This window comes from Sminthopsis crassicaudata, chromosome 5, assembly GCF_048593235.1.
Source record: "Sminthopsis crassicaudata isolate SCR6 chromosome 5, ASM4859323v1, whole genome shotgun sequence".
NCBI lineage: Eukaryota > Metazoa > Chordata > Mammalia > Dasyuromorphia > Dasyuridae > Sminthopsis > Sminthopsis crassicaudata.
In genome coordinates this window covers 291,847,341-292,135,698 of record NC_133621.1, presented here as the reverse complement: position 1 = coordinate 292,135,698, position 288,358 = coordinate 291,847,341, and the positions used below count along the sequence as shown (strand labels likewise).

Sequence of the window (288,358 nt, the reverse complement as noted above, 5' to 3'; positions counted from 1 at the left end):
ATGTTCCTGTGAGTTTTCATTTTAGGAACTCTTTTAGATAGCAATGGATTTTTTTTTTTTCAATTTCTATTTTACCTCTAGTTCTAGGGAGCAATTCAGGGCAATTTTCTTTAATAATTTCTTAAAGTGCGGTACCTACAATCTTGTCTCATAATAACTTTCAGACAGTCCAACAACTTTTCTATTATCTTTCTTCAATCTGTTTTTCAGGTCAGTTGTTTTTCTAATGAGATATTTCACATTCTCTTTTTTTCATTCTTTTGATTTTATAATTTTTTGATGACTTATGAAATCATTAGCTTCCTCTTACCCAATTGATCTCTTTTGAATCTCTTTTTTCCAATAGGTTGGTTTTCTTTTTATAATTCTCTTGATTTTCTTACATTACTCTTTTTTTCTCAATCTTTCCTCAGTTTCTCTTTGATTTTTAAAGTTTTTTAAACTGCTTTTGGCTCATAACAATTTTATGTTTTTCTTTTTTTTTCTTTCTTTTTTTTTTTTTTTTTTTTTTTTTTTTTTTGTGCTGAAGCAACTGCCACAAGTATCAGCTCACCCTTCTGCCCCGGAAACAAAACCAAGGATTCCATTGTCCTGGGAGTGACCTAGACTACAGCAGGCTCCCCCTCTCTGGAAGTACACACAGGGCTCATGCTCGCTCTTTCCACAGTCTGGGGCTGTCTGATCAGTGTCTGGATCTCTGTCCAGCACCAGCAGAGAGAGGTCCAACATTTTTCTCTATGGGCCCAACACTATGGCTTTACAAAACCTTCCCAGCTGCCCCAGGGCTTATTTGTCCACGTGGCTCATCTGCTCTCAAGTATCTGCACTTCAATTAGGCCCCATCCTGAAGTCATAGCTCTCCTAAATCCTCTGAAATTATATTAGATTGGATAACTTCTTTATCCTGACATTTAATTATCTCTAAAATTCACTTTGAGGCATATTTTATTTGGGAAAGCCCCGTAGTTTAGTGTCTTTTTCCATTTTCTTCCCACAATTCCCTCCCCCAAGTGGAAAAATTTTTAAAGAACATTTGTCAACCTAAGAGGCAGCTTCCTCTACTGAGAAAAGCACAGGCTTCAAATCCCTTCTGGGATGCTAATCACCTGTGTTTCTAAGAATAGAAACGACCTATTCCTCAAGTAAGGAGAGGAAAGCTTTATATGACTGTGTGATGATGGGACCCAGCCCAAGAAGAAGTAAGAAATGACATCCTCAGGGAATGAGGGAATTGGCTAAAATACCCTCTTGCAGACCCTTTCTAGATCTACAATCCTATGCTTTGGATTTAAATTCAAGCTCCCACATGTATTATGTGACTGTGGGTTAAATCACCTAATTTGCACTTCAGTCTTCTCACCTGCAAAATGGGAATAACACCTGAACCATTTGTCACAAAAACTGCAATGAAAAGAGCACTTTGCAAATATAAAAGTGCCTTTAAAGAAAGGCAGCATGGGAGAGAGATAGAGTTCTGGACTTTAGAGACCTGTGTTCAAATCCAGATTTTAAAACCATAAGGAATCTTCATTCTTATTTTGTTTGTTTTTTAATTAAAGCTTTTTATTTTCAAAATATATACATGGATAATTTTCAACATTCATCCTTACAAAGCCTTGTGTTCTCATTTTCCCTCCCTTCCCCCACTCCCTCCCTAGACAGCAAGTGATCAATATATGTTAAACATGTGCAATTCCTCTATATATTTCCAGAAATATCGTGCTTCACAAAAAAAAAATAAAACAGATCAAAAAGAAAAAAAATGAGAAAGAAAACAAAATGCAAGCAAACAACAAAAAGAATAAAAACACCATGTTGTGGTCCACATTCAGTTCCCACTGTCCTCTTCATCACAAGACCATTGGAACTGGCCTGAATCATCTCATTGTTCATAAATTGATCATCATTTAATCTTCCTGGGGAACCTTCATTCTTTCCTTCCCCAGCCTTTTCTCTCTTCAGCAATAGTCCAACTGCCCAAAGAGCACCAATTTCTGCAAATATTTTGGAGTGTTTCTCAGAAGTCAATAGAAGCATTTTCTGCTTGTCTCTCCAGGGAACTACAACATACAGTGGGTCATATCAAGTTGACAAGCAATTAAGGACTTACCACTTCTCTTAACGTAAACTTCACTTTATCCACCTATATTGATTATCCTAAGATATTCTGTGCCTCAATTTCCTCATCTGTAAAATTAGAAAGGTTTGAGATCCCCTCCAGTTTTAAATCCCATAAACCTTTGAATGCCCCGTGCCTCAGTTTCTATCTCTGTAAAAAAAAAAAAGAGGGGCATGGACTTCTGCCTCTATGATCCTAAGACTTCTGCAAAATGAAGCAAGCTCTACTTTTCCTGCTTTTCCCCCCTTTTCTGAATGCCTACAACCAACCATTTTCTAGTCTATCTCCATCCCGATCGAATGTTTGTCTTGGGATTGGGGACATCTTGATTCAAATTCCATTTCCTGTGGTTGCTTCTTGTCCCCTAACCTCTCTGAGTCTCAGTTTACTCATCTGTAAAACAAGATGGTAGATCTAGATATCCTGTAAGTCTCCTCTATTTCTCTCTCATTCCTCCCATTTTGAGGACAATGGCCAGACTAACCATATCCTCATTCCCCTCCAGGCTGCTTTTGAAAGAAGGATGGAGTTATTGTCTCCAGGTCCTGAAAAGTTTCCCTAACAATCTAAATTGTACCAGGGAAGAATGGTGAGAGTCTCTCTCTGAAAGTCTTCAAGAAGAGACTTTAATCCCTTGTCATGATGTTGTTTCTATTCAAGGGGACTTAATTCTAGTTCAGGTAAAATTTGGACCTATTAGGCCCCCAAGATCCTTTTCAGCTCAGAAATTCTATAAATAATGAAAAATGGACAGAAAGGAAGAAAGTTCTGAACACCAGTGAGTCTGCCAAGAGCCTTTTATCCAGCAGACTGATCCCGAACCACACTTCCGTAGCTGAACCCACAGCACTCATAAAGCTATTTAAGAAGGCAGTGGCCAAGGAAGGAAAGTCACTTTCCATGGATCATCGAAGAATTATCCACTTCTTTGGTCCAAGTCTTTTCCTGCCAGCCCTTCACCAATTAGTGAAAATACACCCTTCTATACAGTGCCAAGAGAAACTGTTTCCACCCACTGCTTGTCCTCCCAGATGTTTAATGGAGATATAGCACCTGGATTCCTCCAGGAACACCATACCTAGAAAATAGACCCTAACCACAAGTTTAATACCATAAAGGGAACAGGCTGTGCTTAACCTCAGGGAAAGAACAAACAGGCTTCAGAGAGGGAACTTTCCAAATTCAAGTCCTTTATTGAAAAGAGCAATGGCAAAGGGAGGTAAAGCTTAATAAATACATGGAAATATGAGGCCAGGAAAGATCTGGGTCATATGGTTCACTCGTGGGGGCTGTAAATATAAAATAATGGGGGCCAACTTGAGAATTCCAAGGGGAAAATATCAGAAAGCAAAATAGAAAAGGCCTTTCCCTGAAAGGAAATTCAATTAATAGTATTTAGTTGTAGAAAAGATGTCAGCCTGCATTGGGAGAAGTTTTCTCACCTGGCCTTCTCTATTCCTGTTGTTCACATTACTCCTGATTTGTGCAATAAGCCCAGGATATTTAATAATGTATTTTACTCAATGATTATTTATCCTTTATTTAAAGATTATACAAGAGTAATAACCACAAGTCATATCTATCTAGTGCTTTCAGAAGACAGTCTAGTGTAGAGGAGAGAATGATAAATTTGAAGTTCCAAGATCTGAATTTAAATCTTGGATGTACCCACCTGATTTTAGCAAAGTCATTTAATTTCTCTGAGTCTTGACTTCTCCATCTGGAGCATGACAGGGTAGGGGTAGCCCCATCCCACCCCAGATATCTTCCAGCCCTAGAGCTAGGATCCCATAAGATTTTAAATGGAATTATTATATGGCTCATTTTACAGATAAGAAAACTATCCTGGAAAGGTTTTCTGATTCTTAGAAAGTCAAGCAACTAGTATGTGTCAGAGGTGGGACTCTAATTCTAACTCTCTCTGATATGGGTGAAAGATTTCTTTCTAATTCCCAGTCCCCATGAATCCCAATGGGAAATATCCGGGCTTTCCCAGCCCCCACCGGATCTGAGCTAACTTGGACTGTCCCAGCCCCAACTCTAAAGATCTGCTCAGGTTTCCCAACCCCCACCCCAAGCACAAACAGTTCCTTATCTAAAAACCCATTGAATTCTATTCAATTCTAACCCTGGCCAAAACCAGCCAGGAGCCAACATGGGACTTTACCCATGGGCCCTTTCTCCAAAAGCCCCCCATTATAAAAGAGGGAAACTGGAGTCCACTCTTTGCAGAAGCCCCAAACATGGCATCCTTATGCCAGCCATGTCAGGGTTCCTGTCCGCCCAGCGCCAGCCTGGCCTTGGCATCTTTCTACCTTTACCCTTACTTCCAAACCCCAAATAAACCTCTTTTATTAATCTAGGTTTTGGGGTCTGTAAATTCCTTTACAGGGGACTCTTGCGCCACTCCTAGATCTCATTTAATTCTGTATCCTTGCGCTGAATCCAAAGGGGTTGCAGGAGAGCTCTATTTGACTCCCTGTACCCTGAACCTGCCACTAGACCTCAATTAGCCCTAATTTCATTCAGGTACTTTCATCATCTCCTGAATCAAACTCTAGAACTCTTTCCTCTATTTTGGTAATTTTTTTTTTTTTAATTTCAAACTTAATACAAAATGAAAAAAAGAAAAAAAAATGCCTGAAACATGGCAGACAACTGGAGAGGATTCGATATAAAATAATAAATTTCCATTTTGGAACTATAAATAAATATAGTTTAACTATATTTAGTATAATTATATTATTAGTATACTTATTACTATATATTAAATACTACAGATTGTTTTCAAAGCTGCCTAGCTTTTTTGCTTTTTTGCCTCCTTGTTGATTTTCTTTTGTTCTCTACTGTGCAGTTTTTACTTTATTCCCTACCACCCCCCTAAAGGAGGCTACAATTAAGTATGTGTGCATGTATGTAATCAGACATACATGTACACATACATACACGTGTGTATGTACACATATAGATATCTATCAACAAACACAAATACCCTCATAGACATATGTGTGAGACCAGACCTTATTTCTATCCATCATCGGTTTCTCTGAAGGTAAATAGCATCTTCCTTCATTAGTCCAAGTCTTTCCATGTTTTTCTAAATTGACTAGTTGATCATTTTTTATACTGCAGCAATAGTTCATCACATCTCATCTGAAAGATTGTCTATGGAAGTTTTCCCCCCAGTTTTCTGCATTCCTTCTATTCTTGGCTACATAGATTTTATTTATACAAGAAAATTTTAATTTAAAATAATTGAAATTATCCTTATTATACTTCAACAATGATCTTACCTCAAAATATAATTTAAGGTCTGATACTGCTGATTCTACTACCTTTAAATCATCTGTCCTCTCTGTCCCCAAACTGAAACTAGGGATTCTGTTCTTCTACAAATGCCCACAGCCACTAGGATAGGATAAGATCTTTCTAGTGAAATTCAACTAGCATATATTTAGTGCCTACTTTGTGCCAAGTACTGGGAATATAGATACAGAGGAATAGTGTCTGACCTCAAGGAGCTTACATTCTATAAGGGGTAAACATGTACACAGAAAAACATATACCCAGATAAATTATATACGTTGTATATACATGCATATATAAATTATAGTTTTATGTATAGATTGTGTTGTATATATATGCATATGTGTAAATCATGTAAATTATAGTTTTATGTATAGATTGCATTGTATATATATGCATATGTGTAAATCATGTAAATTATAGTTTTAGGTATAGATTGCGTTGTATATATATGCATATGTGTAAATCATGTAAGTTATAGTTTTAGGTGTAGATTGCGTTGTATATATATGCATATGTGTAAATCATGTAAGTTATAGTTTTAGGTGTAGATTGCGTTGTATATATATGCAGATGTGTAAATCATGTAAATTATAGTTTTAGGTGTAGATTGCGTTGTATATATATGCAGATGTGTAAATCATGTAAATTATAGTTTTATGTATAGATTGCGTTGTATATATATGCAGATGTGTAAATCATGTAAATTATAGTTTTATGTATAGATTGCGTTGTATATATATGCAGATGTGTACATCATGTAAGTTATAGTTTTATGTATAGATTGCGTTGTATATATATGCAGATGTGTACATCATGTAAATTATAGTTTTATGTATAGATTGCGTTGTATATATATGCAGATGTGTACATCATGTAAATTATAGTTTTATGTATAGATTGCGTTGTATATATATGCAGATGTGTACATCATGTAAATTATAGTTTTATGTATAGATTGCGTTGTAAATATATGCAGATGTGTACATCATGTAAATTATAGTTTTATGTATAGATTGCGTTGTATATATATGCAGATGTGTACATCATGTAAATTATAGTTTTATGTATAGATTGCGTTGTATATATATGCAGATGTGTACATCATGTAAATTATAGTTTTCTGTATAGATTGCGTTGTATATATATGCAGATGTGTACATCATGTAAATTATAGTTTTCTGTATAGATTGCGTTGTATATATATGCAGATGTGTACATCATGTAAATTATAGTTTTCTGTATAGATTGCGTTGTATATATATGCAGATGTGTACATCATGTAAATTATAGTTTTCTGTATAGATTGCGTTGTATATATATGCAGATGTGTACATCATGTAAATTATAGTTTTATGTATAGATTGTGTTGTATATATATGCAGATGTGTACATCATGTAAATTATAGTTTTATGTATAGATTGCATTGTATATATATGCATATGTGTAAATCATGTAAATTATAGTTTTATGTATAGATTGCGTTGTATATATATGCATATGTGTAAATCATGTGTGGTATACATATTTATATATCATAATGCATATATATGCACACGGGAAACCTCACCCGGCCTGGACACAGAAAGGATTGACAGATTGATAGCTCTTTCTCGATATACACATGTATATGAGTATACATCTCTATAAATACCTATATATGTGTGCACATATATTATACACATATACTATTTTGTTGTTGTTTGTCCTTCGTTCTTAAAGAGGACTATGACATCAAGGAGGGGATGCCATGACATGAAAGTGAATTGAATTTAAGTGAAGGAAGGCTGGGCAAGGTCATCTGTCTCACTTTCCCCTTGGAAGGTAGGTGCTATTATTATCCCCATTTTACAGGTGAGGAAACTGAGGCAAGCAGAGGTTAAGTGATTTGCCCAGGATCCCAGAGTCAGTGAGTGTTGGAAGAAAGATTTGAACTCAGGTCTTCCTGAATCCTGGTACAATGCTTTGTCCACTTACCACCTACCTGCTCCACATTTAGTAGCTGGCTCCCTCAAGTAACCCTAAACTACAATTTCTTTAACTTGAATCTTTTTCAGCTTCATTCAGGACTCCTTAAATCTTACCAAAGGGGCAGCTAGGTGGCGCCATAGTGGATAAAATGACTGACCTGGAGTCAAGAAAACTCATCTGAGTTCAAATCTGGCCTCAGATATTACTAGCTGTGTGACCCTGGGCAAGAAATTTCACCCTGTTTGTCTCAGTTTCATCAGCCGTAAAATGAGCTGAAGAAAGAAATGGAGAACCATTCCACTATCTCTGCCAAGAAAACCCCAAATGGGGTCATGAGTCACACATAACTGAAATGACTAAACAATCATAACCACAAAGATCATACTAACTTTGAGAGTTTCAAAAGGTCAGAAGAGTGGACCACAGTAATTCAAGAGTCAGAGACCGGGACAGGTTTTATAGCCACAGTAACAATGATGGCTCAAAGAGCAAGGAACAATCATTAGGGGTGACGTTCAGAAGGCTGCCTAAGGAACCACTAACTCCCCCCATTATTAGAAAGCTTCAAAAAATACCACTTTCAGAAATGATATAGAGGAGATTCATTGGTAGGTAATGATTGAACTATATGGCCAGAGAAGTCCCTTCCCAATCTGAGATTCTGTGATTGTATTTCTTTCTTCTGAGTAATGAGTCTAAATTCAAAGAAGATGATCACCAATTTGATTCCTTTTTTTTTTTCCCTGAGGCTGGGGTTAAGTGACTTGCCCAGGGTCACACAGCTAGGAAGTGTTAAGTGTCTGAGACCAGATTTGAACTCGGGTCCTCCTGACTTCAGGGCTGGTGCTCTATCCACTGCGCCACCTAGCTGCCCCTCACCAATTTGATTCCAAGAAAAAATTGATTGTGTGGCCACAACATATCTTGAAGACCATCTACCAGCCTCTAGAGGTGTTATAATTTTTATCAGTGAGGGTGTTGCCCACACCAATGAAACCACAAAGTTTTAAAGGACACCTTAGCTCAGTCCCAGGGTGATAAAAAAAAAATGAACTTACAAAATAACAGAAAAATACTTCTATTTCAGTTGACACATGGGGGATGGAGTGTCCAAAAGACGAGGCAGGAAAAAATGAAGAAGGGAAGATTTTGTGCTATGCAAAAACAAATATAGTAAACTCCAAAACAGCACCTACTGTGTGCAGACTCCTGTGCTCAGAGCTGGCAAGTTCCAATAAGATGTGATCTCTGCCCTCAATGAGCTTACAGTCTAGGGACCAACACAGATGGCTATATTACATAATTTTCTATGATGAATAGATTAGAATATTTTTAAAGTGCTATGTAAGATGTGAGAGGGAAAAGATGTTACTGATTTAATATTATGGAAATAATCAGTTTCTTCATTTATAAAGTCAGTAAAATAGTACAGTGATAAAGTACTCAGGAAGATCTGAGTTCAAATATAGCCTCAAATACTATTTAAATGATCCTGGGTAAGACAACCTCTGCTTGCTTCTGTTTCCTCCATTATAAAATGGGGGAAATAATGGCATTTACTTCGTGGCACATGCTTATTTCCTTCCTTTCTTGTTGTAAAGTGAAGAAATTGGATTAGACAGATTTCTGAGATCCTTTCCGGTTCTAAATCTATGGTCCTATGATAAGTTACTTCTTTCAGTTTCCTTATTTAAAAAGATCATACTCGATGATCCATGGGTCCCTTCCATGTCTAACTAGGCACCTAGAATCCTACCATTGCAAGAGATAATTGCATAGCACTTGGCTTCCATATTCTTGTTTGATCCTCTCCACCATCCCTGACAGGGAGATCCTCATAAGTATCCAGATCCCCAGTTTACAGATGAGGAAACTGAATCTCAGATAGCTAAAGTGATCCACCCAGAGATCCAAGAGCTGGGAGCTAGGATACAGATTGACTGATTCCCATTCTGTTCTACCACACTGCCCTCTAGTGGAAAGAGCTCTATATGATGATCATGACAATGATGACCCAGATTTTAGTCATTGTGATTTATGGGAAAGGAAACTCAGACACTATCTAGTCTGATCTCTTTGTTTTACAAACAAAGGAACTGAGGCCCATGGAGAAGTGGCTTTCCCAAGGTACACAGGTGATAAATGGAAAATGTGAGATTCAAACCCCAAGTTCCCTGAATCCAGAATTAATGTTCTTTCCACTATATCACTAGGAATTCATTGAGTCAGAGTATTGTAGTGGAAGGCACCAAAGTTGGTACGAGTTCAAATCCAGACTCTGCCATTCACTATCTGTATGATCCTGGAAAAGTCGTTTTAAGTTTGTGAACCTCTTCTGTAAGATGAAGAGGTTAGACTAAATAGCCCTTGACTCACTTCTAGCTCTGCATTTATTTCTGGATCTCAATGCCCCCATCTGTAAAAAAAGGGATTCTAAAACCTGTCTTAATAATAACCTTCCTGGGGCAGCCAGGTGGCACAGTGGATAGAACACCAGTCATGGATGGAGTCAGGAGGATCTAAGAGAATCTAAGAGGATCTCAGTTTAAATCCAGCTTTAAGCACTTACTAATTGTGTGACTCTGGGCAAGTCACTTAACCCCAATTGCTACCCCCCTCTCAAAAAAAAAAAAAAAACAATTAAAAAAAATAACCTTCCTGTGAGGAAATGGGAAACAGGATAAGACCAGGCTGGGAAGGATCTTACCAACACACATTAATAATAGTACTACCACCATTAATAAATCATTACAGTTATAGTTTACAGAGCCCTTTCTAGGTATTATCTTATCTGGGCCTCCAAAGAGCCCAGAGTGGTAAGCACCCAAAAAATACTATTTTATATCCCTCATTTCATAAAGGGAGACACTGATGCAAATGGAAATGTTGAACATTTTGCTCATGATCCTGTCCTTGGAAATGTCAAACATGGGATTTGAATCCAGATCTTCTTTACTCCAATCCCAGCATTCCATCTATTAAACAACACTGTCTATTGCTGTCACTAACACTAAAGTTAGCATTTACATAGCACTTACAGGTTTTTAAAATGTTTCATATATATTATTTCATCTTATCCTCACAACCATTATGGAAAGTAGCTACTATTATTATCCCTATTTTACAGGTGAAGAAACTGAGGCAGACAAAGGGTAACAGACTTGCCCAAAATCACACAGCTAGTAAGAGAGGTGTCTCTTCAATAGTTGGATAGTCCCCTATGTGACTGACATCATAGGAGAGAGATGAGAGAAAGAGACCATAAATCCAACTGAAGTTGAATTTGAATTTAGGGCTTCCTGATTTCATGCCTTAATGCTCTTTCCAAAATTCCAAATCCCTTCCAGGTTTTCAGTGTCTACCTAAAAGATGAGATTTAAGGTCAGTTTTTTGCCCTGGAATCACAGTCTCATTCCAAACCCCCCAGGAGGTGTGACCTGTTCATACAGAAACAGTCCTTTCTAGGCAATCGTGAAATTTTGCTAGAACCCTAGGATATTTCAGCTACTGAAAAGATCCAGAGGGTGCTGACTTGCTCCTTCTGGAGCAAAATCAAATGGCAGAAGAAGGAAATACAATTAGTGGATCCCCAGCTCTCCAAGGAGTCACTGAGATGTTTCCTATAGGGATGGATTCTATGCATAACTTATTCCTAAAGTTTTGTTGGAATTATTGACATTGATGACATAATGACACTGGGTAAAATGGAATCTGGGGCAGATGCCCAAAGATTCATTTCAAAGCTGACTGTGACATTCAAGTTTCTAGTTAACTCTGTTTTTCTTTCTCTTCTTTCTCTATGGTTGGACTCATCAGCCATAGAAGAAGAGTTGGACATGCCTGAAGAACAATACAGACAGATTAATTTGAGAAAAAGGAAGAAGGTAGTTAAGACTAATGACATCAAGAAAGAATTCCCATAAAAGGTGGCAATGCACTGAGAGGGGAGGAGAAAGAAAATATGTTTTCCAGGAGTAGTGGACAGCCTATACAAAAGCAAAGAGGTGGGAGATGGTATTTCAAGTATTTTGTTGTCTAGCCATTTTTCAGTGGCATCCAACTCTCCATACCCCTATTTGGAATTTTCTTGGTATCTCTGCCAAGTTTGCCACTTCCTTCTCCAGGTCATTTGACAGATGAGGAAACTAAGGCATTTAGGATGAAGCGAGTTGCCCAGGGTCACACAGCTAGGAAGTTTTTGAGACCAGATGTGAACTCAGGAATGGCACTGCCATGTTCCTTAATATAAAGACAATAAATAGGTTGATTTTGCTACAACAAAAACCTGACTAAGGAAAGGGACCGTGCAGTAGAATTGCAGAGTAAGACTAAAACCAGGCTGTGTCTGGCTTTAAAGGCCAAACTAAGGAGTGTGTTTTATCTTTGAGGCAAAAGGGAGTCACTAAAATGTCTTGAGGAAAGGAAAGAACACAATCAGATGTGTGCTTAAAGAAAATAATCTGGTAGCTGACAGATCAGAGAGAAAGACAACCAGGGAGGCCTGGTTTAAGTCCTCCTTCTGACAAATATTGGGCCAATCAGATCCTAGTCCCTACCCCCACCCCAGCACCTCTCATGTCATAAACTGCAAAATACTTGCCAAGAGTTAGGTGCTTCTCCAATAGTCTGATAGTCCTTGAAATAACTGACATCATAGGAAAGAGATGAGAGAGACACACACACAGTGACAGACAGAAGCAGACAGAGACAGATATACAGACAGTGAGAGAGAGAGATACACAGATAGCGAGAGAGATACCGAGAGAGAGAGACAGACAGACAGACAGAGACTGTGTGTATGTCTCTCTCTGTATCTCTGAGAGAGAAAGAGAGAGAGAGAGAGAGAGAGAGAGAGACAGAGACAGAGACAGAGAGAGAGAGAGAGAGAGAGAGAGACAGAGAGAGAGACAGAGAGAGAGACAGAGAGAGAGACAGAGAGAGACAGAGAGAGAGAGACAGAGAGAGACAGAGACAGAGAGAGAGAGAGACAGAGAGAGACAGAGAGACAGAGAGACAGAGACAGAGAGACAGAGACAGAGAGACAGAGAGAAAGGGAGAGAAAGAGACTGAGAGAGAGAGACAGAAAGAGACAGAAAGAATGAGAATGTAAGGGGAAAAATAGAAATAGAAAAAGAGACAGAGAGACAGAGAGAGACAAAAACAAAGACACAGTGATGAGAGTCAGAGAGACAAGAGAGACAGAGACAAAGGGAGAGACAGACACCAAGAATGAAGGATGCAACAAGAGACCAAGGCAGAAAACATAATCCTTTCATTTTACAGCTCAGGAAACTGGGCTTCCCAGAGAAAGGGAATCAATTAGCAAAGTGAGTAAGGAGCAGTACCCAGATTTGACTCTCAGATCACAAATCCAAAACTCTTGCAGTGATACCAGGCTGTTGATGAAAATGACTCTTATTCTTCTTAAAAACCCCATTCATCATTTCTCAGCTGGATTAAGACTCTCATCAGAAATCAATAACTATTCCAAATTACTCTCTCTGGGTGGGAGACTGAGTGACAATGGCCCAGCATGGTGGTAATGAACCCCACTGGAGCCCTACTGGGGCACATTGAGGGAATCACCATCAGAGAGACACCACTTACTGAAACAGGGATCACTTGGGGGCATGACCCATTTTCCCTGATGCAAGCATTGTCCAAATAAAGTCACAAATCTTCAATTATGAACTTTAGCTCTTCAAGGGACAAAAATCTGTTGTCTATAGATTGAAAAAAAGAAGAGGAAGGAAAGAATTTAGATAAATCAACTCCACCTGAAGGTACAGTGCTCCCCATTGAGCTCAAGTTTCCCAAGAATCCACCACACAAGCTGGTAGTGAGGATCAGATACACAAACACATTGTTGTTAAGTCATTTTTTAGTTGTGCCCACTCTTTTTGAGCTCATTTGGGATTTTCTTGCCAAAGACACTGGAGCAGTTTGCCATTTCCTTCTCCATTTAACAGACGAGGAAACTGAGACAAATGAACGAAATGACTTGTTCAGGATCATACAGCTAGAAAGAAAGTGTCTGAAGCCAGATTTTAACTCAGGAAGAGGAATATTATAGACACACACAAATGAAATGCATGCATGCATAAACAAATGAACGAATGAATAAGAAGTGCCTTATCAAGCACAAGTGCCAGATACTGGGCTAAGCATCTGGGAGACAAAGACAATAAAGAAACAGGATGGTGTAGAGTAGAAAAAGAGCTGCCTTCAGAATCAGAAGCAAGATGCATAGCTAAGTCATCAAGAGACTTCCTTTTGGTGCCCCCCAGACAACTTACTTTCTTTTCTTTCTTCTTTCCTTTCTCCTAAGACAACTGGGGTTAAGTGACTTGCCCAGGGTCACACAGCTAGGAAGTGTTAAGTGTCTGAGATCAGATTTAAACTCAGGTCCTCCTGACTTCAGGGCTAGGTATTCTATCCACTGAGCCACCTAGCTGCCCCATGCAAAGATAATTTTCAACATTCACCTTAGCAAAACTTTGTGTTTTATTTTTTTTTTCTCCCTTCCTCTTCCTTCTCTTCCTCCCTAGATAGGACTCTTTTTTTTCCCTGAGGCAATTGGGGTTAAGTGACTTGCCCAGGGTCACACAGAAAATGTTAAGTGTCTGAGATCAAATTTGAACTCAGGTCCTCCTGACTTCAGAGCTGATGCTCTATCCACTACACCATGAAGCTGCCCCTCCCAAACACCTTTCAAAGGCCAAAAGTCACAGATGAATGGCCAACCTGCCTCAGTGAAAGGAGTTTCCATAATAGGAGTTCTCTTTAATTAATGAAATCTTGATCCAGAAGAAGGTGCAAAGTTCAAATCTCTCTGACCTTAACAACCTGGGCAGTCTCAGGAAAGAAACTCCACTTCTCTAAGAAAGATATAGTTTACTCTATAAAATGAGGGCACTGAATTAAGCAATTTCTAAGGTTCCCTTCTAAATCTGTGATTCTGAGATATTGAGTCTCTCATGTGACTAATGCAATTTTTAATGATTAACAATCACATTATTTCATAATAATAATCACATTAAAGCTGACCAAAGATACACACAATACTGTGCTACCTGATGTTACCAGCTCTGAAACAACAACAAAAAAAAACCAAAAAATAAAACACACACACACACACACACACACACACACACACACACACACACACAAACATTAAAGTGCTATTATAAAAACCAGTCACCAGAGGGCAGCAGGTCCACGTGTTATAGAGCTACAAATAGCCCCTTAGAAATCAGTAAATCAGTAAAAAAAATAAATAAATAAAAAGGGACCAATTTAAAACTCTTTTTATATATCCCAATAGGATTGTAAGCAGGGGTTTATCAAAGTATGAAGTAGCAGGCTCTTCAGACCCTGAAGCTACCATGAAAAGGTAGCAACTGTGTTGCACTAGAGGAGATTACATTCTAACAGGGAGATTGTGTGTGTGTGTGTGTGTGTGTGTGTGTGTGTGTGTGTGTGTGTGTACACACAGGTATAAATACATATATAAACACAAAATGGATCTATATTAGCTCACTGATGGTAAGGGCTATCTTTCTTTTTATTAATTGTATCCCTAGAGCCTATCATTGTACCTGACACATCATCATTGGACTGAAGATAGTAGATAGATAGATAGATAGATAGATAGATAGATAGATAGATAGACAGACAGACAGATATAAAGGTGAATGGATAGAAATTTAGAGATGGATGGAAAGATAGATAAAAAGATACATACATAAATTAATAGATGGTAGATAAAAAAAGTAGATGGATAGAGATAGAGAGACGGGTGGATGGATAGACAGATAAATACATACATAAATTGACTGGAAGATGGTAGATAAAGAGGTCGATGGATATAGAGATGGAGAGACAGATAAATATATACATATATAAATTGTAAATAAAGAAGTAGATGGATAGAGATAGAGAGATGGGTGGATGGACAGACAGATAAATACATACACACATAAAATGACTGAAAGATGGTAGATAAAGAGGTTGATGGATATAGAGATGGAGAGACAGATAGATAAATATATACATATATAAATTGGTAGATAGAGGGTAGATAAAGAAATAGAAGGATAGAGATGGAGACAGATGGATGAATAGACAGATAAATACACACATACATAAATTGATTGGTAGATAAATGGTAGATAAAGAGGTTGATGGAGAGAGATGGAGAGAGATGGATGAATAGATAAACAGATGGATTAGAGAAATACATACAGATATAAATTGATTGGTAGGTAGATGGAAAATAAAGAAGTAAATGGATAGAGATGGAGAGACAGATGGACGAACAGACAGATAAATACATATTTACATGAATTGGCTGATAGATAGTAGATAAAGAAGTAAATGGATAGAAATGGAAAGATGAATGGATGGGTAGATGATATATAAACAGTCATATATATATGAATACATCAATGTATATGTATATGCTACATATGTTGTGTGTATCTATGTTATTATAGTTTTATATTATATATATCATATATACATATACACACATATGTATGTGACAGACACTGGGGTGGGCGCTAGAGATACAAAGAATAGAACAATTCCTATTCAGGAGGAGCTTATATTCCAATGAGAGAAACAAGTACATATGAAATAAGTAATATTAATAAATAGAAATAAGGGGCAGCTAGGTGGAGCAGTGGATAGAGCACCAGCCCTGAATTCAGGAGGACCCAAGTTCAAATCTGGGTCTCAGACACTTAAGACTTCCTAGCTGTGTGACCCTGGGCAAGTCACTTAACCCCAGCCTCAGAAAAAGGAAACAAATAAATAAATAAATAGAAATAAGTACAAAGTAATTGAATACAAACATCAATCTCATGATGACTATGTCCAGATTTGGAGGTGACCTTGGGAGTCCAAGAAGCCTGATGGTCCCTATTGGTTACCAGGGGAGTTCCTGCCTCAGAAGAGATGACCGCTGGCAAGAACAGAGCCTGTGTGACCAGCACTTAGGGACAGAGGTGCAGAGCCAAGGTGAAATAATGTTTATTCAGTTTTTTCATAAACTGCTTTATGTTCTGATGGAGTTCAGGTCTCACCTCCCAGAAAAGTATAACAATAATTAAGCTACTGAATCCCATGTTAAGCCTGTAGAGATGTTTATGGTTAGCATTTCTTTTGTATTTAGGAGATGAATTCCAATCTCTCATACCCAATTCAATTGTACCTCTCTACTTTGGGAAAAGCATAGACATGAGCCAAAACATAATAAAATCTCTATGAAGGAGGATTTATGACTGACAAATGACTGAGAAGTCATGAAGAACATAGATGCAATGCTGACCCTGCTTTCAAGTAGTATGCAATTTAATGCAAGAGAATAAATGAGACTGCTGGTGACCTGAGTGTAATGTGAACATTTATCCCTAGTAAATGCTACAAATCAAGGTTTGATTTATTGTTTTGTTGATTACTAAGACTTTGAAAAGTGATGTGGAAAATGTTAAAAATACATATTAAATCTAAAAGTACAATCTCGTCTGTCCCCACTAGGGTCAAAGCCAGTTGCTGAATATGTATCCACCCACCCTTGACAAAACAAAGTGAGAAACAAGGGCAAAGATAAGGTTCAGGAAAAAGTCCATAAGCAATTTGAGGATCACTGGCAAGAAGGGGGAAAGGGGAGCCATAGGGGAAGCATTCCGGCATATCACTGTCCTTCCTAAAATATGGCACCTGGAGTTAAACACGATTCAGTGGCCCTATCCACATTGTCAATGTCACTTTTCCCCTCCTGACATTATTCCTTTGTTACTGCTTCCTATGTCACTGTCTTTTATCCCTAAGTTTATTTCTCTATACTCTATAGAATTCTTTGTAAAATCTAATCACAATACTTTTTTTTAAACGTGTTCAGATTTAAAATGTTTAGTTTCTCTCATTTTCCCATCAAAAGCAGAAGTTCTCAGCTTGGGATCCATTGATAGATTTCAAGAGGCCCATGAACTAGGAAGAGGCGGAGAGTGACATTTTTATTTTGATATGATTTCCTTTGTAGTCCAATGCATTTTATTTTATGCATAAGAAAGGGTTCATAGGTTAAAGAAATACATAATACCAAAAAGAAGGAAAAGGAGGAGGAGGTGGTGGAAGAGAAAAAGAGGGAAAGGAAGAGAAAGTGGGAAAAAGAAGAGGAAGAAGAAAAAAAAAAGGAGAAGCAAGAAGAGGGGGAGTAGGAGGAGGAAGAGGAAGAGAAAGAAGAGGAGGAGGGAGAGGAAGAAGATAAAGAGGAGAAGGAAGAAGAAAAAGAGGAGGATCATGCAGAATCACTTTATCTTTTAGTCTCAGTTTCCTCATTTGCAAAATGGGTATAGTCAGACTCAACATGATTTACTTTGCAAAAGTATGAAGGAAGTGTTTTGTCAACCTTAAAATGAGTTGCATGGGTAAGGATGGATGTTCAAAAGAAAACTAAATATAATAAAGCATTGCCCCTTGATTACCAAGACAAAGATCAATTCATTCAATCTACCATGATCCTTGTTTTGCAGCCAGGGTCATATGACTGACTCACCTTCCATTCTACTGTGTCCTTCAAATCACATCCATTCTTTTCGGTGCTAGTTTTATTGTCTACTTCAGATGTTGTGTATTTGACAGTTCTATGTAAGAACTTTTCACAATCAACATGGAGGGGAGGGTCAATCCCTCCCAAACTGGCTGAGACAATCTATGTCTCAGTGAAGAGGTTATATAACTTCCCCACTCCTCCAGATCTCTGCAGCATGGAGAGCACACAATGATGTGCATTTCTCATTTGCAAGACTTAACCTTTACACATTATTTAGCTTGATCTTTCCCTTCCAGTTCCTTTAATAAAAGAGAGAGAAAAAATACATAGAAACAGGTCTTTTCTTCATGCTTTTCAGTCAACCCTTTCTGGCATTTTCCCTTTGTCCCCCCAAACCCATTACAGTTAGTTCCCCATTCAGCTCCCTTATACTGATCATCTTTTCTATTTACCTTTTCAGCCCTGGTGAATCAAAAGAAAATCAACCTTTCTCATGCATTAATCTCGAAGAGCCAGGGAAAGTATTTGGCTAAGGTAGATTTTAACCTTTAAATTCAAAGATTTTCAGACAACTACCAACTTTCTATTTTTCTTTTGCAATTCTCTAATAGGGAGTTGTCAATTATCCATGTTGGTTTTGTTTTAGTTTGGCTTTAGCATATATATCCCAAGCACCACCTTTATGAGACCTGGAAACATTAACCTCAAGATAACCAAATAAGGTAAGTGGATAGCAAGTGTAATTACCTTATAAGAAATACAAGACAATTCATTAAATGATGACTAGCTGAAGGAAAAAAGTGGCATAACGTTTATATTATATATGTAATATTATATAATATATAAAATAATATCATATAATATATAATAATAATCATTTACATAGTGCTTACTAGGTGCCAGACACTGTGCTAAGAGCTTTAGTGTGATATGAATAAAAATATGAAAAAAATTTATATTCAAGGAAATTCACTGAAATCTTGATAATTATACTAATATAAATATAAAGAAAAATTTATATTCAGGGAAATTCAGTTGGGAATGTGCAAATTCAAACTTTTATGAACTACTTTGCTAATAAATTATCAAAATTTATCTCCTCTCAAAAAGTTCCAAGTGTTTTACTTAAGGACTGTTGTGTCCTTATGGTTATTATATGATCTAGCTATGTAAAATCAAGCTCAAAGCCCTCCTTCTCTATGAAAGCTTTTCTGAATCTAGTGCCCTACCTTGCAAACTCCCTACTTTGTATGTGTGTGTATACACATATATACATACATATAAAAATATGTGTATAAATGCACGTACACACAAGTAAATATATACATACATGAGCACATATGTATCTAAACTTTACTGCATGTGCATCCATATATGGGACCATTTGTGCATATGTACATGTGTGCATATTTACATGAACATATCCTTGCTGTTTCCTTCATTAGGATGCAAATTTACTGTGAGTGGAAATTATTTGATAGCAATGGTAGGTGCTTAATTTGTCGAATGAGTGAATGAACAAATTTCACTGACACATTTACCATACGTGATGTTTCTTGCTATATCCTATTGCAGAAGAGAATTAAGAATCCATACTAAAGAGGAATATAAATGTTTTAATTGTCTAATTACACTGGTAAATAGCATAGCAAATTACAGCATAGTATTTAGCAGAGAAACTTAGTTATTAGCAAATGAAATACTTCCCAAATAGCCCATTAGTTACTCATCAGTTATCCTTACTGATTTTGAAGAAGTAAATAATATTGTGATGACCTAAATTCTGGGAAGGTCATAATGAAAGTGAGATAGAACAGAAGACTAGTTGCAATGGATACATGAGCCTTTGTACATAGAAAAGAGATGGTTAACCAAAGTTTTTACAGAACATGCAAAATCAGTATTCTGCTTAAAAAAAACACATTGCAACGAAATACATTATTCTTTAAAAAAAAAAAAAAGAAAGTTCTTTTGAGCAGTTGAATGCTTTAAAAGACTGAAAACCAGTAGTATAAAAGGGACAAAAATAGCCATGAGAACCTCAAACCTTTTTAGTTACTTGATCAATTTAAGATTTTACCAACCAAAAATAAATTGATTCAATTTGTACCGAGAGCACTAAAAGATTATAGATGTCAAATGTATGGTTTTTCATTAATTCCCTTACAGTGCCTCATTATTATGTTACAAATAGAATGAAGATTTTTATCATATAAAAGCCATCGAAAAATGTATTGGTGGACTTATAATTCATGAGCTCTCCCTTCTGGTCCCAGTGAGGGGGAGCATGCTATCTACTGGTCTTAGGCTGATTTCTTTCTAAAGTGGCTTGCCCCAGGACAGTTGATGAACTTGATTTTCACAAGGTGTCCATACTCTGAGCACGGTGTCCCAGTGATTTCCTGCTCCTTCAGTTGCATTCAAGTTTTGACTGTAACTTTGCCTTCCAACACTTGGGATTTAGGGTGTCCAGAACCTTCTTGAAAATGTCTACAAGATGTCATCGTCTCCTGTGTGACTAAGTTCTTCCCAAATGTTGATGAGTAAGCTACAAAAGGCCAAGGGAACAGAGGAAAGAGGAGAAAGGTTAGTAGGCTGGAGTCTAAGACTTTAAACCATCATGCATTAGCCTAAACGTGAAAATATTCTTATTTTATATATGCATTTCTTTTATATTTTATAAATGCATTTTATAAATTTTATATTCTTATTTTATTTTATAAATGCATTTCTTTTCATTGAGGCAGCAATATGGAGAAAGCTAAGCTCTGAGTATGGAAAACCTAGATTTATGTCCATACTTGATGTGTGACCCTGAGCAAATTTTAACCTTTCAGTATGCCTAAGCAACTTTCTGAGCCTCTATGTAGAAGGGCAACTGCCAACCCACATTGGTGGAAGGAGTTCCTCCCTCAAAACTCCCAATACAAATGAAGTTCAAGTTTTTTAAGGGTAAGAAAAAAGAGACTGCAATACTCTCATAAATAAAATAAATGAAGCTTTGCTGCTAACAGAAAATCAAATGCAAAAGAAAAAAAATGGCACTAATATTTTCAAGACCAAAGGAACCAAAGCTTTCAAAATGCAAATAAAATGAGCAAAAATTAGTTGTCTCCTTGAAGTACCCATTTCATTTTTTGAAAGGCTTTTAACATGAAGAGCCCTCATTAACAGCTCAACATTATTGAGTTAAAAGAGCTAACATATCCAGTCAGATTTACTTCTGAGAAAATATTTAAATCAGAACAAGTAACTCCAATACAATTTAAAGTCTTCATAATTCAGCAGATAAATAGGAGTACAGACTTATGATAGCTACTCTCTCTCTCTCTTGTGTGTGCGGAATGGGCATTAATAATAAAAATGATAACATTTATTTAGTGCATACAATGTATTAAACATTGGTTGGTTGTTGTCCTTCATACTCAAAGAGAACCAAAATGGCATTGCTTTGTTAGAGTCGAGTTACGGTATATCCGACTGTGGTCAATCAGATCAATGAGAGCTTGGAGTGCTCTGCCACAGGTCAGACACAAATAGTCCCTATGAACATTTGAAGTGGTTTTTCTCATTTTGCACATCTCATGTTTCTTTTGGGCTAATTCAGTTCTGCTTTGCTCCCAGAGTACAGCACCTTTTTCAATAAGAATAATAGTGCTGAGTATCAGGTACTGTATTAAGTACAATAATAATGACAATAATTGACACTTATATAGTGCCTACTATGTGCCTTGCATTCTGCTGAGCACTTTACATTTATATTATCTTATTTGATCTATTGTTGATGCTATTATTACACCCGTTTTATAGATGAGAAGATTGAGGCAGATAGAGGGAAAGTGGATTGCTCAGGTTTTATGTGCCTAGATTTCATTCTTCCTTCTCCACTGTTTTCTAGGAAATTTGTACTGGAGGGGAAAAAACTGGAATTCAGGATCTGAATTCAAGCCCCAGTTCCAATGCTTGCTAATTGTATCACCTTGGAAAAGTCACCCTTTCAGTCCCAGTTTCCTCCTTCATAAAATGGGATAATATGTAATTAACCATCCCATAGGAGTAATATGAGAAAAGGATACTGTAGGAAAGAATGCTGCAAAATACCAAACAAATGTCAGCTATTATTTCATTAGATTCAGTCCCAGTTGCCTCCTTCATAAAATGGGATAATTTGTATACTACCTACCCTGTGGGATTAATAACAAGAAAAGGATACTGTAGGAAAGAATACTGTAAAACACCAAACAAATGCGAGGTATTATTTCATTAGAGAAAGTCAGCTTGTTATTTATTTATCCCCAAAACTTTCTTCACTGGGATTTTTGGGCATTATTTAGTTACTCTTTATAACTCATGTATCACGTTCCATAAAGCAAAGGCAGACTCAGTTACAAAGATGGGAGAGAGTAGATGATCCTTTTTAAAGATAAGAAAACTGAGGCTGAGAGCAGATATCATATTTGGGCATATTTTGGCAGGAAAAAAAAAAGAGCAAAAATAAAATTATTCTATAAGAAAGAGTGGAAGAATGGGGAAAAATCAGGCAGAAAGGGGTTAAGAAGAAGCATCATCATTATTATTATTACCATAACAATCACTAAGGCCATACTATTTCCAGCTGCCAACAATTACACAGGCCAGGATTCGAGCCAGTAGTCATGTGGAGGAGACTGTGTTGATACAGAATGTATCAATGCTGCTATTCTTACTTGGAGCTGGATTACCTTCATTATTGGGTAAACAAGAAACAGCTCTGTCCTGGAGAAGTTGGCAGCAGATTCCATCATCCCCTATCCTCTATAAAAGAAGGGGGTTGTTCTAAATGACCTCTATATGCCCTTCTGGCTGTATTCCTGGGATCCACTGGTCTGATGTGGAGTTACAGCCTTATTAAAAAGTCCTATAAAATAAAATTTGAAATGCCTCCGAGGTGGACAATATGGAATCCACAGCTCTAGGTGCCAATGGTGGGGTTCTTAGACTTTTCACCCAAGCCCTCTTGGAATGATAGAAGGAACCTTTACTTCTATCTGGGAAGAGTTTCCACCTTCTTCTTTACAATGGCAAAACCCCAAAATGGGAAGGCCCGTCACTGCAGCAGAAGTGGCTGCCCCCAGAGCTTCTTCTGGTCTTTGTCAGAAACCGCCACTGACCCAAGTTTCTCTACTCCATCCTCGCTCCTACCTAAAGGCTCAGCCCCAGCCAGCCTTGACCTTGGCAGACAAACCCATACTAACTTCCTTTTAATAATATAGACAGCAATTATTTCAATCATTTTCCTAGATCTATCATCTTTCTTTACAGCATGTATTAGGAATTTGCCTGAGGAGCAAACATGTAAAGAGCCCCCGCTTTGGATGAGACTGATTCACTACCAAAGTCAATGTTGCTATTGGCTTCTCTGTCCCAGTCCCTGTGAGTCTGGTTTCCCATCCCTCTCGACCCAGACTTCTCTTTTTCTTGGTTCCTACTCCTTAGATTTCTAGATTAGGGGTTCTTAAATTGGGGGAGAGGATCTCTAGATAGATTTCAAGGAGGCGGTGAACATTGGATAGGAGGGGGGAAATGACATTTTAATTTTCACTATTTATATATCATATATTTATATTCTACATAGTTATTTTCACTTCTAAGTGAAATTTAGCATTTCCTCCAATTTTTTAAAAATATGATTCTGACTTTTTGGGAGGGGAAAGGTAAGGGAGGAAGGGAGGAAGAAATCTGGAACTCAAAATCTTACAAAGATTTCTGTTGAAAACTATACATATATATATATACATATATATATATATAACATATATAATAGGAAAAATTAAATATTACTGAAATTTTAAAAATACAAATTAGGTGGGGTTAAAAAAATAAAAAAGTAAAAGTAAAAAATATGATTCTGAAGAGGGGTCCTTAGGCTTCCCCAGAAAGGGTCCAAGATATACAAAAATCTCTTTGAGATTTTCCTAATTTTAATTTTGTCTCCATCATCTTATTTGGGTCTAAGTCTCCACTCTCCTTACCTAAATTCTGACCTCATCTCTTCTCTACATTTGGCTGACCATCTAAGCCTATGAAATATGCTTTGCCTCCTGAACTCCCTATTATCACAGATGCCCTATAGCCCCTCCATATTTATAGAAAGACTTTGCCAACTCCCTCTCACGGTGCCCCCAGAGCTTCTCCTGTCCTTGTCAAAAACCTCCATTGACTCAAGGTTTCTTTACCCATCAAGTTTCCATTCTCACTCTTACCTAAAGCTCAGTTCTAGCTGGGCTTGACCTCAGTTCTATTCAGCAATTATTTCAATTATTTTCCCAGATCTATCATTTTTCCTTACAGCATGTATTAGGGATTTAGAGATCTTCCATAGCCCAAATCTGTAAGTCTGTGAGTCTCAGCCCATGACAGCATTCACATTGACGACATGAGTGCTTTAATGGGTCTATTCTCTTATAATGATAACTCCTACAATTATACCTTAATGATAACTCCCATTTATAAACCATATTATAAATACACATAGAAGCCACTTTGAGGTGTTCAGAGGACTTTTATCTCAGCGACGTGCATTATCTCTATTTTACAGATGAGGAAACTGAACTTCACAAAGGTTATATGGTTTCCTCAGGGTCACACAGTTAATAAGTATCAAACTCAGAAGATCTGGATATAGGTATTCTTGGCTATATACTTTCCATATACTTGCTGATGCTAATGAGAAGCACCCTTATGTGATGAATATTTCATTATACATATGAGATGTAGGTCAAGATTTTACAAAGATGTCATACCTCTTATTTATTGCATCAGGATGTAATGTCTTCTAATCTGAAAGAAATTGAAGAGAATTAAGTGCTCTGATCTTTATAAGCGTTAGCTACTTTTTCAACTTAAAGCAAAGCTTTTCAAACTATGGGATCATATGATTAAATGAGTCACACTTAATTATGGGAGTCACAAAATTATGGTTTATTAACAGTAAATGTTTGATTCATCTAAGCATTTTATATATCTATATATCCAAGATCACATAAAAATTTCTCAAGTGAAAAAAGTCTGCAAGTGGAAAAAAATGAAGAAGCCCCAACCTACAGGATATATGGAGTGTTTTACCATAATTATACAGTAGTCTTTTCTTTCATAAACTGAAAGATCTGTTGCAGATCTTAGCTTAAAAAGGCCATTGTATCCCATTATATCCAAGATCACCTCTAGTTGTTCTGTTCTTTTGGCCATTAGACCCAGATGGTTCTGGAGGGGAAAATGAGGAAGGTGACCTTTTATAGCCCTCCCTCATGCAAACCTATTCTCTTGCAGGTCATGGCATCCCCTCCCTGATATTATGGTCCTCATTAAGAATGAAAAATAAACAACAGGGACCATAATGGGCAAAGCTCATATGGGCACAAACAGAGCAGACAGGACTGTGTGTCCAATATTACTGAGAATAGTCCAACCTCATATATATATATATATATATATATATATATATATATATATATATATATATATATATATATATATATATATATATTCTGATTCTCATAATTTTGCAGATTCTCTTTTATGGAAGCAGTCTCTCCACCCTTTCAGATTGCAGCCTATCCTATATATAATATATATCCATATCCTACTATAAATCCTCCCTTGCTTATCTGATACTATGGACTTCCTCATTGGAGTATTTTCATAATTTATGGCTATGACGCAGCTTTTGGACTATCTGTTGTCATCCCTAGCTCTCAGTAAATGACTGGTCCACTTCCCCTTCCAATCATACGTGACATGGATGATGTCTTTGACTCCACTTCTTGTTCATAAATTATTATAGGTGAGATACCTAGAGCTAACTTAAGTTACATCTCTCATTTGATTTTTGGGTTACTTGTTACAGTTTTAAGAGTTTGATTTAAAATTTCTTCCACAAATAATATGTCAGAAATTCGGCATAGACCAATATCTCACACCTCATACCAAAATAAGGTCAAAATCAGTACATGATTTAGGCATAAAGGATGATACCATAAATAAATTAGGAGAACAAGGGAAAATTTGCCTATCCAATTTTTGGAGAAGGGATGATTTTATGATCAAAGAAGAACTAGAGAAAATTACGAAAAGCAAAATGGACAACTTTGATTACATTAAATTAAAAAAGTTCTGCACAAAAAATAACAACAGAAACAAGATTAAAATGGAAGTGCAAAGCTGGGAAAAATCTTTATAGTTAGTATTTCTGATAAAGGTCTCATATCTAAAATACAAAGAAGTATGTCAAATTTATAAGAATATAAGTCATTTCCCAACTGATAAATGGTCAAAGGTTAAGAACAGACAATTTTCAGATGACAAAATTAAAGCTATCTATAATTATTTGAAAAAATGCTCAAAATTATTATTGATAATGGAAATGCAAATTAAAACAACTCTGAGGTACCACTTCACACCTCTCAGATTGGCTAAGATGACAGGAAAAGATAATGATAAATGTTGGAGGGAATGTGGAAAAACTGGGCCACTAATGCATTGTTGGTAGAGTTGTGAAATGATCCAAGAATTCTGGAGAGCAATTTGGAATCATGTCCAAAGAACTTTGACCCAGCAGTGTCATAAACGGATCTCTATCCCAAGAAAATCATAAAAGAGGGAAAAGGACCCACATGTGCAAAAATGTTTGTAGCAGCTCTTTTTGTGGCAGCAAAGAATTGGAAAATGAGTGGGTGCCCATCAATTGGGGAATGGCTGAACAAGTTGTGGCACATGAAGGTAATGGAATATTATTGTTCTATAAAAAATGATGAATAAGCTGATTTTAGAAAGGCCTGGACAGATTTATATGAATTGATGCTGAGTGAAAACCAGAAACACACTGTACACAAAAACAGCAAGAATGTGCAATGATCAACTATGAAAGACTTGATTCTTCTCAGTATTTCAGTGATCCAAAGCAATCCCAATAGACTCTGGACAGAAAATGCCTTCTGCATCCAGAAAAAGAACTAAGGAGCCTGAATGTAAATCAATACATGCTATGTTCACTTCTTTTCTGGGCTTGTTTTTTTTAATCTCTCCTATGGTTTTTCCCCTTTGCTCTAATTTTTCTCTCCCAACATGATTCATAAAGCAATGTGTATTAAAAATAAATAAAATTACTTCCAAGTTCTAAAATTTTTTTAAATAATCTTTATTACTGGGTCTCACTTAAAACATCCCTAACTTTGATCAGAGTTAAAAAGGTCAAAGAGCAGATTTTAAAACTCTAATCATATCTTTGTTAAAATATTTTAATGCTATACAACTGGTGCCAATATCCTTCTTTGCTGTGCACATTTAAGAAATTCAGAAGAAAATTTTTTTGCTAATAAAGAAACACTATTTCACTTATTCACAAATCCTTCATCTTTGTGTCATGTTATAGAAACTCAACTTGTAAATAATTTTAGAATTTTACAAATTTACATAATTAGATCTCAATGCTGATTTTTTAATTCCCCAAATGATGGCATTAAAAGTACAAGGTGCTGCCACAGAAGATAAGTATCAGTAGAAGCTGAATTTTATTTCAGAATTTGGCTTCTAAAAGGGTTGGACAATTTCAACTAATGGGCATAATGAGGGTAGTTATAAATAATTTTTTGCAGCTAAATAATTATGGGTCTAAGTCAACTACAATTTGAAATATGTTTTTAAGAGAGAAAAATAAATAGAAGCATTGAAATAAATACAACATACCCTTTCTTGCACTCTTTGTCTGATTGGTAACCATTGTAACAGTATCCGAGGGTAGGCCAACATAGACCCCTCCGTAGTTCCTTAAAGGAATAAAGCAGGTACACAGAATTCAAGTCTATGTCAATATTTCCATATCTCTATAGAAGCAATTTTAGATGTCACCAAAATAAAGTCAGCTTTCCTTTTTCAAAAGTCAAAGATTTGGGGGCAACCAAGTGATGCAGTGAATAGAGCACCAGCCTTGAAGGAGGACCTGTGTTCAATTCTGACCTCAGACACTTAACACTTCCTAGCTGTGTGACCTTGGGCAAGTCACTTACCCCCAATTGTCTCAGCAAAAAAAAAAATGTCAAAGATTCAAGCTACCATTGTTTTGGGGAAACTGAATGATGTCCTACATTAAGCAGAATAAATGGACATTTATCAAGTATTCATTTTATTATAGAAGAAAGGAAGGAAATAAGCATTTAACACCTACTATGTGCCAGGAACTGAGCTAAGAACTTACAATTATTATCTTTTTTGATCTTCACAACCTTGTGTTATTACCCACATTTTATAGTTGAGGAAACTAAAGCAGGCACAGAAGTTAAAAGTCATACAGCTAGCAAATATCTGAGACCAGATTTGAAATGAATCTATCAAATGGGCAAAAGCATCCCAAGGAAAATCAGCCATAATCAGAAACACACCTTCTCTTGTCATCATCTGTGATGGATTCTTCTGTCCTAAAAGATCAAAAACATCAAATGTGAACCACAATTTATATAGTTTCAAATCACTGGCTACAGATAGAGTAATGGAAAAACACAGAGTTAAATCCTATTCCATTTTCCTGAAACATAAACTACTTGTGTTTACTTAAAGAATTAGTCCCAACCTCAGTCATTCATATAATATGGTAAAGAAAGATTACAATGATTTTTCTATTTAATAAAATTTTATTCACATACAAATCTAACAACTAACAAAAACCTCAATTTTCAGTGTAATTGAAAATATATTTTAAAAAATTTTGGCACTCACATGAAGAAGCAATAATTACAAGATATTAAATAATGATGAATTTCTTGACTACCTCTTTCTGGTAAAAAAAAAAAAAAAAAAAAAAAAAGGTGGAGGTCTATGGATGTAGAAAGTTACATACCCTTTCAGACTAGATCACAGTGTTGCTTGCTTTGCTTAACTGGATTTCTTTGTAACAAGGAAACACTCAATGTGCAGAAAGGAGTGGAAGGGAATAAATAGGTATGATATTTAAAAAAAAAAAGAATTAAGAAAACCTAAAGGATTTCTTAAAACAAAAAAGAGTAACAAGTTTGTTTCCTTTTATTAAAATACTTTGTTTCAAATGGGTTCCATGCTATGTAACCTGGGGGAGGAAGAAGAGGTGATAGAGAAGGAGGGACAAAAATACTACAAAGCGATCTCCATTAAGTATCCATTATCTCTTAACTTCAAACTCAGTGACAAAAGTCAGCTTTTTGCAGATCAGAGTTCCACAATAAATAAATCTACAGTGTGATATTATTAAGTACCTGCTTTCTATTAGTCATTGGAAATGTAAAGATGAATAAAGACTAACCATGAGCCTGACCATGGTATAAACATGAGCTTGACTTCCTTATGGCATTGCCAACAGAACACAAGCTTTGGTGGGTTCCATCAGGCTGGAAAGGCTTCGAGAATATCCCTGGAAATATATCTACTTATTATATGCGTTCATGAGCCTACCTGGCCAAGTCTAGAATCTGGAGACTGCAGCACCAGCTACATCTAGCTGCAGTGGAAAAGTTCTACACTTGAGAGTCTAGATTTTGCATCCTTCCTTAGATGCTTATTGCTCATGTGATCCTCAGGCAAGCTACTTACTCCCTGTCAGTTTCCTAATCTGAAAAATGGGGATGATGATGCAAGCATTTAGTCTTCATGGAGCTATTATGAGAATCAATGAGATTTTAAAGCATTTGCAAATCTTAAAGTAATATATCAATGCTGCTGCTAATGATGACGATGGGTAGATTGGAATAAAAATCCTAACAATATTTTCAAGGTTTAACACAGAATCTTTTAATGGCTTCTTGACATGGTTCAACAACAACAGAATGCTTTAAAAAAAAAAAAAGCAGTGAGATTACTACCCATGTGACCTTGGACAAATCACTTTAGCTCTGTGGGGACTCAGTTTCCTCATCTGTAAAATGAGGGGATTGGACTCAATGCCTTCAGAGATTTTCTTTAGCTCTAGAGCACTGCTTTTATGATCATAATAATAACTCATATTTAATTTATGTAATAATTTATAATCATAACATCAGCCAAGTGGCGCAGTGGATAGAGCACCAGCCCTGAAATCAGCAGGACTTGAGTTCAAATCTGGCCTCAGACACTTAATACTTCCTAGCTTTGTGACCCTGGGCAAGTCACTTAACTCCATTTGCCTCAATTAAAAAAGAGAGAAAGAAAGAAATCTTCTTTTACCTCCAGATTTTATCTTTGAATTTACAAAAAAAAAAAAAAAAAAAAAGAAGAAGAAGAAGAAGAAGAAGAATTTTTCTTGAAGTAGGTCCCAAAGCTAGTGCTGTACAGTAAGTCAAATCTTTTTCTCTGTTTCTCTGTCTTTGTCTCTGCCTCTCTGTCTCTCTCTTGTCTCTGTCTATTCTCTTCCTCTCCCTCCTCTACCCTTTCCTTTCCTTCTCTCCTCTCGCCTTCCCCCAGAGTCAGTCTCATTTTCCTGAGTTCACATCTGGTCTTAGACAGTTACTAACTGGTTGGGCCTGAGCAAGTCACTTAACCCCGTTTGGCTCAGTTCCTCGCCAGTAAAATGGACTGCAGAAGGAAATGGCAAACCATTTCAATGTCTTTGCTAAGAAAACCCCAAATGGGGTCAAGAAAAATCAGACATGATGAAACAACTGAACAACAAATCCCTTTTAATTAGCTTCACCTAATTAGTCACCACCTCCAGATATATAGTGAAGCTTTAATAACTTAAAACAGCACTGAGACTTTTGGGACACCCTATAGATAGTCTAATTTATGTAGACTGATTATTTCATTCTCTATCCAATTGTTTACCATATAAATCTGACCATGAACAAGGATCTTTCTTCAACTCAAAAAGTGTTCGTGTTAGAAAATGATGCTGTGCTAATCAATATGGTCTAAAACTGTTGTTTACTACTCTTAATTAAAATTGATTTCAAAGTAGAGTTCTGAATCTGTGATAATAACATTGGCCATGCCCATCAAGAGGAAGAACAACTTGCTACTTGGCTGCTTCCTTGCGTCCCATCCCCAGTGGCTGACTGAAAGTATAATGAGGTCCTTTTGGAAGCTCTAAAGAGCAAATGAGTTTTGAAGAGAAATAGAATTTCATAAATTCTGCCAAGGCTCATCTTTTTTCTCTTATTAGGTTTCTGTTTACCAAGTTTCCTCTCTTGTCTACACTATTCAATCTGCTCAACTAATGACAGAGTCAAATCCTCTTGTTTACTATTCAATCTGTTCAACTAATGGCAGAGTCAAACATTACTGCACAGCTTCCAGAAGAACTTGAGTTCTTTCCATTAATAAAGCCCCATCCTCAACCGGAACAAGTCATTTAATCCTGTTTGCCTCAGTTTCTCCTGGCAAATGAACTATAAAAGAAATGGCAAGCCACTCCCACATTTTTGCCAAGAAAACCCCAAATTGGGTCAGGAAGAGTTGGCACAACTAAAATGATTAAATAACAACAAATCCTCAGCCTAATCCTTCTTCCACCACTACAATCCCAAAACCTAATAAGGGAAAAATTAAAACACAACAATTATTTAATATCCTGGGGACTGAAACCATTTGTGCTCCCCATTTTAAGTGATCAGACCCATCTGTAGTGACCAAGATGACCAAATCTTCAAGCTCAAGGAAGCTGTAATTTCTTGGTCTACCCCTTCCAACAAAGGATCACAACTATCTCTGTCTTCTTATCCTGGGAATTCCTGTCAAAGTCCACAGAAAATCCACCTAACACAATGAAGGATTTCCACTAAGACTTTTAATAATAATAGTTAATCTTTACATAAGGTTTACAAAATGTCTTTACAAATATTATCTCATGTGATAATGACACGGATAGGTAGATCCTATGTTTGTGCCCATTTTACAAGGAGATAACTTGAGATAGATGGAGGTTAAGAGACTTGTTTGGAGTTACATAGTAAATATCTGAGGCTGAATTTAAACACATCTTCCTGACTTCAAATCCCATGCTCTCTCTATAAACTAGTTGCCTATTGGTACCAGGGATATCAGCATAGTGAATATGTTTATTCCAGGCCAGTTTAGTGATTTAATCTCCAAGGGTTAGAATATAATGAATTATTGAGGACTATAAAACACAATAAAACCAATTTTGCTGTTGGGATTAAGCTCAGAATCAGAGTCAGAGTCAGAGGGTCACAGGACAATTAGGTGGCGCCAGAATGGATCAAGTGCTAGGCCTAGAGTCAGGAAGACTCATCTTTCTGAGTTCAAAACCGACCTTGGTCCACTATTAGCTATGTGACCATGGGCAGTCATTTAATCCTGTTTGCCTCAGTTTCCTCATCTGTAAAATGAGCTGGAGAAGAGAATGGCAAACCACTCCAGCATTTCCAACAAGAAAAACCCCAAATAAGAGAGTAGGCCAAGACTGAAATGACCAACAGCTAGTGTTGGGTTAAAAGGATATGTTGTTTGTATACAAATGTATACATACACCCATGTGTGTGTACATGTATAGATGCATACACTAATAGGTTTGTACATGTGTGGTATATACATGTGTAAAATATACATGTGTATAGGTGCATGCATGTGTAGATATACCTATATTGTATTGTGTGCATGTGTGTGCACATGTGTACAAGCATATTTGTGTGTGCACATATATGTGTGTGTCTGTAGAGAGAGACATTCACATACATACAGAAGATAAACAAGATAATCTGGCAAGGGCACTAGGTGGTACCCTGGATAGAATACAAGGCCCAAAGTCAGGATCTGAGTTCAAATGCAGCCTCAGCTACTTCCTAACTATGTGGCTCTGGAAAGTCACTTACTCCTGTTTGTTTCATCTATAAAATAAGTTACCTATCTTGTACTATGTACATGTGTGTGCACATGTGTACAAACATATTTGTGTGTGCACATATGTGTGCGTGTCTGTAGAGAGAGACATTCACATACATACAGAAGATAAACAAGATAATCTGGCAAGGGCACTAGGTGGTACCCTGGATAGAATACAAGGCCCAAAGTCAGGATCTGAGTTCAAATGCAGCCTCTTTACTTCCTAGCTATGTGACTCTGGAAAGTCACTTACTCCTGTTTGTTTCATCTATAAAATAAGTTGGAGAAGGAAATGACAAACCATTCCAGTATTTTTGCCAAGAAAATCCCACAAAGGGTCACGAAGTGTTAAACACAGCTGAAAAACGACTGAACGACAATTTTGGCACGGTACCATTAGAAGAAGCTACGATCAGAGGGGAGAGGGAAGGAGGAGATCAGGAAAGGGCTCAAATAGGGATTTCTTTTTGTTTGTTTATTCCTCTTGCATGCAAGTCATTGCTGGTAATGTTTGCCAACTTATATAAGGCCACCATTTGTCTCTCTGGTGTGCATGTACCAGGGATACAGAAGCAAATAAATATTATTACGAATGGACTGTCAAATCACTGATCCCTTTTTTCACTTATACAGTATTATTGAGGAGGAAAAGGGGTATATAATTTAGGGCTCAGTCATGAGTTTAAGGTGGTGTGGGCTAGACTGTGAAAAATTAAGTTAATCAGCAGAGGTCTGGCAGTTCATTGTTTGGGTTTTGGTGGTTCAGAGTGAGTGTAAATAGCAACTGCTTTGATTCTGGCCAGAAACTCAGAGGGCCTTTTCTTCCCAGATTGATTTTTTTTTTTTCCAAAGTCAAACTAGGCCATCTTTTGCCTCAGTTCTTAATTAGCCTTTAATCACTAAATGGGTGTTGCCTCAATCAAACCTGGGAAAGATGTTAACTTATGAAAGTCACAGTATCCCACTGCATTCAGGGCCATCTCTAGTCATCTTGATTTATATCTGACCACTGGGCCCAGATGGCTCAGGAGGGGAAAGTGAGGCACAGCCCTCCCTCCCTTAAATCTAATCAAGGTATCTTGTTCCTGATGTCATTAAGCCTCTTCAAGAACAAAAGGCAGACAAGAAGAAAAGATCTGGCAAAAGCCACCTATGTCAGAACTCTTCTAGCTTATTCCTAAACCTATCTCTGAAATGATCATAATCAGTGGTCCTCAAACTTTTAAAGAGGGGGCCAGTTCCCTGTCCCTCAGACTGTGGGAGGCCGGACTACAGTAAAAACAAAACCTCACACTCTGTCTCCGCCCCTCAGCCCATTTGCCATAACCCAGGGGGCCACATAAACATCCTCAGTGGGCCACATCTGGCCCATGGGCCGCAGTTTGAGAACCCCTGAATAATAGTCAATATTTATATAGCATCTACTATGTGCCAGAAAGTGACCTAAGTGCTTTAAAAGCATATCTCATTTGATTTTCACAATGACCTTGGAAAGTAGGCATTATTATTATTATTAATTTCATTTTACAGATGGGGAAACTGAGGTAGACTTTAAATAACTTGCCCAGGGTCACACAGCTGGTACACATCTGAAGTTGGATTTCAACTTAGAAGTGAAAAAGCCTAAATAACTTTAGGTTTAGAAGCCTTACCCTTCTATCTCCAAGTTTTTACTTTATAACTAGATGAGGTCCTGAGAATTAGCAAGTCAACAAGTTTTTCTGACGCAGTCAGAGCAAATGGGTGAACCTAAAGAACACTCTACATTCATATAATCTCTACATTCATATAAGATAATGTTAAAGAATCTATGAGGGAAAAACACTTTCATCTCTCAATAATTGCTTTTTAAAACACTGCAAATAAGATATAAATTACAACTCTTAATTACAATTTATAAGACATAAATCTTATAAATTACAATGATCAAAAATATTTCAAACAGGATAAAGTCCTAATCTATATAATATATTGTATCATACATATTATTCATATAACCACGTGTATGTGTGTGTGTGCTATGCAGCATTCAAATAAATACCTCATAATGTGGCCAAAACCAACCTTTCCGTCTTTAACTCCTACTGATTGGCAATATTCACCCATAATAATCTCAAAGTGGATTTTTACCAGTCATTTTCCTGACTTTTTGCTTTGGCTTATATCATTTCCTCTGGTTAAAATGTCATTTTTCCCCCAGTCTCCACCTGTCAAAACCCTATCCATTGGAAATTGCCATCCACATCTAGAAAAAGAACTAGGGAGACTGAATGTGGATTGAAGCATAGAATTTTTACCTTTGTTTACTTACTTGCTTTTTCTTTCTTGTGATTTTTTCCCTTTTGGTCTGATGTTTCTTGAACATCATGACAAATATGAAAAGGATTGTACATGATTAACCTATATTGGACTTCTTGGTGTCTTAAGGAAGTGAGAGAGAGGGGAAAATTTTGGAACACAAAATTTTAGAAAAATAAATGTTCAATGAGATGATTCAGACCAATTCCAATGATCTTGTGATGAAGAGAGCCATCTACACCCAGAGAGAGGATTGTGGGAACTGAGTGTGGTTCATAACATAGCATTTTCACTCTTTTTGTTATTGTTTGCTTGTATTTTATTTTCTTTCTCACTTTTTTCTGATTTGATTTGATTTTTCTTGTGCAGATAAATGTATAATTGTATGTGCATATATTGACTTTAACATACATTTCTACCATATTTAACATATATTGGACTACTTGCCATCTAGGGGAGGGGGTGAGGGAAAGGGGGAAATTGGAACACAAGGTTTTGCAACGATTAATGTTGAAGAATTATCCATGTATATGTTTGAAAAATAAAAAAGCTTTAATAATAAATAAACAAATAAAATTTGAAAAAAAAGAATGAATTAGAGAGGAGATTAAATTTTTATATCAAATAAAAAACTATTGTAACCATAAAAAAAGAAAATGTTGAAAACTATATATGTATTTGGAAAAATAAAATAGTATTAGTAAGGGGAAAAAGAAAGCATTTAGATGCATCAAGAGAAGTAACAAAAAAAAAAAAAAAAAAAAACACACACACAAATAAAACTCTATCCATAGTTTAAAGCCAAGCCCCAAGAACTAGATAGTAACTCAACAAGTTTTTCTAACTCAATCAGAGCAAATATTTGTATTCTTTAGGTTCACTCATGCAATCTCTACATTCACATAAGATCATGTTAATGAATATTTGAGGGGAAAACTTTCATCTCATGGTAACGGCCAAAGTGAGTCTCCAAAAATGATTTTTCCTTCATTTTTTCCAGCCAAAAGTAACCCCTCTCCCACAGTACTTTATCTTCTCATATAGAACTTTTCTTCTCCCTTGAGTCATTATTATTAGTGCTTGTAATTCAGATCTCTTACTAAACTACAAATACTTGAAGTTTAGGAACATTTCCTATTCATTTTTGTGACTTCCATAGTATCTAGGAGTATACAAGGTAGATGCTGGGGAAAATTGTAAAATTTAATTGAAACTGTATTGTTTTAGACTCCAATGAAGATATAATATGGAGCAGCGATTCCAAAACATAAAGCAACATAAGAATATCAAGCTGATTTTCATTTGAAAAAATAGAAGAAAAAACCTAGTTCTGTCTAGCCCTGGAAATCTTACTGGAACTTACTAAAACATATTGCTTAATTACTTAGGCTTAACAGAAGAGTAAATATAATTGTAATAATGAAGAAAATATCTACAATCTAGATCTACTAGACAAATTGAGATACATTTTATAAGTTGCATTTGAGATTCACTTCTATCCACATTATTTCCTGCCCATCAGTCCTTAATAAGCACCTACTATGCACAGAATATCAGCTCTTCACCTATCCAGCTTCTCTGTTCACCCCCTGCAAAGTATTTAATTCTCCATCTGGACCATGAATATCTATAATCAGCCAATTTATGAGGCTTCCCTTCCCTTCCTAGAGTAGCTACCCTGGCTTAGACTGCCTTTGTTCTCAGTTTATTTAATGTCAGCCTGTTTATGAAATCCAGCCCTCATAATTCCTGGGCACTTTCAGTCTGGGAATCATTTCCACTGCTCTGGATTTTCACCTTATCAACAACAACATTTATCTTTAATAAGCTACATGAGAAAGGGAACCTTAACCAAAATTATCAACTCCCACTGAAGTCACCATAGCTTCCTTTTGGGACTGACCCAACATATATGCTTCCTCTGCTGATGTTTGGCCTCCCTTGCTGCCTGATAAAAGGGGGCTTGGGGCTCTCCATAGCTGCACCTCCCCAGAGAATCAAAGGATGGTTGGAAAGATAAAAAGCATTCAGACAAAGTAAAAATTAGTTTAAAAAAAATCTCTTAAAATTAATCCCCGAGGGGTGACTGTGCAATGTCCCAGCCTGCAAATATGCTTTCTCCCAGGCAACATGACTCTACCGGCTTCTGGTGAGTCTCTAGCTAAAAGCTTTATTTAATTGGGAGACTAAACTCAATTTGTGTGATTTTGGACATGGGAGGGGGAGAGCGGAGTAGAGTAACGGGTAGGGAGGAGGTGCTCTGGCCAAAACAAGCATCTCACTCTCATATGCAAGATCAAGCCTTCTTCCCACCAGAATTATTAAGACGCCACTCCCCACACCCAACCATCAGTACTAAAGGAAATAAAACAGCCCTCTGGGATAGGCTCTTGGCACCAGAATCCAGGAGCCATTAGGGCAATTATGGCCCCAAATCCAACTTAATATATCAGCTAAGGGCAATAGATTGATAATGTGGAAGTGGCTGTAAAAAAATAAAAGATAAAGGCCAGCCCTGTTCTATGACTAAACAAGGAACAGTAACTATTCCTGCTACAACTAACAAAACAAGGTCTCCTCTCTAGATTTATAATATGGATCTGTCCATGGATGCGAGTTATCCTGTGGTCTGAGTATACTCATATTTACAACACAGATAGATGTATAGAAAGACAGACATACTACACATATCATATTAAAACATGCATTTCTCACATTCTGGAGTAACTAAACCTGGTACTTTCCCAATCAGCATACACTCAGAAGTCATTTCCAATAGCTCAATATAACTCAAGATCTCTCATAACATTTTTAAGCTGGAAAAGTTTAACTTATCTAAGGGTAATGGGAGAGCATGACGGCAAGAAGATATCATGATCCTCTATAATGTTAATTTTCCAATCATGCTGTATTAATAAATTAGGTCAAATGCTCAGTCCCCATCATAGAATCTTTACATTGGAAGGGATACGCATATAAGGGGAGGTAGATAATGCTTTAAGTTTCCCAGTACAACTGTCTCCATATAGGTAATATGGACGTATAATTACACAATTCACAAGCATTTAATTAAGCACCTACTTATTTGGTAGGTACTTTGGGGCCAGGTACATGCTACATGTCAAGGATCTAAAGAAAAAAGGAAACAGCCCCCTACATACACATACAAGATACATAGGACTGATCTATTAATAAGCATTTATTAAGCACTTATGGTACTCTAGACTAAAGCTTCTTAAACTGGGGAATGGGGTCCTATAACTGAGTGTGAGGGTCACAAATTATGATTTGTTATCAATAACTGTCTAATTTATAAACTCATTTTATTTATCTATACACCCAGGATCCTATTTTATCTATATATCCAGGATCATGTAAAAATTTCTTGGGTGAAAAGGGATCACGAGTGGAAAAAGGTTAAGAAAACCTGCCCAAGACACTATACTAAACTTTGGTATTCAAAGACAAAAAAGAAATAGTGCCTTCTCTCAAAGAGCTGACTTTTTTTTTATTATTATTGGTATAATTTTTTTATTAAAGCTTTTTATTTATAATACATATGCATGGGTAATTTTTCGACACTGAACCTTGCAAAACTTTCTGTTCCAAATTTTCTCCTCCTTCCCCCCATCCCCTCCCCTGGATAACAAGTAGTCCAATATATGTTAAATCCAATATATGGATACATAGTCATACTGTTATCTTGCTGCACTAGAAAGATTGGATCAAGAAAGAAAAAAGAAACTGAGAAAGAAAACAAAATATAAGCAAACAACAATAGAGTGAGAATGCTACGTTGTGGTCCATGCTCAGTTCCCACGTTTCTCTCTCTGGGTGCAGATGGCTCTCTTCATCACTGAACAATTGGAACTGATTTGAATCATCTCATTGTTGAAGAGAGCCATCAGAATTGATGATCATATAGTTTTCTTACTGCCATGTATAATGATCTCCTGGTCCTGCTCATTTCACTCAGCATCAGTTCATGTCAGTCTCTTCAGGCCTTCCTAAAATAATTCTCCTGATTATTTCTTATAGAACAATAATATTCCCTAATATTCATATACCATAACTTATTCAGCCATTCTCCAGCTAATGGGCATCCACTCAATTTCCAGATTCTTGCCACTACAAAGAGGGCCGCCACAAACATTTTTGCACATGTGGGTCCCTTTCCCTCCTTTAAGATCAAAGAGCTTACATTCTAATAGGGGAAGAACACCATGTACTAATATAAGTAAAAACAAAGTAATTTAATGGGGACAAGGTAGGAAGGAAACTGAGAGCTCATTGAGTTTATCCTTCCACCCAATACCATATTGTCTCTAGAGATTGGATTTGCCTTGCTTGGTCCCAGGAGACTAAAAGTGGGCTAATTAGGAAGTTCTGGGGATAATTGACTCATCTTAAGGAAAGATAATGGAGCCATACAAAATTAGAACAGGATGCCTCAGGTTATAGGTCTTCAAACAGAAGCTTTATGACCATTTGCTAGGTAGGGATTCTATGGACAGAGTTTTTACTTTGGTAAGATTGATCTAAATAAATACTTTCTGACTTCCCTTGCAATTCTGGAATGAGATGATTTTATTGTCTTTTAATTCGATTTGCTTAGTCTACAATTATCCTTCCATTTGTCTATCAATCTTTTTTTTTTTTTTTTTAATTTCAAAACCATTCATTCTACAGTAAATGGATGACATATTTTCTGTTCTTTAACTTACGGGACTGTTGTGAGGACTCCACGAGATCATATTTGTAGAGCCCTAAGCACAATGACTGGCATATAGTGGATTCTTAATAAATGCTGGTTCCCTTCCCCCATCCCTTTCCCATTTACATTAAGGGAATTGTATAATTGCACACCTATTCTCACTGAAAGAGTTGGCAGCAACAATGTGGTTATTTCCATATTTTCAGAGTTGCTCCCAAAGAGCATGAGCTTATTTTGATGTGTAACAAATTTAATAACGAAATCCGTGAGAGCCTAACCATAAATTCGGGCCCCAGGCCTCTGGCTATTCAGCTTTTGGGGTTGGTCCCTAACCATCAAGATTCCCGACCACTAAACCAAGGCCAGAGCTGCTAGTCCTGGTCAGATCTGTTCTCCCGACTTTATCCCCAAGAAGGTAAAAATCAACATGCTATCTGGAGCTTGAGCCACAGCTGTCCTGGTTAGTGGGAAAAAAAGCGACAATCACCATCAAATATTCTCTTCTCCTTCTCAATTCAAAGTACAGATTGTCTGGGTGCAAAATCCTTAATGTGCAAGAAATCTCCTGATTTCTTATCTCTCAGTCCCATTCCTTTCATGTCCTTGTCTTTCACAGCCATTCTCTTTCTTCTCCTAGACTTTCTGGAATACACCCCCACACACTTATATCACTAGCAAACTAGCCTTCATATTAGCCCATTTCCCTTCATAGTCCTTCCATCTTCTCCAGCCATAGGAATCTAGCTTTTCTCATCCTCCTGAGAAAACAAAAAATGGATCCCTTAGTCATGCTCTCCAGTTCTCCCTGTGCATGATAACTTAGACTTCTGTTTTGTCATCTTCTGCTCAGTTTTTAAAAATACTTCTTTTCATATTTTTATTTCTTTCATTTCTTTCCTTCCCTCTTTCATTCTTTTCTTTCTTTTTTTTCTTTTCTTTCCTTCTGCCTTCCTTTTTTGTTCCTTTTTCTTTCTTTTCTTCCTTTCTTTCTTTCTCTTTTTTTTCTTCCTTCCTCTCTTTTTTCCTTTCTTCCCTCCTTTCTTTCCTTTCTTCCTTTTTCTTTTTTCTTCCTTCCTTTCTTTTCTTACATTCTTTCCTTTTTCCTCACTTCCTTTCTGTATTCTTTCCCTTATTTGTCCTTTCCTTCCTTTTTTCTTTCTTCTCTCTCTCTGTCTTTCTACCTCTGTCACTCTCTCTTTCTTTCCCTTTCCTCCCTCCCTCCCTTCTCTCTCTCTCTCTTTCTTTCTTGACAACTCTATTTCTCACCCCTTCATCCATCAAACTGAAAAAAAAATTAAACCAAAACCTTTTAACAAATGGATATAGTCAAGCAAAACAAATTCCCATATTGGCTATGTCCAAATATGAATGTGTCATTCTGCATCTTAAATCTATTGCCTCTCTGTCAGGAACAGACAAGTCTGGGAACAGACTTCACCATCAATCTTTTGGAACTATGCTTAGTCATTACATTGATCAGATTTCTTAAGTCTTTCAAATTTGTTTTTCTTGACAATGTTTTTTGGTCAACTTTAAATTTTTCTGCTCTCTCCAGACCTTCTCTGAAATCATTCCTTTCATAATTCTTATATAATAAACCTAATAAAGAAGGCACTAAGATACTAGGCTATAAAATTCCATTTTACATGTATTTTAATCACTGAATCAACAAGTATTTGTTGCTAGATTGTGCTAGGCTGCTTTGCCTTTAGGGAGCTTACATTTTAAACAAGAAAGGCAAAGAGAACATATATGGCAAATGGAGAATGGTTTATGGACAATACAGTTTTCTGTTTTCTGCTACACAACACTAAATAGTCAGTTCTATTTTTAAAGAAGTCATTCAATACCCAGGTCTGGCCTCATACACACAAAATATCAGGACAATTCCTAGTCCTGAATGGACTAGATACAATCAACATTTCTGCCCTTCATTTCCTATTTTCCCCATTAACTGCTTTATAATTTCACTCACCCATTCTCAGGTCCCTTCCCTTGGAATATAGCTCTGACACAGGAAGATCTGGATTCAAATTCAACCTCAAAAATTAGTTGGGAAACTCTGGGCAAATAATTTAGCCTCTCTCTGGCTCAGTTTTTGTATCTGTCAAAGAAGGATTAGTGTAGCTAGTGCATAGAATGTTAGGACTAAAATCAGGAAGACTCATGTTCCTGAATTCAAATATGATCTTTTGACATTTACAAGCCGTGTGGCCCTAGGAAAGTCACTTTGCTCTCACTGCCTTAGTTTCCTCATTTATAAAATGGGCTGGGAAAGAAAATAGCAAACCACTTCAGCATTTATGCCAAGAAAACCCCAATGGGGTTAAGAAGAATCAGACATGGCCAAACAACGATAAAATAGAAATCTTTTAAAACCTCTAGGACTCACTTCCCAGGTTTATAGTAGTGATCCAAATAAATCATTTATGGCAAGTACTTTGGTAAATCATAAAGAGCTCTATACATGTCTGTTCTCTCCTTCCTTCTCCTCATTAAAACTGGCTTCTTCATTACTTCATGAACTTAGAGGACAGCTATATCTGCAATTTTTGGCTCCAAGGGACACTACTTATTTCTTTCAATCCTAGAGGCAGGAAACCCAAAATTCAGTGCCTCCCTTCACTACCACCTAAAAAGTTGAAGAAATCCTTGCTAGAGCTCCCTACTATGCAGCAATAAAGACCTGAAGATAGGCAACCCCTAGAGAACTCCCTTGAGAAGGAAGAATACAAATATAATTACAAAATTGAGTTCTATGACCAGATGCTACATGATCTATATCATTCTGCTATAGCTGTATTTGAAGCTCCTTACTTTTAATGACCAATAAGTGATTTGTACTTTTCTCTATTCAATGGCAGTCTGTTTAGCTATTAAAATGAGCATTAAAAGCTCTTTTTAATTTCTCAGATTCCCACCTTCCATGGCTCGACTCATGGCATCTGTTCAATTGTAATAGTTTTGCAAATGTTATTTTAAACAAAACTAAGAAAAGGGCTTTAGTGAGAATCCTTTAAAGTAGATTGTGAGTAGAAAAACAAACACTAAATTTACTTTATTTCATTTATGAATGTGTCATTTATTAACAAAAGTACATAGGTTACTTATGCTATATGTAAAGAAAGGCTATGGACATACAGAGGCCTGCCAAGTTGAGAATAGGATTAAAAGTTATTAAATGGTATCAAAAGTCCTGGGAAAAGATGATCCTGCTTACAGTACTTCCTTAGAAGTGATTGGTATCATTGAGAATCTCCTTCAGAGAAAGAGGAAATAAGAAATCACCTTTCCTTTTTTATGTTGAGGTCAGGTTAGAAAACAAATTTCACTCATTATTTCCTCTATTTTAAAACATTGAGGTTTTGCTTATGAATAAGAAGTGGTAATTTTGTAACAGGAGACCCAAAATTTTAAATGGTACTATACTGAAATGTACTGTACGTAGGTTAATAGTTGTATATGAGCTCCATGATGAGTTCAATCAAGGCACCATATCCCAACTATATCCTAAAGCATTGTAATTGTTTTTTCTCCTTGCTTCTAGAAAAGGACTAATGACAGGAAGATGATGTCTAGACTTGCATTTCATGAGATTTTAGGGAGGAAGAGCTGCATAAAGTCACCAGTCTCACTCCCTCCTCCAGAGCCAGATTGAGTACAGAAGGAATGGGCAGAGGTGATCACTGGACCTCCATTTCAAGGAAGTGTGTAGGATGGAAGAGGCATCACATGGCTGGACACGAGTAAATGTCGTTCCAATTTTCAAAAAAGGTTAGAGAGCTGAATTTCCAAACTAAGCTTGACTTCATTTTTAGCAAAATTCTAGATATTATTACAAAAACTATAGGATCATAATTTTCAAGCTAGAAGGGAATGCAGAGACAAGAAAATCCGCCCCCTCATTTTACAACAGAATATAAAAATATCTGACATTTATATTTACAAAGCACTTCATATATCAACACATATTATATATGTATATTCATTTATGTACAGACACATGTATATATGCACAAACAGGTACCTATATATGCATTAACCCCCTTCTCCAGATCACTGCCTTGTCATGGTGGAAAAACTTATATAGATCAAAGAAACTACGAGATAATCCACTAAAGAATGAAATGGCAAACTCACTCCAGGATCTTTACTAAGAAAGCCCAGTGGAGGGTATCGCCATGGTCTGGTACACAGAATCATGAAGAGTCAGACAATTGAACAACATACACGTGCATACACATATACATTTTAAATTTTTCATATGATAAAAACAGGGCCCAAAAGAGTTTAAATAATATAAATTGTAGGAAATAGAAGCAGGCTATCAACCAAAGGGTTGATTTCACATTCACTCCATTATATCACATTGTCCCATTTTCCACATACAAATTTGGAAATTTATTCTTTTGTCATGAAAATGCTATATTTTGAATGGCAGATTATTGGAATAGGGGAAGCAAATTCCACTATGAAATAGATTTTTGAAACGTTATCATGAAGGGTATGTGAGCAAAAGAGGTACCTTGTGAGCATTTACCAAAGAAAACAAGGCTATTTATCCTGCCCTAAATTTAGGGCATATCTTTGTACTCTTGCTCTAATTATAGCAGAAGTGACATATGTGCTTTTATTAATGTGTGACACTTTCATAAGTAAAGATCATGCAAAATCACCATAAGAGCTGATATTTATATAGAATAACATATTGACATAAGGCCAGCCTCAGAATTAGGAATATCTCAATCCAAGTCTCCCTTTCAATATATTATGCTTGTGAAATCCTAAGAAAGTCACTTACCCTCTCATTATTCTCAGGCAACTGCCTAAGACTGAAAAATTGCTTGTAGGTGGAGCAGTGAGTAGGGCACTGGGCTTGGAATCAGGAAGACTCATCTTCCTGAGTTCAAATCCAGCTTCAGAAATTCAATGGCCATGACACTGGACAAATCACTTTAATACTGTTTGCCTCAGTTTCCTTATCTGTCAAATGATGGAGAAGAAAATGGCAAATCTATATTTCTGTCAAGAAAACTGGAAATAGAATCCTGAAAATGACTGAACACCAAGGTGAAGTAGTTTCCTTATGAGAAGTTCCTTCTACCAATAAAATCATGAAATCATAAATCTGACTTCTTTCATTCAAAAAAGATACATGGAACAGATGAGATAGATTTTGGATCAATAAAATGAAAAACTTTTAAATGATAAAGAGATTTCCCAAAGGAGAATGAATTGTCTTGGGAAGCAGGGTGTCAGTCCCCTTTAACTTGATTCTGGAAACTCAGCATTCAAAGGTTCTTCAAGAAAAGTTGAGTGCAAAAAGAAATAGAATGCAAAACCATACTAGTAGGGGATCTCAAACTTCCTCTTTTAGAACTAGATAAATCTAACTACAAAATAAACAAGAAGAATGTTAAGGAGATGGAAATTGTTTTAGAAAAGTTAGATATAATAGACCTTTGGGGAAAAAAATTGAATGGGGATAGAAAGGAATATACCTTTTTTTTTTCAGTGTACATGACACCTACACAAAAAATGACCATGTATTAGGGGACAACAACCTCACAATCAAACACAGAAAGGCAGAAATAGTAAATACATCATTTTCAGATCATGATACAATAAAGATTGCATGTAGTAAAGAGTCGGTGAAAAACAGACTTAAAATTAATTGAAAATTAAATATTCAAATGCTCCTCAGTAAGTATCAAATCTAACCCATAACTTGTCAGGGACATCACAGAGTGCTATTTTTATTGATTTACAGATTAAACAAGCATCCCTCTTGAGGTATCTTAGAATGCTAAAATTCTGTGATTCTAATTCAAATATGAAGTGTAGTATCTAGGATTTGGTCCAAAAATGATCATACTTAAAATTTCTGTGAAAAAAAATCTTTTAAGTAAAAATCATTATTGCAACCCTTATTAGGCAAGCATTTCATTCCTTTAACTCTCAGATGGCTCACAATTATTGGGTGACAAGAGGTTAGAATTTATACTTCCTTAACAAATTGGGAAAATATTTTTAAAAGTAAAAGTTCTGACAAAGGTCTCATTTCTAAAATATATAGAGAACTGACCCTAATTTATAAGAAATCAAACCATTCTCCAATTGATAAATGGTCAAAGGATATGAACAGACAATTCTCAGATGATGAAATTGAAACTATTTCCACTCATATGAAAGAGTGTTCCAAATCACTACTGATCAGAGAAATGCAAATTAAGACAACTCTGAGATACCACTACACACCTGTCAGATTGGCTAAGATGACAGGAACAAATAATGATGAATGTTGGAGGGGATGTGGGAAAACTGGGACACTGATACATTGTTGGTGGAGTTGTGAAAGAATCCAACCATTCTGGAGAGCAATTTGGAACTATGCCCAAAAAGTTATCAAACTGTGCATACCCTTTGACCCAGCATTGCTGCTATTGGGATTATATCCCAAAGAAATACTAAAGAGCGGAAAGGGACCTGTATGTGCCAAAATGTTTGTGGCAGCTCTTTTTGTTGTAGCTAGAAACTGGAAGATGAATGGATGCCCATCAATTGGAGAATGGTTGGGTAAATTATGATATATGAAGGTTATGGAATATTATTGCTCTGTAAGAAATGACCAGCAGGAGGAATACAGAGAGCCTTGGGGAGACTTACATCAACTGATGCTGAGTGAAATGAATAGAACCAGAAGATCGCTGTACACTTCAATGCTGTATGAAGAGGTATTCTGATGGAAGTGGATATCTTCAACATAAAGAAGATCCAACTCACTTCCAGTTGATCAATGATGGACAGAAACAACTACACCCAGAGAAGGAACACTGGGAAGCGAATGTAAATTGTTAGCACTACTGTCTATCTACCCAGGTTACTTATACCTTCGGAATCTAATACTTAATGTGCAACAAGAAAATGGTATTTACACACATATATTGTATCTAGGTTATATTGTAACACATGTAAAATGTATGGGATTGCCTGTCATCAGGGGGAGGGAGTGGAGGGAGAGGGGGGATAATTTGGAAAAATGAATACAAGGGATAATATTATTTTAAAAATTACTCATGCATATATACTGTGGGGAAAAATTCTAAATTTAAAAAAAAAAGAATTTATACTTCCTGAATACAATGGGGTTGTATGTGTCATTATTCCCTGACAAATCATTTTTATTTGCTAGCCTAGGAGTTCTACCCAAATTAGGGAAAAGGATAGTTTGACATCTTTGGCTTTCAGAAGAGAGATAGCCTTTTCTGATTAAATCTGAAGTCAAATCTAAGGCTAAAAATGTGACTACAAACAATAACACACTGTTCTAGAAAGGGTAAGTAAGCTATAGTCATAAATCAAATAAATAATTTCCACACATATCCAATAGAGAAAAGAAGACTGGTTGCACATTAACCTTTCCACTCACACTGATACATACTTCTTCATCAATGAATTTTCAAAAAACAAAGTGAATTTAAAATTTTAAATACTCACCCATCTTTAACAGCTCCAGCAGGACCTAAAATGTAAAAAACATGATAATATTAGTGTTAACCTACAGTTCAGTTTAAAAATTAAGCCCAAATCCTACTTACAAATTAATCTAAAAGCCACTAATATTTCAAAAAAGTAAAAAATTATTTTAAAAATTCAGATCTAAATTTAGTTTTGACTGGTGAGAATCAGCGGATCTTAAAAATGCTATAAAATGAAATGTAGGTGGAGTTTCAGAAGTAATTTTGTTATGTTTCAAGTCAAACTTTCTTAAAGCATTATGTATTATAGAATGGCTTCATGTTATAATGAATAATTATCACTAATATTATGTGTGTGTATTAACCAGACTTGTCTGATAAAAAACAACTGGCTGTAGCCCATAATTATTTTTGTTTTTCAACATATATATTTATACTAATATGTAAAATAAAACTAGAACTACTGTAATGAAGTAACAGAAAGTTCATTTTGATCTGAAATTGACCAATTTCAGATAATTACATTGTACACAGCATCACTGGGGCAGATGTTCTTATGGACAGATGTTTCTCTGTGACCTAATCTGTTTTATATTATAATTTTACAAGAAGAATGGAATCATGGTGGCAAATTTTCTTTCAAATATTATTTTTCATTTTGGGGACAGTGGATAAAGCCCTGATTCTGGAGTCAGGAGGCCCTGAGTTTAAATTTGACCTCAGCTACTTAACACTTACTAGTTGGGTAATCCTGAGTGCTATATGACCGTGAGCAAGTCATTTAACCCCAACTGCCTCACTAATAGATATAAGGATAGATAGATAGATAGATAGATAGATAGATAGATAGATAGATAGATAGATAGATAGATAGATAAGTAAATAGATATATTTCATTTTCACAGAATTACCAGTATGTGACTTGTTACTAGATGAATGATGAATTAGTTCTGAATCTCAACATTAAGGAAATATTTCTTTTCTTTTAAAAGAAGGAAGAAGTCAGGCACTTTTGTATATTGCATATTTTCCCCTGCCTACAAAAGTATTCTTTGATCATTATACTTTGTCAGGAATATCCAATTCAAACAATATTTTACTGAAAGTCCTCATTAAAAACCCACCAAAACAGATTTTTAAAAAACATATTTCTTCAATCAATTCACATTAGCTCAACTTTGGTTTAACACTAAATTTCAACAATGTGAATGTTTTATTTGCTGTTAAAAGTTTCCCAATATCACAATTATCAATTTTATCTTAGCACTTTTTAGACAATGGAATTGGAGAAAGTAATAAATATTCTCTCTCTCTTCACTGTCAGTCAGAACAGCAGTTATTAGAAAAAGGCAAAGTTAAGCCATGGGACTTTATGTTGCCACCAAGAGGGACATTCTTGATTTCAAAACTGTCCTTATCTTTAAAAAAAGGTACAGAAGCCACAATAACTATCAAATTTAGCACAGAACTCATACTGCAGAAGATAAACCTTTGCCTCCAATATCCAGAGAGCACTGAGAGGTAAACCATAGAGAAAAAGCAATTTTGAGCTCTCTGACATATGCCTTTACAAACCAAAAGCAGGGGAAAAGTATAGGAAACATTCCCAAAAGACTTCCACTTTCTTTTCTGGTGACGAAATTAGAAGCCAAATTATCAACTTTCTCTATGATAATATCTTCTAAGGACTTTTTCTTTTTTCATAGGCAAAGTAGCATCCTCAATCTCCCCTACTATCTGACTCACTTTCAGAAAAGGTCTTCATCTTACTATATTCCTCTCTTCCAAAGCCAGTAAATAGCTCCATCACGTATCTATTTATCTCTCTTTTCTTTCTCTGGCTTCTTTTCATATTTGTTTTTAATATTTGGATCTAGCAAGCTACATGACCTTGTGTCAAGCAAGCCCATTGGGCTTTTTATATCACAGAATGAGATGCCAATTCATACCACAGATGTATAAATGCCTAATTGAATTTCCTCCTATTAGGCATTTTGCATCTTGAAGGTTATTATTAAAAATTATATTCTCAACTTACATGAGGTTCTGATTGAGGTACATGTTTATATTGAGCCAAGTCCAAGTCCCCAAAGTCCAAATCCCCACCGTATAAGAAAGGCATGTCTGTATCACTGAAGGAAATTCAACCCACCATGGCACTTAGTCACTTTCTCAAAATTCAAAGAAGTTGTGATTGAACTGAGAAGGGAATAGCTTCCTAAAACAATGTTCATAACACATGAGACCAAAAGCTAAAAGTCCTTTTTCTTTCCTAAAAAAAATACAGTAAATTCCAGTTATACAAAATTTTTAAAAATCAAAAAAAAAACCCACTTTCTAAATGTTACACAATTATTCATGTTCCTGATGATAATTTAGATCAGAATTTTTAAATGTGCCATCGAACCTATTAGTGGTGTAGTGAAACCTATGAAATCCTTCAGAAAAAATGTGCGGGTTATTTTTTTGATAGAAATATCCAATTTCAATTAGAGGCTAATGAAAATAAAATATTTTCCCATTCAAGTACAAAGACACAATGAAATGTATTCCAGGATTCTAGATTAATAATCTCTAGTCCAGAGGAAGGATACTGACTTGCTTCTTGAATCATCAAAAGTTAAAGTGCATTCCATTTGATTTGGTATATATTTATTGAGCATCTATTTTTCCAAACACTATACTAGATGATAGTATAATTTTAGTGTTAAGAACATCTGACTATGTTCTAATTATTTTAAAACCCTTGGTAACATATAATAATTAGTTCATCAGAATACCAAGTAACCCCAAATATCCCATTTCTCAACCACCGTAGATAAACCAACATTTGAACAAGCATTGATAAGCATTTTTCTCCCCCAAAAAGTTTCCTTCTAAAAAGTAATATGAAACATAATTAACATTTTTTCAAAATCAAGCCTAGTGGAATATAGCCTACATTTCAGCATCCTAGACCTAAATCTCTTGGGAAACATTAAGACACACCAGCTGGAAAGCACCTAATTAGTTATGGCAGCATTTTTAACATTATAATATATGCATGTAACATCTTATTTCTTATAGGCAGATGTTTTCTTTGTGACCCAATCAGTCTATATTATAATTTTACAAGAGGAAGGGAATCATAGTAGCTAATTTTCTTTCAAATATTTTTCATTTTCATAAAATTATCAAAGTAGGATCTGTTCTAGAAGAATGATAAATCATAATGTTAAGAAAATATTTCTTCTTCTTTAAAAGAATGAAGTAGTCAGACACTAGTCAGTAGTAAGACTTAGTAGGAAAGGCTTCTTTTGATAACTGTTCTTTGTCAAGAATATCCAATTTAAGTAATATTTTACTGAAACCCTTCATGGAAAAATTAATTGCCAAACCAGCTTTTTTTAAAAAAAATTCTTTTCCAAAATTGGCAGGTGACAACTATTTCTCTCTACAAAATAATTATCTGGGATTGAAAAATACCAGAGACATATACTGAATATTTTCTCTCCACATAAATGATTATTCCTATAGTTTTCAGCATTTTATGGAAAATAATAAAAAGTGATGATAAATCTTTTTCCCTTTGTTCCATAAACTTTAAGAAACTATAAGAAAAACTATATAAGAAGAAAAGGTGCTTCTATACAGCTAGAAAAATGACATAATCCTTTTTAATCTCAATAGTTTGTTATTGAAAGCAGAACACTATATTCAATCAACTGTTTTTAAATCCCAGATTAGCAAGTAAAAGACAAATTCTTTAGTCAGACCAATATTTTGTTTTCAATAAACCATTAAAATATATAGATTTCCAAGCAATTTTTTCAAATACTTAAGGGGGAGAAGGCCTATTTGTCTTCTTACAATGAACTTACAAAGAATAGTTTTGTTCAGAGTTGTCCTTGTTTAGACATTGTATTTTTACTATGCAAAAAAAAATTCAAATAAAGGTCAAATAACTTACAACCAAAGGTAACACTAGTTTCTTGTCCACATAGATATAAACTGTGCAGAGAGATTACTCCTTCATAATGAGACAGAGATGTCAAGCCTCAGATTGGGAACATATTCTATTAAAATGGCCTTGAATTTGATTGAATTGTTCATCCATAACAATCAGTGTACTATGAATTCTACTAAAAGGGATGATAGAAACTGAATCCACGTGGGTCCACAGATTCAAACCTGTTTGTTTCTACTGAAGCACACATTTAGCTAGAATCCACAGAGGTTACTCGGTCACTTCCTCTTGTCTCACCATCACTTGGGGTGGAGGGAAGAGATACCTTGCAATGTACTATTACATAGTAGTAGGTGTAAATGTCCATTGTACATAAATGTTTTTTGAATCAAATCAAATTCAAAATCAACACCATTCTCCAGAAGCCCAGGTTCCCTCATCATTATCATGAATGACCATTGACCTAATTGCTCAGATCTAAAATCTTGGAATCACCTCTCACTTTTCCTTCCTCTTCAGCCTACATATTCAACCAGTAACTGAGGCTTCCTAAAACGTTGTGCGTCCTTCCTTCCTTAATTTTCCCCTCCTATCATCACACCCAGGTTTCTACAAAAGATTCCTTAAGAACTGGGGTCTTTAATTCTTGATTCTTCTCCCTCTAATTCAACCTGCAATCCTGAACCTTAACATTCCATTTAATTTTTATTTTTTTAAACATATTTATTATTTACTTTTAACATTTTTTTCTTTTTAATTTTTGAGTTCCAGATTCTTTCCCTCCTCCACACACTGAGAAGTTAAGCAAAATGATATCAATTCTACATGTGAAATCATACAAAACATATTAGCCATGTCATAATAAATATATAGCGCAAGCAAAAAAATTATCCTTCAATTGCCCTAAGTTCATCATTTCTCTCTCTGGAGATAAAGAGCATTTTTTCATCATGAATCCTTTTGAATTGTCTTGCGCATTCTATTAATTAGAGTAACTAAATCTTTCATAGTTGATATTTATAACATTGGGTAGGTAACATTGGTCTGACTAAAGAATTTGTCTTTTACTTGCTAATCTGAGATTTAAAAACCTAGTTGATTGAATATAGTGTTCTGCTTTTAATAACAAACTACTGAGATTAAAAAGGATTTTATCATTTTTCTAGCTGTATAGAAGCACCTTTTCTTCTTATATAGTTTTTCTTATGATTTCTTAAAGTTTATGGAACAAAGGGAAAAAGGTTTGCCATCACTTTTTATTATTTCCCATAAATCGTTATAACATTGTTATTACAATGCACAGTGATCTTGAGGTTCTTATTTCACTTTGCATCAGTTCATTTAATTCTTGATTATTTTGTTTACTGTTATATAATGTTTGTTTATTTTATCTACCCAATTATAAATCCTTTCTGCTCAAAGGACCAAAACACACTGCAATAGCAACAAAGTTTGAACATACTAGGCATTCCATAAAAATGGGATGAATTATCAATTCAATTTAGGCAATCGATAAAGACAAAACCATCTCTTCCTTCAAGAACTCTACATAGAGGAGAAAGAAAAGGCAGCAGAAACACAAATAAATGAATGCAAATAATACAGACCTAACATAAGGATCAGCAGTTAAGCCAACTGAACTTAAATGGAACCATGGATCCTAAGAGACTTAGATGTGATCTTAAGTAGGCCTGAAGTTAAGGAGAATTTGCAGTTAGTTTGGCCAAACCCCACACCATTAAGCTCTGAAACCAAACCCAATTACTTTAAACACTAAATTGTTGGTCCAGATGACCATTAAGATTTAGGATGATTATTTGCCAAAAATTCTCCTTAAACTATTTCTACACAGATAATAGCAGAATCATCACAGAAACATTCTGACCACAAGTCTTCACAAAAATAGAATACAAAGAGTTGCCAACTGCAGTATCACAGCTAATCAATCAGTCCAAAAGTCACGGACAGAATGCTTTTGTAATACAACACTCAGGAAAAAAAATGGCCTTAGTACCATATTTACAGGGACTAAGTCAACCATCCAGATATCTAGGAACACCCAGACCTTTGCTCAACTGTCTGCTCAGCCAAGGATTAAATAGAGAAAAATAAGGAGCTAAATTGCCTTTATTTAATAGCTGGTTGCCTTTTGAGAGAGAAAGAGAGAACGAGAGAGCAGGTGTAATTTCTCTTTCAGATGCAATGATTTTTAAATTGATTCTTTAATCAAGACAGTTTTATAGACAAAGCAAGGGAAAGGTCAAGCTAATTAACTGGATTTTCAGAAGTCACTAAAAAGAAAATACATTCCATAAAGATACCAAGTCTTCATAACACATTCTTAGGTTAGGGGAAAGCTAATCATTCTAAACCAGAAAATGATGATGTCCTAAAACATTAAGAAATAGTGTTTTCATTGTCTTATTTTAATCATGTGACTACAGTGGCTCTAAATTCTACTTAGGCTGAAAACTCAGATTCTTTTGGGATGAATACATAATGTTACATACTCAATACATACTGTTCTAGTCACTGAGGTCTTATCTGCACTTAGCTAGATAATAGCATCAGAGATAGAGAAGAAAGATTTTTAAAGCTTGGCATTGTCCAAACCTAAGGTTACATTGGCTTCTTCACTTCCTGAGTTCAAATCCAGCTTCAGACACTCACTACGTATGTGATTTTGGACAATCTTTCTGCCTCAGTTTCCTCAACTGTAAAATGGAGATCATAATAGCATCTACCTCTCAGTGTTGCTGAGAAGATCAAATGAGATAATATTTGTAAAACACCTAGCACAATGCTGGGCATACAGTAAATATATAATAAATACTTCCTTCCTTCCTTCCTCCACGCTCAATTTATACCAAGCTATTTTGCTTTGGTTAATACCTTCTCATTTTGATTTTAGTCTCCCTAACCAAACCATCTACTCCTTTCGACAAGGAATTGAATGTGAGGTTTTAGACCTGAAAGAACTCTAAGAGATTATTTTCCAGGAGCCAGAGCCCAGAGAAATTCACTTTAAGTAAGGCAGGTGGCCCAGTAGTCACTAAGATTTTCTAACTCCAAATCCATCACTGTTCCATTTTAAAATATTTCAATTTATTTCCTTTATCTGCCCCCAAATACCTCCTAATGTAGTACCTGGTATACACATATTCAATAAATAATTGGAAAGTAATAACAAACTCACAGAAATACTTTTGAAGGACAACTTCATCTTGGCCATGGTGAATCTATACATCTATACGGTAAATTCTTAATTATATCAGCAGTGGCTATCCAATTCGTGGATTGTTCAGGTCACTTTTCCTTTTAGTCTTTATTCTTTTACTGAATATAGTATTAGTGTCTTCATTTCTCCAAGGCGTATAGTATCCAGGTTCAATATGCCATAAATATTATTTATCCTTTATTTCAAAAGCAGAATAAGAATATAAGATAAAAACAAATCCACCTCAACTTTTTTTTTTTTTTGAAAGTGACATGGGCTGGGAAGAACGAACAAAAAGATGAAAAGCCATCTATCATTATTTAGCAAGTCACATCTAGGACTTGGAATGAAAATTTCAGGTTCATCTACATTTGAAAAACATTTTAAACAATTTTATGTCTTCTTTAAAAAGAAGTAGGTTTTTAAAATGTAACTTAAATTTTAATTTTTTATTAATTTTTTTCTCTTTTCAAAATATATGCATGGATAATCTTTCAACATTAACCCTTGCAAAACCTTGTGTTCCAATTTCCCCCCTTGCTCCACTCCTTCCCTAGATGGCAAGTAATCCAATATATGTTAAACATGTGCAATTCTTCTATACATATTTCTATAATCATCGTGCTCCACAAGAAAAATCAGATCAAAAGGAGAAAAAATGAGAAAGAAAATAAAGTGCAAGCAACAACAAAAAGAGTGAAAATGCTATGTTGTGAACCACACTCAGTTCCCACAGTTCTCTCTCTGGATGTAGATGGTTTTCTTCATCACAAGATCATTGAAAATGACCTCTGTCATCTCTTTATTGAAAAGAGCCACTTCCACCAGAATTATTATCTTCATATAAACTTGTTCTTGTCATGTACAATGATAAAAATTTAATTTTTAAAAAGGAAAATAGCTACTTCTAAATTGAATGTAGAAGAACACTTATGGATGCCAGGTGGCAGAGTGGATAGAACATGTCCTTTTGGACAAAGGAAGACCTGAGTTTGTATCTTAACTGAGACACATACTAGTTGTTGTTTGTACTTCATATTCAGAAAGAACCAATGATATCACAATGAACAATGTCTTGACTTGTGTGTGAATTTGGCTTTATGTGAGGCAGAGCTTGGAAAATTTGACAGCCTTACTCTTTCTTCCAGAGTCATCGAAACCCTATGGGAAGACAAAAATCAGATGCCTGGCAATGGCCTGGGATACAGTGGGTAATTATTCTCTGCCTCTGTTTTTTCCTGTATAAAATGAGGATAATACCTACAACTCCCAAATTTGCTGTAAGGATTAAAACTAATACATTTAAAGCATATTGCAAGCCATAAGATTATAAATAATGTTGGTTTTGGTGACAATCTTAAGGAAAATAACTCTTGCACTTAGAAGTATTTGAACATTAAGTGCAGACTTTTCTGAAATACCTTGAATATATATAGATAGACAGATGGATGGATGGATGGATGGAAAAAAGAAAGAGAAAGAAAGAGAAAGAGAGAGACAGGAAGAAAGGAGGGAGGGAGGGAAAAGGGATTGATTCTCTAAATTATTCTCCCAATAAAAGGTACTTCCCTTCACAGTCTAGAGAGTAGGTTTATTAAAAGTTTCGCAAGCCACATTTTTATAACTCGAATCAGTTTCCCATTGGCTTTTTAATTCACACAAAAACTTCATCAATTTTGATTGACAATTCAAAGTGGCTCCTAACATGCATTTGTAAGAAAGAAAGAAAGAAAGAAAGAAAGAAAGAAAGAAAGAAAGAAAGAAAGAAAGAAAGAAAGAAAGAAAGAAAGAAAGAAAGAAAGAAAGAAAGAAAGAAAGAAAGAAAGAAAGAAAGAAAGAAAGAAGAAGGAAGGAAGGAAGGAAGGAAGGAAGGAAGGAAGGAAGGAAGGAAGGAAGGAAGGAAGGAAGGAAGGAAGGAAGGAAGGAAGGAAGGAAGGAAGGAAGGAAGGAAGGAAGGAAGGAAGGAAGGAAGGAAGGAAGGAAGGAAGGAAGGAAGAAAGAAAGAAAGAAAGAAAGAAAGAAAGAAAGAAAGAAAGAAAGAAAGAAAGAAAGAAAGAAAGAAAGAAAGAAAGAAAGAAAGAAAGAAAGAAAGAAAGAAAGAAAGAAAGAAAGAAAAAGAAAAGAAGGAAGGAAGAAAAGGAAGGAAGGAAGAAAAGGAAGGAAGGAAGAAAAGGAAGAGAAGGAATGAGGGAGGGAGGAAAAAAGACAGATATAGACAAAGAGGCAGGAAGTCAGATAGCAGATATAGATGTATAACTATAAATCTCAAGCTATCTGATTCTTGGGGCAATTTAAAACTTTTTAAAGATTTTTTTTTTATTCAGAGGGCAGGAGAGGGAAGGGAACAAATATTTATTAATCACCTGCCATGTGCCAGATACTGTGCTAAGAGCTTTAAAAATATTATCTCCTCTGGTATTTACAACAAGCCTAGAAACATTACTGTTATCTCCATTTTACAATTGAGGAAACTGAGGCAGACAGAGAATAAGTGATGTGCCCAGAGTCACACAACTCGCAAGTGCCTGAAGCAGAATTTGAACTCAGGTCTTAGTGACTCCAGTCCAAGTGGTCTACCTACTGAATAAAATTAATTATTTAATTTGCTTCATGTACTCTTGAGGCCTCAAAATAACATGTAGCTAATACTTACTTGGTATTTATGACAAAACTTTCAAGTGAGAAGAGCATTTGTATTTCTGTGTTGTGCTTTTTCTTTTCTTTTTTTTTTCCAACTTATTTTTCTCATCATGGCCCATTTCCTTTCTGGAAATGAATTCTCTACCACCAGCCAACAGACAACATCAAAGCAACGATGAGCAAACCCTGAAGCCAGCCAGCCAGCTGGATTCTCAAGCAGGGAAATGTTTGGGAAGTGACTTCTCAGATGCAAGGGCAGATTCATCAAAGAAGTGATGTAATAACTCTCTGTTCACTCTGTTTTTCCTTCATATTACACCGAGTACCCTTCCTAGCCTGTTCTTTGGATATAAAGTCATTTCTGGCAGATCGAAAACTAGATTAGGAAAAAGTGCTTTTACAAGTGCATCCTTCATGAACAACAAAAGACACTAATGATCCACTCACCAACAGGATTGATTCTCTAAATTATTCTCCCAATAAAAAGGTACTTCCCTTCACAGTCTAGAGAGTAGGTTTATTAAAAGTTTCGCAAACCACATTTTTATAACTCGAATCAGTTTCCCATTGGCTTTTTAATTCACACAAAAACTTCATCAATTTTGATTGACAATTCAAAGTGGCTCCTAACATGCATTTGTAAATGTCTTCTTGCCCTATTCCAAGGAATAACCATTTATTAAAGACTTACTATGTGCAAAGCATCATGTTAAATCCTGGAGATTTAAAGAGAAGAGTGGAAAAGTCTCTACTTTCCAGAGCTCATATTCTGATAGAAATGAAATATGGAGGAGTTTCCAGCTGCAAGTCAAATGGAAAAGCACAACAGCAAAAGACTGTAATCCATCATTTGGTATCATTCCCAATAATAAAACCACACTGGTAGCTTTCCCCCCCCCCCAAGTCAATCTGCTAATTAATCATCTCAAAACAATCACTTAAATATATTGCTTTAGATCTATTTTTTAAATGGAAACTAATAGTTTGTCTTGTGTATAATGCAAATAATCATCGCACCAATGAATGTTTTTTTTAAATGTTGGTTTTCTTAAAGTACAAGATAAGCTTGCACTGAATCACCCCCACTTTTCCAACCAGTTCTCCTGTGTGGCTAAGGGCTTGTAAGTGTGAGAACACTAGCCAACACTAGAGGTGTAGTTGGAGACCCTGAAATAGAATTTTTTTTTCATATAGCCAACAGGCCCTTTTAGAGATCAAATGGGGTCTTATTAGCACCATGCTCTGAGTTAATCATTCTGTTATATAACCCTAGGATAGCCACTCCCCCATGTCTTCTGAAAGCCACAAGGCTGAAAATTTAACAGGGAATGAGATAGAATTAAGATCCTTCTCATTGGGTAGATAAAGGTTATCACATCAATGCTTTTATATCAATTTATACATGTTAAAATCTATTTTCAACTACTTCTTTAAGACCAGAATTTCCTACAGATTTTTGGAAGACCCCAAATCCTTTTCTTTTACCAAGTTAGAACCAAAACATGCATTATTGAGATCAACAAGGATTTTTTTTTCCCAATTAACTAGCAAAATGTCTGAGTTTGACCTATTAAAGACCCTCAAAAAAACAAGGGTCAGGGTTTTTCATTGTATCCTTAAATAAAGAGTGAATTAAAATTAACTGGCCCAAGGTCACAAAATCATTGGCAGAGTTTCCAACTGGCTACCAGTGAAACACTTTACCGGCGGGCTGCTATTTGCATATACTGGACGGGTATATACATGGTATTTGACATATCTGAATGAAATGAACTAAAAGCAGACATCTAAAGGGAAAATTAAGTAGGTCAAATGGATAGCACTCAAAGCAGACTTTGCCTATAAGAAATCGTAAGATGCTAGCTGGGTAAAATAGGAAGGATAGACTTGAGAATAGGTCACTTGACACATGAGCTGGCTGGCCCTCAGAACTATGGGAAACTTCTGCCAACCAAAACAAGTGTTGAAAAGAGAACTGTCAGTGAAATGTTTTAAATAAAAAAGAGTATTAACAGCAAATCCCTGTTAATTTTTTAAAAAGCTTTATCACGCATTGTTTATATCCCAATAAAGCCTTAATCATTTTAAATCTTCTTTCTTAATCAGAATCCCACTCATTTTCCTTACTTAGTTAATTACCTTTTGCATAAAGTCTGATCTCCCAACCCTTCCTACCCCATTACTTTAAGAGACTAATCTTTACAGGTAGCAGGAGTGCTGACAAATCATTTTTTTGTCTTTTGCTTTCCCCTAATCCTACCCACCCATCACCTGCCAAAATCATCCTGGACTTCTCTGCTGTACTTTACCAGTGGGGGCACCAAAGCAGGTAATGTTCTGCTCTTGAGTGTGAAGAACTCAGGATGCATATGTTTGGGGGAAATGAGGAGGAATGGGAAGGGGAATGAAGAAGGGATTGTTTTCCCCAATAGAATTTTCTTTTTTTTTTTTTTTCTTTTTTTTAAAAGAAAATAATAAAAGGTTTATTTCATCATGATAAAGATCCTATTGAAATGAGGTAACATACATTAGTGCACCTCTTTAGCATAAGGATTTTCAAATTCCATGGAAACCCAATTTCTAATCCCAGACACGAATCCTTCCTTTTCCCACCCCTGAATGGTCATATATCACAGATTTCCAGCTGAAAGGCAAGCTAGAAATAAATGATTCATCCCCTTGTTTTCAGAAGGGGAAACTTGAGGCCCAGAGCATTGTAAAAGAAGGTAAAATTGAGAGTTCGGAATCTGGATTGTCTTATTTGACTAACTGGATGAACTTCTGCAAATTACTTGTTCGCTAAGGGCCTCAGTTTCCCCCTGTAAAAAATTGAGGGAGAAGCTAAGGAAATCGCCTCAAGTTCAAATAAGCATTTATTATGTGCCTACTATATACAAAGTCTTGTGTTTTCTATAGTTTTCTTCCCGTTTTAAAATCTTAAAACCAGCCCTTACCAACGGTAGTAACTTGCCAGGAATCGCCCAGATAGAAAGCAGCCCAGGGACAGAGTTTGGGCTCAACCCAGAGCCTCTGCCTCCCAATTCAGAATTTCATTGCAGGCAAATCCCTGTGCCATTCTCGGCCATGATCCCTTGAGCCCCTGAAATGTAATTTTTTCCCCAAAAACAGTGTTTTCCCTTAAAAAAAAATCAAAGGAGAGGGTAGCTCTCTAACCCCCTTCTCATGATTTTCTTCCCATCCCAAACCAAAGGTGGGGAGTGAGGTGGGGTGGGGAATGGTGCATTCAATAAAGCTTTTGGGCTTGGAACCAATCAGCCCGTCGGAGGGTCCTAGTTCTACAGCTGGAAGAAGCTCAGAGCCAGTCGCCACCCCGGTCCCATCCCTTTCTTTTACCGATGGAGAAAGTAACACTCGGAGAGGTCGCGGCTCTAAGGATGAAAGGGACCTCAGCTACTGCTGGTCCAACCCCCCTCGTTTCACGGATGAGAAAACCGGCTCGAAAGCAGGAAGAGACCTCAAAGTCCACGAAGGGTCACCCGTTCATCTTACAGAGGAAGAAACTGAGGCCCAGGGCCAGGGGAGCGACTTGTCCAAGGTCACACGGGGAGTCTGATTTAGTCTGGCTCGGGTCCTGACCGGGGCGTCCGGTGACCTTGGATGCCGCGTTTCCTCCCGCTCCCCGGGCCTCAGTTTCCCCACCTTTCGGAGGGGAGGGGGGTGAGAGTAGGGGTGAGGGTCCCTCCTTGCCCGCCTCACCTCGGACGGAGCTGGCTCTGGTGGCCGTGGAGTTTCCGCAGCCCATGGCTCCGCTCGCTCGGGACGGACCGGGATGGGGAGCAGGACAGCGGCTGGCCGGGCGGCGTCTGGCCGCGGCCGAGGGGGAGGAGGGGCCGCGAGGAGCGGGAGGGAGGGAGAAGATGGAGGGGGACGCGCCGCCGCTGCCGCAGCCGCCTCCCACCCAGGACCAGGACTCCCCGCCCGCTCCCGCTCCGCCAGATGGTCAGGGAAGCAGGGAAGCCCGGGCCGCGCCCCGTCGCCCGGGGAACGGCGCCAGCCAATCCGAGGCCCCGCGGCCGCTGATTGGTTCTGGCGGAGAAGGGCCGAGAGTTTGAAGATGGAGGGGGCGGCTCCCGCTGGGGGAGGAGGGGATGGAGACCCAAGGGTGCCTTAGGGGACTGGAGCGAGCGAGCGAGCAGCCCGCCTCGTGGCTATACGTGGTTTCTGCGCGTGTATATTGCGCGCACGTGTCGAGAGACGTGGGGGCGTGTGTCTGAGTGCAAGCGGGAGTATGTGTATTGAGGGGCATTAGGTCTCCGAATACACAGGATGTGTGCAAAGTAAGCAAGTTGACAGCCAAGGTGCAGCCTGAGTGTGTGGGCCTGCGTGCCTGGAAGGCTTAGCGTGTGCGAGCTTGTGTCTAGGGCATGTACACTCTACGGTGGGTCCATCTCCAGATGTGCTGGGAGGGCTTTGTGTGGAAGGGAGAGCCTAGAAGCACTTGTTTCAATCCAGCTTCACATATTTATTAGCTGTGTGGTCCTGGGCAAGTCTCTTAACCTCAACCTGCCTGGCTTCCCTCAACTGAAAAAGAGGGATGATGTAGCAGCACCTCCCTCCCAGGACGGTTGGGAAAATCAAATGAGACACTGTTTGTATGGGACTCTGGAACACTTTTAAATGTCGTGGATAAATGCTAGCTAGCTGTTCTTACCATATCACAGTGATTTTCTAGAGTGATAAGGACATGGGGAACATATATAGTGGGTACGTATGAGTGGTAACATTGTGGTTTGTGAGCATGTGTGCTCGTGTTTAGTTTTGTATCTCTGTGGTATCTGTGCTAGTGGACACATGTACGTGTGTTCACGTGTACAGATTCGATGGGGGTGCATTTTGTGCACGTGTATTTTGTGTGCTTGGTCTCTGTATAGTGCGGCTATCGTGTGTCTTTGTGACATTCATGTGGACATGTCAGAGGTTCACAGATTTCAAGCAGGAATGGAGGTGAGACATCCTTTTAAAGGTGAAGGAATTGAGGTTTAGAAAAGGTGAATATTTCACCTAAGCTGATACCATTATTCAAGCCCAAACCCCTTGACTTTAAGTCCAATATTCTTAGTTTATGTGTTTGTGTCAGGTATATGTAGTTTCTATGCACATGTAACATATGTATTGTGGGTGATGTACACATATAGGTTTTGTATTCTCTAAATATAGATTTATGGGATAGATAAATAGTGTGTTATATGTGTATAATTTGTGTCACCGTGTTTGTGGATCTATAATCTATGCACATAGGGTATTGGTTATGTGTTTTCTTATTGTAGGTACATATGGTGAATGTATATGGGGGTATGTATCCTTTTCATCTGTATGTTGTCTGGTACATGAGTAGAACACTTCGGTTCCAAACCAATACCTGAAGAACCAATCCCTTTTCCACTCCCAAATACTTTGGGATACATATGTCAGCTCTTTATCAAAAGCTGGACACTGGGGCTTGCTCTTGCTAAAAGCACTGTACCATCTATAAAGCAACAACCCAAGAAAAATTTTCCTGATCCCTACTTTTAAACAGCACGTGTACCCCTGACAATGACCAGTATTTTCTTTCCTTCCTGTTGCCTTTCAATTCCAGAGGCTCAGATCAAAATTCAGGGATGCCCCTAATCCAAATCCAAACTTGGCCTGAAAGCAGAAGAGATGACCTTCATTCCATTAGACCTCCACCAAACATGCGAAATAAGAAATCTCTTTTCCACATTGGCTGCTGTCTCACTTGAACCCTCGATTTTGATAATCTATAATGTGAGAAATAACCTTATGGACTTCAGAGCAAAGAAAGTAGAGAGCTGTATAAACCAAGGGAATAAAGTCTTTTTTTTTTTCTTCTTGAGATTTTGAGCTTTCTTTTCTTTTCTTTTCTTTTTGATTCAGCAAACATTTATTAATCCCTCACAGTGTGCAGAGAGAGCATTGAGGAGCTTCTGAGTTTAGATAAGTTTAAATAAGCTCCTTGTGCTCAAGGAGCTTACAGTATGATAGAAATGGCCCAAGAATGGATAACTGCAAAAACATGATGCTAATCAACAAACATTTCCATTGTGCTAAGGATAAGGGATACAATGTCAAAAGTCACACTACCTCCAATCTACATCATAAGTCCATTAGAGAAGTGCAAAATACCCAGTTCTATCACATCCAATTTACTTAGAGACAAAAAATAATTTTAATGGACATTACAAAGTGTTGTAAAGAGGTAGTATGATATAATGGTTAGAGAGATGACCATGGAACTAGGAAGACCACCTGCAGGGAGAGAATGGTTTCACTCTGAGTGCAGATTGAAATATATATTTTTGTACTTTCTTAGCTTCTTGCGTTTTTATTTATTCCAGCATAGTTAATAAGGAAATGTGTTTTGCATGACTGCATATGTATAATAAGCATCATATTTCTTACCATATCAGTGGTGGGAAAGGAGGCAAATTTTTCTTTCTTTCTAGCTCACAAGTCACTTAACTGCTGTTTGCCTAGGAGGAAGTTAGCTGGTGCAGTGAATAGAGCAGTGGATCTGAAATTCAAATCTGGCTTAGACACTAGCTGTGTGACCCTAGGCAAGTTATTTAACACTGTTTGCCTCAGTTTCCTCATATGTAAAATGAGCTGGAGGAAGAAATGGCAAACCACTCCAGTATCTCTGCTAACAAAACTCCAAATGAGATCATAAAGAGTTGAACATAACTGAAAACACCTAAACAACAGCAACCTATTGTATACTAGGTGCTATGCTCAACATTGAAGATACAAATAAGGCAAAAATAGTTCCAGTCTTCAAAAAGCATACATTTAAAATATTAGCACTACTATCTATCTACCCAGGTTACTTATACCTTCGGAATCCAATACTTAACGTGCAACAAGAAAATTGGATTTACACACATATATTGTATCTAGGTTATACTGTAACACATGTAAAATGTATGGGATTGCCTGTCATCTAGGGGAGGGAGTAGAAGGAGGGAGGGGAAAATCTGGAAAAATAAATACAAGGGATAATGTTATAAAAAATTACTCATGCTTATATACTGTCAAAAATGTATAATTATAAAATTAATAATTTTTAAAAGCATACATTTAAATGGGGAAATAATATGAAAGTATCTAGGTACAAGAGGATATAAAGAATCTCACAGGGGAGAGTTCTAGTATGGACAGTGGGAAATGGGGGATTAGGGACAGAAGGAAAAGGTTTTCTATGGAAGATGGTGTTTGAGCTCCAGGAAAACTAGAAGGTGAAGTTGAGGAGGCAGAACATTGTAGTCCTGGGGAGGAGCCAGTGCAGAATCCCAGAGACATGGTGGGAGTTGGGGTGGTTAGAGATGGAGTGTCATGTGTGAGGAACTGCAATGAGGCCAGTGTAGATGGACTGTCCATTGTACAGAGGGGAATAAAGAAAGCTGGAATTAAACTATCCAACTCAGCCCTTCCTTCTTTAAACAAGAGCTGATTTGATGCTTTCAAAATAAAACCAGATAGGAATACAAGGAAGGAGGCTAGTAATGGAGGAGACCGTAACACTGGGTGAATGTTACAATCACATTCAGCGTCTGCTTTGTTATTTTACAGGTGTTTCCCTGGCCCTGAAGGACCTTGAAAAGAAGATAGCAGCAGCTTTATTCATGGTTTCATAGCTCGGTTGAAGATAACTAAATCTTCTAGCATTTGAATGAAAGTTAATTTCTATTCCTATATTTCATAGAAATTTGAAGCTTAATATTTCTTCTTATGTTGTTGTTAAGTCATTTTTTAGTCATGACTCCATGAGGGGCTTTCTTTGCAGAGATACTGGAATGGTTTGACATCTCCTTCTCCAGTCCATTTTACAGATGAGGAAACTGAGGCAAAAAGGGTTAAATGATTCATGTGGAATCATGCAGCTAGTAAGTGTCTGAAGCCATTGGAATTCAGGTCTTCCTGACTCCAGGCTCAGCACTTTATCCACTAAGCTGTTGGTCATTACCTCCCAATATTTATTTATTTTACTTAGGCTAACTTCTCTCATTGTTGCAAGTGATGATATACAAGCTACGCTGAGTCCTACAAGGCTTCCAATGCCCATTTCATTCAATTTTGTCATTTCTGTTTTGACTGCTCTGACCTTAATTCAATCCTTTATGATAAATGTAGCTCATATTTAAGATCCACTTCATTCATTTGATTTTTACTACTTATTTCACGGGCAGCTAGGTGGCGCCATAGTGGATAGAAAACTGGACCTAGAATAAAGATGCAGTTTCATGAGTTCTAATCTGGCCTCAGACATTTCCTAGCTGTGTTAACCCTGTTGGCTCAGTTTCTTCATCCATAAAATGAGCTGGAAGAGGAAATGACAAACCATTCTAGTATCTTCTTTGCAAAGAAAACTCCAAATGAGGTCACAAAGAATTGTATGTGAATAAGATAAAAAAAAAAAAAAAAAAGATTGAACAACAAAAGTTGTCTTATAGTAGGAGTATTAGTATTCCCATACGTAAGGAAAATGGCTCAAAATTAAAGTGATTTTTCCCAAAACCACTCCAGGTGATAAATAGACTCAGGATTTGAACCCTGGTCCTTGTGTCACTTCTCTGCCTCCCACACTTATCAAAACCGTTTTCTGTTCAAAAATCTTCAGTGAGTTCGAAGGCAGCTTTGGAATTCTGTGCCATCAGGCTGAATTGTTGTGATCACTGGATATGCTGAATGAGTTCAAATAATCCTCAATCATTACAGCTTCTGGGCAGCATGCAAGGATCCTATCTCTGCCCATGAGGGCCACCATCCCAGGGTCTCTGATTTTCTCTGATGAAGTAGTACCCAGAGGATCTCTCCCCTGCCCCCACCAAATGAATCAATCATAAAACAGGGATTTGAAGGTACGTTACATGCTCCTTGCCCAGACACATTTCATGCAGCTTTCCCTGGATGCCAAATGCTCACTGCAGTTCTGCATTTCACAAAAGGGCAGATGAAAAATGGGAGGTTATTAGCTTTACATGTAATTACTGGAGTTCTGAGCTATTGAACTGAAGTCCCTTTAATACCAATCCCACATGCACACACCTACCTTAGATACCATATAAAATTCCAATGTGAAAACATACAATTAACTAACTTGCAAAATAATACAGACTATAAGCATTTCCCATTTATTGCTTTCTAAAATTATGTAATACAAAGGCTTAGTGTGTGATTGGGACTTGGTTTTGATGGATGTTTCAAGAGATTGCCATGCTACAAATGCAAATGTAAATGGAGAATTTTTGATAAACAGTGAAGGAGCTGGTTCTCTATATTAGAGAAAGGAAGGAAATTCAAAAGCATAAAAAAATATAGATCAGAGATTTAAAAGGGACCTTAGAGGTTATGGATTCCTACCTGCTCATTTTTATAAATGAGGAAACTGAGGTCCATAGAGGTCACAGCATCACAGTTAGGGACCTCAGAGGTCATGGATTCCAATCTGCTCATTTTACAGATGAGGAAACTGAGGCCCTGAGAGCCTAATTAACTTCCTGAGGTCATGCAGGTAATATACATCAGAGGCTGGATTTTAATCGTGGTTTTCTGATTTCAGAGCCAAAATGCTCTCCAATCATATCATATTACCTGCCCTTCTCACAGTCTCCCATTCATGATTTTTCTGAAAAATTTCTTCCTTTTTTTTTTTTTTCTTTTTTTGCTGAGGCAATTGGGGTTAAGTGACTTGCCCAGGGTCACACAGCTAGAAAGTATTAAGTATCTGAGATCACACATTTGAATTCAAGTCCTCCTGACTTCAGGGCTGGTGCTCTATCCATTGCGCCACCTAACTGCCCCAATTTCTTCCCTTTTCTAGAATTAAATATGACAAATACACAAAGGACTCAAGATTTACTCTTTACTATGTGCCAATTTCCTACGCCCGCCCATAACTCCCTTTTCTAATGCAGGTCACGATTCATTCAAGACTTTGTAGATAAGACCTAGGGAATTGCCCAGAGTTGACAGTTAAGTAACTAACCCTGTGTCACTAGATTATAAAGTGTCATCAATTAAGATTTGATAACTGTTCCTGACTCTACGCCCAACACTCTATCCAATAAACCGAATTACTTGTATAATTCAATTTCACTCAGAATTAATTTTTTCCATAAAACATTTCAGATGAACCTAGCTGGGTATTATTTTTCCCTACATGACTTCTTTGCAAATCCATTAGAAAAACAGATTACTCTAACAACACCTCCACAAAACTTTTATAGTCCCCACTCCTGAACAAAAGCCAACAAGTTCTTCTTCATCAGATGAGCTAGTGAATGGAATTCCCACCCTACCCCAGCATGGCCAACACTGTGGTTGGCAAATAATGTCTCTAATTTCAGTGGCTGTTGACCTAACTAATGGCTCTGTTGCCATGGCTAGCTAAGCACTACATAACAAGGGTCAGGATTAAATTGCTTGAAAAATGAGTAGAAAAAAAGGGAAGGTAAGAAGTGGGTGTTTAATCATTAGCCAAAGAAAATAAACTTGGCTTTCTTTGCTGAAAATCTGGACAGAGAAAATTTCTAAAGGGGATAATTTTCAAATTAAGCCCTTTTCTTTTTTTTCTTTTTCAAAAAAACCACATGTTCAATTGGTGACTCTTGTCTACATCATAGACAATTTAGGGGGAAAATTCACTTCTCTATCCTCTCATGAAACAAAATAAAATAAGTAAGAAAAAGCATCTAATATTGTAACCTCAATATCCCATCTCAGTAATTAGCCACATCATAAGAGTGTACACACACACACACACACACACACACACACACACACACATTGCATTTAAAAGTTTACAAAGCACTTTACATATACAATCTCATTTGATTGCTTCTTCTAACTCTGTGAAGTAAGTGTTATTGTGATTTCAATTTTGCAGATCGAAGAAGCTGAGATTGACAGAGATTCTAGCCTAGAGTCACACAGCTTCTAAGTATCTGAGGCAGGATTCAAACTCAGGCCTTTCTAAGAATAAATCCTATACTCTACCCATTATACCATCTGTGTTCACTACAAGGAAATCCCTCTTCATTTTGAATTTTGAAAAAAAACAGCAGAAAAGCAGCCTTTATTTCTTGATCTTGAACCATATTTTCCCACCGTTGCAATTATATTCACATTGTTATTGATGTCATAAAGCATCATTAACTCTTTTATATCGACGAGATTGTGTCAAATCTTTCATCAGATTTCTGTAATTCTTCATCCTCATCCACAGATATTAGCATATCTGCTGTGACTCTCTTTTGTTTCTCGATAATATTTGATTTTTCCCAATACATGTAAAGATAGTTTTCAACATTCATTTTGGTAAGTCCCTTCCTTCAAGATGCTGAATGCTAGATCATGGCCAATATGAGAACTTGTTTTAACTGTTGTTACAAGGGTTATATTCTTCTTTTAACTCAATGCAGGGGGAGTACAGGGAAGTGGAGAACTAAAGAAATTAAAATTAAAAAGAAAGACAAAGAAAAGAGGATCATTGAAACATGTTTTTGAAATGCATAGAAAGGAATCAAAGGCTAGCAAGAAGTAATCACAGGCAAGCAGGACAAATTTGAAAGCCATATATATATGTATATATATATATATGTATATATATATACATATGTATATATATATACATATGTATATATATATACATATATATATATATGTTTAGATTGCTTAAAAATACACACATCGATTATATATGTGTATTATATATATAATGCACATATATAATCTATGTGTGTATTTTTAAGCAATCTAAACATAATTGAGATTCAGTTTCTTATACTGCACTTTCTGTTCTACTGTAAATATGGAAGTATTTATTTTCGTTTCTTTTTAAGTTCAATTTTTTTAAATAGAAGAAAAAAAGAAGTAATCAGAAACAAGAAAACCATGTGTATAATGACTACAATACAAGCAGAAAGACCAATTAGACAGAAGTAAAAGCTGTGTAATTAGAGTGCCAAAGCCTGGCCCCAGAGGAGAATTGAGAAAACACAATTCCCTCCCTTCATTGCAGAGGTGTGAGACTTTGGATGCAGACTATTGTGCATATTGCTGTCAATAGGTCGCTTGGTTTTTACTGAACTGGGGCTTTTGGTTTTATATTTTGTTTGTTTTTCTCCTTCCTTTTCAATTTTTGCTCTAAGGGATTGGCTCAATGCTGGGGGATGGAGAGGGGTATATTTGAAAATAAATGAGTTGTAAAAAGAAAAGGCATCAGTGAAAAACATTTTCAAAAGAAAAAAAATTCAGAGTTGGTATTTCTAAAATGCTTCAGAGTTCTCAAAGCATGTCTTTTCTCATGTGTATCTCACAAAAGCTTTGTAAGATACACATTGCAGGGTTTATGCTCACTAGAAATAAGAAAGCTAAAGCTTAGGGGGGCGAAAGTGACCCATAGAGAGTTCCATTGTTACTAAGTGTCAGAGGCAAGATTGGATCTCAGTACTCTTCTCCCCATTCTCCTTTCTTGGACTTTAGGATATAAGTAAATGTCAAATGTAGGAGGAGGGAGGAGAGAGAAGGGAAGAGACTGCAAATGACTCGCTACAAGGTCAGAGAAAAAAGGAGAACATTATACATCATTGTCAGGAAAAGCTTCATATAAGTAGCAGAAGTTGAACTGGACCCTGAAAAAGGAAGAGTAGTTTAGGATCAGAAATAGACCTGAATGTCAAGCTAAAGCATCTGAAAATGATACCTTAGGGAAAGGTCTGTGAGCAATGGAACATCATAAATTCTAAGCTGTCCTTTTAATATCTTCAGCAGGAAAGCAGAAGTGCTTTTCAGACTCAATCCCTATTTTCTATCTGTTTTCAGGAAGGAGCATGCTGAAGTGGAAAGAATGATGGATATAAAGTTCAAAACCCAGCTCAGATACTTATTACCTGGTCCCTGTTTCATTCTGTATATGAGGACATCAGCCTTAACGGTATGGGATCCCTCTGATTTCCTGAGATGCAACTAAAAATGTGAGCCCAGTATTCACAAGAAAAAAGTTTGTATGTCTCAAGAAGCAGTGTGAGCCAAATCTCTCTATTGTGGGAAAATCAGTTAATCTGGAATGAAAGGACCTGTTCAAGTCCCAGCTCTGCAATTCTTTTACCTATGAGACTTTATCTGTCACCTGCTCTCCAAGCCTTCTTTATAAATTGAGTAGAATTGCCCACAAGAACACTCAATTCTCTCCTGATGCTAAATCTCTGAGCTTCCCCATTTGCCATCAGGACACCGAGGAAAATTTTCCACCGTGTACAGATAATAGAATTTCATTTTGTTCTGTTCCTTGTAAACTGTAACTTTTTGTTTTGCTTTTCTTATTTCTTTGGGGGGCAGTCATATATATTGAATTTCTTATTCTTAGTAAAGAGTGTATAAGAAACCATTGTCTCTGATCTTAAAACACAAGCTAAAGATATGCCTCGGGAGCCATGTGTCTGGAACACCATCTTCCACCTCTTAAATGCTTGAAGAAATGCTTGTGGAATTTAAATAAGTGGCCTCTTACAATGGAAACAATCAGTTGGGTTTTATCCACATTAGGGAAGCTTCCAACTCTACACTATAAAAGAGTACAAATCATTTTGATTTCAAGCCATTATATTATTTTCACCTCAATACTACTTGTGACCCAATGGAGCAAGAAATGCTTAGGGACAAACAGTACCAGTAGTAGAGAAGCCAGAGCTTGAGATATCCCTGCCCAGGACTTAACATAATCCCTCTGTGCCCAATGATTCTATTCTGAGTTCTCCTGGGAGCCATTTTGGCAGAGCCTACAGTCCTTAGGATTGAAATCCCATACTCCTCTATATTTAAACCTAGACTGGCCTTATCTCCTCCCTTCAAGCAAATTGGTGCACATTTCTTACTGTTCATAGAATTATAGATGATTCCAACCAAAAGGGAACATTGATATGATGAGATCATAGCTTTAAAAGAGATATCAGAGGGAAACTGAGGTCCAAAGAGAAGTGAATTGCCTCCCGTATGATAGGTAATATGTGGAAGAGCTAAAATATGGATGCAGGTTTTCTGACTCCAAATCTAGAAGTAATTCTGATCTACTGGCCCAACACTCATTCTCAGCCTCTTCTCACTCATCAATAACTTTCTGCCACCATCACCCATGAGAATATGTTTGTTCATACTTTGGCCAGCAATAGAAAAGATGAAGAAAAAAAAAAAAAACTAGCGATAGTTGAGATCTGCAAACCCCATATGAGACAAAAGTATGACATGGGAACCTGAGAAAACTAAGACAATTTAAGAACCGATTGGGAAAGATGATGGCTAGAACCAGAGAAGTGGTATCTTACTATATTCTGTCCCACTCACATCACATCTGGAAAGAAGTGTTCATTTCTACACATCAAATTTTAGGAAATACATTAATAAGCTGGAGAACACTCTTAGGATGGAAATCATATTATGAGGAATCTCAAGTTCCTGTCTAATAATGAGTGGTTGAATAGACTGGGGGATGTTTCAGGCTAAGGGAAGATGCAATAGTTGTCTTCAGGTATTTAACAGGCTGTCATAAGAAAGATTGTCATAAGTGATGCCATAGTGGATGCACTGCTGGGCCTGGATTCTGGAAAACTCGACTTTCTGAGTTCAAATCTGGTCTCAGACACTTCCTAGCTGTGTGAACCTGGGCAAGTCACTTAACTTTGCTTACCTCAGTTTCCTCATCTGTCAAATGAGCTGAAGAAGGACATGGCAAACCATTCTGGTATCTTTGCCAAGAAAATCCCAAACAGGGTCATAAAGGATCAAATGTGATTGAAATGACTGAAAATAAGAACATGAAAAGGCCATAATAAAGATCAGATTTGTTTTACTTGGTCCCTTGAGAAAAAAACTTCATGTAACAGGTAGAAATTAGAAAGAGTAAAATTTAACAATTCAAGTTATGTCAAAGAGAAGCAAAGGTCTTCAAGCCATTACTAAAAGAAACCTTAGTAGCCATGAATTCCAACCACGTTATTTTTCAAAGGGAAATTAAGGCTGAAATGTAATGAATTTCCAAGGGGCACATAGTTAGCTTGTGTCTGAGGCAGGATTTGAACTCAAGTCTTTCTAATCCTAAACACTAGCATAATAATAATGTAGCAACTAGATACAATATAGTGTGGCACCTATCTGCCTCCCTAGATTTCTACTTCTCAGTTCATCATACAAGAGATTCTGATTCTTATTCAAGTTAAGGAATTGGGCTAATTAGCCTCTGAGTCCCCAATGAAATGGACTAATTAATCTCTGAGTCCTCCACCTCAACTCTGAGATATCATGATTCTTTAAAGCTCAAAGTTGTCTTTTCAACTGGTAAAAATTCATTCCCTTTCAAACAAGTTCATACTGAGACTCTGGGTACTCCATGCACTGTCTTTTTCTATTTTTTTTTAATTCATTTTTCCAAATTATCCCCTCCCTCCCTCCACTCCCTCCCCCCGATGGCAGGTAATCCCATACATTTTACATGTGTTACAGTATAACCTAGATACAATATATGTGTGTAAATCCAATTTTCTTGTTGCATGTTAAGTATTGGATTCTGAAGGTATAAGTAACCTGGGTAGATAGACAGTAGTGCTAACAATTTACATTCACTTCCCAGTGTTCCTTCTCTGGGTGTAGTTATTTCTGTCCATCATTGATCAACTGGAAGTGAGTTGGATCTTCTTTATGTTGAAGATATCCACTTCCTTCAGAATACATCCTCATACAGTATTGTTGTTGAAGTGTATAGTGATCTTCTGGTTCTGCTCATTTCACTCAGCATCAGTTGATGTAAGTCTTTCTAAGCCTCTCTGTATTCCTCCTGCTGGTCATTTCTTACAGAGCAATAATATTCCATAACCTTCATATACCACAATTTACCCAACCATTCTCCAACTGATGGACATCCATTCATCTTCCAGTTTCTAGCTACAACAAAAAGAGCTGCCACAAACATTCTGGCACATACAGGACCCTTTCCGCTCTTTAGTATTTCTTTGGGATATAATCCCAATAGCAGCAATGCTGGGTCAAAGGGTATGCACAGTTTGATAACTTTTTGGGCATAGTTCCAAATTGCTCTCCAGAATGGCTGGATTCTTTCACAACTCCACCAACAATGCATCAGTGTCCCAGTTTTCCCACATCCCCTCCAACATTCATCATTATTTGTTCCTGTCATCTTAGCCAATCTGCACTGTCTTTTTCTATTAAGAAATTTTGAGGAAGCAATTTGAAGTACCCTATAATGAAACAGACCAGGTCAATCCTATATTCAGCATTCATAGATGATAATTCCCCGCTGGCCACCATCCATGAGAATACTTGTTCTTCCTTAGACCAGCATTTTGAGAATTTTGGACCCTCTTCTTTTCTTCTCTCATATTCCTCAGGCATAGGAACTGAGCCATAACTAGGGTAGGACCAACAGGGCTTTGCAGCAAAGTTTAAAAGACTAATGATAGCACTTGTATTCCTGCAGGTAGAATCAACTGAACTCAATGCCTAGTGAGAGAAAAAAGAAAAATAAAATAGGAAACTGAGAGGTGATGATTTTCCTCCACGTTGCAACCACAAGCCTGGTGAACTCTTCAGTGGCCTGGCCCTGATCTGCTCCTTTCCTCGATGGTAACCTCCCCAAGAGTAGCCCAGCAGTATCTAAAGGGCTCATCTCAGTTTAATTCTCTTAGAAAGTTGGCTCTCCATCAGCTCTGAAATCAGGAGGATCTGAGTACAAAACCACCTCAGACACTTAACACTTCCTAGCTGTGTGACCCTAGGCAAGTCACTTAAACCCTAATTGCCTTAGCAAAAAAAAAAAAAAAAAAAAAGTTGGCTCTCTGGTATCATTTCCTGTTACTTTCCCTGGGCTATTTGAAGGGACTTCAGGAGTCACCCATTTTTATTTTATTTATGTATTTATCTATTTTCACCTATCTTTTTTCTTTTACAAATTAGAAAATGGAAAGCAAGAAAGGTAAAGTGATTTTTCCAAAGTCATATAGCTAAGATCTTCAATTTAGAACTGGGTGGAAGACCATCCAATCTAGATAGAGGAGGTAAGTTACCTACGGTACCACAATAGGTATCAGAGGTAGATAGTTAATCATGGGTAAAATTTAAATGCAGGTCCTCTATCACAAAATCCAGTGCCCTGTCATTCTGCTGTCCTATCTGTTTTGGCTGTGACAGACTATCAATTATACAAACAAATCCACTATTGGCCACATCGAATAAAAGGACACTTGATTACAATGGAAAGAAATTTCAGAATGCAAACTTTATGTCAATACTTACATGAAATGATTGCCCAAGTTAAATAACTTGCCCAAACCCACACAAGTAGTAGTAAATAATAGAATTTAAATCTAGGTCCTTTGATTCCCAAGCAAGTAACCTTTTTTTTTTTTGGTAGCATGAAACAGATCAGATGGCATCTGGGAAATAACAAAGTATTTTCAATGATCCCAAACTGCTTTTCTGATCCCAAAATGCATCTTTGTGATGTGGCTATATGGTGAAGATAGCCACCTATATTGATGAAATTGATGAGGGCCAAGGGAGCTGGCACTTCTCCCTTATTAATAATAATTAGCATGTATATATTATTTATGTAATATATAAATATTATATAATTTATAATATAGCTTTAAAGCTTACAAAGTGTTTTATATATGTTATCCTTACAACAACCCTGTGAGGTAATAATAATATTATTAATTATTAACATTAATATCATCTCTATTTTATAGTTGAGGAAACTCAAGTAGGCAGATATTAAGTGACTTGACCAGAATCACACAACCAGTAACCTAGATCTTTACAACTTTGCCTTCAGTGCTATATCCACTGCACCCCCTAACTACCTTCCCCTCAGAAGACAAAGACAAGGTGAACCACAGATTTGCTGGTCCACAATCTTTGTTTTAATTATGGAACATCTAAGTTTTGAAAGCATTTTTCCAAGCATGCCATATGGCTGTAACTCAAGGAACACCACAAACTCCAAAGAACAAAATTGAAGGTTGTTGAAAGGAAAATGGAGAGACAAATTATAGGTGTATTATTATAAAAGAAGACTTACGGGCAAGAAGTAGCATAAAAGATGTATGAGGGGAAAAGGAAGAAGGCCCATCATTGAACAAAAGCAAGGGACAATGAATGGAAGGCTGAAAATTGTACTGGTTCTCATAGAATCATTTTTTAAAATAATAAAAAAAAGACCCAGAGGGAGGCCTTTAGAGTTCTGTGTATGACAGAAAAGCATAGGAATTACTGAAAGTCACCTATTCCCCTTCTGTTCTCCAGCTTCTTAAATTGTAGTTCGCAGCCCTATATGAGGTCTCATAACTGAATGTGGGAATTGTGAAATTATGATATATTATCAGTAAATGTTTGATTTGTATATGCATTTAATATACCTATATGCCCAGGATCACATAAAAATTTCTCAAGCAAAAAGGGGTCCTGAGTGGATAAAGTTTAAGAAGCCCTGTCTATTCCGACTACTCTCATATTACAGAGAGTTTAAGTGACTTATGCATATAGGTACTAAATATATTTCTTCAAAGGCTGAAGAAATTTCTCTAGACCATTAAGCATTTTCATTCATTCATGTGAGAAGCAGAATTAAGTTTGACCTAAAGAAAAGCTGCCCAAAGTGGAGTGGGTTGCCTTATGAGATAATGAGTTGTCCCAGAGGCATGCTGGTAAATGTTAAATATAATGTCTCGGAAGGGGGGAAAAATGAATCTACTTTTAAATTTATGCATTACTAACACTTTTAAATGTTAGATAAAAACAACCTAACCCTAATCAATAAAACTCTAAATCCAGCCCCTGTTGTAGAATTTGTGGATTTCTGTAATGCAAATGATCACACTGAAAATTTAACAATCAGCTCTCCAAAGCCAGTTCATGTCCTGGTTCTTCCTTATGGAAAATCGCAAGTCAAAGGCTAGATAGATAACTCTTGTTGGGTTTTTATTCATTGAGGTTCAGGTTGGAGTAGACATCTTAAAGGATTTTTCAAATCTCTGAGTTTTAGTAAGAAAAAGCAATGTTGGCAAAGCAAAGCAAAGATTTCAATTACTAAATGAGTTTCCTTTTAAGACATTAAGACAGCCAAATGATTTCAAAACATTTTGCAAATGTTTCCCAAATGCTTTATCTGTCAAGTCATTACCAAACGTTTTGAAGAAATTTTCTTAGATGGAAAGTATTTGGTTTCTCCATTTGTTTGTACCAGTTGAGGGCTATTAGAATTGTATCTTCTTGAAAAAAGGTCTGTTTTCTTCCTTTTTAGAAACACAAATGGATTTTTTTTTTTTTAAATTGGGTTCTCTGGGCTTTGTAAGTCAGTGGCGAGATCATTAAAGGAAAATGGTGGCTATCATCCAGAAAGAAAGAAAAAAATCTGTTCTTGTTTTCTCTACTAGTCTTTCTTCTCTGTCCAACAAGCTGCTTTTTCCTGACTGGTAGCCCTTCCTCCTGCCCTAGGCCTTTTCTAAAATCTCCCCATATTTGGATCTCTGATATCAGAAGACTTCTAGTCCAGAATTGATTAACAAGCATTTATTCATTAAGCCACTTACTTTGTGCCAGGCACTATAATAGGTTCTGACCATATGAAAAAAAAAAAAAAAATTCCAGGCACTATAACAAGTTCTGGCCATAAGGGGGTGGGGGGGAAGCCAGGACAGTCCCTGCCCTCAAGAAGCTTATATTCTAATAGGAGAAATAACCTGTAGAGTTTTGTACAGTGAAAAGCAAACTGGTTCTGGAGTTAGAAAGCTTAGATTAAAATACTGTTTCAGCTACTAGCTGAGACCTTTTCTAAGTCCCCTTTAACAATGAGATGAGCCAAACTGAACCTGTTACACCCAGCGAAAGAACTCTGGGAGATGACTATGAACCACTACATAGAATTCCCAATCTCTCTATTTTTGTCCACCTGCATTTTGGATTTCCTTCACAGGCTAATTGTACACTATTTCAAAGTCTGATTCTTTTTGTACAGCAAAATAACTGTTTGGACATGTATACATATGTTGTATTTAACATATACTTTAACATATTTAACATGTGTGGGTCAACCTGCTATTTGGGGGAGGGGGTAGAGGGATGGAGGGGAAAAGTTGGAACAAAAGGTTTGGCAATTGTCAAGGCTGAAAAATTACCCATGCATATATCTGGTAAATAAAAAGCTATAATAAAAAAATGAGGGAGTTGTACTCAATGGCCTTTGAGATCCCTTATGGCTATCTCTGTTGCTATGATCCTATATATAAATCAGAACTCAGAATAAATACAGAATGAAGGAAATGTAACCTTAGAAGGAAAACTTTCAACTTCCTTGAAGATGGATGGCTACTAACCATAACCTCAGGGATAGAAAGCTCAGCAGAATCCTTTCCCTTACTGTAAAACACCTGAGCTACTCTGAATTTGGAAGAACTTCACCTCTCCTCTCATCCCCCATCTCCCTCAGCAGCTCTGATACTCAAATCCTGGCAGAGCAGAACCTCATCAATTACATTAGCATAATTGGACCAGAAAATCATCATTGTCAAAGCTCCCAGACTTCCTAAATGAATTCTTTCCCTGTTTTCTATCACTACTGATCCCCAGCTCATTGTTAAGGGATAGAGGGATGAGGGGGCCAACCAGGGGTCCATTTAAGGGAATTTATGAAATCAAAAGAGCATACCCCTAGAGTAGCAGGGAACCAGAGACACCATAAAGTCCAACACTCTCATTCTTCAGATGGGGAAACTGAGGCCCACCATTTTGACTAGAGCTAGAGCTAGATTTCTCAACTAAATATAGAATAAAAGGAATGATAAAAGATAAACCAACTCATCTAAATTACATGAAGTTGGAAAACTTTTATATATAAAAATGAACATAAATAGGTTAGAATGGAAGTACACAAGTAGAGGGAAATCTTTGCATCTAATTTCTATGATAAGGAACTAAGCTATATCTGAAATATATAGGAACCATATTTACAAATAGGAACTGAGATATATAGGAACTATAGATAGATAGATAGATAGATAGATAGATAGATAGATAGATAGATAGATAGAAACTGAGATATATAGAATTTATATGTATAAATACAAATATAGATGACCTCAGCAGATGAGTGGATCAAATTACCTGGCCAAAGATTTCTGAAATAAATTGCAAAGTATCAATAACCATATACAAGAATATTTCAAATCATTAATAATAAGAGAAATACATCAAAACAATTCTGTTTTCATTCCACACTCACAAATTGACAAAGATGAAAAAGCCAAGTACCCTTCCCATGTGGTCCCTGCATTCCATGCTCCCTTGGGCATCAAATGTTAAGCAATGTGACCTTTTTTTTTTTTTCCCAGTTCATGACCTTCCTTAAATATACCAAATAAAGATCTATGGTTTGATTCATGTTCTTTCTGTAGAGTCTCTTCAGTCCCAGCTACAGACCCTGGCAATGATGAAAGAAGAGACCCTGTGGATTTAGGCACATGACTGGTCATCTGGAACCACAGTGACCATTGCAAGCTTCATTCTTTAACTTCCTGTGAACATTGTTTTTACCCTCTGTGACCATTCCCTTATGAAACAGGGATAAAAATAGTTAACTACCTCTCAGGGAGAGCATGTAATGAACTATTTGCAAAGTCAAGAGGAAATACAAAAGTTCATGGGATTTGAGATCTCAAGCTGGAAAGGATCTTAATTAGCATTTTGAACTTATTTTAATTCTTTCATTTCATACATGGGGGAATTAAGGCTTGAAGAGGTTACATCACTTACCTGAAGTTAAACAGGTGATGAGGATCAGAGGGAGGATTTGAATTGAAATGACAAATAATAAGAAGACTTCTAGGAAAATACAGATATTTATATACATAAATATATACATTTATTTACATGTATGCATATATATATGTATATACATATATATATACATCACATCTATATATACGTATATAGATGTGTGTATACACACATGCATATATATGATGAAGGAATTGGGCTAAATAAATGCTAAGACCCCTTTTAGCTCTAACATTTAAGAAGAAAAGTTTGCTTTTAGAAGGAAGTTCTGAAATATTATCTCTCTCCAAAGAAAGAACCGATAGAGACTGCATGTAGATCAAAGCATATTTTTTAAAAATCTTCCTTGGGATGATTTTTTTTTGATCTGTGTTTTCTTTCACAACATGACTAATATGGAAATATGTTTTGCCTGCCTGCACATGTATAACTTATATCAAATTGCTTGCTTTTTCAATGAGGGGAGAAGGCAAGGAAGAGCTGAAAGAAATTAGAACTCAAAATTTTTTAAAATGAATATTAAATATATTTAACATATATTGTTTATATTTATGTTATATTGGATTACTTGACATCTAGGGAGGAGGGTGGGGAGAATGGGGGGCAATTTGGAACACAAGGTTTTGCAAAGGGTCAATGTTGAAAAATTATCCATCTATATGATTTGAAAATGAAAAGCCTTACTAAAAAATTAAGTGAATGTTAAAAACTATTTTACATGTAAATTGGGAAAAAAAGAAAATATTAAAGAAAAAATCAGAAAGTTCTGCCATTATGCTCTTGTTTTATTATCCCAACTTTTCTTTCAATGAGCTTTACTTTTGCATTTGGAAAGTGACCTCTGGGGTGGATCAGAACAGCACAAGAAGAATTTGTACTCTTATTGTTGATGGATGAGCATAAGAAATACATAACAAGAATAATAAAAACCCTACTCTGTTTTGTTTTTGTCCTTACTTTCATGTGGATGACAATACAGCAAAATCTTGGGAATGGGGGGCGGGGCTCCTGTCGCTTCCCACACAGCTCCCATAGAGGTGTTGTTGGTAGTGTTATTATTATTAGTACTGCTGCTGTTATTCTAGTTTTTGTAGGACAAAATACCAGAAATAAGTTTTGAGAACACAGGCTCATTTTCTTTTTTCCCTGACTAGTGATATTTATTTTGTTTGGGTTTTTTAATTGAATTTTAATATTTTACTTTTCCCAATTATGTGTAAAAACAATTTTAACCTTCATTTTTTACAATTTTAAGTCCAAATTTTCTCTCATCCTTTCCCCCTCCCCATCACTGAGAAGACAAGAAATTTGATAAAGGTTATACTAAATGCAGTCATGAAAAACATTTCCATATCAGTCATGTAATACATGTTTATTTTTAAGGATTTAGCTGGGGTTAAAAGATTTTTTTTTTGGTTCTGGGTCAGATAGTAAGGGCAATTAAAAAAAAAAAAAAACAGATATGCCCCCTAATCTGAAATAAGTCACATGTGAGAATCAAAGATGGTAATGAATGCAAAAGCACTCTGGAAACTGGACAGTGCTCCAGATATATGAGGAATCACTTTTGCCTGAAATCCATGTTTCAGTGAAAATTGAACTAACCAAATGGTTATTTTTACTCTTCTCCTTCCACCTATATGTGTATTTGTCCCATTAAATAACTCATGCAATCAAGCACAGAACCTTTCTACTTGGAATAACTAATGTATGACCAAATTAAAGGCTAGAATGGCTTAAAAGCATAGCAAGTACCAAGAAAACATTTCAGAAAACCTTTTAGCTCACCAAAAGAACTACAGGATCTACCATCAATGTATCTTGCTCTAAGAAAATGGTGTACCTGATGAGCTTTAAAAGCAAAATGGGAGGGGGGAACCTTTTAAAGTACATTCTTCTTTAGGAGTATAAGAGATGGAATCTGCCTCTCAAAAGCAGAATAACTAATATAGTAGAAAGGATTCTGAATTAGAAGTTGGAAAATCTTAGTTCAAACCCTGCTAATTTAGCAGTATGTACTTGGGCAAGTCACTGATGTCTAGTTTTCTCATCTGAAAGATGGTACAATAATAGATATATTATCTATCTCACAGTGAGGAAAGCACTGTGAAAAATGTTACCTGTTATTATTAGTGCCAGTACACTGGCTAAGACAGGGTGGTCAGCATGGGCTAAGTCAGCACTATAGCAAAGGGACAGCACCAAGTTAAATAGGAAAAAAAAGTCAACTTTGTCAATAATTATAGGCTAACAGATGTTTTATAGTAGCTTCAGTCATGCATATTGCAATCAGACCCAGGTTTCCCCAAGATGTTCAGAAAGATTATAGCTATATTATTTATATTTCTGGGGAACTTTCAGGGCATGGTCATATCACCAGGACAGTGATGACTGAGAATTCTTCCAAGGAAGCGATGTACTTCTGTTTCCCTTACCTCTCTGTGTCATATGAGCCATGATTATATATTTGGTCCTCAGTGGCTGGGAGAGGAGAGAGAAGTCATCCTTCTAGTACTGGGGGAGTCTGATGATAAAGTTTCCCCAAGATCATTTTTTATTATTATCATCATCATCATCATCGAATCATTAGAGTCATATCCCATTCTTCATGATCCCATCTTGTCAAAGATCCTAGAGTAGTTAGCCATTTCTTTCTCTAGCTCATTTTGTAGATGAGGAAACTGAGGCAAACAAGTCAAGTGACATGCCTGGGGCCACAGAGCTAGTAAATGTCAGAGGCAACAGTTGAACTCAAGAAGATGAGTCTTCCTGGCTCTATCCAGCTTGCCACCTAGCTGCCCATAAAATCATAGATTTAAACCTAGAAGGGACTTAAAAATCCTTCTCTTCCAACATCAGGATTTTAAAGATGAGGACATTGAGACACAGGTCAAGTGATTTTTCCAAAGTCACATAAATAATCTGAGTCTGTCTCTGATGATTCTGTCTGAAATGCAAATAGTATGACCTTTTGAATACAAGAAATCTATTCTTCTCTGCATGAGCGAAGGACTTTGTATAAAGATGTGTAAGATATTAGTGGCAAAAGACTTCAGAGGTTATATAGTCCACCCCATCACCACCACACAGGTATGTCTGAGTATTACCTAAGTATTCCAGCTTCATACAATTATAGTCTTCTCTTTCACATCTCATATGTATGACACAGCATTAAAGACCTCAGAGTACTAGTTACTCCAAAGAATTGACAATGAAATATATCTTGCTCTTCTTCATTGAATAGTTATAGAATATAAGTGCAGAATGAAACATGCATGGATATGGCTATAGGTTTAATTTGATAGGGATATCAAAGGATGATTCTATTAGAGGGATAGGGAATGTGTATAACTGTTGAATCATATTGAGAGCTGCAAAATTGTATCCATTTTCTAGATAAGAAAACAGAAGTCCATGAGGGTTATCACGAAAATAATAATTATCAAAAGTAAGTTTTGATAACAAAGTGGTTTGCTTTTCTTTTTTTTTTTTTTTTCTGAAGCAATTGGGGTTAAGTGACTTGCTCAGGGTCACACAGCTAGGTAGTGTTAAGTATCTGAGATCAAATTTGAACTCAGGTCCTCTTCACTTCAGGGCTGGTGCTCTATCCACCGTGCCACCTACCTCCAACAAAGTGGTAAGTGGTTTCAATATAAAAAGAAATCATAGAACATTTACTTTAAAAATAAAGGATAAGAAAGGCTAATAAAACTCTGCCTTTGATCCAGCAATACCACTGTTAGATCTATATATTCCAAAGATATATATATATAATATATATATGTACATATATATACATATTATATATATATATATATACATATATATATATATATATATATATATATATATATATATATATATATATATATATATATAAAGTGAAAAGAGCCTATTTGTACAAAAATATTTATAAATGACAAGCAGGATGATTTTAGAAAAGTAGCAATGTACAATAGAAATACAATAATATATTACCATATATAGTTATATTGATTTTTTCTTTTTCTTTTATTTGTTCAATATTTTTACTCAGTTACATTTAAAATAAAAATAATTTACATTTGTTTTTAAAATTTTTGAGCTCTAGATTATCTCCCTTATCCCGCCCCCCCTTTATTCTTCCATTTGCTGTTATCTAGGTATCAATAGAACTTTTTTTTTCTTTTTTCTTCTCCCTCCCATAAATTGGTATCATTCTCATTGTAAATAGCAATGGCAAGATTATACCATGATCAGCTCTGATGGACATGGCTCTTTTCAACAATGAGATAATTCAAACCAATTCCAATGGTCTTGTGATGAAGAGAACCATAGGCAGAGAGAGGATTGTAGGACTGAGTATGGATCACAGCATAGTATTTTCACCTTTTTTGTTGTTTGCTTGCTTTTTGTTTTCTTTCTTGTTTTTTTATCTGATTTTTCTTGCACAGCATGATAATTGTGGAAATACGTATAGAAGACTTGCTCATGTTTGACATATATTGGATTACTTGCCACTAGGGGAGGGAGTGGAGGAAAGGGAGGAAAAAATTTAGAACACAAGGTTTTGCAAGGGTAAATGTTGAAAATTATTCATGCATATGTTTTGAAAATAAAAAGCTTTAATAATAATGATAATAGTAATTAGTAAATAAATTATGATCATTCATATTTTCATTGGGCTTGATTTTCACTAGACCCAGGAAGTCTATAATTTTTCATTTTTCAGATGACAGAGAAATCTGAGACTTTTGTCATATGCGGGTCATTAAATTTTTGCAAGGCCATTTCTCCAGATCTACAATCTAATGGGTACCTGAATTCTGCCTCTTCCAAATCTTGTCTTTCCAAAGCTTCCTTTCTCTTAAAAGACCTTTTTCTCCTCCTCCTCTTCCCATCAGAGGTACATTTTAAAAGAAATGGAGCCATTCCCTAAGAAGACAACCTTTAGTGAATTCCCTCCTGTGGTTTTTTGAAAGGCTTTTAAATGCTACAAGGATTTCTTCTTTTGGATATCTGCTATAAGTTTCTTTTGAATACAATTTGTGACAAATTCTTTTGTGATTCAGAAATGTCACAGAGAAAATGAATCTATGATTCAGAGCCATTGCTAGGGTATGAGGGCAACTGTTGCTGGCCAGAAGAAAGGGATTGGGACCAACCAGTTGGCCTTGTCATGGAACAAGGGTACTTTGGGTTGAGTTGTTTTTCAGTCACAGCTGATTATTTGAGCCCTCATTTGAGGTTTTCTTCCCAGAGGTATTGGAATGGTTTGCCATTTCCTTCTCCAGTTAATTTTACATGTGAGTAAATTGAGGCAAACAGGGTTAAATGATTTATTTAGGATCATACTGGCAATGAGTATCTTGAGTTGACTTGTTTTTCAGTCATAGCTGATTCTTTGAGCCCCCATTTGGGGTTTTTTTTGCAAAGATATTGGAATGGTTTGCCATTTCCTTCCCCAGTTAATTTTACATGTGAGTAAACTGAGGCAAACAGGGATTGGGACAATAGCTGGTTATCCTGTTGATGACCAACAGGAAGAGGAAGGTGGGGAAAAAAAGGTCTGTTAAATTTGGATGGCAAAAAGGGATGGGGAGGAGAGAAGTTAGTTCAGCTTTCACAAAACTCTGAGGCCGGATATTACACTTTTAATAATTCAACAAACAAGCAAAAAACATTTATTAAATACTTGCTATGTGCTAGGGCATTTAGATTGTGCAGTAGATAGAGTACTGGGGCCTGGAGTCAGAAAAACTCATTTTCCAGAGTTCATATTCTGCCTCAGATACTTCCTAGATGTGTGATCCTAGAAAAGTCACTTGACCCTGTTTGCCTCAGTTTCCCCATCAGTAAAATGAACTAAAGAAGGAAATGGCAAACTACTGCAGTAACTTTGCCAAGAAAACCCCAAATGGGATTCTGGAGTCAGACAGGATTGAAAATTATTTGAATAATAATACCATGATATAGTGAACAGAGTGCTAGATAGAAGCCAGTGTACAAATTTTGTCTCAGATATTTAATAGTTATGTGTTCTTGTATATAATGTCACTTAATCTTAGTTTCCTTATCTGTGAAATGGGGAGAACTGCATCAATTCACACGGTTGTTGTAAGGATCAAATTAGAACTAGAAGCACTATTAAAATATTGGGTATTGTAAAGTACTTACTAGGATTTCCTTTACCACCCTTGACTTTTGACTACAAATTCAGGTTCTTTGTCCATAACCACCAATGGGAGGTGATATAGAAAGAGCTTAATTCTGGAAGCAGAGAGTATCAGTGTTAAAATTCTACCTCTCACATTTACTACTTATGTGAGCATGAGTAAATGTCTTCATTTCTTAGGCCTCAGTTTCTCCAATAGCAAAATGAGGGAGTTGTACTTTAATTGTACTGGATGGTCCCTCAGATTCCTTCTAGCTAAAGATCCAAGAGCCTATGGTGGTATAATCACATTTATCAATTGACACATTTATAAATGGACATTTATCAATTGCTCAAGGAAGGCAGCAAGAATGGTGAAGAACATGGAGATCATATCATATGGGCAATAATTGAGGAAATTGGGGATATTCTTCCTTGAGAAAGTTTGAGGACAGAATAATACTATCTTCAAGTATTTAAAGGGCTACCACGTATAAAACAAATCAGACTTTTTTTTAACGTGGTCTTGGAAGAAAAAACTAGGAGCAACAAATTAAAGTTTAAAAGGCATAGTCTCAATGTAAGGAAAAACTTCCTAACTGGTCCAAGTTATCCTAAAAAGGAATGGGATGCAATGGAAAGAATTTAGCTCTTCCTTCTCTCCATCCCTTCCATTGGAAATCTTTAGGAAAAGTCTGAATAATCACTTGTCTTGTATGAGATAGAGGACATTCTTTTTAAAGTTCCTTTGATGACCAATGTGTTCTCTTCCTTTAAGTTTTGGTAAATATTAAGAAAGAATAATAATAATTCTTTGAAATGCATGTTTCTGGTATAATCCCTTGGTTGTTCCCTCTTGCATATAAAAGGGTCCCTGAGTTTCAAGGCATTTTGTGGGTTAAAAAAGTAGTGACCTACAAATCCTTTTGACATGTTTATTGGCCAGTAAGAGGATATATTAGTTCAAACAAAGGATATTTCATCAAGCAATACAGAGGGAAAATAACAAACAAAAATTCTCCAAGAGTGCCCAAGGTATACATTCTCCCTCTAATAAAGGAGAAAACACAATAAAGAGCACACATCACCCGAGACCATTCCAGGAAGGCTTGCATATAAGTAGTGATTAGGAAGCCTCTACCTGATAAAGGCAGTTTGACAATTCTTTAACTTTGACAGCCATCATTCACCATACATAGATAAGAGAGAGAAGCAGCATGCCTCCAGGCTAATTCCTCTTAATTCCCTGTGTCTGGAACTAAATCTTGACTTAAAACAGATATCTGTTTTAAGGTTAAAAAATTCTCCATAACTCCTCCTTAATTCTCATAGGGATTCTTGTATCCCTTAAGCCCATTTTGGAAGTATTCTGCTAATGACATCTCACAAGAGCTGTCAAAGCTGAGTTACAAAGTCCACTTTAAGTCCAAGATGGAATTTAAATTGGCAAGCAAATGATTCCCACTAAGAGCAAAGCTAAGTGAAGTCAGCAAGGTTATTACCCTATTACCATTTTTCTCTTGCAAGATTTCAGTTCTGGATTACTCCCTCCATTTGCCCTTTCCACTCTTACTTATAAGTTGATGAACTAAGCTGGTGGAAGTCTCACAACCATATTAACAAGTCTATTACAAATTTATGTTAACTAAACTCCAAAGACAGTCTTTAAGTCCTTCCCTAATTGATTCCCTATCTCATATCCTTTAGAAGCTATTCCAAGCCTCCTCTTCCTTCCTGAAGCATCCCATAGCTCCTCATCCCTGCTGAGTACTTTGCTTCTTATCTAATGAAAAGAAATTCAAAGGATTCAAGATTATTTCAAAATTGTTATACTAGCCACCATGAGATAGATTCATGGTTTCATTCTGTTATGAAGTTTCAAGACTTTTAAGAGCCAGAAAAGTTTAATATTCACAAGCAATTCAATGCCAAAAATATTCACTGTGCATCCACCAGATGACAGCCACTTTTGAAATTATCTGCCATCAAAAGGTCTCAGACATGCATTCAAGCATTACTGAAGGGTTGACTTATCCTAAACATTTGGGGGGGGGGGGTTAGTCATGAAAAGAAAGCAATTAAGTAATAGAAGGCAATTTTATTTTTTCAACAAACTGTTTTTGAAAATACCTCTTTTGTGCAGAGAACTGAAGAAGGAAGGGGAGCTGTCTGGATGATGATACGGATATTTCTGAATGTTCAGAAATTGTAGTCTTATTCTTTCACATTCTGTTGCCTGGATCACCCTGTCTGCCTCTCCTACCCCCTAATTTTCAAAAGTCCAGGAAGAGTTCAGTGATTTAAATGCAAAGGACAAGACTATACTCAAATAATAGCCTCTCTTTAATGTTTTTACCTGTTGGCATGTCCTTTGTACCTGTGTAAGGGGGCTGAAAGAAAGGCAAAGGATGGGAATAATTGGATTCATTCCACTGCTCTAATTCCTTTGCCATACATATAAACCAACATATGGAGTCCTTCTGAGGTCAAAACTCAGTGTTTCACTAGCTTAATAGCACTCCTCACATGCTGATTTACTTTTCTCTCCAGTATATAACAAATTCACTTCAGTCAATCAATAATTAAATTTTATTATTTTCAATGAATAAAAATATATTTTCCTCCCTTCTATCTCCCCATAGTGAAACAAACAAACCAACCTTGAAACAATATACATAATCAAATAGCACGAAGCTCCCAAACTGTCTGTAAAAAATGCATGCCTCATTCAGCACCTTGTATCCATCTCTTCTTGGTTAAAGAAGTGCTTCCTCAGCAGCTCTTTGGTACCATGGCTGGACATTGTATTAATTAAACCAGTAAGTATTTACTTACTTTTACTTACTTACTTTATTAATTACAAAGATTGCCCAGAGTAGTGGATAATAAGCTGGCCTGGAAGTCTTATATTCAGGTACTGTCACAGCTTGAGTCATTGAAGTGTTCCATGTTCTCGACAATTCCCTAAGTAACGTGCTAACCTCCATTAATGCTTATTGATTGGCTCATTGATTCTATAATACACATGTTTGTGCATATAATATATAAACCCAATATGTAATATATATGTGTACATAGGTGAATTCTTATATACGTGTATGTATACATGTGTACAGTATGCAAATAATTTTTCAACAAAAGCAACAATAGCAATAACCCCCATCTTAGATTTAGGATTACAGTTTTGCCAGGCTTAACTGCCAGGTTAAGTGAGAAAACTTAACTCTCATTTTCCAAGTGTTAGTAAAGGGACTTTCCTCACCTGGGAGCTCCCTATGCCCATGACATTACAGGTTCAATCTGCCCATCCCTTCCTGTGTTCCAGGCACTGAACCAAGCCCTGAGGATGCTAACAAAAAGTGCAGATGGTCCATTTCTCATGGGTCTGGAATGGAAAGGGACCTCAGAAGCCACCAAGTTCAAACTATCATTTAACTAATAAAGGAAGTGAATATATGTAGCTATATTTCAGCTATATAAGTACTAAATTAAAGAGACAGAATTGATTTCAGAAAGGCCTGGAGAGACTTACATGAACTGATGCTGAGTGAAATGAGCAGGACCAGGAGATCGTTGTATACTTCAACAACAATACTATATGATGATCAGTTCTGATGGACGTGGCCCTCTCCAACAATGAACCAAATCAGTTCCAATAGAGCAGTAATGAACTGAACCAGCTACACCCAGCGAAAGAACTCTGGGAGATGACTATGAACCACTACAAAGACTTCCCAATCCCTCTAATTTTGTCCACCTGCATTTTGGATTTCCTTCACAGGCTAATTGTACATTATTTCAAAGTCTCGATTCTTTTTGTCCAGCAAAACAACTGTTTGGACATGTATGCATATATTGTATTTAATTTATACTTTAACATATTGAACATGTATTGGTCAACCTGCCATCTGGAGGAGGGGGTGGGGGAAAAGAGGGGAAAAATTAGAATAAAAGGTTTGGCAATTGTCAGTGTTTTAAATTACCCATGCATAGATCTGGTAAATAAAACCTATTAAAATAAAAAAGAGAAAAAAAATATATATATATATATTTAAAAAAATAAAAAATAAATTAAAAAGAGAGAGACAGAATTGAAACTAGGTTTTCCAGCCCCTCACTCACTCACTCATCTGATGGTCAGAAAGACCAGAATTCAGATCCTACTCTGACACTTAACAGTTGTTGGTCTTGGACAAGTCATTTCATCTCAGAACCTCAGTTTTAAAAACATTTTTAAATAGAGGTAATCATACCTATAGCCCATACCTCACAGGATTAATGGAAAATCAAGTGACATAAATAAATTGTTAAGAAATTCAACTTCTTTTCTATACATTTTTCATTTATAGTCTTGTGTATGGAATATTGATCAGCCAATAGTAATAGTAATAGTCAAACTGAATCTCTTCAATTTGAATAGTCTTGGGAAGATTCTGAAGATCACGTGACAGGATAAGATCTTAGACACTGAGGTCCTTTCTCCAACTAAACTGCCCAGCATTCCAACTTTACTGCAGAGAGCACAACTCCACTGGGCTGGCTACGTTGCTTGAATGCCAAATGTATATTTGCCAAAAAAATTATTTTATGGAGAACTCCCATAGGTTAAGTACTCATAAGGTGGTTAGAAAAGGAAATACAAGGACACTTTCAAGGTCTCACTTAAAAACTTTAGAATCATTTATATGACATGGAAGACACTGGCACAGGACTGCCAGGAATGGAGTGCCCACATCAGAGAAAGTGCTGTGTTTTATGAGCAAAGTAGAATTGAATTAGCTCAGAAGAAACATGAGATGCATAAAGTTAGAGGGGCACCTGAAATGTTCATAGGGACTATTTTATGTCTGACTTGTGGCAGAGCCTTCTGAGTTCCAATTGATCTGATCAGCCATAATTCCACACAGTATAATTCGACTCAATAGAGTGATGTCATTTTGGTCCTATTTGAGAACAAAAATACAAGCAGCCAACCAGTTAATAATCAGTAATAGTATATGTAATATTCTCCTGGTTCTGCTTATTTTATGTACATCACATCATACAAATCTTCCAAGGGTTCTCTGAATACCTGATATTCAACAGCCAATTTCTCATATTCATTTACCTCTAAAGTAGCCAAAGCAGCTTTCAAAGAGAATATGGCAGGAGAAAAAGCCATCAACAAGAAGCCTTTCTTTCTGGGGGCCCATGACTGCCCCTGAGCACAGCTCCCTACTGAGAGCTTCTGTATTCAGCTAAAGGCCCAGGAGTCAGACTATCACCTTCAGTGTCACAGACCACAGAATGTAGTACATCCCATGTCTCATTTGTCCCATTTTCTTTCTTACTGCTCCCATAGAGAAACTTGACCACATTTAGATAAATGTTGGTGGTTGGGAAACCAGCACTTTACTTTAAAAAAAAAAAAGAAAGAAAAAAGGCGTGTAGAATCTGGGTAAGTCACTATATTTAGAAATAGAATGTCCTTTGTTCACTCAAGTCAATACATCCTAAAACACTCTTAGCTAGAAGGTTTAACTTTATATTAATGCTTCCCCCACCCCATGCCTAATTGTCTCCACATTGTATTTAATGGGAAGATCGTCAGAATGATACACACTCTAGCAAAGTCACCAGACTGCTTTGGCCACAAGCTTCCTAGCTATCTGGATGATTTGTTGCCGTTCCCTTTTTTGAGGCACTGAAGAACCAGACAATATAGCAGCTTGTCCTCTCCTGGCACTGAGATAAGCTATCACAGAAAATTTCTCCAGAATTTTCTTCCCCAGGACATCATAGACCTCGAGATTGTTTTTTCCTCTGTGTACCCATGTCTCCCCCCACAATGATGATACAAATTATGGCCCCTATTTGATCTAGAAGGCAATTTTCTCTAGTTCCTGTGATTAAAAACATTGCCTTTTCGCTGAGGATCCTTGCTAAACTTAGTCAGGCTGACTCAGCTTGGCTTTTGACTCTCGGATCATCAGGAAATGTCACAGCTTCAGACTCCATGGGTATGGCCTTCAAAGATCCAGGGTGACTTCCTAACTACAGTGAGACATCAGAAGAAATCATTACATGAAGGTGATGTAATAGGACTCTTTGTTCCCCTGATCTTTACTGGGTTTGGGGGAGGGGAGAAGGGGGGAGCCTGGGTCAGGAAACCCTGAATCTTCTGGCTTTGGAATAACTCTCCTGATTCTAACCACTCCCTAACCCACAACCCTCCACCCTTAATTCATCTGGAGATTGCTCCCTAGCCCACCACCCTTAATTCATCTGGGAATTTCTCCTTAGCTTCAGTCATAAAATAAACATGTACTTCTTAGCCTTAAATGACAGAATAAAGGTTGCTCTGTCTCTCAAGGCTTTGCTATTTTCCAAACAGAAACTTAACGTGTTTAAAATACTCAGTGTCAAAATAAGCCCTTTTTGTTGTTGTTGTTGCCAAATTAACTTGGAGACTGGGACTGTGAATTCTTTCACAAAACCTGTGACACCGACCTGGGGACCCCAAATGCTGTTGGGTATCTTATCCCTCAACAAAAGAGCTATCCACAATTCTTATAAAAACTAGACCTTCTTTACCAGGTAGAGATTCTTAAACTTTTTCTGCTCCCAACCCTTTTTTGCTCTAGAAATTTTTACACAATCCCACAACGATTGGTAGGTGTGGTAGGCAGAGAAAAACCAAAACATTGATTAAATTATTCCCTGGGGCAAGCAGGAAGAAGGTTCTGATAATGGAGATCAATTTAGCTTCCTGATTACATCTTCTTGTGGAGGTAAATTCAGTCAGAAACCCAAGTTATGTCAAATCCCAAGTTAAATTTTCCTTATAAAACAATTCATGGCTCAGGCCTTTACTACAGCCTTCCTTTGGGTCAGTTCATCATTGGCACTCTACCTCATGATGTCTTTCCCCTTTACCCCTCCCATGTGCCATATGGTATCTCTCCTAACTCCACCATGTTTTTCAACCCCCTTCTCCTTCTTATAACTAACTCATTCCGTTAGGTGCTAAATCCCATTCAGAACTTAGCCTGTCAGCTAATAGTATGCCCCAACCTCTTGGGTTTTCCCTTTCTACTGGGTAACTGAGTTCCATTAAGGAACTTGTCTTTCATATGCTCTCCCACTCTTTTTCATTATTTACCATTCCTGTGTCTATTGTATCCCTTCATTTTGTCTGTAACTTCTTCCCCTAAATAAACCTACCTTTTGCCAAGGAGAATAATCATTGTGAATTTTTCACATGAACAAATTCCAATTTTGCTGCTCTCCTAAAGCACATCTGGTGCCACATCATTTGCTACATCAGCCACATCACCCGGATGGATAGGAATATAAAAGAGGTTATACAAACCAAACATTTGATTATAATAAATCATAATTTTGTGACCCCTACTTTCAGTTACAAGATCCCATGTGGGATCACAATCCATAAGTTAAGAAGCTGGGATTTACATGATCTCTAAGATCTCTTCCAATGTTACATTTGCTTGAATCTGGAAACTCAACAGAAAAGGCTCTTTGAGACCGAGGGATGGATCACTAAAGCCTGAATGCTGGCTTTGGCAGATTTTTGTTTTTATTGAGTCATTTCAATTGCGTGCTCTCTCTGTGAATCATTTCAATTGTGTCTCCTTTCTGTGAGCCCATTTGGGGTTTTCTTGGCAAAGATATTGGAACGGTTTGCCATTTCCTTCTTTAGCCTAGTACTACCTGTTTAATCTTGGGCAAATCACCAACAGCTAACAGTTTCCTCATCAATTAAATCAAAGGATTGTACCAAATGGCATCCCACACTTCAGAATCTTGATCTCATCATTGTATTTTCTGAACATGCTGAATTGGGGAAAATACATTTAAAATCCTATTTAAAACTGGAATAATTGACATAAATATCAGGTAAATTATCTCATTTGAGCCCTTTCACAATGTTTTGAGGTAGATGCTACAAATATCATTATTCCCCATTTCAGACAATGAGGAAATCTAGAGTTTAAGTTATTTGCCCAGTGTTATACATGCTGGAACCAAGATCTGAGTCCCAAGTCTAGTTTTCTTTCTATCTTCTCACATCACTACTCTAAAAATAATTCTAATAGTCTATCTACCTAGTGCTTTAAAGGTTACAAAGGACTCTACATTTATTATCTTATTTAAGCCTCACAACAACATTGCAAGGAAGGCACTACAGGCAAATATTACAATCCCCATTTTACAGATGAAGAAACTTGAGGCTTAGAGAGGTGAAGCAGGATCAAACAGCTTGGAAAGTCAGAGGCAGAAAATGTTTGTGGCAGCCCTTTCTGTAGTAGCTAGAAACTGGAAAATGAATGGATGCCATCAATTGGAGAATGGTTGGGTAAATTATGGTATATGAATGTTATGGAATATTATTGTTCTGTAAGAAATGACCAATAGGAGGAATACAGAGAGGCTTGGAGAGACTGACATGAGCTGATGCTGAGTGAAATGAGCAGAACTAGGAGATCACTGTACACTTCAACAATACTATATAAGGATGTATTCTGATGGAAGTGGATATCTTCAACATTCCAGTTGATCAATGATGGACAGAATCAGCTACATACACCCAGAGAAGGAACACTGGGAAATGAGTGTAAACTGTTTGCATTTTTTGTTTTTCTCCCCAGGTTATTTTTACCTTCCGAATCCAATTCTTCCTTTGCAACAACAACAACAACAAAATTCGGTTCTGCACATATATATTGTACCAAGCATATACTATAAGATATTTAATATGTATGGGAATGCCTGCCATCTAGGGGAGAGGTTGGAGGGAAGGAGGGGAAAAATTTGGAACAGAAGGGAGTACAAGGGATAATGTTGTAAGAAATTACCTATGCATATGTACTGTCAAAAAATGTTATAATTATAAAATTAATTTAAAAAATAAAACAAACAATTAATCTTAAAAAAAAAAAAAAGAAAAGAAAAGTCAGAGGCAAGATGTAAATGCAAATCCCTCTTCTCTTCTGGTCCAACACTCTGTCTCACTTATATTGAATTGTCCCTTTAAGATACCTTGTTTATTTGCTTTACAGAGAACAAGTACTTCTAAAATATTTCTGAAACTATTGTTGAATTGAATTTATCTTATATGATTCAGATAAATCTTGCACATATGTGTGTATATGTATATATATAATAGCATTTAATTTGCTACTGATCTGTACACATCTATTCTTAGATATTGTTGGCATAAAAATAAATTTCGGGGAAAGAAAGAAACCCATGTGTTCTGCATTAAACCCAAGGATCTATGCACTGGTTTATTTTTTTTTTTTTTAAATAGTGGTATTTTTAATCTCTCCTGAGATCACTCTGTCCCAGCTAGAAGACATCTCAAGGTATTACAGTATGCTTTTTAATCTCAGAGTCCCAAGACAACAAGCGCTTAAATATTGAATTGCTTCAGAACAGTGAAATATTTGTTTTTTTCAGTATCTCCTAGATCTGATAAGATACAAAGCTTTTTCTTGGTCTTAATGAAGGATAGTTTCACATCCAAATTCAGTGAAAATCAAATGTTATATCTATTACTGAACTGAAGGGTAAAGCATTGCCAACTAAGACAATCACTGGCAAAAATCAAATTACAGAATAAGGGACTAGATTTTTCTGCTCCCTCCCTTATCTCCTTTCCTTCCTTCGTCTCTCTCTTGTCTCTTTCTTTCCTTCCTCCCTCCCTCTCTTCTTTCCTTCCTTCTTTCCTTTCTTTTTCATTTCCTCTTTCTTTCTTTCCTCTCTTCTTCCTTTTTCCTTTGTTCTGTTCTATCTTCCTTCTCTCCTCTTTTCCTCCCTCTCTCCATTCTTTCCTTCTTACCTATATTCCTTCCTTTGTTATTTCCTTCTTTTTTATTTCTTTTCTTTTCTTTTTTCCCTTTCTCTTTCTTTCTTTACTCTCTTCTTTCCTTCTTCCCTTGTTCTAGTCTATCTTCCTTCTATCCTCTCTTCCTCCCTCCCTCAATTCTTTCCTTCCTTCTTTCTTACTTTTCTTTCTTTCTCTCCTCTCTTTCCTCTCTTCTTTCCTTCTTCCCTAATTCTATTTTATCTTCCTTCTATCATTTCTTCCTTTCTTATTTTCTTTCTTCCTCATTCCCTCCCTCTCTTCCCACCTTCTTCTCTCCCTTTCTATCTTTCTTCCTTCCTTTCTCTCTTCTTTAACATCTTTTCTTTCCTCTTTCTCCCTGCCTTCCTTTTTTCCTCTTTCTGCCTTCCTTCCTTCCTATGTTCCTTTTTTCCTTATTCTTCATTCCTTTTTTCCTCCTTCCCTTCCTTCCTTTATTCTTTCCTCTCTTCCTTGTCTTTCTTCCTTTCCATTATCTGCTTCACTTTTCATCTGTCTCATACTTACTATCCATGGACATAGGCAAGTCTTTTCATTTCCCTCAGCCTCCGTTTCCTCATCCATAAAATGGACACGATAGTACATGCTATGAGAAAAATGATTGCTCTCACTATCACTCTCCCCTTTTGTCCTTTCCTTTTCTCCCTTCTTATACCCCCTCTCTTTTATTACTCCATTATTTTTCCTTCTCTTCTAGTGAAGCATTTTAACTGTCTGTTGGCTTTCCAGCACTATGTAATTAACTTAACTCCTTTGACAATAAGTCTCCTGACAAGAAAGACTCATTTACATTTTTCATTTTTTGGTACACTGTTTACATTCAAGTTACCTGAGAATGTAAGCCTCTGATGTTACCTCAAGACTAGCTACCAGCCAGCCCCTCTTATATGCACACAGGCTCAGAATAGGAGTGAATGATTGTATTTACAAATTCTAAAAGATCATGTATGCATTCTCATGGAAAGAGCATTGAATATAGAATCAAAGGAAGTATGTTCCAATCCAGGCTCTTCCACTTTACTTTCTGAGTGACTTTAGGGAAGCTACATCTCTGGTTTTGGCTTGTTTTCTCATCTGTTAGTATGATGAGCATTATTATATTCTCATCTGTTAGCATATCTGAGAGCATTATGAACTGGGTAAATTTTTAGGGTTTTGACCTCTTAACTTATGATTCTAATGAAAATATACCAGGCATTTTTAAGCTTTTGGAAAAGAATGGCAATGGTGCACTAGTAAATGTTTAACAATCAGCAAAAAATGTGCCCACACTTTTAAATTTAATCTGCAATATTACCATTTTTCTCCCATCACTTTATTAGCTTAGATAACCAACAAAACAATAAATCAAACCCTTATTTGCAATATTTGCTGATTTCCAAGGCACAAATGCCCACACAGAAAATTTAATAATTGTCTCTCCCAAATGGTTTGAGCTGGCTCTGGTACAACCTTGTGATGCACCATTGAGCAAACACCCCTCTAGAGATTCAGTATTTTCTGTGATTAGTAATGCTACCTTCTACATGACTTCAATAGCCATGACATTGGTAATCCCCTCTGAGAAGTTGAGTTAAAGGCAGCCCTAGTCACTGGTATATGTCACTGTCTTCCGTGATCTTTTCTCCTGCAGATCTCATCAGCTCCAATCTTATAGAAATTTCTTCTCCAGCCCTGTTCAGTCCTCCAACATTGTCATTTAATTAAGCAGTCAAAAGATGGCACTAGTCCCCTTTCCCAGGGGACCTGCTCTTTAACAAATAAACACCAGGAATATTTACATCTCTAACACATCTCAATTGGGTTTTTTGCTATTATTGCTATCATTCTGAACTTGATAAATACCAACCAAACACAAACATTTCCATATGCGAAAAAACAATGATAAGGATTTACATAAAATTGCAAGTATCTACTATATATATATATATATATATATATATATATATATATATATATATATATATATATATATATAGTAGATACTTGCAATTTTATATATATATAGGATGTTTTTAGAAGTATATAATAATTTTTAGTTCCAAAGCTGTCCCATTTGTATATATCTCCTTCTGGACTTCTTTCTGTTACTTTCTGCATATTTTTAAATGCATCATTGACTCTTTAGTTAATTTTTTTCATAAGTTCCAATCCAACCTTAATTCTTCCCTCTTTCAAAAAATAAAAAACTCTCCTTTGTAAAATATGTTTATATTACATATATGCTTGAACATACACACACACACACACACACACACACACACACAAACACATAATATCATAGTTAGACCAAGTAAATCCACACATTGGCTATATCCAAAAGTCTGTCTCATTCTACTAGGCCATCATCTCTCTATCAAGAAGTATGAAAGATGCTTCATCATGACTCTCCTGGAGTCATTGCATTATACTTCCATTGTCCTTGAGCTTTTTCTGAAAACCCATCTCCATAGCCCTAGTCTGTGAGCTACTTGAGAGCAGGAACTATCTTTTGCCCCTTTTTGTAACCCCAGCTTAGCATAGTACCTGGTACATAGTAGGCGCATAATAAATGTTTATTAATTGGCAAATTAGTGAAGTTTCTCAGAGGCTGAAGAAATGATTTCCCTTTGTACCTCATAAGTAGATTTTTGTGTCTTTTTCTATGTAGACTCATGATGGTTTGTGTCCATATTTTTCCTCTTTCACTTATTCACTTATGTTTTGGAGGCTATCTCCCTCTGGGGCTTACTACCACACGTAGAAGTATTAACTATTCTGCTTCATGGCAAAAGAGTATCCAAAAAAATCCTATTGCACTCCAGATCTCTCTTGTGACTGCATGCCTTTGTTGGTGAGGACTTTTACTGATACTTGAGCTCCTCCCTCCACTTTCACTGGACTTGGGACAGATGGAATCCAACTTTGGCCATTCTTAGAGACTAGATTCTAGTCTTTGTACTTTGGGGCCTCCAGCTATGGAGGGAGCCCATCCTGCCTCATCAAACTTCCTGAGAAAAACAAAACATTATCTCTCAGAAAAACAGACCAAAAATTAGAAAGGACCTCAGAGCCCTCTAGTCTATCTCTTACTTGATCAAAAAGCTTCTTTATGCATACTCAGGAAGTAGTCCCTGACCTTCGGTTGCCTTCAGAAGTGTTGGGTTCCTCCTCAAAGAAGGTCTATGAGTAAAAGTTGACTGACCATCTGTCAGAAATGAAGCATTGGACACTCCTTCAGGTGAGTTGGACTACATGGCCAGTGAGGTCCCCTTAGCCTCTCAATACTATTATTCTTGTTATTCTGTGCTGAAGAAGGAACCCAAGGCTTCCTAACACATCACATTCCACTTTTGAATTGCTCAAATTACTAGGAATTTTTCCCTTAAAACAAGCCTAATTTTGCCTCTTTGTGCTAATACTCATTGCTCTAAATGCTTCACTCCGAGTTTAACCAGAATAAATCTAAGCCATCATTACTTTTACTATCAGTAAAAGGATGATTTCTCAGAACACAAGGAAATGGTGATCTTGTATCACTTTGGGCAAGTGACTTGGACTCTCTGAGACTCAGTTTCCTCTTCTGTCAAGTGAGTTTTTCTGGATGACCATGATCCTGAGACAGTGATAACTATAATTATGATTAGAGACTCAGGCCAATTCTATAGGCTGATTAGAATTTTTATAAACCGAATAATTTGTGGCCATCAATAAGCTATTATTAAGCATTGTACTATGTGCTAGATATGCAAAAGAAAGAAAAGCAGTTTCTGCCCTCAAAGAGTTTGCATTGCAATAGGGAAAAGAATATGTAAACAACTAGAAGAAATCTAGATTTGTACTAAATAAATGAAAAGTAATCTGAGAGAAGAAAGCAGCTGTATAGGAAGAGGAACATGGAATTTCAACTAAATGTCGAAGGAAGTTAAGAGGAAGGATGAGGAGAGAATTCCAGGCCTAGAGGACAGTAGTGCAAATACAGAGTTGGAAACAGTGTCATATGAAGAACAATAAATAGACTAGTGTAGCCACAGAGGAATAAGGCTTAAGATTGGAAAGATAGGAGAAAGGTATTAACAAGACTGGCATCTGATATTTGTTATGACATGAGAGATAGATAGTGTCATAATACATAGACTGCTGGGCTGGGAAGCAGGAAGATTTATCTTTCTTTATTCAAAACTAGTCTCAGACACTGACTAGCTGTGTGACCACGGGTGAGTCACTTTACCCTGTCTACCTCAATTTTCTTATCTGTAAAATAAGCTGAAGAATGAAATGGTAAATCAATCCAGTATTTTTGCCAAGAAAACCCCAAATGAGATCATAAAGGGTTGGACACAATTGAAAAATGACCGAACGCACATATAGACATGAGAGGGAATGTGATATAAACAACAGCATTCCAGACAAGAGTCAGAAATAACTGGATTCCAATTCTGTCTCTGATATTCAGTGGCTTCTGACACTTCCCTACTAAGATATTAGTTTTAGGTTTGGTCAGATTGCTATAAGGATTTTCCTACGTGGATAAAATCACCTATTATATTAAGTCTAAGAATATTAGTCACACAATCATTTCACAAAAAAAAAAAAAAAAAAAAACTGAGCTGAGTCAGCTCACATGTGGTGAGTATGGCACAATTCAGCAACTTTCCCAAAAGACTTGTAAAAAAGCAGGAAGTCAAAAAAGGAAATTAGGATGACATGTCATGATTTTTTTTCTGACGAGAGGCCAGGAAGAGAAAAGAAAGTCAAAACGAAGATTTTGGGGACATCTTTTATGTGTATATGTGTGTTTGTGAGTATATGTAGACACATAGATAGATATACAGACAGACAGATAGATAGATGGAGAGATATATAGATAGATAGATGTATATGTGCGTATCATGCAATTTGTATGAAGCAGAAGGCATGTAGTGATAAAACAATCACTGTAATTATACTCTAACACCAAATCCAAATAGATTATTCCCCTGTATAAACCCTGAAGACCCCTGCTCACAAAAATCTTTAGAGCCTGAAGATGACAGAAAAAAGCAAGATAATTTTATCTGTTTATTTTGAAATGGGCTGAATTTGACATCCAGTTTTGATGAAGGATCAACACCTAACCCAGTCTTTCTAGTATTGCCCTGCTCCATCAAGTACCACCACTTGGTACTTGAAATAGGGCATCTGAGTTTGTGAGTCACCCCTAATTTACTAGACATTAAACTTCTCGAGTGGCAGGAGTGGTTTTTTGTTTGTTTGGGAAGTTACCTTTCTTTGTAACCCCACAGTTTAGTACAATAAAGCACATAAAAGATACTTAATATACATGTTAGAGCAGCTAGGTGGCGCCATAATGGATAAAGCACCAGGGCTAGAAACAGGAAGACTGGTCTTACTGAATCCAATCTAGCCTCAGACACTTATTAATTGTATGATCCTAAGCAAGTCATTTTATCCTCTTGGTCTCAGTTTCCTCATCTATCAAATGATCTGGAGAAGGAAATAGCAAACCACTTCAGTATCCCTTCTTGAAAACCCCAATGGGGTCACAAAAAATCAAACAACTGAAAACAATTCAACAACAACAAAACAACAAACATTTATTGACTGAATAGACATAGAACTGGAAGAAAATTCACATGACTTAGGGCTAAGGATTCAAATCAAGTCAACAAAGCATTTATTAAGAAGCTACTACGGGCCAAAACACTGTTCTAAGCTCTTAACTTTTTTTGTGTCATAGGTCCCTTTGAAAGTTTTGGTTTAACTCTCTGGTTTGTAGTATATCTGTATATATAAAATATATCTGTATATATAAAACTCTCATTTATAAATTAACTGAGACAAAAAGAGGTGAGTTAGCTTGTCCAATGTCACACAACTGAGAATAGAATCCTAGATTTACAACTGGAAGAAAGCACTGAATCCTGCCCCAGCATTTTACCAATGAGGAAACTCAACTCAGAGAGGGGAAATGCCTAGACCAGTATCACATAGGTTGTATATGATGGAAGCAGGTCTTGAAACCAGGTCTTCTTCTTGGGTCCAAATGTAGTATACTTTCCATTGTAGCATAAAGTGATCAGTGATTATCATTTGAAGTATCATCATCTATCAGGCCTGGGGATCAGAGAAAGGGAGTGAATACCTACTTTGGGTCATTAATCTATTTGTTTGATTCATTTTAAAAATCATAATTAAGGAATTGTAAACAACTCTGATTTTCTAAATGATCCTAATTGAAATGTAGCAAGGATAAAATGAAAGTGTCAGAATTTTTTCCTGAGTATGTAGGGACAACAAGAACTGAGAATCTGGGCCACCACCCCTGGGGACAGAGCCAAAGGAGTGAGTCACAGCAGCTGCTATAAAGCCTGATCTGAGAAGCTTTCATTCATTCATCAAGCATCTGCAGAGTGCCCATGACATGCCAGGCACTGTACTAGGTGCTAGAAGATACAGAGTCCTTGAATGTAAGGAGTTTTCATGGGAGGGATGGTAGTGGCAGGAGAAGGGGGAGAGCAGGAGAGCATGATAAAAATATGTGTAAGTTTCAATTCCAAGAAAGAGGGCAGATCTCAAACTGAAACATCGCATTCCTTTTGATATGAATGTTGTTCTTCAGTCGTGTGACCCCAGGGATCACAGCCCGCCAAGATCTTCGGTCCTTCGCTATCTCCTGAAGCCTGTCCAATCTTCCATGACACCATCAATCTATCCCATCCTCTGCTACACGCTTTATTTGGAGAAAACTTTCCCAGACTGCCAAAAGCATCCATGATATACAGAGATCCAGAGATGTGTCCAAAATTACACATATAGGAATTTGAGCTCAGATCCTCTTGAATTTGATTGTTATCCTCTATTTTGTTCCATCCTGCTTAGGACCAAACAATACTAGCAATGGGTTTTGCATTTGGTGTTTTGGGTTTTTTTCCTTCATGTTTCATTATCATTAAATCGTGGAATCTTAGGACAAGGAAAGAACCTGCAGAGTTGTGTCAGTCATCCCTCTACACTGGGCAAGAATTCCTTTAAGGGACCTTGAAAAAATCTGCTGTCTGGCCTTTTCTTAATCATCCAATCAGCAATCAATATTTATTCATCTCTGACTATGTATGGCCAGGCACCATGCTAGATAAAAATACAAAAGAAAAAAATAATCCTTTCACTCAAGGCACTCACATTTTAAATACCCAGAGAAGCTTTCAAAAGCTCTCCCAGAAACTACTCATAGAAAATTAAGATAAAAAAAAAAAAAATACAACATTAATCATTCAGTAAGCATTCCTAAGAACTCCCTATGAGCCAGGAACTGAGCTAAGTGTTAGAAATATATATTTTTTTAATTTTAAAAAAAGGAAACAGTACCCACCCTGCCTTTGAATTTTGGAGGAATGTTTTACTTTTCTTAATTTGTGTTTTTTTTTTTTAATCTCTATGATTTGCACAAGGTGAATACTGGATAAATGTTCATTAATTAATATTTACTCAGGGGAAGGGAAAGAAAGGGGAAGAGAGCAATCATTAACAGTATATAGTAACTAATATATAATATATATATTGCTGTTACTATTATTATATTGGTATCAAGGTGAGAGACTGTGATAGAGAATATATATATAATATACAGCAATATTTAATATATAATGATATAATATATATTTATAGAAATATATTCTATTTGTATAAACATTATATTTATAGAAATACATTTTTAAATCATGCATAATATAATTGCACATACATATCTATCTTTCTATATCTATATCTATAAGCATAGATATAGATATATATCTTGGATAAGATAATCTCTAAGGTTTCTCTCAACTCTAAATTTATTTTTTTTCTTCTTCTTCTTCTTTTTTTTCCTGAGGCTGTGGTTAAGTGACTTGCCCAGGGCCACACAGCTAGGAAGTGTTAAGTGTCTGAGACCAGATTTGAACTCAGGTCCTCTTGAATTCAAGGCTAGGTATTCTATCCACTGCACCACCTAGCTGCCCCTCTAAATTTATGATCCTATAAACATCTATATTGACAGTTAAGAGCCCTTGAAATGCTGCTATTTATACCTTTTCTTTTTTAGGATCCTTTAAATTTGTCCATTACATAAATTCACTGAGGAGTCTCCCATCATAGTAATAAAGCCACATAGGAAGAAAAAAAAAAAAAAGCTTATTTTAAAAAAGCAAAGTCCATTCATGATGTAGGGACAAAGAGTAACAGGAAAGGGAGAGAAAGGATGTGTCCGTTTTGTATTTTGACAATAAGCCAAGTATTAAGCCACAATTTATGTTCAGAACCTAAGAGGGTTTGGAAATAATGGTGATGGTTTCTTACCACTCTAGACACCATCCTTCAATGAAAGCTCTATTGTCTCATCAGGGATTCAGTTCCATCAATGCTTGACACCACTAAAACAAAAAACAAAAAATCCACTGAGTTTTCAGTCTCTGTGGGATAAATGGGTTCCATGGAGATGGGTAGAAGATCTGTCATCTCCTGAGTCACTGGTGGACATGTTCTCCTTCCCCAGGAGTCTGTTAACCTTAGTCTTAATCATGGAATGAGGGTCTGAAGGCAAAAGAGACCTGAGAGAGGCAGAACCAAGTTGTCCCTCATTCTTTCAAATAAATAGATCTGAGTTTTTGTAAAGTCAGGTGTTCCCTCCATGGGATGCAAATCATAGCCTATTCATACTTGCCCAACCTGTCCATATCCTCCCAAAAATTGCCCATGGGAGGGCCATCCAATTTGCTACAAGTACTGGAAATTTTCTTTGTTTTTTACTGACATTGAAAAAATGTTCCTCCACCTCCTCTCACTACTATCTCCACTACCACCACCACCAACAACAACAACAACAATAGTAATAACTATACAAATAGTATTTGTACAATACTTTATGGCTTGCAAAGTGCTTGATCTTACTTGATCTCACAACAACCCTGGGTGGGAGGTTCTATTATTATCCCCATTTTACAGAGGAGGAAACTGAGGCTGATGTGGTAAGGTTAAGTGACTTATCCAGGATCATACAGCTATTAAGTATCTGACACAGGATTTAAATTTAGATCTTCCTGAATCCTTGTAAAATAGGCATTCCTTTTTCTCCTATTTTTATGCCCAGTAGCTGGCACATAGTAAGTGTCTACTGTATGTGTGTTGACTGACTCTGGTCATCCATGTGTCATCCCATAACCCTGACACCCCACTTTCTCTATCTCACACAGTCTCTCACCTTGATACCAATATAATAACAGTAACAGCAACAACAATATAATAATAATACCACCATAGAACATTTGTTAGGACCAAGGGGAGCATTTCAAATTCTACTCCAGAACTCAATCACATTATTTTTATTTTCCATCCCCTCTTCAAGCTCTGAGACTGTCTTGATTAGTAAATCTTTGGACAACCAAACTCCTCCCTAGACCCTGCTTTCATATTTTCTCTCCCCTGAGACTTTGTCTTTCCCCAAAAAAGCATGTTACTTAATCAGTATGATTTTGCCTCACTTAATCATATTTGGTTAAATCTGTGAGCTATTTCACGTAATAAATGGCAAATCTTTGTAATCTGTAGTAAATGTCTGATTTGATTGCTTCGTGCCAATTGAATTATTATTCTTTCCCAAATGTACTTCATACTTCAATAGGAATGCTTATTTTTCCCTAAGTTCAGAATAAAACAAATGTAAATAAATAAAATAATATAAAATTTAAATTTAAAAAAGTGTTAATTGGTTGTCTCCCCTCCCCCCAAGTAGATTATAAGCTCCTTGAGGGAAACAATTGTCATATTTTAATATTGTATCCTCAACTTATAATACGATATCTTGTATATAATAGGTACTTAATAAATGTTTGCTATTGAATTGGACAGACATTAGTGTGATGACATGAAGAATGTTGTTATTAATGCACAAGGAATTGTACTCATGGAACATAATGTCCTGTAGAGTCCCTAGAAGTTTCGGAAGGACTCCAGCAGAGCCATGGTGTGTAACCCTGATATAAACATTAGTCATCCAAATGCTTCTTCCATGATGGATTTGGACTCAGAGGATCTGGGTTCAAATTCCAGTCTTCATTTGCTAGCAAATCACAAAGAGAATTCTTAACCAAAAAACATTAGCCACTAGCTCCCTTCCTTTTAATTTGTAGCTCTAGTATGTCTGGGACACTAAGAGGTTAAATGATTTGTCCAAGTTTATACAACAAGATGTAGAATTGGAACCCACATCTTCCTGACTAGCTGCTTTTCCGTACAGTAACCAAGCTGCCTCTCAAATCAATTCAAATTAGTCAACAACTGTGTATTTATTTAATAAATTATTGTTGATTACTTTAACTTGAATTGAATTGTATTGCTGGATAAACATCTGTATGCAAACTCTGGAGGGCTAAAATACAAGAAGAATGGTCAAGTCTCAAGACTTAATGCCCTCACACATATGTGCAAAAATGTTTGTGGCACCCTTTTTGTAGTGGCAAGAAACTGGAAACTGAATGAATGCCCATCAGTTGGAGAATGGTATATGAATGTGGTATATGAATGTTATGGAATATTATTGTTCTGTAAGAAATGACCAGCAGGATGATTTCAGACAGGCTTGGAGAGACTTACATGAACTGATGCTGAGTGAAATGAGCATTATATACAACAATAACAAGACTATAAAACAATCAATTCTGATGGACATGTCTCTCTTCAACAATGAGACAATTCAAACCAGTGCCACTTGTGTATGAAGAGAGTCATCTACACCCAGAAAGAGGACTGTGGGAATTGAGTGTGGACCACAACATAGCATTCTCACCCTTTCTGTTGTTATTTGTTTCCATTTTGTTTTCTTAGTTTTTTTTTCTTCCTTCTTGATCTGATTTTTCTTAAGCAGCAAGATAACTGTATAAATATGCATACATATATTGGATTTGACATATATTTTAATATATTTAACATATATTGGACTACCTGCCAGCTAGGGGAGAGGATGGGGGGAAGGAAGGGAAAATTTGGAACAAAAGGTTTTGCAAGGATCAATATTGAAAAATTACCCATGGATATATTTTGTAAATAAAAAGATTTAATAAAAAAAATTTTTAAAGACTTAATGCCCTCACACCTAATAATATAAAGGAAGATCACTCTAGGTTACTGGGAAGGGAAAAGGGGGACATGGGAAAGTAAAGGCAAAAATTTCCTCTTTACACAGTCTTTCTTCCCTCCAAATAAATAAATCCTAATATAATAATGTTCACTATGAAAGGGAGAAGAGAGTATGAGAAGGAATGGATACAAGTGGAGCAGCAATGATATAAAACCAAAGAGTGGCAATAAAAATACATTTTTAAAAAACAAAAGGAAAGTGAGAAATTGTGGTACAGTAGCTAGGGAGCCAGATTTTAAGTCAGGAAGATCTAGATTCAAAACCTACCTTTGACATATACTGGCTTAGGTGATTCTGGGTAAGTCATCCTCTCTTGGAGCACTCCCAGGCCACTTTCTATGACTAAATTGCATTAGTAGAAAGAAAGTTTCCTCTACTGAACAAATCATAGATCTGAGATTTTTTTATTTTTATTTTTTCAGCAGAAGGAAAAAAATCTAAAGGCAGGAAGACAGAAAGAGGAAATAAGAACAATGCTGACTGGGAGGAAAACCTCAGCAGGGAGGTGTTTCTCCCCAGCTGTTAATGCTTTCCCACCCCAACTCCAATAATTTTATATTAGTATGTTTTAAACCTGTGTACATGTACTCCTCAGCAGAAACAGAAGGAATTATTTTTTGTTTTTGTTTTATAGACTCTTTGCCCTCTCCCCCTTCTCTTTGTGCCTCCCAACACAAAGAAGGCTCTTAATAAATGTTTGTGGCAATTGGATCGAACACAACTGAACTAAATTCAACAATTATCAATCGGTGTTTAATTTACTCCTTTTATCTGTAAAATGCCATTGCATTACCCTGATTATTATTTAATGAAACCATTTCAAAATGGATCCCACATGTGGTTCATCCATTGTCATCCTGATCATCTTCCCAACATGGCATCTGCTCTCCTATCATCACCCTTATCTCTGGGTACCAGTATTTGGACCATCCATCCTCTGTTTTCATGGCTCATAATCCTCTATTTTCTATAGATGGCAGTCCACCTATATCCACCACTTTTTTCTCCATTTGCCACTGGATTCTCCATATCCCAATCCCATTCTCCATAGAACTTAGCTATTTATTTCATGGACAGGTAATGTACAGAGAACATCAATTAAAACAAGAGTGATTGGGGCTCAGGGATCAGTTTTCAAACCCTATCTATAGCATTAAAATGCCTTGTCCTAGCTAGATCATAAAATAACTACGACCACTACTACCAAAGAAAGATAGATAAGCTCAGTTCAATTCCTCAATGACCTCTGTAGTCCAGACAAATGGACTTTTTGGCTGTTCAACTCATATGGTGTCTCATTTGTGCTGGCTACCATGTCCCCTCATGGCTGGAATGTCCATCCTTACCTCTCCCAGTGTCCCTAGCTTCTTTCAAACCTCAGCTCAAGCTTCATCTTCTACATTCTCATTCATGAGTATGATTCCCACCAAAAACAAACAAGCAAATAAATAAACAAACAAAAATTGTCAGCTGGCTGTTTTGTATCTAGATAAGTATACAAATGTTGTCTTCCTTCACTAGGATTTAAGCTCATTCAGGGCAGGCCATATTTCCTTTAGACCTCTTTAGCCTGATGTCTAGTCCAGTGCATTGCAATTAATAAATAGATTAGAATTCTAAGGCAACAGACTCAGATCTTGAATCTGATTTGTAATAACTCCCTAACATTGAGTAAATACTTAAATCTCCCTGAGCCTACATTGCTTCCTTTGCAAAATGAGACAGTTGAACTAAATGGCTCTCCTTTCTACCTTTAGATCTGTGTTCCTATGAGTATTGATTGTTTGAATAAGCAGCTATTAATTATGTGTAAGATACCAGATGAGGCATGGGGGAATTCAAAGATGAATAATAGAGCTTTTTATACACTTTGATCTGTGCTTTCTAGCTTTGGATGTTTGAAGGTTTTTGTTTTTGTTTTTGTTTTTTGATTGTTGTTATTCATTTATTGTTGTTGACTTTGTGAGATCAAACTGAAATAATCCGGGGACTGTGAATGTTAAAAGAAAAGTACCTCAAAGCACTTATATTCTATCGGGATGGGTGGATTGAGTGGGGAGGAGAATTCATCCATTTAGATTGCAAAATATGAGGTACAAAGAGATGAAGACAAAAATGAAATCATGCAAAGCTCTCAAAGGATATTTGAGGAGGAAAACAGCACTGCCAGCTTATGGAGGAAATAGCCCCTGAGCTAAGCCTTCAAGGAGGAGTTTCTAAAAGGAAGGAGGACATTTCTGGCACTGGGGAATGCTTTAGACAAAGGCACAAAAGCCAGAGATGGCTTGCTAAATTCAGGAAAACAGTCGGCATCTATAATATATAAAATAATATCAAGTCTGAAAGACGGAATGGAGACAAAGTATGAAATTTAAATGCTCAGGAGTCAGGTAGGGTAGGTGCCATGAAATTATAGTTGTAGAGTTTTTTCAAAGCTATCAGTGGAAGGATGGCTGGCCTATAGCAAATTACAGATTATAAAAATCTTTCCACGATGAGGCAACACGATTTTCCACAGTGACTGTGGTCCAGATTCTCACAGAAATGTTCTTACCACACTGGGTCATGGGCAGGTACCTCTGAGGTTACACAAATAGGCCCAGCTAAGGAAATCCTAAGTGATTGACTTGTAACCATGGCTGTTCCCACCTCTCAAGGTACCCAACCTCCAGCTTCCTTGCCACTGGGCCAGGACATGCCATTCTTCCCTCTCTTAGAAGTTCATTTTATGGGAGAGGATTCTGGGAAGATGGCAGAGTGGGTTGGCAAATTTCTCTAGATTTCCCCCACAAATAGAACCAATTTGTACCTCGGGGAAAACATAGACTGATAAAAAAAAAAATCAAGATTTGGGGCAGAATAGAGTTCTTCCTCCTACAACTCAACAAGATCTGATAAAAGACCTAGGGCAGGATTAACTGGTCTATAGTGCAAACACTTCCAGCCTAGCTCCTCAGAACATCAAGTGGGAACCCTTGGACTAGCTGGGTATGCCTGGAGACTCAGAATCACAGAGACTTTCACTTCCCAGGCTATTTCTGGAGTTGGAGTTTGAATCTAGGAAGATTGAGGGAACCCTGCTAATTAGGAAAGCCAGGCCCAGCTGTGCTACTGAAGCTTGAAAAGGAGCAAGCACACTAGGAGTTGCAGAAGTTGTGGGGCAGGGACACTGCTGGCTGTGAGTGATTGCTGAAGGAGGGAGCTCTTGGTTTAGGGTTTCAGGTCAGAGGGGAGAGTTGAAGCTTGATGCACCATCCCCCCCACACACACCATGATCAGTTGTGCTTACACTAATACTTCTTATTAAGGAAAAAATGAACTGACAAAGAAAGAACCTCACTACAGAAACATACTATGGGAATAGGGAATATGGATGTTTGTCTTCAGAGGAGAACACTGAAATAAAAAAAAAAAAAGCTTCTACCCCAAAAAGTAACATGAAATGGCTCCCTGACCAAAGAGAATTTATAGAATTCAAAAAAAAAAGAATTTAAAAACCAAATGAGAGACATTGAAGAAAAACTAAAAATAAATTAAAAACCATCTAAGAAAAACAAGAAGATTATGAAAAACTAGAAAAGGAGATACAGAATCTCAAAGATGAAAATAACTCCTTGCAAATCAGAATTGGGCAAGGGAAGCCAGTGAGGCTATGAGAGATCAAGAAATAACAAAACAGATTATAAAGAATGAGAAGATAGAACAGAATGTGAAACATAAGAAAAATAACGATCTAGAGAACAGATCAAGAAGAACAAATTTAAGAATAATTGGACTTCCTGAAAGTTGTGAACAAAAAAAGAACCTTGACACAATAATGCAGGAAATAATCTGAGAAAATTGTTCTGGAGTGATAGAAAATGAGGTGAAAGTAGAAATAGAAAAAAAAATCCATCAATCACCAGCTCAGCAATATCCTTTGTGGAAAACATACAGGAATATTATTGCCAAATTTTGAAACCCCCAAATCCAAGAGAAAGTTTCACAAGAAACAAGGAAAAAATTCAAATATGCTGAAGCTACAATTAGAATTGTACAGGACTTATCCACAGCTACAATAAAATTCCATAGGTCCTTGAATCATATCCACCAACAATCAAAAGAACTAGGCCAGTGACCAAAAATATCACCTCAGCAAATTTATCCATAATATTGAGTGAGAAAAAATGGACATTCAATAAACTTGCAGATTTTCAGGACTCTCTATTAACCAAACTCAAGCTTAATAGAATATTTAACATAGAGGAGCCAATATCAAAGATCATTTTCAAGGAACTCAACATGGACAAATCGTTGATGGGTTTTTTATGGGAAATTTATACTATATGTTTAATATTCACATCAACAATAGGGGTAGTTTAAAAGAAAGATTGGCAGAGTTAAGGCAAAAATAATAATTACATTATACAAATGTAGTGCAGAGGAAGAACAGACATGTAGGCATTAGAGGGGGAAGAAAGGCTTGGAGTTTTGAAAATCTACTCACATTGGGAATGGATTTAATAGGTAACATTACATATATACCATGAAGGGTATAGCATCCTCCAAAATCTACAAAGAAATAAGGGGGGAGGAATGGGCAGATGAAAGCAAAGGGTGTGGGAAGAAGACAAGGGAGGGATCCATGGGTGAGGGGAAGTTTAATAAGAGCAAACCATGTTAAGGAACAGAATTAAAGCAAAGTCAGCAGGAATAGGAAAGACAGATGTGTGTATGTGTAGGTGTGTATGTGAGGGGTGTGTGTGTGTGTGTATATACATTTATATATGTGCATAAATATATCTTTTCTTAATTATAGCTTGCTTGGGGTTGGGGGATGAAAGGGGAAGAAAAAATAAAGTAAATAAGGTGCACAGCAGATAACAAAAGAACAATTTACAAGTAAGGAAAGAAAAAATAGACATTCATAAATATAATTTCTTCTACTAATATATGTACTTTTTTGATCAGATAATTTGTTGTTATATATTTTGAATCCTCCCTGATGTTCTACTGGGCACATGACAATATTCTGTTCTATGTTGTTTTGTTTTGTTTTGTATTCCTTTTCTGTTTTTCCTTTTTCCTTATTCTGTTTTTTTAAATAAAATACATATTTTTAAAAGAAGTTTCTTTTACAGAGAAGGAAAAAAAAGCCCATAGGGGATAAGTGACTTGCCCAATATCACACAGCTAGTAAGTATTGTAACTCCACCCCTAAGATTCCAAGTTCAATCTTCTTTCCACCATGACACATACACCCAGATCTTAATTCTTTCTTATATAACTCTGCATCCTTCTATACAATTTAGTGACCCAAAATCAATAATTCTTATAGTAAGTTTGCTCAGATGTCTCAAATTATTTCTTTGGGGAGTCAACATTAAACATGGAAAACTTTATCTCAAGGGAGGTGTTAGGTTAGGGGAGAAGTGATGGTGATGGGCTAATCATTGACATCAGAATCCTTATCAACATACAGCCATCCCTGACTCAAGGTCACTTTGGAATGTGTCAGCAAAGCAGTTGTATGGAGGCGAAGAAGGGAAAATGAGGAAGAGGCAAAAGATAGAATTGGGAATGTAAAAACTGAGGTAGAAATCTTTTGGTCTCTTCTTTGTTTGATGGCTGAACTGATGTCTGTTACTGACTGAAAGCCAAGTTAGATATATAGAGTTTTGATTACCAGATCTGATAGGTATCACAAGGAAACAGAGCTCTAATTGGGAGGTGAGAGATTAGGCGATTGGAAGAGATTTAAAGAAGTAATGTGAATATAAACCCCTTTTCAGAGTCTACAGAAAATCATCTTGGTTCAGTTTTTCTCAGATGGCCACTGCCCATCTTCTAGATTTTTTTAGCCTGCCTGACTATTGCCCACTGACTTGGGCAAATATTTGGGAAATGTTTGGAAAAATAATTTGGCAGGATTGACCATTTGCAGAAGCCACCTGAGAACTGAGTAAGGAAAGAGAACACCAAATAGTCAGTGGAAGCAGAGACAGAGAAAGGCCTGAAACATTGATGAGTTGCTCCTGTTACTTACTGGGAGAGACCATGAAAATTCTATTAATCTCCCCCCCCCCCAACCAATATCTCAATAAAATAAACATTTATGGACTGTGTTCCAGGTAATGTGCTAAGCATTAGAAATTCAAAGAAAAAAAAAAGATAATACACAGCTTATTGTATGCTAGAGGAAGAGAGTGAATATATGTGCTCTCGCGCTCTCTCTCTCTCTCTCTCTCTCTCACACACACACACACACACACACACACACAAGACTAACAATAAGGGGATATAAGGATAAGTTTGCTAGGAGATGGCCTCTGAATTGTAATTTAAAGGAAGCTAGGGATAAAACCAATGGAGAAGAGGCAGAGAGCATTCCAGATATAGTGAGCAGCAGGAAAGAAAGAAGGAAGGAAGGAAGGAAGGAAGGAAGGAAGGAAGGAAGGAAGGAAGGAAGGAAGGAAGGAAGGAAGGAAGGAAGGAAGGAAGGAAGGAAGGAAGGAAGGAAGGAAGGAAGGAAGGAAGGAAAGAAGGAAGGAAGGAAGGAAGGAAGGAAGGAAGGAAGGAAGGAAGGAAGGAAGGAAGGAAGGAAGGAAGGAAGGAAGGAAGGAAGGAAGGAAGGAAGGAAGGAAGGAAGGAAGGAAGGAAGGGAGGGAGGGAGGGAGGAAGGAAGGAAGGGAGGGAGGGAGGGAGGGAGGGAGGGAGGGAGGGAGGAAGGAAGGAAGGAAGGGAGGGAGGGAGGGAGGGAGGGAGGGAGGGAGGGAGGGAGGGAAGGAAGGAAGGGAGGGAGGGAGGGAAGGAAGGAAGGAAGAAAGGAAGGAAGGAAGGAAGGAAGAAAGGAAGGAAGGAAGGAAGGAAGGGAGGAAGGGAAAGAGAGGAGAGAAGGAGGAAAAGAGGAAGGGAGAGAGAGAGAGGAAAGGACGTAAAGGAGGAAGGAAGGATGAAAGGAGGAAGGTAAATAAAGTATTAGATTTATGTGGGAAGACCCAAGTTTGAAATCTGGCTTGGACATTTGCTAGCTATATAACCCAGCACAAGTCATCTACCTTCTGTCTACCTCAATTTTCTCATCAGTAAAATAGGGATAGTAATAGAATCTATCAGATGGGATTGTTATGAAGTTTAAATGAGATATTTTACAGCACTTTGCAAATTTTAAAGTGCTTTAAAAAAAGCTAGTTGTCATCATCATCATCACCATCATTATTGTGATCATTATCATTCTATCTGAAAAACTCAGACTTTAATTTAGGAATAACAAGACAGCTAATTGTACAAGTTTCTCGCCACTCCTATGATTGTACTTCCATTTCCTATGCTGTGAAGAATCTCAACCTAAAAGATTCCCACTCTGTTATAGCTTTAGCCAGGGTTCCCAGTGACTGATGCACAGCAAACAGGAATCTCTGAACCTCTCTTCCTTTAGTACAAAGCCCAGCCTTAATTGCCATTAAAAGTCTTGAGGGGCTTGTAATAAACTGGACCAGATCATAAAGCTCTGATTCTTGGAAAATTTCCCTCCACTTATGTCCCCATTCATAGTTGTGGCCATCTCTGGAGAGAACAGCATCCTCTCTCCCACCAACAGATGCTTGGAATCCTTTACTGACTCATCCTAGATAATTATGAGAGTCATAGTTTGGGGTCAATGGGCTAAAAGTTGGTAACTACAAGAAGTTCCTGCCCCTATTTCCCTATTGCTTGTAAAATGGTTTTCCAAGTCCCATGAAAGTCACAAAACTGAACTATGATGGAAAAAAGAGAGGGATCTGAGAATGGAACTCCAAGGGATGTAAACACTCTCTAAAATAGAGTCTGTTGCCATTGGTGGAAGACATACCTCCCTCAAGACATCAGAGGAGGTTTTCTAGGGAAATTGGCCTCTACAATGAGAAGACTTCGTTGGTGCATGAAAGTGATGAATTTAGAATCAAAAATTCTAGAGTGGAATCCTAGCTCTCCTTCTAGCTACTTTCATGACCAAATGCATTTGACTCTTTTATGTATCAGTTTACTAATTTGTAATGTCTTGGAACCAATGACCTCTAAAGAAGACTTTTAGACCAATAATCTTATAGATTCAATTTGATTCAACAAGTATTTATTAACTGCTTACTATATATCATGTACCATAGAGGTATCTGAAGCAGCTGGGTGATATGGAAAACAGAGCACTGGACCTGGAATCATAAAAACCTGAGTTCAAACCCAGTCTCAGGAATAGACTAGTTGTGTGACCCTCGGCAAGCCTCTTAACAGTTTTCTGCTTCAGTTTGCTCATCTGTAAAATAGTGACTAAAAATAGTATTTATTTCCCCAGCTTGTTGTGAGGATCAAATTAGATTATATTTAGAAAACACTCAGCATGATGCTAGGTATATAGTAGGTGCTTAATAAATGCCTGCTTCCTCCCTTCTTACCATACAGAATAATTTCAATAAACAAAGATGGGTGGTTAATGCTTCTGTCCTTTGCACTGGTCTGACCACATCTGGAATGTTAGTTTCAAGACATTGCCAAAATGGCGCGTGTCCAAAGGCAGGAAGCCAAAATGGTGAAACTACAAAAGACAAGGCCATACAAGGATCTCTTCAAGCAACTAGGAATGTTTCACCCTTGAGGAGAGAAGTCCTCTATGGGGACATGCTGGTTGTATCCACATATCTGTGGAACTATCACGTAGAAATATTTGACTTGTTCTGGCTTATCCCAGAGGGCAGAATTGGGGACCAAAAGGGGAAGCCTCCAAGGAATGAATTTCAACTTGAAATAATTATGATGACTAATGGAATCTAATATGACCATCCAATAATCCAGTCCAACAATTAGTACTCTAGGTTCTTGCAGAACTCTGGCAGAAGCAGATGACCAGTTCTCAGGGGGAGGTCGAGCAGATTCATGGTTAGATAGGCTAGACTAGATGACCAGATAAACTTGGACCAAGTCTAAGATGGTGTAATTATAGTTCTCCTTCGGGCATTCATAGAATGATCCTTGCAGCTACCTGCCATCATCAGTTATTTCCCACTTACTCCCTTATTCCATAAATGGGAGTTAAAAAAAAAAAAGAAAGAAAATAGAGTAATTGTCCCTAGGAGGCTCTCCACCAATCTATACTGTAAAGGGACCACTCCCCAGCTCCTAGATGTCAGAATTCCAAATTGGTCACTGTTAGGCACTATGCTAAGCACAGAGGATACAAAGAAAAAAAGACGAAATTAGTTTCTGTAAGGAGCTAATATTCTCACATGGGAAACAACATGTAAATAACTGAGTGCATACAAGATATATACAGAGCATATGGAAAATAATCTGAGGGGGAACATGGAGAGGAATCTACAATTTGTATTGTACCTTCTTGTGTACCAGATACCGTGCTAAGTGCTTTTTATGAATATCTCATTTGATCCTCACAACAACTCTATGAATGTTATTATTATTCCCATTTGACAGTTGGGGAAACTGAGATAGATAGCAGTTAGGCAATTTACCATAGATCACACAGCCAATAAGTGTCTGAAGTGGGATGGGAACTCAGATCTTCCTGACTCCAGAGCCCATGCTCTAGCCATTGCATCAGAAGTTGCCTCTAGTGGATATCTTCAACATAAAGAAGATCCAATTCACTTCTAGTTGATCAATGATGGACAGAAACAACTACACCCAGAGAAGGAACACTGGGAAGCGAATGTAAATTGTTAGCACTACTGTCTATCTACCCAGGTTACTTATACCTTCAGAATCTAATACTTAACGTGCAACAAGAAAATGGTATTTACACACATATATTGTATCCAGGTTATACTGTAACACATTTAATATGTATGGGATTGCCTGTCATCTAGGGGAGGAAGTGAGGGAGGGAGGGGATAATTTGGAAAAATGAATACAAGGGATAATGTTATAAAAAAATTACTCATGCATATATACTGTCAAAAATTATAAATAAATAAATTTTTTTTAAAAAGTTGCCTCTAAAGGTAAGGCAACAATTGCTGGAGGAGTAGGGGAATGATGGGAAAGGTCTCCAGTTGAATGTGAGATCTGAGCTGACTCTTGAAGGAAGCCAAGAAAGTCTGAAGGTTCTTCCAGGCATAGAAAGAAGCAATACAACATTTCAGAGATGGAATTTCGTGTTCAAGGAATTACAAAAGGGTCAGGGTAGTCATATGACTGAGGAGAAAAGAATATAAAAAGATAAAATTCGTAAGAAGAGGCCAGACTGGGAAAAGCATTTAGCAACCAAAAAAAAAAAAAGTTATCTATTTGATTGTGGAGGCAGTAGGGAGCCACTCTAGGTAATAGAAGGTTATTGGACTTCATTGGAGGTTAATAACATAATCTGATCTATACTTCAAAAAAAAAAAATGATCCTGACAACTGCACCAGGAGGATTGAAATGGTGAGAGATTTATTAGCCATGTCACCATCTCTTCTTTCCCAGTCTCATAAAGGATTGGTCCAGACCCTCTAGGGCAGAACTTCTTAAAACATTTTTTTCACTTGTGATCCCTTTTCTCCAGAGAAATTTTTATGCAACTCTGGGTACATAGGTATACAAATCAAATATTTAATGATAATAAATCATAATCTTGAGATTCCCACACTCAGTTATGTGATGCTAGATGGGGTCCTGACCCAGAGTTTAATAAGGTTTGCTTTAAGGTACCCCATTTCTCAGTGGCACCTCATCCACTGCTGAACTATCTTCTGTTCCCCTTACCCCACCTGGATGAAATGCAACAGCTCCTACTTACAGCTCAGAGGAAAGTGGACCCCACTGTATTATAATGGACTAAGCCCAAGATTTGGCTTCAGAAGATTTGCATTCAAATCCTGATTCTGCAATTCCCTAATTAGCCTAGAATAAATCACTTCCTCTCTCTGATACTGTAAAATGATGTTAAGAAATCTGTAAAATGAAGAGTTAGACCATATGAGACCTAAGAATCCTTCCAGTTTTAATCTATTTCTTGGAATCTAAGAAATGATGCTTGAGATGACTCCTGTAGGGATGAGTAAGCCCTTAATAAATGGAGAAGAGTCTGGAAGAATTGTGATAAGGATTATTAAAGATAAAATTAACAGATGTGAGTGGTTAAAGGGAGGGGGCATATTTTTTTCTTCTTGGTTCCTCCACCAGAGGGGGAATAAAGGAAGAAGGAGAAAAGAAATATCCCTAAAGTTCACTTCTATACTCTTTAGGATCACAAGATGTAGAGCTGGAAGGGATATCAGAAGTCACCTATTCCAGTGTTCTCATTTTACAGATGAGGAAACTGAGACTTAGGGAGTGACATGACTAGCTTAAAATAGCAGATGTAATAAGTGTACAAAGTAACATTTGAACTCAAGTACTCCTGTGTCGCATTGGAATATTTCATAAAGACAGCATTGAAGGTTGACTTTGAAAGATGAAATGGACCAAGAAGGATTCAGGCAGAGAAATTAAGTGGGAAAGCTCAGGGGGGAAGTCTATGTCTTCTTAACTAGGAGACTCTAGAATTTTATAGCTAAAAGAGATCTTATAGATCATCTAGTTCAATATCTTCCTTTGACCAATGAGGACATGAGGCTCTCATTCTCCAGTTGATAAATGATCAAAGGATATAAAAAGACAATTTTCAAATAATGAAGTTGAAACTATTTCCACTCATATGAAAGAGTGTTCCAAATCACTACTGATCAGAGAAATGCAAATTAAGACCACTCTGAGATACCACTACACACCTGTCAGATTGGCTAAGATGTCAGGAACAAATAATGATGAATGTTGGAGGGGCTATGGGAAAACTGGGACACTGATGCATTGCTGATGGAGTTGTGAACAAATCCAACCATTCTGGAGAGCAATCTGGAATTATGCCCCAAAAGTTATCAAACTGTGCATACCCTTTGATCCAGCAGTGTTACTACTGGGATTATATCCCAAAGAAATACTAAAGAGGGGAAAGGGACCTGTATGTGCCAAAATATTTGTGGCTGCCCTTTTTGTAGTGGCTAGAAACTGGAAAATGAATGGATGCCCATCAATTGGAGAATGGCTGAATAAATTGTGTTATATGAATGTTATGGAATATTATTGTTCTGTAATAAATGACCAGCAGGATGAATACAGAGAGGCTTGGAGAGACTTACATCAACTGATGCTGAGTGAAACGAGCAGAACTAGGAGATCACTATACACTTCAACAATGATACCGTATGAGGATGTATTCTGATGGAAGTGGATATCTTCAACAAAGAGAAGAGCTAATTCAGGTCCAATTGATCAATGATGGACAGAAGCAGCTACACTCAGAAAAGGAACACTGGGAAATGAGTGTAAACTGTTTTGATTTTTGTTTTTCTTCCCAGATTATTTTTATCTTCTGAATCCAATTCTTCCTGTGCAACAAGAGAACTGTTCAGTTCTGCACACATATGTTATATCTAGGATATACTATAACATATTTAACATGTATGGGATTGCCTGCCATCTAGGGAAAGGGGTGGAGAGAGGGAAGGGAAAAGTCTTAACAGAAGTGAATGGAAGGGATAATGTTGTAAAAAATTACCCAAGCATATGTTCTGTCAACAAAAAATTATAGCCAGAAAAAAAAAGAAATGAGGCCCTAATTTCTCTAGGGCCATGTACCTCTTTTGAGGCAAAAGCAGAATTAAATCTAGGTTTCCTAAAGCTCAGGTCAATTCTCTTTCCTCTATATGACAAAAGACAGTTCTGGTCACTAGATGGCATCATTGGCCTAGGGCAGCTTGGCTGATGTCCAGGAAGATTAGAAGAGAGGTAAGGGCCACAGGAGAAGAGGCAGTTTGAAACAGGACATTCATGAATAGATTACTGGGAGTTCATATTGTGTAGGCTGCCTTCCTGTGCCAGGGTGTTACTGGAGGCATATTAGTGTAATAGTGTGGCATTTGGTCTTTGGGGGTAAGACCTTATTGACCACAAAGGAAGGAAATGCTAAAATTCTAAGTACAGGAAGTCCTTTTCCCTTTTTAGTGTGGATCTGTAGTTCCTGGGAGCCATGATAAACAGTGCAACAGAAAATCTTTCTCCAAGGCCTAATGGAAGGATTCCTCCAGGGAGGAACAGATAGATTGCTCAGGCAATGAATACTAAAGGAAGTTCTAGATCTAGCCATGAATTTGGCTTCCAAAAAAGGGAGAACCTCCCTCTCTTGAAAATTAATAGATCTAGGGGCAGCTAGATCAGACCTAAAGTCAGAAGGACCTGAGTTCAAATGTGACCTCAGACACTTAACACTTCCTAGCTGCGTGACCCTGGGCAAGTCACTTCATCCCAATTGTCTCAGCAAAATAATAATAATAATAAATCTAGAAGAAAGGGAGAAGAAACAAGAGAATTTTATGTAGAGAAAAGTATCCAAATGGTTTTGCTCATCAAAATGGTCGCTTCTAAATAGGGACAGGACAGAGATCTATAAATTCATTTATATGAAAACTTGCAAATGGAGAACCATTCTCTAGAATGAAGGTCAAATTCTCTTCGCTACTAATCTTGGAAAATTTCCTGAAGCACAGAGACTGAAGATTTGTCCAGTCATACAGCCAGAATGTCTCAGAGGCTAGACTTGAACTTGGGGCCTTCTGAAGTCTGAGGGCGCCTCTCTATCCATCTCACAAGGACTGTAACATACAAATAACAAACATACAAAACATATTTCTATTCAGAAGTCTCATCATGAGAAGCTTCTAAATTGTTCAGATAATTCATCAGGATGGACTTTCATCTCTTCAGATAAAACACATCCTAAACTGTTACCCCCACCACGGGATTATAGATTTAGAAAAGGAAGAGATTGTAGAGACCAAAGAGATCAGTCCCACTATTGTGTATTTCGAGAAAATTGATATACAGATGTTAAGTGGCTTGCCTATGTCAAAGAGTACACTAATCCCCTACTTTTTATATCCACTGAGTTAAGATTTGGCTCCTTCAAGATTCATTTCAAATATCATGAAGCCTTCTTTGGTCCCACAGCTATAATTTCTACAGAGAAGCAGTGAGATACAAGAGTACATATGCTAGATTTGGAATCAAAGGACCTTAGTTTAAATTCTGCCATCTAGTGTGTTATTTAAAGATTTGTATGTTATTTAATCTCACTGGACTTCATTTTTCCTTGACTTTTAATATTCTTTTTAAGTCTAAATGTATGATTCTTTACCCTTCTTTGATGAGGTTTAGATTTGGGGAACCCAAATAAAATTAGGGTTTCTAGTGGTCAGGGAGTTAAATGAGGTCTAATGGCACATTTGGGGTTCAGGGTAGGTTTTGGTACAAGGGTAGGGAGTTTTGGGGAACCCCCTTCTGGTGGCACAGAAGTTCCCTGTAAAGGAATTTACAGACGTGAAAACCTAGATTGATAAAAGAGGTTTATTATGGGGAGTGGAAGTAAGGTTAAAGTCTAGTTAAAAAAATAGAGGAGGGTAAAGAGAAGAGGGCACTGGAAAAGAGTATTCCAGTGGGCAGAGGCTCCTTGGAATGCCAAGCATGGTATAGCTAGCATGTTTAGAACCTCTGCAAAGAGAGGATTTTAGTTTGGCTCTTTTTATAATGAGAGATTTAGCTAAAGGGGGCCTGTGGATGAAGTCCCAAGTTGGCTCCTCGATGGGTTTCAGCGAGGGCTAGAATTTGCTTGATGGGGGTTGGGAAACGCAAGCAGATCATCAGAATGGGGATGGCCCAAGTTGGCTCAGATCCCATGGGGGCTGGGACAAGCCCAGATCTCCAAATGGAATTCAAAGGGATGCTTTTGATCAGGATTTGTGAATCAAAGGCCCTGGCATCCTGGATTGATAATGAGAGCTTAATAAATGTTCATTGACTAACTAACTACCATTTGGATTCTTCCAATAGTATAATCTGGATTTGTTTGTCTGATGCTTGCTACTAAATTGTAAACTCTTTAAAGACAGAGACAATGTCACAGAGTCATAGAATCTTAGATTTTTCAAGGGACCTCAAAGGCTATCTATCTAATTCCTCCCACACCAAACAGAACCCTCTCTCCTGATTCCCTGACAAATAGTCATCCAACCTTTTCCTGGAAACCTTTAGTGAGGGGAAACTCATTACCTCCTGCAGTCCAATCCACAGTGGGCTTGCCCCAGGATTAGGAAGGTCTTGTTTACATAAAGATAAAGGTCACCTCTATGTTCTTTAGGATCACAGGATATAGAGTTGGGAGGGATATTAGAGAATACTCCTCAATATTCCTACTTTACAAATGAGGAAACTGAGTTCTAGAAAGTGATATGACTAGCTTAAAATAACATTTGGAGTAAGTGTACAAAGTGGTATTTGAATCTAAGTCCTCCTGAACCACATTGTAATATTTCATGAAGATAGCACTGAAGATTGATTCTGAAGTGAAATAGACTGAGGAGGATTCAGGCAGAGGAATAAGGGGCCAAATCTAGGAATAAGTCTGCTTCTACTTAACTAAGAGACTCTAAGCAAGTCACTTTCTCTCCCAGTCTAGAATGGTGATTTGCATACATTAAGTACTTAGAAAAGAGTATCCCATCCCTCCTTTCCCTACCCTATCCCAGAAGTCTCAGCTGGCTCTTGAGCAGAGCTGCTCTGTGTTGACTGGAGAGTGAGCAAATCAGCCATTGTTACATAGAGGCAGGGAGTCCACTGGTCCTACTATCAGAAGACCCGAGTTCAAATTCTACCTCAGATGCAAGCTATGTGATTCTAGGCAAATTATTAATCTCTGTCTCTCTTTTCTCATCTATAAAATGGGGATGCTAATCGCATCTACTTTACAAGTTTGTTGTGAGGATCAAATGATATATTTGTAAAGTACTTTGCAAACCTCAAAGTATTCTATTCATGTTAATCACTATGACTGTGATTTTACTCCCTTTGAGCCATACATTACCTATACAGAAGCTGCCTTCTGAGGACTACCAATCCCCTCATCTCAGAGTACTGATTCTTATTGTTCAGGTGTTTTCCATTATGTCCAAACCCCATTTGGAGTTTTCTTGGCAGAGACACTGGAGTGGTTTGCCATTTCCTTCTCCAGCTCATTTCACAGATGAAGAAACTGAGAAAAATAAGGTTGAGTGACTTGTCCAGGTTTTCATAACTAGCAAGTGTCTGAGGTCAGATTTGAACTCATGAAGATAAGTCTACCTGACTCTAATCTCAATGATCAATGCACTATGGAGCCTAGCTGCCCAGTCTCTTCTTATTGTATTCTAGCTTTCTTTTGTGCCTTCTGGAACGTCATTCTATTATTAACAAAATGCCCTCTATTATCTCAAACTGCTCTTTTTATCATGTTCTTCCCACTTTCTTAAAATCATGCAAACCTGGTTCTCTCCAAGAAGACACTCTTTAACCAGATTCTCTAATATTGAATATACCTTCTCTTATGGATCCCCTTACTCCCCCAAAAACAACCCCCTGGACCAATGGGAAGGCAAAGGCAGGTTCTCTGAGGCTTTTCAGCCTCTCCTTCTGTATCCAGAAATATCCCCTAGTCAGATCCTGGTGGCTGCTATCTGCTGCCAAGTAATTCTCTCTCCTTCCTCGCTAAGTGCATTCCCTATTATGCCCAAAGGGCTATCAAACTGTTCAAACCCTTTGATCAGCAGTGCCATTACTGAGTCTGTATCCCAAGGAAATCATAAAGGAAGGGAAAGGACTCACATGTGCAAAAAATATTTGTGACTATTCTTTTTGTGGCAGCAAAGAATTAGAAAATGAGTGGATGCCCATCAACTGGGGAATGGCTGGATAAGTTGTAGTATATGAAGGTAATGGAATATCATTGTTCTATTTTTTAAAAATGGTGAACAAGCTGATTTCAGAAAAGCCTGGAAAGATTTACATGAACTGATGCTGAGCAAAACAAGCAGAACCAAGAATACATTGTACACAGTAACAGTAACATTGTGTGATGGTAGACTTAGCTCTTCTCAGCAATACAGTGATCTAAGACATTTCCAAAAGATTTATGATGAAGAATGCTATCCATATCTAGAGAAGGAACTATGGATGTTGAGTACAGATTGAAGTATGCTATTTTTAGCTTTTTGTTGTTGTTTTTTCTTTGTCATGATTTTTCCTTTTGTCCTGATTCTGCTTTTACAACATAACTAATGTGGAAATATGTTAAGGGGCAGGCCAATTCTCTGAGAGTTTTCACAGCTATGGATCATTGCATCTAAAGGAGTTGCAGGGCAGCCTTTGCTGATAGAGGTGTTTCAGACTAGAAATGAGATAAATTGGAGGCAGAGGGAAGAGGAGAGAGGTCAGACAATGCAGAGGCCTCTCAGTCAGAGAGGTCAGAGAACAGCAACTGCCTCTCAGTTTCCTTGTATCATCCTCTCACATGAGGAGATTCTACAGGTGTGGGTTAGATCTCCAGCAGCCACTGTCAGGTGGCTCCCATGTAATCCAACAGCAACCATGTATTTCAACATATGGCGCCCAATGTGGGGCATACAACAAGAACCAGAGCTGTTCCTGAGAAGGATCATTCCAGAGTAATCTGTAACCTGCAGAGAAGTAAAGGAAAAAGAGCCCCAGTAAAACTTTTTTAGTCGGGGTAGTTAAACGGGCCAGCACATCAAAGAGCCAAGCCAGGAGACTGAGGGGAGACTTAAATGCCTGTTTTGACTATAGTCTTCTTCTCCATTTGAAAGTTTGCCTCCACAATAAAATCAACACTTGTTAACCATCCAGAAGTGATAGTGCTGCTTACATTCCTCAGTGTGAAGACCATTCTGCAGGAGGAAAATAACAGCAAAAAACAAAAAAACAGGGAATTTTTAAGGGGCAGGTCAATTCTCCGAGAGCCTCCATAGCTGTGGATCATAGCATATGAAGGAGTTGCAAGGCAACCTTTGCTGACAGGTTTTGAGGACTGGGAATGAGATAAATTGGAGGCAGAGGGAAGAGGAGAGAGGTCAATGAAAAGGCCTCTCAGTCAGAGAGGTCTAAGAACAGCAACTGTCTCTTAGTCTCTTTGTATCATCCTCTCACAAGAGGAGATCCATTCTGCAGGTCTGGGTTGAATCTCCAGCGCCACTGTCAGATGGCTCCTGTGTAATCCAATAGCTTCCTGTGTAGTTCAACAGAAATATGTATAACATGACTGTAAATCTATATCAGATTGCTTTCTGTCTTGTGAGGAGGAAGAAAGGGAGAGAGGAAGAAAAATTTGGAACCCAAAATCTCAAAAAGATGAATTTGAAAAGGGAAAAAATAGCATTATATTAAGGAAGTAGGGGAGGGGGGAGAAGTTCTTTCCCTGGCTGCCATCTACTCTTCTATCTCAACCCTGTCCTTGAACTTGGGAATTTCAATTTACACATTGGTTGGTGTCCCTTCAGATAACTTGACTTCCCAGCTCATATACCTATTCAACTATACTCTCAATCAATTAACAAATCAGAAAGATTTTATTAAATCATACTGTGTGCAAAGCACTGTGCTACATGTCAGAGATTCAAAGGCAAAAGTAAAACTAGTATCCACCTCAAAGAGCCTAAATTAGAATGAGAGAAGCAACATTTACAAAACTATGCAGTGTAGAAAGAAGATAACTTTTAGAGGGGATGGTTCTAGCATGTATGAGAATGGGGAAGGCTTCCTGTAGAACTGGATATTCCATTTGATTCTTGATGGAAGCCTGGAATTCAAAGAGTATGTGTGTAATATTCAAGGAATGGCAATTAGGACAATATTGTTGGGTCCCTTCACACTCCAATATCTTACCCTTGATCTCAAGAAATATCAAATCAGCATTGCCACAGTTACTGGGAAGAGTATGACAGTCTATTATACAGTCGTCTTCCATGACTCATCCTGCCATCGGTGTCTCATCTCCCTAATCCTTAACTTAGAAAATTTTCTAAATGACCATAACTTCCTATTTTACCTAGCTCCTTCTGGGTCTCATCCCTTCTAATTCTTTTCTCTGTCCACCTACAACTTCTAGTCTGTCCACTCCCTTCTGCCTTCCCAGATAGGATAAGACAATCTCTGGGGCATAGATTTTGAACTGGAAGGGATCTATAGGAAATTTAGTCCAGTCCCCACAGTTGAAAGATGAGGAAACTGAAGCCCAAAGAAATTCAATGATTTGTCTAATTCTAATATACTATGAGTCACGAAATTTATGCAATTGCTTCCAATTTTAAGATTGTGTGTCATATAACATTCTATGACCTCATTTTCCTTCCAGTTCTAATGTTTTATGCTCTAAGATTCCTTCTCGCAACCACTTTCTATGTTCTATGATCTTAGGTTCTTTCCAACTGGACATTCTATGGAACCTAGGAATTTTATAGATGGTTCTTGAATGGAGAAAGGCCTGAGTTTGAATCCTACCTCAGAAACCTGTTATTTGTGCAACCCTAAACAGGTCATTTAACCTCTCTGTCTTTATTTCCTAATTTGTAAAAATGATAACAATAAAAGCATCAACATCCCAGGATTGTTGTGATGATCAAATAAGCTAATAAATATAGAAAAGACTAAATAAATGTCAGCTATTACACACACTAACATTCTATGTCAGGGCAACTAGGTGGCACAGTGGATAGAGCACCAGCCTTGAATTCAGGAGAACCGGAGTTCAAATCTGGTCTCAGACACTTAACACTTCCTACCTATATGACCTTGGGCAAGTCACTTAACACCAGCCTGGGGGGGGGGGGGGGGGAGAAACATTCTATGTCCTCAGACCTTTGCATTTCTAATATTCTATTTGCCAATATTGTTTTGTTCAAGATTCCTTTCATTTGAAACATTCCTTATTCTGTGATCTGAGGTTAAATATTCTACTTTCTAATATTCTGTATTCTAAAGGATTTCCTAACATTAATATTTTATTTATTTTATACCTTACTATATGGAATTTTTTATTCTACTTTTTAAAATTTCAATGGTATTTTATTTTTCTAATTACATGTAAAAATGGTTTCCAACATTCATTTTTGTAAGATTTTGAATTCCAATTTTTTCTCTCTCCCTCCATCACCTTCCCCCTCCCCAAGACCACAATGTAGGTTATACATGCACAATCTTTTTAAACATATTTCTATATTAGTCATGTTGTGAAAGAAAAATCAAAACAAAAGGGGAACACCATGAGAAAGAAAAAACAAACCGCAAGAAAGATGAAAATAGTATGTTTTGATCCATATTCTCTCTCTGGATGCAGATGACATTTTCCATCTCAAGTCTATTGGAATTAATCATGGATCAATATATCTCTGAGAAGAGCTAAGTCCATCATAGTTGATCATTCCATAATCTTGTTGTCGTGTACAAAGTTTTTCTGGTTCTGCTCACTTCACTCAGCATCAGCTAATGTTAGTCTTTCCAGGCTATTCTGAAATCATTACATGGAATTTTTTAAAATAAATTTTATTGCTTTCTTTTGTTTTTATGTCACCTAAATTTCTCCTTGTATTCCTCCTCTAACCTCTTCTGCCTCGTAGAAATCCACACTTTTTTAATGTTTAATTTTTTATTATAGCTTCTTATTTACAAGATCTATGCATAGGTAATTTTTCAGCATGGACAATTGCAAAACCTTTTGTTCCAATTTTTCCCCTCCTTCTCCCCACCCCCTCCCCCAGATGGCAGGTTGACCAATACATGTTAAATATGTTAAAGTATATGTTAAATACAATATATGTATACATGTTCAAATAGTTATTTTGCTGTACAAAAAGAATCAGACTTTGAAATAGTGTATAATTAACCTGTGAAGGAAATAAAAAATGTAGGTAAACAAAAATAGAGGGATTGGGAATTCTATGTAGTGGTTCATAGTCATTTCCCAGAGTTCTTTCACTGGGTGTAGCTGGTTCAATTCATTACTGCTCTATTGGAACTGATTTGGTTCATCTCATTGTTGAAAATGGCCATGTCCATCAGAATTGATCATCATATAGTGTTGTTGTTGAAGTATATAATGATCTCCTGGTCCTGCTCATTTTACTCAGCATCAGTTCATGTCAGTTTTTCCAGGCCTTTTTGAAATCATCCTGCTAGTCATTTCTCACAGAACAATAATATTCCATAACATTCATATACCACAATTTATTCAGCCAATCTCCAATTGATGGGTATCCATTCAATTTCCAGTTTCTAACCACTACAAAAAGGGCTGCCACAAATATTTTGGCACATACAGGTCCTTTTCCCTTCTTTAAGATATCTTTGGGATATAAGCCCAGTAGTAACACTGCTGGATCAAAGGGTATTCACAGTTTGATAACTTTTTGACCATAATTCCAAATCGTTTTCCAGAATGGCTGGATGTGTTTACAATTCCATCAACAATGTAACCATGTTCCAGTTTTCCTACATCTCCTCCAACATTCCACATTATCTTTCCCTGTCATTCTAGCCAATCCGACAGGTGTGTAATGGTATCTCAGAATTGTCTTAATTTGCATTTCTCTGATTAATAATGACTTGGAGCATCTTTTCATATGGCTAGAAACAGTTTCAATTTCTTCATCTGAGAATTGTCTGTTCATATCCTTTGGCCATTTATCAATTGGAGAATGGCTTGATAGAAATCCATCCTTAATAAAAGATTTTTTTAATTAAAAAGAAAAATAGGGAGAAGAGAAAAACAATCAAAACCAATTAACATATATAAAAATGTATAATCTGTACAATATTCCATACCTGTGAATACTTCATCTCTACCAAGGAGTAGAGGAAGATGTCTTCTTATGTTTTCTTTTAGGGAGCCAAGCTTGTTCTTTGTAATTTTTTCTGCTTTTATCTTCAATTGTTCTTTTACATCATTAACTTTCCATTGCAATTGTCATCATCCATGTTATTTTCTTGGTCTTGCTTACTTTACTCTGCATTAGTTGAAATACATCTTCCAATGCTTCTCTATAGTTGTGATAGTCACCATTTCTTAGAGCACAGTAATATTCCATTCATAGACTACAATTTGTTTAATCATCCCCCAAGTGGTAGGCATTAATTCTTTGCTACCACAAAAATTTCTGCTATAAAGTGTATATGGAGACTTTCTTTCTTTCTTTTTTAAAATCAATTACTTCCTTGGGAGATATGCCTATTAGTAGAATCTCTGGATATCTCTGGAGGTATAGACACTAGTTTACTAAATTATATTCATGGAGATTGTTAAAGTGAGGTCCATGAACCTTTTTTGAAATTTAACAACTCAATTAAAATTTATAACTATAACTAAGTACAATGGTTTTCCTTTGTGAGTCTATGTGCTTTATTTTGTACATTAAAAAAAAAAAAAAACTTCATCTGAGATAGGAACCAAAGGTTTCACCAGAGTGCAGGAGTCCATGATACAAAAAAACACCACTATAAAGATTTTTCCAAAAATTACATTATACTTCCTAAGATGTTATTTAGTTTTCTATGTTCTAGATTTCCTACCCCTGTTAAATTCTATTTTCTAGATTGCTTCCCTAACATTCTAGGTTCTGTAGGGCCCATTCCACTGTTAACATTCTGTTTTATCTAAGTTGCTACATTCTAAGTTCCAAGGCCCTTCTTATTTGTTAATATTCTCTTTTCTAAGTTGCTACACTAACATTCTAATCTCCTAAGAACATCCCCCCCCCCCATTAACATTGTTTTATATAAGTTGCTACACTACCAGTCTAAGCTCCAAGGTCCCTATTACAATTAACATTTTTTTCTAAATTGCTACACTAATATTCTCAATTCCAAGAAATCCCCCCCCATCATTAACTTGTTTCATTTATTCCAAGAACACCCCCCCATCATTAACATGGTTTTATCTGAATTGCTACACTAACATTCTAAGGCCTAAGGCCCATTCCACTCAACATTCTGTTTTCTAAATTGCTCCACTAATATACTAAATTCGAAGAACACCAACCCATCATTAACATTGTTTCATCTAGGTTGCTACACTAACATCCTAAGCTCCAGGAACGCCCCCATCATTAACATTGTTTCACCTAAGTTGCTACAATAACATTTTAAGTTCCAAGACCCCTCACAGTCAGTTAACACTGTTTTCTAAGTTACTGCGCTAACGTTCTAAGCTCCAAGAACACCCTCCCCCATCATTAACATTTTCACCTAAGTTGCTACAATAACATTTTAAGTTCCAAGACCCCTCACAGTCAGTTAACACTGTTTTCTAAGTTACTGCGCTAACGTTCTAAGCTCCAAGAACACCCCCCCCATCATTAACATTGTTTCATCTAAGTTGCTACACTAACATTTTAAGTCCTGAGGCCTCTCCCACAGTTAACATTCTGTTTTCTCATTTGCTACACTAACATTCTAGGCTCCAAGAACCCCCTCCCCCATCATTAAGATTCTCTTTTATCTAAGTTTCTACGATCCTACGATATGGCAAGGTCTTTTCTAGCCCTTCCATCCTAGAACTTTCAGAATGCAGTGTCGGAGCGTGCCCCCGGCTCCGGTTCCTCGGCTCCGCGCCTGTGGGGAGGAGAGAAGCAGGCTGGGCTCTCCGCGAGTGCTCCCGCGTAGGAGGAAGCCTGGCCGGCCACACTTCCCATCAGGACCCGAGGATCGCCACACTTCCTGTTGATTCTTCTCCTGGCTGGAGCTCGGGCTGAGGAGGAGGAGCTTGGGGAGAGAGGGAGGGAAGGAGGGAGGACTGGCTGCGAGCAAGCTGGCTGGCAGGCCGACTGGGTACCGAGGGGTGGGCTTCACTGTCCAGCGGGCATTGAGTGTCTGAGCCCAGGCCCGGCTCCGAGACAGCTCCCCGCCGGGGAGAGCATCCCAGCCCCTGCCGCCGCTGTGGGACACTGGAGGGCTCGGGGTCCGGCCGCCACAGCTGGGAGCCCTACGTGTCACTGCGAGCAGCTGCGGCGGCGGCCCCCTAGGAGCCGGACAGCACCGGAGCAAGCACCATGCCGGCCGTGGACAAGCTGCTGCTGGAGGAGGCTTTGCAGGACAGCCCTCAGGTACCAACTGGAGGGGTCCCTCCCCCCCGCTCACTGCCCCCTCCGTCCCCACTGTCCCCTCTGTCCTACTTACTGCCTCTCCCTCCTTCTCACTGTCCCCTCCGTCCCTGTCAATACCCGCTCCGTGCTTCTTACTTCCTCTCCCTACTTTTTACTCCCCTTCCCTCCCCATTGCCCCCTCTGTCCTTCTTACGCTTCTCCCTCTTCCTTACTGCCCCTCCCTCTTTATTACTCCCCTCCTTCCTCACTGCCCCTCCTTCCTCTTCCCCTCCCCTCCTTTTTCATTGTCCCCTTACTCCCTCTCACTGCCCCCTCCCTTCTTTTTACTCCCCCTCCCTCCCTCTCATTGCCCCCTCCAACCTTCTTACTGACCATCGCTCTCTCCCTCTTATTGGCCTTTCCTCCTCCTTACTGCCCTTCCCCCCTCTAATTCTCTCTCTCCCTCTTCTTATCCCCTCGCTCCTCTTTACACCTCGCCTTCCCCCTCATTGCTCCCTCCCTCCTTCTCTCTTGCTGCTCGCTCCCTCTCTTCTCCCCTTGCTCTTTTCATCTTTCTTTAGGGGCTGGGGCGACAAAGCCAGGATTTGTGAGGGTCCAGGGCCATAGAGCTGAAAAGGAAACTTGGAGATGATCTGATTCAACCTATTCATTTTACAGATGGAGAAATTGAGGCCCATATAGTGTATTGTCTAAAATCACACTGATGGTAAGGCACACAGTCAGAATTCAAACCCAGGACCTCTGATTCCAAATGCTCTTTGCCCCACACCACACTTACTCAATCCCCCTCTCTCCGAGTTAGTTTTCTCTGCCTAGAAACTTTGGTTTGACCTCACTTTGATCAGAGGAGGGGAACAGAAATGGGTGTCAGCCTTGACCTTGTCTGTGGGTGAATGGTTCTGGTGCTGAGAGGCAAGAGCCCTTGCATTATAATCACAGAAAGAAACTGATTGCAAAAGCAAAGCTGAGAGAGAGGATTAGAGCTGAAAAGTAGGATGGGACCTGAGAGATTGCTCCAGCTCCCTCAATTTCTAGGGGAAAACAAGGTCCAGAAAGAGCAGGTCTGGCTTGTCTAAAGTCACACAAGTAACAGAGACAGGATTTGAATTCAGTTCTTTATACTCCACTTCTCTTTATATACTACTATCCTGTCTCACTGGGTACTCCAGCATATCTCCATCAGTTTCCTCAAAATAAATCACATGTGTTCTGCTTATTCTAGATAATATAATTAGTGCTATGGAAGCATCTCTCAATTTGAGGCCTGAGTTCAAAACCTGCCTTCAAGATTTATAGTATGTGTGATTTCAGACTAGTTTTACAGATAGATAGATAGATAGATAGATAGATAGATAGATCTTCCTGTGTCTTGTTTCTCTTCATCTCTAAAACTAGGGAGTTGAATTAGATGGCTTTCAGTTCTAGGTCTTTGCTCCTATATGACTTCTCCTTGGGACTCAGTTTCCTCACTTGTAAAATGAGAGGTTTATGCTAGATGGTCTCTGAAGTCTCTGCTCTCTCTCTGATGCTATCATCCTAACTTACATCATCTCCCTGTGTCTTAGTTTCCCCCCTCTGTAAAAAGAGAGAGTTGGTTCAGAAAATTCTGAGATACCCTTTTAGCTTGAAATATAGTAACTTGTGACCTGTCCAGAATCAATAGGGAAGGTAGAGAAGAGATTTTGTGATTTGAGCTAGTGGAAGGAACATTCTAAATGGAATACAGAAAGAATCATCTCAGTTCTGATATGTCACTGGTCCTCTATGTCAAGTTTCCTCATCTATAATATGAGGATAAACACCTGCCCCTCTACTTTACAATGAGATTTTATTAGCACAAACGAGTGCTTTAAACTAAATATATGTGTGTGAACAGAATATTTATATTTCATTTCATTTTTATATTTTATTTATATTTCAAGTATTTATATCATATATTTAAATATTTATGTATAATGAATATCAATGTATAATGTGTGTTAATATATAATAAATATATAAAATAATATGAGCTCCCCAAATTCAAAGTACTTCATAGAGGCAATAAATTTGTTGCAGTGTAATAAGGGTTGATAATTGAACAGATCTCTCCCCAGGGTCATTTTTGCTTCTAGTCCCTTTGAAGATTTTCCAACATCATTCCATTAATGCTTCTCTGTAGTGTTCAGGGTTGGAGACTATCTTAACTTTTTCACCACCAGCACAAGATTGCCCTTCTTCACTTTAGCTGGCTTTTAGCCAGACTACTTTCCTTTCATATTTGCTCCAGACTAAATGCTACCTCCCAAGATCATCTTGGCTGTTCTCACCTTCCTGTACCCCTATCCTATTGGTGTTCATCAGGTCATCTCAGAAGTTATACTACTTTGTGGCCAGATTTATTCCAGAGCTCACTTGAAATCTTTTTTTATTCCCCTCCCCAAACAAGTTTTTATATTGTATCAATTTTGTATGGACTTATGTGTATAAATATTATCTCTCCCAGTAGAATGCAAACAAGAATTGTTTCTCCATACTTTTATTCCCAGAATATAATATAGATAGATGTAGATATGTATTGTAACGTGCTCTCCTGGCAGTTACAATTACTAGTCTGTCCTAGACCCACCAGAGTACCTTTGACCACTGTCCTTTGCAGTGTGAGCTCTACCCGGCTCGCCTCCTCTGAGGCCTTCTAAGGTCTCTGGCCACAATCTCTTGAATCTATAGCTTAATAATCGGTAGCGCACTCAAGAACAGACACGTGTAATCTTAAAAGCCTTTATTATACCTACTCACATAATGCCCTAACTGATGCCCTGACTTGTTGGTTCCCTGGTGAACACCTGGTCAGAAGACCCATGTGTTCACTACCAAAACCCTTACCTCTTTTGGCTACCCATCTTGGCTTGGCCACCCAGGCTAGGGAGCCAGGGTGAAGAACGCCAGATTAAAGAGGGCGGTTGCTGCCTGCAGTGGGCTTATATAGGGCCTGTGAGGTCACACACACAGCCAATCAGCGAGAGAGTCACCCATTACGAAGCTATCTCAATATGGCCAGGATCCCGCCCAAGGGCAGTCCTAATATCCACAGAAATTACTTCTGGGCCTCAATCTCCCGATGCACTGTGTCCACCCATTTAAAGGGCCCTTACAATGTATAACATATATAATATATGTAAAATTATACATTTGTGTATGAGTATATTTATATATATGCATATACATCTCTGTGTGTGTGTGTGTGTGTGTGTATAAATATATCCTAGTATAATACCTTTTTATTGTTGTCCTGTCATTTTCAATCCTGTTCAACTCTCAGCGATGCCATTTGGGATTTTTATGGCAAAGACTGGTTTGCCATTTCCAGTTCATTGTACAGATGAGGAAACTAAGGCAAACAAGATTAGGTTACTTACCTACGGTCACCCAACTAGTAAGTGATTGAACCTATATTTGAATTCAGAAAGATGATTCTTCCTGACCTTGGGACCAGCACTTTATCTACTGTACCATCTAGCTGCCCTTGTGCCTTCCACATAGAAGGTGCTTAATAAATACTTTCTGATTACTTGTATACTATTTTCCTGATTTGACTGTCTTTGCTATTTTTCAGACTTCCAAAGCACTTAATGAATGTTTGTTGTTTGGTTGATTGGTTTTCTAATCTGTAAAATGGGGCTAATAGTACTCATACTATCAGCTTTTTACAAGCTTTTTACAAAGCAAGTGCTTTTTAAACTTTAAAGCATTATGTGTAAATGTTGGTTGCTATGTTAATATTCTTTGCCTTAGAGTGTGTTAGCTTTCAAATAGAACTCAGGATTTCTGTGACTTTTGTTGGTTATGTAGTACAACTGCTTTTAATAAATTCATACCCAGTGGGCTAACTGCTCTCCTTTAATCAGTATCAATCAGTAAACACCTATTAAATACCGAATGTGTGCTATAGTGCCTACTATGTGCCACACACTGAGATCTTTTCCATTTACATCTCCAGCATTTAGAACATAGCAAGAAAATAATCAATGCTTTATTTGTTCATTTATTTATCCCTTTATTCACTGTGTTAACTGCTGAAGATAATATAGACAAAAAAAATGAACAAACAAATGAAAAGAAACAAAACAAAACAAATAAACAAAAAACCAACCCAGATGAACCCTCAATACTGCTCATTCTTTATAGGAGAAAACAATATTTCAACATATAAGATATATTAAGGAAATACAACATAATTTGGGGGAGGAAGTAGTAGCATCTGGATCTATTAAAAAGCCTTCCCACAGAAGGGTGTGCTAGGGCTGAATTTTGAGGGAAGGATGAGATTTCAAGAGGCAGCAAAGAGGAAGGAAGGGAGTTCTAGCCACAGCTCAGAGCTGAAGGAGATAGGAGGTGAAAGGTCGTATTCGAGGAACCAAAGAAAGTCAATTTACTGGGACCAGAAAGTTCATGGAAGGGAATAATGTTTAATTATTATCACAACTATAATGGTCCATTAAAAAACCAAGCCAAGGTCATGTGGGAACAGAAGGAGGTAATTATCATAACCAACCTTCTATCTGCTCTTACCCAAACCATGCTGGTAGTAAGGCTACAGAGGATGATCTTCTGCAGTAATACTTACTCAGCAACAAAAAGCAGATATTATATCTGTCTGTGCAATAGTCCATGGAACATTAAACATAAAAGACTAAGAGCAAAAAATTGACTTGTCCTTGAACCCTTGCCATCTAAATTCCATTTAAAAAGATGATAAGAATAAGGTTGTAAAATAAATGTCAATCAATTGCTATTAATTATCAGTTATTAATTAGATGGTGCAATGGATAGAGGGCTCAGATCTTCCTGAGTTTAAATTTGGGCTCAGATAATTACTAATTGTTTGTTTACCTTGAACCTTGTTTGCCTCAGTTTCCTCAACTGTAAAATGAAAATATAAAGAGCTAAAGATCCTCCTTGACAACACTGTAGTATGGAAGAAATGACTAAATGTATGTAAAAGGCTTTATAAAGCCTTTAATAGCTATGAGTAGCATCTATTATTTTTATGAGTTCTGGGTTTACAGACAAGAAGATTAAAGCACTTGCTAGATGACAGTTTGTTATCTTTAGAACTCATCTGTGGAATTGGCATATGTTAATGACTACCTTTTATACATAAGCTAAGTTATATGTATACCCACAAAATAAATGCAGAACACATACATACAGAAAGTTTTTTATACATACACAAAAAACCTTTTTGCTGAATTTCCTTAGATTGGCTCAGCTTGACAACAATGAAAATCAATTGCATACTCATACTCTATGCCAAGCACAAAGAATACAATGACAAAACAAAACAACCCCAGCCCCCAAGGATTTTATATTCTACTGGGAAGTTGTATGACTTATCCATAGATATAGATATAGATATATGTGTGTGACACCAGTCCTGAAGTCAGGAGGACCTTAGTTCAAATATACTTAATATTTACCAGCTATATGATCCTGGTAAGTCATTTAACCCCGATTGCCTCATCTATATACAAAATTTTATACACACATACACATATGTGTATGTGTATGTAAATGTGTGTGCTTATATATGTATCTCTGTGTATATATATGTGTATACACACACATGCACAAAGTTATACAAAGTGATTATAAAAGGGATTGAGCACTAATGATGGAATCAAAATGACTCTCACATAGGAGGTGCTATCTGAGCTATAAGAAAAGAGGAATTCAATGAGGAAGAACTGCTTCTTTTCTCACTCCCTCTTATTGCTGGTGCCTTCCCTCTCTTAATTATCTCTAATTTATCATATATTGTTTGTCCTTTGATGGTCAATGGTATCATGGATGGGTTACATTTTGACTTATGCTTGAATTGGATTTAAGTGAGGCAGAGATGGGCTAAATTTATTTATATTTATGGGCAACTAGGTGGCACAGTGGGTAGAGCCCTGTGATTTGTGTCAGGAAGACACGAGTTCAAATGTGACCTCAGTCACTATCTCTGTGACTCTTCTGCCAATTGAACTGGAGAAGGAAATGGCAAAGTACTCCAGTATCTTGTTAAGAAAACCCTCAAATATAGTCACAGAGAGTTGGATATGACTGAAAACAATATCCTCAGCATCTAGCACAGTGCGAGGCACATAATGCTAGCCAGCTTAATTTAAAATCCATACTAAATGTGGGGGCCAATTAAGCCAAGAATAACTGTTCTGTACTGTGCCCACTGTGAGCATTATGGGCATTGTGCCAGGTGGACAGTCTGAGGTCTGAAGCATTTATGATTTCTTTGCTAGTAGGTAACTGGTAAAGTAAGAGGTTATGTGAGATTCTCTATATAGCTTCTACCAATGAGCCAAAAAAAAAAAAAAAGTCCTGAGATAATCAAGATTTTTGATATAAGTTGTTTTGTTTTTAAACTTTCAGTTCTGTGACTGTTTAATAGTAGTTCAATGGAGTTTAAAGGGTTGGATACTCATGGTGTAGAGAGTGGATCCCCTAGATTAGGAGATGTGAGGTTAGACCCTGCCTCTGAGGCATCTTACCCATGTGACTTCCCTGAGTATCAGCATTATCTGGACAAAAGGCGAGCCTTGGGCCCAAAGGAAGGCCTTCAGAGGACCATCCAGTGTTTTGGATCTATGGAGTCTTGGGTAATCATGCTGCTTTCTTACACTACAATTGGGAATCTGAAGCTCTGGCTTTTATGCTGACTTTGCCACTGCTGAGCTATGTGACCTTGAGTTAATTTTTTCATCTACACAATGGCAATGATGACACTGCACTATCTACTGTTAGGGTGGGTTGTGATAATCACATGGGATCACGGGAAAGGGATCCTAAGGTTTGGAGCTGGTGGGGTAGGGCCACAAGACCAGGAATGTTAGAGCTGCAAGAGACCATAGAATAAGGAATGTCAGAACAAAGAGGAGAATGTCAGAGCTGGGAGTGACCTTCCATCAGGGAATGTCAGAACTAGGAGAGAACCTTAGAACATGGAATGTCAGACCCTGGAGGAATCTTAGAACATGGAATAGCAGAGGGTCTTTAGAATAGGGAAGGTCAGTACTAGGAGAACAAGAACTGTCAAAGCTGGGAGGATCCTTAGAACATAGAATGTTAGGGTTAGGAGGAATCTTAAGAGCATGAATGACAGAGCTGAGAATGGCCTTAGATCAGGGAATGTCAGCCAGAAGGGAACCTTAGAACAACAACTGTCAGAGCAAGGATAGTCCTTAGCACAAGGAATGTTGGACCTAGGAGGGACCTTAGAACAGGCAATATAAGAGCTAGGAGAGGGCTTAAAGTATGGATAGTCAGAACCAGAAGGGAAACTTAGAACAAAGAATGTCATGACTGGAAGTAACCTTATAACATGAAATATCAGAGTTGTGAAGAATCTTAGAACAGTGAATAGGAGAGGCCCTCAACTTCATTTAATGCAGAGATTCTTATTTAACCTGGATTACACAGACAACCTTGAGATCCATGGACAAATTTCAAGGGGTATGTGAACTTGGAGAGGAAAAAAGAAATTATTTTCATTAATTTCTATCTGATATCTAGCATTTTCTTCATTTATTTAAGAAGAGTTCCCAGATTGCATAAGGAGTATAAGACATAAAAAACAAATCCTTGATCTGATCCAATCTCCTCAGTGTACAGATGAGGAAACTAAGGCCCACAGAGGGAAACTGATCAGCCTTAGTTCCTAAGGCTACTTGAGGACAAAACCAAGATTGAGACCTTGATCCTCTAAGCTCCAGCTTCTTAAACTGTGGTTTGTGACCCATGTGGGCTCTCCTAACTGAATGTGGGGCTGTGACATTTTGATTTATTATCAGTAAATGTTTGACTAAATACCTGGGGTCATGTAAAAATTTCTCAAGGCAAAAAAAAGGTCACCAGAGAAAAAGTTTAAGAAGCCCAAGCCACTGGGGGCATCATGTGAACATAAATCACTATGTAAATATAACCTTTTATTATAATTGTCCTTAGTAATGCTTGCAGTTGTTTAAAGACATTGTTTTGTCTTCCCTGGGGTGGGACCTTATTGTTCCTACTCAGGAATAGTTTATAATGGGTGGGTGTGTCCTTGCTTTAGAATGGACAGAATCACTCCCAGTATGTGTTAACATTTCTCATTTCCTTTCCATTCTCTCTTTTCATGGTGGCCATCTTCTGGCCTTATTACTTCTCACTGGGATTATTGCAATAACTTCCTAAATGGCCTCCTTGCCTCTGGTTTATACCACTCCTATCCAATCCATCATCCTCTCAAAAGTTTCTCACTGTGACATTCATAGAATCATAGTTAGAACTAGAAAGGACCTCAGAGGTACCATTTAGTATAGTCCCCTCTTTTTTTACAGATGGAGAAACTGAGGTCCAGAGATAGAAGATAACTTGGTCAGGGTCATAGAGCCAGCAAGTATCAGGTCAGAGAATCATCAATTGAGAGCCAGAAAGCATTTCAGAGAACATCTACTCCAATCTTCTCTTTTTAGAGATGAGACTAGTTCAAAGTCACATAGGCAATAAGCATTACCTCTAGTTGGCCTTCATAATATGGTTCTGGTTTAGCCTGGAAAAGTAGAGGGTACCTGTACTGGACCTTGATTAGTAATGTGACATGAGTAGGTGACTTAACTTCTCTTTTCTCAGTTTCCTTTTCTATAAAATGGGAATAATAATAACCTCTATCTCTCTGGGTTGTTGTGAGGATCAGTGAGAGAATATTTGCATATTGCTTTGCAGTTCTTAAAATGCCACATAAATGTCTTTCATATTTCTGCCTTTTCTATCATATTACACATTACTCCCTTTCATGAACTCGATGGTCCAGTTAGGAGGCAGCTAGGTGGTACCACAGTGCACAGAACACTATTCCAGTCACAAACTTATTATCTCTATGACTAAGGGCATAGAATTCACTTTATTCAGTTTCTTCCTTTATAAAGTAGACATGAGCAAACTTGTACATCCCAACCATACAGGCCATTATGAGGAAGGTACTTCCCAAACCTGAAAACCTTATGGAAATAGAATTTGTTTTTCTTTCTCCAGCAAAGACTCATCTGTGTCATAGTTACCCTTCTACTCAATGAAAAAGACTCCCCCAAAACTTTGCTATTATTTGTCTCCTTTTTTTCTCTTTGTATATGTTGTTGAGTTTACATAGCCAGTAACCAGGCTACAGATGGCTAATTCTAGGAACATAAAATCTTTTGAAAAATGAAGCTAGGGACAGACTGAATGAACAAATATCAGATTGATTCTTCCGGCTTGGCAGCACTACTGTATGTAATAAATTGAAATTTGTGTCAACAAAGAAGGTTGACTTCCAGGTGGGGATTTTTATTTATTTTTTTTTTTTTAGTCATGGCAACTTTATGAAGAGGTGGACTTCTTGTCCATACTCGGGTGTGAGACATATTGAAATCTGCAGTAGTGGAGGGATTTTTCACCTCAGTGAAATCATGGATCCCTGAAGTCTGGATAGAACTAAATAAGTGCTTTATTTCTACTTCTCACTGTGACATTGATAGGGATCATGGAGTTAGAAATAGAAAGGACCTCAGATATTTAGTTTAGGGCCCTCTTTAATAGATGGAGAAACTGTGGTCTAGAGATAGAAGATGATTAGGTCAGGGTCAAAGAGCCAACAAATGTCAGATCACAAAATCATTGAGAATTGGAAAGCATTTCAGACACCATCTACTTCAACCCTCTCCTTTTACAGATGAGATAAGATTCAGTGATTTGTTTGAGGTCATATAAGTAATAAGCAGTACAAACAGGATCTGAACTCAGGCTCTTTGAAATCATATCTAATGCTTTTTCAACAGCACTATGCTGTCCCAATTAATTCAATTCAATTTAAATATGTATTAAATACCCCCTATGCCAAACAGTGGAGAGACAAAAAGAAAAACAGGATTATCCCCTATACTCACGGAGTTTACATTCTTCTCAAAGGAAACATGTATACAAATATAAAAAATAAAAAATGTCTCAACAGAGGAAGAGGAAAAGTAAAGGAGATCTCTAATTCAGAAAAAAATATTAGAGACAAATGGGGAAAATAATAACTTAACTTGAATAGCTTTAAGTGTAAATGGATTAAGCAATCCTACAAAATGAAAAAGTGACAGATTTTCTAAGAAAACAAAACCATGACCTCTTGCCTTTAAGAAACATCCCCCCAAAAGAAATATATAGAATAAAAAGGAGAAAATAGAACAAAATTTAACATGCATCAGTTGCACCTAAAAAGAAAAAAATCAGAAAATTCAATCATATTTTCAAACAAAGTGAAAAAGAAATGTCAAGAGGAAGCCAATACTAAGAGCTGAGAAAAAAAATCAAGAAAGATTTAGTGTAGGAGTTGCCTTCTACCTCATCTTTTTGTCTAAAGGATACAAAAACCCTTGTCTGTACCACTGGTTCACCTATAGCCTATTTCCCCATTTGTTCTAAGAAAACTACTTTAAAGGAAAGGAATTTAATAGTTCTAGATGGAAAACCAGTTTTTATATGAAATTAACCTTTGACATCAGTCTCTTACTTTGCTTTGATAGGAGACTTTGGATATGGAATATTATATGTAGGTTAATTTTGCTGACCTTTTTTTCCTTTATGTTTATTCTTTATTGTACAGGAATGATATTCGGGAGTAGAACAAGAAAGAGGGAAATAATGTAAAAATAACAAATATCAATAAAAATTATTTTTATAAAAATATTCAGAGAATTAATTAAAAACAGATGCAATTTAATTTAATTAAATATAGATAAAAGTCAAGTATCCATTGTCCATTAGGTAGAGTTGTTGATTTTAGAACCAGGAAGTTTGAAACTCATCTCAACTCATTATGTAACACAGGGTAAGTATAGTAATCTCTCAAACTTGATTTCTTACTTGTAATATGGATTTGGAAACAGCTCTGACCTCAAGGACTATTGTATCTAATGAGATAATTTATAGAAAAGCTTTGCAAACATTAAGCCATTGTATAAATATGAGATGAGGATGAGAATGATGATTTAAAGCTGGATCTTGACAATTAAAAAAAAAGACAAAGTCATACTTGTTATATTTCTCACTTTGCATAGAACCTATTTACAAAATGGACTATTTTGTTTACTTCAACAAACACTGATACTTGACATAAGGTCATGCTCATGATAATGACTGATAATCTATTATGTTTTAAAATTTGAAATGCCTCATGTAAACATTTCTTAGTTGAGTCTCTTAACTAGATTGTAAACTCCATGAAGGTAGGAACTATTACTTCACTTGTCTTTGCATTCCCAGTTTCTGTCACACAGTAGGCTCTTAATAAAAGCTTTTAGATCATTAAATCTCAGTCAGGACAGCCTTTTAAGGTAATACACAGGCATTATTATTCTTATGCTCTAAAGGGGGAATTGTGTCTTTGAGAAGTTAAGTTTTCACACAACTATTAAATGTCACAAGCAGGATTTAAACCCTTTAAATATTAAATAAACACCAAGTCCAGCTTGTCCCAATTTATGTCATATTGCATATTGGTGTACATTAAGCATTTTGCAAACCTTAACTATCTAAATGCTAGCTGTTATTACCATTATTTTTTTTCTTTCTTTCTGAATCATAGCTATTAACATTGTGCAACTATACAATGGTTTGTTCTTCCTGATATAATGAAATAGGTCAGAGACTGATTCATGAGGGAACACCCAGGCGTTTCCTAGTAGATTGGAGAGAGGGTAATGTTGAGCTATATCTATATTCCAAGATTTTTTTTCTTTTCTTCTATTGAAATAATTCATAGTGATTTAATACTATTATTATTCATATTACCTATTCATGATTTCATGTCACTTTCATTTCTTAATAGATTTCATTCCCTCTCTTACTTGGGGAGCCATCACTTATAAGAAAGAATAATGAAGAAACAAGAGAGGAAAAACATTTTATAAAACTAACCAATATACCAAAATAGAACAGTTGTATTCCACATCAATATCCCCCAACTTTTTCAAGGAAGGGGAAAAGGTACATCATCAAGGTCAAGTCTGGGTCCCATTTCTGTTTTTGTTGTTTTCATATTTTTACTATCATTTTGTTTATTGTTTACTGATCACTTTGCATCAGTTCACATAAGTCTTCCCATGCTTCCCTAAGAATATTGCATTTAAAGGATATCCAGAAAGGTTTGCTTTTTGATTGTGGGGTTTTTTTAATTTCTTTATGAAAATATAGATAGTTCCTCCCCCTATAACTTAAGTTTTTGCATCATCTTTATTTGCAGATATATAGATCCTCATTCTCTTCCCCAGAGAATTCTCCCTTGCAGCAAACCTGATATGCTTTTGCATTCTTGTGCAGTCTGGGGTAACCTGTGTCCCACATTCTCATGCTCATCTTTATTACCATCACCACCACTCCAAATTTCTGTCTCTCTAAAAACACTCTCTTCCTTATTCCTCCAGACAGGAGGTTGGTCAGGATTCCATGCAGATGAGGATGGAAGTTAGAATCAGGGCAAAGATTCCTGAAAATAAGGCACTGCCTATGTCAGAGAAGAAAGAGGCAAGGTCAGTTCTCCATTCTGTCTCTGGAAGGCAAGACACCACCAGCCGAGCTTCAGAGAGAATCCTACCTAGCTGTTTCCGAACCCTGTAGCTTCAAGTGCCATCCATCTGTCTTCTCCCAAGTTACCTTGAATGTTTTTAGTACATGGTTACATTTGTACAATTTGTCTCTTCTAATATAATGTATGCTCCTCGAGAGCAGGAACAGTTTCATTTTTGTTGTTTTAAGTCTAGTGTATCAGATTTTTTTTGTTGTTATTTGGTCATTTCTCATGTCTGACTCTTCTTGGCCCCATTTTGTGGGTTCTTGGCAAAGATACTGAGACTTAATTTATCTAATTGGTTGTGAGGGAGTGAGGACGTTCACTGAGTCGTGTGTTTCTTCTCCGCCATCTTGGCTCCGCCCCCTCTTGGCAAAGATACTGAAGGGATTTGCTGTTTTCTTTTCCCACTCATTTTACAGATAAGAAAACTGAGGCAAATAGAGTTAAGTTAACTTGCCCAAGGTCACATAATTTATAAGTATCTAAGGCTGGATTTGAACTCAAGTCAACCTAATTTCAGGCCCTACACTGTGCCATCTAGCAGGACACTTAATAAATTTGTTGATAGAGATACCAGCTCCTAGATGATCTATGTCATCTCTTAATGTTCTCTCCCTTTTGACATAACTTGGGATGTCTCTGAATCTATATTGTACCCTCTGGATGGAATTTAAGCTTCCTGAGGACAGAAGTGTCTTTGTATCCCCAGTGCCTTGCAGGATACCTGGTTTATAGTAGGTGCTTAATAAATTCTGATTGATATAGACATATAATCTACTAATAGACTGTGTAATTTCCCTGAGGGAAGGGCCTGATTCATTTTTGTCTTTGTATCATAGTACATGGTAGGTACATAGTAGGTGATCAGTAAATGTTTGTTGATATGTGTATGTGTGTGTGTGTACACACGTACAGAATGTAAATGTTTTTGTCTTTATATTATTAGTGCTATGCATAGTTCTTGGCATATGGTAGGTACAAAATGATTGTTTTGAATTGAATTGAAATCTGAGCTCAACATATACTTCTATAATGAATCCTAAGGTGGGGAATGAGTCAAACTCATGTAATTTTTCCCTGATTTCTCAGGGAGAGGTAAGTATAGGCCAGTTAGTTATGGTCCATGCCGTGACTGATTCCAGGTGAAGGAAAGAATTCCTTGTATTGAAGTCAGGTTGCAGGTATCCAGGAGAATGTAAGCAATCTGGGTTTTTTTAGGGGTGTGTGGTTTTTTTGGTTGGTTGGTTGTTTCTCAGGCACTTGGGATTGCGACTTGCCCAGGGTCACACAGTAAGTATTAAGTGTCTATGGCTGGGTTTGACCTCAGGCCTTCTGACTTCAGGGCTTGTGCACTATCCACTGTACCATCTGGCTGCCCTGATCTTAACAAAGCAACTAAAAGAAAGTTTCTTGAGCAAATGTCAGCCACAAAAAAAAAAAAAAAAAATTCTCAACCAACTCACTAATTGTAATGATTAATTCATGATCAATAGTCAATCCATCATCTTCAGTGACTCCCTCTTGTCTCTTGGGTGAAGACCAGACTCTTCTGCTAGACATTCAAGGCTCTTAACACTTTGGCAGCATTTCAGCTTTCTCTAATATTATTTTTTTCGGTGAGCCCTTCAGCACAGAAACTCTACAGTTCTCACATCTCCAGATGAGTCTTCTGCTTTCCTGCCTCACCTGCTTTGATTTTACTCTTCCTCCCCTACATAAGATGCTTTTCCTTCCTTTGTTCTTTTTGAATACCTATTTTAGATTTTTTTTAGATTGCAGGAGAGACTGGCCTTGGGATCTCATTGATAGAGTGAACTTTCTGTTGAAAGTCTGTACATGACTGCACTTTCTCTGCAATGACAGGCTTTCACCGATACGTGGGCCCAGTGTGACTTTGGTCACATCACTAGTATGTGTCAGAAGCAAAATTTAACTCAGGCCTTCCTGATGCCAAGGCCAGCACTCTAACTATTATGCAACTCTTCCTTTCCCCCCCCAAGTTCCTCCATGAAATTTTCCCTGATCTCCATAGTTTATAGAGATTTGGCCCCTCAGCTTCACATTGACCACTGTTCTATATATCTCTAATTTCCTCATTTATTTAACACATATTAGACATGAATGAATAATAAGTTATTTATTTACCAGGCATTGTAGTAGGCACTGGAGATACAGAAATAAGATAGATAGAGTGAAATAGTTCCTACCCTCAAGGTGGTTACATTCTAATCTGGAGAGAAAATATATAGATATATAACTAGCTAGCTAGCTTGTTCTATTTTTCTATCGAAATCTATTTGCATATATATATATATATATATACACACACATATATATATCTTTAATTTTATATATGTATATATGCATACATGTATATGTGTGTATGTGTACACATATGTATATATGTATATATAGAGAGAGTGGTCACCAGGGCAGAGTTAGAGTCTCTAAGAAGGTTGTTGAATTAAATCATAGGACATTTACTATTGATTTGATTGTTATTCCCAGAGCAAAAATTGGGGGTCAAGAATAGGACTAGTAGATGGTACAACGTCTACAGTGCCCAAACTAAATCATAGTCTGGAGTTAGTGAGATATAATAGGCTAGCTATCATCTGTCAGGATATCTCAGAGCAGGAGAGAGCTAAAGCTAAATTGATCAAGGCAACATACATACAATGGATACTTGAATATATAACTTCAAATCATATAGACTGGGTAACACTGGGCAAACCTCTTAGTTTCTCTTTGCCTCAGTTTCCCAGCTGTAAAATAAGGGGACATAATTTGATGACCTATCAGATCCTTTCCACCTGAAAATCTATGATATCATGATATCCAGGAAAAGAGGAGTGGTATTAGGCTTGATATTAGGAAGGGATTATTCCAGATGCAGAGGGCAGAGCATTAGCATGACGTGTGGCAAAATGTCTAGAGGTTCTTAACATTTTACCCATTTTCTAGACTGCACATTTCCCATGGCCAAAGACTTTTTTTTCCCCCATTCAATAAACATGGTTAAACTTTTAATTTAATTGTTTTCAATTGACAAAAATATTTCTCATTTTCCCATCCCAATTTCCCCAGGACACAAACATTTATTATGCACCATGAACACCGACAGTTAAAACCTAAGGTTAAATTGTCCCTGCCCTCAAGGAGTACTGGGAGGGTAAAGTCTATGATATATGTCTATTGACCATTAGGTGGTGCAGTGGATAGTGTGTTGAGCCTGTACACAGGAAAATCGGAATTCAAATACATTTTAGACATTAACTGAATGACCCTGGTCAAATTACTTAACGTTATCCTAGTTTCCTTAATTGCAAAATGAAGATAATAAAACCTACCTCATAGGATTGCTGTGAGGATCAAATGAGATGATATTTGTAAAGCATTTGGTATAGTGCCTAGTACATAGTAGGTATTATATAAATACTTTATTCCCTTCCTCTGTTATGATAAATTTGTATCTTCCTCAATAGCTACCACTCAATATTCTGTATTCAGTAGGCGAATGAATGAATGAATTAGAATCACAGAAATTTACTTCAACTTCTCATTCTTTCCTCTAGTTAATAGGCAATTGTTAAGGGTCTTCTCTTAGGCTAGTGAACTTTTAAAATTACTTTGAGAAATAATCCACTTCTCCAATAAAACAATTGGATTCTTGTCTATTTGTCTCTAGTGCCGCTTTCATGATTTATTTTTTCCCTGATGCAATTGGGGTTAAGTGACTTGCCCAGGATCACACAGCTGAAGTGTTAAGTGCCTGGGAACAGATTTGAACTCAGGTCCTCCTCACTTCAGGGCTGGTGCAGTATATGCTGCGCCATCCAGCTGTCCCTATGATTTATTTTTTAAATAAAATTTTATGGATTTTTTTTTGGTTTTATCTCACCTAAATTGACCTCTTTGTCCTGCTAGAGAACCATCATGTTTAATAAAGAATATTTTTTTAAGGAAAAGAGCAAAAACAATCATCAAAATACATTTTTTAAATTTATGGAATAAAGCCTTTTAAAAAAAATCTAATAGTAAATGCCCTTTTCCAAACTCATGGACCTCCCATGTCTGTAAGAGTGGGGTAGGGGTGTTTATAGTTTTTCTTTAGGACCATATTTATTCTTTGTGATTATGCAACATTCCCTATTAATTGTTTTTTGATTGGGTTTGATTTAATCTGGTCAAGTTTGGAAATTAAGCCCATGAAATATGGGCCAAAAGATCAATGAAGGACAGAATTAGAATCAGTGTTAAGAAAAATTGGTATTTAGATAGTGGAGTAGACTTTGGCCCCCCATCTCCAGAGATGCTTTGGCCAAGGCTGGTTGACCTGTTGGTTGGGAAGTCATAGAAGATTCTCCTGCAAATTCAGATTGGATGAAATGGCCTGAAAGACTCCTTCCATCTCTGAGAGCTTGTAAATCTTGGAAGAGGCCTGTGATGGCAGACTCCCAGCCAGATGGCAGGCTTGGGGCATGATTACACATGGCAGGTACTCAGGCCTTGATTACCCGCCCCAGGTACCCAGATAGAACCGATAATGAGCTTTTTATTTGGACTGGCAGGTGGGACTTTTCTTGTCACACCAGGTTGATTAAATGGACTATCTTGGGGCTTAGATAAGGGATCAAGTGAGGTAAGCCAGCAGGCCTCTTCTGACTTTAATCCCCTTAAAATGTGATTTTCTTCCCTTCTCTGGTCCTGGCAGCTGATGCTCATCTCTCATTCCCAATTCTCATGTGCCATATCCTGGAAATTAGACAGGGAGCTCTAAGTTAAAGGCCTCTAGAATTTATTTCCACTGATATCAGGAAGAAAAGGATCAAGTTAAAACTGAAGGGTTGGCAGATCCCACCTCCAGGCCCTGTGTCTGCTTGTGATGCCAGTGTGTTTTTTTTCCCTAAATGATCCTGAAAGGACATCTCCAAAAATATTATGACTTTTCAAGGCAGCAGAGCACTGTGAAAAGGGCATGGGATTTCAATTCAGAGGACTTGGCTTTGAAGCCCAGCTTTTGTACTTACTGCCTGTGTGGTCTTCCCCTCTCCAAACCTCAGGTTTGGATAAATGATAAGATTATATTTCAAATTGCATGCCTTCTAATGAGGGGGAGGGATGGAGAGAATTTGGAACTCAAATCCATTTGACTTTCCATTCCAAACTTAAAATTCCATTTTAAGAAATGGATGTTAAAAATAAAATATTAAATAATTATAATAAGACAATAAATTAAAAATAAAAATTAGAATAAAATAATATGAATAAAAAGTATAAATTAATAAAAATAAAATGATTAGGTAGAACTCTAAGCCCATAATCCTATAGATTTAAGATTAAAACTATTCTTTTTTCTTTTTTTCTCTTTTCTTCTAGACTCGTTCTTTACTGAGTGTTTTTGAAGAAGATGCGGGGACCCTCACAGACTATACAAACCAGCTGCTTCAAGCTATGCAGCGAGTTTATGGAGCCCAGGTAGGATGGTCTCACATTTCTGATAACTAGATCCGAGCCAAGGCGTTCTTGTGCCCTCCTTCCTAACTAAACTTGGGGGATCTCCCAGATGTCTGCCTAAAACTAACAGTTTAAAAAAAAGGAAATCAATTTTTTGTTCTCCCTTTTTTTTCTTCAATTATATGTAAATAATTTTAACATTTATTTTTAAAAATTTTTTTGAATTATAAATCCTCCCCTTCCTTGAGAAGGCAGGCCATTTGATATACATTATACATGTGCAGTCATGAAAAACATATTTCTCTATTAGCTTTGTTGCAAAAGAAAACATGCAACAAAGAGAGAGAGAAAAGGAAGGAAGGAGGGAGGAAAGACACAAAGAACTTTTGATTCTAAATTCAGCTTCCTTTCCTCTGTAGCATTCATTCCCTCTCACAACAGGGACCTTCATTTCTCTCATAATTAGAAACTGATTTGGCTTCTTGAAAAGAGGGCACAGACCTGTCTTTTTATTTCTTAAATTTTCTATAGGCAATAACATTAGAACATTAGAAAAATCATTTTACCAGTGATGGGTAAAGGTTTGCGTTCCTGACATTCACATCAACATTCTGTGACTAACAAATTCCCAACTTGTCAGTGTAGATTGATAAAGATCATGCTTTTAAAAAATACTTATTCTGGGAAATTTAAGCTGTAGGTCGAAGATTATTGAGAACTGCGCCAAGTTCCTCTTTTCTATCAAGGGGTAGAAATACATATGTGGCTTGCAAACAAAACATTTTCCAGGGGAAAAGAGATTGCTAAATAGTGAATATGAGCTGTTGTTGTTGTTGTTGTTTTTAAGTTTTAAAAGCACTCATGTGACCAAACTATTTCTAGGAACTCTTTTTGTGGGACCAAAGAACTGGAAACCAAATAAATACCCATTGAGTGGAGAATGGCTTAACAAGTGATGGTAAATTACTGTACTATTAGAAAGTATGATTATGATGAATGCAGAGAAGCATGAGAAGAGTTATCTGAACTGATACAAAGTGAAGTGAGGAGAACCAGGAAAACAATATACATCATAAAACATCAAAGCAAATAGAGTATCCTGAAATCCCCAGACAAACAAAATCAAAGGTTGGCAAGTCGAAGTGGCTAAGTTTGATCGCCAAAGAGATGCAAGAAAGTGTGGTCCTATCTCCATTTACAGAAGTGGATGAGTATGAATATGTGTAAATCACTACATGGTTGATGTGTTTCTAGCCCCCAATTCCTCACCCCCTTTTTTAAAAAAATTCTTTATTATAAGGGAGAGTTTCCTTGGTGACAAGACAGAGGCATAGAGATATTTTGAGAAATGCAGGTAATATTTTTTTTTACAAAATGAAGATATCAGTTTAAAAAAAAAAAAGCATAACATTTTTTTAAAAGAAGCAAAATCCTAACTAGGCCACGGTGATTAGGACCTCATTCTAGCTGGAGCACCAAAATTTAGAGGGATCTGCTAATTCAGCAGCACTGCCAACAAAGAAAATTGTCAGTTCAGGTAGAAAAATATTGAATTTAGCACCTTTTGGGAAGAATAGTGGATTAAAATGGGAAGCCTAAGTACTCTCATAGTGTCCTCACTATTCATGGCATTGGGTTCTCACTGTCTCCTTTTGCTCGTGATCAACTACAATTGTCTTCAGGGATTATTTGATGTTGTTTGTCCTGGTCAGAAAAATTGCTAACTATGTCCCGAGTATGTATGTAAGTATTTGGGGATTTCTTGCACCTGAAAATACCAGATTTGAAATTGCATAGATTTGCAGTTTCATATGCAATCGTCTTTTTTATTATCCTATGTTATGGAAATGCTTGTTTTATTCCATAAATTAAAAATAAAATAAATAGAAACTGAATAAAACAAGCTAAAAATTGTTTGTTTGAACCCTTGAGCTCAGCATAGTCCTGTGTACCAGATGCACAATATTAATCTTGACAGAATGGGAAAAAAAGAGTTATGATCATTATTACCCATTCCTACCCAGGATTACTGGACTGTCACCATGCAAATTCATATACTTCTCTCATCCCTCCTTTCTGTTACTCACTGATGTCTCCAGAGAAATTCTACATCATCTGCTATTTCTTATGTAGCCTTTAGGTCTAAATTGTGATTTCATTAGCTCAGGGAACTCCCAGTGAGGAAATTCCCTCTACCAATACAAATCAATGCCACTTTTCAATTCAGCATCTTGTGATATGCCTGGGGACTAAGAGGTTAAATAGCTTCCCAAGAGTCCTTTTTCCCCCACTTTATTCCTGAGTATTGATTTGTTTACTGCCCCAGAACCCCAAATTTGTTTACTGTCCCTTGCATAAGCAGCTAATGGAAGGTAGGAAAATGCCACCCTCTTCCCTTTTCAGCACTCCTCGAATGTAATTGGACCTATACTGCCAAAATACCCCTCTCTGGCCCTAATTCCCACTCCACAGAATGTTTTCCTCTCCCATTAGAATAGAATTTCTCTAAAAATGGGGATTATCCTGCTTTCTTATCTTTGTGTCCCAGTACCAAGTGCAGTAAAGGGAAAGAAATGGATGAAAGAGGGGTGGTGTGGGAAGATGGGACAAGATAAGACAGTGGATTAGATTTTTAGAGAAAATAAAAAAGATGGATCCAAGATGGCAGCCAGGTTGTGAAAGAAAGCATGGTGGCCCTCTGAATGTTGTTCCCTCTTTCCCTCAGAATGAAATCTCCTTGAAGGAAGGGGCTTCTTTGTTTGTGGTTATTGTCTCCCTAGTGCTTGGCAGATGATAACTTCTGCTTCATAAATTAACTACATTTTATTTAATTCAATGACTTTAATACCGAAATCTAATCATTTCTAATCAACTTGGAGACCTAGAAATCTCAGAATGCTGTCCTCTAGGCTCTGGCTCTTTCCTTCTGGCCTCCAGTCTCCATCTCTACCACTGCCACAGGCCTTTACCTGGTAATATCCAAGCTCCTACTTCAGCATTTGTTTCTTTTGGACCAGAAACTTGAGTTTGGCCAAAAAAGAAGCGGGCCTTGCATTCCAAGAGGCTGGAGCTCAGAGCACATGACATTCACATGGGCTTTTCTTTTGGCCAAAGAGCTCCCTCCCTCCCATCTCTAATTTTCATGCAGAGGATGTGAGTGAGACTGTCTAATCCCAGCTGCCAACTTCTGATGAACAGCCTCAAACAATCATGGGAACAGAGGCGTCAGGATCAGATACTTGAGTCTCAGTTCTGCTCAGAGTCTTGCATTTGGGATTTACAAATAGCACATCATCTCTTCTTTGATCCATTTGTTTTAAAATGAGTTTATTTTATCTGCCTGAATTTTATTCAGTTTCTTTTAGTGTCATCCTCCCCACATACACACTGTTTTTCTTAGCTAGTTGTTACCCAGCTCTACTGATACCCTGAAATGTTCTTTGAATCAACTTCGAGCCTCCTCTCCTTTCCTATGTTCCTAATGTATTTATAAGCTACTTTTGGGAGTTTCTTTTTAAAAAAAAAAAATAGACATGTAGGTGGTTCCGGGCTGGAATACCAGCCCTGAAGTCAGAAGGACCTGAGTTCAAATCTGGCCTCAGGCACTTAACACTTCCTAGCTGTGTGATCCTGGACAAATCACTTAATCCCAACTGCCTCAGCCAAAAAGAAGAAAGAAAAGTAGAAAAAATTAGGCATAAGGGAAAGACTTATGTGAACACATGCAAAATGAAGTGAACACAACAACAATTTTTAAAAGAGCCATAATGACTACAACAAAAATAGAAAGAAAAACAAAACAATGGAGAAGAGATGGGAGAAAGCCTGACCTTTGGCTCCTATGGAGAGATGGAAGATTCCATGTTGGGAGCAGTACAAATACGTAGCATCAGAATTTTTCAGTATGTTGATTAGTTTTGCTAGACTTTTATTTTCTTATTTGTTATAAGGAATTATTATCTGGGGAGCTTAAGGGAGCTGGATATATTGGGAAATGTAGGTAATGAAAATATATCATTAAAATGTTTTTTTAATCGGACATTTATGAGGGTATATTTTAAGAGGAAGTCTAGTGTGGTGGAAAGAAAGATCATTAATTGACTTTGGATTGGAGGAATTAGATTCAAATCCTATTTCTGTGATACTGGACAAGTCATTTAACTTTTCTGTGCCTCAGTTTCCTCTTCTATCATAAATCCTCTTCTCTCTGATCAGTTTTTGCCAAGAGAAGTAGCCCAGAACCATAGATAAATAGCCAAAGTCAGGATAACCCAGGTTCAAGTCCTGCCTTTCACTCTGTGTGCTAACTATATGCCCTAAACAAGTCACTTTCTTCACCTGTCATTTCCCCAAGTATCTCTACCAGTTGATGAACAATTGATTTTTTTTCCCTCCTGAGGCTGGGGTTAAGTGACTTGCCCAGGGTCACACAGCTAGGAAGTGTTAAGTGTCTGAGACCAGATTTGAACTCGAAACCTCCTGAATTCAAGGCTGATGTTCTATCCACTGCACCACTAGCTGCCCCTACAATTAATTTTTAATATTCTTTTTTTAAATTTTTGGTTCCTGACATAACAAGTACTTAATCAATGATCACTAATTTATTGAAAGTTATCTCACCAGCAGTTTCCTAGACTTTTTTTTCCTTTCTTGGAGGCAATTAGGGCTAGCTGATTTGCCCAAATTCACATAGCTAATAAGTAATCTGATGCAGATTTCCTCCACTCCGGACTGGTATTCTATCCATTGTACTACCTAGTTGCCCCTATTCTCTTTTGAAGGGGCAGTTAGGTAGTTCAGTGGATAGAGCATTTGGAGAGAGGGAAAGTAGAAAAGAGAAGGAGAAAAAATCAGAACTCAAAATCTTACAAAAATAAATATTAAAAACTATCTTTATATGTAATTAGAAAAATTAAATATTATTAAATTTTTTAAAAAGTATCAGACTTGGAGATCCCAAAACCTGGGTTCAAATCCTGCTTCTGACACATAGAGGCTGCATTGTCCTGTATAAATCATTAACCGCTGTGCCACAAGCAGTTTTCTAAGACTATACAGAGTGGAACTGCTGATCTGCTTCTTTGGGAATTCCCTGTTCCAGAGATTACCAATTTGGTTGCTGTTGTTATTGTTGTTCAAGAAATTTCTTTAAACATTATTTTTAATTTTTTTAAATATTATTTTTAAAATAATATTTTATTTTTCCAAATACATGCAAAGATGGTTTTCAACATTCACCTTTGCAAAACCTTGTGTTGCACATTTTTCTACTTCCCTTCTCCCTTCCTCTTCCCCGAGACAATAAACAAAACAATATAGCTTAAATATGTGCAATTCTTCTAAACATATTGCCAAGTTCATCACACTGCATAAGAAAAATCAGATCAAAAGGGAAAAAAATCATGAGAAAGAAAAAAAAAAGCAAACAAACAATAACAAAAAAAGTGAAAATATTATGTTTCAAACCACAGTTAGTCTCCATAGCTATCTCTCTGGATATAGATGGCTCCTTTCATCCCATATCTACTGGAATTGCCTTGAATCACTGAATTGTTGAAAAGAACCAGGTCCATCATGATTGATCATTGCATAATCTTGTTGTTGTATACAATCTTCTCTTAGTCCTGTTTATTTCACTCAACATCAGTTCATGTAAGTCTTTCCAGGCTTTTCCAAAATCAGTCTGCTCATCATTTCTTATACAATATTCCATTATGTTCATATATTATAACTTATTTAACCATTCATCAATTTCCAGTTTTTAAAGCACATTATTAAAGAATTTTTCTGTATGACTTCTTGGCTTATCATGAGACTATCTTAAAAATATTTTATTTTTCCAATTACATGCAAAGATAGTTTTCAACATTCAAGATTTTGAGTTGTTCTAAATTTTTTTCTACCTTCTTTCCTTCCTTCTCCCCTCCCCAAGACAGCAAGCAGTCTGATATAGTTAATGCATGTACAATCAATCATCAGACTCTCAAACCACTGAATGGGAACCAATGCCCAATTCTGAGGAAATCCTTGGCCTGGACCCAAGAGAACCTTGCCCATGTAATACTCGATAAATTCTTGCCAAACTGCATTATTGAATTCATATGGTCAAACAGCAAACATTTATTAAAAACCAGCTATGTTCTGGGCATTGTGATAGCCAATTAATGATTACACATTTAGTAAGCACCTTTTATATATCATGTGTTGTGCTGTTATCTATTCTTAGTTCTCCAAGACAATCAGTGCCTGTGTTAAGACCTTATTCAAAAAATAATTAGTTTGTGCCCTTGAGAAATTCAAGTATATGAATATATATATTAAAATGTTAAGATTATATATATATATATATATATATGTAGTTATAAAGTGTCGGTAAGACAGGTCATATTATAAATTTCTGTATTTTTGTCATTTGTATGACTTAGTCTGAAAATAGGAAGTGAGAGAAGAATAAAATAGAGAAAGAGTGAGTCCTTCAGTTGTTAGAAGCCTTTTGGTGAGAAATTCTAGAGATGACTTAGTTTCCCATCTAGAATCAGATCCTGGAACTATAGCATCTTTCATTGCCTGGGATCAGAGTTCTTATCAAACCTTTATTGAAAGATTCTAGAGGTTGGTGCAGCTAGATAGCACAATGGATAGAGCATGGGTTCTGAAGACAGGAGAACCTGAGTTCAAATCTGCCCTCAGACACTTAATACTTCTTAGCTATGTGACCCTGGGCAAGTTGCTTAATCCCAATTGCCTCAGAAAAGAAAAAGAAATATTCCAGAGCTCAGAGGATCATACCATCATAGATTGAGACCTTTACAGTTATTAAAAACTTAGTCCACCTTCTCCCTCATTTTTTATAGGTGAAAAAACTAAGGGCAGCTAGGTGGTACCATGGATCACTTAGAATCACAAAGACCTGAGTTCAAATCTGGCCTCAAACCCTAGCTGTATGACCCTAGAAAAATCACTTAACACTTTGCCTCAGTTTCCTCATATGTCAAATGAGCTAGAGAAGGTTGTTCTTATTGTTGTTTGTCCTTCGTTTTCAAAGAGAACTGGGATATCAGGGAGGGGATGCCATGACATGCAAGTGAAGTGGATTCAATTGAGGGAGGGCTGTACAAGGTCACCAGCCTCACTTTCCCCTCCAGAGTCATCTGGGTTAAGTGGCAAAATCTAGATCAGGAAGACTGGACATGACTTTGGATGAAATTCCAGTTTCTTTGCCAAGAAAATGGCATGATAGGGTGAGGAAGAGTTGGACATGATTGAAAACAACAGCAGAAAGCAGAGGTATGGACAACAAGGCCTCGGAGTGGAGCTTTACTAGAGAATTAACCACCATCTCTGATATGTTCAGAATGGGAGGGAAATTTTTGTCGTCTCAAGTAATTTTTCTCCAATGATTCTTTTTCATACTTATTCATTCTTGCTTTCACGTTTTTATTTTATGCATTTATTTTTAAAGTTTTACTAATGATTTTTGTATTTTTCACCACAATTTCCTTGGATATCCTCACTGTTGAGTCCTCTTTGTAACAGGATAAAGCAATTAAATAAAACTGGCAGACTACTCCATAAGAACCACACCCTACTCTATTCCCATGATTCTCCAGTTTTTTATCAGGAGGATGGAAGCATTTTCTCACTTGTTCTCCTGAACCAAAATTAAGCACTGTAACCAGAAGTTCTCAAACTTTTTGATCCCAGGACTTCTTAAAATTCTGAACAATTGTTGTGGGACCCCTCCCCCAAAGAACTTTATGTTGATTATAGCTACTGATAGCCTCTGAATTAGAAATTTAAATATTGTTATGATGAAAATAGTCCAAACTTTGCAGACCAACTAAAAAGTCTTTAGGCTGATGCTGTAATCAATTAACCAGAAAGTATTTATTAGACTTCTATTGTGGACCAGGAATTCTGTCAGGTTGCTAGACATATAAAGGCTAAAATGGAACAGTACATCCCTTCAGGTTGCTCTATATACATATAAGTATATTCAGAATAGAGACAAAATAATGACAAGATAATTTAGGGAAGGGTTTTCCTAACCACTGCAGAGAGCAGGAAAGGTTTCATGAAGAAGCTGACACCTGAATGGAGACTTTAGGAGAGTTAGGGATCTCTGAGGTGGAGGCAAAGGGGCAGGCAAAGATTTGGAGGTGGGAAATAGAGCACTGTGTCAATAGCGCAGTAAGTAGATCAGTATACCAAGAATACAGAAGGAGAGGAAGGAAATAAAAAAAATCAGAAGATTCTAAAAGATCCAAATTGTAAAGAGTTTTAAGTCAGATTGTTTATATTTGTAAATCCTAGAGGTAATAGGGAGCCACTGGAGGTTGTTGAAAGGCTGTGACAAATCATATATCAGGGGACAGCTAGGTGGGGCAGTGGATAGAGCACCAGCCTTGAATTCAGGAGGACCCGAGTTCAAATTTGGTCTCAGACACTTAACACTTCCTAGCTGTGTGACCCTGGGCAAGTCACTTAACCCCAGCCTCAGAAAAAAAAAAAAAGACAAATCATATATCAGGTAAGATGCTCTTGAAAAATCATTGGCAGCTGGGTGGAGGATGGATTATTTAGCTGTTTAATATTGTTTTCATCTACATTATGCCTTTTTTGGCATTCTTATAGTATGTATGTTATTATTGCTGTTCTAATTACTTCACACAAACCTTCCTATAATTCTCTGAATTTCTCATATTTCTCTTTTCTTGCCCACTTATTATTATATTCAATTATATTTGATAGCTGTGATTTCATTGTTGTACCCCCTTTAGAAGCCACCATCTAGAAGAATTGCATATGTTTAACCTATATCAGATTGCTTGCTAAAGGTGGGGAAAGAGGAAGAAAAGTTTGGAACACAAGGTTTTGCAAAAGTAAACATGGAAAACTATCTTTGCATGTATTTGAAAAATAAAATGCTACTAAATGAGAAGCCATCATCTACCAATACAGATCAACAAATATTTACAATTTATAATCTTAGAAGATTGTTGTTGTTCAGGCATTTTAGTCATGTGACTCTTTGTGACCCCATTTAGAGTTTTCTTGGCAAAGATAATGCAGTAGTTTGCTATTTCCTTCTCCAGCTCATTTTACACATGAGGAACTGAGGCAAAGAGGGTTAAGTGACTTGCTCAGGTTCTCATGACTAGTAAGACTGAATTGGAACTCAGGTTTTCCTGACTCCAGGCTTGTCTCTATTGTTGCCAAGGGGAATTAAAGGGGTCAGGAATTTGGCCAGGAGTCAGTTGGGCAGGATGGGTACTAAACTCATATTGATCCTGAGGCTGGCTCTCTCTCCATCATCCCAGAATGCCTCTCATTGTGTTTTTAGCTCCTGTAACAGCCAAGCAGACATGGAAGAGAGGTATCTCCTGGGGTTTCTTTTGGTCCCTAGGGAGCTCACAGAAAGCTTTGAGCCTTCCGGGTTCTTTTGTAAGGCACCACTATTGAGAGGCCCCAATCATTACCTGAAACAACCTTTTGGCCCTAGCCTTTTACACATTAGACTATGTTTCTCTTCCCTCACACCCTTTATTTTCCTCTCACATACTGGCCACATTAAGACTTCCATTCAGGTTTCTGCCTGAATATTCAATGCCTGAATATTCAAGAACACAGAGAGAGAAATGGTTCTGTTATGAGATCTGACCTTCAGCAAAACCTGTTGCTAAGACTTCAGAGCTCACCATGGTGTGGGAGTTCGGTTTGGTTTGGTCTGTTACTCAGTTTAATTAAGTCGAAATGGGATCCTCCGATCATTTCATTAGCTCATAAAGACATTTAAGCCACAATGAACTATCTTGTGAATAAATTACACAGTCACATTTTTATTATTGGTCACAAGAACAATAATAAGTAATTTGACTTAATGCAGAGTAGATTATCAGTCCTTTTTTAAAAAAATTAAATTTTAAATGTTTTGTTTTATCTTTTTAAAAACAAGATACCATTCAACATGACAAATATGAAATATGTTTAAAAAGATTACACATATCTAATGCATATCAGATTGCTTGTGATCTTGGGGAGGGGGGAAGTAAGAGAGAGGGAGAAAAATTTGGAACACAAAGTCTTACAAAAATGAATGTTGAAAACAATCCTTAAATTACACATACCTATATCAGATTGTTTGCTGCCTTGGGAAGGGAGAAGGGAGAGAAAATTTGGAATACAAGGTTTTACAAAGGTAAATGTTGAAAATTATCTTTGCACATATTTGGAAAAATAAAATACTATTTCAAAAAAAGAAAATCATTTTTATATGCACTTAGAAAACTAAAATACTATTTAAAAATAAATAAGCATGATGCAATTTTCCAATAATCTTTCTCCCCTAAGAAAACCTTTCCTTTAAAGGAAGCAGTATAATTAAATGAAACAAAACAGTGTATTGATCATGTCTAACAATATATACCTCATTCTGCACCTGTAGTGCCCCTGTCTCCCTCCTATCTGCCATTCCTATGGAAACATAGATCATTTTAGAACTGGAAAAGACCTATGAGATCATGAGGTCCACCCCATTTTACAGATGAAGAAAATAAAGCCTAGGGAGGTTAAATATCACATAAGTGGTAAGTATCAGAGATAGGATATAAATTTATGTCATCCAACTCTCAAGTCAGTGCTCCTTCCCCTGACCCATGCTGCCTGTCCAGATTGTGTTACATTGACTCAAGTCTGGTCTTTTTTTTTTTTTCCAATGCTGCTTTCCCAGTATTGTGGTCATTGAGTAAACTGTTATGTTGCTCTTTTTGTTTGATTCTATATCAATTTATCATCTTCCCATATTTTTCAGAATCCTTCTTATCATCATTTCTTATGGAATAATAATACTTTCTTTCACTCATATAGGACAATTTATTCTGCAGCCAGGATTCTTATTTCTCCATCTCCTTTCTGTAGCTATTTACTTTAAAATTACTTTTACCTACTCCAGGAACCTCAAAATCCAACCACTATGATTTTGGCCAACCACTATGAACCATGGGATTTAACAGCAGATGGAACATACAATTGAGTAGAAATTGTAACAAATAGTTGAAGGAAGGGTTTGATTCTCTGTGCTTTTACTTATCTCTGTCTTCTATTAATATTTACTCCCGATAAGAAAATCCAACAAGCTTGCCTCAAGGAAGTTGTTAACCAAAAAAAAAAAAGTCCCCAGAAACACCAAATACACAAAAGAGCAGTGGTTTTTTGTGGTAGCAAAGAACTGGAAATAAGTAGGCGGACATTGATTGGGGACAGAAAAGTAAGTTGTGGTACATGAATGGAATAGAATATCACTGTGCCAGAAAGAATGATGAATATGATGAATGTGAATAAATAAAGGAAGACTTCAATGAACTGATGCAGAGGGAAATGAGCAGAATAAGGAAGAATATTCACAAAGCCTTCAATGAAAAGCAAAATGAAATATAAAATCTGTGTCAGAGTTTGGAGTTAGAATCCGTGGGATTACCTATGTAATTTGGGCCACATTATTTAGCTTGTCTCTGAGGGGTTTCATTTATTCATCTATAAAATGACCAAGAGTGCTAGAGCCAGCTCAGACTAGTTTATGAAGAGCCTATTGTTAAATTTTCACTGTGAGCCTTTACACATCAAAAATCAACCAGTGCTACAAATCAGAGCCTGATTGATTGATTGGCTAGGCTTAAGGAAGTAGATAGAGAGAGTATTAATAATACAGGTTAATCTTACCAGTGTGACTCCAATAGGAACTGCCAATGAAACATTTTCAGGAGAGAGATGGTGGAGGCAGTTAGATCTATTAGTTGGCTATTAAGCTTTTAGGAAGCAACTACTATGTGCCTATATTATTCTAAGTGCTCATAAGCTAGTGAGCACAAATAGGCACAAATAAGCAGAGTCCTGGACTTGGGCCAGGTCCTGCCTGCTCAGATTAGCAGCATGATCTTGACTAAGTATTCTGCTTCCATAAATTGGTTTCTTAGTAAGAGGTTGTTCTCACTAGTCTCTAATATCTCTTCCAGCCCTAAACCTAAAACGATGTCATAAGTCATGAGTAAATCTCTACCTAGAAGCCTCATTGTGAACTGCAGGTAACCTGGAATCAAGGAGGCTGTGCCAATAGAATTTAAACTCTTGTTTAGCAATCCATCAGTAAGTTGGTCTGCATTTATCAGGCACCTACTATGTACCCAGGTACTGTGGTAGGTAGTGAGCATACAAAGGATGAAACTGTCCTTACCCTCAAGAAGCTTCCATTCTACCAAGCAGGAAAAGCCTAATAATATACAAGCCAAACTCCTGTTGTTGATGTGTTTTAGGGGAGCAATTCCTGTTTCCAAATGATGTGTTTGGGGTTTAGCACCAAATGGTGGAGTTCGAACATGTGAAGAATTCATGATGGCCATTCTCTTTGGCCATTTAGTTTATTTTATCTTTGGTTTATTTAGGAGACAAATATTTCATCAAAACTCCAGTCTCTCTCTGCCAACTGCAACCAGCTACTCTGGACCTCATCATTGCATGAAATAAATATTTCTTTCTTATATTTAGTAACTAATTATTATATTAGGAATAAGCTTCTCCCTTTTTCTACTAACTCATCCAGAAATCAACTAGTGTGGGAAATCTCAAGGATTCGCCCAGGCTAAGATCTTAACAAACAGTAAAAGAAATTCTAAGTCTGGGCTAATGAGTGCCCTTCTTATTGTGTTTGCTCAGACAGGTCTAGGAAATGTGGATCCTCCCTTTTGTTAGGTAATATAGAAATTGATGTCTCTTTTGACCAAGATTTAGGAGATTCAAATCATATACCTCAAGACCCTCATTTTAATATAACCACATCTACTCTTTGAAGGGATTATAAACTGCAATTCCACCACTATTAAAGGTCTAATAAAGATAGCCAAAAAAATGTTATTAATAACCTGGGGTCTTATTAATTAAATTATTAAATTACTCAGAAAATGTCTCTCAAACTTTTAAAATTGTCACACTAAGGTCCAAAAGGCTCTCTAAGGAGAGGTCAACAAGCAGGAGATGGAGCATTTGACTATATAGCAACTTCCCCAAACTGCTCTATATAAGAAAGGTGACCAACCCAAACCAATATAAAGTTCCACATCATTGAAATCACATGACCTAGAGGCACAGAAACATTTGGGAATCAGTTCAACTCAATAGCATTTGGGTGGCTCCCAGCTACCACTGGTTTTCCAGGATGTGGTAAGATCAATGAGGCCTTTCCCAGTAGCTCTGTTTTTCTTCCAGGTTTACTCAAAGCTTATCTTTCCACCTCTGCCAGCCACCATTAGGGAGGCTGATGTTTGAGTTGGGCTATTAACCTATGACTGGGTCTTTTGTCATAGTACCTTCCATAATAAAAATCCAAATTACCTCTGCTTTTGCTAGAAGGACTAACAGACTACGTGGCTGGCTTTTTCCGAGTTCCAGACACACAACGGTCAATCAGTTAATCAATCATCATAACCATGGGGCCATAAATACAGAAACAAAACAGGTCTTGCCCCATCCAGGGCCTCATCAGATGTGAGGGGGATGTGGGAGCATGTGAGAACCAAAAGCATCATAAGTAGATAGCTGGAAAATTAGGCTTGGAATTAAAAGACAGTAAAGAGTTCTGTCCTAGAGACTGGCTCTGTGACCCTGGGAAATTTAACTAGTCTCTCTGAAATCTGGTCTTCTTATTGGGAAAATGGAGCTAAAAATAGCACCAACTATGTGTGAGTGTGGCTGTGAACATCAGAGGAGACATTACATTAGACTGGGAGCTCCTCAAGGAAAGGGATGCTTTCTGTGTGTCCTTACTACTTAGCACAGTACCTGGCATATGTTTAAGAAAATATGTAAAATTTTTGTGTGCGTGTCTTAAAGCTCTATATGAATGCTACCAATTATTATTAAAAATGAATATAAAATATCTCAAGGGTGGAGAGACACCAGCAGCTGAGTGATCAGAGGAGCCTCATGTAGCCTCTCTCTGTCTGTCTCTCTGTCTCTCTCTGTATGTGTATATGTGTGTCTCTTTCTCTGCCTCTGTCTGTCTCTGTCTGCCTTCTCTCTCTTTTTGCCCCTTTTCTCTCTCTGTCCTTTTTCTCTTTCCCCTCCTTCCTCCTCCCCTCTGCCAATCTCTGTGTCTGAATTTCTGTCTGTCTCTCTCTGTCTCTGTCTGGCTCTGTCTTCTCTCTGTGTCTCTCTGTCTCTGTGTTTCCTCTCTTTCGCACCTGTGCAATCTCTGGACAAGCTTTCTCTTAGCCTCAGTGAGATGGGGATAATAATAGAACCTCACTTCCAGGGTTTTATGAGGTGAAAAGGAGATCATATTTGTAAAAGCCCTTTGCACACCTAAAAGTGTTATATAAGTGTGAGATAATGTTGTAATGATTATTATTACCCAATAGAAACATTGCATGGGGCACCTGGCTTTGTTAAACCTTTCTGAGAAGCTAACATATTCTGCCTTGACCCCTTCTTTACTTGAGTCCAAGGGAGGTGGAGTTGGGTAGCAAATTATCATTTTCTCCTTTTGCCCTCTGGTGCAATTTGATGCCAGGAGATCCGTGGCGGGTTTTTCCATTGCTTTTCAGAGCTATCGCCAGCCCAATTCCAAAGGCAAGGAAGAATCAAATTCGGCTTGTTGCTTAGTTCTTGCCAAGGAGGGCACACAACCACTGTGGTTGACAGCTCGAGGTAGTGGGAGGACAAAGGAATTAATAAGTAGGTTCACATCCAGATCTTCAGTTTCACTGGGATATATGTGTGTTACTTCCCTTGTGGAAACTCCCTCCTACAGCACAGATGGGCAGCTCGCCTGTAGCTTATGCTCCAAGAATGAAGTGGCTTGTTCTTGTTCTCACAGCCAGTATTTGTCAGAGGAGGACTTGAATCCAAATCTTTTCTGCCTTCAGAGCAATTCTTTAACCTATTACTCAATGAATACAATCAAGGAAGGAATAAAATTGAGGAGCCCCAAATGTGTCTTAAATCTCACCCCCCACAATAAGGATCTTTATCTGAGCTGGTTCTTGGAAGTCCCCTTAAACACTTTGTACTAACATCGGTATCTCTTTTTTTCCCCCTACAGAATGAAATGTGCTTAGCTACCCAACAACTTTCCAAACAATTGCTGGCATATGAGAAACAGGTAATGTGATTCAATCCTATAAAGCATTTATTAATCACCTGCTGTATTCTAGGCACTGTCCCAGGTGCTGAAAGTGCAAAGGAAAAAATGGAAAAATTGCTTTCCAGGTATTTCTATTCTAATGACTTGATAAGGGTGTTGATAAAGGAAATTTTATGATGGAATTCTCCAAACCATTGTCCTCTGTAATAATTACTAGTAAATTGAATTAGCATTATTGGGTTTTTAAAATTGTTCTTGTTATGTACACACTATGTGTTCTATGAGTGTTTACTGCAAATGATAGCAGAGGCAAGGAAAGAATTTGTGAAGGGCCCTTGCAATTGAAGAGACACAGTCCTAGAAATAAATAAAATCAATCAGTACAAAAAGAGAGATAGCTGTACTCTTGTAAAATTTTACTGTTTCATAGAGACAGCCCTGACTTGAATAGATTAAAAATACTGGTGTAAGGGACAATCTGACATAATGGATAAAACTGGCTGAAGAATCAGCAAGACCTGGTTTAAGCCCCACTTCTGAAATAGTGGCTATGTGATCCTGGGCAGGTCATTTTACCCCCTGGTTCCCCAGCAACTTTCCAAGAATCAAAGTTACAGAGAAGGTACTAACCTTCATTAATAGAAAGTTTCTTCCTCACTGGAAGTTCTCTATACCAGTAAAATTACAGGTTCAGTCCAAAGGGGGGGAAAGATTATAGATAACTAGACCACTATTGGAAGAGTTGATAAAATAAATAAGTCATTTAATTTCATTGCAATAAAAAAGGATATGGGCCAATAATGGGGCAGCCAGTGTCAGGGAAAATATATGGATTGATAAGGTGGGATGGAGAAGAGCTCACACCATCTCTTCTCATTAGCCAAGGAAGGATTGTCCAGTTCTAAATCACAGTTCTTTTTGAAGGAACCCTTTCCCTGATCTTGTTTATCATGATTTTCTTCATTTAAGAAGAGCCAGATGCAAAAGCAGAAAGCAATTTCATAAAATCAGTATATTTACTCTATTGCTGATATCCATGGCACTCTGATAACACCTGGGTCTTTTTTATTTTTATTTTCATTTTAGAATTTTGCTCTTGGCAAAGGAGATGAAGAAGTCATTACTACTCTCCACTATTTTTCCAAGGTGGTGGATGAGGTAAGATTCTTGGGAAATTACCATATGATTCTCTTTCTTGGGCTTTCTTTCATGTCTTAGATATTTTTAATGTTTAATTAATTTTAATAAATAAAAATTTTAGATATCTATTAAAAATTTTTCAGGAGAGCTAGATGACCAGTTTATAGAACACTGAACCTGAAGCCATGTCTTCTTGGCTTTTTTCTTTTTTTAAATTAATTTTATAATTATAATTTTTTGACAGCACATATGCATGAGTATTTTTTTACAACATTATCCCTTGTATTCATTTTTCCAAATTTTCCCCCCCCTCCCTCCACTCCCTCCCTCCGATGACAGGCAATCCCATATATTTTACATGTGTTACAGTATAACCTAGATACAATATATGTGTGTAAAACCAATTTTCTTATTGCACGGTAAGAATTGGATTCTGAAGGTATAAGTAACCTGGGTAGAAAGACAGTAGTGCAAACAGTTTACATTCAATTCCCAGTGTTCCTTCTCTGGGTGTAGCTGTTTCTGTCCATCATTGATCAACTGGAATTGGATTAGCTCTTTTCTATGTTAAAGATTTCCACTTCCATCAGAATACATCTTCATACAGTATTGTTGTTGAAGTGTATAGTGATCTCCTGGTTCTGCTCATTTCACTCAGCATCAGTTCATGTAAGCCAAGAAGACTTAAATAAAAATCATTCCTTAGACACATTAGCTATGTGACTCAAGTTCAGTTACTGAATCCTTCCATGTCTCAGTTTTCTGCTCTGTAAAATGGAAATAATAATAGTGCCTACCTTCCAGAGTTGTTGCAATGATCAAATGAGATAATATTTGTAAAGAATTTTGCCAACCTGAAAGTGCTATATAAATGCCAACTATTGTCGTGTATGGATATATAGGTATATTCATTTCAGGACTTCATAGATCTGTGATTTCTTTGGTATGGGAACTCTAAACCCTAATACTGATTGCGAGCTATCCACAATTTATATAACTTTAAAGTTTTTATCCAATTACATTTGCATCCATGGAAGGAATTTCCACTTTTTATAACTGGATAAAATTACAGATCTGGTACAGAAAAGAAAATAAATATGTTGTTTCACCAGAGTGGGCACTCATGCTATTAAAACAGAACAACCCTTGTATGCCTTAATAGGTGATCTTTAAGAATCCCTGTGATTGAAATATGTATGCAATCACAATCATAAAAACAGTTGCCATTAAGATATTATTTTTATAGTTTGTGAAATGCTTAATATGCTTGGTCTAATCAGATTCTCATGAGCTGTAGGTCATGAAATTAAGTAGTTTCTGTGATCCCTTCTAGTTAAAGAGCTTATGAGCTATGATCACAGGCCTTCCTATGCTTTTCTTCTCTTTCATCCATCTGCCTTGAATCCAAATGTATTTTATTCTGACCAAAGCCAGCCCTAAAGGATAAGGCCAGCAAGCACAGAAGATACCAGGTGAAGGGCCTGAAATAGCCAAACTGACCTGGACTTTTGTGTTACCTAATCCCATCCAAACCAGGCTGATTTCACCAGACCCATCAGGTTCTTGTTCTCAGTTTGCTTATTTCTGTTAACATTTATTTCTGTTAAAGGTAAGAAAGGCATCCCAAAAGCCCTAAAGATCTGACTTCCTATATTTATACAGAATAAAATAATTTTTCTTTTATATTTTTAATTTTTATTTTATTTAATATTTTCCCATTATATTCAAAACAATTTTTTACATTTGTTTTTAAGATTTATCCTCATCCACAATTAAGAAACCACATGTGAAATTATGCAAAACATTTCCATAAAAGTCAAGTTGTGAAAGAAAACATAGATCTTCCATCCTAATGAAAATAAAAACTCTCAAGAAAAATTAAGTTAGAGAGAGAGAGAGAGAGAGAGAGAGAGAGAGAGAGAGAGAGAGAGAGAGAGAGAGAGAGAGAGAGAGAGAGAGAATATGCTTCAATCTGTATCAAACAGTTCCTTCTCTGGGTATTGATGGTATTTTTCATCATAAGTCCTTTAGAGTAGTTGTGGATGATTGTTCTGCTGAGAATAACAAAGTCATTTATATCTGGTCATCCCACAATATTGCTATTACTTTGTATGCAGTATACTTCACTTTGTTCAGGAAGGCCTTTGCAGGCTTTGTTTGTTGTTTGTTTGTTTTCTGACAGCATCCTGCTCATCATTTCCCATAGAACAATAATATTCCACCACAAATATGTACCATGGTTTATTGAATCATTCCCCAGTTAATGGGCATCACCTCAATTTCCAATTTTTTTTCTTGATAAGAAAGCTGCTATGAATATTAGAAAATTTTTTTTAATGTTAAATGCCTTGTAAATGTAAGCTGAGGCCCCAGCGTTTGTGAAAAGGGGAAACTAATACACAGAGGAAATAGGCAGAAGGAAACTGTGTGTTTGCCACAAATTGCAAGAATCCCCTTAATCGGGGCACTGGAATGTCCGTGGCTCAAGAACCACCATAATAGATTCTAAAATCCCTTCTAGTACCAAGGTTCATGACCCTATTTGGCGTATTCCTGGCAAAACATTTTAGTGTTTTGCCAATTCCTTTTCTGGTTCATTTTACATATGAGGAAACTGAGGTGAACTAATTTGCCCAGGCTCACACAATTAGTAAGTGTCTGAGGTCACATTTGAGCTCAGATCTTCTGATTCTAGGCTCAGCATCCTCTGTGCCACTTTGTAGACCAAGTCAGAGGATATAGGTTCAAATCCAAGCTCTTGTTACCTGTGTGACCTTGGACAGGCAATTTCACCCTCCTAACCTGTCTGTGTCCTTATCCATAAAATGAGGATGCTGAACGATGTGGCCTTTGAGACCCCTTCCAGCTAAATTCTAAATGTGATCTAATGACTACATTGTGCTGCTCCCCATAACTGGGGACAGAATGTGGTAATCTCTTCAAAATGGAACATTTTCAATGAGTGACTCTAAATGTGAATGGTTGAGGCTAAAATGGACACTGGGATCATTTGGCCAAATCTTTCATTGTACAGATGATGAAACAAGACCAGAGCAGTTAAATTAAGGGTCCAAGATCACACAGAGAGAACACTAATCCCCAACAGATCCCCAAACTGCCCTCTCTTTGGGCTCCAAAATGACCCAGGAGGAGGTTTAGCAGAGGCAGCCTGGTTCAGTGGCTTCGAGCCACATCACCTCTGTGGGCCTCAGTTTCCTATCCTGTAAATGAGAGCATTGCTGGATGTCTTTGAAAGCCCTTTCTAGCTTTGGGAGCCTAGGGTTCTTGGCCTGTTTGGCTTTTAAATGTACAGATCTGAGCGTGAATGTGATTTGTGATTAACCCAGGTAAAGCATGAGGGAAGAGACTGCTCCCAGCTGCCACCCTTGGCCCAAACCTAGGGGAGGAGCCTCTTCCCCAATGCCCAGAGAGCTTAATGAGATTCAAACAGAATCAGAAGCAGAGGATGGAGGTTTTACAATGAAGGGAAGTATAGTGATAGCAACACCTAGGAAATGTGTTTCCTCAAAAGCCAGAGGAACACTGAATGCTTTCCTTTATCTATTTACTTTATTCTTTCTTAGGTTTCAGATTCCTCCTGTGGAATAAGAGTGGGTTATACTAGAACATCTCTAATGTCTCTTCCAGCCTTAACCTCTGACCTGTAATCCTTTCCTCCCTGGGCATTTTTATGATCTGTACAATGAAGTACAGGACTAGGCAGCCTCCAAAATTCTTTTTAGTTCTGAAGCTGGTAGCCAAGAGCCTTCTTCCCCTTCCTTCTCCCTCCCTTGCCTTTTTCCTTTATCTTTTGTTTTTCTTTCTCTCTCCCTTCCTTGCTAATTCTCTTTCTTTTCCCTCTCTTTTCTTTCCCTTTTTTGTTATTTTTTATTTTTTTCCTATTTTATCTTTGTCTTTTTATTCTCAGTACCTAGTATGGTAGAACATAGTATGGACTGCATAAATACTTATAAAATCTCCCTTTTCTTCTCTCTCTCTATCTCCTTCTCCTTTCCTCCTTCTCTTCCTTCCCCCTCTCTGTTTCTCTTCTTCTCTTTGTCTCTATCTCTCTATCTCTAATCTATCTGTTTATTTATCTGTTTGTCTGTCTCTCTTTCTTTCTCTCTCCCCTCCCTTCCTTCCTTTCCTCTTTTATTTATTTTTTTACTTTCCTTCATCCTTTTCTCTCTTCCTTCTCTTCTCCCATATTTACTTCTTTCCTTTCTTCCTTATTCTCTCCCTCTTTTCTTTCCTTTCTCCCTCCTCCTTCCTTCCTATTTCCTTTCCATTTTTTCCTTTCTTGTATCATCTTTTCTTCCAATTTTCCTTCCTTGTTTCTTCTTCCTCTTCTCTTTCCTTTCTTCCTTTCATCTTTTTTCCCATTTCTCTTTTTCCTCCTTCATTCCTTCCTTCCTTAGTCTCTTCCTCCCTTCTAAAAGATAATCACTGACATCTGTCATCTGAGAAGAAAGAAGGAAGGAAGGAAAGAAAAAGCAAAGAAGAAGGGAAGGAAGAAAAGATGATGCAAGAGAAGGAAGGAAAAATAAGAGAAAAAAGATGAAAGAAACTAGAAAAAGAAATAAAAAAAGGAAGGGAAAGGAGAAAGGATGGGAGAGTAGAGAGACAAACACAGAGACAGAAAGACGAGACAGAGACAGATAGAAAAAAGAGAGGGGAGATGGAGAGAGAGAAGGAGAAAGAGAAGCAAACAGACAAAAGAAAGAAAAAGGGGGAAGGGAGGGAAAAAGTAAGGGAGGGAGAGAAAGGATGGAAGGAGAGAGAAGACAAAGAGATCGAGGCAGGGAAGAATGAACACAGAGATAAATCAGAGACAAACAGTCCCTGCCCTCAAACATCATACAATTATCAACCTTCAGGAATGTCTGATCTAGCAGAAAGAATCAGCCATGCCCAGAAATCCTCACGTTCCAAAACTGCCCATGCCATCAGCAAGCACTCTTTAAAGATTTAGCCAAAATTCTGTGGGGAGGTAGAGGAAGGATGCCATGTCTCCATTTGAGGGGCATCTAGAGAGCCAGGAAAGGCTTTGTGAAGGTCATAACATAGGAGCTACGCCTTCTTTGGAGGATGAATAAGATACTGAACCAGGCAGAAATGTGTGGGAGAGCTTTTCACAGCCAAGTGCAGAGGCAGCAGCAGTGGCCAGGGTGTGTTCAGGAGCAGTGAGCAAACCAGTTTGGCTCATAGAGCAGATAGAAGTTGATTTGACCCGAAAAGTCATGAAGGCAGAACACAAACATTTTGACCTCCTTTTCCTTGGGCCTACAGATTATATGAGCATCTAGCAGAAAGCCAATCATTTTTAGGAAGCAGATCACTAGGAGTCTCTGCCCTTCATAGTATGTGTGTGTGTGTATGTGTGTGTATGTGTATATATATATGTGTGTGTATGTGTATATATATGTGTGTGTATGTGTATATATATATATATATATATGTGTGTGTATGTGTATATATATATATATATATCCATAGTGTGTATATATATATATACACTATGTGTATACATATATATGTATCCATATATATATATATGTGTGTGTATGTGTATATATATATGTGTGTGTATGTGTGTATATATATACACACATACACACACACATATATATACACATACACACACACACACACACACACACACACACACACACACTATGGATCAAGATAGATAGATGAATCCAGCCCTCATTTACAAATGAGGAAACTGAAACACATTACAGTACAGTAACATTTGAGTATAATAGATTTAAAGCTGAAAGCTCCAAGTATAAATATGTATATGTGGGCATGTAAAAATGTATGTATGTATGTGATTTAAACCTCATCTTTTTTTTTTCTGAGGCAATTGGGGTTAAGTGATTTGCCCAGAGTCACACAGCTAGGGTTTAACCCTCATCTTACAGATAAAGAAGTTAGTTTGTGAGAAGCATCTTGAAGTTAGGAAATCCTTGTATCAATTCCCACTTTTCACATGTATTGGCTATGTGAGTCTGGATAAGTCAATTAATTCCTTAGCTCCCCAGGAGATCCTAAGACTATAAGCTCCACAATAAGACAAGGTCTGTACTGGTCAAGGGAATTTCCTATATCTGTGAAACTACAAAAAAGTAAAATCATAGGTAAAGTGGCTGAAAGCAATCTCAGATGCCATTGAGCTCAACCCTCTTCTCTTACTGATGAGAAAACTGAGTAGTTTTATGTGACTGTCCAAGATTACTTCACACAGCTAGTGTTTGTAAAGGCAGAATTTGAACCCACCTCCTCTGCTTCCAGAGACAGTCTTATGTATATGACTATATGTATACGTTGTTTCACTCCAATAAAATATAAACTTCCTGAGAATGGGGATTATTTCATTTTCACCTTTGTATACCCATTGTCTGGCACTTTAAAGTTCTTAATAAAATATTGTTAATTAATTTATCAATTGTTTTATACATGTAGTTATCTCCAGTTGAATATAAGCACTCTGAGGGCAGAGGCTGCCTCATTTTGTCTTTTCTGTCCCAGCATCTAGCACAGGGAGAGAGAAACTGACAGAGAGAGGGGAGAGAGAGAGAGAGAGAGAGAGAGAGAGAGAGAGAGAGAGAGAGAGAGAGAGAGAGAGAGGGAGGGAGGGAGGGAGGGAGGGAGGGAGGGAGGGAGGGAGGGAGAGAGAGAGAGAGAGAGAGAGAGAGAGAGAGAGAGAGAGAGAGAGAGAGAGAGAGAGAGAGAGAGAGAGAGGGGAGGGAGGGGGAGGGGGAGGGGGAGAGGGAGAGGTCATCTCCATAGAATGTAAACCCACTGAGGGCTTCTTCTCATTCTGATCTTTTGTGCCACTAGCACCTCGGACAGTGCCAGGTACCATAGGCGCCCTCAAGAAAAGCATGTTGAATTAAATTGAATTCGGTATTGGCTGCCTTGTGAAAAATGAGCTTGCCGTCACCAGCTCCCAGAATCTCTTTCCTTTTTTGCTTTCAGTTTTGGTGCCTTAGCATGGTAAGAAGTTGAATAAATTTCCAGCTTTGTCAGAATTAAGGGAAAATCTGCAGCGACAGCCTCCTTTTCCCTCTTCTTTTTGAGACCATTTAGACACATCAGTCTCAGTTAAGTTCTTAGGTGGGAGGGATGGGGAGCAGAATCAAGGGCCATTGTTCCATCCCGGAGTGAGGAATCTGCTAGAACACAATCACCTCCTTGTTCTTGGGAACCTCCTTTCCCAAGCAACAGGCAGGATTGAAGTCTCCCAATGTGGCTTCAGCAAGCAGCATCCTTCCTATGAGCTTTCCCAAGCCCACATCCTGGCTGTGGCTTTGGTGTGAGCAGGTTCTCAAATGAGGCTCTCTTTCAAGTGAGACTTCAAACCAGGGCCCTATTTGGAAGGCCAAAGGTCCCTTAATGCCCTCAGTGAATGAGTGACCTCTGCTAAGCATGGCGACCAGCGCTGTTCATTGTCGGTTTGTAAAAGCATTCCCAGGCTTTGGGAGGGGTAGCTTGGATGCGGATCTATTGAGAAATCGGCAGAGTAAACAAAAATGAGATAGCTCTCATTTCTCGATTCAGAAACTCCCTTGGCTAGTTTAGCCAGAGGAACTCACCCTAAGCCTGGCAAACTCCCCTGGCTTTTCTTTTTAAGAGTCTGGTAGCAATGTCACCATTTAGTGCTCTACAAACATGTCATGGGTAGGTTAAGCAAGTCCAGCTGGGTTTTCACTGGACCATCTCCATGCCCTTGATATCCTCCAGTCAGACTAGCTGAGGTTAGATCATAGAGTCACAGATCTAGAAGTTTGGGGAAGAGACTTTAGAGTGCATCTAGTGCAACTTCTTTATTTTAAAATAAGGACTTTCCAGATATATTAGGATGACAGGATTTTCAACTTAGAGCTGGAGGGACCTCAGAGACCACCCACTCCAAACTTTGCATTTTACAGATGAGGAAATTAAAGCCCAGGGAGATTGAACAGCGATCATAGCAGCATAAGATCAAAAATTTAGACATAGGGAAAGCTTTAGAGGCCATCTAACACAAACAACTCATTCTATAGGGAAGGAAACAAAGACTTTCCAAAGATCTCATGGGTAATAGGCAGCAGAGCTGAAATTTGAACCTGGTTCCTCTGCTGCAAATTCAGCCCTCCTTCCAATGTATCATTTTGTCTTCTGAGTTCAAATCCTACCCCACTAGTTCCTAGGCAAGTAACTATAACTGTCTTCTGAAGGAGAGGGAAGAGGGGAGGGAGAGAGAACACTAAAGGCAAAGCCCCGAATCTTGCTTTTGGCTTGAGTCTCAGGACGTGTATCTGTCTTTCAGCTAAACCTTCTCCATACAGAGCTGACAAAGCAACTGGCGGACTCGATGGTGCTTCCCATCATACAGTTCCGAGAGAAAGATCTCACAGGTAAAGTGTTGGAGCCCATTAGAGTACTCTCTGAATGAAGGGCTCATTCATCTTAGACCATCTTCTGCTGCATATTTATATCATTTATTTTTACTTCTTCTCTTTTTCCCTGGCCATCTCTTTGTCTCTGTGTCTCTGTCTGTCCCCTCCTTCCTTCCCATCCCTCTCTGCTGTCTTTCTGTCTCTCTGTGTGTCTCTGTGTCTCTCTCCTCATTCCTTCCCACCCTCCTCTTCCATCTTTCTGTCTGTCTCCCCTACTTCCTTTCCATCCTCCCCTCTCTATGTGTCTCTGTCCATCTGTGTGTCTATCTCCTATTCCCTTGTGTCTGTGTTTCTTTCCTTCTCTCCCTGCCTCTTTCTTTCCCTTTTTTTCTCTTTCCCTTTCTCTCTCTCTCTCTCTCTCTCTCTCTCTCTCTCTCTCTCTCTCTCTCTCTCTCTCTCTCTCTCTCTCCCCTTCTCCTCCTCTTCATCCTCCCCCTCTCTTTTTCTCGTCTCTCTCCCCTCCTCCCTCTCTTTCTCCCCTTCTTTCCTCCTCCTCCTTTGCCTCTCTTTTTCTCCTCTCTCTCCCCTTCCCCTTCTCTTTCTCCCCCTCTTTCCTCTTCCCTCCTCTTCTCCTCCCCCTCTCCCTTACCTCTCTCCCTCTCCCTCCCACTCCTTCTTCCCTCCCTCTCTCCCCCCCACCTTTTCCTCTCTTTCTCTCTCTGTCTCTATGTCTGTCTCTCTGTGTCTGTCTCTTTCTCTGTATCTGTCTTTCTACAAGAGCCTCTCTCCTTCCTTCTCTTTCTCTCTCTTTCTCTTCACACACATACATATATCATCATAATATTAGCATAATTTATTAATATATCCTTTATGTATACTTATACTTTTATCACATATTATTTATTATTATTATTCTATTTATTCTGAAGCAATATTTATTGATATCTTATTTTTATGCTATCTTCATATTCTACTATATCCCTCTTTGCTTCCCTAACTCTAGAGAACATTGCCTTAGATAACAAGATAAAAGTGAAAGATGGGGTAGGAAAGGGAAGGGGAAGCAATTCAGAAAACTAACCAGCACATCAATCAATATATGCTATTTTCCACACCAGTTAAGAATGTGTGTTGTATTCTACATCAATGATTCTCCTCCCTCCCCCCAGTGTGTGGAGTAGAGGGCTGGACTAAGAGTCAGAATAAAACCTAACCTCATATTAAGACTCTGAATAATCCAATTCCCTTCCCTCTGCCTCAGGTTCTGTTTATTTAATTAATGTCCAACTCTTCATGACCTGATCTGTGATATTCTTGGTAGAGATAGTGGAATGGTTTGCTATTTCTGTCTCCAGCTCATTTCACATATGAAGAAGCTGAAGCACACAGAGCTAAGTGACTTGCTCAGGGTCACACAGCTTCAAGTTTCTGAGGCTGAGTTTAAGTTCAGGAAGAGTTTTCCTGATTCCAAGTTCAGTGCTCTAACCACTGCTGTACTACCTAGCTGCTTCAGGCCTCCGTTTCCTTATCTGTAGGAGAAGCTTAATTCACTGACTTCTAAGATTTAAAGCTATACTCGTTCTCTCTTTCTCTCACTCTTTCTCTTCATACACATACATATATGAGAGAGAAAATGTTCTTTCCCCCCTAAATTATATGTAACAAATAACATATAATACATTATTATATAATATGTATCTTATAAACATATAATATGTTCTATAATTACATAATTTGTGTATATCATAGAATACATTATATATGTTCATATGTCCTTTATTATATTTAAAATATTTTTATATATTCTCTAATATATTATACATATGTAACATGATTCCATAATATATGTATATTATAGAACATAATATATATTCTGTATTGTATAAATACATTAAGTTATATATAATAAGTAGCATTTTGTGTAATACATTTATATGCCATACATGTACAATACAATCTATAATTATATAACTTGTGTATATCATAGAATATATTACATAACATGTTAACATTCTTTATATATAATAAATCTTATTATATTTATTTATGTTATACTTATATTATTTTATTATATATTATATTAAATATTTATTATATATAATACATTTTGCATATTCTATAATACATTATACATATGTAATATGATTTCATAATATATGTATATTCTATAATGTGATCATATATTCCATGTTATATAATACATTAAGAAATTATATATAATAAATAGCATATTATATAATACATTATTATGTAATGTGTGTCTTATACATGTATGATACATTCTATAATTATATAACTTATGCATATTATAGAATGAATTATATATGCTAATATATTTTTATTACATATAATAGATTATATTATGTTTAATACATCACATATACATATTCTCAATATAAACATTATACTTATGTAATATAATTCTACAATATAGTAATATATTCTGTATTATATACAGAACAAATATAAACAGAATTAAAAGTACAAGGCAATGTGAGAGGAGGTTAGCTGTTCACAAGCTGTTGAAAGGACTAGAAAATCTGTCAGGGAAAAGGTGGTGTTTGAGCTCTGAGGAGGTGAAGAAAGAGAGCTTTCCGGATCCAGGGAACAGTCCATGGAAAAGAACAGAGATGGGAGCTGGAGGGCCATCTGTGTGGACCAAAGAGAAGGCCAGCTTGGCTGCATTTCAAGAGAGGAAATAATGAGGCTGCAAAGGAAGGCTTGGGCAAAGTCTGTAGACCTTTAAAAGCTAAACAGAAGAGCTTAGATTTATTTTATCCTAGAGGCCATGAAGAGTTCAACTTAGCAACAGAAGCATCTGTTCAGCAGGAAGGAACTTTTATGGACAGTTCCTGGGATAGAAAGAGGACATACAAGTTTACAATTCCAGGGTTGGGGGGACCCCTCGAACACATGATTTTTGCTTGCCAGATTTTGGTAACTGCGTGCCCATTTCCTCCCACAGATGTTAAATGCACTGGCAGGAGACTGAAATCCAGGTTTATGAGTGGATTGTGATAAACTTATTATTCATGTATTTGAGTACTTATGATATAATTTTATTTTTGCCATGTTGCTAAGTAAGAAGTATGATCTTAAATATTTTAAATATTAAATATCTTAAGATATAAATTTTTCATCAATTCAATTGCCTGGTTTGATACAAATAAAACACGTGAATAGGACCTGAGAACTCAAGGAGTATATAGGAAGAGCATATTCCTCCTCAAAAAGATTATCACTTAGAGTCTAAGAGAGTTTGGGTGTAACTGCATCAAAATAGTCCTTCTCTAAGAACTAAGACCTGCCAGTGTAAGGACAAGCCAGCCCAGGGAGGAAATAGGTGCCCACCTGTTCTGTGTGAGAGATATAAGGTTCTCCAGTGTAAATGGTCACCACCTGCAAATATTACATTTGAAGTTATTTGTTCAGAGACTTAATACTTCAGGGATTCTTGATTTTGTCAGTTGGGATACTCCCTTCGTCAACAGATAGTGGCAAAGCTTCACAAACATGGAAAGTTGCTTGTGGACAAAAAAAAATTAATTTCTGTATGACTAACATGGTAATAAGACTTTTGAATTGACCTAGTCCTCAGATAATAGATATTTAAAGAAAGAAGTAGGTAGGTAGGAGAGTGGGAGAAAGAGAGAGGAGGAAAGGAGGGAGACAGAAAGAGAGAAGAGATAGAGACAAAGACAGAAAGAGGGACAAAGGAGAGATAGAGAGAAAGAGAGAAGAGACAGAGAGGCACAAAGACAGGAAGCAAGACAAGCAAAGAGAAACACAGACAGAGACAGGAAGGGAGGGAAGAAAGAGACAGGAAAGACAAAGAGAAAGAGAGAAAGAGAGAGACAGAAGCAAAGAGAGAGAAACCAAGAGACAAAGAAACAGAGAGATAGACAGAGACAGACAGGGAAGGAGGGAAGGGGGAGAGATGACAGAAAGAAAAGAGAGAGAAGAGACAGAGAAAATGGAGAAGATAATAGGGGGAGATGAGGACAGAATACATAGCTCTGTAAAAGCCTCCTTAGGAATGTCAAGCCCCAACACTTGTCCTGGAGTGCTTATAATTGAACTTATTCTAAAAGCTTAGATTCTAGGCTTTTACACAACACTTTTTACAATTTTTATTTCTTTTTTATTTTTGTATCTTCTTTCACAAATATATCCTTTTTCTCTTCTCTAAGGACCCATGCCTTATAAGAAAGAATAGAAAAGAAAGTAAGCAGATCTGAAAAAATACAATGCTTTAATTGAATAAACCATGTTTTTTTTTAAAATGGATATTATCTTTTGCTCTTACATCATCTTCATTTCCTGATGTATTCCTGTTTCCCTCACTCAGAGAGTCATCCCTTATTATAAAGATTCTTTTTCAAAGATCAGTGAAATTAATATGTCAATTAAGTTCAGCATTATATGCAGCATTCCATAGCCCTAGACCCTCACCTCTGTAGAGAAGGGAGAAAAATGTCAGCCATACTTTTCTTTCTTTTTTTTTTTTTTTTTTTTTTTTTGCTGAGGTAATTGGGGTTAAGTGACTTGCCCAGGGTCACACAGCTAGGATGTGTTGAGTATCTGAGGCCAGATTTGAATTCAAGTCTTCCTGATTTCAGGGCTGGTGCTCTATCCACTGCACCATTTAGCTTCCCCAGCCACACTTTTTAAAGAAATTTCCAGCCCCAAGTTCTAGCCCATGCACCCTAGGAGCTTAGGAGAGATTCCTCCTTTCATGGGTCCCCAAACACCCAAAGATACCAAATGGGCAGCTTGGCTAGGAGTTTTAAATGTCACATGGGGACTAGACTAGCACTGTCCAAGGAGAGTCCTAAGTCTCCAGCTAAGTCAGGTGTTTTCAGAAATCAGACAAAACATTAGATGGAGCAGAGAATCTAAGGGATATTTCAGAGGGAGATTTTGCTCCTCTCTTTTGGCCATCATTCATGTTTGATCTGAGGTGAACTCAGAATTCTGGGTGCTTATTTGACTTAGAGTCATGGACTGAACTAGAAGAGACCCCAGATTTTCTAATAGAACCCTTTTACTAAAAGACTAGGAAACTCAGGGCCAGAGGTCACATGATTTATCCAAGGTCACTCAGCAAGAAAGTCATTATGATACTGGAAGGAACCTCAGGAGCTATTTAGTCTAAACCTTCATTTTTCCATTACTGAGATGCAAAGAGATTAATGTGCCCAAGGTCATCTGGGTAGTAAGCATCAGAAGTGGAAACAGAATTCAGATTTTATGCCTTCAGAGATAGGGTTTTTGGGGTATTTTTCCCACTGGCTCTTTTCCTTGACTCTGAAATTCTCTCTATCTCTTTTCAGAAGTCAGCACCTTAAAGGATCTCTTTGGACTCGCTAGCAATGGTACGTCTTTTCCTTTTCTTTATTTTTTAATTTTTTTATTTTTTGGTTTTGGTTTTTCTTTTTTTTTCCTTTTCTTCATTCTTAATGAATTATGTAAGAGGGTGGGATGGGAAGATGGAGAAAGTGAAGCCTTGGGTGTCAGAGAGCAGCTTTAGACTTGTTTTTGATACATTTAATTTCCTCTTATTCCTAGAACATGATTTGTCCATGGCAAAATATAGCCGGCTACCGAAGAAAAAAGAGAATGAAAAGGTACAACAAAACAAAACAAAACCCAACTTACTCTATTGTTATTTTTTTCTTTTATTTTTTTAGCTTTAATATAACAACTTCCAAATCTATTGATTCTGAGGAGCTTTCTCTGTTATCTCTATTTCTTTATGGCTGGGGGGAGGTGAGGGGGAACAAGAAAGGGAATCAGGAATGGTTGTTGTTTTATTGGTCTGTTCCATTTCTTGTTGTACAGTGACTTTGTTTTTAGCATTTTTGCCCATTTTTCCTACTTAGGCATCAGACACATTCATTTGGGGCTTTTAAATTTCAAGCCTGGGCCGTGATTTAAAAAAAAAAAAAGAAAGTGGGAGGAAGGATTGACCATATAGTGCTTTGAACTTCAGATTTTTATCTTTGATCAAGTTAGTATATTTCTCTAGATGCACATACTAGACCCAGTGCTAAATAGTAATATTTTAATTCAGTTTTTTTGTTTTATTATATGAAATTAACTATTACCAAGAAATAAGTATCTTAATATGCACAAAAATGAAAGAATATTGTATATGAGACTCTGAATTTCTGTTACATGCAACTTAGCCTTTTTTTTTATTTAAGAAGGTATTAACAAAATTGCCCTATTTTAATTAATTAATAATTATTATTATTATTTGCTGAGGCAGTTAGGGTTAAGTGACTTGTCCAAGGTCACACAGCTAGGAAATGTTAAATTTCTGAGGCCAGATTTGAACTCAGGTCCTCCCGACTCCAGAGCTAGTGCTCTATCCACTGCGCCACCTAGATGCCTTTAATTAATTTTTTCTATTAATAAGAAATTTTTTTCTCCTTCCCCCTTCCCTTATCCAAAAAGTAAAACAAAACCCTCATAACAATTAAGTATAGTTAAAAAGAACAAATTCTCATATTGGCGTGTCCAAAAATGCCTATTTTATAGATTACTTTACATAGCACTTATTGTGTGCTTGTGCTTTATTAAATATTATCTTATTTGATTCTCACCCTGGGAGATAGGCACTATTATTATCTGTATTTTACAAATTTAAAAAAAAAACTGAGGCAAACAGATTAAGTGTTCAGGATTACACAATAGGTGAGTGTCTGAAGTCAAATGTGAATTGACTCCAAACTCATCACTCTGTCCATTCTGGTACCATCTAACTAGCCTTTGGTTTTCTGGAATCATGCTTGATCATTATATTGATCAGTATTAAATCTTTCAAAATTGTTTGTCTTGACAATATTTTAACTGTACAAATTATTCTCCTGGCTCTGTTCATTTCCTTCCATAATAGCTCATACAACTATTCCAAGTTTCTTTTAAGTTAGTCTTTGAATCATTTCTTGCAGAGCACAAAAGTATTCCATCACATTCGTATTCCAAAATCTATTCAACCATTCAACAATTAATGGGTAGTCCTTTAGCTTCCAGTTATTTATCACTACAAATTAAATTGCTTATTATAAAGATGTGTGTACTTTATGTTCTTTTATTCTTTCGTTGTGCTTTGTTGGAGGTAAAGACCTACCTAGTATTGGTATTCCTGAGTTAAAGAGTAACTACAATTTAATAAATTTTGGGGAACAGTTCAGGATGACTGGACCAATTCATACCCTCACCAACCATGCATCAATGTTCCTGTTTTCCCACAACCCCTCCAATATTTGTCATTTACCTTTAGTCTCAACGTTGATTGTTAATGTCAGAGGTTAATTGTGTAAAGTTATAGGTTAAACCAGCAACCTAATGTTAATGTTAAACCTATTAAATGGGTGTGAATTGCTTTAATTTGTAGCTAATTATTGGTGGTTTGGAGCATTTTTTAAAATATAAGTATAGAGAGCTTGAATTTCTGCCCTTAAAAACTACCTGTTGATGTTCTTTGACTCATCAACTTTTTCTGACCCAGATCAGACTCTTTAATGGCTGCATTCATATTTAGAAACCAGCAAAAAAGAGAGCAAGAAGGATCTTAGGCAATATATATATATACACACACATATATATATATATAGTCTATCCCTTTACGTCCAGAAAGAACTATGTTCAGCTTATTCTAGTGTGATTTTTTTAAACAAAAAATAATGATAATAATCCCAGGACAACGAAAGCCAGGGAAGTTTGTCAATATCTCATTGAAATTTCCAAAACTGGAGTCCAGTCTTTTTTGTCTCTAAAACTAAAACATAAAACTAGCTACTATACCAGTGCATTTCTTATACTTTCAAATCATTTCTACTTCCTTCTTCTTCCCTTTTTCCTCTGGGGTGTAATAAATCCACTATATGAGCCTTTCTCATTGGCGCAATTAATTGTTCTCCTTCCCCTGGCATGTGAGATGGGATTGCATGTGTTCTACTGGGCCTCAGAGGGCAGAACCTTTCCAGGATGCAATGAGGAGAGGTTACAGCCAAAATTGGTTCTGTGTCACTTACAGTCATCCAGAAGTAGAATGGATTGACTTGAGAGGCCATAAATTCCCCATCCCTGAAGTTCTTCCAGTAAAGGCTAGATGATCACCTCTCAAGTTGCTATCAGAGAGCTGTTCCTATATGGCTCAGGCTAAATGGCCCCCAAAGTCCTTTCCACCTCTGAGAGACACTGTGGAATGACATAAAGTCAACATCAGAAATGATCATATTGCTTCCCTTATACCAATCAATCAATAAGCACTTATTAGTAAGCATCTGCTAGGTATTAAATACTATACTAATGATGAAGAGTTATCAAGAGAATAGCCCCATCCTCAATCTCACTTTCTATCAGATTTTACATTCTACCAGGAACAATCAACCTGCTGGAGATAATATGATCATAAGCTTGATTATTATTTGGTACTAATATCATTTGGTACTAATAATTTTCTAGTAAATACTTTTGATTAATAATTTTTAATATTTTAAAAGCTCTTTTAATTAACAAACCCATTTTGAGTCAATATTCTTGAGTCAAAATACAGTTTTGAATGGTACCATCTAAGCTTTCCTATCCCCTTCCACTAGGTGAAGTCCGAAGTCGCAAAAGAGGTGGCCGCTGCCCGAAGGAAGCAACATCTCTCATCTCTACAGTATTATTGTGCCCTGAATGCTCTTCAGTACAGGAAGAGGATCGCAATGATGGAGCCCATGTTAGGATATGCCCAAGGACAGGTATACCAGTACCCCCAATCTAACCTGAAGACAAAGGCCAATATAGGTGACATTCTGGTGGGATAGAGAATGGAAAAATGGAAATGCTGGTAAAGGGGGATTGATACAGGCCAGATGGTACCTGGGAACTACATGGCAGATGGAGGAAGAGTGATGATTATCTTCAAAAGGAAAATTGGCTTCTTCTTTCAAGTTCACATGAACCAGCCAAAACTCAGAAATACAATGCAAGAGAAGGAAAAGATATTTAGACCTTAGAATATCGTCTGGTCCAGTCCCCCATTTTATAGATGATGCATCTGAGATCCAGGGGACATGGAATCATGATGCATTGTCAAGAGGACCAAGCTTGGGGTTACAGGATTTCAGTTTGACTCTTAAATGACACTTATGAGTTGCATGACTTTGGAGAAGTCATTTTTCATCTCTCTGGGTCTCAGTTTCTTCATCTGTAAAATGAGAGACTGACTTCTCCGGCCTCTACAGTCCCTTTTCAGCTCTGAATCCTAGGACAGTAATCCAGGGTGGTAAAGCTGGATGAATTGTTGAAATGGAGGAACATTAAGGTCATTGAGAAAATATCAGCATGTATGAAGAAATTGCCTCATATGAAGGTAGGAACTGGGGTGGGAAGACAGACTAAGAGTCATGCACTAAACTTTTTGAGGAGGGAAGGAAAATCCCCTGGAGAATGGTAAATCAAAGCTTCTAGGATATGGAGTGGGTAATAAGATTGGATATAATGAACTTCAGAGGAGGAGAGAGAGATAAAAGGTATTGGTAAAGAAAGAAACTAGATAGGTGGAGGGGAGCAGGGAAAGTTCCAACTTTCCCTCTGGAACCAATGAGCATCACCGGAAAATGTGGGGGTACAGGTGGAGGGAATGGCAGATGTTTTAACTAATTCTTAAAAGAATGAACTAGGTTGTAGTGTCATATGGCAAAAAGTCAAATCTATGAGTGCTAGAATATTGAAGGCATGTAAGGAATGGGTCTAAAATTAACAGAAGTTTGTTAAGTATAGAAAAAGCATTCCAGAGGGCACAGGGAAAGGGATGGATAGTCAGTTAATCACTGAGTGGGTGTGGACTCAGTCAAACCGAGACTTGTTGAAGACCTCAGCTTAAAAAAGCCAAGGACTCCCATTACATCCAGGACTATCTCCAGTCGTCCTGATCGATATCTGGCCACTAGACGCAGATGGCTCTGGAGGGGAACGTGAGGCAGGTCAGCCCTCCCTCACTTAAATTCAATTCATTTATATGTCCTGAAGACCTTAGCTTAGAAAAGCCAATGTCTTCCACTGCCTTGAGGCCAATTTGAGTCATCCTGATTGATATTTGGCCATTGGACCCAGATGGCTCTGAGGGGGGAAGTGAGGCAGGTGACCTTGCAGAGCCCTCCCTCACTAACACTTGCATGTCATGGCTTCCCCTCCCTGATATCATGGTCCTCTTCTGGAAAGAAGGACAAAGAACAACAACAAAAATGATGATGAGATAGAGTTGAATATTTACGAGTAAGAGTGAACAGCTCAGTTCATAGAGGATGTTTGGCTCTTCTGTCATTAGGGATTTGGGGCTATCAGGATCAGGAGAGTCAGAGGGTGTGGAAACTAGCTAACTACTGGGGAAGTGTCAAGGCAGAGTATCAATAATACAAATAATATTAGCTAATATTTACATAGCACTTATTACGTGCCAGGTGCAGTGTCTGTAAACAGTTATTATCTCATTTCATCCTTATAACAGCCCTGGAAAGTAGGTGCTGTCCTTATCTTCATTTAACATATGAGAAGGAGGCAAATAGTTAAATGACTGGTCCAAAGTCATATAATTGGTAAGTCGTCTGAACCTGGATTTGAATTCGGGGCTTCCTGACTAGAGGAACTGCACAACGCAGCTATCCATCTATCAGTACTTTGGATGAGCTATGTTGGTGAAGATAAGTAATTAGAAGCTTCAAAATCTCAGAATAGCATTTGACTGGATCATGGTAATGCCTTGATAGGAGGTCCAGAAACCCATTCCTCCTGGTAGTCAGGGTCTGGAAATATTACAAATTGCATGTTCCATATTTATGAATCCATAGTGCTTTTTGCAGAGACCAAGAAAGCCCATTTTATTTTCTTCATGTATTACTCATGGTATGCTAACTCAGGATTTCTTAAGCTTTTTTCCACTAACAACTCCTTTTCACTCAAGAAATTTTTACATAACCCTAGATATGTAGGTATAATAAAATAGGTATACAAACCAAACATTTACCGATAATAAATCATAAAGAAATTTACTTTAAAACAACTCTTTGGTACACATTTTGCCATTCATTAAAGATAAAAGCATATTTGTATATTAATGAGATAGATGGATATGCTCATTTATTTTTACATAAAGAATTTAATCTTGGCAGAATATTTGATACTATAGGACAAAGAACATTAGGAAACCTTTTACTGTTACCAAATTTTTCATAATCCCTACATTCCTGAGTCCATATGGGGTCGTGATACATGGTTTAAGAAGCTTTGTGCTAATGAACCAAGTGGGCACAATATTCTGCCAAGGAAATTATATTAATAGGAGCTCTCTTTTAATAATATAATATAATTATAATATATAATTAATAATATAATATAATTATAATATATAATTAATAATATAAGCATTCTTTTTAAAGTACTATGAGCCCTCTTTTAACAATATAAACAATAAACACTCTAGAATAAACATTCTAGGATGATAGAAAACAGGAAGCATGATAAAGGAATAACGTTGAATAATTCCATTATAGTGCTGTACTTTAAAAAAGAATTCCTTCTTTGTTCATCCCATCAGCCCCTTTTAATTAATTCCTGTTAAGGATTGGTTTGTATCTACAGTGCCAGGCATGTAGCAGGCACCCAAATTGAATTGAGCTTCCCACATCATTGGCCAGTAGGAATGAGACCACCATCTTGCTGATTGTGTTTACTCTGCCTGCTAATGCAGGAGCAGTTTTAGGGCTAGGTGAGACCTTAGAGGAAATCCCATTTCTTTTATAAATGGCAAAACAAAGCTTTCCTCCTCCCCTCTTTCCCTCCTTCCCTCCCTCCCTCTCTTCCTCTTCCCTCCCTCCCTCCCTTCTTTCTTTCTACCAAATACCCATCTGGGAATGAAGAATAAAGAATCTCAGAATCCCGGAGTTGGAAGAGTCCCCATTGGCCAAATAGTCTAATTGATACCTACCCAGAAGTCCCGACTATAACAGACCCAATCTGTGATCATCACACTGCGATCACAAGAGGTGGCCCATTTCATTTTGGACAGTCTGATTGTTAATATGATACATCTTTACATAATAACTCTTCAAATACTTAAAAGAGATATTGCTATAAGGCTGCAAGATGACCTGGTAAATTAACTTCTGGCCTTGGAGTCACCAAGAGCACCTGCCTCAGTCATTTCTATTTATTTATTTATTTTAATGAGGCAATAAAAGCTAAGTGACTTACCTAGGGTCACACAGCTAGTAAATGAAAATGTCTAAGTCTAGATTTGAACTCAAGTCCTTCTGATTCCAGGATCAGTGCTCTATCTACTATAGTGCCCCCTTTTAGTCACTTTCTAACTGGATAAGTCACTTAATCTCTTTCAGCCTCAGTTTCCTTAGCTATAGAAAATGAGGATTCAGTGGGCTCTAAAATCCTTCCATCCCTAAATCTCTGATTCCGTAGGCTTCTCTTCTCCAGCATCCTCCATTTCTTCTATCACTCTTCATATGATAAGGTCTCAAAGCCTTTCCGCCATATTGGTTAACCTTCTCTGAATAAATTCTAATTTATAATCTGCAATGCATACATCTAGTATGCATGGTATTAGGACAGTGAGGTAGTGCCATAATGTAAAGAGCATCCTCTGTGGAGTCAGATTCATCTTCATCCATTCAAATCCAGCCTCAGACACTTACTAGCTGTATAACCCTAGGCAACTCTTTGTTTGCCTCAGTTTCCTCATCTGTAAAACAAGCTGGAGAAGCAAATGGTGAACACTCCAGCATTTTTGCCAAGAAAACCCCTAATTCCGATCACAGAATAAGACCAGAACTGAAATGACTGGACGACAGCATGCACGGTCTTATAAAAATGCAAATAAGACCTTCCATTAATCTGAAACATAAGCCATAAAGTTACTTTCTGTATTCCTCAGCAATATATTGAATAGTCTCAAAATAAGACACAGTCCCTGCCCTTGAAGAGAAGGGAGACAAGATATCCATGTGAATGACTGTATACAAATTAATGTATGGTGAAGATAATGCAATCCATTAGTCAAAAAAAGTAGCTATGGCCCAGGCTGGTTGATTGGCTAATGTCAATGATCACAGCTTCTTAGATAATCATCAGATTACCTTTATTATACATAATCCAACCACCCTTATACTTTTCAGATAAACTTTTTTAAGAAAGGAGCCGAGATGTTTTCCAAAAGGATGGACACCTTTTTATCTACCACCAGAGCCATGGTTCAAAGGTAATAAAATCCTGGAATTTGAATTCTTTTTTTGGTAGATTATTGTGGGATTGTTGTGTTGTTGTGTTGTCTCTGCTAATGAATCATCCCCTGGTACGTCAGGCTAGAGAACACACACAAGAAAAGGAGGAAAATTTTGCATTTTGTTCACCGTCCTCCTGATCAAGATGAGGAACTGGTTTCAGAGTCAAGAATACCTTAGTTCCAATACTGAAACTTAACTTTGTGGCCCTGGAAAAGTCATTTCACATGTAAGTGTTCCAGGCAGCCTCTAAGACTAGTTATTGCAAAAAAAAATTTTTTTTAAGGTGCCATTCTGCATTGATAGGGACTTTCCTCACCTGAGACTTCCCTGTCCTAATAAATTCTGCAGTCCAATACCTCTTGCTGTCTCCTATAAATAATCCAGACATCAAGAGGAGCAAGATCATCCCTATTAACTCTTGTCTCTTCGAATTTCTGGATAATTTTACATATTTCACCAAATCGATAAAGAAATAAGGACTTACAGAGTCTTTGAATTCCCACATATTATAGAGCCCTGCACATTATAACTATTTTAAAGGGTTAAAAGGCTTTTGGAAAAAAGCCCCAAGTCTACCTTTTTTCCCCCCTAAAGCTCACCAATTTGTGATCTTGAACTGGGCTTGTGTCGGTGTTCAATCTTGCAGATGTATTAAGAGTTGCTTTAAGCATGATTTGGATTTGAAACAGATACAGAGAGAAAGACATTAAAAAGGCTCATTCTTGGGCAATTTCTTTGATGGATGCTCCCCTAAAGACAGCTGCCAGAGAGGCGACCCCCCACCTACCACCCCTGGGAAGCCACTCTTTGAAGCCGACTTCGAGCAGATAAAAGAGACTTTAAGTAACCAGTTAATTTATTTAACAGCCTATGGTCCAGTCTAGCAGGTGTCTACCAAGATTATTTTCCCACTGCAAAATTTGCTTTGATCCCATCTACACTAAAGAAGGGCTGCTTCTTCCTTCTTCTCTTCTTTCTCTTCTTGCTCCTCCTCCCACCTTCTCTTATCATCCTCATGTCGATGAGCTTTAAGAACATTAACAGGAGGCTTTTTGCTTGCCTCCTCGTGGTACAGGGGCAACTTCGCGCTTTTAATAGCTTTTGTCTGTCTTGGTCTAGGGGTAACCCTGGACTCCCATTACCTTTTGCCTCCTCTTCGTTTCGGGGTAGCCGAGCGAAAGCTCTGGCAGTGATGACCATGCTGGAATGGCTTCAAGTGGAATGCCTGGCATCTGAGGACAGTCTGGCTAATTTACAAGGGTGCAATCAGGAGGCTGTTAAGCTAGGTGGTAGAGTGGATGGAGCGACAGGTCAATAAAAAAAAAAGAGCCAATAAAACCTAAGTTATTATGAAGCTTAAACAAGACATAAAAGGCTTTGCCAAGCTCAAGACCAGGATTCTCAACCTTGTAGTTGGGTTCTTGGTTGTTTGTTTGTTTTTTTAATTGGATAAATATAATTCAATTAATTGATTTCTTTCATAATCCTAAATGTTCTATAATATAATTTTAAAATGTGATTCTGAAAAAGGGGCCATTGAATTCACCAGGGATCCAAGAAACAAAAAAGATAAAGGACCCCAGTTTTAAAGTGAAAGGGACTAATCCTGTTATTTCAACGATGGAGGGAAGTCTCATGTGAGGAAACTCCCTCTACCAATGCAAGTCTCCCAGAATTGTCTATATCATGGACCACTGATCCCAGATCATTGAGAAGCTGAGTGACTTGAACCCAAGATTTCCTAATTCCAAGAATAGCTTTACTGTGTGATTTTTTTCAGTAGTTTTATATTAATGCTCACTTTAAAGCCCTAAATAAGCACTAAGTACTATTATCTAGAATGGTATTTTGAACCACAAAACCTCTCCAAGACTGTCTACTGAATCACAGGTTAGCATCCTGGAGGGGTGGTTGGCAGGTAGAGGGGCAGCCTTATTTTTTCCTTTCTGTTTCCAAGACCTTGCTCAGATACTTATAGAATAGCAATGATTGATTTAGAATTAAATTCAAGAGATTACATTAGTATAACACAGAGTGAGAGAGTCTGTCTTGGAATCTGGAAGACCAACATTCCACTTCTGCCTCTGACACTCACTATGGGTCCTTAGATAAGCAATTTTTTGTGGGCCTCAGTTTTCCCATATGTAAAACAAAGGAGTTGGCCTTGGTCCTGAAGGCCCCTTCTAGCTCTAACTATATCATTCCTGGATGTGATTACTACTTGTATGATTTTGGACACATCACTTCCCTTTGAGCCTCAGTGTTCTGTGTTATAAGAGGATTAGATTCATCTTCTATGGGTCCTTCTAACTCTAAATCTATCACCCCATCCTCCTATAAGTTAGCTGAATGAGTGAGGCTTAAAAGAAAGGAATAAATCCTAAGGAAACAAGCACCCAACTTTTAGCACAAACACAAGCATGAGAGTGAGAAATCATGGGAAATGAAACCACAAAATTATTGGAGCTTGTGAAAGCCTTTGATTTTTTCTAAAATTGCCTCTACTGATTTTCCCAGGGGTCAGCACCAAAGTGGGCCCAGCTATCTGTTTCCTCAGAGAGCTGTTCCTATAACCTGATTCACATCTCCTGCTTTTTTATTAGTTGGCTCCTGGGAATTTTAGAGAAAGATAAAATCTTCTACTTATCTAAATTTGAATCACCTCCCTGCCTTTTTTTTTTAACTCCAGTTGCCTTATATTCCTATTATTTAACTTTTCTCCATAAAAGTTATAGGATCACAGATACAGAACTGGAAGAAATATTTGAGACCACTGAGTCTTGGATTCAGAAATTCTATATTTGGCAGATGAGGGAACTGAAGCCAAAAATGCCCAGGGTCACAGAATTCTAATCCTTTGGGGTTTGGAACCCCAAAATTCAGTTTTTATCTTTGCTTTCCTAGTGCTCAGCACACAATAGGAGCTTAATAAATGCTTGTTAGCATGACTCCAGAAAATTGAAGTGACATGCCCAGGATCACAGGATTCTAACCCAAGAACTCTGACTCCAAACCCCAAAATACGATTTTTATCTTTGCTTTCCTAGTGTATTAAGTGCTTAATAGATGCTTGTTAGCATGATTCCAGAGAGCTGATGGTGAAGCATGCTGGACATCTCCTGGCCAAGAGTCAATAGACTCAAGATACATACTGAGACATGTATTTTTGGATATGACCGATGTGGGGATTTGACAAAACACATTTGTTACCAGAATTTTATTTTCCTTTTCTTCCCCTTCTTGATTGGGTGAGGGCAGGGAGAAAAAGAAGGAAATAGAAGGGAGAGAAAATAAATGCGTGACAGTTGAAAACTAAAATTTAATAAATTAATCTTTTAAAATGTTTGTCCTGGACACTGCAAATATGAAAGCAGAGGTGGAGGAGATCCTTCCCTCCCAAAGTTTGTGTTTGCACTCCAAGGGTGATATTCCAACCTTCTGTCTTAAGCATACAGGAGGAATCAGAGGCCGAGGTCGAAAAGATGCGGCTGTCCCAGCAGGAGCTGCTCTCTGTGGATGAATCCGTCTACACCCCAGACTTCGATGTCGCTGCACCAGTCATCAACAGGAACCTCATCCAGAAGGCTGGTTACCTCAATCTCAGAAAGTGAGGAGATAATGTGACCTTCCCCTTCCCTTCCCCTTATCTTTCCTTCTCCACAAGCCTCAATACCCATAAGATCATTGGAGGTGGACACTGAGGAGAGCACGCCCAGTGCAGACTTATCTATGTTATTGTGAGAGATGCTCAGGACCTCTCTTTGTAAATGGCCTGACCTCGCCTCGCCATAACTACCAACTACATCACCTAACAATGGTTTAACTCAACTCATTTGGAGCAATGTATTTCATAGTCTTAGAGGCAGAAACAATCACAGGCTACCTGGCCCAACCTCCTGATTTTATAGAGAGGGAAACTTGAGCACTAAAGAAAAATGGCTCAGGATCACAGGTTTAGAAGCTGGAAGGGACATGAAAGGTCATCTAGTCGATCCCATGATTTTTTTATTTTTTGCAGAGAAATTGAGGCCTAGAGAGGTTAATGGACTTGGCCAACATCATACTTGCAGTAAGAGGCAGGACTGAAATTTTAATTCTGTTCCAGGATCTCCAGCTCTTGAGGAAAGACAAAGGTGCTGGATTTTAGAGCAAGGCAGAGAGAGTGAACACAATGATTTTTTTTTTAAACTTTTCAATAGTATTTTATTTTTCCAATTACATGTTAAGATAATTTTCAGCATTCATTTTTGCAAGATTTTGAGTTCCAAATTTTTCTCCTCTTCCCCAAGAGATCTAGGTTATACATGTACATTCATTTTAAGCATATTTCCATATTAGTCACATTGTGAAAGAAAAATCAGAACAAAGGAAAAATCCATGAGAAAAAAAAGCAAACAAAAAAGGTGAAAATAGTATGCTTTGATCTGCATTCAGATTATCCTTTCTCTGCGTGTAGATGACATTTTCCATTCCAAGTCTATTGGAATTATTTTGGATCACCTCATTGATGAGAAGAGCTAAGTTTATCACAGTTGATCATTGCATAATCCAAGCACATTGATTATTAATGGAATATTAAAATAGGGTATCCTAACAGATCAGTATGGGAAAGTATGAGATGGCAGAAGATAAGATGGAATTGGAGTCGGATTCAAATTGATTCAATATTCTATCAATCAATTTTTAAAAGAAAAAAGCAATCAAGAAGTATTTGGGGGGGTGAGGGGAGGCAATTGGGAGTAAATGACTTAATCTAGAGTCATATAACTAATAAATGTTAAATATTTGAGGCTGGATTTGAACTTAAGTCCTCCTGAACCCAGAGCCAATGCTCTATCAACTGTACCATCTAGCAGTCCCTCTGCAAGTATTTATTAAGTACCTGCTATGTGCCAGTCTCTGTGCTGGGTGCCAAGGTTAGAAAAATATTCAAAGAGTTCCTCCCCTCAAGAAGTCTCATCCCCCTTATTTTCCAATGTTACATCAATAAAATCACAAGTTTGGTCCAAAAAAGTTAGGTAGTATTTATTGTAAAGTTTCTTGCAGACAATGGCCCACATGAGACCGTTCAGAGACAAATTTGGAGTCAGCCACACACTACTATGTAACCTGAGGGACATCATGGCTCCTCTGGGGTCCTCAGTTTTCTCATCTGTAAAAGAGAGGATTGGACTTGTGGGCCTATCTCCTACTCCAGACCATTTGTGTCCCCCTCTGGTTGAAGATCAAGAAGCCTGCTCTTAGGGAACCATTATTCCCACATTCTTGAGGGATGGATGCTCCTTGAGGGAAGGGCTGCCTTTCTGTTCCCAAGACCTCAGCATATTTCTTGGTGCTCCCCTTCCAAAAGCATTTGCAGACAAAGTTATTTAGATGAAGGATCTTTTGCAGTCTGGTAAAGCCTCTGGATGCTCTCTCACAAAAACAATGGATTTTTTTCTCAAATACATAAAATAAAATGCAGAGAATTACAAGGAAAATCAATTCTATCAAAATAAAGATTTTCTTTTTTCTCCTAAGTTCACGAATTTCCTGAAATCTGTTCGTGATACCTTCAGGGATCTGGGTCCCAGATTGAGAACCCCTGGTTTAAAACCATTGGACATTTCATTCCATATTTCTAAATGGTTTCACATGGTCCCACTGTGCACTGGAAGCTGCATAATAAATACTACCTGATTTTATTAGTTTAACACTGTAAGTTAAAAGTCACAAGGTCCTTTGAGCAGTGAGACTTTTTGCTTCTTTGTCTTTCTACTCTTAGCACCCGGCACAGTGCCGGGCATTTATTAGGTGCTTAATAAATACTTGATTACTTTTTTAAAAATTGATTGATAGAATACTGAACTTAGAATCAGGAAAGACCCATGTTCAAATTCCACCTCTGATATTTACTAGCTGCATGACTCTGGCTAGGTCATTTAACTTTAAGCATCAGTTGTGTCATCTCTAAAATGGGATTAAGAACATCTATAGTTCCTATCTCATATCTGTGTTATAAATGTCGGTGATAAGAAGCATCTTCATTTCTGTTACCAAAAGGTCTTTTTGAAACTGGTTATTTCTTGCAGCAAAACTGGATTGGTCACCACCACGTGGGAGAGGCTCTATTTCTTCACTCAAGGTGGGAACCTCATGTGTCAGCCTCGGGGAGCTGTGGCTGGAGGTTTGATCCAGGACCTGGACAACTGCTCGGTGATGGCCGTGGACTGTGAGGATCGGCGCTACTGTTTCCAGATCACAACTCCAACAGGAAAAACGTATGGCACAGGGCTTCATGGGGCAGGGCAGTGTTGGGAGTCTACTGGCAATTTCAGAGACTTGGCAGATCCCTGACCACACACAAAGCTTCTGTCCATTCCCCTCCCTGGGAAGGGCCTCCTGCAGCTCTCCTTGACCACTGACTATTGTTGTCCTTGGGGAAAAGTCCTTATTATATCATTCCAAGCAAGCAAATATGATCCAGATGGTAGCCTCCTTTAGGGAGGCTATTTAAGGAAGACTTTGCTACTGCGCACAAAAGAAATATCATGTGACTTGTCTATGTATGTGTACACATCTCATATATCTGTGTACATAGTATATATGTTTATGTGTATATATATATATATATATATATGTGTGTGTGTGTGTGTGTGTGTGTATATATGTATTTAAATACATATATATGTTTTTACATAGTATATATATATATATGTATGTGCATAGTATATATGTTTGTATATATATGTACTTAAATACATATATAGTTGTATGCATATGTGTGTATATATACTATAAATACATTTATCCTGTATATATTAATTATGTATTCATATACACAGCAACATACACTATATATATATTATATTTACTCTCTATATATACACTGCAGTATATACTATATACATGTACAATGTAATATTTACTATATATACATTGTGTACTATATAAATAGACACATGCATTATATGTACATATACACACTGAAATATATACTATATATAAGTACACTGTAATATATACTATATATTAATATATATACTGTGTATATTATATATACACACTGCAATATGCACTATGTATATATGTATACTATATATATGCACTACAATATTCACTATATATACACACTGCATATACTATATATACATTACAATATACGCTATTATATATACTGCATATACTATATATACATACACATATGCACACTGTAATATATGTTAAATATATATATACTGCAATATGCACTATGTATATATGTATATATGTATATTGTATATACTATATATGTACATACATAATGCAATATATACTATGTATATATTTATATACTGTATGTATATATAATACTATATATAAACTGCAGTATACATTATGTGTGTGTGTGTATATATGTATTTAAATACATATATATGTTTTTACATAGTATATATATATATATATATGTATGTGCATAGTATATATGTTTGTATATATATGTACTTAAATACATATATAGTTGTATGCATATGTGTGTATATATACTATAAATACATTTATCCTGTATATATTAATTATGTATTCATATACACAGCAACATACACTATATATATATATTATATTTACTCTCTATATATATACTGCAGTATATACTATATACATGTACAATGTAATATTTACTATATATACATTGTGTACTATATAAATAGACACATGCATTATATGTACATATACACACTGAAATATATACTATATATAAGTACACTGTAATATATACTATATATTAATATATATACTGTGTATATTATATATACACACTGCAATATGCACTATGTATATATGTATACTATATATATGCACTACAATATTCACTATATATACACACTGCATATACTATATATACATTACAATATACGCTATTATATATACTGCATATACTATATATACATACACATATGCACACTGTAATATATGTTAAATATATATATACTGCAATATGCACTATGTATATATGTATATATGTATATTGTATATACTATATATGTACATACATAATGCAATATATACTATGTATATATTTATATACTGTATGTATATATAATACTATATATAAACTGCAGTATACATTATGTGTGTGTGTGTGTATATATGTATATATATATATATACACGCACACACATTGCAGGAAACACTATATGCATATATATATATATATATATATATATATATATATATATATATATATATATATATATATATATATATATATACTACAATATATACTATGTATGTGTATAAACATACATGCATATATATGCAGAGTATATGTGGATACTATGTATATGTATATATACATATATTGTAATATATATACATTATATATATATACTGCATATATATACACACACTTCAGTATACACCATATATATTGTATTTATATATATATATATACATATACTATAATATACATTATATATATAAACACACACTACAATATATACTATGTATATATACATATGGTATATACTATATATACACACACTACAATATACATTATGTGTATGTGTGTGTGTATATATATAATGTATATATACATATAAATATATAGTACATACACACTATGTATACATTATATATATGGGTGCATCTATATACATATATAAATGAATTTATCTATGTTTGGACTAGCACTAGGACTTGATTAGTATAGTAAACTCCCAGTGAGAAATGTTTCTTCACCAATGCAGATCATCACTTTCTTTGCAAATTGTATTCTTAGAAGGCTGCCTAGAGTGCTAAGTTATAAAGTGAAGTGGTCAGGGTTATACAGCCAGAATATGTCCTGAGAGCTCAGGTATTCCCCACTCTAAAGCCAGTTGTCTATCATATCAGACTGCCTTTTGTGCTTGCATTTACAAGGTAGTAAAAATGGCTTAAAATGGGAAAATGATTCTTTTGTTGGCCAAGAGCTTACATTTTTTCTCATAATCTACACTAGACTGGATAGAGAAAGTGAATTAAACTAAAATGTAATGGGGAGATGTTTTACAAATTTAACAAAAATACAGTGCAATTTAGATGTTAATTTGTGATTTTCTAAGTCAGTATATAGATAGCTAGGTGGCAATAAATAGACCAGAGCTTCTTAAATTTTTTCCACTCATGGCCCTTTTTCACCTGTGAAATTTTTACATGACCCCAGGTATACAGGTAAATAAAATAGGTACACAAATTAAACATTTACTGATAATAAATCATCATTTCCCAACTCTGTATTCAGTTATGTGACCTCATATAGGGTTGCAATCTACAGTGTAAGAAGCTTTGGGGTAGAGCACCTGTAGTCAGGAGGACCTAAGTTCAAATCCAGCTCACACACAAACTAGTTATCTGACCCTGGGCAAGTCACTTTACCCTATCTGCCTCAATTTTCTCATTTATGAAATGAATTGAAGAAGGAAATGGAAAACCACTCCAGTACTTCTGCCAACAAAACTCCACTAGTCACAGGAGTCAGACGTGACTGAAAAAATTACTGAACAAGTTATCAATTTATGATTGTCAAGAAGAGTCCCTTATCTATTTCTATTTGAATTTGATCTTGCTCTAGCCTTGTATCTTTCTGGTGCATAGAACAGCATAATTTGTTCAGTAATTTTTCAATCATGTCTGACTACAATTATGAAGAACAGTAATAATTATTTTGCACCTCAGTTTTCTCATCTGTATATGGGGACAATAATAGTTATAGCTTTTTCCTCACCAGGCTCAGTGTCAATTGAGATGATGCAGGTAAAGTGCTCTGGAGCTCTCAGAGTATTATAGAAATATCAACCATTTGTTAATTTGATTATAGATAATAATAATAAATTAATATCAGTCTGTTCATCTATAAAAAGGAATAATAAGACCTTGCTGATAGCTTGTGGTGAGATAATCTGTGTAAAGTCCTGGGCAGACTGAAATTGAATATGAGCTATTTATTAATTAGTTAGTGAATAATTATTGAAAGTTTATCAAAAAATGGAAGCCTATGACTGCTGTTATTCAGTCATATCTGACTCTTCATTGACCCCATTTGGGGTTTTCTTGGCATTTCCTTCTCCAGCTCATTTTACAGATGAGGAAACTGAGGCAAACAGAGTTTGACCAGAGTGACACAGCTATTAAATGTCTGGGTTCGGATTTGAACTCAGTCCTGACTTCAGGCCTGGCAGTCCTATAGCACCAATCTTAATCTTAGTTTCCTCATCTTTGAAATGGGGATTATAGTGTTTGTGATACTAATCTGCTAGAGGAGTTTCATAGTCTTTTCTAGACATTATAGCACCCTCTGGACGTCAGCTGCTGTATTACTGCCATTATCATCAGGTTTCCAAAGCTCCCTAGCTATTTTAAAGGGCTTCTCCAGGGTGCTCATTATAATTACATTATTGTCTCAGGAGGCCCAAAAGAGGAAACACATTTAAATTAGGATGCTTTGCAAATGAAACAGCAAGTTATTCCCCAGCTAATGCCGATTTCCAATAGTAAATCTAATTTCCTCATTGGCCCCCTCCTTTCCTTCTCTATTTTCACCTTTTAATTAAATTAAGGTATCTTAACCTAAGGTCTATATATTGATTTAAAGGAAGCCCTCAACTTGAGTGGGAAAAAATGTCATTTTTATTTTCATTAATCTCTAACTGAAATTAAGCATGGGCTTCACTTACCAGTTGTGTGCCATTGGTTCTTCATCTATAAAAATGAGCATAATCACAGTGTTGTTATGGTCCCCACATTACAGATGAGGAAACTGAGGCAAACAAGAGTCCCAAAGTAACATATGTAGGATTTGAATCCAAATCCTGTGACTCCAGAATCAGGGATCTTGTCACTGTACCAGGCAGGGCCTGAAACAGGGTAGTACCCACAGGAGGTATGATAAAAACAACACAGTCTCTGGAGTCAGGGTCTCCATCTCTGATGCTTGGGAAACTTCTTTTCCCACTCTATGCCTCGGTTGGACTGGATCGCCTCTGATGAACTTAAGAATGTCAAATGCAAAGTACTCAGACAAAGCTGGCCAAGGATCACACTCACTGCTTATGTTTTCACATCAGTGGGGGCTGAGGAATGGGATTTGGGGGAGGAAGGAGTGGGAGATGGCCTGTGCTTAATTTAAAGAGCCAAGATGGAAAGGGCAATGAATGGTGACAACTTGTCTGAGAAACTGCTCAAGTAATAGACAGTGATTCTCACTCCCTTCTGTCCTCAAATGTCAGTTGTTCATTTAGCATTTTTCCCACCTGAAATCAGAGACATGAGGTGGGAGCCAAGAGTATGGGGAAGCCTCGTGAGGAAGGATAGAAAGGCGTCTGGATTTGAAGTATAAGGATTCTGCCTTGCATGACCTTGGATCAATCACTTCCCGCTTCCTCAGTTTCCTACTTTACATCCTCCTCCTCCTAACTAGCGTTTCCATTGTACTTTAAGGTTGCAAAGCACATTGTAGATATCTCATTTGATCCTCACAGTTGGAGAGACAGGAGACAGGAGAAGGGGCTATTATGGTGCTCCCTAACTACCTCCAGTTAATGAGGATGGTGGACAGGATAATCTCAAAATCTTGTGATCTTAAGACGTATTTTATTCCACCTTCCCTTCCTCCAGAGAAAATGTAAGCTCTTTAAGGGGGAATAGTTATTTGCTTTTATCTTTGGATCTCCAAAGTCCTGAAACATAATAATGTTCCTGATGCTTCTAAAATGTTTGTTGATTGACAGATTGATTGACCTTTGACTTGCCCAAAATCATACAGATGATTTTGCAAAAAGAGCAATGAGGGAGGCATATAGGGAAATATGAGAAAATGGGGAAAATAATACCTGGTCTGCCTTCCTCACACAGATTTAGGATGGCCAAGCACTTTCAAAATTGTAAATTACAGATTAGAGAACGTGGCAGAATCCAGAGAATATTAGATGTGCAGTCAGAAAGACCTCAGAACAAAACTCCCATATTGATACTAGCTGCATGACCCTAGACAAGTCACAGCCTTCTGATCTCCTGGAAAGTTGGTCCCCTCCTTTCCTTCTCTATTTTCACCTTTTAATTACATTAAGGTATCTTAACCTAAGGTCTATATATTGATTTAAAGAAGGCCCTCAACTTGAGTGGGAAAAAACTAGCCTCTCTGCCTTTCTTATAGTCCAGCCTCCACAGAGCTGCCAGAATGATTTTTCTATAACCCAAGTCTGAGCATGCTCAGTAAACTCCATTGGCTTCCTATTGCCCCTAAGTTAAATAAGGCTTCCTCTTTGGACATTAAGAATCCTTCACAATCTGACCCCAACCTACCTTGGCAACCTTTGACACTTACATTTAACAAAACTGCCCTTTTAGTGGTCCTCCTCTGTGATACCTGTTTCCCACCTCCGTGTATTTACACTGGTCATCTTCCATGCCGGGAACATCCTTTTTCCTGTCATTTCTCAGGATCCTCAGTTTTCATTCTGATCTCATTTCCAGTGCCAGCTTCTCTATGGAGTTTGTCCCCATCTAATAAGATTCTCCCCCAAAGAATCCTATCTATAAATTTTGGGGTTCAGCTAGAAAACTCCAAGATCTCATTAAGCCCCAAATCATTGAGCCTAAATAACAATGCCTATTGTCTCCCAAGCATATGGCATTGTGGGAGGGCTTTCATACAAAGTCCAGCTCGGACACTTATCCATCTGACTACGAACAAATCACTACATTTTTTATCTATAAAATCAGAGAAGCAGGAGGCAGGAAAATGGGGGGTCAAATCCCACCTCTGATACTTCCCTATGTAACTGTGACTAATAAACACAGGCGGCTCCCTGAAAGCAGGAATTATTTATCTTTAAATCCCCAGCCTAACACATGATAGGTGCTTAATAAGTGCTTGTCAGTTGAATAAATGAATGAATAAACAAAGTAGAATGTGAACTGGGGTGTCTTGTCTTTAAATACAGTATCCCATACTATCTCTCATACTAGCATGAGCCCAAAGGGGAGAATTGAATTAAATACATCTAGACAAAATTTTTTCCAATGTGTTTTATTTTAGGGGGATAACCCTTCAAGCTGAAAGCAAAAAGGAAAATGAAGAGGTAAAAACTTTTGCCCCTTTGAACCACTTCCCCTGGTGGGAGGATCAATCCAGAAATTCACTGTGTTTCTTTGTCCTTTGCAGTGGATATGTGCCATTAACAACATTTCCAGGCAGATTTACCTGACTGACAACCCTGAGGTAAGCAAGCCCAGGTATGAGATGTGGCACATAGTAGGTGCTTTTAATCTTTAATTGACTGTTACCAGTCCATTTTCTCCAGCAGTGAAGGATCAGAGCATAGGCTTTGACCAGACCCCTTTGTTCTATTTCACCCCCTCTCCTGGAAAATTGCAGTAGCCCTTCTGCCCCTACAATCCAGTCTCCACACAGTTGCTAGAATGATTTTCCTATGACCCAAGACTGATCATGCTCAGTAAACCCCATTGGCTTCCTGTTGCCTCTTAGTTAAATATAAACTCCTCTTTGAGCATTAAGAACCTTTCACAACCTGGCCCCAATTTACCTTGACAGCCTTGATACAGATCAACACTTACATCTAACCAAACTGTCCACTTACCGGTCCTCCTCTGTGATACTGTTTCCCACCTCCAAGTATTTGCACTGATCATCTCCCATACCAGGAACATTCTCACTCCTCACTGCCATTTCTCAGAATCCTCAGTTTTCATTCTGGTTTCATCTCCATTGCCACCTTCTCTATGAATCCTATCCCCTTCTAATCAAATTCTCCCCCAAATAATCTATTAATTGTATATGTGATAATAAGAGCTCTTATTTGTTACGTTACTACAACTTTAACTGTTAAATACTTAACACAAGAGAACCCTTTAAGGTTTCACAAACCACATTTGATGCTCACAACAGTCCTATAGCTTGGTATTACATCAACCTCATTTTACAGATGGGGAAACTGAGGCTCAGAAACCTGGCCCAGCACACGTTCCTGACTCCAGGCCTGCCACCTAACTATCCATCTGTGTAATAGCTAGACCGTAAGCTCCTCGAGGGCAGGAAGTTTTTTGTTTTTTTCTTTGTTTCTCCTGGGTGCCTGACACATGCACATTTAATATATGCTTTTTGATTGATCGATAGATTGATTGATTGATCCCTTCCAGGCCGTGGCCATCAAGTTGAATCAGACAGCCCTCCAGGCAGTGACGCCAATCACAAGCTTTGGAAAAAAACAGGACCCCTCACGCGCAAGGTAATTCACCATCCTGGTGGAAAGGAACACTTTTTATTATTCTCTTCACATCCCCCAAACTAAGCACATTGCCTAATATATAGTAGATGCTTCATAAATACCTATTGATTACTATTAGACAATTAGGTGATAGAGTGGATAGAGTACTGGACCCAGAGGCAGGAAGACAAGTTAAATCTGCCCTCCGAACATAGCTATATGACTGTGGGCAAGTCACATAATCTGTGTGATTCAGTTTCTCTAACTGCAAAATGAGGTAAAAGTAGCACCTATTTCCCAGGGTTGTGGTGAGGATAAAATGAGAACATATTAGTGAAAGCACTTAGCACAGTGTTGTGCACATAATAGGTGCTCTATAAGCATTATTATTATCATCATCATTGTCAACATCACATAATCATCATCTTTATTAGTTTTCAAGTGTGAAGGCCCTTTTCAAGTGGCTGATTAGTTTCCTTGACTGAGAAAACAAATGATGACAAAAAGCTCTCATGATTAAGTGGTGTTGCTTTTGTTACCAAAAAAAAAATCTACTTATATTAATAGAATAGAGCCATGGAGAAGTACTGAAACTATATTCTTTCTTCAGTGGAGAGATATAGTGTTTGTTTATTTATGCATTTACACATGGATTCAAGATTCCCTCGAAATAACTCTGTGAGTCACTGTCTAGAAACAACTGATATCACGGAAAAAGCCAAAAATGTTTGCACTTTTGTAACATGATAGATGAATAAATTGATAGATGAATGAATAAATGGTAGGTAAATGGATAGATGAATGGATTGATGGAGGGATAGGCAGATGGATGGATGGATAGATATTGTTGTTCAGTTGTTTTTTAGTCATGTCCAACTCTGTGACTCCACTTAGGGTTTTCTTGGTAAAAATACTAGAATGGTTTGCTGCATATGTAGGTGATATGTGAACAAATGAGTGAATAATATCTAGCATTAATATAGTGCTTTACAAATATTATCTCATTTTATCCTCACAACTATACAAGGCAGAGGTAATTAGTAGCTCCATTTTTCAGGGAAGGAAACTGAAGTGGGCATAGGTTAAATATGTTGCCCAGAATCCCACATTTGAACTTGTCTTCCTGACTTCAGCTCCAGAGCTCTGTCCACTGTGCCATCTAGTCGATAGTAATACTGTCTCTTTAATGACATTTCCATCAATTAGCCAAAACTGTTTCTGATGTTGAGCCACTTGACCATGCCCAGGACTTATATGGTAAGAAGTTTCCTTGCCAAGCTTTCCAGTAGCTTTTGTTGCTGAGACAGTTGGGGGATAAGAGGAGCAGGGACAGAAGAACCTGCAGGTCTCAAAGGTTGGTTCCCTGGACAATGATTACAGAGGCAGTGCTGGAATTCTCAGTAGGCACTGGGGAGCTATTGAACATTATTGATCCAGTCTGCATCCAGAAAAAGAAATATGGAGGCTAAATAAATATAAATCCACATATACTATGTTCACTTCTTTTTTTCTGTTTTTTTCTCTCTCCTATGGTTTTTCCCTTTTGCTCTGATTTTTCTCTACCAACATGATTCATAAAACAATGTGTATTAAAATAATTAAATATAATGCAAAAAAGATTATTGATTCAGGAAATAATATTAACAAAGTGGAATTTTAGGAAACTTGATCTAGTTACAGTACAATCATTTTATTCAGATGTTCTGTATCTTATATTTTCACTGGTGGTTCCCCAGTAGCTATAAGCTTGATTTGTTTTCTTCTTTTTTGTATCTCAGCCAGAGCCGGAAGCATTCGGGTTTAGAAAATGACAAGGTGGTCCCCAACACACCAGCTAAAGTCCCTGATGCTGACCAATTAATCGTACCTGGAACACCTATTCAGTTTGATATCGTCCTTCCTGCTACTGAATTTTTGGACCAGAATCGGAGTGGCAGGTAGGGAGTGATATTGTGACTTTGTGAAAAATAATGTGGGATAGAGGGATGGGGAGAAAAGAATTTCCAAATTCTCAAAGTTTTTGGATTTGAAATCAAAGGATTTCATTGAGGGAGAGGGAATAGAGAAGCTGGAAGGTGACATCAGGACAATGAACATTTGAACCATCTTTCTGGCCAGCTTTCTTCTAAGGCAGTTAGGTGAACAAAGCTCTAGACTGGAAGTCAGGAAACTTTGAATTTGAATCTTGCATCACACACTCACTCAGACCCTAGGGAAATCATTGAACTTCTGACTCAGTTTCCCTATATATAAAAAAGGATATAAATAGTGGCCACCTCCTAAGGTTATTATAAGGATAAAATAAAATATTCATAAAACATTTTGAAGGTGATTAGCATATAATAGGTGCTTAATAAATGTTTACTTTTAAAAATAAGTCCAGCCTTAAACACTTACTAGCTTTGTCTCAATTTCCTATCTGTGTAAAAAAAAAGAAAAGAAAGAAAGAAAGAAAGAAAGAAAGAAAGAAAGAAAGAAAGAAAGAAAGAGAGAGAGAAAGAGAGAGAGAGAGAAAAAGAAAGAAAGAAAGAAAGAAAGAAAGAAAGAAAGAAAGAAAGAAAGAAAGAAAGAAAGAAAGAAAGAAAGAAAGAAAGAAAGAAAGAAAGAAAGAAAGAAAGAAAGAAAGAAAGAAAGAAAGAAAGAAAGAAAGAAAGAAAGAAAGAGAGAGAGAGATGTTAATAGTACCCACCTCCCAGGGTTGTTGTGAGGATAAAATAAGCATTTCCCAGTGCTTAGCACATATACTAGGTACTTAATAAATGCTTATTAAAAAAAAAAAGAAAGAAAGAAATCCAGCTTCAGGCACTTACTAGCTTTGGGATCCTGCCAAGTCACTTACCCGCTGTTTGCTTCTGTGTCCTCATCTCTAAATTGAGGATAACAAAAGCATCGATTTCCTAGGTATTTGTATAGTGCTCTGCAAACCTAAAATTGCTGTATAAACGCTAGCCATTGTTGTTATTAATTGCATAACCCTATCTTTCCCTTTCCTCCCTGCCCAGGCGTACAAACCCGTTTGGCGAATCCTCAGATGAAAAGAACCTCAACGAAGAGGGTCAGTATCAAAGTTTGGTGACTTTTTGTCCACTGCAAATGAACCTGGGCTTGAGATGTTAAATTATATGTCCTTGTAGCCCTTCCAGCAGCTGGTATGTGTCTCCAGTGCAGGAAACCAGCCAGCACCTTCCTATAGAGTCTCAATGGGACAACCCCACTTCTCAGCCATCTATGAGGCACAGAGCTGGGGCACTTGGGAAGGGGCAAGTATCTCTAGGAAAGGACACTGCCTTCCCAGAGCTCCTTTTATTGGGAAGATGATGTTCAAATGTGACTGAAGCACTTTTCTTCAGTGTTTCATATGGAGCTCCCGAATTCTCAAAGCTTTTCATTACGGAGGGGTGATTCTCAGATGTCCATGAGAGGCAGTGTGGAGGGAGGCTTAGTAGAGTCAAGTTTTGGGAGCTAAAAGGCCCGCATCTCAAATCCCAACTGGGCTATGTTGTGTGAACTCGAACACATCACTTCAACTTGGGTTTGGAAGAAAATGGGGGAGGGGACAGTGGAAGTTGCCTGTTAAATTATGGGGAAACTACAAATGTTTGGTCTTCTCAGTGGGTCTTGTAATGTTTGAGGAAAGAAGTCTGGGCCAGGAAGGCAGAAAATAAATCCCATTTTTGCCACCCAGCGGAGTGTCTTCAAGCAAGACTGGGACTTAATTTCTTCACCTGTCAAGTTGTGCTAAATGACTTCTGAGGTCCTTCTAGTGTGAAGCTGCATGAATCTGGTAGGTTTGCAGGGAGGTCATTGAGAAGTGAATATTATTTTTGGTTAGGATGAGGCGGGCCTACCTGTTCAAAGTAGGGAGTGCACAAAGCAGGGTGGGCTAGCACCTATTAAACTGGGACCATCTAGATCCCAGCCAATCAGGGTCTTGTTTGTGCTTCTGTTGCCTGTTAAAATTGTTTCTTCAGAGTTTTCTGATGGGCATTAATGACTTGTGTCATTCACGAATATTCTGCTTAAAATTCCTACTGCTAATGAACCAAATAATTCAAATTAGTAATTCAGTTCATATTTCTAGGGGACTTTAAGGTTTACAAAGCACTTTCTTCCTAATTACTCTGTTGTATAAATTGTAAAGATAGCATTATGCTCATTTTTCCGAGATGGAAGCTGCATCTAGTGTCAGAGGTGGGATTCAAAACCAGGCAGCTGGGTGGCACAGTGGATAGAGCCCTGGCCCGGAGTCAGGAAACTCTGAATTCACATCTGACCTCAGACACTTATTAGCTGCATGACCCTAAGAAAAATCACATCATTCTGCTTGTCTCAGTTTCCTCAATTGTAAAATGAGTTAAAGAAGGAAATGGCAAATTATGCCAGCATCTTTGCCAAGAAAGCCCCCCAAATGGGGTCACAAAGAATCAGACATGAGTAAAATGGCCAAACCCAACAAATCTGACTCCAAATCTGGCATTCCTTCTCATACACTACAGTGCCTTTCGTTGAAAGTCTTAAGCCACGTAGCAAACCCAGTGACTTTTCACCTTTAGGTGGTGCAATAATTGGGCTAGCCTCAAGATCTGAGTGCAAATATGAGAGTTCAGACACTTATCACATAGGTGATTCTGGGCAAATTACTTAGTCTCAGTTTCTTCATCTCTAAAATGGGAATAATAATAGAACCCACCTCTCATAATTATTGGATCAAATGAGATAATAAATGAACAATAATAATTAGCACAGTGCTTAGCATATAGTAAACATGATATAAATTTTAGCTATTAGCTATCATCATTATTGTTACTTTTAGTAGTAGATTTTAGTCAATAATTTAATCATTTCTATATATTTATTTATAAATTCATAAATAAAAAATAAAATTAAGTGTCTATTTGGGATTATTTGTTTTTTATTCTTTTGAAGGCAATTGGGGTAAAGTGACTTGCCAAGGATTATATAAGTGTAAGTGTTAAAGTGTCTGAAGCTGGATTTGAACTCTCCTTGACTCCATGGCTGGTGCACCACTTAGCTGTCTCTAGTTGGACTATTTGTGCTCAATCTGTGGTACAGCCTTCTGGGCTTGTACTGGTTTGCTCAGTCACAATTGGACACAATGTACCTTGAACCCACATACTGATGTCATTTTGGTCCTCTGAAAGGATGAAGGATGACAGCCAATCAAGAGCCAATTAAAAAAAAAAAAAAAAAAACCAGGCACTGTGCTCAGTCAATCAACAAACATTTTTAAAGTTCTACTGAATACTAAAAACTGCACCAAATAAGGGATGAGGCCATTAAAAAAAACAACCTAATCTTAGACATTTTGGAACTGGAAGAGAATTTGAAACTTAGAATGTCAGAGCTGGGAAGGAACTTGGAACTCTGATGTCAGAGACAAGAAGGAACTTAGAACCCAAATGTCAGAGCCAGAAGGAACCTTAGAACAGAGAATGTGAGAACTAAGAAGGATCTTAGAACAGTGAATGTCAGATCTTGGAAGGACCTTAGAACTTTTAATGTTAGAGCTGGGAAGAAGCTTAAAACACCAAATGTCAGAGATGAGAAGGAAGTTGGAACATCAAATGTCAGAGATGGAAAGGAACTTAGAACACTGAATGCTAGAGCTGGGAAGGAACTTAATACACCAAATGTCAGATCTAGAAAGAGAAGGAACTTAGAATACCAAATGTCAGAGCCAGAAGGAACCTTATTACAGGGAATGTGAGAACTAAGAAGGATCTTAGAACAGTGAATGTCAGATCTTGGAAGGACCTTAGAACTTTTAATGTTAGAGCTGAGAAGAAGCTTAAAACACCAAATGTCAGAGATGAAAAGAACTTGGAACATCAAATGTCAGAGATGGAAAGGATCTTAGAATACTGAATGTTAGAGCTAGGAAGGAACTTAGAAATTGAATATCAGAGTTGAGAAGGTAGTTAGGAATTTGGTACCCAAATATCAGAGCTGAGAAGGAACCTTAGAACAAGAGAATGTGAGAGCTAAGAGGGACCTTAGAATACTAAGTGTCAGAGATGGATCTGAGAACAATGAATGTTAGAGCTAGGAAGGAACTGAGAACGCCAAATGGCAGAGCTGGAAGAATCTTTAAAAATCCTCTGGTTATTTTTTACAGAAGGAAGAAATGTCCTTCTGGTTTTGCCATTTAGCTAACACATGCTGTACTAAGTTTACAAGTAAATGAAAAGTGATGGTGTCTGCTAGAGGGAGAGACTTATGCGTCCCCAAAAGGCAACTTGGGTTTATAGACAGTTTGAAGTTGCTAACAGGGGTGAGGGAGGGAGATGGCTGAAAGGTGCTCCAGGAGAAGGAGACTCCTCAGATCATGTTTGCTGACATGCCTGAAGAAGTGTCTAACAGAGGAAAATATCTGTTAACCAAAAGGGTGACATATCTAAGAACATTTAAGCCACAGTCACAAAGCCAACCTGACTTTGAATAGACAAATGTTTTTCCCCTTACAGACTCACTGTTGCAGCAGATGTTTATAGTTCGGTTTTTAGGATCCATGGCCGTCAAAACCGACAGCACCAGTGAGGTGATTTATGAAGCTATGAGACAAGTGTTGGCTGCCCGTGCCATCCACAACATCTTCCGCATGACCGAATCCCATCTCATGGTCACCAGCAAAACTCTGAGGTACGTTTGGGCCCTTATTCTGGTTCCAGATCACAAGGACAGAAACACTTCTCTTCTAGCTCTGGGCTTTACTGGTAGCATGACATGGACACAGAAAGGACACAAGGAGACAACTACTTCTGACTTGCTCCCACCCCTGGCTTCCAGTCTTGCTAAAGGAAGCCATCCATGCAACTTCAACCCAGGCAATCAGTTCTGTCTAGACTATGGATCAATCTGAAAGGCTTATGTAGCTAGGATCCATGTGACTTTATAATAAAATAGACAAAAGGAATTGGAACCTTATAAATGTACCAGACTTGGGGCAGCCAAGTGATACAGTGGATAGAGTGCTCAGCCTAAAGCAAATCACTTAACCCTGTGTACCTCAGTTTCCTCATCTGTAGAATGAGCTAGAGAAGAAAATGGCAAACCACTCCAGTTTCTCTTACAAAGAGTTGGACACAACAGATATGAGTCAAGAACAGCAAGGCTTTAGCATGGTACCCCTCAGTGCAGTAGATAACTTGGGTATATGTTGGGGGTCACAGGCTCCACCATGGTCTAATATAAATTTTATTTTAATTAATAATTTAATTGTATATTATATAATATGTAGTGATATATTATACAACAATAACATAATATACATTATAATTATGCATAACAATATGCATTATAATTTATAATCCATATAATTACAAGATGTGTATTATAATAACATTCTCTCTTTTGGCCAGACAATTGGGCTTAAGTGACTTGCTCAGGGTCATATAACTAATAAATGTTAAGTGTCCAAGGCTGGATTTGAACGCAGGTCCACCTGACTCCAGGCCCAGTGCTCTATACACTGTACCATCTAACTGCCCCTATCATTCTCCCCCCCACACCACCATTGATTATTAAAAAGAAAAACAAAATCCTTGTAACAAAAAGGGTCAAGAAAACAAAGTCCCTCAAAGTCCAGATCTGGAAATTAGATCTCATTCCTGAGTCACTCCTGAATTTTTCATCTTTCTGTTCTTTTTTTTTTTTTTTTTTCTTTTCCCTGAGGCTGGGGTTAAGTGACTTGCCCAGGGTCACACAGCTAGGAAGTGTTAAGTGTCTGAGACCAGATTTGAACTCGGGTCCTCCTGAATTCAGGACTGGTGCTCTATCCACTGCGCCACCTAGCTGCCCCCTTTTTTCATCTTTCTGTCAGGAGGCAGGTAGCATTTTTGATCATTAGTTCTCTTGAGTCATAATAGGTCATTACATTGAGTTCTTGTCTTTCAAAGTTGTTTATTTGTTCAGTGTTGTTATTATATCCATTATTCTCATGGTTCTGTTCACTTCATTTTGCATCTGTTTATGTAAATCTTCCCACATTTCACCAAAACCACTCTTTTGGCCATTTCTTACAACCCAGTAAGTACTCCGTTCCATTCATATGCCATGGTTTGTTTTCCAGGTGACAGGCAGCCTTGTGGAAATTCCAATTTTTCATTACAAAAAGAGCTATGAAGAAGCACATATCTAGAATCTGTCAACTTGGTTTTTTTACAAAATACTGATAATTGTATTTTGTTATCATCAGTTTTCTCTGTAGTCTATTCATTTTATTTCATTCTTTGAAGCACGATGTGATTCTGAGAATGGCTCCATAGGTTTCACCAACCTGCCAAAAGGATCCATCAAAAAAAGGTTGAATCCCAGTCCTAGAGCAGTCAACTTTTCTGAAAACATAATTTTCTCATTGCCATTTCTATCTTTTCACATTTCAGGCTGATCGACCCTCAAACCCAAGTAACAAGAGTCAGTGTAAGTATTCTGTGTCCATTCTTATGTCCGTTGTTTTTTGTCTTAGTAAAGAGTTTCATTTTTTTTCCTTTAACTCATTAAGTTTCATGAAATCCAATCTCTCATATGTGTTTTCAGTTTGAACTCACCAGTGTCACCCAGTTTGCGGCCCATCAAGAAAATAAGAGATTAGTTGGCTTTGTCGTGAGTGTTCCTGAGTCTGCTGGAGAAGAATCTCTAAGTGCATACGTGTTTGAGAGCAACACAGAGGGAGAAAAGGTTGTGATAGCTTTCTATTTTGATCCTATCCTAACTCTTTCCTCTCCCACGAGAAGATATATATTTTTAATTTTGGTTTTTTTCCCCACATAAAACAACTTTTTTACACATAAAAATATGTAAAATACATGTAAAAACAAATTTTGTAAATGCTGAGTTCCAAATTCTCTCTGTTCCTTCCTTCTTGTCTCCTTATACATAATAATCCCTCCCTGATTTTATCCTTCAAGCATCTCCCCAGGAGAAGGAATCCTCCTGGATTCCTTCAAAACATCCATTATCTCCCCAACTTTTTCCTGATTTCTTCCTTCCTTCCTTCTATCTATAAAAATCATCCCTTTCCAAAGTATGGCACAAAATCGTATTTGGATTTTGTCTGCAATCTTTACTAGTCAATAAAGATACCTTTCGGCAGGGAAAATACTTCATTGTGATTTGTCACAATCTTTGTACCACATCTTATCAAATAATTGCTCTCCTGAACCGCATCATTTTGCCTCAGTTTCCTCATCTGTAATAGAGTTGGAGTGGGAAATGGCAAACCATTCCAGTATCTCTCTGCCAAGAAAACCCCAAATGGGGTCGTGAAGAATTGGACACAACTGAAAAAATAGCATTGCGCATTTAGGATTAGCATTAGGAATGGGTGAGGCAAAGAAAGCTGCAGTCAACTTGTGGGGGAAATAAATAAGGAGGAAGATGGCCTGTAATAGGGATATTTTTGAAGTTCTCATTCATCAACAATGTAGAGTCAGGAGTATTTCTATTTACAGTAACAAAATAATATTATCAACAACTTCCAGCCTCTACCGTTCACAAAGGCGAAAATCAGTTTAGGTCTGATGGGAAGATAGACCATCAGATAGGAAATCATATGGTCTGGGGTCCTGAGCTGGCTATCTAGTCCAACTTTACAGATAAGGAAATAGAGCCCCAGGGAAATTAAGTGACTGAGGATCCAAGGATTCTAAAGCTAGAAAGAGGCCTCAGAGGCCATGTAGGAGTGATTTTACATTTAAGGAAACTGAGGACCAAAGAGTTAAAAGAGGTTTGCCAAAAGTATAGAAAAAACAATTTGTAAGGCTACAGTTCAAATTGAGAACCACCGATTCCGAGCTCATTGTTCTTTTCACCATTTAAACCAGAGAAAAATGAGCTATTATAGAAGAGTATGAATTAAAATGTTGAGTTCTAAATTCTCGGTTCCTTCCTTCTTACCTCCTTGAGAAAGCAAGCAATTTCATGTAGATTATACATAATAACTCCTCTCTGATTTTATCCTTCAAGCATGCTCTAGAAATCTGCAGGATTTTACAAAACCTATCAGTTCTTCCTTTATCTAAGGGGCAGGATTGCCTCCAGACACAAAGCTGTTGCTCCTATTTTTTTTTGGGGGGGAAGGGTTTCCCGTCCTGTCCAACTCTTGTTGATCCCATTTGGGGTTTTCTTGGCAAAGATACTAGAGTGGTTTGCCATTTCCTTTTCCAGATCATTTTATAGATGAGGAAACTGAGGCAAACAGGATGAAGTAAGTTGCCCACAGTCACACAGTTAGTGTGGGAGGCAGGTTTCCCTGACTCCGGATCAGGCATTTTATTCATTACACGACCTAGTTCCCATTACCACAATCCTAATTTTCTACACCCCAAGCTTCCATTTTCACGGCCCTCCAATCACATAGCATATCTATCCTGAAAATCAAGGGAAATGATATGCTTTTCCAAAATCCAATGTGCTTTCCATTTGACTTTCTCAAACCTTTAATTTTCTTTTTTTCTGCAGATCTGTTATGCGATTAGTTTGGGGAAAGAAATTATTGAGGCTCAGAAGGTAAGAGGCCTTTGAGTTGTAATTTATCATTATCCAAACCAGCATTCTTCTCAAGTATGCTTGCAACTTAATCCAATTAGCTCCAGTGGAAAAGCTGAAAATATCATGGTTGATTTTGGTAGGGGTGCAATTAAGAGAGGAGAGAGCTTTTTCTCATATTGCCCAGTCCATCAACATTGAGGAATATACATATAAAACCTGTAACATTAATATAGACTGTACCTCACTTAATGAGATGTCACCTCCACACTTGGTTAGGGCTACAATGAATTACAAGCCTAAACTCATAAGTCCTCTCAGATGCTAGATCATCATGCATTCATGTTATTCATTGCTCTACAAAACATTCACTAAGCACTTGCTGTCTCCCAAGGCATTGTGTGAGATACTATGGATACAAAGATGGAAAATTTCCTCAGAGATCAGGCAACATAATGGGAGGAAGGACACAAAGGCCAGAGAAGGAGATAACATATATTCAAATAAGCTTATAAGAAATATGAAAACGGGAAAATTTATTCATTATATTAATTAAAAGGATTCATAGAAGACAAAAAAAAAATTAAGGAGAACTTAGAAGAGTCCAAAAAAACTTCATGGACCATAACAATCACCCAATCAATAAGCATTTACTTGGAGCTTACTGTGTGCTAGGTCTAGTATATAAAGACAGTTTCTGAGCTTAGAGTCCATCAGTGTATACAATGAGAGCATAAAAATAAATAACAGAGTCATTGGGAGGAGGCACTAGCACCTGGAGGGATGAGAAAAGGCCTCATGTAGAGGAATCCAAGCTAAGCTTTCAAAAGCATTAAGGATTCTGAGATGGAGAAATAAGGAGGGAGTGCATTTCAGGCATAGGAAAGAAACATTTAGGCAAAGTTCCCCCCAAAATAGGTTGGTTAAGCTGGCCCCTTAAAATGCATGAAAGGCAGTAGCAGAAGCTTAGAAGGGTCAGCAGAGGCCAGAGTTCATGCTTAATTTTTGGAGGCACTTGAGCTTTATGAGCAGGTGAATGACATGGTGAGTTTGGACTATCGCTTTTGTCATTATGTAGAGCATAGATTGGCAAGGGAGAAAGTTGAGGCAAAATTAAAGTGGGCAATAAAGGGGTACCAGAGTGGTAATATAAAATAGATCTGGAAGAGTAATAGATTTGGTATAAAGGGCACCAGAAGTGATAATAGGAAAGATTTGGGAGAGCATGATTGTGGAAGAATATTATATAAAAAGTGTGCTAGAGATTCGGTTACAGTTCAGTTGACCTGGAGAAATCAAGTCAGACATCAGTCAAAGGTTTTTACAAAGGTTTGCTGTTTTATTTAGGTGAAAATAGCTTCATGGGCTCAAGCAAATGCACCTAGGCAAAGCAGTCCTACTGAATGAGCAATTTGTTTTTTGGGGTACCCAACTGCTAAGATTTCAGGGGAGAAAGGGGAAATAAAGGACGTGTATTGAGATGTTGAGACCATCTTAAAGATACTGTGGGAGCTCTGTTCCATCATTGCTGGAGTACTAACAAGAAAAAAAAAAAGCTTGATGAGCTCTAGCTTCCATCATCCTATGCTTAACAAAACAGTCTGGGAATTATAATTGACAAAGGAGCAGGATGGGATTGCTCCAGCGATTCCTGAGAATAAGGTAGTTGAGGGTTCATCATCTCATCATAGTCCAGGTGGGAGAGAATGCAGACCCAGTTTAGAATGGGGGCTATGGGAGGGGAGATTCCTTGGAGGTAGTCCACAAGACTTGGCAAATGTTTGGATGTGGGGTGAGTTCAGTCTGATCATTGGGGAACTAAAGGACATAATGATGTTCTTTACATAAATAAAAAAGGCAAGAAGAGAGGTGGGTTTAGAGGGAAAGATAATGAGTTTTCCCCACCTGTTGAGCTCAATGTGCCAGGGGGGACATACAGCAGGACCAGTTGATGCAACTGTAGGAAAGAGATTGGGGATAGATATGGGCCCAGGAGCTATCTACATAGATAACTGGATTTATGGGACCTAATGAAATCACTGAGGCTGTAGAGAAGTAGGTCCAGGACAGAGCTCTGGGGTACACTCACAGTTAGGTAGAAATTCCAGAATGGACAGCAGAGGCCGCCATCTGGTCCCGTTTCCTCATTTTGCTGAGGTCTGGAGATATTAAGAGATAAATACCCCCATCTTTTTCTGTGTACCTTTTGTTTTCTAAACTCTTACTGCAGGACCCAGAAGCCCTGGCTCAGCTGATGCTCTCCATGCCATTGACCAATGATGGAAAATTTGTATTATTGAATGACCAACCAGATAGTGAAGATGGAAACCCAAATGAAAATAAAGCAGCCGAGTCTGAAGCATGAGCCCGTTTTTGCGGGTAGTGGAAATACTGGGGAGCCCTCTCCCCATGGTGTTGCACCATTTCTCACTACCGGGCAGTTTCTGAATTCCGACAATCACTTGCAGAGTATTTCATCTAGGTCTTGGTGCGGTGAGACCGAGACGGGACAACAGTAAGAAATGGCTGATGAGGTCTCATTTCTGCCGAGTTTAAGATATTTTAGGTACTTTATAGCAAAGTTCTTTTCCTTGTTTGCATCATATAGTTCTGAATGAAGGTAGAGGGGGAAAAAACTGCACTGTTTGCTTTATTTTTAAATGAAGTCAACCCTCTTTCCTCAGTTCCTAGCATCCTTTCTAAGTGTGGCAGTAGCCTAGATTACAATTTGATAAACACTAAATGTTTCCTATTAATATAATCTATTTTTGTACTTCACCTAATGAGCTTCAAGTGCCTCTCATTCTTACATGACCATGCTGTAAAGAAACACTTTTACGGGCCGGCGTCCTTGGACTCCTATACTCCAGAGCTCCCTCCTGCAGGTGGGCAGTTTAGCTGCCTGAGATGACAGGTCAAGTCTGGTTTTGGACAGCCGCTTCATACATCGATCCCATCGATCATGCAATAAAAACTTCAGCACAATAAAATGTTCGATTTTGTAACAAAACTAAATGCAACCAGCAACCAGCGGCCCTGGAACAAGCGGCAGATCCTTTTTCTGTGGTATAGCCCCATACGGGATTTACATGCTGCTTTATAGATCCCTGTTTCTGCTGAGCCAGACCCGTCCCAGGGAAGGGACCAATTGTTTCTAAAATGGATTGAGCCACAACCAGGAAAGGCTGGAATTCAAAGCCCAGTTATCCATCCTCCCCATACACAAATTTAATATTCTTCCTACTGATACTCTAACCAGATTTGATGGAGTCAAGTGTCTTCCCCCACTGGATTTCTAGTCTGCCTCTGGGCCCTGTAATCCTCCTCCTTCCATGAAATAAGCAGACAGAAATGATCTTAAATTGGAATGGTTTACAGTGACAGAGTCTGACAATTCACAGCTGTCTTTGTTATTAGTCTAGCAATAAACGCTAGAAAATAAAAGTCTGTATCATTATGCTGCTTCTCTCTTCATTTTCTACATGATCGTCTTAGGCAAGAAGTAAGTGAGATGGATTTCATTTCCTAAAATAAGAAAACATGAGTCTTCTGTTCCTGTTAGACTTTTGTTTTGCCTTAGACTATCAAGGGAAAGGTACTTCCTTAACAGTAAACTGCTATTTGACTGAAATATATATATATATATATATATATATATATATATATATATATATATGTATAATATATGTATATATGTACATATATATATTATACACACACACACATTTATATATATATATATATATATATATATATATATATATATATATATATATATATATAAAAATCCTCAGTTATAGATTGCTGTCTACTCAACCACCTATAACCCAGAAGAAATAGATGTCTATAAAAGGTCAACTTCTTCAATCTCACAATATAGTTCATTCCCTAGGGTATCACCATGAATCAGTCAACTAGCATTAATTAAGCTCCATCTCAAGAATGGAGACACGAAGACAGAATCCAAGCCGTATTCTCAAGAAGTGTAATGTCTAATGGTGGAAAACACACGTAAACAAATAAGTACAAAGACACACAGGTAGCACAGTGGTTAAAATGCTGAGCCTGGAATTGGGAGGACTTGTAGTGAGAAGTAAGCCTTAAAGTGGAGTTGAAATGTGAGTTACTTTGAGTTTTTCTCTTAAACACTGAAAATTTCCCTTAATATGGCCCAAATTAAGCTTAGAAGTGTTCTTCTTACCACCAATACATGGCTGAGCCAATTACAAACCAATCCTAAATCAGGACACTTTACTGTCTTTGTTTCTTGTGCACTCAATGATTTCCTTCTGTTTGGGTAAATCACGGCAGAATTGACCCTTGAGGAATAAAGTGAATGCCTATTTCTTCCCAAAATATTAGAGTTGGCACAGATTATTCTGTTGTATCTTGATTTAATCAATGTTTTACTTTATAAAATTAATTTAGCAACATTTTTGTAGCTGTGTCTAAATGGATTCACTTCGATACCTTAGGGTTTTTCTGAGGCAACACTTGCCCAATCAGTGTCTACAGATAGCTGGCCTAAATGAAAGAAGTAACAGCAAAAAACAGCCCTAAATAGTATATAAACCCACAGCATTTTTCTTTTCTTTTTTGGGGGGCTAAGGCAATTGGGGTTAAGTGACTTGTGCCTGAGGCCAGATTTGAACTCAGGTCCTCCTGACTTCAGGGCTGGTGCTCTATCCACTGCACCACCTAGCTGCCCCTCCCAAAGTGGTTTTTAAAAGTAAATCTGTTCTCCCAGTCAATGATTCCCTCAATCTTGGACATTAATTTCCATTTACTGAATACATACCAAAAGTCTACTAAGAAAGTCTGAGCAAAACTGCACAATCAGATGCTGAATATATAAAAACAAAACCCAAAATCGCCCCTTGTTGATTCAACATGACTTTATTTGTGTAATTTATAAAACAAGCATTTGTTTTTTATAAACTAAATCCTAACCGGGCACGGTTGTTGTCATCAAGCTCACATGTGTGCCCAACAGGCCCCTTAACCTGTTGACCTTTCAATTTGCCTTTCTGGGCTCCATATTCTTCATCTGAAGCCTCTGGAAACCTCTAGAAACCTAATGGAACATTCCCCTCATTTGAAATTTCTTTGAATAAAACTATAGAATTGAATCTGCTCCATGACAAGGAAGATCATCTTGTCTTGAAATTCTATATAACTATAGCGTTAATCTCACTGGAAGAAAACATGGGAAGGTGGAGGGATAGAGGAAGATGGAGAGCAGTATGCAATAAGCAGAATCATATACGTCAGACTTTCCAACATTTGCAAATGCAGCCACAGCTATCCCAGGAGAAGAAATCTTAATGGCCCACTAACATGAATACGTGCACCACAGGTTTTGTCACATGGCTTTTGTCTACTTTGCTAATTCTGTGGCCAATCACACTGCTCTTTGCCATCCTGACCTCTTGCAGTGTGCTGAATAGTCTCTGAGCTGGGCCACTGCTAGTCAGATTCGGCTCCTGATTTTGGGGAGCACCATGATCCCCGTGAACATCTCCAACAATGGGTCATTATCCTAGCTAAAGCAATCCAAAAACCCCAATGATTCTTTTTTCACTTGACAATACCAAGCAGTGGAAAAAATGAATTTAAAAGTGGTAACAAGGAAGTTATGAGATCTTCATTAAAAATAAATCAGAAACTTTTTTATAGGACATTTAATTCTGAACATAAAAATCCAAGGGAAAAAAAACTGTTAAATTTACTGACAAGGTTTAATGTACAGAACAGAATATATTCTGCTCCACAAATGGGAGGGTGAAGGGAGGCTGACAACAGAAATAAGGTTAACAAGATCATTTTTTTTAAACAAATAGAAGAGACAATGTTATACTTGGTCCTTAATTCCTGAGAACTTGATTATCTTTGTTATTAAAGAGCTTATAATGAGTGTTTACATTCATCCCTAAATTATAGTACATTAGAAAAATAAGAAGCTATGGAATCAACAAGGAAAGCTTTGTCTTAAAGTCCAATGGGACATGAATATCCATGCCTTCCTCCAGCTCTGTGACCAAACAAAGAGCCCAGCTAAGTGCTTTAGCATCCTCTCAAGGGTCTGGTCCCACACATGGACTTATTAGTCCTCTACAGACTGGACAAAACACTGTGAACAGTAAAACACAACTCTTTCCAATGGCCAGGTAAGAAGAGACGTCAAAGTATGAGTTTGATCTAGTGATGGGGAAGCCGTCAACTGTGACAGTGTTTTGTGGTCTCCACTGAAAGGCAAGAGTTAATTCTCCTTCCAATTACAATTTGTTGATATTGGATGTCACTCATGGGGTTTAAAGTTAGACCAGCAATACTGTGGGGATTATTGCAAGGCAGTGGCTAATTTGGTACAATTAATTGCAAGATCATTTAAGAACATTCAAAAATAAAAAGGCTGAATTATGCAGCATGCTTTAGGGCCATTTCTGCAGTTAGGATGAAGCACAAATAAAGGCCTGAATTCTTTTAGGACATTACCAAATCCATGATGCTATAAGGTCAGGTTTACAGAAGAAGCAAAAACAATCCCACAATATTATGCTTCCTTTGACTTTCAAAAGAAACATGTTTATTCTGGAAGAGGTAACATCATCCATGAGTCCACGGAGGATGGAAGGACACCATGCATGGTTCCCAAGGGGTGGAAGTCAAAAGACCAACCTTGGAATAAATTAAAGTATTTTTCAAAAGAAATGCTAGGATAGGCAAATACAACAGAAAAACAAGTCTTTCCTGGATTTAAATTTGAGTTACATTAAGAAAGTAAAATCCCTTTCTACTCTAATCTTTTTAATGCATTCTAATGTACTAAGATTGACCTTTTAGTTGTTAATTGGTACAAGTTGATAAAAATAAATCTAGCAGCCAGCCAACAGCCAATGATACTCAAGCCTTCTAGAAACTGTAAAAGCTGTAAGGGATTTCAGTTATTAACGTTATATCTTATTCTCACAGTGTTTTTGTTTTTGTTTTTTTTTTTAAATGCCTGCACAGTGCAAATATTATTTCATGAGAATCCACTTGGATTATAATCTGTTAAAAGAAAAAGTATGTTTCAAATTTCTCGAATTCAGGCTTGATGTAAAAAGAAACCTGAGTGTGAATGTGGGAATAAGCTTTCACCTCATGAGAGCTGGCCCACAATGTCTTCTGAAATCTCTAAAGAAGTTGGGTCCTCACTTTAATTTTCCTTAACTATGAGTACCAAGAAACATACTTTCAACGCTATCATTTAATGCAATTGCAGTTTAAGTACTTTCAGAGCATGTAAACTGAGTGTAAAATGACTCACAGCAGGCTTCCAGAACTCTGGTAGCTCCATGCAGCGTGTTACTTTACTAATAATGATGCCAAAGTGCCTCAAATGGGTATCCAATGCCTGAAACTTATTGAACAATCCAGGCCATGATAACAGTTTTATTTTAAGACTCTTTACAGTCATATATGCTTTTAGAATTTGACCATTAATCTTTATATTTAAATAATATTTGCTAGATATGCACAGTATCGATTTTAAATTTGTTGCCATAATAGCTGAAAATCTTTAACTGATTTAACACAAATCATGAATCAACAGCCTATAAAAACACAAACTCCCAACATACATGTGGGATGCCAAGAGATCTGCCGACATCAGAGCAGAAATTCGGATTTGCATTTCTATAACTTTACTTTGAACCATAACTACTGAAAAATAAGCATGTTATTTTCTAGGTTATTTGTAGGCCAGAACCAATTTTTGAAAATTTTTTCAGCACCTTCTAAAATGAAAGTCTTTAAAATGGACATAGCTTTAAAGCCTGGCCCCCAGAGAAGGTCTGTGACATTACACGTCTGGAGATAGGCCGGTCCAGTCACAATCCATGTATCTCAAGGTTTCTAAGGTCCAAGCTACAGCCGCCGACGTAAACAATGCTGGTTACCCGATGCTCCCCAAGCCCAACCTCAAAATCACTTCACCACAGGATTGGTGAGGGTAGAACTGCCACTGCTGGATGCGGGGTCTTCACTGCTTGCTTTATTTTCTTCTAGAAGCATAAGAAGCAAATATGCATTAAATTCATTTGCAAAATTAATTTAAATTTAAGGCAAAATTTTTGGAGAAATCAGATCCTTGCCAGCTTTCAGTCAACATTACATGAATAGTAGGATTAAGTGGAAGATGCCCAAATCCCAAGGAGCAGAAAGGTCAAGAAAACGAGACCAAGCTCCTTTGGCTCTTCCTGTAGGTACAGAAAACTTGGTGAAGAACTCCACAGTGCAAGGGCTAAAACTAAGTAGGGCTCTTCCATGCCAATATGAGCCTGGTAGAAGAGAACTGAATTTCCACTTACAACAATCAGTCAACTTACCTCCTAATTCACTCTCTGGTTTGAAATAGGACTGTTCTAAATTATGTTGTCACATACTATCTGGCTACTGGAAGTATCAGAAATAAAATTTGGGTATTAAAACAAAAAAGGCATCTTGAAAACACTCTCAAAAGCAGCACACTTACTGGTTACTCGGTTCTAACTTCAAAAATGTCTCAATGTTTTGAAATAGTAAGAACAGTAGCATTTCATTTTACTGGAAATGGTGGAGAATTAAGTATTCCATGAAAATGAATTTTCCAGGTTAGCTTCTTCATCAAATGCCAAAAACTTTTCTTAGCCACATTTAGTAAAAAACTTTCTAAAATATATTATCTTTGCACCAAGTTTCTTAAATAAAGATCTTACTTCCAAGGCACAAAAAAGATTCAAGTTTATAAGAATAAAAGGCCATTCCCCAGTTAATAAATAGTCGTAAGGATATGAACATACAGTTCTCAAAAATAATCAAAATTATCTTTAATCACATACTATAAGTAAAAATTGCTCAAGCTGCTAATAATTAGACAAAAACAAATTGAAAATATCACCTCACACCTATCTGACTGACTACCATGACAGAAAATCAAAGTGACAAATGTTGAAGGGGATGTGGGAAAATAAGACTACAAATGCATTGCTAGTGGAGTAATGAACAAATGCAATCATCCTGAAAGAAAATCTGGAACTACGCCCAAGGGGCTATAAAATTGTGCATACCCTTTGGCCCAGCAATACCACTACTAGGTCTATATCTACATATGCAAAACAATTATAGTAACTCTTTTCATAGGTGCAAAGAATTGGGAACTAAGGGGAGTATTCATAAATTAGGGAATGGATGAATGAAATGTAGGGATCCTATTGTGCTATAAGAAATGGCAAAGGGATGATTTTGGAAAAACCTGAGATGTTTTATATAAACAGATGCAAAGTAAAGTACACAGAACCAGAAAAACAAATTATACAATAACAATATTGTAAAGGCAATGAATTTTGAAAGACTTAATAAGTCTAAGAAACAAAATGAATGACCACAACTTCAAAAAGCTCATAATGAGACATGCTCTCCACCTCCAGAGAACTGATGAACTCCAGAATGCAGAATGCAAAATATTTTCTTTTCTTTTGGACATGGCTAATGTAGGAATTTGTGATGCATGACTATACATATTTGTAATAGGTTTTATTTTTCTTGCCTTCTGGGAGTGGGGGGGATTGGTAAAGGGAAAGAAAGTAAGAGAGACAATTTGGAATTAAAAATTGAAATTGAGAAAAAGAGCCACATGGACAAAAATATTTATAGCAACTCTTGTGCAGTAGTAAAGATCTGGAAACTAAGAGACTGCCCATTAAATTTTTAAACATTTCCATATTAGTCATGTTGTGAAAAAAAAATCAGATCAAAAGGGAAAAATGAGAAAGAAAAAAAAATTTTTTTTTATATAGAGAACTGACCCTAATTTATAAGAAATCGAACCATTCTCCAATTGATAAATGGTCAAAGGATATGAACAGACAATTCTCAGATGATGAAATTGAAACTATATCCACTCATATGAAAGAGTGTTCCAAATCACTACTGATCAGAGAAATGCAAATTAAGACAACTCTGAGATACCACTACACACCTGTCAGATTGGCTAAGATGACAGGAAAAAATAATGATGAATGTTGGAGGGGATGTGGGAAAACTGGGACACTGATACATTGTTGGTGGAGTTGTGAAAGAATCCAGCCATTCTGGAGAGCAATTTGGAACTATGCTCCAAAAAGTTATCAAACTGTGCATACCCTTTGATCCAGCAGTGCTACTACTGGGCTTATATCCCAAGGAAATACTAAAGAGGGGAAAGGGACCTGTATGTGCCAAAATGTTTGTGGCAGCTCTTTTTGTTGTAGCTAGAAACTGGAAGTTGAATGAATGTCCATCAATTGGAGAATGGTTGGGCAAATTATGGTATATGAAGGTTATGGAATATTATTGCTCTGTAAGAAATGACCAGCAGGAGGAATACAGAGAGGCTTGGAGAGACTTACATGAACTGTTGCTGAGTGAAATGAATAGAACCAAAAGATTGCTGTACACTTCAATGCTGTATGAAGATGTATTCTGATGGAAGTGGAAATCTTCAACATAAAGAAGATCCAACTCACTTCCAGTTGATCAATGATGGACAGAAATAACTACACCCAGAGAAGGAACACTGGGAAGCGAATGTAAATTGTTAGCACTACTGTCTATCTACCCAGGTTACTTATACCTTCGGAATCTAATACTTAATATGCAACAAGAAAATTGGATTTACACACATAATATTGTATCTAGGTTATATTGTAACACATGTAAAATGTATGGGATTGCCTGTCATCTAGGGGAGGGAATAGAGGGGGGGGGATAATTTGGAAAAATGAATACAAGGGATAATATTATTTTTAAAAATTACTCATTCATATATATACTGTGCAAAAAAAAAAATTCTAAAAAAAAAGAGTGCAAAAAAAAAATTTTAAAGGTGAAAATAGTGTGCTTCAATTCACATTCAGTCTCCACAGTTCTCTCTCAGGATGGCATTTTTCATCCCAAGTCTATTGAAACTATCTTGGACCAATTTACTGCTGAGAAAAGCTAAGTCTATCATAGCTGATCATCACATAATCTTGATGTTACTGTGTACAATGTTCTCCTGATTCTGCTCACTTCCCTCAGCATCAGTTCATGTGAGTCTTTCCAGGCTTTTCTGAAATAGAGGTTGTCTATTAATTGAAGAATGTCTTAACAAATAATGAATATAATGGAATAGTAGTGCCATAAAATGATAAAGAGGATAGTTACACAGACACTTGATAAGATTTGCAGAAAGAAGTGAGCCCATGGGGCAGCTAGGTGGCCCTGTGGATAGAGCACCAGCTCTGAAGTCATTAGGACCTGAGTTCAAATCTGGCCTCAGACACTTAAACACTTGTGACCCTGGGCAAGTCACTTAACCTCAATTGCCTAAACAAAAAAAAAAAAAAAAAAAAAAAAAAGAAGAAGAAGAAGAAGAAGAAAGGAAGTGAGTCCAGGCAAGAGGACAACTTCTACACAGTAACAAAACTGTAAAGACAAACCACTTTGGAAGATTTAAGAATGCCAACTGATGCACTGACCAATCAAGATTCCAGAATACTGACAATCCCCTGAAAGAGAGAGATGAGGAACTCAAGGTACAGACTGAGACATGCACTGTTTAGATATGGTCAATCAGGCCGATGTGAAAATTTACTAGACTACATATGTGGTATAAGGGTTTCCTTTTCTTCTTAAAAAAATAAGTTGGATGTTGCTGAGTGAAATGAGCAGAACCAGAAGATCACTATACACTTCAACAACAATACTGTATGAGGATGTATTCTGATGGAAGTGGAAATCTTCAACATAAAGAAGATCCAACTCACTTCTAGTTGATCAATGATGGACAGAAATAACTATACCCAGAGAAGGAACACTGGGAAGCGAATGTAAATTGTTAGCACTACTGTCTATCTACCCAGGTTACTTATACCTTCGGAAGCTAATAATTAATGTGCAACAAGAAAATGGTATTTACACACATATATTGTATCTAGGTTATATTGTAACACATGTAAGATGTATGGGATTGCCTGTCATCGGGGGGAGGGAGTGGAGGGAGGGAGGGGATAATTTGGAAAAATGAATAAAAAAATAAAAAAAAAAAAAAAAGTTGGAGAGGGCAGCTAGGTGGCGCAGTAGATAGAGCACCAGCCCTGAATTCAGGAGGACCCGAGTTCAAATCTGATCTCAGACACTTAACACTTCCTAGCTGTGTGACCCTGGGCAAGTCACTTAACCCCAGCCTTAGAAAAAAAAAAAATAATAATAATAATAAGTTGGAGGGGAGAAGAAATAAATGCATGCTAATCAAAAAGAATATTAAAAAAAAAATAAAAAGTTAGTATTTCCTTGTTTTCCTACAGAGTATTACCACGCGTAATTTTCTTGATGATTTATTATAGTGCATAATGCTACCTTATGACACGGCAATATTTTAGGAAAAATAAAAAACAAGGTTTCCAAAGTGTCTTCCTCATAAGTTTCATTGTGAGGCAGGTCATGGTGCTATGATCTCACTTGCTCCAACACTCGGTGGTCCCCAAAGGCTATGTTTTGCTAGTTCAGTGCCAGCTTTTTCGATCTCTGGCCTCCCTCAATAGCAGGTTTTCAGCTGCATCTCAGCCCTTTTTAGTGTGTATTTTCCCTGCCCCCTTTTTATTGAGTTGCCAATCATTATCTGTGGTTCTGGAAGCCCAAAGCATTAGTAGGTCACGAACATGATAAAAGTCAGCAAGGCTCTAAGGAGGCCTAAAGTTCTCAAAGGAAAATGCAAAGCAGCAGTCTGAGCTACAGGAAGACCCTTTTTATTCACTTCTGGAACCAAGGCTGTGTCCCCGAGGGCTGAAGCTGCCAGTCTGCCTTGTACAGAAATGAGATACTGTACAATGATGAAGAAATTTTCATTAAACTTTCCAAAACTAAATTTACTAACCTTCTTTCTCCTTCTTTTCTTGGTTTTCTTCAGCTGCAGTCTTGTCTGCTCTAAAGAAAATTCTCGCGCTACTCAGTGAGAAATAGAGTAACTCAAATTCCTAAATAAAAATAATGAAGAATGTTTAAAACAGTTTCGAATGTTTTCTATCTTATTTTTAAGATCTTATTGAACAAAGAGATACAGAAACCCAATTAAGAAATACAATCCCCCTGGTGAGATTCTAAATGTTGATTCCTCCACCTGCCAGAGTGGTATGGGGATTCTGTCCCTTGCAAAGCCCTGGATGTCAGAGTCGCATTTAGTCTTTTTACCTGTAAGTAGACATCGAGGCGCTTCTGGGTCAGATTCATTGTCTGCAGCAGTTTCTCATCCTGACTGGTTGACTGTACATTCTGCTGCTTGGCCACAGCCCTCATCTCCTTGAGGTACTTCTCTCTGGCTGACTGGAACCAGTGAAGGGAATCAAACTCCTGGTATTGATCCAGAAGCTTGAGAATATAAGCCACACCTGCAGTCATGAACAAAGCAAAATAATAAATTCAGGCACAAATGTTACTCTGTCATTCTTTGTTTTCATCATGAAATTAAGACATTTAAAATGAATCTCCTTTAAATTTCATTTTATAGCTTAGCTATACCTATCCTATCCTCATTTCTCCACAGAGGGAAAAATGCTATAAACTATATTTCATGAGCTCGAGAGAAGTCCTGCCAAAACTAAAAAATAAAGCCACTAATTTGCCAACACATCAGCAGTAGTTGCTACTGTGATGGGAAGGTGGGGGAGAAAGGGAGAACTAAGGTAGAAGGAGGATTTTCTTCCTTGGAGCAGGACAGTCATGGCAACCAGCTACACAAAAGCACCCAAAAAACTACCCTGCAAACCCAGGCTAAATGGGCACAGGCAACAGAAATGCCACAAGCATGTTAACAAGAGGCGTGAATGATACCCACACAACATGACCAAAAAAGATAATACTACTGAGAAGGAAAACTACAATCGATATTGTTCAACAACAACAATGGGAAAAGAGCTAATATAGCTAACTTTTCTAAGAATCTATGACACTGGGCCCATAAAACTAATGGAAAACACAATCCAGTCAAACTTACCCATGGCAAAGCCATCATCGGTAAAAGCTGCTCCCATTTTATTCTTTTTATTCAATTTCTCCTTGCAGCTAATGGAATGTTCTACAAAATTGAGGGTCTGAAATGGAAAGAGTTGATGATTGGGAAGAGCAACAGTTTTAGAATAACCTCCATGTGCATTCACATATACTTCCTTTGCTCTAAAAGGCTTTCTTCACAAAAATGCATTTAAGTGGATGCCCGTGGGCGATGTGCATCTGGACCCTGGCTCTGCTTCCTCCCTCTGTGCTCGAAATGCAGTCAACACTCCTTGGCCCTCTCCTCTCCACATATTCTCTTCCTCTTTCCAACACCAACCTTCTCCTCAGACCTGATCTCTCTCCTAAGCTCCAGATCCCCATTTCTAAAGGCCTATCATTGTTCTCATGGGAATGACCAGCTCTTACTTCAAATTCGGCATATCAAAAACTCCCCAGCTACCTTACAAAACTGCCTCCTGCTGCTCCACTTTCCTTCCTTCAATTAATAAATGGAATCACTTATTCAAGTCATTGAGATTCAAAACCTGTCTCAATTTCCACATCTTCCCCCAAACCAATCAACCATGATATACTTTTGCCCTTCAGAATCCTCAAATCAGTACCTTTCTCTTCCTTCCCACTACTGGCACATCCATTCTATTAATGATCTAAAATAATGTTTCTACCATGTCACACTTTGGATTTAAAACACTCCCCAAGTGTTTTGACAAATGGATCACTGAGACTCCTTACTCTCTAACAAGTTTTAAGGTTGAACCAAATTAGTTCACTTGCAGTCTTCTACATGGGAAACAAATCTCACATTTCTTTGCTTTGGCCTCACAATTACTCTGTCTCCCTCCTCCAACTGACCATCTCCTGCCAAATTCCTGGAGTCCGACTCGAATCTCATCTATGGACAGGCTCGTGTCTTCCTCATTTGAATACTCATGATAATTACTTCCTGTAGAATTAATCTGCCAATGAACCATGACCTTGCAACAGCTTTTCTACTCTTGTTTTGAAGAGTTCGTACAATCCTCATATTTGATTTTTCACATAATCATAGCTGGTTACCCAACGACAGCTGCTCTGAAGGCAAGGCCCCTGTCTCAGACTCAGTAAATGGATAGTTGCCTTTTTCAGGGGGAAACCAATCCCAGACCTAGAAGCAGTCATGCTGGTATTAAATACATTGAATTCACTTCCATTTTGGTCCTGGCACATTCTTGGGTTGAAAAAGAATACTTAGAGTATATGTTATAACAGGATCATACATTTACTTAGGATGTTAGGAAATTCTACTGAACATTACTCTTCCAAGATGAAATTTTTTTCAAAGTCTGGCAATAAGAATTTGTCATACGTAATTAATTACTAACAAAATTTGTCATTATTAATTAAAAATTAAACTGTTTATGGCAACAATTCTGCAAGCAAAAAGAATCCTTGGAGGGTATGTGTTGTAACAGGATCGTACATTTAGTTACGACGTTGGGAAATTCTGCTGAACATTACCCTTTCAAGATGTTGGTGAAAATTCCTCAGAGTTTGACGATGAGAATTTGTCATAAGTAATTATTAACGAAATTTGTCATTATTCATTAAAAATAAAATTGTTTATGGCAACAATTCTGCAAACAAAAAGATGATTGGAGAGAGTATGATGAACTAATCTAGTTTAATTCTGACAACGGCATGTTGGCAGGCAGCCTCTCCACAACAGTCGTGGTGAGTCACAAACAGCTGGCTGGGAACAAGCAGAATAGATTCACAGAAAGCAAGCTCAGTTTCACTGTGCCAGGAATTGTTCAAAATGTCTCCAACAATAAGAAAACCATCAATATTGAGTGCAAAAAAAGCTCATGTAATATTATCTGATGGTCAAATGAGAGGATGTCCATACCATACTTAGCTTTACAAGGAAGGCCTGGCCCACACAAGGCGCTCACAAGCTTATTCCCTTCCCTTCCATTCCCCCAAAGGTGCAGAAAGCCTCCCAATACATCAAGGATCAAATGTACAGAAATTCACTGGCCCAAAGTACTGACCAAGGGAGGAACGATGATGTGGAAATTTCGGAGGTGCATATTCTTGGGACTCCGGAATTCGGGAGCAAAAACATCCACCAACATCTTGAAATACTCTGTGCCTTCAGCGGAATTCCGTGTGTGGTCGCTGAGGACCGAGTCCAGCTGCCTAAAGAAGTCAGAAGAGAAAGGGGAGGGACAAGAAGGTTGAATGACATGTTGCTGGTTCCTGACCCCCAGGGCCAAGGAAGTAGAGATGTTAGCCGACTTCCACCAGCATCATACTCAAGGGCCCAAGGTTTTAAACTGGAAATCACATGGAGAAAGCCGAATTATGTTCTGTATGAGAAGAGGCAAGAGTCTGAGCAGCTCTAAAGACCCAGCATCAGACCCCAGGACCACCGATGCTCGAGGGGAGATGCCTCTTCTGCCTCCGGAGCTTCGCCAGCTGTAGGGAGTTCAGAAGACTCCTTGCTCCCCACTCCCATTCCTGCTGCCTTCTGTCCCTCTTCCCCTCTGAGGTTCACCCATCCCACATGCCCCATCCAAGCACGAATCCAGTAGCCATCCCTGCCAAGCCCCAATACGTCCTCGTCCTTTCTTTCCCACCCCACTCCTGTGCTCATACTAGAAGTTGCTCCCCCAGATGCCATCTCAGCCCCACACGGAGGCAGTTATATTAACTCTCACCACCAGCCCTGATGTATGAGTGACCAGGACTGAGGTTCCTTTACACGACCAGACTCTTCTGTCATTCTGCCTCTGCCTTACTGTCCATAACACTGGGAGCTTCCCCATGACTCGCCTCCTAGCCATTCAGCCCTCAGTGGTGGAGCCCTCGATTCCAGCCACACTCTGGCTGCCCCTTTCCTCCCTCTGATCCTTCAGCCCTCTGGCCTCTTGTTCCTTCTCATGTCCTGCTCTGCCATTTGTTCAACCTGCACTCACCTGGCCAGAGTCTTCTGAGCTCGTGCTGGTCTGATGAGCCAGAGTCAGGCACAGTGAACACAGGGAGTTATTCGGATCCTCCTCAAGCACACAGGACACCACCACCATTATCACCTGCCACCCAACTATACTCAGTCCAATTTCCAATGGAAATGCTCCTCTCCCAAGGTGCCAGATGTAATGACCTTTCCTCTCTCCTCCTTCCTGCTCTTGCTGCAGCCCCTGGCTCTGTGATCAGCCCTTGCCCTCAGACTTTCACATTTCTCTCCTCTGGGTCTCCTCCTGAAGAAGGGGATCTGACTGCTCTGGATTTTTGCCTTGGTCCTCCCCACTAAATTCTGGGGACCCCTAAGGCTCTCTGCTGGACCTTCACTCATCATCTCTCATGGATCCAAACTATCTTCTCTATGCAGATAATTCTCCATCTGTTTATCCAGGTCCAGCCTCTTATCTTTGGCTTCATTCTCCAACTCGAGAAGTCGGACAGAGAGCTTGGATTCAGCATGACGAAAGCCGAGCCCCCCCATCTCCTGGTGACCCAAGCCCTCAGCTCCTCCCTCCCCTTCTCAGCCCCATGTCCAGCACTTTACTATATCTCTGCTGTTCCTTCTTCAGGCTTTCTCTCCCCTAAAGGAGCCAATGTCCGGAGCTTGCCTTAGTCACCTCCCATCATACCCTTCTGCGTGCTCTCCTTGCCTCCAGATTCTCCTCACTCTTTCCTTTCAGCCAGAATGATCTTCCTAAAATGAAGGTGGGGCTGTGTTGTAACAGAGGAGACACATTCTATCATGACACCTAGATGAAATTTAGATATCTCTTCGATTAGCCCCAGGGCTCCCTCTGCCCCCAGGAACTATTCTCTCCAGCCTCAGTGCTGCCCCTGGCCTCCTGTTCTCTATCTCTCAGCTGGGCACAGGGATAGAATTCACCAACTCCAGCTCAAGAGCACCGCCTGAATGCCTCTACACATCCAAGAGCCTTTCTGCTGGTTTACAACAGTCCAAGGAACAGCTCAAAAAAACTCTCCTGAGCCGGCTCTGTGTCCCCTGTGCTTCTTTGGGTTCAAAGCACAGCTTAGACGGATCAAGCATGACGTAAGTAAGCCCATGAAACAGCGACAATACCAGCATAACCAGGGCAGTGAGGTTTTTAAAATATAACATTTTTCATGGCTCTGCAAATGAAATGATTAAAATATTCAGATTAAGGTTAGCACTGGTTTAAGCAGAAAGGCAATTATAAAGAAAGGAGCTGTAATCTATCCTCAGCCTCCAGAAGCACAGATAGATCCAAAATGTTTCACATATCCTAGAACTGAAAGGCTTCAGGCCAGTTTTGGAGACATCCCCCCCACAGCCAGAGGACTGCTTGGGTTATGCTCCAGAATCTAGAAAAGCTAGGCCTGTTAGTGGTTTTGTACATACTTGTGCTTACATTTAGCATGAAACAAAGGGTCCATTTACTTTGGGTGTTTGTAACGGAGCAGAAACTGGGCTGACTAAGCATAAATTAAACCCCAAGTGTGCCCCCAAACCCACTAGTTATCTGCCAGAAGAACCCACACGCTCCTCTCCCCACGGCGATCTGGCGCCTATGTGACAGCCTTCCATGCCAGAGCTGTGATGGCTAAAAGGCGTTTTTTCTTTCCTTCTGAACTGGAATATTTGAAAGAGGCAAAAGTAACCTCCTGCTTAAAGTCACTCCAATCTACTGAAGAGAAGTCCGCAATCCTCCAGCAACATCCCTTCCCTCTAGACAGCTAGATCTCTCTGGCCTTCCTCAGGCAGCAGCAGTACTGAAGTTAGAAAGGAGCCACAACATTTCAAAGCTGGAATTGAGAGCAGTCTCAGCTACCAATCCAGAGAGTCTCTTCCACAGCCTGTGCAGGCACTGAGCCTGGCACTGAAGGCCCGCAAGAAGGAAGAGCACAGAGCCGTCCCTGGTAGCCCGGCCCCCTCCTGGCCAGGTCTGACATGAGCCCTTTTTGTCCTCTCGTCCAGCCTAGAAGGGCCTTCTGGACACAGACATGGCAGCTCCCACCCCACAGCCCAATGAGTAATCAGCAGGTCACTAAAATGGCAGCTTGAAGGCTGATTGGATGAGAGATGTTACCAAAAACCTCCAGTGATTCCAGACATGCAGAATAGATGAGAATTGTAGTGCCGAACCGTCTCAAGACACCATATGGAATTGGGAAAAGATTTGGAAAATAAGGTCAAAGGGAATCCTGGGCAAATAAAAGCAAACACTTCCTGAGAACTGAAATCGAGACTTGGGAGAGCTTACTTTCTCCCAAGGAACAGGAAGTCTTTCCCATATATATACGATTAACAGAGAACAATTCATTAAAGTCATATCAGAAAAATCAATTCTAGCCCAAAGCTCTAGTGGGAAGCAAAAAGAGAACTTTTATGGGAGAGTTCGTTCTTAACCAAATATTAAAAGCCCCATTGTCCGGTATCTACTAAGAAGCATGACCTTTAATTTTATTTAGGTTTTTGATGTTAAACAAATAATTGCTCAAAAATCAATATTTTTGAACAAGTATGATATTTCAGAATCCTGTCTTAAATTTCACTTTCATAGGTCCCTTTCTAGTTCCTTGTTTGCTGTCTGATCAAGCTTGACCCCAAGTACTTTCTCTAATCTCCAAATACAACATTACCTGGCTGCTTTGAGTGTTTCTTCCGAAAGTCCTTCTTCTTTAACGAGTTCTTCAAAATTGACAATATCTTCAAGATCAGGAACAAACCTATAGTAAATTGTGGAGGATGTCACTAAAAATTGGTATCATATTCAACTTACACAGGCAGTGTGATTCAACTAAAAATTAAGTATTCAGAGTGATTTATTTAAACTACCAAATCACCAAGCACTTGACTTACAGGATTCAGAACTGCTACATCAAATATTGAGAGCTCAAGAAACAAACTGATCCTGGTGATCAAAAGCTATCTGAGAGTGGCCTGTACTACTTTGTAAAATTAGATTAATAGCAATGAAAAAAAAAAATAAATAAATAAAGGAAAAGCTTTTCAGAGATGAAGTCTTCAAGTGCAACAGAGAATGCACCAACGTCCCCTGTTCTAAAGGATGTCTTCTATCACCCACCAATGTGTCTGATTAGAAGAGAAAGAAGCTTCTCTCCTGTAGGAGGAGCTTTAGAAACTCAAACCAAATAGCACAAAGGGACAGAGTGTAAGATAAAGAGATGGGGGCTGTGTGCCCCTACCTGATGGCGTTGCTGCTACAGTGGAGCCCACCTGACCGGATCATTCGCACATAGCCCATCGCATTCCCTTTAAGATGACAAAGGAAGCCATTAGATGGAGTGGCAAAAGAGTCTCATCAAGTCTTACAACCAAAGCATAGCTACACACTGGTCATAAATAAGATCTGCAGTCATTTAGTTAGTTACCATGTAAAATAAAACATAAGCACTTCCATCTACAACCTTTCCTTATTTAAATACTATTAATTTAAATTAATATAAATAGTATATATTTAATAGTATTACAAAGTGAAAAATTCACAAAAATTCACAAAAAATTCTAAAGTTCTAAGTCTGACATTATAGTATCTTAATAGCCCTAACAAGATAAAATAAGTTTTAATTACAGAAATGAAGCAGATCTATAAGGACTATATTCCAGAGTATATACTCCCTAAAGCAGGGGTTCTCAAATTACAGCCCACTGAGGACGTTTATGCGGCCCGCCGGGTTATGGCAAATGGGCTGAGGGGCGGAGACAGAGTGTGAGGTTTTGTTTTTACTATAGTCCGGCCCTTCCACAGTTGAGGGATAGTGAATGGCCCCCTATTTAAAAAGTTTGAGGACCACTGCTCTAAAGCATACATCACTTTTTGAAATTCAGTTCAAATAGAAAATGGGGGTATCCATTCTACACCCAGCAGAGTGGAGGCGTTAAAGTCAAAGAGACAGTCACCCTCTCCAAAGAGCTTATAGCTATTTATAAAGAGAAACTTGGCACACAAAAAAAATCCCTGAAGAACAGCATGCTACAATATATAAGCAAATGTGAGAGATATGATACAAGAAAATTAATGAGAAAAATTTAATATTTCATTTTTTATTGATCTACTGACATCTTTTAATTTCTCAAAACTTTATACTAATATATGTATAAATGTGTGTGTATATATATGTTTACACAGTTGTCTTCTGGGAAGAGACAGACTTTACACAGACTTCTGGGAAGTCTTTTGCACTAAGATTTTTGGGACACCTGTATAGTACTTTTTTTCTTTTCTTTTTGGTCTGTACCTGTAATTTTACTAGTCCAAGCAAGCTCTCAGTGAAGCAGTTCTTTCTAAGAATGCAGCCCAGCAATTCTTTTTTTCACTTACAGTCTCAGAGCTGCCTAAGGCACAGGGAGGTTTGGTGTCTTGCCCAATCACATAACCAGTACACATAAACAGTAGTCCAGATTTTCTTCTCTCAAGACCAGGATTCTAGCCACAGAGCCAGTGGTTCTCAAATTTTGGACCTCAAGATCTCTTTTCACTCTTAAAAATTACTGAGGACCCCGAAGAGCTTTTATTAATTGTAATTGTTTTATTAATTGTAGCCATACTATATTAGAAAATATTTATCTATCAAGTTTTTACATATAGATTTGATTTATAAATTTGATATGTAAATATTTTGACATATAAGTTTAATTTGATATATAAATGTCAAATTTATATATCAAGTTTATAAATAAAATTTATATTTAAATTAAATTTATATATCAAATCAAATATATTTTATATATATATAAATCAATTTAATGGATTAAATTAAAACTCAAAAATTTTCAAAATATTAAATTCATTTAAGATAACAATAAATCTAGTATGTTCAGAGGAACCTTATCTCAAAAGGAAAAAAGTGACATTCTCAAAAGAGCATCATTAGGTGTCCTACATGAAGTTGGTTACTTAAGAAAGGATTCCTGTAAAAATAATTAATTCTAATTTCCACAACAATTCTTCTTACCTATTTGGCTGATGAGCTGTCTAAACTGATCTAGGTAACTCTGTCCATCTGGTGTTATTCCAAGTTTTCTGATTCCTCTATTGAATTTTTCTGCTCTTTCAAAAGGATACTAGAGAGAAAGAGTTTTACGAGTACCTTCATAAGAACACAGTAGAAATATATTATCCTTAATGCAGATATTACATATAAGTTTTTAATATTAACTCCATTTTGCATTCTAATTTGTTTACAGAATTTATGCAATCCAGCAATTAATCAATCCTTATCAAGTACCTACTATGTACCAGGCACCGAGTTAAGTACTAGGGATATAAAAAGAGGCAAAAGAAAATCTGTCCTGCCTCCAGGAGTTTATTATTAATAAAAAACATTTACTAAGCATCTATGTTCCAGGTCCTATGCAAGGCAACAGGAACACAAACGTATGATGATGGGGATCAGGAAAGGCTTCTTTGACGGACATGGTAGTTGAGAAATGAGGGCATTCTAGGAGGGCTGGAGGACAAACTATATAAGTCACAGAGTTAGGAACAGAAGACGACGGCTTGGAGGATCTAGTGGGCCAATGTCGCTGGAAGACCAACTGTGTGATGTTGAGCAATGTACTGAGGGCCTAGAAGAATAGGCTGCTGCTAGAAAAGGGGTTTAAAGCTTCCATCCTTTGTGTTTTCATAAGAAACAGTAGCCATTTTTAAAAAGGGAAATGACAAAATGTGACGTTAATAGCTATCCTTCTTTTCTTTGTCAAGACTCACAGAAAAAACACTTCCCTTGAATAAATGCTAATCATCACTATGACCACCTGCCCAGGGGTTCAGAAACAGAACCATGTCCCCACTGTGGGGACACCTGCTTCTTCATCTCAGAATGACAGGCAGATGAAATCTCTCCTGGAGGGCAGAGGCTCACAAAGCCATTCATTCCCAAGTCATATCCAGTAGCTAGAATATAGACTGCCACCAAGCAGGCAATGGGGTTTTTCAAAACAACACGATTAGGGGACGATTGATAAATTCATTTTGAAATAACAACACAGACTTCTTTTTCCTTCTAGAGAGAGAGAACATGATCACATAAGCTTCAGTGATATACATCTAAGCATGGAATCACTATTAGTAAGCACTGCCATAAATAGTATAATCTCTTATTTGATATAATGCCCTTTTAATGCATATTCCACCAATCTGTTTTGATTAGTTCCTCTGACTGTCTCAATAATCCCTCAAAAAGATGCAAGGCATCACTAAAATATGGCATTTCTAACTGATCTTTATAAGCTGCCTACATTGCCTACAAGAGCAATCTATATCTGGTCCGGGCCTGTGACATCATGAAGATGGGGAAACTCGGTAGGGAAACTTCTTCCCCCAATGAAGATCATTATCTCATCTGTGATTGATTCTCAGAGTTACTGGCGGCACCAAGTAGTTAAATCTGTTTTAGGTCATATAGCCAGGATAATCATTCATATCTTTTCCAAGGCCAAACTTTCCAGACTGCCTTTGAAATTCTATCAAATCATAATTATAAGAAAGTATATACAATATACTTTGTATACTGTATATAAATATACAAATAGCAAGTATATACAACATACCTTATGATCATTTTGATCCTTGACTTCCCTGAAAAACCTGATATCTTTGATCAATCTGGATTTGATGTGTTCATCATACATAAATTGGCTAAATATATAGAACTTCTTTCTCAAAAATTGGTAGGTGAAATTAACCTGTTAGAAAGTTAAAATTCAAAATCAGAAAGCAGGATATAGTATAAAAGCGCCTTATGAGTTTTTAAAACCAGTGTCAATAGTCATAACTACAAAAAGGTGATGAAGAAGAAAACTAGTAATAATGATGCTAAAGAAAAAAAAAGATTATTGGGGGATTTTTTTAAAGCACAGAACAAAAAGGGGTTCAAAAGTAGACCAACGTACATTTATCATGCTGAATTTATCATAATTCTTTGTAAAAATGCAAAAGAGTGTGATTTCATGTACAGCCTTCTATTTCTATTCTCAAGTATACTGGTTTGTGAAGTTTAAAATTAAAAAAAAAATTAAAAGATTAATTTGGTCTTAGATATGCTGAGATTGAAGTAACTGAGATCAGAAGAGAAAATCAAGGCTGAAAAACATCTCAAATAAAATCTGTACATAGAAAAACAAACTAAAACCATAATATTCATAGCAGTCCTTTTAATAGTAATAAAAAAATGGAAATCGGTGCTCACTGATTGGAGAATAACAAATTGTGGTGTACAAAAAAATATGAGTAGAAAAACTTCTATAAATTCTGTAAAATTTTTATCAACAAATTATGATTCTGTAATTTTATTCTTCCATTAAAAGTGGAAGAGCTAAAAAGAAAAAAGGAAAAAAAAAAAGAAATGCTTGTTAACTTAAAAAAATTTAAAGAAATTACAATAAAAAAGCTTGGCCCCAAATAAAAAATAATATGTGAAGACAATCTCATTAATCTTTCCAAAAAGGAAGAGACTATGGGATGGATATAACACTAAACACAACATTAGGCATTTTCAGTATATTTGGTTAGTTTTAATGAGACTTTTTTTTACTTCTTTTTTTTCTCTTAGGTTGGGCTCTCTGGGAGAAGACACTGGAAATTATAGGTGATGTAAAAACAAAAGGTATCCAAAAATTTATTTTTTTTTAAATGCATAGGTAGACAGTAATTGAAGATAAAGAAATAAATTACATTTTTAAAAGAAAAAAGGGTACTGAAAGCTCTGAGAGGCTAGAGACCAGGTTGTTTACTATTATTAAATAGTGCGAGGCCTATAGTAACTAACCTGTCAATATTTATAACTGGTTTAATTCTGGCAGACAATGGCTTACACAAAGTCTGGAAATTTCAAGTGCAGAAACTCTCTCCCCATCCTGCAATCCCTCCTTCAGTCACATCTCACAAATCACATCTTTCCTCTAAGCAATCATGAGGTTGCAGAGATAGAAAAGAGGAATCAAAATAATTATGGGATGAATAACTTTCACTGTAAGGTTGATTTTTAAATTCTTCAAAAATGTTTTAATTTTTAAAAAGACTTTATTATACTATGCATTTACCTGAAAATTTTAATAAGCAAAAATGAAAAACTTAAAACATACAAATTATAACAGCTAATTACCTACCAATGACCACATTAACTTTTTAATATCTACTAAAAATTTTAAACTAAGTGCAGGAAAGAGCAGTCAGATTTTATGAAAGATCTGAATTAAAGAATATGTTGCCCTCATTTTAACTTTCAAGGGCACAGAGAATACCTAAATGATAAATTGCCCAGTAAAAGTTGTAAGAACCCTATTTTAATGAATTATATAAAGACAAGTTTCAATAAACTTACTTCTTGCATAAACTAAAAATTTATACATCCAAAGTTCTTGAGGATCCTTGAAAATCATTAGCTTCATTAGGTATTGTATCATCTCCAAAGCATCCCAAGCACAACGTTACATTGTACAACAGGGAAAATATATTTTCAAAACCAATGGGGAGTTCCCCACACCTATAAAATTACTGATCCAGAGGGGAAAAAGTAAAAGGTACCTACTGTTGTGTTCATGATTCCTGTCCCATGAGTACGAATTGAATTTGCAATGTGTCGGATGTTAATTGTATTCAAATGTTTGTTGTTGCTGGTCCTTTCAATGAATATCTGCAAGTAAACAGATTTATGTTTAGTCAATAAATCAAAACACATTGAATCAAAAAATTACCACACACACTCTAGTTATCCAAGACCGAAGATTTTCAATGAAAAGGCTTCAGTTAAGATTCATTTATAAAGCACCCAGATTTGGTGCTAAGTAAGCCCTGGTATGAAGCCAAAAACAGAGAAAGAGATTTAGACAACAACTTTCCCATCTCTGGAAATGTATCACTCTTCTCCTCAAATCCTTGTCACCACTTACCTGATTATTGAGGTTGTAGAGGTATCGGGACACAAATACGTGAATGTTTCTCATGATTTCCAAAACATCCAGACCCTAAAATTCAATCCAATTAGAAATCACATTATCAATGGCTTAAGATCATTACAAATTAATCTATCACAGACTATGGACTATGCAGAGAACTTAGGACCTCTATCAAAAGTCAACAACACTGATTTTCTGGTTATATAAAGTTAACCAACTACTTAAAACCTTAAAGAAACAGTAACTTGGTCTCTCCATGGGACATTCCCAAAGGATACAAAATGTCCTTTAAACAGAGACACTAGCAATAATCTCCATAATGTGACTCAAGAATTGTAGGTAATATCAACTGAGGGAAAAAAACTACTGAGCTCCTAAAAGAAGCAGAGATCTAGGACTCATCCTCCCCACACTTCTCATAAGGAGATAGGAGAAAAGAGGAGAGTAAGTGCCCATGCTACTCTTTCTGCTCCGTCAAACACCAGAGACAGCTGGTCACCTCATCAAAGAGTCCTCAGAAGGTCCAGGCTTGTCTCCTTTTTCATAAGCTCTCAATCCCCAGCTCTCTCCGTCCCAGGACTTTTATCTCTAATAGATTTTTCCTCCTATGGCACCAGATATGGCCAAAAGATGGTGGCATAAAAGATGCGACAAAAATAAGGCTTTTCTGAATCTGTAAAATCTGAGTAGGAAACTCGCTGGGAGAACCATCCTGAACAACCTCAGCATTACCTCACCTCAGCTACGAAGAAGCCCCATCCTGCAAAACTAGGCTGGCTATTCTGTAAATTAGGGGCAAGCCCACACTCTTTGCCTGAGAACGATCAACCTCACACATGTGGCAAACAAGCTCTAAGACCCCTAACTCTGACCCTGGCAAATAGCGACATACTCACTAGCTCCTTCCCTTTTTGCAACAAATGTGCTCCTCCAAGAGTGTGCATGTTCAAAATTTTATTTTATTTTTTCTTTAGTGAGGAGAAGGGGGAAGCAATTAGGTTAAGTGACTTGCTCAGGGTCACACAGAAAGTAAGAATGTAAGGCCAAATTTGAACTCAGGCTCTCCTGACTCCAGGACCCCAGGGCCAGTGTTAGATCATTTCTAAAAGGTTGTAGAGGAGGTTGATATAAAGGAAATCTATAGTGAATCTTTTCAAATGGCAATAACTGTGCTCTAATCTTCTTACATCAAGTTTAGATTTCTACCTATTGTCTTCAAGTGAAGCAAGATGCTATTTACAATGCAAATAAACCTACACAAAATGATGCATAAAAGAGGCTCGCTACCAAACTTTTTCAATATGCTTGGCACATACTCTACCTGCTCCAAAGTCTGACTGGGAAGATGGGCCTCCGTCATAACCAAGCCATAACGCTGAGTTGCTAAATTCCTCATTTCACTGTAAGTGGCCCAATCGTGAAGAGCGACTGTTGTGAGGTTGTAGAAAGTCTTGTCCAAATAATGCGTTACAAAAGCTAAATCAAAAACAAAAAATACCAAGTGGTGACTCGGTAGCTAGTGAATCCTGACCACTTTAAGGAAGGAGAAAGCCAAGAAGAAGGGAAACCTCATCTTGCCTCCCAAGGGAAGCTCTGGTCCTTTCACATGAAATACAAAGAACCAGAAAGTAGGTCCATAGAAAGGTAAAGGAAGCCCCTCCAGGGTGTAAACAGATCCATGTGGAAAGAAGGGCTCCCCTGGGCCTGACTGAGCCCAGGAAGGATCAGGGAACACGCACCCCGGATGTCAATGAAGCGATTGAAGAAACGAATGGGGTTCAGGGAGAAGAAGAGGGCCAGGTCTTTCATGCCGACTCTGAAGGGGTTCCGGTCATCCAGCTTGAGATGGGTATGTACAGACAGGCGCAGGTCCTTCTCAATCTCTCTGCACAGTTTCTCCAGCAGATGCTGCTCAGACAAAGAGGAGCACACATTGCTTTAATCATCCAGTGACAGTAATACTGGCATCCCCCCAGCAAGGAAACCAAGCACAGAGAGAATCAGTCACAATGCCACAGAACAAAGCATTTATTTGGAAGCTAAGAATTACTTTGCTCCAATCCTTCAACTAAGATTTTGACCCAGAAAGTACTAAAGGAAGCTCTGCCACATTGCTTTCTACTGTTACTATTTGTAGCCCTACTCTACAAATTACTTCAAGTGTGTATGCGATAAAGAAGCAGCCTACACGATCCTTGTTAAGCAGACAAAAAGCAGAAAACTTCAACTCCTCTGCCTTTAAGCACAGACTGCTAAAAATCTCCAGAGGAAAAAAGATTAATCTTAACATTTTGAGATTAAAGAGATATTGTTAACAACCAATTTTTTTCAGCCACACAAATAGTCTTTTCCTAATCAAAATATTGGGCTCATTATCTCCAAAAATGTATTCAAATAAACTACCTTCAAATTATATTATTTATTCTCCAATCTATTTTGTCCCAAAAATTTCAGACCTAAACTCAAAATCCAAATACACTAAAGAAATGTATACCTGATTAAACTTTCCATCAGGTTTCCAGTCTGATAATATGAGAATCGCAGAGCTTCAAAAAAAAACAAAAAAAACTAACCAACAACATTTGTGGTACTTTTTCAAACTTTCATTTAGTAATTTTATCCTACTCAAAGCTTGCTTTGATCTAAAAATGTATCCAAACACTGCATTCCAAATACATATTTTCTTTTTTAGACAATATACAGTTACCTCATTTAAAATTTCCATAATCTCCTTGTCATAGCAATTCAGAAGTATTTCATAAGATTCTAAATGTCTTGCACACACCATAGCAGGTACACAATCCCGTAAAGCACTGAACATGTACTAAGAAGAAAGAGAAGTTACTAGACAAATAGGAAACAAAATACTCTTAAGTTTCCTGCATCACAGGAAATAGTACATATTTTATTTTGGAAACATCAACTCAGTCCAAAAGATGACTTTTTCTCCCAATCTTCCTTCCTGAAGATTCCCTCAGCTATAAAAATATTCTAAGTTCAGAAAACTTCCATCCCAGATTCTTTTTCCCAATATTCCTTTCAAACAAGCTGATTTCTAACACTAAACATAGCACATTTAGATGCTGTTTTTGTGAGTAAATGATTTTTAAATGATTACTGTACCCAACAGAGAAATTAAATTAACTGAAGTTAGAATGATTAAGGGGAAAAGAAAGAGGGAATTAGAACTGGTATCATTAATAATAATATTACGACTTCGCCCATAATTATTTAACTGAATACAGGAGATCAGAACAATGTGCAAAACACTAACTGAAATTATTGGTTACATTCTAGTGACATTGGCTTGTTACGCTAAACCAGTAAGTGTTCTCTATTAAGGCTTTCTTTGATTTTATACTTACATGTAATCTAGCTGCATCAACAGCATTTTCGTAAACATCATCTAAATAAATTGGAAAGACAGCTCGATGCCAGTATAGGAAACAGCAATCACACTGCGTTTGGATTCTGCAACACAAAGCAGTAACAAGCGGTCAAAGAAACCAAAGCTATTCAAGATACAACAATGAAAGAAATAGGGTTCTGAGATGCCAAATCACTAGGCTTCAAAAAAACCCAATTCCACATTCCTGCAAGACACTATCAGGTGCTCTCTGGCAAATAAGCTTCTATTTTATGAGATATCTGGCAACAGGTTCAAGTGCCTTTTAAAGGACAAAGGCTAACAAGAAGCGCTTTTTTGATGTTTCGAGGGATGCATTATTCTCAACTGTGTTGCCCACTCTAAGTCAGAATGTTAAACCTTCTGAAAAATGGGACAAGAGGTCACTGTCATCTATTTCTAGTACTTGTCAAAATACCTTTTTCATCTAACAGAGAAACAAATGACCAAGCTTCCTACAATAAAGGATACAACAATTCATTGACACTTCTTGTGATGGGAGTTAAATGGCATCAGTTACAAAAGGAATGAACTCCTTCCCAACTTCGGCTCTCTCAGTCAGGAAACACAAAGCATTCATGATTGTTACCTTGACACAGATAGGAAGTAAATATCAAATGCAGATCTGTTACGAGCCTAATTCGTCAGGGGTCAAGGAAGCCTTTAAAAAAAACCATACAAAGTTCTCCAGAGTAGAGGATTATACAAAGCAGCATTTACAAGAACATACATCTGAAATGATCTCTTTTTACTAGCCACAAAGAGCTAATCTTTAAATATTGGGAAAATCAGCTAAAGAAATCCATGGTGTTTCAAGCACTATTACAAGGAAGGAGAGAACTGCTAACAAGATACACATATTCTCTACTTCTGCCAAGTTCTGAGTTAAGAAAGTGATGAAAAGGACTTCTTCTATTTACTAGATAAAAATGATTATTTTTCCACCTCCAACATAGTCTGCTCACCTTTCTCTAAGTTCACTTATCAGATCCAGTTTTTTCATCACTACTTGGAGAGGAAGGAGCTCTTCGTCCTTAAAAGTTTTCTATTGAGAAAAAGAAAAAAGAAGGGGCAAACTGGTTCATCATCATCATCATTGTATTCCAGGTTGGCTCAGAATGCATTGTAACAGATCGAGGAGAACATACCATCTGGGTGCCCACACTCAGAGCCAAGGAAAGGATGAGGCGCCTCTGACGGGTGCTCGGCCCATTAAGAGCATTCTCAGCTAACACGAGGGCAGAAAGGACATCGAGACGCTGCTCACTGTACTTTTTGTCCGAAATTACTCTTTTCTTGATGAGAAAAGAAGAGGAAAAAAAGGAAAGAGAAATCTGACTTCAGATTCAACAATCAAGGGAGAAGGCCACATGCTAGATGACCATGTCCAACTTCAAGGCAAGATTCGGAATTAGTCCTCCATGACTGACTTTCCTTCCTTGTTTTTAATAAATACTTGCTGATTAGAAAAATAATTTTACTGACTTTAAAACTGCGTTTACTTATGGATGGAGTCTACTGGATCAGGAAGGTATCCCTTCATCCTCCAAAGGCCCCACTCAAACCTCACCCTCTCTCAGGACACCAAATTCTGCCCTTCCCTAGAGCAAACCCCCAGGAATACGGGGCTCATCACTGAGCCACCTCACAGCTGGACTCTGATGGACAAGCTATTTGCCTAAACCAGAGCAAAAGCAATTTAAAAGCAGGAAATGTCTGGCTTTCTCTTTGAATCCCCAGGGCTCTACTTTGTGCTTAGCACACACAGCAGGAGTTAAGAAATGGTTATCTATTGCATCCCATTGTCATTTTCCTCATTTCAAGTCTCCCATTAGACTGAGCTCTCCCTGGTAACAAAGCAAAACATTTATTAGAGTTTGACATTTCTAAGACATTGCCGGGTATCTGAAAAATGTCAAACTATAAGAACTACCAGGCTTTGTGATGAACAGACACGTCAAACAGCTTCTCACCCAAACGTGCCTCTAAAGGCCCAAACTGACTCTGACCACAACTGTACTGCTCAGCTGGCTATTAATACACTACTGGACCATGCTCTGCTTTCAGAAGAGGTTGAGCCTAATATTATATTTACTTTAAAGTCTGTGTTGAAGAAGCCAGTTATGAGTTAGCTCAACCAAGAGTGAAAGGACAAAGATCTACCTACAAGCCAATAAAGATCACAATTTAATGAAGATGACTTTTAACATACCTTGGCCACAGCAATGGAATGAAGAGCTTGATGTTGAAGGTGTTGGGTTATGTGCGAAACAGAATCAGCCACAACCATACTCCTTCTGTAAAATGTATGTTCTATTGCCTTTAAGAAACAGAAGAAATCTTCTCCAATAACTGCATTATTGGTACTTTTCCCCAATGACTCACTTACTTATTTCAATAGTTTCATACTTTGACACATCAAAAGATACTTATTTGGAAATTCTTAAATACTGAAATAAATCTCTTTTTTAGCCTGGTATATGTAGCCATTTATGTAAACAAATATCATTTAAAAACTCGTTTGTGATAGATTATCACTTGCCAGTAAGTATTTAAATGAAAGCCATTTCTCTACAAGTTTAGAGGAAGGGTACTAATTCACCCACTGTTAAGGAATAATTACGAGTTTTAGGCCAAAATCTTATCCTAAATGTAATATTGTAAACATAAGTTCACCTTCCAACATAACTGCATTTTCTCTAAAAGAAAAATCTAAAAAAGAACAGACATTATTCTGCTTTTACCTGTAAACTTTTAAAGCAGAGTTGGCTTTTTTGTGTTTTTGGAAGGGTAAGCAACATTAATAAAGGGTACTTTTTATTAAAAGAAAAAAAAAAAGGTGCTTATAAAACTTAAAAACCTGAGAAACAAGCAAGAGAATTTTCATTGTCCTTTCTCATTATAAACAGTACAGAAGGACAGCTCTCCACTGGTGATGAAGCTCAATGAAAGAGGCTTCAAGGGCAGAAGTATGAAGCAAGAATTCCCTAAGTTGTGTCTCAAACCATGTGTTCTTCCTGTTTGTTGAAACGAACCACATGGACACAGGAGGCCTGACATCCTTAAAAGCCTGTTGGAGAAAATGAAGGGGCTTCTCCACTGATGTCATGACAGCCACTCCCAGAGACCTCCAGCTCAGACCTAAGATTATGGCTTACACATCATCATTCCATGGCAGGGTCGCTGAATTCAAAGTAAAGCAAAGCAAATTTAAACTACCCATAAGGACCTTGCAAAATCAAACTTAAATGATAGCAAATATGTGAAGAACATTTTAAGAAACAAAACAAAAAAAAAAAAAAATCCTTAATTTCCAAGAATAAAGAACCGGTTGTGAACAAAAAAGCTATTTAGTTCTCTCACTCCAAGTACTTTAGGCGGGTACACTACATAAGAGCGCAGTAATTTAAAATGAATTTAAAGTCATTAGTGTTGACATGAAGGCTTCAGAGTTGGCTTTCATTGTGTGTATGTTGGTTCCCATGCCCATTTGCCAAGCACAGTCCCTTCCAGATCTTTCTCTAACAAGCAACAAAAAGGCTTGAGGAGTTCCAACATTTGAGATCCCCTAGCTACTTGTCATTTCTGACAGAATGTAGTTACACTATCCTGAAACTTACCTTGAGAAGCTCAATAAGTCTGCATAAGGCTTTGACTGAAGTTTTGGTCATTGGCTTCTGCAGGGACATGTAGAGATTCATCGTAGTTTTAATAATGGTGCTAATGCTGTATGCATATAAAAAACCCTGCAACCAAGAGAATACTATTTTAAGATCAACACAGTAGAGAATGGATTAGTGCTATTCACAAACGAATAGTTTTCCAGCTTAAATCAAAGTAGGCTATTGCATTATAGTTTGGTGGAAAGCATATTAAATCTGTCAGAAGAGCTGAGTTCAAATCCAGTTTCTTCTACTTGTTAGCTGTGTAACCTCATCTCTCTTTTCCTGAATTTCTTCATCTATCAAGTGAGCAAATGGGATCTCTGGCCTCTAAGGCCCTTTTCAGCTCCAGATATGTGACTCCTAAGCCAATATACTTGGAAGACATTTCCCACAGAAATAAAACCTAAAAAAACCCTCACAGTGCCACGCTCAGTACTACCAGGGACTTGTTTTCTACCTTCCTCTCTCCTACAACACTGGATGGCAAGAGCAGGGACCTCCCAGAGTTCCTCTGGCTCCCAGGGATAGAAAATTAATGAAGGGGGAAGAAAGCTGGGTGTAAAGCACTCAGCCTCATAAGGCCCCAAAAGCAAAAATTCTCAGAAACAAGACACTGAGGAAGGTAGTTCTGTCTCTTTATTTCCTTCAGGGCTCCCAAGGAAAGAGATCTGCCTACTCTCCAATATTGCTTCCAACCATACCTTGGCCCTTCTTGGCCTACTGAGGCACAGAAGGCATCTCACAGCTCCCACCTTTCCAAAGTACTTCTCTCGGAAGAAAAGTTTCTCAAGACTTTTAAAACTGTACCTTTGTGGCTAATCACTCAAAACAAAGAGCTAGCAGAGAAAAATGCAGGCGAGCCCTGTCTATTACACATTTACTGAGATGAATATTGCCATGGGACAACCATGGGAAATAAAAGTTCTCATATCAAGATCACAGCATATTCTGGGCACACAAAGTCCTGAAACAGGACGTGCATACAATCTCAAAGGAAAACTGGGCATGCTGTCATGAGAGCCAGCCTAAGAATGAATAGCTCTAGAGTAAGGAACAGAGATTCTGTGGGAAATGCCACACACAGAGAGGAAAGAGCCTGAAAAATGCTGCTGACAAGGCTGGAGCTAAGGGGGGAAAAAGTAGAGTTCAGATTGGCTCCCTTCTCTCATCTACCAGGTCCCAATGATGACCAAACTTCATTGCTTGATCTGTTCTATCAAACAAAATGTTACGGTTCTTTTCCAAGTAACATCCAAGCTCATAGTAATCCAATTCCCAAAAGTTTTAGACAAATAACTTACAAAGTATTTCAAAGAGAGCAAAATGCATGCTACCTGTATAAAAACATTGCATCTATTGGTGAGGTCTTCAGCAAACTTATCCATTCGCTGCTCTTTAGACGAAATGGATTCCATTTTCATCATCCATGAGCTAACAAAGACGTAATAAGACTGTACATCTCTAACAAAGAAAAAAGTGTGTTTTCAGAAGCAATCTTTCCTCCAAACATCTAGAGAAGGCATACTGCCCATTTTATTTCAACTTTACAGATTAAACATTAGTATTCCAAGATTAAGCTTTATTGTCTAATAAAAAAGGTCATTCAGTAAGAGAACAAACATAAAGAGGCCAGTTATTATATATGAAATCAGCAATAAATTGCTACCACTTTTTAATGGATGAAAAGAAGTCTACCCAAAGTAGTTCACTTTCTATAGAGTATTAAACAAAGCAGGCAATGTTTAAAGCTATTTAAGAATAAACAAATAGATGTAAAATGTCAATTAGTTCAAAAAGGGAACAGGACAGTAGTTAGTTGACAGAGCACTAGGCCTGTAGTCAGGAAAACCCAAGTTAAATTGGATACTTACTAGCCGTATGAGCCGGGGCAAGTCACTTAACCTGTTTGTTTCAGTTTTGCCAAATGTAAAATTGGTATAATAACAGCACCTACCTCCTAGAGTTAGTGTGAGGATCAAATGGAATAATATTTGTAAAGCGCTTAGCACAGTGCCTGGCACAATACACTCCATATAAGTATTGATTTCTCTCAGTCCAAATAGTATTCAAGTCAACTAATACCAAAATATACACATAATTTACTGATTTTTACTATCTAAACTCAATATAAACAGATAATACGCAGTCATAAGGTTTTAAACATTCACCTTATAATACTCTGATAAATCCCATTGCTAATGCCACTCTCTGATGAAGAATAAATTAAAACCTTATGCCTTTGTTTTTCCACGTGATGTAAGAACATCTAAGCTCTTTAGGCAGTTTTATGTAACCTACTTGGTAAGTGATTGGGCCTTTTGTTGTAGAAAAGTGTCCCTGTGTGTTTTAATGGCATGAAGGCTTTTTTTGTCAAGGAGTTTGGCAGCTGCTGGCATTTTCTGGATCAAAAAGTTATCCGCAAACCAAATGATGTTAGCAGTTAAAGTGATGGCCGGAACCTGAAATTTTGAGAGTGAAAGGGAAAATTAACACATGCACTGGGCATCAAAGCTCATGGGATGAAAACCAATAGCAGAGTTGATGACCTAACTTCACATAAAAATTCAACCCCAAAGTTGACCTCATCACACCAGGAACAAGAATCCTCCATGCCATATAACTGGCAATTTCAAACTTGGGATCAAGCATCATAACTGTAATCCAAGTCTGAATATTCTCTAGTTATAAACTCCCATCTAAATTGCAAGAATGATAATAAAACCCTAATTCTTAGAGATGTACAAAACAAAAGCAATTCCCTGAGCACTGACCAGTTTGAATTCCCCTTTGCACTAATGGAAGAAATAACTTCTGAGAGATGTTAAGTTTTCCTAGTCAGACAGATCTAATCCTGCATTAAGGTACATCTGAAGGGAGCTCTGAAATCTCTATGATTTGAATTATGCACCAAATCTCAGAAAGGAAAAGAAAGCAGATGCTTTTAAACCTAGTATCTGATTCATTTGAAGATAGAAAAGAGCACAATATGCTTACCTTCTTACAAATGTCCAGTAAAGATTTATAAAATTTTTTATCTACAGTCCGGAAAATCTGGAAGTGCAACACAAAAAGTCCACAAACTCCAACGTATTTGTCTCTCTGGTCAATTTCAGAGGGTTCACCTTGAAAAAAAAAAAAAAAACTAGTGATAAACTTCAGGATGAGGAGGGAAGGGAAGAATTCACTTTAAATCTATCCTCCAGAAAATACATCTGTGATTTCACTAGGGAGGGCAACTCCAAGAGTGGAAACTCCTTCTACCAATGCAGAGAGCCACTTGATCTAAGACTCAGTATAGTTCTTTCTTTTTTTCTTTCTTCCTTTTGTTCAGATTGGATGTCCCTATCTCACCCAAACTGGACGTGTAGCAGCCAAACACCGTTGCTGATCAGTACAGAAACTCTGACCTCCATTCTCAACTTCCTTGGGAAGAGTCATCCTCCCCACTCCCCCCCTTGCTCCCAGGGGCTCACCACAGTGGTGCAGGATTTGTGCATTATTTTAATAAGCTTTAACCAATCCTCCTACAGCTCAGGACTCTCAAGCTCAGAAACTGCCCAGCCCCAGCTGCAGGAATGACATGGACGCTAGTAAAGAAACTCTAAGGAACTGCTTGAAACACATAGTACTGAAATGACTTGCCAAGGGTCAAATGGCTCAAAAGTGTTGGGAGGAAGACTTGAATCCAGATTTCTCTGACTTCAAGCTCAATAGTCTATTTTGCCTCTTTATAGAAAAGGCAAATCTGCTAAATGATAAAATCAACGGAGACTTTGCATTACCAAGTTTGGCTTCTACGTTGGCAAAAATCGTGCGTATACTATGTGCAAATTCTTCAGCAAAAGTGCTATTCTTTGACACAGATACTCCTCCATTAAGGGAATCAAACTGCTGCTCTATACAGGCCTAGAAAGGAAACATCCACAACAAAATAAAACCCAATGATGATGACATCACAATACAAAGTCAACAGAATCCAATATCCTAAATTCATCAATTAAATGTTACAAATTTAAGTGAAAAATTAACAAAGCATTTTGAAAACCAAAGCTGTCCATGTACTATACTAAACAGAACACATAGTACATATACAGTTATACAGAACTATTAAATACTATATGCAATATACCATACTATACTACATATACACTATAAATGGTATGCTTTGAAATTAATTCTATATGCACACACAAAGTGAAACCTAGGAAGCCCAAGAGAAGAGAAGTCTGTGACAGATCACAAGCACGCAGACACCAGCTGGAAGATCAATGAGAGCCCAGCACCAGCTCAGGCAGATTCTGCCTAGTGGGAACCCAGCTTCCAGGATGGCTGAAGATTACTCTAGCTGAGCACTTTAGAGGCTAAGTACCAGAAGGTTTACCACTAGGTGATGATTTTTATTTTTCATCACTATGACATTTGCAAAGAAATAGAAAATATTTGCTATATTATCCTAGGTTTTTTAAAAAGTAAACTTTCTTTTGTTTTTTAGGCTTAGAGTTGTTTTCCTAACTCAATTAATGCCCAACAATCTAAAAAGGATCATGTCCAATTTAACAATAAATAATGCAGCTTTTAAGTAGCATCACAGATTTATCTACATGAGTTAACATTAAAACCTAAGACTGAGATGTTATATGATATAAGCATACAAATTTATGTCTGTTACAAAGGCTGTTTTTCTTTTTTTTCCAATATGGGGTGGAGAAGGAAGAGGAACAGGGATATAGTGGAAGAATAGAAAGAAAAGGGGTTCACTAAGGCATCTGAAAAGAAAAGAAGACTAAAACAAAGACCAAGTTGGAGAGCTCTGAAAGCTATATATTAATTAAATTACATATTAAAAATTCAATATGAGATATACTATCCTCTTTTTCTGTCTTACACATATGTAAATATGTAAATACTCTTTACTTCCAAGAGGAAGGGAAGGGAAGAGGCCAATCTATAGCCAGACACTGTGTTAAATGATTCTTTACAAATATTGTCTTACTTGATATCTGGCCCGTCAATTCAGAATAAAATTTAAATTTAGTTATTCCCTTGCACATCAAAGAGGTTAGGGGCATAATAGCCCCACAATCTGGAAAATCCATGTAAAATGTTTTGGCCCTCCCTTCATGCCAGCAAAGTCTGAATTATTATGGTATTAAAAGATATAATACATTGATATTATATAACATTATACATATATTTGATGCATTTCTGAGTTTCTAAACGTTTCTAAACATTGCCTGTTGAGGCTTCATGTGTCAGCTGTGGCTTCTGTTAAAACTCCCCCAAAATTCCTATGTGATTTCTTATGCCAAATAACAATATATCAAAACCATGATGAGGAAAATCACCACGTGGAAGGGAACACTATAATTTTAAAAATATATACTAGCCTAAAAAGAATACCATGTGTTCCTTATAGAAAAATGAACTTAAGTAACATTAAAACATTCCTTATAAAAGGAATAAAACATCAGATAGCTTACAGTTGGGACCCCACTATCTCTCGCTAAAATACAATTTTTTTGTCATCCAGATTCATGTTCAATTATTGTCAAATATATTCAATTCTTAGTGATGCCATTGGGGTTTTCTTGGCAAAGATATCGGAGAACTTTGCCCTTTCCTTCTCCAGTTCATTTTACAAATGAGGAACTAAGGTAACTAGGGTGGAGTGACTTGCCCAGCAGTAAGTGTCTGTGAGGTCTTCCTGATTCCACACCCTGTGCTCTATCCACTGCCCCACTTAGCTGGGTTCACCATGAAATGAAGCCCTGAAAGGACTTTAAAACAGTATATCCTTATAACTGGCTCAAATATCAGCTTCTCCCAAAAGATTTTTACATCATAAAGATTCTTTATTTAGCATATCCTTTTTTAAAAATAAACAAGAATGTTCCTGTGCTCTAAGAAACAAGGAATATGAACACACAGCTGTCCAGAAAGACATGAGATGGTGCCAAATGAAGATCCAAAAAAAGGCTCGACATGATTACAACCATGAAAATGAGAAGAACAAAAAAATAAATACCCCAAAGCATTTGATTGTAATGAATAAATTTGACCTAAAGAAGATATAGGAAAAGTACTATGGCTATGGCACACTGAATAAAAATGGTACTCAGCTGATATGTTGGTTGTAGTCTTGCCAAAGTGTGGGAGAGTTTTCCTATTTTTTTGATAAAAGGGATGGATCTCTGGGTTGGAGAGAAAAAAGGGGAAAGACTATATCGACAAATGCAGGTGATCAAAAACCTAAAACCTATCAAAAGACTTTTTTTTTTTTAAGTCATTCAATATGATAAATGTCTAAACTGTTAGAAAAGGCTTCAATAAATTGTTGTTGATAATGGATGCTGTCAAACCTTTCTCTGAATTACTGTAAATGTTGCATAATAAGTACTGATTTAATGAAATTATAGTGTGATCACCATTTAAAGAAAAGTCAGAGCACTTACAAAATCAACATAGAGACAGAATTTTATGCAATTATTCCATTCAAATTTGGGGATGGGCGATTTACACTCAGCCACACTACAGAGGTAGCATAGTGGGATGTAAAGGCCACTGGACTGCACGATCAAAATGTCTGGGCTTCAATTCTAGCTCTGCAACCACACTCTGTAATATATACAGTTAAAGGTCTAGGTAAAATAAATGGTCTGAGTGTTGGGTTAAGATGATTCTTGAATAACAGACCCCAAATAGATATTTTCATCTATTACAGAATATGTATTCTATAATAATCCAAACAGCATTTACCTGGAATATCATTCCATCAAGTAATTGTACTTCTAGCTTTTGCAAAAACTTCTCAAATGGCTTTAGTTTTTCTTCCTGGATCCCAAACTTTGACGGATTGTGGTGGACAGATTTTAGTAACCTTGATTAAGAAAATCCTGATTATTACAAGTTTATCTTAAATCTAATTAAGTTCTTCACTAGTAAAATTAAAATGCCATCCCAAAAGACAAAAAAAAAAAAAAATTATGAAGGTAAAACTCTTAGCTGGTCCTCTACACTTGGCAATGTAAACAGAAATGATCCTAATAAATTTGATCCTTTTGTCTCACGTTTGTTCCCCCATCAATTTAACTTCATTAAACAGTATCCAAAGAAGTTGACAGATGTGAATCAAACACAGATAACAGTAAAACCGTCATTCTGACAGAACTCAATAGAGATGAGCTTGTGACAACTCATCCAAGGCAAAAATTTGATTCAACCCAAAAAGAATTATATTGTACTAGAATGTGCCTAGATATATTTCTTCCTTTTATTAAAGAGAGAGGCTTTGCTTCAAAATAAACCTATTATGTGAAAATCTAGATGAACAATTCAGATAAACTAGAGGTGATTATTCTTTTGAACTAAAGGATTCACCACAGGATAACTTTATATAGAAATTTTTAACCAAGTAATCATCAAAATTTATTAAAAACTTACTACGTACCAGAGACTGTGCTAGGTAAAATGAGATAATATTTGTAAAACTGCTTGGCCTAGTACCTGGGACATAGCAGGGCCTGTATAAATGCTTACTCCTTTCCCTTCCCTTCCTTAAGTGTTGGAAATACCAGAACAAAACAATCCCTGCTCTCAAAGAGCTCACATTCTAACTAGAGAAAGACACAAGACCATAAGCATGCACGTACAGAATAAATATAAAGCAGTTAAACATTACTTTCCCTTGAATCTTCACAAGTATATTGCAAATTCCATCATTTTTGGAGCTGGTACTCTCTGTTAAGTCTGTCAATTAAATAAAGACCCAGGAGCACTGGTATAAAGTAGCTACATTAGCTCACCTTTTATACATTGTCCAATGGTCTTTCAAGGTAGCATGATTCTCAACAATTTCATCCAGTGTAAGTAAAACTGTCAGCAACTCTCCTAGGTGCTCATACATAGTCTGTCAAAAAAGCTTTTGGTGATTGTCACTTCTAGTAGCCATAAGATTTTAAAATTACAAAAGAACAGATGAGTAATAAAGGTATAGTTAAGTAATAATGGATCTGATCCTCCCATGGGCTAGTTAGCTTTAAGAAGGAAAATTCTGCCTTGGCTATCTTGACTTAAAAAAATATGTTTTTCTGTTAACAACAGAGATCTGAGATAAGTCATGGATGGTCCTACCATTACAAGGGAAGCAACTCCAGAAGGCGCTGAATGGGCATCCTTAGTATCTCATTTCAAAGGTAAAAGTCACTCTAATAAACTGTGAGAGGGACGTTTTTAGTGAACAATCAATTTAGCTTCTGCAGTTTTGCTTCAACAGATATAGAATACTCTCTACATATTCAGATTTTTTAAAAATTTGCTGAGTTCATTTTATAGAACTTTTTTCTTTCTTTTAATAATAAAAATTTTGAGCAAGTCATCGTATATAGCAATTATATGAAGGTCAGTTCTGGTGGACGTGGCTCTTTTCAACAAAGAGATGATTCAGGCCAGTTCCAATGATCTTATGATGAAGACAGCCATCTATACCCAGAGAGAGGGCTGTGAGAACTGAGGGTGGATCACAACACAGCATTTTCATTCTTTTTGTTGTTGTTTGTGTGCATTTTGCTTACTTTCTCATTTTATTTTCCTTTTTGATCTTGTGCAGCAAGATAATTGTACAAATATGTATACACATATTGAATTACTTGCCATCTAGGGGAGGGAGTGGGGGGAAAATTTGAAACACAAGGTTTTGCAAGGGTCAGTGTTGAAAAATTTTTCATGCATATGTTTTGAAAATAAAAAGCTTTAATAAAAAATAATAAAAATTTAACATAAAAACATTTTTTTAAATGAATGTGGAGTACCTGAAAATGAACTCCAGTTGTTTCTATGATTTTGGGTGCAATCCTACAAGAAACAAAACAGAACCTTGGTCAAACACTAACCAGCTTTATATGACTAGACAACAGATAGCTCTTAAGTTTAATATGCATTTCTCTCCATTAAGTCTTAACAATAATAACTAAAAGTTAATGTAATCAAACCAGCCATCACCATCAGACCCAGTTATCCATGTTAAGAAGCTGGTTCATAGATTCTTAGCCTAGTACTGAAAAGCACTTAATTAGAAGCAGTGTCTACTGTCAGGAAACACAAGGCCTGAATTCAATTCTCAATACTAGCTAATACTAGCTGAGTCATCCTGAGCAAATCATTTAGCCTCTTAACTGCTTCAGCATCTGCAGCCTGTAAACTGGAAACCAAATGTTTGCATTAACCCCCTTAGAATCTTACAAGGAGAGAAGTATGGAAATATGAATTTTGTTAGCTTTTTAAAGCTTGACTCCCTGAGAGCAGGAACTTTATCTAACCTAAGTGTTGTATCCCCCCTTCTCACATCCCACCTCACAGGTCCTGGTTCAGTGCCCTTCACAGAAGAGGTTCAGTGCATCTAATGTGTCACAGTGGACAGAGTTTCACATCCCTTCAGGAAGAGGATCCAACCCCACCCCACCTCTTGTCATTTAGTGTGTGATATTAGGCAATTCACTTAAGTGCTTAATGCCTCAGTTTTCTGAACTGTAAAGTGAAGGAGTTAGATTAAATGGTCTCTAAGATCCCGTCCAGCTCCAAGCCAGTGAGCCTGTGAAGGTCTTACCACACAATTTTTGTCCTCATCCATGTCCTTCTCCCCAACAACTTCATAAACATATATTACAAATGTAAGGCACCCCAAGGCAGAAGCAAAGAAATGCAATATAACTGGGAATGCTGCCACCCCAACTGCTAGTACTCTGTCTTATCTACTGTGAAGCAAATTCTACCATTAGGCTTACTAGAAATAGCTCACATCAGACAAGATCCTGGATCACTGTCTTGTCATGGCAGAGGGGCTCATACAGCTCAATGAATAAGAGCTTTGCCGTGCAAGGTTACTCCAAGACAATGGAGAGTTCTGACAAAAAGAGATTCTCTAGAGAAGGAAATGGCCACTCACTCCAGTACCTTCATCCAGAAAGTCCCATGGACAGTATTAAAGTGATAATAAAAAAGATGACACCTGAAGATGAGTCTCTTAGGTTGGAAGGTGTTCAATATGTTACTGGGGAAGGGCAGAGGACAACTACAAGTAGCTCCAGGAGGAGTCCAATGGCCAACACTGAAAAGAAGCTCAGCCATGGCTGAGGAAGGTCCTCTGCTGTCAAGATAGATATTGTATAGGAACCTGGAATATAAGATCTATGAACCAAAGTAAGCTTGATGAGGTCAAATTGGAGATGAAAGTTTGAACATCAGCATCCCGGGTGTCAGAGAACTTAAATGGAGAGAATGAGTGAATTTAATTCAGGTGTTCATTACATATATAACTGTGGGGAAGAATCCCTTATCAACAGCTGGCATAGTTTACAAAAAGGGGAAAAAAGCAGGATTGGGGTATAATGATACAATGATATCCATTCCAATCCAAGCAAACTGTTCATCATCACAGTAACACAAGTCTAACATGGATGCCAAAGAGGCCAGAGTTAACGACCTACACCATCTAGAAATAACACCAAATAAAAGATGGCCCGTTCATTACAAAAGATTGGAATGATAGAGAAGGAAATTAAAAAATAACTCGAATAGCTTGCAGTTACCAGAAGTACAGAATGATTTTCAAAGAGGCAGAGGAAGTAGAGACCAAACTGTCAACATTGGATGGATTATGGGAGTTCCAGAAAAACTTCTATTTCTGCTTCATGGACTACACTAAAGCCTTTGACTATGTGAACCACATCAAACTGTGACAAGTCCTTATGGAGAAAGGAGTGCAAGATCATCTTATTGGTCTCCTGAGGAATCTATATACAGGTCAAGAAGCAACAGTAAGAACTGAACATGAAAAACTGACTGGTTCGAGACAGGATAAGGAGTACGACAAGACTGTATATTGTCACTTTATTTATTTAACTTATATGCAGAGCACATCATGCAAAATGCCAGGCTGAATGAGTTAAAAGCTGGAATTAAAGTTGTGGGGAAAGGTACCAACAGTCTCAGTTAGGAGTATGATACCACTGATGGCAGAAAGTGAAAAACTAAACAGCTTCTTGATGATGCTGAAAGAGCAGAGTGTAAAAGCTAGCCTAAAGCTTAACTTAAGTTATTCAAGGCCTCAAAGACCACATGGCGACTATAGCTATGAAATCAGAAAATGTTTGCTCCTTATAGCAAACACGGACAGCATCCTGAAAAGCAGAGATATCACCTTGCTGACTTAGGTCCATACAGTCAATGTTATTCTTTTTCCAGCAGCAATGTATGGTTATGAGAGCTAGACAGTAAGGAAAGCTGAATGTCACAGAACTGATGTTTCCAATCTGGTGCTGGAGACTTCTAAGAATCCCCTGAACAGCAAGAAGGTCAAATCAGTCAACACATAAAGAAATTAACTCAGACTATTCACTGGAAGGTCAAATATTGAAGCAAAAGCTTAAATATCCTGGCTACATAATGAGAAGGTAGGCCTCCAGGGAAAAGATCCTGATTTTGAGAAAGACTGAAGGCACAAGAAGGGGATAGCAAAGGATGAGATGGATAGATAGTGTCATGGAAGCAACGAACGTGAGCTTTGAGACATAGAAAAAGATAGAAAGGCCTGGGGTACTATGGACCATGGGTTCACAAACCGTCAAACACAAATGCACAACTCAACAACATGGGAAAAAAAAAAAAGACAAGAAAAAGGTCACTTGGGGGATGTCCTATGAGCTTGGGAATCAGGAAACCCAGTTTTTAATATTAGCTCATGACTGACTAGCTATGAGAATTTAAGAAAAGTGGTACAGGGCTCAGTTTCCTCAACTGTAAAATGAGGATCGTTGTACTAGAAGACCTCTAAGAATCATTTCAACTCAACATTCTATGAATCTAATTACCTACATCCTACTGACAATGGGTCAGCAGCACTCCATTCATAAATGAAAAATATAAGATAATTGTCTCATTGCTGGGTAAGAAATAGGAATAAACGTTACTAGTATCTTCTGGTCTCAAGGAGGGGAAAGTCAGAAACAAAATGATAAAGTGAAAAGCACACTGGACTAGGAGCCGGGAGACTGGGCGTTCATCCCTGAAGCTGCCACCAATTTACTAGATGAACTTGGGCAAAGCCAATGGCCTAAAAGTCAGCTTCCTAAACTAAAAAATAGAGATTTCTGTCCCATCTCTCTCTCTACTTAGCTACTATAAAGGTAAAAGGTGATCATTCTCGTGGAAGTTGTGGAAACTACTTTACAGTTTGAATTACTCCCTATAAGTAGGCCTATAGATATGGAAACCTAAGAAACCTAAATCCTTACTTGTCTTGTTCCTGTAAGCCTGGAAGACTGAGAGTAGAAAACAAAGCCTAAAAGCTAGATAGAAGTCTAATTTTCTCATCTTCAGTTTGGATTCACCTGAATTTAATCAGCATTAAAATCAGCCTCTGAGATTATTTTGTTCAGATTCTAATTCAAACACAGCAAGAACTGAAGAAAAGCAACTTTTTTATGTTATCTACAATAGAAAAACAAAAGTATTTTGTGAAAATCATTACTTGTTACTGATATAAAGGGCGGCCAACTGATGGACTACATTCATCACCACTTCATAGCACCTCGTAACAAAACAAGAGAGTTCCTGAAATGACAAATGGGGGACATGTTACATAGTTGTTTTCTCTAAGTATTTTTTAAACTGGAATTTATGGCACACAAAGCTCACCAGAATCAGATAACCTTCATTAATCAGCATCCCCAGGCAATTAATTCCCTCAAGCAATCCACCCTGTACTACATGCTCCTAGGAACCAAGAGAGTAACCCTCCCAAGGCTCCATCTTGTTCCAAACTTCAATCCAAAAGGAAGAAAGCTTCACTTTGAAAGACTCTGAGGTCACATACCACCTGGGGGTATCATTGCTATATGGCAAAGTAAGCATAGTAAAATCATTTCTATTTGTAGTCAACTAAGAGTTAATCTTATCTCTTGTTCTTTCCCCAGAATTTACAAAAACTAAGGCATTTCACTTCTTAGTTTATCATCTTAGATTATGTGGCTAATGAAGCCTAGTTTAATAACTTTATTTTTCTTCTCAAAAGACATCAGAGCTTTCCATTTAACACTCACAGATTCACAAATATCTCTTAACTATTCCAATGGATTGCAGTTTCTAACATCTCTAATCAGATTTTATTTTAGACATTATCTCCCTAATCAAAGATATAAGAAGCTTTTTATTTAGATGGGAAATAACTGGAAGATTTTTTAAATTTCTTCCTTGATTTTTTGTTCATCTTCACCCAAATCAGTTTAATTTAATTTTGTATTTTATAAAGTCCTCTGAAATGACTTAAATTATGATCTTGTTATTTGATTGAAGATTGCAGTTACTCAAGCTGGCAAGGCTTTGAGGCTCTAGTCTTGGGCCTGTTCTGTCCAATATTTTTATCACTGCTTCTGTGTGAGCTGCTCATCAAATTTTCAGATATAAATATGCCAGGAGGGACTGCCAATATATCACATAACAAAATCTTAATCTGAAAAAAGATCTCTAACAAGCTATATACAACCATAGGCTAAATCCAATTAGAAGGAGTTTACTACAAATGTAAAGTATAACAAATCCAAAAAATTCCTTGAGCAGAAACCTTCACTGAACTAATTCTCTGCTGGAGTCTAGAAACTCCAGCAGAGTTCAAAAGAAACATCCCCTGCTGAGATGAGGCATTACCTTTGGGGGTTGCTATATCCTACTGTTGATATGTGTGATCCATTAATAGCCCCAGATCACTTTTAGAATTGCTGTCTAACCATACTTCCCATATCTTATATTTGCGAAGTTTGACATTTGATATTTATCCCTATTAGATTATTAAATGTCCTGGCCTGTTAAGATCTTTAAGATGTTAAATCCTATCTGAGAGTTATCCTCTAGGCTTTGTGTCATCCAAAGATTCAGTTAAGTATACCAGCTTTTACCCAGGTCATTAATAAAAATATTGAAGTACAAGATCCCTGTGATACACCACTAGAGATCTTGTTCAAGTAGACACTGACTGGTCTGGTGGGTTAAGAATTTCCCCATATGTTTAAATGTGCTGTAGCCTCGTTTATGCTTTTCCATCTGGACAACAAAAATATCACGATGAATAATCTCTGTGAGTAAATGATGTCACCCTTTTTATGCCAGAATGATCTTTGGCTGTTCTTCACACATGGCCTCCCATCTCTATACCTTTGCATTAAGTAGTGATGCCTGATGCTTAGAATGCAGTCCCAGTTCTTTAAAATCCCTTGTTTCCTTCAAAAACTTTGCTCAAGAAAAATCTTCTCCACCAAACTTTTCCTGATCCATCCATCTGCTATTGTCTCCCCCCATGCCCCACCAACCATTTACTCAGTAGTTACTGTACATAATTTTGTATGCGCAACATACATGAACATAATTTCATATGTTCACATACATGTTTTCTTCATCAATAAAACATAAGCTCCCCAAGGGCACTCAATGCCCTATTGCCTGGTTCCAAGAAAGTCCCTAATAAAAGTGAGGTGATTGGTTGGGACCCATAACATACAAAAAGCTAAAAAAAAAAATTCTAGGAAAACAGCAAGTTAATTTACCTGTAAGAATGAAATGAATCTCCCCATTTGAATTTGGCAATCACCTTCTGCCATGCTGGAATCTGTGGCTTTAGAAAGATAACAAAGGCAATCAGATTTCAGAAGACCAAAAAAATGCCAGTTTTTAACTAAAGTACTATCTTTAAATGTGCCTAATATCACTAAACAGATATCCCCACAACTCTGCTCAAATGTATGTGTCCCCCTCTCCAAATCCCTCCCTCCCAAAATATATTATATTTAACTCTTTACTTAAGCTATATAACTTTTTAATGCATATGTATTCCGTACAAATTTGTTTCTTCTCTCCCTCATGACAATGTAACCTCTTTGCAAAGGATTGTTTAAAGCTTCATCTTTGTAAATTTCTATCATGGGGAAAGAAAGCCATCATTACCACACCAGTTTTTAGAGAACTTACCTCCTTCCCCATAAAACAAAAGACCATTGTAAAATTTAGTTTCAGCCTGTTTCAAAGAAAAGAAAAATTATGTTTTTAGCAGGCACATGGGCTTTGTCTATACACAGCTGAGTATCAGAAGCCTGAGGCCATGGGGGTTCCCGTGACACCTTTGCTAGCTCTTGTGATCTTCTACATGGTAGGACTCCTCCCAACACCATCAAGCACAAGCTGGGATGTGATTGAAGGGCAACTCAAGCTTATCAACCATACCACTCACCCAGACTTCAAATCTCAGGGCCCCACCCTAGGGGCCCAGCACTCATTTGTACAGCCTCTGCCCATACCCAATACCAGCACCATATGTAGACACTGCCACAGCAGTGGTCCCCTGCCTCCCCCTCTCCACCTTTCTCTCATGGCCTCTGCATGCATCTGCCAAAGAAGGAGAGTGCACATCTTACCACCAGAAGATTAGAGAGCAACCTCCGCCATTAAGTGGCTCTAGAGCCCTGTGGAAGAGGGTCACCAAGGACCTTTGTAGCTCTCATGATCAATTACTGACTTATTAGCTATGTCACACTGAACAACACTGCTGAGAGAAAACAGTTCTATAAACCTGAAAGCGCTCCACAAACCCAAGTTATCCATGTAATGGTTAAGTCCATTCACTATACTCCCACCACTCAAACTCTTTACCTGGCTCCCAATTGCTTACTGAATAACATACCCACTCCTCAGGATGACTCAGGCCTCCCTGATCCTAACTTTCCTGCCTTCTTTCACAATGTATTCATACCCACAGATCCTGCCCTACTCTTTCCTGGGGTCTTGTTCTCACTGACCACTTCTCCATTCTCTGAAATCTTTTTCTCCCTTCAGACTCAATTCTGGTGACTCACACCTCCAGGACACTTCCTGTGATCCTTGTTCAATCTCTCAGGCTGTTCTTCAGGATTTCTCTGCCCTCTCTTTTCCCTGTTTCTCTCTCTCTCTCTCTCTCTCTCTCTCTCTCTCTCTCTCTCTCTCTCTCTCTCTCTCTCTCACGCACACACACATTCACTCACTCACACGGATCCTTAAGGGTACCTCTGTATCCTTAAAAATGGCAAAATGATCTGTAAACACTCAATGTCCACTAAATTATTTAAGTCTATTTAGTTGGGACTTGTTTAATCATTAGGATAAAGTGATCTAGTATTCTCAAAATAATCATTTCTTGATTCCTTTTTCCTATATTTCTTCCTGCTTGACCATTTTAATTAACATACAACCCCTATAAGACAGGAGCAGAAGAGTTAGGGCAAGGTTAGAAGGGAACAGCTTCTGCCAGTCCTTTGATGATCCCTGAGCTAAAGTTCAAAGGACAGTGGATTCAACACATTTGATTCAAGCTAAAAAAAAAAAAATCTGGCCATATTTTGGTGGATTATTTATTTGAAAAATATCCATTTTAGGGACCATTTACAATATAGCCTTAATAATTACCTCATACTTTAATTTCTTGATTTCACAACAAAGAGCAGCATACACAGTGATGACTTTATTTAAGACCTGGTTTAATGAGCAAAATAGAGGGAAAAAATTAGGAGATAACATACCTAACAATTTTTATTTTTATATTTAACTATTAAGATTCTTTACCTTGTTTTCTGTCTTTATTAGCTCCAAAAGGGAAGACTGTTCATAAGGCAACAACTGTTTAAGAGCAAGGGAAAAAACACTTTTTAGTTTGAAAATTGCGAACATAATAGGGCCTATAGTTACAACATGCTCAGTACTGAAATAAATACCATGAGTTTTGAGAAACGATCTTTGGTGGTTTCAGCCCAACCTGCTGGGACCAAATAAATCCTCTTTCACATGACAGGCTTTCACATTCTTGATGACATAGCTATAATGTGTTCCCACCCCATCCTGAGTATTCTCTTTTCCAGGTCAAACAGCCCCAGTTCTATGAACTAATTAAGACAAATGATTAAAAAATGAAGGAAACACAAGGAAGGTGCCTTTTTGATACAGTTCTTATTTAGGTATTAATTCCACCAGGCTAATTTTGGTTGTCCCCTGAGTGCTCTTAGGTAACTTATGAATTAAAATGAGAGAAAGTGCAAACTAAATACATCAGGAAAAAATAATCTAAAATATACTTAGAAGATGATGTTATCTGTCAAGGCACAGAAGAGCACCTGAAGACATCAGCCTGATACATCCAAAATAGCCAAACAAAACACTGAGTCTTAACAAAAGTGGTGGGAACAAGACAGAAAACTTTCTTTCATCACTGTACAAAACCATGATACACTCAAATCAGGAACACAATGAACAATTCTAGTCACTATTTTGAAAAAAAAAAATCTATCATTCAAGATTTCATACAAATGAAAGCCTTTCTTTCTGAAGCCTTCCCTAATCCCACCAAGTGATTGTTCACCTTCCTTTTAACTACAAGAATACATGAGACCTCTCATGGCACTCCACATTACACCATGTCTTAAAAGTTATTGGTATGGTATATGTCATGTCACCTGCACTAACCAAACAACTGTGTTTTATTTAGCTTGAAATCAGGGAAGATCATAAAATATTTTCTAACTGAAAAAAGCAAATTACAGGAAGGTCATAAAAGGCCTTCTCTAACAGTCAGAAAAAGGAGGAGAATGGATTAAAAAGATGAGAATTTTTGGTCTAAAAACAAAGAGAAATCCTGAAAGTTTATGAAGTCACAAACAGCATAACTCTTACCATCAGATTATGGCATAGGAAAATCAGGAGACAGATCCTGAAAGCTTGAGAGGTCAGTTTAAGACAAATAAATGGAAATGCTTTCACGTAGTCACTAATAAATGTCTAAAGCTCATTACTCAATGAAGTGCTACAGGCTGAATCCATACAAGGAGCTGTAAAAAGTTAAAAAACTCACAAATAACTGACCTATCACAGAGATTTTTAGGAAAACTTTAGGATGTTTGGGAAGTCCATCACTAAAACTCTAGAGGCTAAAAAATTCTGCCTTCTTAACAATCCAATAACTAGGGTAAAAGAGTGGAGTGGTGGGAATGGCACTAGATTGGTTGGAATCTCAGACAGACTGCTGTGGACCCCACAAGGGAATTCATCCATTCAAACTTTCTTTACTATGGATCCTTTTATCACTGGAGCCTATGAGATTACTAGGATGTATGGATTGCAAATCTTATCCAATGTTAATTCTGATATTGTTCAGAACAGATAAATTCTTTGGAAAAGAAATATATGTTGAGAAGGGCTTTGAAAGAAGTCAATGAGGTGGACAACCACTGCAAGTAGGATAAAAGACTGAAGAAGGGAGTGGGGACGGAGAGGAAGGGCAAAAGAAAGTTAAGAATTAGAAATGAAGCTAAAAAGAACACTAAGCATTTTCTAGTTTTAAATACTGTAGTCTTGGAAGCAAAAATAATGATGAGAGGTTTGGGAATCTTTTTAATGATAAGGAAGGAGTTTAATTCTCAGGTTATTTTTCCTGGAAGAGATGAATGATAGTGGATTTAAGCCTGACCTTTAACTAGGTGAGGACTTAATGGCAGAAGGAGCTGTTCTTTCCACTTAAAAGAACAAGACTGAATTGCCATACAACACAGCAGGAATTCCAGAGTAGCCCTGCCTCACTTAAACTCAATTCACTTGCAAATCAAGACACAGCCTCCTGGTATCCCTGGAACTCTGAGAATGAGGAACAAACAACAATTTGTTTTTTGTTTTTGGGGTTTTTTTTTGCTGAGGCAATTGGGGTTAAATGACTTGCCCAGGAAGTGTTAAGTGTCTGAGGCCAAATTTGAACCCAAGTCCTCCTGACTTCAGGGTGGGTGATAACTAGTGTTGCCACCTAGCTGCCCCCAAACAACAATTTCTTGAGTTAAATATGAGAGCTGCCTGATTCAGGAGGTTGGGAGCCCCCAAGAAGACAAAGAATCAATCATTTTCTGAGGAGAAAACTGAAGGGGAAATCAGCCATTTCAGTGCCATTCTAGCCCAAAAAGAGACAGTATGAGCCACAACATAAAAACCAGAAGCTCAGGACTCAGCTCCTGGCTCTGACTCTCTACACTGGGTGAGAGCAGCCAAATCAGACCCCTGAGGAGAGAGGGGGTGTCTGACTGACAGTAATGAAAGATGTGATTCACCTAAAAGCACAATGAAAACAGGAGTGTTTGTGGGTGGGACCTGTGAGACACAGCAGACATCCTCTCAGGAGGCCTTCTAACCATAAGGTTCTAAATTCTAAGAATGAATATTTCTTAACAATGTAAAATTCATTGGGAAATAAACCATTCTGACCTTTAGTGCTATAGGGTCAAGTCTGAAGTCCCACACATCGCCCACAGAGCTATCCAGAGCATCTTCAATTCTTCTTAGCTGGGAGGTGTACTCCTCGAGAAATTTCCCATAATTCTTCAGCTGGACTTCAGCATGAATTTCTAAAAAATAAATTTCAAAAGACAGCAGCTGATATGGCATACTCAAGAGAAAAAAAAACAACAAAAAACTTTTCTTCTGATTTAAAAGTGATGTTAATTATCTAAATTTCATGCTATGATAATGGACCTTCCTGAAAGTTTAAGTCCAATCTTAAAAGAATTCTTTCCTTTGCCAGTGGATATATTGAGTCTTCTACCATTTAGGATGTCATATGAAGAACTTTTGCTAGGAAGCACTTGTAACTTCTAGCTAATCTAACCATTATCCTACAGCCCTGCAGAATTAAAAACTTTACCCCTTTCCTTTAATCAAGGCTTCTAAAAAGCCCAGGTACATGGGAGAAAGGGTCAATATATCTGTATAAATATTACTACTACAGTTGTTGAAAACAGCAATAATAAATTTCTTAAGATATATCACATTTAAAATCTTATTTTCTATATACCATATGCCCTAAACTTTAAAAAAAAAAAAAATTGCTCACATAATCTCTCTTCAAAGCCAAAACTTTAGCCCAGTATCATTCAAAAAATCATTTTCCCCAAAAATGTGTTTTTCACTCACATTTTTGCATGTGGATGACATTATCTATTATAGCAGAAAAGGAATTAAAGGACAGTATCTGGCAGACAGAGTATATTTAATAACTGGACTGACTGAATCTTGAATATATGACTGTCTAAAAAGGACTATAAAAACATGTAAATAATCTTAACCAACTGGATGAATCCTTTTTGTTTTCAAACATAACAGAAATGTAACTTCAATCAAAATCTCTTCCCTTTATCTTTATTTTAATATTTAATTCTACATTTTTGTGTAAATTTTGGTTTCTAAGAAACCAAAGAGCTAATTCAGTCATCCCCTAATGACAGGAGCACTCAAAATTTATGAAACAAGAAAGCATCTTCCCTATACACTATAACTGAACTACAATATATAAGAAGTTAGGAGATCAGGAATTGCTTTCTCATTTCACCAATGATTTATCTAAATATTAAGACCCGTTAGCTAATTAATGTATCTTTTTCACATTTCACACCCACCCAATTTTTAACTATAGTAGTGTTGTAGGCAGTTTAAAAAGAGGAATAATCTTCAATGTGTCATAGTATAAAGAAGTAGGTCTTTCCCATAATTCAAGTTAGTTACATTGTCTCTAAAATGGCTCCAACAAAGCATCTCATTGTCATTTAAATATAAATGGTGAAGGCAAAGTGATATATTTAAGAACAAGTAAACTAAGTTAATATTGGAAATAAATTGAAAAGTTGTTTGTTACTCATTTCAATCAAAATTTATTTCTGTGGAAGAATTTATGGCTGAATGATCAGTCATACATTGGTGAATAAAAAGGTAATCTGTTAAAACATATTAAAGATACCTTGGTGTACATTGTCTTGTATGTAATATCAGAGGCATAATCTAATAAAAATAGAGTCAATTAAATGCTAGTAAAATGATTTATATTTTTAAAAATTTGCAAAATGCAAGAATATGGGAAAATTCTGCATGAATAGACAAGTCTATAAAAACTACAAGTTTGATTAAAAATATACTGTTCATAATATTCTTCCCCAAAAGGAGGAAAGGAATATATCATCCAATATATTCTAAAGTCCTGAGCAACAGTGCAAACTAGGGAAAAATCATAAAGTTCAAGACCTAATGCTATCTATCCTTCATGTAGAAAGTAAAGAAATTTAACTATATTATAGTTAATGTTTTTAAGTCATCCAAAATTTGGTTAGAATTTCAAAGCAAATAAAACTTTAATGACAGAGCTATAATATAAAGAAAATCTGTGCATGTAAAACACTAATCCCACTAAAGGCCATTTAAAATCCTCAACTGTCTATATCAAAGGTTCTTTTTTTTTTGCTGAGGCAACTGGGATTAAGTGACTTGCCCAGGGTCACACAGTTAGAGCGGTGTGAAGTATCTGGTGCCACATTCAAACTCAGGTCCTCCTGACTTCAGGGTTGGTGCTCTATCCATTGTGCCACCTAGCTGCCCTTATATCAAAGCTTCTTAAACTGGGGTGTTACCTGAATGTGGAAGCCACTAAAAATTTGGCAACAATAAAAGGTTTCTAAATGTTCTGTCTTGCAGTATCAAATATTCCACCAAAATTTTATTCTTTATGTAAAAATAAATAAGCACATCCATCTCATTAATATAAATTTTCTTTCATCTTTAAGAAATGATTAAATTATATATGTATACCAAGGAATTATTTTTTAAAAGTTTATGATTTATCATAAGTAAATGTTTGATATACTTATTTCACATACCCATAGACCTGGGGGTTGGGCAAAAATTTCTCAGGAGAAAAAAGCTGAAGAAACTCTGGTCTATATAATTCAACAAAATGCTTACTTTGAGATACATCTCCTACACATATAGATAAGGCAAACACTGCCAATTACTAAATCATTACTAAACAGTAAGGCATAGATTATTCAATTGTCAAGTTCTACTAATTATAGGTGACCATTAATTAGAATCATAGAATTTGGGGCTGGAAAGGAACTCAAATGGTCTAATTCAATGCCAGAATCCAACAGATGAAGTAACCCAAGGCCCAGAAGGTTGACTTGCTCAAAATCAAATAGCTAGGAAATAATTAGGAGAGCCACAATTTGAACCCAGGTCCTTTGTCTCCAAATCCAATATGATAACTTAATTTAATTGAGCAGAACGCCACACAAATAAAGTGACTTTAATGAATAAAGATTCTCCTAGCCAAAAGAGCAGCTGCACTAAAGAATGCATCTTTGAATGCGGCTTGATGCAAAACAACCCTCAAAATCACAGAACAACTCCTAAAATCACAGCAAAGCTTTCCTTTTTTATTTTTCCCTACAAAACTAGCAGTAAGAAAGTGGAGAAAACAAAATAAATAAATAAATCAAATTCTCAATAACTTGGTTTTAAAAGAGAAAAACAGGAAACAGGAACAGAAACTCAGACCTCAGTTTATGTAAGAACTTCTCACCCTGAGAAAGTAGCCCCAACCCCAGGAAGCCCCAGACAGACACTAATCACAAGTCCCCTAGGATGCAGGTGCAGGGCAGGGCTTCTCCAGGTGCTGAACTCACTGTCACTTGGACTAAGTTTCAGGACGAAGCTTCCTTTAGCCCCAACTAAAATCCCACCTCCTACAGGAGGCCTTCTGGAGATCCTCCTAAATTCCAGTACCTTTCCTCTATTATTTCTCTTGCTCTGCATTTCTGTTTGCAGGTTGTAGCCATTTTTGGATAGTAAACTCTTGGAGGGCAGGGATTGCCTCTTTTAGCATCCCCAGGGCTTAGCATAATGCTTAGCACACTGTAGGTGTTTAATAAATGTTTACTGAATTAAAATGAAATGCACCAAAGGAGGGAAAGAGGACACAAAGTGGGGGACTCAAAAAGACGATCTGAGGAAAGTGTAAGTGAGCTGGAGAGAAAAGGGAGGGCAGGGAGGGAGAGGACACTGAGGGAGAGGTGACGTGTGGGAGAGAGAATAGTGAGGAAGAAGAGAGGAAAAGGGGGGAAACAAGTGGGGAGAGGAAAAGTGGGGAGGGAATAAGTGAAGAGGGAACATGAAAGGACAAGTGAGAAAAAGAAAAATGGAGAGGGGACAAGTGAGAAAAAGACAAATGGGGAGGGGACAAGTGAGAAAGGGGCAAGTGGGGAGGGGGCAAGTGAGAAAAGGACAAGTGGGGAGGGGACAAGACAAGTGGGGAGGGGACAAGTGAGAGAGGGACAAGTGGGGAGGGGACAAGTGAGAAAGGGACAAGTGGGGAGGGGACAAGTGAGAAAGGGACAAGTGGGGAGGGGACAAGTGAGAAAAGGACAAGTGGGGAAGGGACAAGTGAGAAAAGGACAAGTGGGGAGGAGACAAGACAAGTGAGAAAGGGACAAGTGGGGAGGGGACAAATGGAGAGGGGACAAGTGAGAAAGGGACAAGTGGGGAGGGGACAAGTGAGAAAAGGACAAGTGGGGAGGGGACAAGTGAGAAAAGGACAAGTGGGGAGGGGACAAGTGAGAAAGGGACAAGTGGGGAGGGGACAAGTGAGAAAAGGACAAGTGGGGAAGGGACAAGTGAGAAAAGGACAAGTGGGGAGGAGACAAGACAAGTGAGAAAGGGACAAGTGGGGAGGGGACAAATGGAGAGGGGACAAGTGAGAAAGGGACAAGTGGGGAGGGGACAAGTGAGAAAAGGACAAGTGGGGAGGGGACAAGTGAGAAAAGGACAAGTGGGGAGGGGACAAGACAAGTGAGAAAGGGACAAGTGGGGAGGGGACAAATGGAGAGGGGACAAGTGAGAAAGGGAAAAGTGGGGAGGGGACAAGTGAGAGAGGGACAGGTGGGGAGGGAACAAGTGAGAGAGGGACAAGTGGTGAGGGGACAAGTGAGAGAGGGACAAGTGGGGAGGGAACAAGTGAGAGAGGGACAAGTGGGGAGGGGACAAGACAAGTGAGGAGGGGACAAGTGGGGAGGGGACAAGACAAGTAGGGAGGGGACAAGTGAGAGAGGGACAAGTGGGGAGGGAACAAGTGAGAGAGGGACAGGTGGGGAGGGAACAAGTGAGAGAGGGACAAGTGGGGAGGGGACAAGACAAGTGGGGAGGGGACAAGTGAGAAAGGGACAAGTGGGGAGGGGACAAGTGAGAAAGGGACAAGTGGGGAGGGGACAAGACAAGTGGGGAGGGGACAAGTGAGAGAGGGACAAGTGGGAAAGGGACAAGTGAGAGAGGGACAAGTGGGGAGGGGACAAGTGAGAGAAGGACAAGTGGGAAAGGGACAAGTGGGGAGGGGACAAGTGAGAGAAGGACAAGTGGGAAAGGGACAAGTGGGGAGGGGACAAGTGAGAGAAGGGAAGTGGGGGGAGGTCAGTCTGCGGGGGCCATGGGGGAGGGGCACCTAGGGGTGTCAGCCTGAAGGGACTCCGCCTAGGGAGGGTCAGTTTACAGGAGACAGACCAGGGGATTGGAAGAGTTTTTCTCCGGGGGATGGGGAGGGAAGGGGCGGAGGTCCGAGCCGGGTCATCGGTCTCGGGGGAAGCCCTGGGGGTTCTGGGAACCAGGGTGAAGGCAGGACGTGGAAGGGTCCGGCATAGAAGAAAGGGAGTCCCCAGGGCCGGGTCCTCAGCTAGGACCCCAGAGCCTCCATTCCCAGCTCTCCCTCCTCCTCCCCCTTCCAGGCCACTTCTCCTTCTTACTCTGCGAGCCGTCATCCAGGCGGTCAAACTCCCAGTCTGGGGACAGAGTCTCCACCGCCATCGCCCCAGCACAGCTCGAGCGGCCTCGCCCCCGTGACTGACGGGCAAGCGGGAGCGCACGTGACTTCCTGTCCCGCCCCTTCTTCTCCAAAATTCAGAGACCCACGTTCACCCCCACCCACCTCGGCCCCAGGGGCCACCGGGAAATGGAGTCCTCGAATGAGGTTCCGCCCCTGAGGCCGCTTCCGGTCCCGCCTGAGGGGGCGGTGCCAAAGGCGGGACGTCTGGAGCCCGGGACTTTTGCGGGATGTCAGAACTGTCAAATTTCCCCTTGTCCCCCACCTCTCCGTAGCGCTTAGCTCCTCGTGACACAAAGTGGTGCGCACCCCCCTCTTTTTTACTGAGGAAGAAAGTGAGGTACAGGCAGGGGAAGTGACTGGCCCGGATCACCCAGGGGGATGTTTGAAGTGGGAACCTGAAGGTAACGTAGTAGCGAGGGGGGGGGGGGGGGGAGGAGAAGGAGGAGGGGGAGGGGGAGGAGGGGGAGGGGGAGGAGGAGGAGGAGGAGGAGGGGGAGGAGGGGGAGGGGGAGGAGGGGGAGGGGGAGGAGGGGGAGGGGGAGGAGGAGGAGGGGGAGGGGGAGGAGGGGGAGGGGGAGGAGGAGGAGGAGGAGGAGGAGGAGGAGGAGGAGGAGGAGGAGGAGGAGGAGGAGGAGGACAGCTCACTGGGAACGATCAATAGCCATTCCTCTCTTGACATCAGAAGTAGGTATAAACCGTGATTCTCGCCGCGGTGGAAAGCCCCTCAGAGGTAGTCCTGGGAGCATCGATTCACTTAAACATTTATGAAGCGCCTACTGTTTGCAAGGCACTGCAATTTGTACACATTATATGTAATTTTATGGACTATATGCAATAATAACTAGAATTTCTATAACTTGTGAAACACTACATGGGTTAACTCATAATATGCATTACGTAATATATACATTATAAATTTGCAGTGACTTTTATGTCATATAATCTTTGTACTGTTAATTATATGTGGATATATGGATAAATTTTTCAGTGCCTTGCACCTATCATATAGTATATTAACTAATTTATTGTATATGAATATGCATTATATGGCTATATGATCATATGTTATAGATATATTTTCCAGTGCCTTGCATATATCAATTATGTTAATAATATGCAAATATGCTAATAATATGCAAAAATGCTAATAATATGCGATTGATATACTAATAAAATATGTTAACTAATTAACTAAATTATGTTAATTACATATTATATCATCTACATCTTTTTTAATGTCTTGCACATAGCAATACATATATTAACTAATTTAAAAGCATGTGCATTATATATTATATTTACATATTTTCAGTGCCTTGCATATATCAATATATTTATTATTTTAACTAGTTTAATATATATTACATTATATATTATATTATATTATTGTATATGTATATGCATTATATGGCTAAATTATCTATATTATAGATATATATCTTTTCAGTGCCTTGCATATATCAAGATATGTATTATGGTAACTAGTTTAATATATATAATATGTATTATATCATATATTACATATATAATATATATTACATCTTATATATCTTTTCAGTGCCTTAAATATATTAATATATGTATTATGTTAACTAATTTAATATATACATATTTGCATTAAATATGCATATATTTGCAGTGTCTTGAGTATATCACATAATACATATATAGACATTAATATGCACATAAATATATAATATATAGGAAGTTGCCTGGCTTTATATAATGCTTCAAGATGACATGACTGGCAATTCCAATAGAGTTATGATGGAAAATGCCATCCACATCCACAGAGAGAAGTATGGAGATTGAATGTGGATCAAAGCATAATATTTTCACCTTTTTTAGCAGGTGTTAAATAAATGCCTGTTGATTTGACTTGATTATTATTAGTAGTAAGCTGAAAGCTCTTTGAGATCAGGGAATTTTTCAGTTTTTTATATTTATATCCACAGTGCTTGACCTATATAAAAGTTTTTTGTTCATTTATTCATTTGAGGAAAAAAAACTAAATAAAATTGAAAAGCACTTTATAAACATTGTTTCATTGGATTAAGAGGCAAATTTGGAGTCACTCCTCCAGAGATTTAGCCCTGCAGTCATAAAGACCTGATTTCAATTCTTGTCATTAGCACATTCTGGCCAAATGACTCTGGATTAAGATGTCCCTGTATCCCAGGCATCTCATTGATTGATTGATGGTTGGTTGTTGTCCTTTGTTCTCAAAGAGGACCAGAATGACATCACTAAGTTAGAGTCTAGTTATGGGTGTGTCCTTGTCATAAAGATATTCTTATTCAAATAGCATTTATTAAGTACCCTCTACCAGCCACTATATTAACAATAAATTCCCCAAAATACTCCCTGTCCAAATGATGAGGTCCTCGGTTGTTAGCTGAAGCCCCGATAAGATTATTACCTGAAAAGGCACTGATGGGGATCAGTTTAACCCTACAATTCCATTCCCAGTGGATGTCTTGGGTAACCCCATCTTATTGTATCCAACCAAATGTCAAACCCCCAAGGTTAAATTTCCCCTATAAATCTTTCTAGGGCCCATGCCATCTTTGCTAACCCTTTTGGAATAGCCCATCACAGCGTTCTGCCTTTAGTATCTTTTTCTTCATCCCCTACACACTTCATGGTGTCTTTCTCCTCCTTATAACTGACTCTTTAACTAAACTCTTCCATGGAATTAGCCTGCCAATCAATGACGCATTTGCATCCCATGATGTATTCCTATTCTCCTGATTAATTGTAGTTCCACTGGGGAATGTGGTTTTTTTTTCATTGTTAATTGTTAAAACCCCTTTCCTTGCTAACTATATGCTCTCCTAGTGTCTATTTTACCTCTTCATTTTGTCTATAACCTTTTCTCATAAATAAATAATCTTACTGGATCCCAGCTGGCTAATAATCTCAAAGACAATGATAATAATAATAGCTTATGATTGAAATAAAGCAGCTAAATGGCACAGTTCATAGAATGCCAGGCCTGTAGTCAGGAAAACTCATCTTCCTAAGTTCAAATCTAGCCTTAGACATTAGCTGTGTGATCCTGGACAAATCACTTCATCCTGTTTGCCTCAATTTCCTCATCTGTAAAGTGAGCCAGAGAAGGAAATGGCAAAATCATTTCAGTATCTCTGCTAAGAAAACCTCTGGTGGGATCACATCCTTTCAAACACAACTGAATCAAAGGGTTAATAACAGAAAGAAAGAAAGAAAGAAAGAAAGAAAGAAAGAAAGAAAGAAAGAAAGAAAGAAAGAAAGAAAGAAAGAAAGAAAGAAAGAAAGAAAGAAAGAAAGAAAGAAAGAAAGAAAGAAAGAAAGAAAGAAAGAAAGAAAGAAAGAAAGAAAGAAAGAAAGAAAGAAAGAAAGAAAGAAAGAAAGAAAGAAAGAAAGAAAGAAAGAAAGAAAGAAAGAAAGAAAAGAAAGAAAAGAAAGAAGTTCTTTTCCAAGCCCAACTGAGTGCTTGCTATATTTTGTCATATTGGCTCACAAAATGACGTTAATAAGGACTCTCACAGATTTGGAAGGGAATTTAGAGCCCTCTAATCCAGTTAATACCTGAGATACTCCTCTACCTTATCCCTCAAAAGTAATCATCCACCCTTTGGCTAAAAGTCTTCCAGGAGAATTCCTCTGTTGCCTGAGGCAGCCCAGCTCTGCTAGTTGGAAGATTTGCCTTAGAAACCTTACCAGAATCTGCCTCTGTCACTTTATCAGATATTTCTGATTCTGCCTTCTGGTGCCAAAAAAACAAGGCTAGTCCATGAAATAATTGCTCAAATACTGGAAATATCATATCTACCCTAAATCTTCCACTAACTAAACATCCATCCAGCAAGTATTTATTAAAGGCCTGTGGACTTCTAGGCATGGAGAATACAAGGACCAAGAGAAAACATTTATGGGGATGGGAGAAAAAGGGGAGCTGTACAATATCTCCCAATTCCCACAAATAAGAGTTCAAAGAAGTATGGCATATGGAAAAAGTACTGGAGACCTAGATTCAAATCAAGCCTGGAATATTTCCTAATTGTATCATCATGAATAAATCTTTTTCTCTCTTGGAGCTTTAGTTTTCCACCTTCTATAACTTAGTGTTGAAAAAAAAAAAAATAACAAGGAAACAATGACAACAAAAGGTGAAAATACTATGTTGTGATCCATACTCAGTCCCCACAGTCTGGATGCAGATGGCTCTCTCCCTCACAAATCTATTGATTCTGGCCTGAATCACCTCATTACAAGTATTTATTAAGTATCTACTATATGTACTGGACACTAGGATTAAAGTTCTTTTTTGTTTGCTTGTTTTCTTTTCTCTCTTGTGTTTTTTCCCTTTGATCTGATTTTTCTTGCACAGCATGATGAATATGGAAATATGTTTAGAAATGCACATTTTAAACCTATATTGGATTGCTTGGTGTCTTGGGGAGGAGAGAGAGAAAGATTTGGAACACAAGGTTCTGCAAAGGTAAATATTGAAAACTGTCTTTGCATGTATTTGGAAAAATAAAATACTGTAATAAAAATTTTAAATAATCTTCATTTGCAAAGTTTACTATCCAATGAAGAAGAGAATTAGGACAAACATATATATATCCATGTATACACACAAACAATAAATATAAAAGGAATGAATAAAAGGTAATTTGAGATAGAGAGCACTAGCTGAAGGAATCAGCAGAGATTTAATGTAGAAGAAGTCATTTGAATTTTTCCTTAAAGAAAGAAAGTGATTGAGATGGGGGAACGGGGATATTAAGGAAGGAGTGCATCCCAGGCCAATGTGGGTGGAGGATTTCCTTTGTAATCCTCTGTATTTTATTTTCTGCATTTGAAAAATCTTCAGAGGAAGGTTCCACAAGCCTTAACAGACTGTAAAAGGGATCTATTGCACACACACAAAAAAAATCATATTCCCTGATAGAAAAGGAGAAGAGAAAAAGGATCCAAGACAAGAACACCTGCAATTAAGGGACATGATGTAAATGAGGATCCAACAAAGATCTGACTGAGGAGTGATCAGATGGGTAAGAGGGGACCCAGGAAAGAGGGTGTCTTGAGACCTACAGAGAAATAAGTATCCAGGAGAAGAGGATATTCAGCAGCATCAAATACAGTCAAGTGGTTAAGAAGAATTAGGACTGAGAAAAAACTGTAAGAGCTGGCAATTAGGAGAGCACTGGTCCCCTTGGATATGAAAGTTTCATTTGACTGATGAGAGTAGAAGCCATATTGCAAACAGTTGAGTAGAGATATAAGTAAAGGAGTTAACATAACAAATTTTTTCAAGGACTTTAGCTGAGAAAGAGAATGGATTCATTGGGCAATATCTTGAGGGTATAATATATTTTGAGGAAGATTTTTTTTAAGATTGGAAAGCCTGGAAATATTTAAGAGAAGGAACATGTTCATAGGGGGAGGTTGAGAGAAGGAGTATGATTGATGATGCAATTTGCTGGAGAAGATGGACAAGGTTAGGATCAAATGCTTGTATATAGGAATTATCCTCATAAAGGAGAAAGATCACCTCTTTGTCAGAAATTGGGGAGGAAAAAGAAGAGAATGAGAAAAGGAAGAAAGGAAGGAAACAAGCATTTATTAAACATCATCTCTATGCCAGGCACCGTGCTAAGTTCTTCACACACATGATCTCATTTTATTCTTACAACAACTAAAGAAGAGTCTCTGAATTTTATAATTGAGGAAATTGAGGCAGACAAAAGTCAAGTTATATGAGATTCTCAGCTAGTGAGGGCCAGAAACTGGATTTGATTTCAGATCTTCCTGACTCCAGGTTCAGCATTCTAACCATTGCACCATAAAGAGTAAATTAGGTAAGAAATGACAGCAGGATGAATACAGAGAGGCTTGGAGAAACTTACATCAACTGATGCTGAGTGAAATGAGCAGAACCAGGAGATCATTATACACTTCAACAATGACACTGTATGAGGATGTATTCTGATGGAAATAGAACTCTTCAACATAGAGAAGAAGAGCTAATCCAATTCCAATTGATCAATGATGGACAGAATCAGCTACACCCAGAAAAGGAACACTGGGAAATGAGTGTAAATTGTTTGGATTTTTTTGTTTTTCTTCCCAGGTTAATTTTTACCTTCCAGAAAGGGACCTGTATGAGCCAAAATGTTTGTGGCAGCCCTTTTCATACTGGCTAGAAACTGGAAAATGAATGGATGTCCATCAATTGGAGAATGGTTGGGCAAATTATGGTATATGAATGTTATAGAATATTATTGTTCTGTAAGAAATGACCAATTGGAGGAATACAGAGAGGCTTGGAGAGACAACTGATGCTGAGTGAAATGAGTAGAACTAGGGGATCATTATACACTTCAACAATGATACTGTATGAGGATGTATTCTGATGGAAGTGGATATCTTCAACATAGAGAAAAGCTAATCCAATTCCAATTGATCAATGATGGACAGAATCAGCTACACCCAGAAAAGGAACACTGAGAAATGAGTGTAAATTGAGAGCATTGTGGTTTTTTTTCGTTTTGTTTTGTCTTGTTTTGTTTCTCTTCCCAGATATTTTTACCTTGCGAATACAATCCTTCCTTTGCAACAACAACAACAACAAAACTCGGTTCTGCACATATATATTGTACCTAGGATATACTATAAGATATTTAATATGTATGGGAATGCCTGCCATCTAGGGGAGGGAGTAGAGGGAAGGAGGGGAAAAACTCGGAACAGAAGGGAGTACAAGGGATAATGTTGTAAAAAAAAAAAAATTTACCTATGCATATGTACTGTCAAAGAAAATGTTATAATTATAAAAATTAATAAAAAATAAAAATAAAAAAAATTTCAATACTGTAAAAAAAAAAAAAAAATTACCTTCCCAGTCCAATTCTTCCTTTGCAACAACAACAACAATAACAAAATTCGGTTCTGCACATATATATTGTACCTAGGATATACTATAACATATTTAATATGTATGGGAATGCCTGCCATCTAGGGGAGGGAGTAGAGGGAAGGAGGGGAAAATTTGGAACAGAAGGGAGTACAAGGGATAATGTTGTAAAAAATTACCTATGCATATGTACTGTCAAAAAATGTTATAATTATAAAATTAATTTTTAAAAAATTTTTAAAAGTAAATTAGGGGACTTGGGGATACGTAGAAGAAAACAATTGTTATATGACCTCAGTTTTTTCAATAATGGCAAAGGCAAGGTCTTCAGCTAAAGGGGAAAAGATGTATTGATAGAAGGGCTTTGGTTTGTAGAAGGTTTGTAATACCTCTGTGGGATGTGAGCTAGGCAATTGGGAGAATTAAAAGGTTGCCTTATGAAGTGAGACCCACAGGGCTGTTTGTGGCAGCCCTTTTTGTAGTGGTAAGAAACTGGAAACTGAAGGGATGCCCATCAGTTGGAGAATGGCTGAATAAGTTATGGTATATGAACGAAATGGAATATTATTGTTCTGTAAGAAACGACCAGCAGGATGAATACAGAGAGGCTTGGAGAGACTTACGTGAACTGAGCTGAGTGAAATTAGAAGAACCAAGAGATCATTGTACGTGGCAACAGCAAGATTATACGATGATTGATTCTGATGGACTTGGCTCTCTTCAACAACGAGATGATTCAAATCAATTCCAATTGTTCAGTGATGAAGAGAGCCATATACACCCAGAGAGAGGCCTATGGGAACTGAATGTGGACCACAACATAGCATTTTCACTCTTTCTGTTGCTGTTTGCTTGCATTTTATTTTCCTTCTCAGGTTTTTTTTTTTTTCTTTCTAGATGCGATTTTTTCTTGTGCAGCAAGATAACTATATAAAATATTTATACATATAATCCATTGAACATATATTTTAAAATATTTAGCTTGTATTGGATTACTTGCCATCTAGGGGATGGGATAGGGGGAAGGAGGGAAAAATTTGGAACAGAACGTTTTGCAAGGGTCAATGTTGAAAAATTACCCATGCATATGTTTTGTAAATAAAAAGCTTTAATAAAAAAAAAAAAAAAAGTTGGTGTGGCAAAAAGAATAACCACCTCTTTGTCAAAGGTTGGGAGAAAAGGAGAAATAGAAACAAGGAGCTCACATCAAATGACTTCAATTTTTACATAGGATTTAGCATCTGCAACATTGTCAGAAATTATAGAATAGAATATTCTGAAGGCAGAGAAGCTGGTACTACAACCAAAATCACCTGTGTGGCAAAATTAAGCATTATACTTGGATAGGAAAAATAGTCATTCAGATAATTTTAGTTTTTAATGAGATAATATCCTAACTCAGAGAAGTAGGGGAGATGAGGTATGGTTAATTTGAGGGAAAAAAGACAAGATTTGGAAAAGTTTTGTGGAGAGTGAGATAAGGAATCATTTAGAAGAATTATCTTGAAATTGGATAACATGAATTTATAATGTACTTAGTTGGTGGAGTTACAGAAAAGGAGTTGAAATATAGGAGTAATCCAGAGCTGAGTGCTCTGGGAACAATAAGTTGCATATCATCTAATTGACTGCTTATAGGGTCAGAGTTAGAGAGGCAAGATATAATAAAGTCTAAGCAGTGATAATGACCTGAGAAAGTATTGAGGGATGGAGGAAATGGAGGTCCCAATTACAGTAAAGAATAAGTTTAAGAGAGATGAGCAATAATGGGTATATGGAATATTAGGAGCTTATGGTCAGATAGATAAATGGGAAGGGTTTTTTGTTTTGTTTTGGTTTTTTTGCTAGGGAAATGGAACATTTTTGGGTAATGGTTAATTCTAGTATGTGAGGCCATCCCTATGGATGGCTCAGGGACAGGTAAGGAGCAGGCCAAGAAAATAAAACTTAACCACATCATTGGGAAGTGTGGGCAAGTACTAAGGAACCAATAGCAGGGATAGCCTTGTATGAAGGCCAGAGTTAGGGAACACCCATGAGAACGGAAGGGAATGGCCTGTGGCTTATGTCCAGTAGAACAGGACTTATAATAATAGCCTTCCTCCACACACCAATAGTGCCAACTCTCAAACAGAAGCCAAATCACGAAAATCTCCCAGACCACTGAAATTTAAAGCACAATATCATCTCTATTTTATTGTATTCTCAATTTTGTTAAATGTTTCCATGTTTCAATTTTTTCATCTGGTTTCATTATTTCAATATTTCATCTGCTTTTGCCATAGGCTTGGTGGCTCCGCTGCCCAATCTGCCTCTCTGCCACAGATGAGGATCCTGGGACTTTTCTTTCAAGCCATAATCTGCCTCTGTACCTTCCACCCTTTCCTCCTAAGCAAGCAAAATCAGTCACCCCTCTTTTTCATGACCATCTTTCAGATATTATCCTGTTCCCCCAAAAAACTTTCTCTAAGCTAAATTAGTTGTCTAAAATTATTTATTATTATTGTTTTATTATTTATATATTTTATTGTACTATATTATATATAATATATAATTATTAATCTAAAAATTATCCTCTCCCCACAAGAATTTAAAAAAACACTATCAGATTTAGAAATCATCAAATATAGACTTTTATTTTACAGATGAGAATACAAACTAACTCCAAATGAGACATCTGGAAATACCACAGCGTATTTGGAACCCAGGAGCTCGGAAATAAAAGACAGCAGTGTTTTTACCCCCTCCCCACCACAGGACCATATTAATACCACAGTGATAAAGTAAGTTGATGTTAAAACTAAAGTGCCTGCCACTGCCCAATTGACTGTCTCCATTGGGATCACAGGTTAGGCCCGGACAGGGCCTAGTGAGCAGAATATTCGGCTTGGAGTCAGCAAGTCACTGAAACTCTCAGCCTGTTTCCTTATTTGTAAAATGGGGAGTCTTTGCACCATCTCACAGGTATGTCATGAGGATCAGATGAAATACATAAAGAGCTTTTCCAGCATTAAAGTGCTATGTCCATGCGAGTTCTCATTAGCTAACTATCATCAGGGGTCTTCATTTTTCACTGTGGGGAGAACTAATAGTCAAACAAGAATTGAGCAAGCAATAATTCCAATGTGATAGTATGTGCTTTATAAGCAATAGTGGGAGAAAGGCTGTGCTATCATAGAATTAGAGCTGGAAGGGACCTTAATTGAAGTCTTCTCCATTTTGTAGTCAGAATAGAGCTTTTTATCTCCCTTTTTGGAGTAGAGAGGGTCTGATACCCCTTGGATATATGAAAAGTAAATCAAATGGAGATTTGAGGGAGAAAAAAACAAACAATTCACTACCTTCCTCCCTAAATAAATCTTTCATCTAAATTTATGATTTCATTGAAGATACTACCATGCTCCCCATCACCAAGGTAAGGGGTAAAACCTAAGTCACTTTTCCTTATTGACTCCCATTATTGCCAAATCTTGTCATTTCTGCCTTCACATCATCTTTTATACCCATGGCCACTGAGTTCATGCCTAATTGCTACTGCAGTTGCCTTCTGTTCTCAGCCTCCTGTTAATATGGCTTCATATTTCCAGTCTCTTCCATTTCTCTACACGACTGCCAAAAAAAGTCTTTTTAGGAAACAAATCTGACTGTGAAGCTTCCCTGCTTCATAATCTTCAGTGGTTCCCTAGTGCCTCTAGGGTAAAAACCAAAACCTTCTCAGCTTGGTTTTTAACTGCCTCATAGTCTGACTCTAGCCTAGCTTTACAGACCTTAGTTCATATTACACCCTTTCAGACACTCTAGCTTCTAGCAAAAATGGCCTCTTTTCTGTTCTCTAAGTTCAAAAATGTATGATTTTATACAGGTTGGAGGCCATGTGTAAAAAGCACCTTTTCCTCCCCTCAACCTCTTAGTTTCTCCTGATTCTTGAATTCTTAATGATTTCTCCTCAGATTGTCCTGTATTTTCTTCCAAAAGATAAGTTCCTAGGGCTAGAGTGTTTGTGATTTTGTGTTTGTATTTCTCAGGCAGGGCATTAATTTTCAAATAGTGTTTATTAGTGAGTTGATACTTTTCAGATCATTAATGTCCTTCCTAAAATGGCAGCATTCAGAGCAGAAAACAGTGTTCCAGAGGAGCCTATAGGCAAGAAGGCAGATGGCAGTATGGGGCTCTGCAGCTAGGATCCTATCATTGCTGTGTGTGTCCATGCATTTCAGAACCAATACCGCAGGCCAAGAAATAACAGGAAAAGCCCTGATACCATTTCTTGAATTACACCATGAAGTGACCATATAATTTTCAAAGTACATGAAAGCAGGTACATGTCCTAGTCCTGAACATTTCATTCTAATTCTAACAACATTATCACAAAGGCAAGAGGCCTCTCACTAATGTAAAACCATACAAATATTCTTATCATGCTGTTGAGTAGTATGGAATTTTAGGTTGAAAAGGGACAAATTCTCTACCAATGAATTTTTTAATAGCTGACCAAAAATGAATTAGAGCTTGAAAACACAAATTGCTTGCTGGCAGAATAAAATGTTGAACAATGTTATCACAGGCATTCCTATAGGAATGCATTTTTGTTACTTCATTATCATAAGTTTTACTTTGTGAATTTTTTTCCTATGATACTCATTACTAAAAGTAAAGTGTCACCATTACACACCTCTTGGATTGGCTAGGATGACAGGAAAAGATAATGATAAATATTGGAAGGGGTGTGGGGAAACTGGGACACTGATACATTGTTGGTGGAACTGTGAAGGATCCAGCCATTCTGGAGAACATTTGAGAACTATGCTCAAAAAGTTATCAAACTGTGCATACCTTCTGTTCCAGCATATTCCTGGGCTTATATCCCAAAGAGATCTTAAAGGAAGAAAATGTGTAAAAATGTTTGTGGCAGCCCTTTTTGTAGTGGCAAGAAACTGGAAACTGAGTGGATGCCCATCAGTTGGGGAATGGCTGAATAAATTATGGTATATGAATGGTATAGAATATTATTGTTCTGTAAGAAATGACCAGCAGCATGATTTCAGAGAGGCCTCGAGAGGGGGAAGGAGGAGGGAGAATTGGAACACAGGGTTTTGCAAGGGCTAATGTTGAAGAATTGTTCACACATATGTTTTGAAAAATAAAAAGCTTTAATTTTAAAAAAAAATTAAAGGAAAAAAAAAAAAGAGTATCAGTGTCTATCTGAAAGGTTCTCCAGCACCCAGCTTCTTAAACTATGAGTCATGACTCCATTTGTGGTCTCGTGATTGAATGTGGAGATCGTGAGATTAGTGAGATTACAGTTTTTCTTATCAATAAGTGTTTGATTTGCATTTGTATACCTCTTTTTATATATCTATGTACCCAGGGCTATTTAAAACTTTTTCAGGATTGTAAATGGAAAAAATTCCCTGCTCTAATCTATGAGATAAATTCTGTCAACAAAAAAGAAATTTTAATACTACATCAAGACCTCTAGTACAGCTTTATTTTCCATCAACTGGTCTGAATCAATTAACAAACATTTATTATGTGCCAAGCACTGGGAGTACAAGGAATAGATGTGAAGCTATAATTGCCCTCCAGAAGTTTATGTTCTATCTTATCACAATTCTAAGTCAAATGTCACAGCCTATCCCAATTCATCAGTTATTTTTGACTATGATCTTCCTAAAAGGCTAATTCCAGTAGCTTATAATGATATGGAGATAACTAGATTTTCAACACCAAGAGCATACGCCCCAGCAGGTGCCACCATTAGCAAAGGCATCAGTTACAACTGACAACAGATGATATCTCTGGCTTCTCGAAGTATAGAAAGCATTATCACCAGAAGGTTGACTACCAAGAGATGACCTTTTTTTTTTTTTTTTTTTTTTTTTTTTGGCTGAGGCAATTGGGGTTAAGTGACTTGCCCAAGATCACACAGCCAGGAAGTGTTAAATGCCTGAGGTCATATTTGAACTCAAGTCCTCCTGAGTTCAGGACTGTATCCATGATGAACTTTTTTGATCAAAGCAACTCATGAAGATTATCCACTAAGCCACTTGAAGATATCTGTTGTTAATGGAGGAATTGCCCATAACAATAAAAGCATTGATCATTTGAAGTATTAAGATTCATCGCTGCCTTTTTTTTGTGTGTCTATATAAGTCACACATTTTGCAAGTAGTTATATTTGAACTCTCCAATAACTTCCTCCTCTTCAGCTGTCTTAGTGATTGTATTTTCCTATAGTTCCTCATGTCAGAGGCAGAAATGACTGCGTTTTTCTGACTAATTAGTGTTCTCTATCCACTATGCCCTCTTGTGACAGATAAAAGTTTGAAAGTCTTTCCCTTCAAAAGGACACATATAGTCAAAAAATAATGATTGTGGCAAAAACTGGAAACTAAGGGGATATCTATTAAATTGGAAATAGCAGAATAACAAATTATGAATGTATTAGAATATATTATGCCCCCACCAAATGATGAAAGTGATAGTTTCAGAGAAAGCTGAAATACTTGTATGAACTTAGGGAATAAAATGAGCAGAAATAATAAAAAAAAAAAAAAAAAAAAAAAAAAAAACATGCGATAAGAATAATAATGTAAAGAAAAACAAGTATAAAATGACCACAAGTGAAGAGCCATGATTTCAGACAACCAATAACAAAACATGTTACCTCCTAATAGAGTTGAGGTACTCAGGATGTAGAATGAGTAACACATATTTAAACATGGCCAACAGAGGAATTTGTTTCCTTGATTTTACTTATTTGTTATAAGAGCTGTCTTTAAAAATTAAAAAAAAAAAATGACGGGGTAGTGGGAAGAGGAAAATTAAATATTTTTTAAATAAAAAGATTTGTTTTTTTTTTTTTTAATCTTTCCCTTCCCTTTGAATTTGAATAAAAAGCTTTTATTTGTGTTTGTGCTGCTTTTAAATGATAAGCTTATAATAGATAAGAATCCTGTCATTGATTAAGAATGCTTAATGAATTTGTTGATATCTTCTTAAAGATGCATTTGAGATTCATGCCAGAGAACTGTGTTACAGATAAAATTCTTACAAGGAAAGCCTGCCAACATTCTACAAAATCCAACACTGTAGTAAATCCTATTGTAACAAGACTCCAGTTTCAGAAAGGGCATTAATGATCTGGAAAATGTCCAGAAGAGGGCATAGTGAAGGTTCAGATGAGTATTGGTGGAAGAAATTGCATAGATTTAGCCTGAATAAGAGGTTTGGGTTATGATTTAATAACTCTCTTCAGATATTTGAAGGATTGTTATGAAAAAGAGGGATCAGTCTTGTTCTACTTGATACCAGAGAGCAGAATGAAAAGAACTGAGTGAAAGTTGCAAATTGGCATATTTATATTTGATTGACATAATAGATGGAGGGAAGGTCCTAGATTCTGGAAAATCCCACCTCAGATACTTATTAGCTCTGTGATTCTGGGTAAGCCATTTAACCTGTCTTAATTTCCATCTATAAAATGAGCTGGAAAAGAAAATGTCAAGCCATTCCACTATCTAAGCAATGGATAGAGCAGCAGCCCTAAAGTCAAGAGGATCTGTGTTCAAATTTGACCTCAGTCACTTAACTCTTCCTAAATGTATGATCCTGGGCAAGTCACTTAACCCCAATTGCCTCAGGAAAAAAAAAGCAGTAGATTCTCCATCACTGACTGTTTTTTTTTTTTTTTTTTTTTTGTTTTGTTTTGTTTTTGAGGCTGGGGTAAGTGACTTGCCCAGGGTCACACAGCTAGGAAGTGTTAAGTGTCTGAGACCAGATTTGAACTCCGGTCCTCCTGAATTCAAGGCTGGTGCTTTATCCACTGAACCACCTAGCTGCCTCACTGACAGTGTTTTAAGTAGAAATTGGAAGCTCATTTCTCTGGGATATTGTAGAAAGGATTTGGGCATTAGGGTAGGAAACTTGAAGAGGTGGTTTCTAACATCCTTTTTGACTCTGACAGTTACAGGATTCTGCAGTTCACAGAATGTGTTGAATATGTATTGAGTCATCTCCAAAGGCATTTGAAACCTTCAAAGGACAGCATGATATAATTCATTTTCTAAGCCAGTTTATTTACTGATACCTAGCATGAAGAAAACTAGAAGTCTTAAGAAAACCAAATGAAATTAGGTAAAAGAACATCATAAATTATAAAGTGCTGAGGAAATGTAAAGTATTAATATTGCTGTAGTGGGTTCTCCATAAATTAACTTAAAAGTGTATAAGATAACATGTCGTATATGTATGACACTTTACAATTTGCAAAGCACTGCTCTGAGAAATTCAGTATCTTGCCCATGATCACACCACCGATAAATATCTGAGAAGAATTCAACCCTCAGTCCAACTCCAAGTTAATTGTTCTGTTTAATATATCTGGCTACCTCCCAGATATCCTAACTTTTATAGAACTATGGGTTTAATCCTAAAAGGTACCTTAGAGGTCATCTAGCTGTCCCTAATTTTACCAATGAGGAAACTGAAGCCTAAAGAAGTCAAGTAGATTGCAGGGAGTCCCAAATTTATTTTTTAATGTTTTTTTTTTTGTTTGTTTGTTTTAGTTTTTAATGTTCTGTGGTCAAGTGGAAGCAACTCTGAGGTTTTACCTCAACACCCATCAAATTGGCCAAATTGACAAAGAAAAAAGGAAAAGAATAATTTTGGAGGGGCTGTGGAGGAAATGGATGCATTGATTTACTGTTGCTGTGAATTAGTAGTCTTTGAGGCTACTCTAGTAAATCGATACCTTAAAGACATCAAAGAAAGAGAGAAAGGACCCATGTATACAAAAGTATTTATAATAGCTTTTTTAATAGTATCAAAAGAAGAAGAAAAAAACAGGAAAATAAATATCAAATGGTGAATAGCCAAAGAAATCTGGGTATAGGAATACAATGAAATAATATTGTATCCTAAGAAATGATAAAAGTAACAATTTTAGAGAAAGCTATGAAGTCTTACGAAGTGTTGTGTGAATTGATACAGAGTGAACCAGGAGAACCAATTTGTTTAATAACAATTTTGAAATACTTAAGAATTCTGATTAATGCAGTGACTAACTATGATTCCAGAGGACCATGAAGAAACACAGTATCCACCTCCCTAGAAAGCAGTGATGGACTCAGGGTGCAAAATGAAACTTTTTTTTTTTTTTTTTTTTTAACAGATCAGTGATGAATTTGTTTTGCTTTGTTTAACTGGGCATATTTGTTCAAAAGGATTTTTTTTTTCTTTTCTTCAGTAGGAAGGAGGTAGAAAGGAGAGCTTTTTAAAAAAATATTTTTAAATGTCTTATTGATAAAAAAAAAAAAATCCTACTTTTCTTTTTTAAAAAATGGACAAACCTAAAAATTGTTGGGTTATTTTGTTCTAGTTCACACTTGCAGTTGAGAAAGAGTATATCTTTCTTCCTATTTCTTTACTAGGTGCCACTTTAAAAAAAAATTAAAGCTTTTTATTTTCAAAACATATGTATGGACAATTCTTCTTCATTAGCCCTTGCAAAACCTTGTGTTCCAATATTCCTCCTTCCCTTCCCTTACACCTGTTGGGGATGTGCCGGCTTTTGATGAGACAAGGTGCGGGTGAAGTAAAAGAATTTACTAAATTATAAGTAAAAGTAGAAGTTTAAGTTTATTATAAATCATCAAGAGATCTCAAATGGAGCAGAACTCTTAGATGGAATTAGAGTTCTGTCCATTCTGCTCACCCGCCCATTCTTCCCACCCTCGAATATATGATTTGAGACAATACAGAGCTATTGGGTTTGAATAGGCTTCCGTAAGGCCTTTAGAAAGTTTCATTAGTGATAGTTCAAATTGTATAGACCTTAAGTGGAGGTACTTAAGGTGAATTCAGTTCTATTGAAAGTTAAGTAGGGGTACTTAACTAGTTAGCTTTAGTCTGCTCTATAGAAAACTTGGGTGGTGTCAGCTGAACTCTATAGAAAGGTAAATTAGTGGTACTGAACAGAGGTGGGGTTGGGCTGGCTTCTAGGTCCCGATAATGTGGGAAATGACTCTTTTTGGGGTTTCCAGCCTCAGTTTCCCTTGTCAGATTCCCATCACACCCTCTCCTAGATGGTAAGTAATCCAATAGATGTTAAACATGGTGAAAATATATGTTAAATCCAATACATGCATACATATTAATATCATTATTTTGTTGCACAAGGAAGATCAAATCAAACAGGAAAAAATGAGAAAGAAAACACAAATGCAAACAAACAACAACAAAGAGTAAAGATGCTATGTTGTGATCCACACTCAGTTCCCACTGTAATGCCGGAGAAACTGAGGCAAGATAGAAATTAGAGAGGTTTTTTTAATATTTTATTAATTGGAGAGTTTAATTGACTGGACAGGACTCTTATCTCAAAGTATCCAGTAATGAATGGGGAAACGATGAACACTTTTATAGCTCTTCAGACAAAGGAGAGGAAAAAGCGGGAAAATCAGGATTGGGGGGAAGTTATAAACTTTTACTAAAAGCCAGAGTCAGGATGTTTGAATAACAGGAGTCAAGATGTCAGAGAAGTATCCGTGATAGTCTTATCTTTTGGAATATCTTAGAGGGGCAGTGTCATAAATTCTTGGGGGCAGAAGGAGCTAGGAGTCAGGAAGTCTGATCTACTCCTCTTCTCCCATTGACAATTTATAACCTTAGAGCAAATGGTCCTCAGTCTTAATGAACCAGGGGGGTTTTGTGACTTAGGGGACTGAGGCAGAACAGTTAAGGAAACTGAGATAGAACAATTCATGGAAACTCAGTCAGGACAACGAGGGAAACTAGTGCAGGGAAACTGAGGTAGAACAGCTCAAGGAGATTGTGGCACAACACCACAATCTTCTCTTCCAGGTGTAGATGGCTCTCTTTATCACAAGATCATTGGAACTGGCCTGAATCATCTCATTGTTGAAAAGAGCTACATCCATCAGAATTGATCATCGGATAATCTTGTTGCCATGTATTATGATCTCCTGGTTCTGTTCACTTCATTTAACATCAGTTCATGTCAGTCTCTCCAAGCCTCTCTGAAATCATACTGTTGGTTGTTTTTATAGAACAATGATATTCCATAACATTCACATACCATAATTTATTCATTCTCCAATTGATGCGCATCCACCCAGTTTCCAGTTTCTGGCCACCACAAAGAGGGCTGCCACAAACATTTTTGCACATGTGGGTCCCTTTCCCTCCTTTAAGATCTCCTTGGGATACAGACCCAGTAGAGAAACTGCTAGATCAAAGAGAATGCACAATTCCAAATTGCTCTCCAAAATGGTTGGATGAATTCACAACTCCACCAACAATGTATCAGTGTCCCAGTTTTCCCATATTGCCACCAGCATTCATCATTATCTTTTCCTGTCATCTCATAGAGGGCCGTAGCCCTTTGGTATTCTTTGTTTGATCTCCAACTTCTTTTGGGACTTGGACTTTGATCTGGTCAAACTAGTTTGGGCTATCTGAGCTGGCTGGAATTTTACAGCCCCCATTCTAATCTACTCAGATAGACCAATTGGCATCAGGAAATTCCTTTTTGGGAAGAGACTTCTGTCTGTCCCCAAAAGATAACAAGAGAATCTTTATCTTATCTACATCACTCTCCTGAAACTCCTTACATCAATGCATTTGAATGATTATAAAATAGGGAACCCAAAAATCTTCTCTTTGCAAATGACCTTGTACCAAGCAGCCATTTTGCTCACTGGGTGTTTCCATTCTAATCAATAAAGACTATGTTTCCATACAGTATTAAGTAGCAAATTCCTTTGCTGCCGAACCCGCCATTGGTTACTTTGGGGAAGGAAGGAAAGAGAGAAAAGGAACTGACCCATCTTTGTTTAGACCACAATTTACTCCTCCTCATCAATCTTAGCCAATCTCATGTGTGTAATGGTATCTCAGAGTAGTCTTAATTTGCATTTTGGTGATATAGAGTAGGCGCCATTCTTGATAAAAGACTATAAAATAATAATATTGTGTCCTATGGTATTATTTCGGTTTTGGAATTGAACCCAAGGCTCCCAAAGAGAGTTTTACTTAGTTATAATGCAATTTTCTGCCTGTCAAAAATCCCATTCTTGACTTGGCTCTTTTCAACAATGAAGTGATTCAGGCCAGTTCCTATAGACTTGTGATGGAGACAGCCATCTGCATCCAGAGAGAGGACTATGGGGATTGGATATGGATCACTATATAGTTGTTGTTTTTTTCCACCTTTTTTGTTGTTATTTGCTCGCTTTTTGTGTTCTTTCTCATTTTTTCCCTTTTTGATCTGATTTTTCTTGTGCAGCAAGATAATTGGAAATACGTATAGAAGAATTGTACATGTTTAACATATATTGGATTGATTGTCTGCCATCTAAGGGAGAAGGGAAGGGAGAAGAGAAGGAGAAAATTTTGGAACACAACGTTTTGCAAGGGTGAATGTTGAAACACTCTTTGTATGGGGTTTGAAAATAATAATAATAAAAAAAACTATTATATATATGTATATATATATGTGTGTATATATATATGAGTGTGTATATATGTATGTATATATATGTATGTATATATATATGTGTATGTATATATATATATGTGTGTATGTATGTATATATATATATGTGTATGTATATATATATATGTGTATGTATATATATATATATATATATATATATATATATATATATATATATAAAACATTCTTGCTCAATTACCAGATCTCCACAAAGCCTTCCCCCACTGCTCCAATAGAAGTCATCTTCTTTCACACATCTAACATTTTCCCCCACCTGTCCTTGCCCGTTCTGCCACATGTCATTATTTATGGAACTCGTCTCTGCTACTAGATTGTGGCCTCCTAGGTTAAGTTTTATGGAGAAGAACCTAACAGCGTCTCACAGGTGC

General features: G+C 37.4%; 3 protein-coding genes and 1 long non-coding RNA gene across 5 annotated transcripts; 1 reads left to right on the top strand and 3 right to left on the bottom strand.

Moving 5' to 3' along the window:
• Positions 1-19,551: 19,551 nt before the first annotated feature.
• Positions 19,552-61,161, bottom strand: C5H12orf75 (chromosome 5 C12orf75 homolog). 2 transcript variants are annotated; one of them, XM_074271474.1, is made up of 6 exons: positions 60,783-61,161; positions 47,282-47,306; positions 28,371-28,406; positions 27,679-27,758; positions 24,738-24,774; positions 19,552-20,503 (listed from the first exon to the last, which is right to left on the bottom strand). In XM_074271474.1, the coding sequence occupies exons 1-5, from the start codon at positions 60,826-60,828 to the stop codon at positions 24,770-24,772; spliced, it is 192 nt and encodes a 63-aa protein (XP_074127575.1). In that variant the 5' UTR covers positions 60,829-61,161; the 3' UTR covers positions 19,552-20,503; positions 24,738-24,769. The 2 variants fall into 2 exon arrangements, with proteins under 2 accessions (XP_074127575.1, XP_074127574.1); XM_074271473.1 differs by lacking the exon at positions 47,282-47,306 and having other exon boundaries at positions 24,738-24,769; positions 60,783-61,037.
• A 40,761-nt stretch (positions 61,162-101,922) lies between these two features.
• On the bottom strand, positions 101,923-127,904 carry LOC141544847 (uncharacterized). Its single transcript, XR_012482821.1, has 3 exons — positions 127,765-127,904; positions 103,241-103,314; positions 101,923-102,034 (listed from the first exon to the last, which is right to left on the bottom strand). It is a non-coding gene; the product is annotated as an uncharacterized LOC141544847 (long non-coding RNA).
• A 1,783-nt stretch (positions 127,905-129,687) lies between these two features.
• On the top strand, positions 129,688-214,244 carry APPL2 (adaptor protein, phosphotyrosine interacting with PH domain and leucine zipper 2). The gene is made up of 21 exons (XM_074271467.1): positions 129,688-130,040; positions 148,030-148,128; positions 163,199-163,258; positions 164,327-164,398; positions 172,695-172,782; positions 178,098-178,139; positions 178,333-178,391; positions 181,374-181,520; positions 185,949-186,031; positions 189,505-189,663; positions 192,128-192,316; positions 199,093-199,135; positions 199,219-199,275; positions 200,214-200,302; positions 202,060-202,218; positions 203,284-203,336; positions 206,767-206,941; positions 208,684-208,720; positions 208,838-208,978; positions 210,761-210,808; positions 213,018-214,244. The coding sequence occupies exons 1-21, from the start codon at positions 129,987-129,989 to the stop codon at positions 213,150-213,152; spliced, it is 1,989 nt and encodes a 662-aa protein (XP_074127568.1). The 5' UTR covers positions 129,688-129,986; the 3' UTR covers positions 213,153-214,244.
• Positions 214,245-218,112: 3,868 nt separating this feature from the next.
• WASHC4 (WASH complex subunit 4) lies at positions 218,113-268,575 on the bottom strand. The gene is made up of 33 exons (XM_074271465.1): positions 268,469-268,575; positions 263,121-263,260; positions 260,448-260,501; positions 260,292-260,357; positions 258,825-258,870; positions 258,404-258,471; positions 256,336-256,418; positions 252,620-252,662; positions 251,615-251,718; positions 250,569-250,689; positions 247,595-247,718; positions 246,807-246,934; positions 246,111-246,271; positions 245,147-245,273; positions 243,768-243,893; positions 242,360-242,467; positions 241,296-241,442; positions 241,113-241,192; positions 240,107-240,212; positions 239,449-239,565; positions 238,481-238,649; positions 238,063-238,217; positions 236,736-236,810; positions 236,375-236,479; positions 234,396-234,530; positions 232,799-232,907; positions 231,029-231,095; positions 230,462-230,548; positions 226,870-227,017; positions 224,820-224,916; positions 224,018-224,214; positions 223,704-223,803; positions 218,113-218,832 (listed from the first exon to the last, which is right to left on the bottom strand). Exons 1-33 carry the CDS (start codon positions 268,527-268,529, stop codon positions 218,756-218,758), a joined length of 3,531 nt encoding a protein of 1,176 aa, XP_074127566.1. The 5' UTR covers positions 268,530-268,575; the 3' UTR covers positions 218,113-218,755.
• Positions 268,576-288,358: the final 19,783 nt, after the last annotated feature.

Coding starts and splice junctions, on each gene's coding strand:
- C5H12orf75 (XM_074271473.1), bottom strand. CDS start 60,828: ATGGGCTGCGGAAACTCCACGGCCACCAGAGCCAGCTCCGTCCGAG. Junction 28,407..60,782: donor CAGAGCCAGCTCCGTCCGAG/GTGAGGCGGGCA, acceptor TTGATCTTTTAG/GACAGAAGAATCCATCACAG. Junction 20,504..24,737: donor CCTGATGCAATAAATAAGAG/GTATGACATCTT, acceptor GGCCTTTTGTAG/CTTACTCATCAACATTTGGG.
- APPL2 (XM_074271467.1), top strand. CDS start 129,987: ATGCCGGCCGTGGACAAGCTGCTGCTGGAGGAGGCTTTGCAGGACAGC. Junction 178,392..181,373: donor AGAAAAAAGAGAATGAAAAG/GTACAACAAAAC, acceptor CCCTTCCACTAG/GTGAAGTCCGAAGTCGCAAA. Junction 199,136..199,218: donor GCAAAAAGGAAAATGAAGAG/GTAAAAACTTTT, acceptor TGTCCTTTGCAG/TGGATATGTGCCATTAACAA.
- WASHC4 (XM_074271465.1), bottom strand. CDS start 268,529: ATGGCGGTGGAGACTCTGTCCCCAGACTGGGAGTTTGACCGCCTGGAT. Junction 252,663..256,335: donor GCCCTTTATATCAGTAACAA/GTAATGATTTTC, acceptor TGTTTCTTGTAG/GATTGCACCCAAAATCATAG. Junction 246,935..247,594: donor CAACGTAGAAGCCAAACTTG/GTAATGCAAAGT, acceptor TTTTTTTTCAAG/GTGAACCCTCTGAAATTGAC.